Below are 244,000 nucleotides of genomic sequence, written 5' to 3'. Positions count from 1 at the left end.
ACACATCTGAGAAGTTCTCTATAGGAATTTCGAAGGTGTGTGAAGTATACCAATCCGCACTAGGCCAGCGTGGTGGACTTAAGGCCTAATCCCTCCCAGTAGTAGATGAGGCCCGAGCTCAGCAGTGGGCAAGTATATAATACAGGGCTGATATTATTATTATATATTGGGAATATAAAAGTGATATTCATGTTGTGTTTTTTTGTATCTGTATTGAATATTTCAGGATTTTATGCATAAGAACATTCCAGCCCCATCGAAACTTATATTAACACAAGCAAAATAAGTGAAAGTATATTATTATCTACATAAATCTTATGTACCTAAGTTTGATGGATATATAGGTAAATACTAAAACTAATCATCAGTTGTCCGGAAACATAATCTCTTTGGCACTTCTGTATGTGGCTTCGTTAAAATAGTTGTATTGTTCCAACATCTATTTTAAAATTTTCTAATTAATAAACCCCTTGTTTGTTTTTATACATTCGCTTAGTAAAAAATGTAATCTTCATAGTTTCTGTAATTAATTACTTATATGCAGTTTAATCGTATATTTCATACGTTTATTAGCGACTATCTCGGCGGCGTATTTGTTTTACGATACAACTGCCGCGCTCAGGTCTTCGAAAGTCCGAATTCCAGGTCGAACAAAGTTGTATTGGGTTTTTCTGCTCAGTAACAGTCCGGAGTCTTGAATCATGAGATGGAATACGCACAGCGATAAGTCGGTATGATGCTTGGCGATAAATGCGTGAGTGTGTGTGTGTGTATTTTTTATATTCGTTCGTAACATACTAAAATTAATCTAATTTTGATAGTCCCGCTAGAATTATATCCTTATCCGAGTTGAATGTAGCTGTTTGACTCGGAGTTACTGTCTAAGCTGGAATATACACGACAACTTGCAGCTAATTATGAACCGTCGCAAACATCATTCCAGTGACTTCGAGTTGTAAAGGTGCAACCATAGAAATTTATTTAAATTATTAATTTTATAATGACATTGGATTTGGATGCTCATTATAATATAATATTATTTAAAGTCATTAATGCTGGTTTGGGATTTTAGAAATATTTTTCGATTTCACACACACCTAAACCTTTTGTCCCCGTATGGGTAGACAGAGGCGCAACTGCGGCACTCACTTTGAGCTGTATGTATTCCTTGCCATGATGTGACAGAGAGCAAGCCTATTGCCGTATCGTGTATGGATTCTAGACTGCGGGGTCTATTAAGTGTAAAACCCTATATCACTTTCCGCGACCCGGGGATCGTATCCAATTTAGAAATAGGTAAGCAACTTCATAGTCCAATGTATCTTATTAAAACGTTATGTGATCAATTTTACATCGGCGCAGTTTCTCTAAAATAAAAATATAACCCACTAATAAGTCTGAAATTTGTTTTGTAAAGCTAAAACTTTAAATGCAGTACATTTATGAAACAGTTCGGCCGAGCACAGCCGTAAAGTTTTGTTAATCAGAATAGCGGCGCGGCGTACTGGCGGGTCAAACTTGTTTGGATTGTCACCTCGGCATCCCTTGATGTGGGCCCAACCGGCTGTATTTTATAATAATTTAATTTACATAGGTTAATTGGTCAACTATTAAAAGATTGGTCTTTAGATGTTCATATTTTTTGAGAAGTTAGTAACGAATAACAGTCTTATTATTGTATAAAATGATAATCACTGTTGTATATTTACTCATTCTTTTGTTGATAGGAAAACATACTAAATTATAATATTATAATAAATATATATATGTGAGAAAAAATGCCGAGACAAAACACCTTCTTCATATAAATCACTTTAATTAAATCAAAATTACCTTAAACTAAGTCTTTTAAAAAAATCACATCCAGGAGGATGACCCCTGACTACGTATACGCCATCTTGTTTTCCTATCTCCTTCCTCTCTCTTTCTTATACATCCCTCTCACTCCCGCAAATCACGTTCCGTTTCCCACATATATAATATTTTAGTTCATTTTTTTTGTCGAGATATCGACGGTATGTTATTGTAATACTATTTTGGACAAGGTAGGTAATATACAAATCATGCCTTAACCCCCAAAGGGTAAGCAGAAGTACGATTCGAGCACATTTCGACAAATGTGTTCCGTATCAGGTTGAGATAGATGACAAGCATATCGCCATAATCACTGGTGGTAGGTCTCTCATATGTGAGTCCGTCTGGGTAGGTACCATCGCAATGTCTACTTCTGCCGCCAAGTAGCAGTGTGTAAGTAGTCATTGTTGTGTGCCAGTTGGAAGGACATTGTAGCGAGTGTAACTACTGGACATAATGAGACTCAATATCTCATGTCTCAGGATGGTGAGCGTAGTGGAATACTAAACAATACTTTGTAATACAAGATGTTGGATGGTGTTTCTACTGCGGTCGTATCGCTTACCATCAGGCGAACGGCAAGCTCGTCGCGTTATTCAATGTTATTAAATAATAAAAAAAATATTCATAAAAAAACTTTAACATCACTTTTTCTGACCCGGTATTCTAACCAAGGACTTCATAGCAGTTAAACCTAAGTGATTGAGCCCCATGCATTGCTTCGTTAAACTGATGTTTCGGTGGGTGTTTATATTGATTCAGTCCTGTCATTTTCTATTACATTGACAATTTGCTGGGTTCGCTAACAAAAAAAATGCAATATACATTCATGTAAACACCTATGACAAAAGATGGCATTTTTGAATTTTTTTGGGTGGGAGATTCATATTGTAATTTTGTATAGTATACTGTACTAGCTTTTGCCCGAGGCTCCGCCCGCGTTATAAAGTTTTTCAGGCTTAAGTTTTCCGTTATAAAAGTAGTAGTTTCCCGGGAGCCTATGTTCTTCCCAGGATCTCAAACTGTCTCCATACCAAATTTCATCTTAATAGGTTGGGTAGTTTTTGAGTGTAACACGTTCAGGCAGACAGATGCAGCGGGGGTCTTTGTTTTATAATATATTTTTTAGAACTTTCTAAGAGGAACAATCCCGTCATACATCATTGTTGCATAACTTTAACCGTTTACGCAGCGCACGCAACGGAAGCTCTCAAAACTAATAATTTTTCCCCGTTTTTGCAACATGTTTCATTACTGGTCCACTCCTATTGGTCATAGCGTGATGATATATAGCCTATAGCACTCCAGGAACAAAGGGCTATCCAACACAAAAAGATTTTTTCAGTTCAAACTGGTAGTTCCTGAGATTAGCCATTACTGCTCCGCTCCTATTAGACATAGCGTGAAGACATATAGCCTATAGCGCTCCACAAATAAAGGGCTATCCAACACAAAACGAATTTTTCAGTTGAAACCGGTAGTTCTTGAGATTAGCCACTACTGCTCCGCTCTTATTGGTCATAGCGTGATGATATATAACTTTGAGAACTCCACAACCAAAGGACTATTCAACACAAAAAAAATTTTCAGTTCGAATCGGTAGTTCCTGAGATTAGCCATTACTGCTTCGCTCCTATTGGGTATACCGTGATGATATATAGCCGATAGCACTCCACGAACAAAGGGCTATCCAAGGCAAAAAAACAAATTTTCAGTTTTGACCGGTAGTTCCTGAGATTAGCCATTACTGCTCCGCTCCTATTGGGTATAGCGTGATGACATATAGCCTATAGCACTCCACGAACAAATGGCTATCCAACGCAAAAAGAATTTTTCAGTTTGGACCGGTAGTTCCTGAGATTAGCGCGTTCAAACAAACAAACAAACTCTTCAGCTTTATATAATAGTATAGATTATACTTACCAGGCCCTTTATTTTGACACCCATATTGATGGGATTGAAAACTACGTTATCCGCCATTTTGTAGCAGTGGCCATCTTTGATTTTGATTTTGTATAGTGAACTGAATTCTACTTGACAAGCCCTTTCATTTGATACCCATATTGATGGGATTGAAAAAAACTAAGTTGTCCGCCATCTTGTAGCGGCGGCCATCTTGGATTCACAATAATATTGAATATGGATAATTGTATTGTCACCAGAATCAAAGGCGTATACCAAATTTCAGATCAATCGGTTAATGGGAAGAGGGTTAAATTTCAGTTACTAAATTTGACCCAAACAAACAAACGGGGTGAGCTAAATAAAAACCGTTTAAAATACAGCACGATAGCCGATAACGATAGCACGATGTTTTGTTTGTATTAATTTATTTGTGCCTATATTTATAATATAATGAATTATATTTAACATATTGTGGACAATTTTATTGGTGTGAGAATTGTGTAAGTAACAAGGTTTAGTTAAATATATGTTTTAATTGCACGGTAAAAATAATCTTTTAAGAGTTATGAGCTTAAAATAGATTTCTAAAACCACGACGGAAAAAAAGAGACGCTCTAAATTGTAAGATGTGTATATTGAAATTAAACTAATTTTTGGATTCTATCGCGGTATTAGTGTTTTATTTTCTCCCGACGTTTCGAAGACTTTGCAGCCTTCATGGTCACGGGGAGGACTGAGGTGTTTTCATCCGCAAAGTCAAAGTTACAATATCTACCTACATTTTACAATTATACAACTTTTTTAAAATTTTAGCTGTTGGTGGTCCGATCTACGCAAGCATGAGCTCACAGAGTCTTGAAGTCTGGCAGCCGGTCTTTTGAGTTCCGATTTAATTAAATGTAGAACTGGATCCCAGGCTTGTGCAAGCTTCCAACCATCTTCCCTATTGAAATTAGGATGTTTTTTAATTTCAATAGCCTCGCGAATCATCCTGGGCAGGAATCGGTGTTCTTTGGCGAGGATTTGCGGCTTGTCTAGTCGCAGATAATGATTGGCGCCTCCTTCAGAGTGTTCTGCGACTGCAGACTTGGTCGAGCGTCGGTGTTTCACGTCAGCTATATGTTCTTTTACGCGGGTCTCTATATTTCTTTTTGTTTGCCCGATATAAGAAAATGGAACAACTTTTATCGGATGTAAGTACCTATAAAATAGTCAAAATAGACCCGACTATCAAAGTATTAAAGGCTACTAGCTCTTTAATAAAAGATTACTCCGATAAGTTAAATCTTGACATAAACTTACTCGTTCCTTCGTGTGCAAAACCGCCTAAACTGTATGGGTTGCCGAAAATACACAAATTAAATGCTCCGCTACGTCCCATTGTGAGTCAGATCGACACACCAACCTACAGATTGGCTCAGCACATAGCAAAAGTGCTTTCACTACTTAGAGGAAACACTAGAGCGTCTGTGATGGATTCATACCAATTTGTCAGCGATATTAAAGACCTAAAATTAGCTGACAATGAAACTATGGTCAGTTTTGATGTCCAGTCTCTCTTTACGAGCTTACCAGTACAAGATTGCATCAGAATTGTATCTAAGAAGTTAGCAGAGAATAACATTCCTGTAGAATATGCAGAACTACTCCAACATTGCCTTACATTTGGCTATATGTTGTGGAATAATCAGTTCTATGTACAAGTTGAGGGTGTAGCGATGGGCTCCCCTGTATCTCCGGTAGTCGCCGATATATTTATGGAGGACTTCGAGGAGACAGCCCTGAGTCAGTACAGCCCCGGTCACTCCAAGGTTTTATAAACGGTACGTAGACGATACTTTCACAATTTTACCATCTGATAAAGTAACTGCATTTTTAAATCACCTCAACTCCATCAACAATAAAATCCAATTTACTATGGAGTTAGAACACCATAAATCTCTTGCTTTCTTAGATTTATTTATTTAGATGTTTTAATCATCCGTAATCCTAATCAGACCTTAAGTCATACTGTGTATCGGAAATAGACCCATACTGATAAATATCTGAACGGTGAATCTCATCACCATTCAAAACAGTTAGCTACTGTGGGCAAATCTTTGTTTCAGAGAGCACAAGGAATCTGTGACGAGAAACACCTGGCCGCTGAGCTGCAACATGTCAAGCAAGTACTGCGAGACAACAAGCTCCAAATTCCACGCCGCCGTCACAGAAACCGAGTGAAACCAGCCACAGTTGAACGTGTTCCGGTTGTATTACCGTATGTAAGAGGAGTCACCGACAAGATTGGCTACATCCTGAAGCGTGCTTCCTTAAAAACTTATTTTAAGCCGCCTAAGAAGAGTAGTCAATTTTTACCACTTGTCAAGTGTCATATACCTCTACAAGAACCGGGAGTATACAAAATAGATTGCAACTGTGGCCTCTCTTATATCGGGCAAACAAAAAGAAATATAAGGACCCGCGTAAAAGAACATATAGCTGACGTGAAACACCGACGCTCGACCAAGTCTGCAGTCGCTGAACATTCTGACAGAGGCGCCAATCATTATCTGCGACTAGACAAGCCACAAATCCTCGCCAAAGAACACCGATTCCTGCCCAGGATGATTCGCGAGGCTATTGAAATTAAAAAACATCCTAATTTCAATAGGGAAGATGGTTGGAAGCTTGCACAAGCCTGGGATCCAGTTCTACATTTAATTAAATCGGAACCCAAAAGACCGGCTGCCAAACTTCTAGACACTGTGAGCTCATTCTGCGTAGATCGGACCACCCACAGCTAAAATTTTAAAAAAGTTGTATAATTGTAAAATGTAGGTAGATATTGTAACTTTGACTTTGCGGATGAAAACACCTCAGTCCTCCCCGTGACCATGAAGGCTGCAAAGTCTTCGAAACGTCGGGAGAAAATAAAACACTAATACCGCGATAGAATCCGAAAATTAGTTTAATTTAAATGTCTAACATTCGCGTAAACATAAGAAATCATTATAAAGATGTGTATATTTCTATATTTTGTACGCCTGTCTGTGGTATCATAACTCATTATAAACGATTTATTCGTTTGAAAGCAGCTGTGATCAAGATGGTTCTTAGCTGTAATTCAAGAAGATCTATTCAGGCGTTTGAAGATCATCAGCTCTTCACGGAATCATCAGATTTGTAATTTTGTATATTATTATTTCGGTGGTTTTTGTAAGACATGGCTTGTAGTTTGCAAGATATCCAACTCTGATCATGTGTCCGATTTTAGCTCAACTCACATTAATAGACTTTGCGATATAAGGAACTTACCCAGGTACACTTGCTTAGGAAAGACGTAGAAAATGTATAAGTCTTAAATAACAATCGCAGCAAAGAATCTTAATGTTTTGTACGCATTTGTGTTGTGCCTCGTGCTCGGCTGCAGGTATATTTAATCTTCCAAGTTTATGTCATGCTTCCAGTATTGTTCCGCACCGCGACATGAACTTTAGCGTATCTATGTCGAGATAAAAATTGTGTTTAGAATAAACTACGATATTTCACTTGTAGAATATTATCTAGAATTTTCTCATAGGTATAATTAACTCGTGTACTCAGGGAAATTTTAAAAATGTTCGTATCTTTTACAATATTATGTCTATGTTACACAATGTAATATCTATATCCAATACTATATTATATCTATACTAATATGAAATACTAAGTATTCTTGCGGCTACGCCTGCGTGGAAAGCCTTTCCGACTATAAAAGTGCCTAAAACACTGTAACGATTCAAAGCGTCACTTCTACGACGCCAACGACGTCTATTTAAAAGAAAATAGACTAACAATAACATTATTTTCATGGGAGCAAACGAACGTGATAAAAAGTAGCCTATGTGTTAATTTCAGATATTGGTCCACTGTGTGCCAAAATTCATTCAACCGTTCAGCTGTTTTTGCGTTAATTCAATAATAAAAATAGTTAACAAACATCCTCACAAACTTTAGCATTTATAATATTATTTAGAGTATTCTAGAGTTGACATGTCTGTTTATTTGAACGCGCTAAGTTTTGTGATGGGTTATGAGAGATGTAACACAGGATTGAAATACTATCAGTAGATTTATTGAGAACAGTAATTACTTATTAGCGCAGCAATGACAAGACAACGACAGAGAGAAGTATACTAAAAGATGTAGGTCATTCTTACATATATCACGTGGCGCCAACAAGCGGCATAATGCAGTACTAAGATAGCTCACATAAATTGTTTGGTTTATACTCTATCTAACTATACATAAATACAACTCTAGTTGTAAACATTGTTTTACTAATTGGAAGCTACATTTTTCCTGAATGGTATCTATAGCCTACTTTTTATTTCAGGAATAAACTTTAACGAGCTGAACTAAAGTTAATACTTAGATTAATGGAGAGCGCGTAAATATTTATCTTTAGTTTTGTATTCTCTGTTTACCTTCGATTAGAAAAGTAAAGAATCTTATTGTTCGGTATGAACGTGAGATATCACGATAACTATAATACATAACTGAACTTAACATAAAGCACTAACTTGATAAGAAGACATAACGATAGACGATTCATAATATAGTATAGATACGATAAATATACAAACGTCTTCACTTAATTGGTATTTGTTATACATAATATTATAGTATTTACATTACTAATGAATTACTTCAAGTATATCTTAACTATGTAAATATAATCAAGTGTATAAAGACGCAGCAATTAGGTATTGCTTGCTACAATGGTGAAGCAATTCTCGCTTGGGTTGACAGGCAATAATTGCCTCACCTAAACAATTACCGTATGTACGTACAGATATTTAAAAAAACATTGTGTTACGTGCCGCTATCCTAGCCGATGACATCGGGCGTTTCCGGAAGTATTCGGCTGCGCGGGCAGGCTGGCAGAAGAGAAGATATGTCACGCGGCGACTATTCATTTATTATTCTCTCTGGCTGGACGTTGTCAAAAGAATGTCTAAAATTGTATTCTGTAATTATTTTGCTAATATAATGTTTACTGTAAAAAAGAGCGTTTTACAATTGTATTATATTTCCACATTCAAGGAAAATGTCATCGAGGAAACAGTAACCCATTACCAGAAAGTGGCTCGAACAATTATTGTTTGACAATCGATGATTATTGATAGACATAATTACGTATGATTTTTGTTAGTAATAATTGATGAGACTAATTGAGGCTCAAATCACAATTTATAAACAGTCAAACAAGCTCTAGGTACCGCAAATGTAAATTGAGTTCCCTGACGACCACAGTCGGCGTTACAATAAGGAGTTTACAGCAAAATTTATCTAAAAACTATATTTGAATTCTAATGAATATTCCACATAAATCTTTATAACAACACAAACAAGAGTCGTATGTATTCATTAATTTAGTTAGAGCCAACGATCAACTATTCCCGAGAACTTATGTCGGCAGAGCTGAGACCTATTCTGGCAGTAGGTATGTTTAGTTTGTTTTATGTCCGCGTATTTGTGGAGTCCGGTTATTAAAGTATATTACTTTCTTTAACACCTATTTGTAAACTCTCAAAATACAATTAATATTTAACATGTAATTATTCTTATATCTTGTAATCAATATACAAGTGCAATTTGGCCTATCATAAATTGAAAATATGAGAGATTAAATTGGACAAAATTTTAATAGTAACAGTTGGAGTATCTCCGTTTGTAGTAGTTGCATCACAGAAAATCAGCGTGAATTCGCAGTTTGTTGCATTTTATACTGTGCCTGAGATAACTGGAGCTCAATGATATTCAATAACTATAGACTCACCATCAGTGGCGAAAGGTGAACTTTTTCTGAAGGGAACCCAACATAACTAACATATTCGTAGTTATTACGAATATGTATAAATGATGTCTGCAAGTCGTTCCAATGAAAATTAAATGTTACATATATTACGAAAGGTAAGCAGGTAGGAATCAGGTTATATGGACCCATCGCCAATGCACGGCATTCTCTCATAAAATAAACGTATTATCAATGCGTAGTATACATTTGTAACGCGTAGTGTAGTGTAGTATGTAATATCATTTCGAGTCTTCAGCATAATATAAGACACGCGCAAACGTGCTAATAGGAAATCTACAGTTTTTGAATGTTATTATCGGAGTTTATAGCATTTGTAAAACAGCCGGCGGGGTGGGACGGCATTGTGACGGTGGCGGGACTTGAACTGTTGTAATTATCGATATATCGGTACTATCGGTAGAATATATGTCAATGGTTGTAATGAAATAGTTAATATAGATTATCTTACACAGAGCCGTCGCGCTCGCTCGACTTCACAGCGTCACGTCGTCGTGTCGCCCCGTATGCTATTTGACGAAAGCTGAATAAGGGAAAGAGATTTTCTTCCTTCCTTTCCTCGCCCCATCCCGCTACTATAACTCGATAAATATTAGTAAAGTATCAACATGCTGGCAGTTTTATCCAATAAATACACACTGTGATTTCATAGTCGTTTTGGAATTAATTGTATATACTATTGATAATTAAAAATAAAATAGTTCTTGACAATATTTTTTGCTCGTTCGACTTTGTTAATGATAGTAACGTCGCGATAGTTAATTCGTAGTTATGAATGGCGCAGATCGCAGTGATCGTAGTAGTATGTGAAATTGAGGTGCATTACCACGAGTTCTCATTTAATATTCATAAACATTAATTTTAATGTTTATAAAAAAAAAACATTTAATTACATTGGTATTTTTTTAAACTCTATTATTGATACAGAATTTAACATTTTCTGTTCCAAAACAATTATAAAATCACGGTGTACCTACATAAAAAAAAAAAAAGATTATTTCATTTAGGTGATTACCCATTAGATGTTAAATTACAGAAAAACGCTCTGACCTTTATGCCTAAGATACCTATTACAAGATTCTGAGAACATATTATAAAATATAATCTGTAGAATAAAAATGAAGATTGGTACATAATTAATTGGACTTGAAAACATCTTCAGCCGCCTCTTTACAAAGATAATGTAAAAATGTTACATGCCTAATGGAGTATATATTTATAACGTATAAAACCAGCGCCGAAGTTGCCTGGGTTACTAAGCTATAGCAAATTACAAAATACACAAGACAATTGAAAGAACTACTCTGCTTTTTATAAGTTGCCACACTGTATTACATTTCACAGAACAAAATCAATTATGATAATCGGAATATGATTGAAGGAAATGTACTATTATATTGTACTATGTGTGTACATATTTGGGTTTAATTAAAAGTAGTTTTTAATTTTGGCGCATTATATATCATTATTGTCATTAACCCTTTGATAGGAAAGAAGCGGAGGTGTAGCCATAACTCGCAATAGTTAGTCAATTTGTCTTGGGATTCGAATTTAATTTAACGCAGGATTTCTGCATCATATTTCTTCTGAACCTTACAAAAAACATATTAAACCTCTGTGTATTCCATTAGAGTCATGTTAAGGGGAATGAGAACAACCCGTCTTAGAGGCGTGGGCATCTTATATCATTGCTGGAAATGGTAACATATCTAAAGCTCAACAATTACACTATGTTGCCTTCAAACTAAAATTCATGGTACCACAGGGACTGCAAACTGTGCGCACCATCCCAAGCCGCATGAGCTCAAGACATGTAGCTATCTAATTATACATTACATTGGCTTTTACTCGATATTCTATCTGCTTAAAAATCCGTTATCGGGGCGAAAGTAGTTCTTAGCACTCTAATATACTGTAGCTCTTTGTTAGTGAAAGGTTTTTCAGAATAGTATTAGCGGTTCCGAATTTTATCTCTACGTCGGACACCGCCAACTTTTGTGTTCATCGATAATAACATTAAATTTTTCGTTAATGGCCTCATATATTGCAAACGAACCATAATTGTACAACATAAGTTAATCATTTCGTTAATAATATCCATAGTTAAATATCACCTTGTATGAAAATTACTCATAATTATTTGAACAAAATATTTTTTAAAGTAAACGCTCACGTAAACATTCTTAACAAATTTCTGCTTGGGTTACTTAATACTTATTAGAGTCAAACTTAAAAATTGTGAAGAGAATGGGTAGTGACACAATGCGAGCTACTAAGCGGTCAGTGGAAATGTACAGTTCTTACACAATAACAAGTAACCATCAACATGACCAGCAGTTACTGCCAATTGACAAGTAGGTATGGCAAGTAAAAAAAGCATGTTTAACAATCCCACTGACTCGCCCTAAAATTAGCTCTGTGCATTTATACTGGAGTAAACGGACAGGTCAGTACGCGGGGTAGCTAGCATTGCGTAGTCAAGCCATAAATAACATTAATTCTTACTTACTTTTGCCATTAAGTACCATTGCGCAAACTTCTTACTTATTTATTGCTTTTTAATAAAACTTTCGCGTGGATTCAGTGTGCGCCGAGAGACTAACTGCGACAATGGTAACATCGCACAATGAAACTACAGGACAATATTTAATTATACTACTTATTAAAGCTTTTCATAAATTTATTTGCCTTATTTTCAGTTGTTGATACTTTCTTGACGACTTGAGATTTATTGTAATCGATTTTGGTGTGCTTCATATCATAATTAAACGCCAGAAATTATTAAAATTTAGTTAAAGTATAATGTTTCATTCACAGGATTATAGGAATAATGTTTGTATTATTTTCAAGTTTTTTTTTTACTAAAGTACATGTGTAGCGGCGATAGCCTAGGTGGGTGTAGAACGGACTGCCAAGACGAATGTCCGCAGGTTCAAATCCCAAGGGCACACACCTCTGACTTTTCTAAAAATCATGTGTGTATTCTTTGTGAATTTATCGTTCGCTTTAACGGTGAAGGAAAACATCGTGAGGAAACCTGCACATCTGAGAAGTTCTCTATAGGAATTTCGAAGGTGTATGAAGTCTACCAATCCGCACTAGGCCAGCGTGGTGGACTAAGGCCAAATCCCTCTCAGTAGTAGAGAAGGCCCGTGCTCAGCAGTGGGCAAGTATATAGGGCTGATATTATTTTTATTATTATTACATGTGTGTTTAGTTGGACAATGAAGTATATTATGTACAAAGATAGACAAGAAACCATAATTTTGAAGTAAAGGTACCTACATAGCTACATATTATCATATTTTGGAAAAGTTTCATCAGCATGAAATCATTTTTTGGAATCAAAGCCTCACTGTACGTTCCTCCGGATAATCCTCCTCGAATTTAAAATATATTTTATGTTTATAGAATATGTATTTTTCGATCTTACTTAAAACATGTGTGCTCATGCAATGAATACTTGGTTTTCCTACGTTTAATTGCAAATGTTTTTTAAGTGTATTTACCGATTTATATGTTATCTTCTTATAAATATCCAAACATATTCACGAATTTTCTTGGTCATAATATGAATAAGAGCTTTTAACATCAAAGCGAGCTATTGGAAATAATCTATTTAGTCTAAGTTATTCGATAAAAGTCTTAGTAAAATTATGCTGACGAGAGAGAACGTAAGTAAATATTTTAGCATCCATTTGGATCGGAGATGTAGTGTAATATCATAGAAATCTATGAATAGTAGGCATTGTATTCATTTTCTAGCAAATTAAAATACGTTTTAATGCGCATATTAGCATATTTTGTATTGATATGTATCTAAGGAGGCTGTGACATCAACACAAGACAACGACTTATTACCGAATGTTACCAATTGGTAATAATGTTTGGAGTCAAAACTTGTTCCTGGTGTCTGCTCTATAACTAAATAAACTGTTTAATATCTTTGAGTGATTACATTGATTTTCGACAACAATTTTTCTCCGTATTTTCTTCCTCCAGACCAAAATTGTGTACAAACTTAATTATTGTTCTTATAGTTATATCTGTTGAGACGACCGCGACCTAACCTACCCTGCCCGCCTCAGTAGATACTCGACTTCTATGCAAATCCTTTTTTATACTCTAAACCAACGACCCTTATGATTGACCGTTGAATACGTTTTAACGATGATTATAATAAGACATTATTCAAAAACTAAATAACTAACGTCCTTAAATTAAATAAATGTAACCAGGGATTTTCCCGCGGCATAGTTCTAGAGAGTAATCAAGTAAAGAATCTTTACTTTAACACACCAGTTTCTGGTATTTGCGAATGAATTTGCTATAGACTCGTTATATACTGCTCGTGTTTGCCAATTAATTAATGACGAGATGTCTCCACAATCAACGAATCCTTCTTCGATTTCATACGAGGCGAGTTTATCGAATAAAGTTTGTGCTTACCTAATATTTTTTTTGGTAGAAAAAAAAAAACAAAGCATAGGTTAACCGCTGCGCTGCTGCAGTTAGAAAGGTAATGGAAGTGCACAGGATTTTTATCACGCCTGACTAGAAAAAATCCCATACACAAAGTGAAAAATCTCGTCATCGATTTTTCAGTTAGTCGGCGCATAGTAGTAACATCGGCATAACTAGTGGCGCAACGATTATAATTATTAGTTGATATCATTTGTATTTAACGTTGCCACATTTATATATAAAAGAATTTATCCATTGAAATTCAAATACTTCATGGATTATTTCCCTATTTGTAAAATTTTATCTTCCGATGCATCGCCACTTTACACTCCACTTTACAGCCTTCATGGCCATGGGGCGAATGAAGGTCAATGGCAAACATTCGCGTAAACATAACAAATCATTATAGAATTCGTCAAACCTATGTTTGCCAATAAATCATATTTCGTTAATATATCAACCTCATGACATAAGAAATACGCACATAAAATCCAAACAATCCCATGCCATATTCACCCTAGACTGTGTACAACAAAAATAGTTTATTAAGGGTCGTCGTGGGTTGTTTTGAATTCACACATAAAATAAATATCGATGCTAATAGTCAGAAATGTATCGGGCGGCCGATATCTCCCCTTTGGGCATCGTACAACAATAGCGTGAGCCATTTCCAGGCATTTCCCATTTAAAATTGTTCCCTCGGTTTTCTTATCGACAGAGGGTGACGTCGACGCGTGTAAGAGACGCTTGCGATCGTGCAGCGGCGGGTGCAACGAGGGAGTGTGATGACTCATACTATCAACTACAACGAATGCATCGACATCGGTTACATTTTGTGTTATTATTTTGGTATTACGTCGCAACTATTGAAATAGTTTTATTGTAGGTTTGATATTTATATATTCTACAATTATTATAAATGGCGTTTACAAGAAAGATGGTAAGAGAATGCATTCATCTTGATTTTTAAATAACGCCTTACGCCAATTAATCATATTATGATTATCTACATAAAATTTCATTGGTTTTATAATTAACTAGCTTTTGCCCGCGGCTTCGCGCGCGTTATAAAGTTTATCAGGCTAAAGTTTTCCGTTATAAAAGTAGTAGTTTCCCGGGAGCCTATGTTCTTCCCGGGGTCTTAAACTGTCTCCATACCAAATTTCACCTTAATACGTTGGGTAGTTTTTGAGTTTAACACGTTCAGGCAGACAGATGCAGCGGGGGACTTTGTTTTATAATATATTTTTTAGATCTTTTTAAGAGGAACAATCCCGTTATACATCATTGTTGCATAACTTTAACCGTTTACGCAGCGCACGCAACGGAAGCTCTCAAAACTAATAATTTTTCCTCGATTTGCAACATGTTTCATTACTGTTCCGCTCCTATTGGTCATAGCGTGATGATATATAGGCTATAGCACTCCAGGAACAAAGGGCTATCCAATACAAAAAGATTTTTTCTGTTCAAACCGGTAGTTCCTGAGATTAGCCATTACTACTTCGCTCCTATTGGTCATAGCGTGATGATATATAGCTTATAGCGCTCCAGAAATAAAGGGCTATCTAACACAAAACGAATTTTTCAGTTGAAACCGGTAGTTCCTGAGATTAGACATTACTGCTCCGCTCCTAATGGTCATAGCGTGATGATATATAACTTTGAGCACTCCACAAACAAAGGACTATTCAACACAAAAATAATTTTTCAGTTCGAACCGGTAGTTCCTGAGATAAGACAATACTGCTCCGCTCCTATTGGGTATAGCGTGATGATATATAGCCTATTGCACTCCACGAACAAAGGGCTATCCAACACAAAAAGAATTTTTCAGTTTGGACCGGTAGTTCCTGAGATTAGCGCGTTCAAACAAACAAACAAACAAACTCTTCAGCTTTATATAATAGTATAGATAGATAAAGGAATTGATACTGAACCTCTTTTGGAATTCAATTATAATTTAGTGGGTTTTATTGAATAAATGTTAAAATGTGAATTGATATCACATTATGTTACAGGTATCACGTATATTCAATACAAGACGATTACTCCAGAATGATGGAGCGTTGTATTTAGTACTTTGAAATTGTATATAGTATATTGTAAATTGAAATAAACATGTAATTTTTGGATTAATGGTAGATTTAAAAGCAAAACTCATTGAACAGGTGTGATTGAAATCAAAATATAACTTAAAAGAATTAAATACATGGCCATTATAGCATGTTCACAGAAATTAAAAAATAAAACAATTGACTAGAAGCAAAGCACACATTCGACCGATTTAAGCTTGCAAACAACTATTTGGGGTAAACCGCGGAAACAACTTTGTAGTCGAGTCTGACGGTCAACCTACGATATTGTTTTCGTCAGTAGGAACGCTACAGTCCACACCGAGCATGGTCAGACGTAATTTTGGCTGGTTTTATTTAAATAATTTAATGTTGCTCGCGGCTCCATCTGTAAGACATTTTCCGCAATAAAAGTATATATACTTAGTCTGGCCATAAATACTGTTACACTTAATTATAAAAAAATATTACATTTGAATTTCGAATCTGTCATTTTTATACGATTGTTCATTGTGTTTTCTCATTTTGGCGCCAATACATTGTAAAATATTTTGCGATATTAAAATGGTGTGGGGTGATAAAGAGAACCGAATCGCTGTGATAGCATTACACAAAGTAGGTATGGAGCCAAATGCAATTTTTAAAACTCTCCATACACTTGGTATTAGTAAAATGTTTGTGTACCGGGCTATTAATAGGTACAATGAGACCTCCTCTGTTTGTGACAGAAAAAGATCTGGCCGTCCACGTAGTGTTCGTACGAAAAAGGTGGTCAAAGCAGTAAGGGAAAGAATTCGAAGAAATCCTGTCCGAAAGCAAAAGATTTTATCTCGGGAAATGAAGATAGCACCTAGAACCATGTCGCGTATTTTAAAAGATGACTTAGGACTTGCAGCCTATAAGAGACGCACTGGCCATTTCTTAACTGATAATTTAAAGAAGAATAGGGTGGTAAAATCGAAACAACTACTGAAGCGGTACGCAAAGGGAGGTCACAGAAAAATTTTGTTTACGGATGAGAAAATTTTTACAATTGAGCAACATTTTAACAAACAAAATGACCGTATTTATGCTCAAAGCTCTAAGGAAGCTTCCCAATTAGTCGACAGAGTGCAACGTGGACATTATCCGACTTCAGTGATGGTTTGGTGGGGTGTTAGCTATGAAGGAGTGACTGAGCCATATTTTTGTGAAAAAGGTATCAAAACATCGGCACAAGTGTATCAAGATACCATTCTTGAGAAGGTAGTTAAGCCCCTTAACATCACCATGTTCAATAACCAAGTATGGTCCTTCCAGCAAGACTCGGCGCCGGGTCATAAAGCTCGGTCCACGCAGTCTTGGTTGGAATCGAACGTTTCGGACTTCATCAGAGCTGAAGACTGGCCGTCGTCTAGTCCCGATCTTAATCCGCTGGATTATGATTTGTGGTCAGTTTTAGAGAGTACAGCTTGCTCTAAACGCCATGATAATTTGAGTCCCTAAAACAATCTATACGATTGGCAGTGAAGAATTTTCCCATGGAAAGAGTGCGTGCTTCTATTGATAACTGGCCTCATCGTTTAAAGGACTGTATTGCAGCCAATGGAGACCACTTCGAATAAGCTTTTTATATTTTTAATTGTTTTATATTTATGTATTAAACTGACACACTGTAAAAGTAATAAATGTTATTTGCAGTTAACAATTTTCTTTTTTCTTTATTACAATATTTATGGCAAGACTAGGTATACACTTTTTATATACACTTTTACGTTATTTTTACATCATTATATGTTATTAAATGAAATCAGATTTTATTTAACAGTATTAGTATTTAGTACAGATGGTAGGTCAATCGTATGTGAGAGCCGGGTAGTGGGTACCATGGTACGACGTTAGAATACGAAATAGACATTGCGATCGTAAGTACCTACCGCCTGGGTAGGTACTTACAACGCAATGTCTATTTCTGCCGCCAAGCAGCAGTGTGTAGTCATTGTTGTGTTCCGGTTTGAAGGAAATTGTAGCCAGTGTAACTACTGGACATAATAAGATCATCTCATGTCTTAGGATGCCGAGCACGTGGAATACCAAACAATACTTTACAATTTAAGGGAAATGTAATGTTGCCGTTCCAACAAATTCTATTCATGTAGTAATAGTAACCTTAGGACTTGTAAAATATAATTACTTTTTATTAATAATTATTTTGATCGAAACTTACACATTTTTATTTTATAGCTATGGTTAGAATACCTAGTATAATAATAATATAAGCCCATTATTATATACTGTCCCACTGTTGGGCACGGGCCTCCTCTACTACTGAGAGGGAATAAGCCTTAGTCCACCACGCTGGCCTAGTGCGGGTTGGTAGACTTCACACACCCTCGAAAATACCTAATAGGGGATTTCTCAGGTATGCAGGTTTCCTCACAATGTTTTCCTTCACCGTTAAAGGAAGCGATAATTCACAAAGAATAAACACATATTTTTTTTAGAAAAGTCAGATGTGTGTGCCCTTGGGATTTGAACCTGCGGACATTCGACTTGGCAGTCCGTTCCACAACCAACTAGGCTATCGCCGCTTTTAAATAACTAGTGTTGTCTTCACTAGTATATATGGATTAATTTATTAATTCAATCTCAAACTGACCCTGTACTAAATTAGAATAAATATCATATAATCATAGTTTCTCAATACTCGGTACATCGTCGGGCCAAACTTTGTTTACTTTAATAGTCATCCATCTTCTCAAACTTACATATTAATAAGATATGTATCGGGCAGCATTTGAATACGAATACAACATGCTAGTGTCAAACTGTTAATTAATATTTATTAAATTGCAGTATCGTTATAAACAACGTATCCTGTGAAGCCATAGATAAAATCTGTGAACAAGTTTATCGCCCTTTGTAATAATAATTTTCACGCCTCATGCATTTATTAATCGATAGCCGGCCATTGGTACGCTCCACTTCTTGTCAGTTCACAAATCCGCTTCTACAATATCGACGATTTTTCTTTCTAGCTGTACACGTGGCTTCTCTTGCTAATTAACCTAACTTTGTCGAGTACTCGCCGGGTAATAGTTTCGGACATTTGTGTAAAATTTCGTTTAATACTCTGGTATGCTAGAACCAGAAGGAAAACGTACTGGTATAATTCTGTCAACTGGTAAGAATAAACATTTCTCATCAGTATCTCTATCTGGACCCCACTTCTGCCAACAAGCGCGGTTGGCAGTCACTTTGCCTTGCCCGCAAAAAATGCTACTGACCTAATTACGGACATTTTTTTTGTCAAGTTTCATGATAAACAGTGAACAATATTATTTTAATTTAAGCGGAGAGTAATCAAGAATACTAAATTGGAGAGTTATGGTGGTCAACAATCTACGTTTAGTTGAAAACGGTTCGGGAAATTCAAAAATACTTCCTATACTAATCGCGGACCAACATGCTCTTGACCGCGCCGAGTCAAACGTCACCGAATTTCAGCTTCGGCATTTTGCGACAGGGAGTACAAATACTATATCTTTTACTTTTCCTGGTATTGCCTTTGTTGTAACGAAGGCCGAAGTCGGCCGGGTGAAGGTTTTAAAGTCCGAATACTGTTTTTAATGTAAAAACAAAGTTAGGTAAGGCCATTTTACTTTAGCTAAATGGTTGTTTTCGTAGTATGGATAAGTATGTCATATTAATAGTCGTGTTAGAATTAAAATTATGCATTCAGCGTCTCTCTAGCACTTTCAAAATTTGGGTAAAAAACGATTGTTGATAAAACAATGCATCTTTAATCGCAAAATGTTGTGGTATCTATACGACAAAACAATTTAATAAAACGCAAAAAGTACTAATAAATAAATCGTAAAAATTTAAACTGTTCAGTTTATTCAATTCGTTCAATAATTCATATTATAATAATAAATCATAGTTAATAGATTTCATTATTTGAATTGTTATTTTATTTTATTTCAAAAACTTAGACGATAACATTTTATTCCAATCTCTGTATTTACAAATATGTATTAACATTAAAGTTAAAATAATTGAGCTAAAATTTAATTTAATTAGCTTCTTGGAGATATTGTTTTTTTTTTATTTCCTCTTAATAATCTTTTTTTATCTTAAATATGAATAGTTTTTGAGTTAATAACGAAATACCTTTTTTCATCCTAATTTGAACTATTTAACACCTTTTGAAGTAGTTAATTGGACTATTTATCGATATGCAGCGATTATTATTTATTTAATTTGAAGCGAGTTTAAAGATTTTATGTGTAGGCGGTAATATGCTTTTATTAGAGTAATATTGAAAGGCCAACATTTTTATTGCTGCAGATGTTGTTTGAAAAGAATAAATATATCACATACAAATTGTTTGTTAAACAGCCCAATTTTTATCAATGTTTGTATTGACACCGGTCTTACGTGGACGCATTTATCGTTAAACTGAGTCGATTGTTATGCTATTGAATTTAGAGGCATTTAAAGATTATAAGTGTAGGCGTTGATTTGAATTCTTATTACAATAATATTTGCAAGGCTAACATTTTATTGCTGCACATGTCCAGTTTGTAAATTTTAGTTACTTTCTTTAGCCAATTATTTAGTTTTCGCTGAGTTAAAACCCAAAGTCTATAATCAACTTACAGTTATTGATTTTTTTTTTTACCGATTTAATAGCTGCATATTATGATTGAATTTTGAATTATATAAATTACTTAAACAGTTCAGTTTATTTAATTCGTTAAATCATTCACATAATCATAAATTATTGTTATTCGTTTCATTATTAGAAATTATTATATTTTTTCTCAATTTTTTTTATGCTTTTTTGAACATTTTATTTACTTTTTAAAGGACATGTCCGTTTTTTGTATGGGCGCTGGTTTTTTGTTTCGAATAAATTCCAACCAACCTCAAACTTATTGAATAATAATGTGCAAAAAATTAGTACTTTGGAGTCATTACAATAATAATTTTAGACCCTTCATTGATAAGAAAAATAAGAAAGAAAAGTCATGGCTGAGTAATTCATACAAATAATTTCACGATTCGTCAAAAGATATAACTACCTGTTTTTTTTTTACCTAAGTAAGTGTTGTTGTGTTGGAAAAATTTAAAAAATAAGAAAATTTGAAAAAAATGTTATTCGCAGTAAATATTTTCAGAGATAACTAAACAAGATTTTTGATTACTTAACTTTTTCGGGATGCCTTCCAAATGTAATAACGTTTATATTTGCAGAGTTCATTTTAAGTGTAATATTTAAAGTAAATATTTTTTTTTAAATCTCACAATCAAATCTTTCAAATAAAATGATTTATTTCAATAGGCTCGTTTTGTGAACCAGTCGATGAGGCTCATGCACATATCGCTACGATATATAATTATCAAAAGTTAAAATCGAATATAGTAGATAATATATTTGCAACACCAACAAATAATGAGATACACATGTAAAATGAAATTTCGTAGAAAGTCCATGTAAATAAAACACATTTTTGTTACTTCAGTGATATGATTTAATTGTATTCATTACAAGTTTGATACGCTCAGCAGGCAGGTTGAGTAGAGTGTGCGCTCTGGATCGGTTAGCGATGGAGCTCTCATCCGCATCCTAGTGTATCCATCGAGGGACAGTGGTTCTCTGTAATACAATTAAATTATATATTAATTACTAAAATCTATTATTCTAATAATATTTTAACGTAATGACTACAGTGCCAAAATAATAAAATTTATATGGGAGCAGAACGCCAGTGCGGCCGACACAAAAATACGTGGGTCAAGTACGAAATAATCCAAATTAAGTAAAAAAAAAATCAGCTCTGTTTTCCATAATTGCACACATTTTATTGAGATAAAAATCCCAAATTTGCATTAAATCGGATTGTAATTCTACTTTAATTCAGTGCTACATATTATGTAGTTGTAAAAGAAACAATAATAACAGAAACCTCTGGGTTAAATTGGGTGGAACTTAAACGTCTATAAGCGGATCTTACAAATGCGCCGACATAGTTAATTACTCTAGTAAGAAATCATAATACCACTACTTAAAATCTTTAAACTCGTCTAAATTCAATAAACAATGGACGCCGCTTTCCGATAAAGGCGTCGACGTGGAACCGGGGTTAACAAAAACATAAAAAAAATATCGTCCTCTAACAAAGACCCTTTTTATGTGAAATCTTTACACTTTTTAAACTGCACATGTGCAGCAATAAAAATGTTGGCTATGCAATATTACTGTAATAAAAACAAATTATCGCCTATCCACAAATTATTTATACTCGTCTATATTTTTGGCATTAAATAAAAATTATTAATAAAGGATAATGATTTCTTATGTTTACGCGAATGTTAGACATTGAAATTAAACTAATTTTCGGATTCTATCGCGGTGCTGGTATTTTATTTTCTCCCGACGTTTCGAAGACTTTGCAGCCTTCATGGTCACGGGTCCCCCCGCGATAGAATCCGAAAATTAGTTTAATTTCAATATTAATAAAGGAGATAGAATTTCGGGCGTCGTGACTTCTTTAAATTGGAAATTTCCTCCTTATTTCTTAAATATTAATATTTTTTAAGTTATCGAAGAACCTCTTTATCCTCTTAATAACAATTGTATTTTTTAAGTGCCAATGAACACTAAAGATTATTTTTCTAGACGTCATGTTATCCAAATCGAATGAGCTATCACTCATATTTTTGGATCTTTATAATACATAAATTGACACCTTTTTGAGCTTATTGACTAGACTAAAAGGCTTACCGGCCTGTCTTAATATATTCCCAACATTAAATTAGAGTTTACTATTAAAATTCGACGGTAAAAGTTACACTTAATGCTACTGCTGTTTCAATATCGAAAACTCTGAACTTTTAACTGAGATCAAGAAAAGATAGGTAACATCTATAACTATAGTGAGTATACCCGTCGAAGTAGTTTATTTTTGCATTGAGTACTTTTTGAGTTTTCCAATTATAATTCTTTTCAATATTTTGACATTTGATTATACGTAAAGCAACTTAAATAACATACTACATAGATTACTACAAGTATGATTAATAGCACTATGTTAATTTTTTGGCAAAAAAACACACCAATGACTAATCATATTTGACCCTACGATAGATAGGATAACTTAAGGATTAATATAAAATATAATAAGTAGCATATTGAAGTCTGTTTTACACAATTAAAGGAATAAGTATTCATCAAAACTCAATAATACTATAATTATATTTAAAAGAGCTTAAAAAGGTGGTCTAAGTTGGCTTTAAATATAATTCATTATAATGACCAATAATTAAAAAAAAGCCATAAACTGCGATTTTCTCAAAACTGCAAAATTTTAATTATTAGTTCTCTGCGCTGACGATATTTTTCCCACGCATATTAACGTCCACTAGTTAAAATTAATATTAAAATATTATATAGTATAGTATGACTGATTTACTTACTGTAATATTTAATTCCCGGAATATATAATCCATGGTGCAGTAGTCACATGAAGGGTCGGCGACTAAGTAATTAAGAGTCCAGTAAACGAACATAAGTTTACGTAGTGGCAAGATATCGGTGTCCGTAAACGAAACAATAATTGTGAGCAAAATACTACTGGTACTCAATAGTTGCGTGCGCGTCGTCAATCAGTAAAATACAACTAAAGTAAACAATAATAGTTATCTGCTGTTCCTTTCGCACATCTCCAAAACTGTCGTAATTGGTGAAATATGAGACAGGGGCGTGTCTAAATATCTCGGGACATTAGACCGGTCAAGCAAAATGTGTTTGGAAGTGTACTAGCACCAACTTGTCCGATTGTACATAAGAATATTTAATTATTACTTAGATAAAGTCACTTATATAAACTAAAGACAATTTATATTGGACATAAAATAATTCAGTCTAAAAAGTAAACAAAGGAACCAGCTCGGGCTGGCAGGAAAGAAGAAATAATCTTAATAAAGATAAAGGGAGGAACGCGTCGCGATTCTCACCGGTGAGGACGATAAAAGTCCTAAGCTAGCTAACCTACCAGCCTTTCACTAGCTACTTAAGCAATGACTACCCCAAGAAGAAAGGCAGAAACTCTGGCCTTTTTTGTCATTACTTGTCCATTGAATCTTTTGTATTTTTATTTTTTTTATTATTGTTTTTTTATAAGTCTTTTGTATACAAAGTCTGATTAACTATATAAGCTAGTCATTGCGTATATCACCGTCAAAGTGGAGAGAAAATCCAAATAAAAGTATTTAACAACTACTAAAAATTTACAGAAAAAAATCAATAATACTAGAAGGTCTATAAAAACAATGAAACGGTGTACAGCGTGCATACACCTACATTTACAAACATAATTTTGTTGTTTTATTTTTCATATTTTTGACATAAATCTCGATCACTATAATTTAATTATAAATGTAAAGGCGAGCGTAACAATAATAATCGGTCGGTCATCTTTCACAAATTGATAAGTCAACGAGTACAATATAAAATATAATTCTTAAACAATTAACAACAACAATATATACTTAAACAATTATAATACAGGTACGTAGACAGTTAATATTAGTAATGTATATCAAATAGAGCAGTGCTGTCTCCTTTGCATTTTTACCTAGTTTTTAATAACTCACCCGTGAGATTGCTATCTGATTTGCATAGCTGCTTATTAAACTAAAACAAACACGTCCCCACCCACGATATTTAATTTTGATAAGGGACCTTGCAACCGCTGCACCCTGCAAAGTGATTGACCGATAACAGAAATATTTTGTCCCCAAAAACTTTGCACTAACGCCCGCTGATCATAGGCGTTAAAATGTTGGTAGAATAAGCGTAGTGATAGCATAGATCATAAGATATCGCTTTATGAGAGAGGTAGAAGCAGTAGGCGTGTGGAATATATTTATGCACTTACACCCGTTTTCAATAACCCAATTCTATGTGAATGATTCCTTCAAAATAACTTATCTGTAAGCATGTCAGATGTTCTGCAGTCTTACCTACTACTAAATCTTACAGCAAATTGGTCAATTTTAGAGATAGATCGACTAAATAAACGATTGGAATCGTTTATTGGAAATGGTGGGAAATCTAATTGGTGGTAAATTTTCGCCATTATGCCCACCATTGATCGTCTTGTTTCAAAGTATACGATTGCTCACTCAACGAAGTTTTCATCACTTAGTACTTGGTTATAAAAATAGTTTAGAAGTAAAATATTTTGTGAAGATATAAAATCCGACATTATAAATTAAATAATAATATTGGCTGTCAGTATTCTAGGTTCGATATAATGAATGGCTCAATTTTGACAGAGGCTAACAGGTTTATTTTGAACGAAATGCAAATGAAAATTATTTTATTCATGTCAGAAAGTCGATTGAGCTAGTTATTGTTTGTAATGAAGACAGAATAGTTTTGTAAATAAAAGCTGCACGTATTTAGATAATATTTTATACTAAAATCCGAAGTAGCGGTGGTATTAAATGTTAAAAATATTTTAATTTTACGCCTAACATGTAATTTTTATATCTAGGTATGTACAGTTATGATATTTTAAGTATGTAACAGAAACGGTAGCAGCAATGGTTAGATAGTAGATATACATATCGCTGACAGTATTATCAACTGCTTAAACACATAAAAAGAGATTATCTTTTGGTTTCTCAGAGAACATGCCTTATTGCCTTCGTAGGAGGTGAATGTGCCTTACGACCCGGCCTTGATCTGCTCCGAAGAGATTGTACCATCGAGCGACTGCCGGGCCGAGGTTCTAACCATTGTATATACCCCATAGACGACATATCAAATAAAACTTTGCGGTGGCCCTCTTCGGCGCACTAGGGGTCACTGTGGGCTTCCTCCGGCGAAAGTGTTTGGGTTGTCGTCCACAGCTGCCCCTGCGCGGCGCCGCCTAGTGTGGTCCGTTTCCTGTTGGAGGGACGGCTTAGAAGACCCCGCGCACCTAAGGGCACTCTCGGCGACAACGGCAGCGTAAGGCCTTTCTTCCACGTTGCTGTAAATCGTGGGGGTCACCACAATGTGCTGAAATGCGCATTCAGACTAGGAATTTGACGACAAAAATGCTTTTTTATTTGCATATAGACTGCGTTTAATAAGTGTCGAAAATCTATCGTATGGTTAACCGTAGAAGTGAAGTTCTAACCGTGAACTGAAGCAGTTAATCCATCGAGGTTAATCATATTTGCCAAGTGCCGACATGTTACACAAGGGAGTCCATGGTCGACTATGTAAATCACTTGTCCAGTTGTTCAAGAAAGTTCCATCATATCCCCTTTATCCAGCCAAAAAGTGTGTGTGTGATGTAGGGTCAAGTAACTACACTGATTATGCGTTTTTTTTTTTTAATTGAGCGACCCCACGTATCGCTGACGGATGCTTAATAATTTTTAAACAATTGTATTCTGAAGCAATATAAATTTCAATGAGTACAAACAATGGCTGATAGCTATAAATCAAAAACTTTTTGTGGACTCGAAACCACAAACGTGCAATTCTATTTTTCAATAATCAACAACATTTCTACTTTAGTTCCAATGACAGTAAGATAACTCCGACCTATTTTAGAAAACTTACAATATCAAATAGAACAGTTTCACGATATATTTTGCCACAATGTTATTAAAGTGTGTACCTTTATAATTAATATGGTCTTGTTATCTGTATAACAATGCAGCACACGATCTAAGTTCGATAGAATTCATTAAAAATTCTCATTTGCGCGATTACAATTTGCGCTTAACAAAAATATATTTATCGATAATGGACGAAGCTAAACAGTTTCGCAATGTACAGACCTTGTCAACAAACTTTGTAAGTGTGTATAGCCGGCTTTCATTTCTGAGGTTAATTTAATGTTCGATCTGTTTGGGGTTAATTGAAATCTAAGTTAGATTTGGTCTTTAGACTGACGTTGACTCCCGATGAAGATTGTAATTATTTAGCTAATAGACAGAATTTTTGGTTTGTTTTAAACTGCCTTGGTTATAATTCTCGCTCCGTATACCACCATTATACAAAAATAGTTTTAATAAAACATAAAAACGATGACTCACTTTTACATTCCGTATTTCTAAGAATAAAGTTGCAATTCACTGCAATAAGTTTCCAGACAGTCTATTTTATATATCTATAAGTACTATTATAAAAACCTGAAGAGTTTCTTTGTTTGAACGCTTTATTATCAGGCAGTATTAAACCATTTTTGTCAGTAATAGGAAGCTAGATTACTCCTGAGGACTATATTTTATTTTTTATCCTAGGAAATTATTTATCTCGGAGAATTGTTTCACGCGAGCGGAGTTGTAGGCAAGAGGTAGTGTTACATAATATAATATTAATAATTGGTAAATGTGGTTACGATTGGAATTAGGCGGTCCACAGCAATGAATATTCTGTGTTTATGTCAGGCCATTCAATGACATGAGTCCCCGGGATTTGGCACTTTGACTGATTTAGTGTTCACCAAATGTTGGTATGAATTTCGTTAATGTTCCCTGGATACATTTAAACCCACAGTGGATTTTATGTGTAACTAACTAGCTCTTGCTGACGACTCTGCCTGCAAATACCTTTAACGGATTAAACTTGATAATGAGCGCTTTTTCCGATAAAATCTAGCCTTTTTGTTAATCTTTGCTAAATGATATAAGTATGCTAAATTACACTCAAACACATTCAGCTTACAAGTTCACTTTTAATAAACATCCAAACTTAAAAAAAAATCATTTTTGCATTTGAAGGATATGTTTTCTTCATTTTTCTTCATATGTTTCTTCAAATTATTTAATCCATCCTTCAATATTATCGGAACAAGTTTGTCCATTTTGGAATGATAAAAACACGGACAGGATTATGAAACATAATGTTCACTCATGCAACTGATGTATGTACTAATCAACGAGTAATTGACAGGCGACTTAGCGGAATGTCCGATACATATCGTGTCTGGGATCTAAAGAGACTTGCGAGTACTCTCAATTAATACTTAATTGGCGTGGTTGATTTCGTTTGTGCTATATGCTATATATCCATAAATTTACTTTAGGAGCCTCACGACGCTTCTACTGAGGTCTCGAATTTAATCCTCAGGCCAGGTGAAGTAATATTAAGTGTTTTTGTTTAGTATCAGACTGAAATTTTGTCCAGTAAATGGCAATGGTCCTTTACATGGAACGTATCATAGCTGGCGAAATTTAAATAGGATGACACCCCTGCCTATCCTCAAAAGGCAAAATGGCGTAGTATTATACATTATAAATTTATGAGTACATCGAACCGTGGTTTTACAATAGTTGCTAGTCTGCCTACTCCGAAAATGTACATAATGTAAAATTACACCTTGTTTGATTATTGGTATATAAATAAATAAAAAGAATGCTTTATGTTTAAAGTAAAATCGTTGTCATGTTTTGTATTAAAGTTAAAAGAATAAAGCATAAAATGAAAATAGTTCATACCAATTATTAAATTATATTGCAATATTCATTGTGTTCTTTAATCATTTTATTACAAAGGTGTACTTCACTATTCTAATTTAGTTTTCCTGTGAATTAAATTATTTAATTTGGCTTTTGTAATATTTGTTAAATTTGATGCAATATTCGAACTCCGGTTTATTATAGTTAAAGTACAACCTGTATATTTCAACGGTGGTTTCCAAAATATGAAACCACAATTTGAATGAACATATTTATTCATTCATTTATTTGCCACTTAACATACCCTGTAAAAGTAGTTACTTTTACAGGGTAGCCCTAACATAATAGTGTTGATTTTCTTACATCATTGGCAATTAACATCTACGTGAGATGATTAAATACCGTTCGTAGAAGATGCGAGGTACGATATACACCTACGCTGGTGACTTATCAGACCGATTCTAGCCCGAAAGATACGATCACAGTTTTGGCAGCGGATTTCTGTATTTGTGTATGGTGGGGGTAAAACGGCGTAGTCGCGCCGAATTTCGCGCTTGTGGGCCAGCTGCTTAAAGCCTCTTCCTCCCACTTAGTTGAATCCATGTTAAAAAATACCATGTCCCTCTTCACACTATCTTTAAACCTAAGTATTGGACGACCTACCGGGCGCTTAGCATGTGCTACTTCGGCTAAAAGTATCTGCCTGGGCAAACGATTGGGGGCCATGCGATGCACATTGCACATGCCCTAGCCAACGCAGTCGTCTCTGACGTAGTAACGCGATTATGCTAGGCAGCTGTGCGGTGCTTAACGCGCTCTCGTTTGTGACTCTGTCTTTCCAAGTGAGACCCAAGTCACTCCGAAGACAGCGCATGTGAAAGTTGTTTAATTTTCGCTCTTGTTTGTTATATGACGTCCAGGATTTAGATCCATACAAAAGAACGCTCAAGATGCACGTCTGGTATACCGCCATCTTGGTTCTAACTGTGAAGTGTTTATTTCTCCAGACTCTTGCATGGACTTTCCCAAACATCGTTGATGCTTTGCTAATGCGACTGTTGATTTCCGCATCGAGCGAAAGGTTGCTGCATATCGTCGAGCCTAGATAACAAAATGAGTCAACTACTTCCATACTGTTGTCACCTAGTGTAATGACCAGATTTTCAGTACAACCTTGCATCATAATTACTTTCTTCTTCACATTGATTGACATTGAGACGTATACCATACTATAAAATTATCCTTAAATCTATATTAACTATCTTTAAAAACTAGGTACTATAACAAATTAAATAGTGATATCTTAGTGAAATTACTCGGACTACACAAATATATATATCCATTTTTTCTTCAACATCGTTAAGTGTGCTCAAGGCACGTATGATATGTGCCTTATTAAGCAAATTGGTTCTTCCACGCAGCGCCATCAGCAGCCACGGTCGTCTTCGCTTACCTATGTACAATAGGTAATTGTCAGGCACGGAAAACTTCACCGTTTCAAGCAAACCAAAGTTGTCGATCTTACCGTGTATTAACTTAAAGAAGTATGTTACCAATGTTAGCTCTCGTCTAGTTGCCAATTCCTCGCATACCTAGTATAAATAAGTTCGGATACATTAACGGAACAAAGGGATATAATACACCATACAGTTTCTGGTACAGATACCTAGTAAATTTGTTTTGCATCCGTTCCAGCTTGAGACTGTATTAAGTTTCATGTGACGACTTTGATTATTATTTGACTCCTTACTAGTTCATTGTACAATGGTGTAATAGCTTCACTGTCGATAAATCCTTCTACGCTTCTCAACACGAACTCCAAGCTTCTAAATATTTTTCACCGGCTGAATGTTATGACCGAGCACTTGGCTCCATTAAAATAAAATTGATTTGTCTTGCTCCACTCTACAACTCTCTGTATATCCCGCTGCAGTCGCTCGCTGTCATTCTTGACTTTGATAGCCAAAGGCAGTTTCAGGTCATCCGCTAACAACAAACAGGTAGCATATCTAACAACCTTCGGTAATACGTTAATCGTAAAATAAAAATATTGTTATAGATTAATCCACCGCGAATGAAATCATAAACAACCAGTCGACGTACCCGTGTAATACTCTCGAGATTTGCTCATCTATATTTATTGTATGATTCGACGCGGAAATAATCAACGAATTGGTTCTCTTTTTGTTTTAAAATTTCATGCATTTGGCAATTCTTTCTGTGCCATTCTGAACATTTCTAACTGGACTTTCATGTGGATGACGCATAACAATGTTTTGTGGGTAAAACTAGTTTTGATTGTTGCGTCGGAGCAGTAATATGTACTGAGTAAAAACTCAGAGCGAACGGGTGGATGATTAAGTTAATACTTAGTGCTTATTTCACAACATAGTAATTGCTATTCACATAATAACTATATATAACCCGACAAAATACAAGAGTCAAATCTCGTCTATTTTCCCAAATTAATTGTAATCAAATGCTTATTATCTACATTAACTGTTTAATACGATAACTGACTAAGAAAATGTTGTTGAAACGGGCGCAAAATTTTATAATATATATCGTATATTTATATCATAAGATTAGCAAATAGACAATTACATCGTTTAGGAGTCACAAACATTATCGACTTGTATTGGCCACTACAAATGTAAGCAACAATACTTTCTCAAACTGATTTGAATTGTATAGTCTTATAACAAATATTACTAAGGTATTTATATTACTACATCTAACTATAAAACGAAACTCAAATCTATTACACAATGGGTGACGTACCTTAACCGTTGCAATGCTAACAAAACTTTGTGCATAGAAATACACTTGGCGTGGCGCAATGTGTTGTATTGTCGAACTAATGTAATTAGGACTTATGAAGTTTGTTTATAACTCAGGGCATTACAAGTTTCACAATATTACATTAATGGTATGACTTAGTTGTATTTTTTAAGATTAATTGGACCTAGTTATGGCAAAATTTATCAACAAATTATCTAAGAATAAGTTAATAATATTTGGCGCGCGCTTAGTCGAAATGTGATATTTTAAGTAAGTACTGTACCACAAAACACGCCCAGATCTATTATATATGACACCAAAAATTATTTGTGAACCAATATTTAAATAATAAAAATCCACACATATTTTACATATAAAAATGTACAAACTACTTTTAAACAACATTTGTTATGGCATAACTTGGTAAAATTCTGAAACAGAAAAGACGATATATTGTGGCAATAGGCAACAGTTTTTACTGTAGTTTCCAATGAGTTACCCCATTAATGATTCTCGTCGCCTCGAAAATTTCAAGAAAAGCCTGTACCCACATTGTTTTCATTTGACTCAAACTTTAATGCTGCAGAATAGTTTACATTATTACTACTTGGTATGTTTAATTTTCCTATAGTCTCCACTTTAAGGTAAGGAAAAATATAGATAACTGGTTAATCTCCAAAACATTGCTCTGAGCACGAAACGCTTCTAGTTTTTGTATATAGAACTTTACCGACGACTCAATTTACACACTATAACACGATGCTTCAGAGATGATCTAAGATTTAAAAAAACCAAGATAATAAAAATAAAACGTGGCAAAACAATATTTATGTACCTAAGAAATATAGTTTGTTAGTTTAAATTAATTTAATTTGAAATTCATTATTATTAATTCAACTCAGCGTATTATCGATTAGGTTGGAAACTTAAGCCTTATTAGACGCGATTTAAGAGCATTAGTATACCCATTACAATATTAAGACAAACAATACAATACTCTATATAATAGACTAGTACAATATATGTAATATAATAGGTGGAGTATATCATCTTAATCAGTGAATTCAACTCCGCACTGTTTGATAACATAAGGCCGTGACATAAACGGTTCTTTATTTGACAAAAATTTTAACCAAGATAATTTATATACAGAGTGTCCCAGAAAGTAGTGTCAAGCGGAAGTCCAGAGATAAAGCGCCCCTTTGGGTATCCGAATCACCCCCATGTATGTTCCGCGATTTTTCATAGTTTTCGAGTTATGAATATTTTTCTGAATTTTTGAGAATTTTCGATTTGAACGGTTAAATGTCTTCTTTTTAAAAAAGTATAAGACTTATTCAAGATTTTTTTTATTGCTACTAAATTTACATTAGTTGTACTTTTTTGCTAAAAACAATCAGCTCCGTCACCTTAATGAAAATTATGAAAATGTTGGTGTAAAATGAAACACTTATGTTCTATAAATTATGACTTAAATTTTCTTCTCTAAATTTCAAAACCTAAATAGGTGATTTCGTGGTTAAAAATTGACAAAAAATTGTTTTTTTTTTTAATTCTTCCAGGGGTCAGGCTATAGTCTTTCCACCATACTGCCTCGTCGTATACGTAAACGTATGTTTGTCTCTGAGAATAACAGCGAATGGCTATTTTTAAGTTTGATTTATAATTTTTCCCTTTTTATCCGCCAATGTCAATATTTGACAGCTAATTATGTCAAAAAATAAAGAAAACTCTAGCTAATTTACCTTTTTCGCCTCTTTTGGCATATCAATGATGTAATTTTTTCAGTTATGTACTCAGAACAAGAACAGTTATGTACTCTGCCAAAAAAAAAATCTTTCTTATTTTTTTTTTTATAAAGTCCGAGCTTCACATTTCTACCACTTTATTATCCAATAAGGTTGCTTGTAATTTGTTCGAAATAAAGAAATAGTTAGTGAGAAGTAAGACGAGATAAACTGCTGCTTCTTAATTTTTTATTGTCATATTTAACACAGTAAGGCTTTGTAAACCGAGAAACACTTTTCAGAGACCACAACTAAACCTTGTTAGTGTTAGTTAGTCATATATTACATAAATCTTGATACTAATTAAAAAAAACAATAGATGTCGCTGTACAATTTGTACCATTATGTACATAGGGATATAAAGATTGTCGCGCGGCGGGGTGTCCGTCAGCTGTGGTCCGGATCGGAATACTTCTTCAAACACTACAGCTACTTCGATATTAAATCCGAATCGGGATGCCTCCCGGGGTCTTGCGCTGTGAGGTGAACCTCGCATAGTGCTTTTTTAGTCATCACTGTTAACCAGCATCTAATCTTTAACCAACATTATTGAATTCATTGGTTTTTATTTGCTCACGCCCGAAGCCTTGTTCCGACTAAGGCCTTCACTGAGTATTTCATTTTTTTGTCCTAAAATGCAACTATTGACATGACTCCTTTGTTTAGATTTAGGGAGTTACAAAAGAGAGGTTTAAAATGAAAATATCAAAGAATCTCTCAGAAAACTGTATAAACTTAACAATTGACAGTTGAAACTGATTTATTATATATTGAACTTAACCCTTAGTAGCCTGATTTACGAAAGTGATTTTTTTTTAATATTACTGTGTTTGCTTGAGGGTCTAGATGAAGGGAAAAATAGCTAAAAAAATCACAATATTTATTTTACATATTTATTTAGAAAAAAAAACAGGTATCAATTTTGATACTTCAGGCATTAAGGCCATAAAGAAATCAGATATATCTATGCATGAAATAATGCGAAACATTGATTGTTTTTATTATCGCATAACGACACATAACACTTTTTACAGAACCAGGAGGTAAGTTTCCTACAATTATTAAATTTACACTTATTTCTAGAATCCATAAATATTTTTTCATGACCAATACAATCGTAACGCACGTCAGTAGAGGGTGGTACTTGTACACCTGTCCGGGGTCTTTTAGAAGGTACTGTAGTGTGTTGTCGACTGTTGGTACTGGGTCTTCCCCTTTTATTTTTCGAGTGACTTTGATATCTACATAAAGTATCGGCAAGCTCAGTTCTAAAATCTGCTAACTTCATAATATTCTTCTGAAGTTTTCCTTTCACTGTGTTTACCTTTTTGTATAGTACCCAAGCATTGATGACAGTCATGTCTAACAAGTGGTAGAAGAGCCTCGTTGTCCACTTCCTCGACTTTATGCGGATGCGATATCGACCAATGAAGCTATCCATCAAATCAACGCCGCCCATGTGTGCATTATATTCTTTTATGACCCGAGGACATGATACTTGAACATTGGCCTTTAGTTTTTTCTCGTAGCGGGTTATAGTATCCGCTGGTTCAGCGCCAACATACGTGGAAAGTAATAGTACTTGTTTGTTGTCTTTCCAACTTGTGGCCGAAAATTCTTGGCCTTCGTAAGAGGCCACATTTTCGTGATATGTTCCTCTGGGTACGTTAAACTTCATAATTTCCCGTTTCTCCGGCAGCTTGCACGACTTTCCAAGCCTGTTTCTCTGTACTGTTCCAAGACAATAAATACCTTCGCTGGTCAAGTAATGTAGCAGAGGAATATTCGTGTAAAAATTGTCAAAATAAGTTATATGATTGACGTGCCTTGGTACTGGTCGTAACAATCGAATAACTGTATTCGATACAGCTCCGAGAACTGGTTCGCCAGGTAAACGGTCTATATCTTTAGCTCCCGAGTAAATCTCAAAACTGTAGGCATACCCAGACAGAGAGCATAAAACGTATAATTTGAATCCCCACTTATGGGGCTTGTTTGGTAAGTATTGTTTCATAAAATGTTTAATTTTAGTGGAACACATTTGCTCGTCTACTGATAGACGATGCTCAAATGGTACTGTAATAAATTTCTTGTTCAAATAGTCTATCACTGGTCTTACTTTATGCAGTCGGTCGTGCCGGGGATGATCAATGGGTAAATGTTTAGAGTCGTCATTCATGTGGAAAATTTGTCGAATTTTATCAAATCTGTTGCGATTCATTGTTTGTGCTATGGGTTCAAACTTTGTAATGTTTGACCAGTATGACCTGACACTAGGATAATGATATACACTAGTAAAAATAAGAATTCCAATAAATTTACGTAACTCTAAGACAGTTACAGGTTCTGTAAAGTTGGGATTCTTTTGGAAGGCATATTTATTTGACTCGTCCACTAGAAATCTCAAAATTTCTTCACCGAAAAAAATAAGAAAAAAACTGAAAAGGAGTGTCTAAGTTCATAATTTCTTGTGAATACTCAGTGTTTCCAGCAAACTGGAAAGCATTTTGGACTATGTCCATATTCTTTGCTCTCCACACTAAGTTTCTAGAGTTGAAAGGTGCAGTTTGCAGGTTGTTCTGGTTGCTAATTGTAGGAGTTGGGCTTCGTTCTACAGTCTCTAAATTATGTTGCATGTCGGTATCTACGTTTGCTGCAGGCGGATCTGCATCCAAGTTTGGGTCAGTGGGAAAATTACCTACATCCTCTTCATCTTCTAGCTCCATCAGACGATCTCTTTGGCTCGAATTATAGTCTATATCATCTTCATTGTCGGTAGAATCGTCTTCAGAAATTTCACCATTTTCTAACCGCTTCAATATGCTCTCAATCTCTTCTGGTCGCATTTTTGATAAATTTCTATAATACAAAGAGGGGAATATAAATTTGCAAAGAGGAGAATATAAATAAAAATAAAATAAAAGTAATCCCAACACCAAGCTATGCAGAAAAATAATGAAACGGAAGTTCAAAAATTTTTTATAGCTAAAGAATTAGTAGGTAGGTTTTATGTAGGGTGGAATGCCTGAAGTATCAAAATTGATACTCACAAAAATAGCACTAGTTTCTTCAAGTAAAACATGCACTCACAAAAAATAATTATATCATAGCGAAAATAATATATTCACTTACCTCAAAAGTATTTATATTCTTCAGAAAAAGAAAATATATCAAATTTGTATTCAACAAAACTTTTAGTAAAATGTGTTTACTTGTTCACTTTGCCGCGCAAGTAATATGTCATAGATAAAATAAAACAATAATGACATTCGATTTTTTTTTTAATTTCGTTGGAAAGAATATTATACAACAGTAAAATACGTATAGCCAACCTATAAAAAAAAACTAATAGTAATGAGAACATTCGGTTTAAAAAATTGGTATCAAAATTGAAACTCTAGGTTATTAAGGGTTAAAACTTCACCTACAAAGTTTTATTTCAAAATCTGCACAAATACTTTATCTGTTCATGTACTTATATCAACAGATTGTTACTTCCTGGACTCGTTTTTCAGTTATCAGATCAATGTAGTTTAAGATGTAGAATACATCAAAACATAATTGTTGAATTGAGACCCGTCTCCGTTTTTTTGTCGGTTAATAAATAAACTAGACATGCCCATTTATTTTTAAATAGGTTAAGGCCTGACCTTGGGCCTATTCCGTCTACGGAGGCATATCCGTCGTTTCGCAATTTCGGACGTTTTGGTGACTATCTATGTGAATAAGGGAATTTTTAACTCTGTTACCTATACGGCTATCGAAGCTGTCCTTCGAATAGAACGCTCGTAATTCCAAAAAGACGGATTTGCCCTATACATTTAACTTCTGTACTCAGTCAGATTATAAATTATTTGACAGTTAACTATTATCTAACGTTTAAAAATCGGTCCAAAATTATAGCTTTTCCGCCTTATTACAAAAAGATAGGTTAGTACTGGGTTTAAACCAAGACTAAAAAGTCTCGGTTTGTTACGGTATTAAAGTTAGTACTCGGACTAAAATTCATTCTTATTACAAATCCAAGACCAACCGAGGATTATCTAGTACCGAAGATAGTCCCTGATTTAATTCGTATCCACAGAGTATAAGCAAAAATTACCGTAATTCATTGATTCATTCACTCCGCGTTTGACGCACCGTTCCTTTTAACACAAATATGTATAAAACGAAGGGTAACATGTTTAATAAAATGTGATTTGGATAATGATGATGATGCTAAATATATACTATTTTGCTATTTAAATATATCTTAAAGCTGAAAAATTTAAAATGGCTTGGTTTTGTTTTAATTCACTGTTGATTTGTTAAGCTAGCGTACAATGGAATGAAGTGTGCGGCGCGCGTATTTGAACATTATCAAAATGTTTACATTTCGGTTTATTTATGATTTTGATTAATAACACTTCAAGTAACATAAAGAAACGTTGTTCTTTTAAAACAATTTAGGCACGACAACAGCATCACAAGTGTAATTGTTTTTGTTGTGGAATCACTTACGTTACGTATATTTTAGTTATACCAATTAAAAATGGAGCAATAAATCAAAACAAACGAGGCGAATATTGGACTTTTGAAGAAAAGGTTAGTTAAAAGCAATCATCTTGGTTATGAGTAGTGTAATAAATTAAAATGTTATTCAATTAGTACAAATTTCCTTCTTAATCCAAGAAATACTACGTTAACTTATTTCCAAGTCGGTTTACATATTAGATAATAAATCAACCAAGACGAGTACCAATATGTTAAGATGTAAAGAATGAAAAAAGTAACAAATAAGTAAGTGAGTAAATTTTGCTGTTTTTGTAATGAATATTTAGTTACCATGACTTATGTAAAATGTACCTATATTTGTAAGACTAAACGACTTATTAACTAACGAAAACTACGGGGTCTATTGAACCGCAGATTTGTTCCTAACATTTTTAAATCTTCTAAATCCATTAAATCAATCAAATTTATTTCCATTTTTTCTATTTTAGTTTATATTTGGTTCTCTAAACACAATTATCAACTTTGAAATTTGATGTTTCGAGGTTAGTACTGGAGTTAAACTAGGGGTCACGGCGGTTTAACTTTAGTACCACAGATAGTCCTCGGACTAGCGATAAACTCGGTTTTGTAATACCATTATTCTTAGTCCATAGTTTAAACCTGGTACTAAACCCGGTACTATAGTTAGTCTTCGTTTTGTAAAAGGCGGTTTATGTTTTAAAGGACGTCGTACATACCTACGTACACTTATCTATATCATTTATCTCTCCGACATTGGTTTGTTGTTATGACCGAGATATTCCAGGTTTCGGTAAAGATATGAGAGTAGTAAATCATATTTCCTGTTTTATTCGGGAACTCGATTCATACGTTCAGGTATCAGATGAGCGTGATCTATCGGGAGTCAAATAAGCGGTCCTTCGGGAGAGATCAATCGGTCGACTGTGGTATGCGCTACTAAAATCTCTAGCTGTACTAACAAAAGTTTGTTGCATGAAAGTAAAAAAAATTGGATTAATATAAATTTCAACTTATTTATAAACTGTGCAATACAAGTCTATTTACCAAAAATGATAACTACATAAATAAATATATTTACCAGTCAAAGATGTAAAACATAACGTCACTTTAAAATTTAATACTTTATGTCCACGGCATAGGGATGATAAATATTTTTGTATCGAAGTTTATATGCTCCAGCGTAATGCGGCTGCAAATGCGTGGGTTAAGAGGAACAACGAATTATTGTTAATATATCCACACAGATAAACTCATATTAGTATTGTTTGATAAATCACTAATTTATTTTAGCAATAATTGAACATTTAGTAAAATTCCGGTCAATTGATGATTTATTTGCATAATTATCAGTGGCTGGTCCATATAACACGATTCGTGCTGGCTTCCCTTTTGTAATTTATGTAAAATCTAACTATAGTTAGATCGACTTCAAATCGCATTCATACATATTAGTACCTAAGTATATGTCATGTCGAGTTACTTGACGAAAATTATAACCTTTTGCCACTGATTGACTAGGTTCGTCCATATATTCACACTTGTGTACCTATTTTTTAGCGTATCGTACCAGTACAATTAAAATCAGATTTAGTTAAAAAACAGAAAGTTTTCATAATTATTTTATTGTTGATAAGCCTAGCTTTTATTTTTGTCACCACATTTATAGATAACCATTTAGTCAGACATCATTAATAAGTTTTGTCACACCAGACACCACACACAGTTCACGGATTAAACGTCAGACTTTAATAGATGCAAATGAAATGTTCATAAATAGATCACATTATTTATTCATTATTTACTTTGAGCTACACATTTTATTCATTATGTACAAATGTATGCTTACACTATAAATATTTTATAACAATAAGCAACAATATCAACTGCATATTTTAAAACATTAAGGAAATAAAATACATTCATATGCACATGTTATAAACGCGCTTTCATATTAAGATTTGCGGTTTCTAGCTTTATGAAAAACAGAAAATCTCGTATCTTCTTACCTCGGATGTCACATATTAAAAGAGTAATTATAACGTACATAATCAGACCAAACTACATACGGTACCGCCCTTGTGTACCACGTCACAATTTGAATACAAACTTTAACAGTTTATTGCAGCACTGATATTACTGCACCCTCATCAATTATTGTATATAGAAGGGCATTACAGTCCTAAAACTTATAATCAAGGAGATGGTCCTCATGCTTCCAATAGATATAAGATAATGCATTGATATTCAATATTTTGTTAAGGTGTTATGTACACAATATACACCTGGCATCGATCCCTGAACGATTCAAACGAAGCGGCGTCAAAAAAGTTTTCATAATATATGAAAACTTTTTTGACGCCGTTTTGTTCATTTGTCATTATTATGCTAATAATGACAAATGAACAAAATATTTTGTTCCATCGGTCACATATGAATGAATGTTAAATATCAAATCACAGCACGTTCAGTAGTGTTTACATAAATATCCATGTGGTCAGTTCGTTTTTATTATTAATTGGGCTCAAAAATGTTGAGGTTATCAATTAAGGAAAATTTATAGTTATAGCAATACTTTTAAAATATTGTCATTATTTGAAACTGAACAAATTATTAATTATAATAAATGAGATGTGTGTTTATTTACTTTTTAATTAAAAGATATTATGATTCAAAATTTATATTACAGATTTAAAAATTGCAGTTCACGAAGGTATATCTAGACGCTCGGTAGTTTATCCGCCGAGTTCTCTCTGTACAATCCATCTCCTAAATTAGTATTTAGATTTCCTGTAAAGTACACTTCCTTGTACAACAATAAGTTAGTATAAATGAGTCTACATTTTTAGACTCCATCATTCTAGACTCATATAAAATGTAAGGGTGTATAATAACTTCGAAGAACTCTCCACATTAATTATGAAGAAATGACTTCATTAGTTCGTATTCGTAGACCACATACAACTTCCCTTTGACATTAACAGGATGTGAAATTGTAATGTTTTTGTATTTTACAAAAAAAAGATTTGCTGTCTAAATACATAATCATAAAATGGCAAAACAATACCTGTGATAAATGTATGTACGTCAAGTTAAGATTGTTATATAAATAAGAACTAAATGTACAAAGGAAAAAACCTAATAGACGAGAAAATGATTTTAACGTTATATAACCTTTATAAATTGTTAAATAAGTAACCCTATTCAAATATACATGTCTGTCTTCGAGTCCTTTCGTAATAAAATATTAGAGCCATTACATACATTTTTTAGCATCAGCAAAACAGTAATTCGGCCAGTCGTTAAAACAAAGGCTCATCATCTGTAATATTCGAAAAACGTATGTTGCTCTGATCCCATACTGGTCACTGGAGGGGGTTTGCGAAAAAAGTGATTGAAAAACCATGATGAAAATGTTCCACGGTAATATGGGGCAGAAAAACAGTATAAAATATAATTGAGGCAAAGTCGCGGTTTAGAGCGTGTCACATACCGATTTTGGATGAGCTGATGTGGTCAAAATGCAACTAATAACAATAAATCTATGGAGTCAGGAACTGTTGTTTTAATTGCTATATAAGCGCTAAGGACGCACGGAAGGCGTCATTAGCCATCATTATTAAAAAATCCTTATGTGCATAGGTTCTTAGTCATGGATGTAGCTTGGGGGTGGCTAGGTCGGGTGGCGCCCAACTTAGAAACGTCTTTGCCTAGTCTAGACAAAGCCTTGCGCCTACAAGGGCCTCGCTTGATGCAAGCCTTTCATTGAATTTGATGACCTTTTCTTTCTGTACATGCCAGTTGCACCCCTTAAAAAAACCGGAGTTACGCCAATGAGCTTATAACAATAATCTTTCATTAAAAGATGCAGTATCGAGACGCAAATTGCAGAACGCTGCGCGAATTCACGCCTTTATAGATGGGGCTTTTAACGATATCAATAGTATGGATAAAAATCTAAAATCGCAGTATAGTAAGCAGTATTTTGACTAGGTTAATATAAATATTTATTTATAAACACTGTATGTTACAAAATGTGTATAATATTATGTACAATTAATTATAAACATGTTCGCTAGTTCGTTAAGAGGAAATAATTTTAATTGCAGTCGAAACCGACACGGTTGTAAATCGGTACATACCAATTTGTAATTTAATAGATAATTAGCTAAACGCTGTAACACTAAACAATAATGAATCTCTGCTACAGTAGCCCTGTATAAAGTAATGGTGGGACCACGTTAGCGTTTAATGTTATTATTAATTGCATTAACGGAGTCAAAACCTAAATGTATTCTCTATTTTATCGTAATAATTTGACAACTGTGTGAGGCATTCCACCTTTGATATTCTATAAACATGGGAAATTAAAGCCGATGGTTACACTATGAGCAAAGCTCGGTGTGGACCGTTAGAGATGAATAAGCTTTCCTATGATTATAATTAATTTTGATTTATCCCAGTATTTTGACGTTAAGCTAAATGTGGCTCCGCAATTTTAGTATAGCATGATCTCAGATATTCAACTCACTAATATAGAATAAGCTACTCGTAAAACATTCCGAATATATTTAAAGTTCTACGTTAAATACTTGCACCACAGTTTAAGACCTGGTTTTTCAAACATCAGATAAAATTTATTCGATGTATAAAGTAAAACACAAATGAGTGAAAAAAAGACAATTGTATGTGTAAAGTTGTCAATTTGTCTTACTTTTATATTCGGTCGGGTATATCTTGTATTATGGATAACTTTTATCTGACGATTAAAAAATAAGCCCATAATCGAATTAAGTATAACAGCTGTAACAATTTTACAGTCTATTGTCTGACTTATTACTAGGACAGGTTATAATTTTATTTGACAGCTTCAATCTGCCAATAAAATAATCGGTCAATCAGTTTCGACTGCGTGTAAACGCGACGTTGAAAACAATATATAATTTCGCTATAATCTAGAACCCAATAAAATAACAATTTCGAATACATCTCCAACATACATTTTCATATACTGATTACATTTAATATAGAGCAAGAGCCCGTGAACCCCAGACCTTCGTTATTTTATAAAAGCTGAAAGTTTGTCAGCGCATGCTCCCAACACAGGTAACAAAGATGGGCCATTATGAAGTTTGGGCTACAGTGGCTTTGGCAGGTATACGATACTAAAGGTGTGGTGTTGTACATCAATGAATAACGTGATTTTTAATAATTTTATGAAGGTAATACCAAAAAATCTCACTTTATTATTTGATGAAACTAGATCGGTATTTTACACACCTTTAGTACCGTGTACCTGCCAAAGCCACTGTAGCCCAAACTTCATAATGGCCCATCATTGTTACCTGTGTTGGGAGCATGCGCTGACAAACTTTCAGCTTTTATAAAATAACGAAGGTCTGGGGTTCACGGGCTTTTAGACTAATATACATTGGCTTTATTTCTTCTTTTTCACTTTCACCTATCTAATAGGTTTTATTAACTAACTACATAGCCTTTTTCACACATAAGCACATAATATATCTTAAAAATAAAATAATGCAAGCAAAAGCTAATGCAGGGCTTTGTAGAACATATATATATATATAGGAATCTATACAAGATACAAGAAAGGATTTATGTGGAGACATTATCAAATAAAAATCTTTTACTTTCTCTGCATATACTTAATACGGTTTAGGTAGATACATATAAACAGAATCACAATCACAACAGAATATACGGATGAAGACGAATTTTATTTATCAGTTTTATCATCTTATTAAACATTTCAGTAATTAAAGTTAAATAGTATTAGCGGAGTGAATTTGGACTACGGGAGAGCCGCGAAGGGAATATTTAATAATAAAAAAGTTTTTGTTGTTGCAAAAAACATAAAACTCTACTGGAAAAAAAATACAATGTAAACAAAAGATTTTCTATCCATATGATCCAAATCGTACAGGGCACAATAATTTTCATAACATTTAGTATGCCGATAGAAATGTACCTAATAGCGATTGTCACAACTAGATATTTTATGTTAAGGATATGTCATACTTAATTTATCGTTTTATATCTACTGACCTACAATGATATGTAGATGACATTAAAAATTCGTAGGCAGTATCATTATGTTTAGTTAATAAATAAAAAAGCCATTAAACCAACGCATTTAGAAAACAAAATAACAGCAAATAATAAGATATTCTGCTCTTTTATTGCAAATAAATACCATTAGCTCATGCATTTCATTATCTGTGGGACTTTAGATTGATCGCATTTGGTTTTTCGTTTGTATTGGGCATAAACCGATAAGAAAATACAAAAACATTGAAATTCATAGTTAAAAAGTTAAATGCCCTTACTTTGGTAAGCAAATAATCTTTGGAATCATCGTGAGGTGACCGTAATTGACAAGATTGATGCATCCACAATGGCACGGTACATATCGTCAAATAAAAATGAAATGAAAGCTATGTGATCACTTGTCACTGTTTATAAACATGGTATTATAGTTTCGCGAACAGCTTGCTTGGTAACATTATGATTGTGGCGCAAAAGACCATAAGGCATGGTAGTAAGTGAAGGCCGTTGGCGGAGCCGCCTGGCTTGCCTGCCGCCTGCACTCGGTCTGCCCGGGACGCGCCTTCAGTCAGCTCCCGGGACCTCGAGTAACCTTTCAGCTTGTCACCCTGTACGCTCTCTTCATTGCTCCTCCAGTATACTGTAGCTATTGTTGCGAGACACTGGAAAAGTAAATTACCGTTAGCGATCTGTTGTTGAGAAGTTAGTTTCGTATTAAGGCTTATATAAATTGATATTAGATATAGTTATAGGCACTGGAATGGCGACTAAGTTTATGCCTTTATAACTCAGAACAATAACAAGCAGTTTACAATATACATAAATGAATAGACAACGAACCAGACATAATAAATTCATAAACAAAGTTAGGTTTAAAACAACGCTTAAAAAGTAAAACGAGACAATTCAATAGTTATATATCGTATAATATTTGCACATATGTATACCGATGTTGATCTTGTGGTAATATTTATGGCGCTGCATGTATTTAATAAGCGTCTTGGGATTACCAGGAAGCATAATGTGGTAACTTCCAGTCGCAATGAGTTTCTAAGCAAGCAATTTTAACTTCAACGAACAAACAACTAGTTTCAACAAGTTTTTGTTTGCGGGATGTACAGACTCACGCTAATAGTTCCTAATGATTGTCTAGTTCCCAAAAATGCACTCAGCTGTTGTGTTCATAAATGTAAACTGTGAACATTAAAACTGCAATTACTACCCCCACGAACCGGATAGTGTAAACAATGATAACAAGTACAGACTGGGAAATAAACATGTGGCCAAGTTTTTTTCTGAACTTCAGTGCAATCAAAAACCAAAGATGTTCGCCGGTAAGTTCACAGCAAATCCAATAAAGAATCACCACAGCTGAATACAAGTGACATATGGGGCTATGTAAGCTATGATCTATATGGAGAGAATAAGAGCGGTTAATAACTAGGACAATAGTTTTTCGTGACTAGTAACGCATTTTTTTTTTAAATAAATTTAATCAATTTTATCGATGGACCTCTTATTGGTGTATGTGTTTGTATTGAAAATATTCCACATTTGTCGGAATAAAAATTGCGGCATTAAAACAAATCTAGTCGCTGCAAAAGCAAAAAATACAAAGAGTTTTGAATTATACATAGCAACTTTATTTGTTGAAGAAACTTTATCGTAAAAATTATCACTTTGCTGTCCAACGAACGGAGCGAAAAAAATATTTTTCCTTTTAATTAACTTTTTATGCTACTATTTTTTTTTATGGATGCGTTATAAAGTATAATTTATTTGTTAAACAGTGAATTGCTTGGATCAAAAAGAGCTGCAAGATGTCATTTAATGGAACTTCGCATTAATAACTAGCCGCTTAAGGGGAAGCTAATACTCTTTTGGAAACTTTTCAAAATAAAAATGTAATGTTAAATTTTTTATCATAATGAGCTTCTTAACAAATCACATTAAATATTGATTCAGAAACTTGATATCTGTCTGCGTTGTTTTGTTAAGTACTAAGAGAGAAAAAAAAACTACTTAATCGTGTTAAATGTGTAATATTAGGCAAACAATTATATACTATACACAGAACAATTTAAAATAAACAGATCATAAGTTTTTACAGAAAAATGAAAAATATAGTATACCTAGGTATGCAGGGCATATTTCTACAGAAAATATTTATGGTTGAGAAAACTGTCTAAATCAATTATGTTTCAAATAGCCTTGAACTTTGAATTTGTCATCGATTAAAGCTTCGGTAGCCGCTCTTAACTGATAAAATACGTAATTATTTAGAACTTTACGATACCAATTAAAAGAATATATATATATTTTTTTACCTTTAATTTAAGATCTCCTTTTCTGAAATGCTTAGGTTTGACTTTGAAGTCAAGCGCAAGACTCGTGGTTTCCAAGTCATCCTCGTGTTTCTGATGGATGGGTGGCAGGAGCGCGCCTTGCGGCGCCGGCTCACCGTTGATGTACCACGCCAGCCTAGTGGCAGGCCGCGACCGACCTGACGTGCAGTTCACTTGCACACGGTCACCTATCTGGTACCGTATCTTGGACCCGGTGATCGTTGGACCGTGGTCTGGCAGAGCTATGAGAGAAAAAGATAGACTTTAGATATTACTGAAAATATTATGATGAACAAAAAACGTCAAGTAAATTACTTGGGAATGAGTGATGCCTAATAACTGCAATGGTTTCTAAATGATTATTGATCTAAAGCTGCCGCGTTTCTTTCCATAATGGCTTGAAATAAAAATTAATCTAATACTATTTCTCTTTCACTAAAACTTTTTATCTATGAAATATGTTTAATCGTAAGTAATAAATATTACCCGATGAATAAAAATTGTAGCAGAATATCTTAATATAGTAGACCATGTTGAATAAAATTCTTGATATAGCCGACTGTGTTGGATAATGAAATTTTATCTAACAAACTTGAGGCTCCATGTCATGTCCGAAAACTGTGTGTTTTAACACGCAAAGTTTTTACAATCAAACGTGGCTGTTGTAGATTTTATATTCCATGTTTGGTGTCACTTTTGTTGCTATTTCCCGAGTGCTGTTATAATATGGCAGTATTTAAGTATGGGCATTATGACGAACGCAATACGATATCACGCAGTGCTTTGTAAAGTATCGGGCGGTTTGCTGCTGTGAATGACCACTCATAGCTCGCACATCACGCGAGCGGCTTTGTCGTCTCGTCAATCTATGGCTTAAAAATATATATTATTTACATAGAAATTATAATTGAGATGCCATTTTCTATAATTCAATTGTCATTGTCCCCTTTATGATGATTTAGCGATACCACAGGGCTGTTCCTTGTCCGAATATTTAATTCAATACTATTCACACACATCGCGTGTTTCCAACTAAGCTAATTAGAGACGCAAAGTGCCTAGTGAAATTCAAATTGAAATGTCGTATAGGTACTACTCACTGGCTAATTTAACTTTCTATAATTTATTTGTGCTTAAATGGTTTTATTTTTCAATTTAACTGTATTTATATGGTTGGAATTGTGTTTGTATGTTTTACTTACGTAAGTTGTGCGAAAGCTATAATTCGGCAAAAATAGGACATTAGGTAATGAATAATAGCCAGCAAACAACTCGAGCGACCTATGTGGTGGTATTTTTACGTAAGTATAGGTACACTAACTTACAAAAAAAATCCTGACCGCGAGATAGAAAGCCAAAGTTGTTTGTCGGTTATTATATTCGGCTAACGAAGTTGTTCACATAAGTAAATTTGTTATACATAGCCTACGCAAATAACTTATAAGAGTAAAACTCAATGCATTTTACGCACGGCTAACGACTACAGAATAATGTGCTATTTAACCTTTCAATATAATGCTTCAGTTACTTAATCTTATTTCAATTATGAAAGATAAACACGGGTAATCATAACAGTTATTATTATATTTTATTATCAGAATGTTAAAACTAAAACATTGTACTCCGAATACCGGTAAAAATATAAAATATATTGAAGCAGAATTCAATTTCACCAATTCATTTAATTTTGGTTTTATTTTAAGATTAGTTCGGCTTTATTTAAAAAAGCATTGTCTTCTACTTGTTCATTACATGAGGAAATTTGAATAGGTACATAGAATTAGGTGCAGTTTCATATACACTTAGAATCCAGTATGTTATATTTTCAAAATTTAAGATTATTTCCTTACGATTATATACTATGATAGAAAATATGTAATATTATAATAACAGAGTTGACTTTCCAATAATTACTTATAATGGTAGGGTATGCATTCAAAACGTGTTTATTTGGAAGTTATTTTCGCCGTGTACGCAAACGTCCGTACTGAGTGGTTCCTGAAAGCCAAAGCAATAAACTAATGGTGTATCCATTTTAAAATTTAATTTAACAATGATAGCGTTGTTTAACTACGTTGCCTATTCACCTTCATTTACGGCATAGCTGGCTGATATACACTTGAACTTGTAATAACTCATTATTTTTCTTAAATTTAATTAGTTAAAAAAATTAAAAAGACGTAAATTATAAAATGTATGTACATATTGTAACTGACTTTGTAGATGACCAACACCTCAGTCTCCCCGTGACCACGAAGACTGCAAAGCCTTCGAATAGTCGGGAGAAAATTAAAATATAAAATCCGAAAAATCGTTTAACTTTAATGTCTAACATTCGCGTAAACATAAAAATCACTATACTAATATTCTAAATAGGAAAAGTTTTTTACGTGTGATCGTAGGTTTGTAGGGTCTGATATCTGCAACTACTGAATCGATTTTCACAATTCTTTCACTTATAAGAAGCTACATTATTACTGAGTGCTACAGGCTTCACTTAATCCCACGAAAACAAAAGCAGAACTTTTATCCCGGAAATTGACATAATGAAGAGCAGGCCGGGCCTGTTTTTAAATAGTATTCGAAAATTAAGTAGTTTATAGGTATTACAGTAATTACAATTTAGTTTCCATACAATTTTTGTTTATATAACTCAATTAAGTATAAGCAATTGTTTATATTGTTAATTGTTTTTTGTAGAGTCGTTTCCGTAGTATAATTTCAATTAGAGCATAGGTTTAAGGAATACAATCTAGTCTATACAATTTAGTGCTTAAGTATTCTTTATAATGATTGTTACTGTGTTATGCCTTTTGTTAAATATTAAAAATAAAAAAAAACTTTTTCACGGGGGTGGAGCCGCAGGCCAAAAAAAGGTAGTTACATGTAATGTAATTATTTTAGTATAAGTGATATCTAATTTTAATCCGGAGGTTACAAGTGACAAAGGTCAAGTGCCGAAAAGAAAATCAATATTTAGCTACTTCGTTTACTATTAATGTATAAAACAATATACGGACATATTGACACTGAGTATTATCTAGACAATCTATTCTTCCGTTATCTCTTGACTGCGGGGTGTTTTATATTATATTTTCGAATGGATCACTACTCTAATGTAATGTAATAGTTTAGAACATTGAAGAAACTTACCAACAATGATCATGTCGGAATGGTCAGACACCGTGGGGAAGAGCGGCCGCTCTCCAGATACCTCGCAGCGATACCTCCCGCCGGTCTCCAAGATCGCCGGCGAGAGTGTCACATTGGCGCCGTTCGGACTTGATTTCTGTGTGATAAACCATTCAATTCTTAATATATTATTACGTATATAATTACACAGCAGAGCCTCGGTGTTGTAGTGGCTACTAATGCTTTGAGATGTCGGCTTAGAATTCAGAATCGGGAATACTGATAATAAAAATAAATAAAGCGGCGATAGCCTAGTTGGTTGTGGAACGGTGTGCCGAGACGAATGTCCGCAGGTTCAAATCCCAAGGGCACACACCTCTGATTATTCTAAAAAATTATGTGTGTATTCTTTGTAAATTATCGCTTGCTTTAACGGTGAAGGGAAACATCGTGAGGAAACCTGCATACCTGAGAAGTCCTCTATAGGAATTTCGAGGGTGTGTGAAGTCTACCAATCCGCACTAGGCCACCGTGGTGGACTAAGGCCTAATCCCTCTCAGTAGTAGAGGAGGCCCGTGCTCAGCAGTGGGCAAGTATATAATACAGGGCTGATATTATTATTATTAATACTGATAATGAATTTTTGGGCTCAATGTCAGCTCGGAGTCTGGTATTTATACCTGCTATGGCGACAAGCCCGTTTCAATCACATCATGTTATGGAACACAAATGGCAAAAAGTGCTGGCACCTCTGCCTGATTTTTTGGGGATAAAAAGCGTTAGTGAGTACGTAGCCAGTTGAGTTGCACAGCTGGGTAGTCACGACATAAGTTAACGTTCGTAAAGTCTTAGTGATATAAAATAAATATATATCAGTGACGAAGGGTCTATATAACACAATTCCTATTTTGATCCCGCATAGAAATTACGTAGAATCTAATTATCATTAGATCGAATTGCAGACCGCATTCATGAATATTTGTACTTACATGTTGCATCAGGTTCCCTTTCGGAAAATTTCATATATATGTACGTACATACATATAGATAGTTTATATATTTTTAAAATATAAATTATCAATTCGATCTATATATGGACAATATTTCGATTGCTGGGAATGTAGGCAAGTTATGTCGAGCTTAGAGTCAAGATATATGCCGGTACACACATCCAATGTTTTATACAACCAAACGAAGAGACAAGGAAGCCCCGTTGCCCGATGGTAAACATCAGGATCGCCTACAATCCGTTATAACCACCAGCTTACTAGCAACAACAGCTGTCAGGGAGGTTTACTACAAATCCAGCGAAGCTAGCCTGTTCATGCTATAGACTTTACCAACGTGGATCTACCACTTTAAAATATGCGCAGTATTTTGTTATTAATCTGCTAGGTAGTGCCAGGATATGAATAATGTTAGCACAAATGTCTACTTCCTAAAGCCTTGTAACAGGTACACACATTTATTTCCAACAATCAATTAAAACGCGCTCAAAACTGGCCTAATAAAACTTTGTTCTATAAACCATTTATTTTATTTCCAACAAACTCATATCTAAAAACTTTTAACTAACCTATTGGGAATTCTTGAACAATCATAAATCTATAGGCACTCTGAATTTTTAGTTATTTCCTCCTTTTATAGTAGTTTTGTAAATGTTTAAATCTTACACATTACGTATATATTTTTAGTAATTATATGGCTTATTGAATCAGTAACCACGTATTTTAGGTTATTTTATTAATATGTCAGCTTCTTTTAATTTTTTTCATTGTTGTGTTGTCATTAACTCGCCACCCTGCAGGCTGTGTGGTGCCTTTCATGCGCTTTTTTGTACACGTTTTATTCATTTTTTAATCCACTGAAAATAAAATAATCCCCGGGTATGTCATGGATGTCACACACACATGTACCTATATGTAGTGTAATGTGAGTTAATATCTTAGTACGAAGCAGCGAAAATATTTCCATCATTGGCGATAGATCAATTGCTTTACGACCGCAAATTATTGCCCGAAGCTATAAAAAAAACGATAAAACCGAAATCACTTCTTGCATGTCTGCTCGAATTGAAATCGAATATGTTCCTTCGGGAGCCAGTCTTTTTTGTTGAATAATATTACAGTTTACGAAGTTTCTTACATTGTATTATATCTTAATATCGTTTCTCAAAACTCGATAATTTAACGAAATATTTAAAAACTACGTTGTATATAAATACAATGTAAGAGTAAACAGACATGTAAATACACAGCAAGCAAGTCAAAACAATTAAACTTATTGATATAAAACGTATAAGTTCAAATCATACGCGGTAGCAGTTAAATGAAAGAAAGTAGAAATGACTTCCCACACGAGAGCGCTCTGTTTACACCTGCGCCTCTTCACAACGTAATATCCGGTCCAGTTTTATATTGTTTCCACTGGGGAGACCTAAGCAAACTCGACTCACAGTCCGATTAATCCAATTAGAAGCATCCACTCTGAAAGTTCATCTTTATTATCAGCTGCTTAGCTTAGCATTGTTATGGCGGAAACTGAGTAGTAATGTCATACCATGTTTTTGGATGCGATGAATTGCTTTCATTTATTATATGATTGTGTATAACCTTATATTACGGAGCTTTTACAGTATATATTGGTAGTCGTTGTAGGTCTGGTTTGTTATCAATTACGGTATATTACAAAAGTGAAGAGAAGGATATGTAATAATGAAGCATAATGAATATGTAGGGGTAGTTGTATATAAAAAAGATAAGGCAATAATTTTAAAATTTAACTAAGCAGGTTTGTCTATTTGCTTGTTCAAAAATTCATCTCACAGTTAATGATTGAGTCGATGAATTCATTAATTTAAAGAAATGTATGGCTATTTCAATAGAAATAAATATCCAAATAGGGTAAATAGTAATCTGTAAGGCTTAATTGCATTTACTAAGAAGATGAACTGCACAGTTTAGTGTGTCATCACCACGTGCTATACGACTTCATGAACTTTAAACCCCATGTACAGCTTTCTGAACCATACGGATTTCAGGTTCGTTGTTACGAACGTAATATGAACTTTAGCAAAACTTCCCGTGGGGTTACAAACAAAGAGCTGTTGGTTGTGGTTAAAATGGATTTACAAGGCAAGTGATTGACAATGCTAAGGATTTATACGCCATGTAAAACTGGGATTATAGATGTCCGCAGGGGAGACCTGTAGACTGCATTAAGGATAGAGATAAAGAATCAGTTAGTGATTTATTTTTAATGTGTGTTAATTGGAATTGTAAGTATTATATAGCTAGTTTTCGAAACGTCGGGAGAAAATAATAATATATATGAATATATGAATATCTAGAATAAAATTCGTAAATAGTTTAAATTTCATGTCTAACATTAAAGTAAACAAAAATAATCATTAGGACTTTTTGTGCACAACACCAAAGTAATGCCAAACCGAAGAAATTACAGGTTCATTATGGACTTTTCTGTATCCTCTGTAATAATTAACATTCCAAGTATAACTACAAAAATAACTTATCAGTAATTTGATTTATTAATAATAACTTGACAGTTGACTTTTAAATGTTAGAGCTTATATCGACATTGACTGCCATATTTCGATTAAAATCGATTTGCGAAGAAACGTGATTCTTTCCAACATGGCCTCTATAATAGACATAAATATGTACCTACGTTCAAAATAGAACTTACCTTGTCCGAAGTAGTGAATCGTAAAAATAGTTTTATACATTAGTCAAGTATTTCGTATCATTTGAGTTATAAAACCTATGTATGCCGCGAGCCGCGCCCAGTAATAATATAGTAGGCACTTATGGAATAACTTGATTGCTTATATTGTTAATATGTTAATTTATTTTGAACTAGACCTTGCTCACGGCTTCTTCCACGTAAAATACCTTTGCTAGAAAAAAACACCAACTGTATTTTTCTCAAGGGCAAACATGTACTTAATTTATAGCTACGTCTATCTTTGAGCTAAATAACATCCATATCCGATCATCAGATTTTGTTTTACTTCTCATTCCAACAAAGTTCCGAATATCTCTAGAAATTTCGCATTTTATCATTATTTTAATTAATATACTATAAACAGATTGAAAATATTCCCCGAATTAATCTAGCCTAAACGCTGCGCATTGAACGATGAACGCACTTCCTGCTTTTTGAGGATCTAACCCACTTTAACTATTAGTCCAACGAGGTCAGCGGCAACAATTACTATCAATAATCATAGATTTGTGTCATCCAAGAACCGTTCTGAATGTCGCTCGATTCTTCACTGTTAGGGATATTTCATGGATGAGACATTATTTTACTCTCCTATTATTAACTAATATAAATATGTGTTAGTAAAAAAAAATAGATGTTTCTTAGAAGTAAACGTAGAAACGGGTAACTAATTTAGATATAATTCGGATATTTTTGTCCTGGTAATTTGCTCCCGTAGTAAATAATTGTATTTTATAATCATATTTTTAAATTAGACATGAGAAAGCCGTTCACGTGGGCGCTACCACGAACAACTTCTAGTATAACATTAGTGGTCGATACCTTATACGATAAGTAATGTTGGTTTTAATTCTTACTTTCTAAGTTTTTAAATTCACTATTATTATATAACGCCAGTATTCCATAGGTCATAGTCGCAGCACCATCTCCAAAATACCCTTAACTAAGCATATTAAATTATTACAAATACACCTTACCTCCACATCAACTCCAGGCAATGGAAACTTTCTCCTTGGCTCGATGTCGCGAGGGACATGTCTGAAGAACTCCTTGCCATCTTTATACCATTTGACGGAGTACAAGACGTCGGTCGGTGCCAACTGCCATTTGCAGGACAGTTCTGGTCTGAGCCCGAGCGGTACGTGTGCTGGCACGCGGAGCTCCAACAATTCCAGGCTTGCCACACCGTATTCTGCGAACAAGGATTTTATTTTACTAAATGGAATGGAGTCGTAAGATAGTTCCAATTTTTAATGTGGTATAAGCTCTTTCCTCCCATGTACAAGGCGCTTCAAATAAAGTAAGTAATTGACAATTTACTAAACGAAATATTTGTGATATTTCATAACCGTTATGAGAAGGTCGAATTTAAGAAGTCCTGATAGAAGAACGACGTGTGTCCTTTTGCTATGCCAATAGCTAGTAACGATAGCTTGATTTATCTGACACACTCTAAAATCCGTACCATTATTTATAACATAATCTAAAACGTTAAAGCACGTATCATAAACCATTAAGCTTAACCAAACCAATCCGCCATCAATAAACGTTCGACATACGCTGTTTAGTATACCGTGTATTTTTTATTTCGTCGTAGGTAGCGTGTTATGAAGGCAAAAATCCATTAAACGGCACGTCAAATAATTTCCCATGTGACGCTCGCGCGCGGCCCGTAAAAGAGCACTATTGCCCCAGCCCAGGATAATATTACTTTACGACCCGCGGGGCGCAACTCAAATGTAAGTAAATTGGTGAATAAAGACAACGAGCGCGAAAACACTAACGGCTCAGGCCGATATTAGCTACTTTAAACCGTCCCGGTGTTAATTAAAATTATATTGTTTATGAAGCATTTTTATCTTATGGTTGGATATTGCTTTTTACGCGCCTTCGCTATGAATTTTGATAAGGATGTTTAGTTGATCTTTTCACGATGCATGTCGATGGGATTTTGTGTTTAGAAAGATAAGTCAAAAGAAATTGTATAAATTTGCGTTAGATGTGGCAATAAACGAGCCCTTTGTTTATTGCCACTGTGCATAATATATTGGATCTCAAATATGCGGTACGCCTGTTGCGGCTCTGCGTTTCAAAATATAATTAATGATATACCTACTAAACATTGAGTAGATCAATATTTTACAATTATCATTAAAAGTTATCGTTAAAACTACTGAATTTGGATAAAAATTGGCATGCAGTTAGAACATGTCTATATTCATGTTCTATTATATAAAGTATATAAAATCTTTTATATTATATCAGGAAAGCTATCAAGTTCCTGTGAGTGTTTGAGTAAAAGACAAGTATATTTTTTTGTTGTTACTAAAGCCTAATTTATTAAATATCCTACTATAATCGAAGAGACTATAACTTTTTCAGAAACAAAGTTGCATCTACGACTGGTTGAAAAGCAACTACAATTGTAAATATATCGGATTTTTCTTTAATGCGTTGTGACAGTGGGCAAGTTATTATTATTACCATGAAGTAATCTTTTTAAAATGAAAAAACATATATAGTAATTTAAGTATATTATTTTTAAAGAAGCAAATATAAGGACAGTAGCATCACAATTCATTTTCGCTAACTTAGTGTATGCCCATAAATGTATAGAAAATTTTCCAAAAGTTTGCGATACCCATAGTTTAAATACTAGAAACAAAAATAATTTACTTAATCACAAAACAAAGCTCCCTCTCACCGTCTCTGAGCTACCAACTTAGTACTTACTTACTAGATTTTTTATACAGTGTCATTTTTACATCGCGTTACTAAATGAAACGACATACTTATCTACTCAGCAATAACACTTTCCAATAAGTTCTCAAGTAACATCCGTAGACGTAAAACAAAAAAGTAAGTTTCGACAAATATTAATAAAAAGTCATTATAATTTTACGTGCCCTATAGCCACTACTACTACTGTAAGAGATTCGTTCGCAGCAGCAACATCATACTTTCAGTCAGAAATACGCCCACGCACATGCCAAACTCGCATTAAACTAGAAAATGATCAATAAATCAGAAAACTAAAACTAGGATTTTTCGTGAAAATATTAGTTATTAATGGATGAATTTTGGCACAATGACAGCAAAGGTGAAAACAACTATGTGGTTTCATTTAGTAACGCAATGTCAAAATGACCCTGTATATACTTAAAAATATGTAAGTGTACTAGTACAATAATAACAGGATGCGCAAGGAATACCAGCCTATCATCTGATAGCCAAAGTCCTACAGTTTCGTAGTTATGTCGTAACATATGCCTGAAGCCAAGTAAAAAAAGTAAACAAGTAAACCCAAATAAAGCGAGTTAAAAAGGAAATTCGATAACCCCAAAGATGTCAACAGTCCATTATTCAAAGTACATTAACGAACCACTTAATATTCAAATAGGAATACTATGTCCACTCCCCGCTATTCTTCATTCAACCTCGATTCCTCTTTAGTTATTGCGCCGGCAAGTAAAGTGGATAGCGGATAAAGAGTGAAAAGGTTTATATGTGATACAATAAAAGTTTTTTTTTTCTATTCTTACTCCAAGAGCCGATTTTTGTATATAAGGCTTTTATCGCACTGACGTTATGTGAGCGAATACATAGCGGGGCGAAGGCAGAGCGAACTAGCCGCGAATTCGCTGTGAGCGAACATGCAATTGTCTATTCTCGTACAAAAGCATTATCTTCAATTGGAATTGTTTATCATAACTATATATTTTTTTAATTGCTTTGACGAGACTAACACAAATTCCAGACTCCGAGTTTATACTGGGAAGAAAAACCCGATGTCACTTTGTCCAAACCGGATATCGAACACAGGACCTCAGTGCGGAAGTTTTACCGCGTATGATACATTTATATTTTTTAGATTACATTTTTTATACAGTTATATTTATTTATCAGATAGCGAATAGCGCCACCGACTCCATTTTGTACATTATCAATTTGTGTTTTTAATATTATGAGTGTTACACTAAACAGTTCATGAAATTAAATACAGGGCCCTTATTCTGTATGATAGTGTAAACGTCTAACGCGGCCGTGTCATGTTATCTTCGAGAAATGTGCGTTGAATGGTATTCTGAAAGCCAAATTTCTATGGTCCTAAACATGATGCATTGCGTTACGTGCTTGTTACGCACTGTTAAAATAACATGCGGGATAGAGAATAAGGCCCCAGGGTGTAACACGATATGCTTACAGCTGATGCAAGTCGATAGATGACCTCACACTATATCCGCATGTTGTTAATTCCGCATCATGCTCGAAATTGCGTAGTTTAAACGTTGTATGGATTTTTGAATTGTTTTTTATGATATTCGTCACTTATCTTCATAAAAAAAGCTAAACTATAATATTACGTCTCAAAAATTTGGTATGTTTTTTACTCAGATTAGAGTGAATTTTCGTAATATGTACTGTGCCAGTTAGAATCGGTTTTAAATTGGAAAATAAACAATAAATTTGCTAAATTTTATAAATTTCATAATTTCTTTCCAACTATAAAGGGCCCTGGAATAAAAACGTCGATATTTTTTTATTCTGCCTGCATTGAGGAAAATTAACTTTCCAAACTTTTGTTAGAGTAGTGTTAAGGAAAGTGAAACTATAACATGTTTAAAAATGTATTCGAGCTGATGAAGACCGAAAATATATATGTACTTTTGCCTTAAATGCCAGAAGTCAATAAAGTACTTTATGATAACAACAACCTAAAATTTTACCCAACATATTATAATTGATATTTACCCAAAGAAGTAGACAAAATATAATTAAAGTAATTGATTCAATAGACACATATAACTCGTAGTTTTAAAATTTTAAGTTGTATACACAAGCATTTACGCCTTTCTTTATTCAAAAAGGGATTCGCACTGGCGAAAGCGATCGACCTATGAAGTTGCGAATTCGCGGCGAGTTCGCTGGGCCTTCGGCTCGCTATGAAGTCGCTCGAATTCCGCTAGTGTGATAGGTCTCTAAGCCGTAATCCAAGATTTAGGGCGAAACTAGCTTCACATAATAAATAAGTTGAAATCCGGGATTATTTTGCTACTTTTTCCCCAGAAAGCAACGATTCCAGATTTATTTTTTATTCTATCGTGATAAAAAAGAAACACACATTATGCCTATGTATATCAATATGATTTATATTTGCAGCTATTGAATAAATTATGGCGTTTTAAAACCATTTCATCAATTAAAATATAGGGCTCATTAGATATTCTTAGTAGGCTTTTTAGTAACTAAATACATCGCGCCTTATTCGCGTTAGGATTTTTTTGTGTGAAACATAATATTATATCTGAAAAGTGTAAAAAATTTAAATAATATAAGAATGTCGAGTACACGTAGTAGTTATATTGCGAAGCGAAAAATTACTATTGGAATATCTGTTTTTTTTTATCAACCATTGTATTCCGACATATTATGTCTATTAGTCTAAAAAGTTTACTTCATAAAAATATAACCGGTGAAAATGATGATAAAGAGCAATAACTTATTTCTATTAAAATTTATTTTATCGATTACATTGATATCCAAACCCACCAAGAAGAAGGGCAATGTTGAGTTTATCTGAATTATTGTTTGACAAACTTAACAATACAAACTTCAGCTAGACCCAGAAATTGTCTAAATAATTAAAGTACTTAAAGCGGAAACTACTATGGAAAACCATGAAGAATTCATAAATATGATTGATACAAAATTTCCATCTACTATCTGTCAGAATATTACATACATAACATCACGCATTTTATGCCCGAAGGGGTTGCAGAGGCGCAACTAGGGCACCCACTTTTCGCCAAGTATGTTCCATCCCATGATGTGATAGGGGGCGAGCCTATCGCCATATCGGGCACAAATTCCAGACTCCGGGCTGATACTGAGCAGAAAAACCCAAATATCACTTTGCCCGACCCGGGATTCGAACCCCGGACCTCAGAGCGCTATTGTACTGGACATGCAATACAACTACGCCACCGAGGCAGTCTTTTACCAAGAATATTACCAAATGAATTTAATATAGTATATAGTATGCAATGGTCCATATAAACCAATTCCTGCCAGCTTCTATTTATATAGAATTAACGTATAATCTAATTATTATTAGAGAAATTTGCAGACGGCATTTATACATATAGGTACCCACCTACATGTGTCGGATACAATTTGGGAAAATTTCACCTTTCGCCTCTGAAAGTATGAGCCGTAGTATCCTTTCCCTTTTCACTGGTATCCCTGCCTCTATGTTTCATATCTACATTTAATCAGCTATGTTAGGTGCAATGTAATCAAGGCTAATTGACATTTGTTAGGCACAATTTTATAGTCCAAAAAATTTCAAATTGAATTGAATATAATTTGCTGATAAAAACTTATTATCAATCTGGCATTTCTAGATCATAGGTAATTAATAACCATCTATATAATAGGTAATTAATAACCATTTTTATAAACGTCATATATCTAGAACCGTGTCTGCCAAGGTTAATGAGATTCGTAAACACATGACGTCATTATTATCTGAAATCCGCTGGGGGATGTCTGTGGCCACTCGTGTGAAGACGGAAACGCTCTAAGTGAGGTGTCAGCAGCCGCGACCGCGGAGAGTTGTTCAGAGATAGTGCACGTTCCCGCTGCCAACCGCTGCCAACCGTTTGCCATTGTCACTGGCAAATAATATTTCACCAACAAATATAATCCTTTGTATTTCATATTGAATTTTCAGTAAGTGTTAATTTCTTACTAATCTTTATTTTATATTTTCATTGTAGGAAGGAAAACTATTTGTATCCTTTATATGTAAATATAGGGTAAAAGCCGGATAGTTGGTATGAACAGATACATATCTCAGTTACGAATACATAATGATAGGCTTGTTGATAGTGTTAGCGATTGATCATGATCGTAAGGCTACCCCGCGCAGTCCCCAGTACCGCATAAGCAGTGGAAATAGGCACACGTATTTTGTCCCTTTGCGCAAATATCGTCCGCGGCTAAGCTTTGACGAGCGTTGAGATTATATTAGTAATCAATCACTGTTGAATATTTTTATTGCTTATTAAGATTTTAGTAAATTTTTTGTTTCTTTGCATGCATAAGGGTATAAATTACACTGTTTATTACTCTTCGTTATTAAATAGTTTAAATTTATTTCGCTAATAGAAAAGGCAAATATCCTTACCAAAAAGGATAGTAGACCTTTCGGCTTTAGCGAATAGTTGCCCGAGAGCAACTATCTATCTGCAATGAGCAAGCTGCAAATCCTTGCCAAAGAATATCGATTCCTGCCAAGGTTGGTTCCCGAGGCCATTGAAACTAAAAACATCCGAATTTCAATAAAGAAGATGGTTGGAAGCTTGAATAAGCCTGGGATCCTGTTCTACATTTAATTAATCGGAACCCAAAAGACTGGCTCCCAGACTTTAAGACACTGAACTCATTCTGTGTAAATTGGACCGTCAATAGCTAAATTTAAAGAAATTGTGGTACACCGTACAATAGTAAAATGTAGATAGATATTGTAACTTTAACTTTTCGGGTGACCAACACCTTAATCCGCCCCGTGACCACGAAGGCTGCAAAGTCTTCGAAACGTTGGGAGAAGATTATAATATAAAATCCGCAAAATAGTTTTATTTCAATTCTAACATTCGCGTAAACCTAAAAAAACACCATTAATGCTTTATTTCAAGTAAAACTTACGTATTCTCGAATTTTATAATTTAAAATTTAAAAAGAATATATTATTTTTAATGTTGATTAATATCTAATTATTACTTAATAAAGGTTCTCAATAAATAATTAATACTGAATATCTACTTAAATTAATCGATGCTAACGCCAATGGTGATTATTATTTATAATATAGTCATATCTTTAAAATAAATAACAATATTTTTTTTATAATTTGTATACCTAATTAACATTGTAGTCTATGTTGTTGTAATTTTATAATTTTGATTTACTTTGACTAGTAGTTAATATAAGGTTATCTACCTAGTCTTGCCATAAATATTGTAATAAAGAAAAAAGAAAATTGTTAACTGCAAATAACATTTATTACTTTTACAGTGTGTCAGTTTAATACATAAATATAAAACAATTAAAAATATAAAAAGCTTATTCGAAGTGGTCTCCATTGGCTGCAATACAGTCCTTTAAACGATGAGGCCAGTTATCAATAGAAGCACGCACTCTTTCCATGGGAAAATTCTTCACTGCCAATCGTATAGATTGTTTTAGGGACTCCAAATTATCATGGCGTTTAGAGCAAGCTGTACTCTCTAAAACTGACCACAAATCATAATCCAGCGGATTAAGATCGGGACTAGACGACGGCCAGTCTTCAGCTCTGATGAAGTCCGAAACGTTCGATTCCAACCAAGACTGCGTGGACCGAGCTTTATGACCCGGCGCCGAGTCTTGCTGGAAGGACCATACTTGGTTATTGAACATGGTGATGTTAAGGGGCTTAACTACCTTCTCAAGAATGGTATCTTGATACACTTGTGCCGATGTTTTGATACCTTTTCACAAAAATATGGCTCAGTCACTCCTTCATAGCTAACACCCCACCAAACCATCACTGAAGTCGGATAATGTCCACGTTGCACTCTGTCGACTAATTGGGAAGCTTCCTTAGAGCTTTGAGCATAAATACGGTCATTTTGTTTGTTAAAATGTTGCTCAATTGTAAAAATTTTCTCATCCGTAAACAAAATTTTTCTGTGACCTCCCTTTGCGTACCGCTTCAGTAGTTGTTTCGATTTTACCACCCTATTCTTCTTTAAATTATCAGTTAAGAAATGGCCAGTGCGTCTCTTATAGGCTGCAAGTCCTAAGTCATCTTTTAAAATACGCGACATGGTTCTAGGTGCTATCTTCATTTCCCGAGATAAAATCTTTTGCTTTCGGACAGGATTTCTTCGAATTCTTTCCCTTACTGCTTTGACCACCTTTTTCGTACGAACACTACGTGGACGGCCAGATCTTTTCTGTCACAAACAGAGGAGGTCTCATTGTACCTATTAATAGCCCGGTACACAAACATTTTACTAATACCAAGTGTATGGAGAGTTTTAAAAATTGCATTTGGCTCCATACCTACTTTGTGTAATGCTATCACAGCGATTCGGTTCTCTTTATCACCCCACACCATTTTAATATCGCAAAATATTTTACAATGTATTGGCGCCAAAATGAGAAAACACAATGAACAATCGTATAAAAATGACAGATTCGAAATTCAAATGTAATATTTTTTTATAATTAAGTGTAACAGTATTTATGGCCAGACTAAGTATACTTATAATAAATCTGTAGAGAGGTCAATTCTGTACATGAAATATATTTCAAAAATAACTATCAGGGGGGTGATTAGGGATCGATACTGATGCCAAAAATGCAATTAGTAAAATTTTTGTCTGTCTGTCTGTCTGTCTGTATAACCGTTATAGAAACAAAAACTACTCGACGGATTTTAACGAAACTTGGTACAATTATTTGTCATACTCCTGTGCTGGTTATAGTATACTTTTCATCACGCTACAATTAATAGGAGCAGAGCAGTGAAGGGAAATGTTGGGAAAACGGGAGAAGTTACTCCATTTTTTAAGCTTCCGTCACGTGTGCAACCTTAATGGTTAAAGCTACGCAGAAATCATGTATGACGGAAATGTTCTCCTTAAAATTATGTAAAAAATATCCCACGACAGCATATGTCTATCTTTTATGGTTGACTCACAATAACACGTGTAACTCCCGATAGCTTAGCAGTTCGAAGCTTTCTCATTATATTTGTCTACTCTTATGTTTATAACACTCTCAGTGATCCTTAATTAAAAAAGTTAACATTATTAAATATTCCATAAAAAAGAATCATAGAAATCGGTATAGAAACACCAAAGTTATACATGAAATACGCTAATAATAAGCCATCACGCGTGAATACTAAATCATGCTATAAGCTTCCTTCGATTTCACCAGGATCCCATCATCAGACCCTGACCGGACAATCGGACCACCTGCATACCACCATACATTAAAAAAACATCCCGACAAATTGAGCACCTCCTCCATTTTTGAAGTCCGAAATCCACGCGGGCGAAGCTGCGAGCGGAAGCTAGTAGTAAATAATAAAGGCAAATTACTTAAATTAATACAAGTTTGTTTCTATCTGAAAAAAAACCCAGATAGGAATATACCCGGACATGAGGCATCTATCCTCCAAAGTATTTTTGACGTTTGGCCACTTTTTAGAGGTAAAATAAATCAAGATTCAACCATCAACTAGCAATGCTGTTCAACATTTCCATGGGAAAGTTAACGCTTAGGACAACGTATCAAAAATGTTAGATTTTAATAAGCACCTCTACGTAGCACGGTCCTATATGGTTTTGATTAACGCTATTCGTTTTGATTATCATGTACTTGTGCCCGTAATGGGGTTAAAAAGTAATAACCAAAGGTAAGAACCAATTTTGAAGTCTAATAAAATTAGCATTCTTTGCTTAAAATATGAATGTCTTTTTACATCGTTGTCAGAATACAGCATGTTCAGTAAATAATATTTTAAACCCAAGGGACTGATTATACAACTCATCATATAAAACTGATGTATTATTCTTGTAAGCCTTAGGCTTGTCAAATGCTAGGGTTAATATGCATTAACCCGCCACTGACGCCACTGCATCATAATCCAAGATAAAAATTGTCAACATTATGCTTATCAGAGTTGAATACACAAATCCTTTGATACAAATCTCCGCTTTCGCTTCTAAAGAGAAAAAGAAAAGGGTCAAACATTTTCTCGTCTTATTTCGAGGTCTAATAATTAAAAACGTATTTATATTTTCCTACAAACGAAAAAAGAACACTAATAAAGCCTCTTATTTGAAACATTATAATTTGAACATCATTTTGGTAAAAATACATACCGATTAAAATATTTTACATATTTCTATATCAAGTCTATCCAGTTATTTAATAGAGTACCTATTTCTGTTATATTATCTTTTCGTGTTATAGATCCTATTATATAAGTTAGTAAACTCACGCACACATATCATTTATTTATTTATTTAAAAAAATATTCATTTTGTTTGAATTCGTGTTAATAAGCATGAATCATGAAGTGAAACAAACCATGACTCAAAGTAAAATCCGTGGGGAATGAGAAGTTTAAAGTGTGATTCAAACCGTAAATAATTGGAAATTATGTGAAACATGATCCCATAACATGAAATAAGTTATAACAAGGTTCGTGAATGATCAAACGCCCTATAAATTGATATCAAAATAGATGTAGGCTTTGCAGTATCAAAAGTTAGTAGTTATCACTATAACTCTCCTGTTTAATCGAAAATACACATAACATAATATGTATATTGCGTAAATTGTTATGTATGGTTTAATGTAGAGCAATGTCGTCTATTATTGAACGTAGGCCTATTCAAGGAAATGTCGTTCACCGTGATCTTCACCCGTCCCCTACCTATTGCGTTGACAACCTATCTATCCACTTTTATCTCGATATTATCTAGAGTTAGGTAATTTTTTTTATTCATAAAATATTTATTCATAGAATTAAATAAATATACCGTCAGGTTGTAATTAAAAAACCAGAGTAGTCCAAATTGAACTCGCGCACCGAGAGTCTCTTCCGAACTTGTAAAGTATCTAAGTATTTATTATAAGTACATAACATAAAAACCGTATATACAAAATATTCATAAAAATCAGTGTGTATAAGGACAATTTATTCGTTTATAATATAATAGTAAATTGTTTTTTTTGTTAATACATTACTGATTTTTTATGCTTTTAATTTTCGTTATACATTTATGCTGTAAGACATTTTTTCTTGCCAAATTTCGTGATTCTAGGGCAACGGGAAGAACTTTATAGGTTTTGATTCCGTTATGAAATCGTAAAATATGCGACATAAATGATCATATTATCTTTGATCGCATTGACATACGTTTGATTGATTTTACAGGTGAAAAACACCGTATATACAAGTATTTGACATAAATTTAACCTGATTAATCTACACGTTTCGGAGAAAAAGAATCTTGACAGACAGACGGACAACAAATTGATCTTAAAAGGATTGCTTTTGAGATACGGAACTCAAAAATCAATCATAAATCATAATATTTCAAAAATACCTTTCAAATACCCAATTCTAAGTTATCCTTTATATACTCATACCCTCTTCACGTACAATACGTCAAAGCGAACAGCGTAAGTTCTGGAATGCAAACTATCCCATCGACCAGACAGTCTGGAGACTGGACGCTCTAGTCGATCGATTCAAGCCCACATATTTCTGATAAATCCAGCATCTGGTATCCTTCACCAGCTCTACCACGTATAACTGCTTCTTTCTGTACAATTGCAAGCCAATAGTTCGCTTCAATAAATCACGTTGCTTTACCACGGGCGATTAGAGCTATTCCACATGAGTAATGTGTATTTTTGTTTTATAATGTTTTACCATTTTAGCTCTTTCTTATTTTAGTAATTGTATTTACTTTTTATATCATTAATAACATGGCAAAAAGGTGGTCTTCCATTATTAAAATACACGAAAGTCCGAGGTTATAAGTCGTATTAGTTGCTTAATTTTATTTTAAAATTAGTGTGTTTCAGTAATAATTAGTTACGTAATATTAGACACGGTACTAAATATTATGTATTTCTAATGAAGTTAAAACATGGAACCATAAATTTAGATTATAAAACAATAAAAATCTATTTGGAAAAGGCGATAATATTTTTGCGCAACTCTATCAAACCTTACAACACTTAGCACACTCCTATTAATTTAAAACAAATTCCAACTCTATATACGCAAATTTCGCATATAATTTGGTGACCCTTTACACCGCAAAACAAAATTCTTGTAGTTGTCCCAAATATTTGACCCAATCTGGGAACCCAACCCTGCATAGAATGTTGTAAAATATGTTATACTTTTGATTTCACTTTTGTCCGAAGCATTGCAAGCATTAGCTTTCCTTGCATGTCTTACGATGAGAAACGTAGTACGTGGTTCTATTTCTTTACATTTTTATAAATTACCAACGATTTTGTAGCTACAATAACGCTATTCTTTCTATTCCAGTTATGAAATTTTACAAATATATCTCCGCGAGTCTGAATAGATTTTAAAAAAAGGTTAGTGTCAAATATTCCATTTCTCCTAAATCACCCATTTAAGTGAATTAAGAACTACATCGACGAATATAATTATTTTAACATTTTATTTATAAACTTAAGTCAAATAATTAGTAGTTGATTTGACAACTTATTTAAATCATTTCATCTTTTATAAACTAACTAGGTATTTTTCCGAATATAAAAAATACACCACTGCGATGATAAGACGGTGCAGATAATTTATAAAATGTATAAATGATCCGAATATATAAATGATACATATCGGCGGTTACAAATACAAACCGATATATATATGTAGACTGCTACATTTATTTGTAGTCATAATTTATATCTTGAAACACAAAGAATTTCTCCGTCGTTTTGTTGCCGCGACCTACACAGCACACAAAAAACTTATTGAACACAACCTCAATATTAATTTTGTGTTCATAAAAGTCCTATTTAGGTCGACTAATATTAGAGTTCCGTTTATAAAATGGTTCAATACGAAACCGATCATAGAATTATTCTGTTAAGGGTGTTTTTTTAACCGACTTCAAAAAAAGGAGGAGGTTATCAATTCGACGTGATTTTTTTTTTTTTTTGTTTTTTGTATGTTTGTTACCTCAGAACTCGCTCATTTATGAACCGATTTGGAAATTCTATTTTTAATCGAAAGAATTTCTCTCCAGATTGGTCCCATAAATTTTTTTTCAACATCGCTTCGGTAGTTTGCTTTTAAAATTAAAAAAACTAGAATAATTATGTCGTCCAAAAAACGAAATCGCGAATTTAGCTTTCCTGTGACGTATTTAGTTATGTTTTTGCATTGAGTTTGGTTGATTGTACTTCTCACATACTTATACATATAGCATAACACCTTTTCCCCGTGTCAGGGGTAGGCAGAGGCATAACATTTCATCGCGATAGTCGTACTGTGTGTGAAACATATCAGTTGTGTTTTTGGGTTGGGTTTAATTGACTCTACTTCTTACATACATATATATATATGTATATAGCATCACACCTTTTCCCTTTTTTAGGGGTAGGCAGAGGTGTAACATTTCAGCGCGATAGTCGTACTGCGAGCAAAACACTTTAGTTGTGTTTTTGCGTTGGGTTTAGTTGATTTTACTTTTTACATACATATATATATATATATATATATATATATATATATATATATATATATATATATATAGCATCACACCTTTTCCCCTTTTCAGGGGTAGGCAGAGGTGTAACACCACAGCGCGATAGTTGTACTGTGAGCCAAATATATCAGTTATGTTTTGCGTTAGGTTTGCTTGAATCTACTTCTTACATACATATATATATATATATATATATATATATAGCATCACACCTTTTCCCCTTTTCAGTGGTACTCAGAGGTGTAACTCCTCAGCGCGATAGTCGTATCGTCAGCGAAACACAACTATGCCATTGAGACGGTCTATTTTTTACTAACACAAAAAGCAAAAAATAAAAATAATTTTAACAAAAAATTTAACCGCGTTCAAAAACCACTCAAAACCAAAAAATAATTTCACATAACAGTTATATATTGGATACCAATTTTGGAGTCGGTGCCTAATTAAAATTGCTAGTTAAGCTAGATAAATACATTAAGAAATATACGAAAACAATGTGCTGCCAGCGTACAAAGTCAGCAAGTCAGATCGTCACTGGAGATGAACGCACCGGCGCAGTACAGCAAATGGAAGCTATTAAGGAAATATTTAAATTTGTGAAAACTGTACACTACCCAAATTCTTCCCCTGTTACATATAGCTGGTCAAATGTGGGTGTATTACATTCCCTGCCTCGAAAAAAGAGGAAATAAAAAGATGAAACACCATACATGTGCATGGTATTACACCTTTCACTGTGTATGTTGTAGTACACGCAAACCTACTCCTTTTAATTGATTTGAAAGAAATGTAGCTCATAGATGGACTATGCAACAAATATAGCTATATTTAGTTATATTTAGTTAGCTAACTAGCAATTTTAATTAGGCATCGACTCCAAAATTGTTATCCAATATATAATTGTTATGTGAAATTATTTTTTGGTTTTGAGTGGTTTTTGAAGGCGGTTTAATTTTTGTTAAAATTATTTTTATCGTATTTTAAACTTAGAAACGAGTTTGTCGATACAGTTTCTGAGGGTATGGTTCAATGCAAAATATAATCAGCAATATGTTAAGAGCAAGTTAGGATGTGTGTCGATATCAATATAAGTTTTATCTAGACATTTTGTGGAAGAATAATGCCTGTTCAAGATGTGCTTGAAGCCAGCGATATTTGAACAGTCACGCGGTATTTGTATAGTTTATTTCGAAATTAACAAGATAAGCTATTGTGAATTGACTGATAAGATATTTAAAAAATTGAACTTAATATTAAATTTTAGCTAAAATAATAAAATATCACGGCCCATTACTCGTAGTTTATTGATTTAATACTGATACGCATATCTATAAACGTACCAACTGCCATGTGCTGGATTTTTTTCATTATAATAATAATAATAATAATAATTTATTTATTAGACACAAAATTAGTTACAAATCTGTGCAGTTCTGTTTCCTAAACTAAGTAAAAAACTTGTATTTTAGGATAACAGTACCTTCCTTTACAATTTACAATCATTATTCCATTCTTTATTCTCGTTTGGCGAAACAAAAATGTTAAATGAAAAAAAAAATGAAAATGAGCCGCATGAGATGCATGGATTCATTTACTCTTTGTAAAACATTTTTTTGTTTATCATGATATATGATATGCTAACGAATATTACAAGTAAAATACAAAAACGTGTCAAATATACCAATTATAAGCATAAAAATTCATAAATAAAAGATGTTTAAGTAAATGCTGGACGGGTTTTAAGCCTTAACAAATATTCTAACGGTTTGTTTATATTTGTTTTATAATGTATAACTCAAAAACTACTTAACAGGATTTGAAAATAATTTCACTAATATATAGGCTACTTTCAACCCGGAAATGGTCGTTAACGCGGGCGAACCCGCGAGCAAATCTTTGTATTTGTATATTTTTAAGCGTGCAACGGAATCTTCATCGTATAAGCTGAACATACTTGACCATTTCTTATTATTTACAAAACATAAAAGAAGGTATGATTTACGTGTACGGTAAATGGAGCTATTCAAATATTCCACTTAGGAGTATTTGAATAGTTTCGTAGGAAGATCGCAGTAAAATATATTTCCAATACAATATGTTTGGATTGAAAAATTCATATAAACGTTTATGACAGCAGTTTTTAAGGTAGGCTAGGATTATTTACGGCAGGACATGTTTCTTTAGATAGGCTTATTTAACTTTCATTGAACTCAGTGTTTATGCTGTTGGTATTCTTTAAAACGGGCTAGATTTATTCAAGTGTACATATTTTTAGTGGTTTCCACACAGTTTTTCATCAGCGCTCCCTTGCTTTATACCTACAAATAGGACCAAATAAATTATGTGTTATGCTGCACATGTAGATTTGATGAGAAATTGTAATAAAGTTTGCTATATAACAAAACCTATAAGTTAACCTATTAGTTATTCACTATGTTGAATATTATGCATTATTGAGTACTTAAATAAACTATCAGGATAAACAATACTATAAAATTGTATTTCATTATTGTCATCATCAGCTGCAAGATGTCCACTGCTGAACATGGGCCAAATAGGTATATGGTAGGCTATTATTTTAAAAGTAAGTGCATTGTTAAATACGATTATCTTGACACAATTGACGCCATAATTCAAAAATTGAAACAGAAACCGTACTATGGAGGTAATTTGTGCAACAACATAACATTAATTTCCATCTCTTTTTTGCATTGAGGTCCGAGTTGGAAACTTATTTAATTTTAAGTCTAACTGTAATGATACAATAAGGATGACATTGCAACTGCATTGTAGCTTAGCTGTCCCCTCGGTGTCACGCGACTCGAGATAATACATATTCCTAATGATGTCTTGTAAATAAAGATTGAATACGTAATTTTATAATATGCTCACATATTATTTAACAAAGTCCCCCGCGTCTGCCTGTCTGAACGGTAGGTCAAACTCAAAACCAACTGAATAGATTTCGATTCAATTTGGCATGAAAATAGTTTTTATTTAAGAAAAATATAGAACAGGACATTTATCCTCAAAAAAGCCATTCACGCGGGTGAAGTTGTGAGCAAAATTTAATAGATTGTACTTCAAACGTACAAGATCATTTTGTTCTCGAAAGGAAACATTATATGATTATTATACTAGCTTTTGCGTGCGGCTTCGCCCGCGTGAAGGGGTTTTCCGGGATAAAAGTCCCAGGGTTTTAAACTATCTTCATACCAAATTTCATAAAAATCCGTTCAGTAGATTTTAAGAAAATCGATAACACACAAACAGACAGAGAAAGGGACTTTGTTTTATAATATATATAGATATATATTCAACCCGCATTCATTTATAACGTTTGTGAGAATAGTAAAAAAGCAAGGTTTACGATTTATATTTTTATAATAAGGAAATGCCTATACTTTGTAGGGCGTCCGTCATATCTTCAAAATATGAAATGAAGTTAGATTGATGTTTTGACCTCAGGTTTTGACTGATAAATTTTTCGTTTTTTTGTCTGTGGAGTTTTGTTATACCAGGTTTTATGTTACGTCCCACGGGAACGGGATAAAATCGGGGTATCCTATATCCATGTCCTAGTTCTAAACTTCCTCCCTATCAATTTTCAGCCAAATTGGTTCAGCCGTTCTTGAATTATAAACAGTGTAATTAACACGACTTTTTTTATACATACTATAGATTTTGTAACTTTACATGGATTCGGTGAAATCATTTCTCATAATAAAAATAGGTACTCATTTTTTCTTGGTAGAAAATAACCTCTATTCTCTGTACCTATGCCAAATTTCTTCCAAACCCATTTAGAGGTAATTTCGTTTTTATAAAACATGATATCAAATTATCACAATTATTTCCTTAGTAGGAGAATGCATATATTCTAATAATACCTACATATATTATATGTATTAATTTTAAAACAGTTCGTTATTGCCGCTGTCCAATCGCAACGCAATCGTTATAAGTAATAACCTTTAGACATGACGTAAAAATGAAGAAAATACTCACAAAGCGGGTTACAAGTAATAAAAATGGATGTACATTTAACATGATTGAAATATTACAGTTTGGATCAATATGTCATTTTATTATGAAAAGGTATTTCATTATGGCCTAGTATCAAAGCTTTATATCTAAAAAACCCATCAAAGATCTCATTACTGTGATAGATAGTACCTAAAGACGTAAGACGGTCCGCAGGTATTTAAGGGTAACAAAAACAAAGAGATTTTTATAAAAAACCGGCGAACTTCGTACCGTCTAACAGTCGAATCTTTAAATATTTTTTTACTTATTCTGCTATTCGGGACACCGCGTCAGCTAGTAAGAAAAAAAAGAAAAAAGGAAGATGATAAGTCAACAATTAAATTATTTCAAAAAATAAAATTTATAAAATTTTAGTTAGACTGCGTCGGTGGCGTAGTTGTACTGCATGCGCGGTACGGCAGCGCTTTGAGGTCATGGGTTCCAATCCCGGGTCCGGCAAAGTGATATTTGGGTTTTTCTGCTCAGTATCAGCCCGGAGTCTGGAATTTGTGCCCAATATGGCGATAGGCTCGCCCCCTATCACATCATGGAACGGAACACACTTGACGAAAAGTGGGTGCCAAGGTTGCGCCTCTGCATACCCCTTCGGGGATAAAATGCGTGTTATTGTGTGTAAAATTTATAATACACTTAAAATTCTATCCATCGTATAAATGTTGACAAATATTGACATTAATATTTATACGATACTAACGTCACTCAATTGTTTTGCCTTCCCGGAACCCCTCCACTAACACTTAAACTTTATAGTATGGTATTTACTTAAGTTCAAATTGGCTTTTAAGCATTATTACGAATCTTTTGTATGCGAAAATAGAAAACTGTTGTTTTTAGACATTTTCAGGCAATTTTTTAAATTTCTCTCCCGGTAAGAACCATCCTCGTACTTTAATGAATATTATAAAAAAGAATTAGCGAAATCTCTCTCGAAATTTGCGCTTAGCAACACATTTAGCGATTCATTTTTATATTATAGATAAAAACCTGGATTTATTATTATATTCTTATAAAGGATCTTTTCCAGCAATTTTACTTGTCATATCAAAAACCTAACTATATTAAAAAATTGCTAACCTTATATCATAGTTAATTCTTAAGAACGCAATGTGAACATTGTTTGAAAATAATTGCCATTTAACAACCCGGTACATATATTACTTTTAAATAGCTTTAGCACTTGGCTTTGCTCACGTGGAATTTGTTGTGTGAAATAATTTTTAAAGTTAACTGTTGTTTTTCTAGGGTTCAAGCTTTTTCCGTATATCAAATCAATTAAAGTTGGTTTAGTAGTTTGAAAACACAACATCGAATTTCTTCCACATTTATAATGTATATAAGTCAATCATTTATTTGCATGGCCTAATCAACATCCACGTAAAGTACAAACAAGGAACGATCAATTCTTCCTTATTCAAGAAACACGCAACCACAGCCTGAATACGTAATTGAAAGCAATCTAATAAATACGGGATCAGGAATTCCTTACTATTGGCAACACCCGCTTCAAAGGCGAAAATGTGCGCGCTGGCTGATTTTAATTAATTTAATAGTCAATGAAATATTTTCACATTCGAAAAATAACATTTAGGATAATAAAAACAATAAAAATATACAGCTTGTTTAATAGTTTAATGAACAGAACATTAACGAAAGCTATAATCAGAGGTTTGAGGAATTAATTTACCAAAAGACGTATGAATATGTAAAAATAAAAAACGAAAATGATGTGTCGTATGCACACATACATATTCTGGGCTTAACGTATCTTGTGAAAGAGATGACTTACTTAAGCCAATATAAATAAAGACGGCTAGTATTAGTTATTTACACGTAATGGATGTTTTTGCCCTAATTGGGAAAAAACATCCATTACGTTTCGAGTCTTCAGATTGCACGTTCTAATGCCATAATATATGTATACATTTACGGGTGGTAGGTGTCTCATATGTGAGAGTCCGCATGTGTAGGTACCACCGAAATGCTAAATTCCGCTGCCTGACAGACGTGTGTAATTACTACGATGTTCCGGTTTGAAGAACATTGTAGCCAGTGTAACTCATTATCATCTTCTTTGCTCATTCCCACTTTATATGGGGTCGGCTCTCCTAATATGTCTGCGCTAGACTGTTCTGTCTTGGTTTCTCTTTCGTTCTCTCTTTAGGTTTATCGCTTTTTTGATAACATGATTTTCATCACTGCGCATAACGTGACCAAACCACCTGAGGCGTCTCTCTGTAAGTCTTTCGGGTACGGGGGTCACCTAGAAGCTACCACGAACATATTCATTTCGGATCCTGAGAAAGTTAGTTACCCCTCCCGGCCAGTGGCGGTACTTTCATAGAAGCCCAAAAGCCTGGCTTGCCTTAAAATTATTTACTTAAGTACACAAAACCGAATATGGAACAATAACCATAATTTTATAAAACAACTAGCTTTTGCCCGCGGCTCCGCCCGCGTTATAAAGTTTTTCAGTCTAAAGTTTTCCGTTATAAAAGTCACGCTATATATTTTCCCGGGAGCCTACGTTCTTCCCAGGGTCTCAAACTGTGTCCATACCAAATTTCATCTTAATATGTTGGGTAGTTTTTGAGTTTAACACGTTCAGGCAGACAGATGCAGTGGAGGACTTAGTTTTATACTATATTTTTTAGAACTTTTTAAGAGGAACAATCCCGTCATACATCATTGTTGCATAACTTTAACCGTTTACGCAGCGCACGCAACGGAAGCTCTCAAAACTAATTAATTGTCCCCGTTTTTGCAACATGTTTCATTACTGCTCCGCTCCTATTGGTCATAGCGTAATGATATACAGCCTATAGCACTCCACAAATAAAGTGCTATCCAACACAAAACGTTTTTTTCAGTTCAAACTGGTAGTTCCTGAGTTTAGCCATTACTGCTCCGCTCCTATTAGTCATAGCGTGATGATATATAACTTAGAGCACTCTACAAATAAAGGGCTATCCAACGCAAAAATATTTTTTCAGTTTGGACCGGTAGTTCCTGAGATTAGCCATTACTGCTCCGCTCCTATTGGGTATAGCGTGATGATATATAGCCTATAGCACTCCACGAACAAAGGGATATCCAACGCAAAAAGAATTTTTCAGTTTGGACTGGTAGTTCCTGAGATTAGCGCGTTCAAACAAACAAACAAACTCTTCAGCTTTATATAATAGTATAGATATAAAACATTCCCGCGCTATGTCTCGCTGCACTGCATCGGTTCGCATCGAGCGCACCTACAAACACACTACAGCACCTACTACACACACATTACCACACCCACACCGTATCAGTATACACACATTTTGTCATAATACCAAACACGCACACAAAATATATTCATCACTCTCACTCTCGTTAGGTTTTACGAGGCTTTTTGCATCAATATTTCCTTCTCTCTCACACCCATGGAAAGAATATGGCTAAAATTCTACCACATATGTATAGCTGTAGTAGGTTTCCATATCAATCAGTACTGAAAAATAACCCAGGCTTTTGCGTGCATAGATATTGTATAAAATTCGAGGTTGCCAAGTTAAACTTACTTTTATTATAGTAGCATAGCTTTTGCCCGCGGCTCCGCCCGCGTTACAAAGTTTTTCGGGCTAAAGTATTCCGTTATAAAAGTCACGCTATATATTTTCCCGGGAGCCTATATTCTTCCCAGGGTCTCAAACTGTCTCCATAACAAATTTTATCTTAATATGTTGAGTAGTTTTTGAGTTTAACACGTTCAGGCAGTCGGATGCAGCGGGGGACTTTGTTTTATAATATATTTTTGTAGAACTTTTTAAGAGGAACTATCCCGTCATACATTATTGTTGCATAACTTTAACCGTTTACGCAGCGCATGCAACAGAAGCTCTCAAAACTAATAAATTGTCCCCGTTTTTGCATCATGTTTCATTACTGCTCCACTCCTATTGGTCATAGCGTGACGATATATAACCTATAGCACTCCAGGAACAAAGGGCTATCCAACACAAAAATATTTTTTTAATTCGAACCGGTAGTTCCTGAGATTAGCGATTACTGCTCCGCTCCTGTTGGGCATAGCGTGATGATATATATAGCCTATAGCATTCCAGGAACAAAGGGCTATCCAACACAAAAAGAATTATTCAGTTCAAACTCCTAGTTTCTGAGATTAGCCATTACTGCTCTGCTCCTATTGGTCATAGCGTGATGATATATAGCCTATAGCACTTCACGAACAAAGGGCTATCCAATACAAAATGTTTTTTTTAGTTCGAACCGGTAGTTCCGGAGATTAGCCATTACTGCTCTGCTCCTATTGAGTATAGCGTGATGATATATAGCCTATAGGACTCCACGAACAAAAGGCTATCCAACGCAAAAATATTTTTTCAGTTTGAACCGGTAGTTCCTGAGATTAGCCATTACTGCTCCGCTCCTATTGGGTATAGCGTGATGATATATAGCCTATAGCACTCCACGAATAAAGGGCTATCCAACGCAAAAAGAATTTTTCAGTTCGGACCGGTAGTTCCTGAGATTAGGCATTACTGCTCCGCTCCTATTGGGTATAGCGTGATGATATATAGCCTATAGCACTCCACGAACATAGGGCTATCCAACGCAAAAAGAATTTTTCAGTTTGGACCGGTAGTTCCTGAGATTAGCGCGTTCAAACAAACAAACAAACAAACAAACAAACAAACAAACAAACTCTTCAGCTTTATATAATAGTATAGATAATAGTATAGATTTGTTATTTTAAACATTTAAATACATAGTAAGTTAGTGAAATGATTTTTTGTGATGGTTTAAAGGGTGTGAAAAGCTTTTATCGGAGAGAATAGGTAAATTTGTGAGGTTATGGTGGACAACAACAACTTCATACTAGCTGGCGAGTGGCGCGAAATGTACACCTGACTTCAAAAAACTATAAGGTATTTACAAGCAAAACTAATTGTCGTTTTGGATGCTCCCATACGAATAATCACTAAATTGTTTTTGTTGTTGTTGCGCATTTTCTCGAACGAGGCAAGTGTTTGGAATACATCTGGTTGAAAATAATGATACCTACAAATTAATCGGTGCTATCAACAGAATATATTCTAAATCACATTCAGTTTTATTTTGAATGCATTTTATTTTATAATTTTGGTAAACAGCGAATTTTAACTAGATTATCTCGTCAATTGAGTAGGTACAGTATGTGACGAAATTCTAAAAACAAATAGTGCGCATCGACACCAGTGTAATAGTAGTGTTTCTACTTTTTATGAGATTAGTTGATAATTTATACAGTTTATTTGTTATTACATCACATGAAATTTCTTTCAGACGTCACGATGGGTCAAAACCACCTTTAGATTAAAGTGCCTAATATATTATAAGTTATCTCGGTGGCATAGTTGTATTGCGTGCGCGGCACGACTACAACTCTCCGAGACAGGCAAAGTTATATTCAATCCCTATTTTATTTTGTAACGTACATTTTATATGAACCGAAAACTCGATCTTTTTTTTGTGCTGCTTTGGCTTGACCATACCCAAAGCAGTAGGCACGTCACTGCTCCCGACCATTTTAATTTCTGCCGTATGTAGCTTTTGTACATATTGTATTTCTGTCCGTACAGCATCTTGGGTCTTAACGCTTTTTTGTAAATTTTACCTTTTGTACGAATAGGCTTTTTATCAGCAGCAATATCATTCCTTATTCACTTATCACTGAAGTGCTTGACTAGACTCTAAGATCACTATTTTCGGCGTCCGCTTCCGCATCTGTACTATTAGAAGTAATAGAACCCAGATATTTAAATTGCATTACTTCTGGGACTGGTGTTTAATCAGGATAACAGATTATGGCTTTCCTAGTGGAAGTCTGGATAAGATTACATTTTAAGTGTACTGTTTTTGATCTGCTCACCCTGAGTCCTGCATTCTCTAATGTATTTATCTAATGTTTATATTTTATAATATCGGTTATTCATGAGTTTTTGACTCTCATTATAGATATCATAGCCTAGTTTGGGGACTCCTGACAATTACTGAAATGCTTAACTCGGATATGCCAATTATTGTTTATGTAATTCTTAATGTTATTATTTCTCTTTGTTGCAATAAAGTTGTTATTCTGGCGATAAGGACGATGTCATCCGAACAAGGAAGATTCCAAGGTTTCAATTTTATATTTTAATTCAATTCAACGAAAACCTCATATATAAGCTCTTGGATGTTTTTCGTTATCATATCCATGACAAGATTAAAACCCAGTGTGCTTAGCGCAGAACCCTGATGAACACCAATCCTTAAATCGGGGATCTGACTTTTTACATATATTGCTATACATATCTGAAATTATATTCACGTAACATTCAGGTTAATGTGCTCTAAGAGATCGCCATGTTACTCTCCGAGGTACACGGTCAAACGCTTTCTCGAAGTCAATTAATATTAGATGTAGGTTTTCTAAGTTCATACGATGTTTTTCCGTTATTATTCTGAAAGTCTGTATTGCATCTGTGTTTGTGGGTAATTGATGACAAATGTTGAATACGTGTATTTATGATTGTAGCCAGTGTAACGACTGGACATAATAAGACTTAACATCTTATGTCTTCGGAAGGCGAGCGCAGGAATACCTAACCATACTTTGTAATTCACGGTGTTGGATGGTGTTTCTACTGTTTATGGCCGGTCGTTTCGCTTACCAACAGGCGAAATGCAAGCTCGTCTCGTCATTCAAAGCAATAAAAAAATATTTTTACTTAGTCGTAGGTTAACGTATACTTTTACAAAATTATTATCAAAGGTTTTCATGTAATATAACATTCAAATATTAACGCTGAAGACATTTAGATTAATAAATACTTGGGTGACATCATAAAATATGGTAAGATTAGTTATAAAATAATGCGAATTAGTTTACAAAAGTTAGTTATGCTAAGGTTAAATTTCACCGCTATTGAAACAATGCATTGACGTACAATGTGTTCAGTAACTTAGTGTATATCCATAAATATGTAGAAACAAAATCCAAATGTTAGCGATATCTATAGTTTAAAAACTAGAAACAAAACTAATTTAGCTAATCACAAAACAAGTCTCCTAAAGATCAATAAGTTTTTTAAGGGTTACTGTATATGTTTCCACTGAGATCAAATCCCTAAATATAGGTAAATTCCAAACCACTATTAAACGAAAGTTGTGTAATAAAGCTTATTACAAGATCTCAGAATACGCAGAAGATTTAAATAATAATATTAATAATAATATCAGCCCTGTATTATATACTTGCCCACTGCTGAGCACGGGCCTCCTCTACTACTGAGAGGGATTAGGCCTTAGTCCACCACGCTGGCCTAGTGCGGATTGGTAAACTTCACACACCTTCGAAATTCCTATAGAGAACTTCTCAGATGTGCATGTTTCCTCACGATGTTTTCCTTCACCGTTAAAGCGAACGATAAATTCACAAAGAATACACACATGATTTTAGAAAAGTCAGAGGTGTGTGCCCTTGGGATTTTAACTTGCGGACATTCGTCTTGGCAGTCCATTCCACACTCAACTAGGCTATCGCCACTTAGAGGATTTAAATGCCTGGGATTAATCCCAGTATATTTGTGTGATTTTCTTTGGAATTGTGTTATTTGATCGGACATATGATTTTTTATTTTCTTTATTCGGAATAGCGCTGTGAGCGACTTGGGTATGACATACTCTCTAAATGTTTGTACCTGCGGCGGCGCGGCGTCATGTGACGGGTCTGCCACTTCTCTAAAATATGTTTGAGGAGGCCGATGGCTGGCACATGCGTCATACTCGTGAACGGGTGCTACTTGTGTGGACTATTCTGCCCATTTCGCTCGCTATTACTTATTTCTAGGGGTATTATAAGTATTATATTTCATGATTCCTGAGAGGATTGTGCACTCGTATGAAAATTTCTTTTATTACCTATTTTACGAGCATATAAATATACTGCCCTAAACAGAAATAAAAAGAAAACAATGGTAATTTTTCTCTTTTCTGTGTATCAGGCACTGTAGTTTATATCTTTAACTGATTTTGAAAAGAGCAACACCAGAGTAACTTGCTTGTCCTTCTCTGGTGAGAACTGCTTTCCGAACTGGTGGTAGAGTTAATATTGACGGAATCTAAATAATTATAACATTTTACAGGTTCAAAAAAATTATTTCATTTCATTTCAATAGGCGGTTGGTATAGTAATTTTGTTTTATATTGTTGCATTTGTGGCTTTCTTCATCTGCTATTTTCTAGTTACATTTCTGATACGAATATACACATATTTTTTACAATTTATCGAAGTTAGATAACCTACTTAAATTTAGATTTTTTTTTAATACATTCCAAGGTACGATGTAAATTATACAATATCAACACTTTGAACAAAAGAAGTCGTTGGGAAAATCCATCATTACGTAAAGAAAGGCATATTAACTCCACCAATAAGTGTACGAAAATGTAAACAGGAATAATTAGATACCCTCCTTTCACCATTTTACGCATTTTGGTTTTGATTTTGTTCATTTTAGATGATAAAAGGATTATGCTATTAGTCTTGTTACCGTGCATATTGTGTTACACAAAGGTGCTGTCAATTGAATGTCTAAAACGAGTAACGAAATACATAATTACGGTATTAATTGCTAAATAACATATTATTATGTACTACAAGCTATAGAAATTAAAGTAAGAAACTTAATCAAAATGAATATTCCAAATATAATTTTGTCTACGAGTAATGGCTTTTGTTCGAGGCCGATTAACTATAAGAATATGTTGATCCTATTATCGTAAAATAAATAAAGTGTTTTTATTTCTATTTAGTATTTTTGTCGGCGATAATTATCATTTGTGTCTAATGAGTAAATTTGGTTTTTAGCTTTAAGTTTATTTTTAACCGAGTTCAAAAAAAGAGGAGGTTCTCAATTCGACTGTATATTTTTCTTTTGTGTGTTTGTTACGCGATTATTCTGCCACTTGTGGACCGTTTTCGAAATTCTTTTTTTATTCGTTCGTTACTTCTGAAGTAGTCCCATAGTCACCAAGTCAGGATCTGTTGATTGGATCCTGCAGAAATTGAAGGCAACTCTCAAATTTTATAGGCCCACACATCGGTTTTTCGCAAATTTTATGAAGTAAGTAACTTTCGTACTTGCGTATGATAAACATTATCGTATGTAGCTGAGCTGATGATGGAAGGTACAACTCCTTAAACAGTAAGGAGCTACTCGAAGAGGCATCGCCTGATTTAGTAAATCTTTTTATGTTTGAAAGGGGTTTACCATTTGGACTCATGATTATTACTAACACGAAAAAGCAAAAAATAAAAACCTTTTAACAAAAAATAAAACCGCCTTCAAAAACCAAATAATAGTTTAATATTACCTACATACTGGTTACCAATTTTGGAGTCGGTGCCTAATAAAAATTAAATTATCATAAGCTGTGTTTGCGTTTTTTATAAAAAAAATCAAAGACTTTAATTTTAAATTAAAATTAAAATTTTAACTACACGATATTTTTTTTTTCATTAACACAATAATCAGTTTTTAGGTATAATCATGATAAACATCGAGCAACCATATCAGTGGTATAAAAATGTACGAATGGGAACAAAATTTACGTAACATAGAAAATTCAAAAAGTAAGCTGTTGCTGCACTAAGTTTTGATTCCTTTTGTTGTGCATGGGGATGCAGCTGTGAAAATTTATACTAAAATATTCTAGCATTTGCTCGCAAATCTTTTCTACAAATTATCTTTATTTACCGTTATTTTTAATGAGACATATAATAACTTAAACCTTTACTTAATAGTAATACATTGTTGAAAAACGCATTTAATTCCATGCCATAGTTATTGCATGATGCGTGTACAAACATACAGACAGATAATTAACAATTCTAAAACTGTTGTTTTGAATTATTTTTCTCTAAGGAAGACAAACCTACATTAGGTTTTCTTCGATATGAATAATGTAAAGACATTGGCTTATTACTACTACCTGATGATTTATTGTAAAGATATTTAGTAAACTACTATTGTAATACCATGTTACAAGAAAGTCAAATTTTACGGGAGAAAATTGCATAATTGGATTTTTATAATATAAACTAACATTACTCAAAATAATTGACAACATTACATTTTTCATATTTATATTTTACTAACTGTTGCTCGCGGCTTCGCCTGCGTGAAAGAGTTTTCCGTGATAACTATTTTTTCCGACTTATTTGATATGTAAAGTTATGACCAAATTACACAAAATCATTAAAATAAATGAATAAATTGTATTATTATGGCGTATAACCAATATTACTGTGAAGTTTCATCCATGTCCCTTCAGTAGCTTTTTTGTTAATAAGGAACAAAATACATACATACATCCATCCTCACAAACTTTCGCATTTATAATGTTAATAGGCTGTAGTATAAAACTAGGAGTCCAAGTTAGGACACCAATACTCTTTCTTTTTAAAAATTCAGATATTTTCATTTATGATTTTCTATTTCATTTTTTTTTTCTAAAATGACGTATGCATCAAATGCTATCACATATACAGCTCAAGACGTTCGCCCTTTGATTTGCATTTAAATAAGTGGAATGACAGTTTTTCTTTCTTTCTCTCTTTGAAAGTGATACTCGTGATGTAAGGCGCCTTGGGGTTAAATCGGACGCTTTTTCAACGCGTTGAACAGTCTCCTCGAATTATTCTTTTATAAGAATTCTATTTATATCATAATGAATCATTAACTTAGCTATATGTTATTAAATATACTTACTAAATGCCATATATTTTTTCAATTTCTTAAATATACTTAACAGTTAATGTTTTATAAGCTTTAAAAAAGTACTATATTTTTAGAAATGTGTGGGAAAGATTACTAAAACGATAACTAAAACCGTCTATGTAAAAGGGATTCTAAAATCTATAAAAAGAATATATTCTGATCTAGATAGGTATTTATAAAAATTCAAAAAAATATATAAATTTCGTAACATATTTTTAGAAGCGAACTTTGTTTTTTTAATAGTTCTAGGTATACAATCTTATCCCACATGAGTGATGATTTATAAAAATATTCGAAGAAATAGTTCTAACATATATGTATAAATAAATATAACAAATAAACAAAATCGATCATTCACCTAAGCTAAAATAAATTACATAATTACTGAGTTCAGACGTTTTCGTGTATAAATTTTGTCACAAACTTGCAATATTTTACAAGTGCTAGATCGAACGATTTTTATCCGTTCTTTAACGACAAATAGTTGTATGCGTAAAGATTGGATCTTAAGGAATATAGGTGTTACGACAAATTGGAATAAACGAGATATTTATTTCCTTTATGATACTATATATCTATAAAATTAATTGAAAACAGTAAATACTAAATTAAAATTAGGCATATTCTTGCATGGGGTTAATCCGGATCTGCCAGGAAACGACGAAATACCGATATTCTGTTTGTTAGCACTATAAACATAGTTAACTTGAAGGAATCATTCATGTGAACTAGTGGAACGTAGGGAACAAGATGGGGTCGCAGGCAGTGTTGCCTGAAAACAATAATTAGTGGGGAATCTGCAATGAAACACATTATATGAGACACACTATGAAAATCAGATAGTTTCCTCAACCCCCAGCCTTCGCGCACGGTTTCCAAGTGGCTTTTACCACTACACCACCGTAGGTATATTGAAAGTAAAAGGCAATTTATGCAAAATAGTAAACTACAATATGTTATCGACAGAATATGCAGCACAACACTATTAATTAATAATACTTTTTGCACTTATGTACAGGGTTTAAGCAAATATATTAGGGTTTTTGTTTACTCACCGATGGAAGCTGATGATTTCAGTTTCATTTTCTTTACGAGAAAAATGAGAATTACATTTCACAATAACGCAGGCCATTGCTTTTTCGTAGGGCTATATTATACTTAAACAGCACTATGTATTTATTAAAATTAACAACAAAAATATTACAAAACATGTAGCCACTTTTGAAAAGCACGCGCTAAAGTATAACGTAACTAAATTGTGTGGGAGCGTTTGTAACATTGTTTTGAGGTTGGCAAGTTGGAACATTTGACATTTTATTTGCTTTTTAATTCGGCATCGTAAAGATGACCAAAGGTAACCATTTCATAATTTTAAAGTGTACGCAAGCCGACCTTAGCAACATAATATTTGTCTCGTTCTTTTCAACGGTTTTGGCCTATTTGAAAAAAAAGGATAAGTATATGAGGGTAATTTAGATTCCTTCTACGCTTGTTCTTGTTCTGAGGAAACAATCGTGTCATATTTTTTTGAATAAATTGTAAGATGAACCAAGAAAACTACTGAATTCAACCGCATGTACTATGTCATCAAGCAATTTTCGTTTTTTTTTTTTGGACAATAAGTATTAAAAAAATAAATACATAATCGAACTCAGAGAGAAAAAATTAAGAAACGGCATTTTTGTTTTAGGCACGCTTAGATTTCGTAATATTGTAAATTTCTGTAACTGCTCAATGTAAATCCTTAAAATCTTTTTAAAAATATTATACCTTAATACCGTATAAATATGAGTGAGTGATGTAATAAAGTGTAGAAAATTGGAACGAGTTCTGTCACTGCTCCAGAAAACAAAACAAGTCTACAAACAGTTTGAAAGTATGTCATGATTTTTAGATATTGTTCGTTCATTTGTTCAGTTACATTGTAACTTTAAGCTGTCATGATTATTATGAACTTATTTTTTTAATGAACCTAGAGAGGCTCATCATTCAGCCCATCTCTTCATACTATTTTTAAAAACAGGCAGACCCCAGACAGGCTTCTAAACAAAATACAAAATTATTTAAAAAAATTACGTCGATTTGACATCCTTCGCCTTTTTTGGTTAGTTAATTTAATATAATAATGGGACCTTTAAAAACTGTAAAATGTAACTCCACATAAAAATTAACCATACCCTTACAAAATATTAAAAAAATATATAAAAGGGAGTAACTTTTATGGAATATAAATTATTATATTTTAAATAAGTGTTTGCTTGTGAAGTTTGAAGGGTTTAATTAGTCAATATTTTAATTAAACTACGCCCGGCATATGCTAGGAGAACTTGGCTAGACAAGCTACATTTTAAAATGTTCAAACAGTTACGGCGAACGTAGAACACCGTAAATAATCGGTCAAAAGTCGGCTAAAGTAAACCATATTAACATTTACTTCTGTATGTTATAGGATTCCCTCGGTCCTTGACGTAAGTGGGCTTGTAAGACCAAAATGTCCGATTTATTTCTATCTATATTGCAATCGGATACGCGTAACTGCAAATATACTTTGATACAGACGTTGAAATGTTAATCAATACGGAACCACTATATGTGCACTAATTTAATAAAGAGGAAAAGTTTGTTTGTTTGTAGGTTTGAAGGGGCTATTTCGATGATGATTTCGATACAATTTCATATAATGATAGTTTGAGATACTGATTTTTATCCGGGCTAAATATTTACCACGAAAAAACTTTTACGCGGGCGGAGCAGTGAGCAAACATAGTAAATTATAATAGGGGCGGATCCATTGAAGTCTAACCAGGTATATAATAAGTAAGACATCAAACATATTAAACGTAACATTTAGACAGGAACCTTTGCGCGTCGTACATGTTTCATTTCGTATCACGTGATACAAAGGGAATACAGACGCAACGTCCCACTCACCAGTCACGACATCCTAATGAATTGACAGCCGTCATATCAAGCACCGGTATAATCTCACTCTATAACACGATATCAGAAAGCGTGCAACGTGCTTAGATTGATCATGTTGAAGGATAACGTTTAAATAATATTGTGAATAGGAGAAGCGTGTGCCTTGTAGAAAATAGCAAGAAGGAGATAAACATTATCCTAAATGTGAAAAGTTACGTATATGTTTATGTCTTCAATGTGAACGCAGAAACTATTGAAAGGATATCGATGAAATTCATAAATGAAATGAAATAATTTATTTGAACTAGTTAAATGTTATACATTATTTAGATTTCGTCATTATTAACTCCACTACCAGTTCGGAAAGCAGTTCTCATCAGAGAAGTACAGGCAAAGAACTCTGGTGTTGCTCTTTTCAAAATCAGCTTAACGTATAATCTTACAGAACATGATTCACAGAAAAAAGAGAACACATTTTTTTATTGCTGTTTAGAGCAGTTCATTTATATAAAATAACTAGCTTTTGCCCGCGGCTCCGCCCGCGTTATAAAGTTTTTCAGGCTCAAGTTTTCCGTTATAAAAGTAGTAGTTTCCCGGGAGCCTATGTTCCTCCCAGGGTCTCAAACTGTCTCCATATCAAATTTCATCTTAATACGTTGGGTAGTTTTTGAGCTTAACACGTTCAAACGGACAGATCCAGCGGGGGACTTTATAGTATATTTTTTAGAACTTTTTAAGTGGAACAATCCCGTCATACATCATTGTTGCATAGCTTTAACCGTTTACGCAGCGCAGGCAACGGAAGCTCTCAAAACTAATAATTTTCCCCGTTTTTGCAACATGTTTCATTACTGCTCCGCTCCTATTGGTCATAGCGTGATGATATATAACCTATAGCACTTCACGAACAAAGGGCTATCCAACACAAAAAGATTTTTTCAGTTCAAACCGGTAGTTCCTGAGATTAGCCATTACTGCTCCGCTCCTATTGGGTATAGCGTGATGATATATAGCCTATAGCAATCCACGAATAAAGGGCTATCCAACGCAAAAGATTTTTTCAGTTTGGACCGGTAGTTCCTGAGATTAGCCATTACTGCTCCGCTCCTATTGGGTATAGCGTGATGATATATAGCCTATAGTACTCCACGAACAAAGGGCTATTCAACGCAAAAAGAACTTTTCAGTTTGGACCGGTAGTTCCTGAGATTAGCGCGTTCAAACAAACAAACAAACAAACAAACTCTTCAGCTTTATATAATAGTATAGATAATTAATAATAAATAATATAAAATAATAATTAATAATAAATAATATAAAATAATAATTAATAATAAATAAATAAGATAATAAAAGAAATTTTCCATACGAGTGCAAAATCCTCTCAGGAACATTGAAATATAAATACACACACAACATCACGCATTTTATCCCCGAAGGGGTATGCAGAGGCGCAACCATGGCACCCACTTTTCGCCAAGTGTGTTCCGTCGCATGATGTGATAGGGGGCGAGCCTATCGCCATATCGGGCACAAATTCCAGACTCCGGGCTGATACTGAACAATAAAACCCAAATATCACTTTGCCCGACCCGGGATTCGAACCCAGGACCTGAGAGCGCTGCCGTACCGCGCATGCAGTACAACTACACCACCGAGGCAGTGAAATATAAATACCCTTAGCAATAAGTAATTGCAACCGAAATGACCAGAATAGTCCACACAATTAGCACCCGTTTACGTGTATGACGTATTTGCCAGGCTAGGCGCCAGCCATCGGCTTCCTCAACCATATTGTAGGGAAGTGGCAAGAAAATCACACAAAAATACTTGATCCCAGGCATTTAAATCCTCTGTGTATTCCCAGATCTTGTAATAAGCTTTATTACACAACTTTCGTTTAATAGTGGTTTGGAATTTACTTATATTTAAGGACTTGATCTCAGTGAAAACTTTGTTATAAAAATGTATACAGCAACCCTTAAAAGCCTTGTTTATCTTTTGGAGACTTGTTTTATGATTAACTAAATTATTTTTGTTTCTAGTATTTAAACTATGTATATCGCTTACTTTTGTAAATTTTTCGAGAGTGCTGTTTAAATGGTTAAGAATTAATTCCTGTCATTTTATTTTAAACTAGTTGACCCGACAGACGTTGTTCTGTCTTAACTATGTATGCACTCGCGCATTCTGTCGATCGCTGACAGTTACTTCAAACCACTGACAGTTATCTATATATATAAAAATCAATTGCTGTTCGTTAGTCTCGCTAAAACTCGAGAACGGCTGAACGGATTTATCTTATCTTGGTCTTGAATTATTCGTGGAGGTCTAGGGAAGATTTAAAAGGTGAGAAAAATTCGAATAATTGCCGGGAAAATCCTCAAAACAGCATTTTTCTATTTCCCATACAAACGTTTTCTAAATAAAATGGAGAGTCAATTTGTAATTTATTACCGCTGCATAAAGTTCAAATTCGCGTGCGCGTTGGAGGATCTAATATCGCGTTCTGAAACTCAACAAAAGTGAAAGTGAATCGCGAACGCGACAAAATTGCTTAGTCTCAAAATACATAGTACATAAATAGTGGTCGGCTTCGAGAAACTCAATTTTAGCTAACTTCAGATGTTAATATAATATATAACTCAAAGGTGACTGACAGTGATATATCAAGGAACAGCCCAAACCATTGGACGGATCGGGCTAAGACTTTACATGCATAAAGCTACTATGACGTAGGCATCCCCTAAGAAAGGATTTTGATAAATTCTACCCTTAAGGGGATAAAATAGGGGATGAAAGTTTGTATAAATGTTCTTAGATTTTCGACTGATTGAACTGAAATTATAGATTGGGGATAAAATTAGTTTGAACCTATAAGTACCGGGAAAATATGTAGCAAGACTTTTATCAAACAGTGGAATTTTATCCTGGAAAACACCTTCACGCGGGCGAAGCCGCGAGCAAAAGCTAGTGTAAAATAAATATTGTTGCCAAGGGAAATGGGGATTCATTTTTATATAGGAAGTATCATCTGCAAACAACAATACCTCACATTAATTATCTCTTATAAAATAATGTAAGTCATTTATATAAATTTAAAAAAGAAAAGGTCTAAAAATGGAATCCTGTGGAACATCCATTGTAACTATAAAACCAGGAGATTGTTTTACTTATCCATATCGTAAAACCGATAAGAGTTAAAGACTGTTTAATTCCGGAAAATAGCGAACATCTCTTATTTCAAGGAAAATAATTAAAGCGAGCTACAAGCAACAATGCCTAGTATAGAAAATAAATAAATTTTACAAAATATATATCGTTTCTTAGATTTTGTATCAAAAAACATCTACAAGTCTTACATATGCTTTATCACTGGCAATTTGTCCTGAGACCTTCCTTTCAATTCTATGGGTTTGTAGACGAATTGATTCGCTCCAAACAATCGACTTCATATTTTATCTAGATAATTTGGGTTGAACATTTCGTGTGTACGACGTGTGCTATCTTATCGGGCAAGAATTCTATGAATTTGCGGTCGGCCTAAATATTCTGCGACGTTTGCTTACTTGTATAGGTAGGTGTTTATTACATTCTGATGAGATTGGGATGTTTCGTGGATCCGAAGATATATCGATTCTTCCAATAATCTTTGTACATTGCGGAGAGTTTGGCAGTAGTAACCTTCTTATTTTTAAATTCATGAATGTTTTAATAATATAATAACACAATGTAGGTGTCGCAAAAAGGAATATTTTTTTTATCAGACCTACTGGTGGTAGTAAACTTAGCTTCATAATTGAAGTTTTGGTAAAACGGTATGTCCTTCTTATTTGACTGTTTGTACTCGTCTAATTCTCTGAAGAAATTAAAACATTATATAGAGATTTTTTTAATTTCTAACTTTTCTAAAATATTTCTGTATGTTATCTTAAAAAAAGATCTATTTGATAAATATCAAGTAACAATTTTCAATTCAATCATTTTAAGGATGGCGAAGGATTTTCTCAAAATCTAAGTTATAATTCAACGTAGACAGTAGCCAACACATTAAAATAATTTTTGTTAACATTTTTAGATTAGTATTTCATAGGGTTTGGGAATTCCCGACAATTTCAAATTCCCGAGACTCGAAACAGCCTACAATCAAATTCCCGGGAATTCGAGATTTTTAAACTAACTACTCAACAATTTTTAATAGGGTTAAGCCTTTTATAAAGAATTTTAATTGAATTAATTTCTGGTGAAACGAATTAAAAAAAGATAATGATTAGTAAAAATCAATATTTATTACAGAAAATTAAATCTTAATAATTTTAACCAAAATTTCAGTCTTAATATTTGCTTTATTTCTTTTAATCATACACAGATTCACTTTTAAGCAGCTAAATCCTATAGTTATAAAATGAACTTAGTGGAAAATCATACTAATTCTTAATAACTTTACTATTATCTAGTAATTCTAGTATCTAATCATTAGTCATGATATAAATATAAAAAATAAAACAGACTTGTAAATCTGTCTTTTAAATAATCAACGAACACATTAATTAGACTTCTTTGCCAATTTGATAAAAATGGCTTTTAAAACAACAAACATTACACCCACACCGACATCATAAATGAAATTGACGACTGACTGACTCAACTGATACAGACACTTTCAAACGTCACAGAGCAACGTATATGGCGGCATTTACTGTGTTGTGCACTCAGTAGTTACATAGTAGCAAGTAATTATTCCTTAAACTAACAAATCGCGCTAGGCTCCTTCAATTATTTGAAAGTGAAAATTTTTACATAACAATTTCGACAATTCTGTGTAGACTCGAATGTTGACTAAAAAAATCTCTCAAGACATATAAAATTACGAAAAATCCCGAGAATTCGAGGCCGGACAGGTCCCGGGACCCAAAACCCTAGTATTACAGCATTCTGTGAATCATACCACGTTGTCTATTAGTTTTTATTTATTTCAAAGAGTTATGTTACAAAGAAACTGTTAAACCTGCATTCTATAAACGGAAAAGTTTTTCATTAACATATTTTCGTATGTGCCTGGTGAGAATTGCGAGAAATATAAAAGCTAAAACTTAAAGAAGGTCTGAGCGTAGATATCATCCTTCTCATTTTACGAAATCCAGGTTCTATGTCTGGTATCATAAATGTCACGACAGAATGACACATGAGACCTGAACAAATAGATCACCGCAAAAGGAGTAACTTAGATAGTAGTGGTTATTACCATTCTTATTTGAAAGTTATCTTTGTCCTTTGGAATAATAACTGTGAGACAACATGCAAAAAACGTCGTCGTTTTTAGAAATTACTGTTCGAAATTTGAAAACTCTTCAACAAAAGTACCGAAAATTAAAAATCGTTTAACAGTTACCCGATTTGAAAAGAAATCATATTACGCAATACTGCACAATAAAGCTAGGTTCACGATGCAGTCAAAATGGATCCTTAATCCTGTACTGTGAAATCGTAAAATAGAAATCACACTACGAGGCTGCAGAGTAAGAAGTTGAAATGTGTTTATCGTATTACTCGGTGATGTCATCACGTGTGGTCTAGTAGCTACACCTGGGGTGTCAAACAAGAACTTTATAAACACGCTACATCTTTGAGTTATATTTATTGCAGCGGCAGTTGTTACATGTGTGCAAATTAAATGTAACAAAAAGAAATCGGTGATTAATAATCTTGACCGCCGCGTAAGTTCTTTCGATTTCCTAATCTTTGTTTCATTACTTCGGTATTGGTTAGTATAACGGCGAGACACGAACTAAATGTAACATTTTACAAAACTCTACACTAACATTAACAACTATTTTAAGTCACACTATATAAAAAAGTACCTTTAAGAATTGGAGTAATATAAAAATGAACGGTAACATTCCATCTCATACTCACCGGAACACATCTGTAACCCAGTATTATTCATAAACAAATAGTTTTCTTTAGCAACCCGCCTCTCATCAGCCTCTAAAAAAACTACGTCGACCTAATTGCAAAGAATTACACTCGCGAGCGCCTTATAAATATGTATATAACCCGTGCCGTTTCCATTGCATTTCGTTTCGTGTGGGCCATCTGTTTTATGTTCTACACAAGTGCCGGTCGTATTGACATCGATATAGTTCGCACATGGGCCTCGAGGCTCGAATTGAGTGCCTTTTTTAATCGAAGCTCACTTACATTGATTAAATGTACCAACACTTCTACATTACGTACTTTATCTGCGGACCTGTTAAATTTAATGTACTACCTATCTAGGAATTGAAATGTATTGTTTACTTGAGAGTGACCACAGTCTATATTGGACTTAATGTTAAGTGTAGTGTGGCTGAAAATAGTGTTGAGTAACGCGAAGTTTTATTGATCGACTATTGGTAAAATTAAGCTGGTCTATCTCTAAGCTCAATTATCGCGAGGTATAAAATTATATTATTATCCTTAACCGTGTTATCTACATTTTTTATGAAGTTAAATCTCAAAGAGAAATAATGATATCAGCCCTGTATACTGTCCCACTGTTGGGCACGGCCCCCTCCAAACCACTATTAAACGAAAGTTGTGTAATAAAGCTTATTACAAGATCTCAGAATACGCAGAAGATTTAAATAATAATATTAATAATAATATCAGCCCTGTATTATATACTTGCCCACTGCTGAGCTCGGGCCTCCTCTACTACTGAGAGGGAATAGGCTTTAGTCCACCACGCTGGCCTAGTGCGGGTTGGTAGACTTCACACAGCCTCGAAAAATCCTAATAGAGAATTTCTCAGGTATGCAGGTTCCCTCACGATGTTTTCCTTCACAGTTAAAGCAAGCGATAATTCACAAAGAATACACACTTAATTTTTAGAAAAGTCAGAGGTGTGTGTGCTTGGGATTTGAACTTGCGGACAATCGTCTCGGCAGTCCGTTCCACAACCAAGTAGGCTATCGCCGCTTGTATCTCAAAGAGAAAAGAATGAATAAACTCATGACTACACACAACAACAGTACGGTCTTCATTCCACTAGAATGGCCTGTGTCGGGGATATTAAGAACTACGACGACCTCTTTAATATAAACCAAGGCTCTTTCTTAACAATTTAGATCCCACACGGATTTTTAGGATGCAGAATAACATAGACATACCACTAATAATAATAAAATATAATATGTTCTCTTTTAACTTTACTATAACGAGACCTGTTGCTGAAATAACATAATTGTTTGTTTTTACACATGAGTAAACCGTGATGCTTAAAATAAAAAAATAGGATAGGACGTAGACAGAGTCCTGAACATAGGCTAATTATATAATACGTATAGTTAGTACTTAAAGTTTTTGAAGGGTTGAGCCCTAACAAGACTTATGCAAGATAACGCCGTTTATTGCATCATATCTTATAGCTATACTTACTTCTCTACGTAGAAAGATATCATTCACTAGATGTTACTTGCGGCTACGCCGGAATAAACTGGCATTCCTTATATATTTAAAATTGATACCGTGAACCTATTCAAAGTAAAAATAGTTTATATATTACCTAAACCATGGGCTATCGATAAGCCACCAGATCGTAGGTCCATCTCGTGGGGGGCCTGCCTACGCTGCGTCTCCCGGTTCGTGGTCGCCAATCCAGAACTTTTTCGTCCCCACGGCCGTCGGCTCTGCGAGCTATGTGCCCTGCCCACTGACACTTGAGTTTCTCAAATCTAATCCAGGCTATGTCGGTTACTTTGGTTCTCCTGCGGATCTCCTCATTCCTGATTCAATTCCGCAAGGAAACTCCGAGAATAGCCCTCTCCATTGCCCACTGGGTGACTTTCAGCCTTCTGATAAGACCCATAGTTAGCGACCACGTCTCACTTCCATATGTTATCTTTCTTTGTATGGCGTTTAGTAAATTTAACTTAACATAATGTAACATTTAATAAAACAAAATTTGCTGTTTTCGACTTGTGTATCACAAACTTGTCAACAAAATATACGGCACAAAATCAAATAAAATGCTAATGAAACTTTTCCTGTCAAACATTTAATTTCAAATTAGCTACTTGACGAAGTGATTGTACTGTTGGAGAAACTTTAAACATTTTAATTAAACCACTTACGAAGTACAATACGTTAAGAGTCCTGCGATCGGTAACGGGTGAGGGTATTTTAACTGGAAATAGTGATGTACCGAAGCTACCACTTTTAAAAATGGATGAGAAAGATAATAGGTATGTATCAAGAAGATTAGAAAAAAGAAAAACATTTTCCTTTGTTTACTTTAGTTAGTGACAAATAATTATTTTATTGGGACACAAAAAATCTTAGCTGTAGGTACCTACGCCCTGATTGATTACAACTATTATAATAACTCAAAAGCGCATATCAAATATACACAAAAGTTTTCATTTATTATTGTTGGTAAGACTAATTTAATAAATTAGTTGCAATTATGGAAGCATGTTTGATATAAAAAGTCGAAATAAAGATGCCGCAATAAATGTACCACAATATGTGTTTAGATAGTATACGCAAAGAAAATATTTATTAAACAAATATAGATCAACATTGAAGTCCACCACGTTCTGGCCAAACCAGAAGTATTTCTTGGATTAGTAAATTGCGATTAAAAGAAATCATAATTATACGTATATGTCGGTGACACACACATGAATAACCTGACCATAAGGGGATGCTGTTCCTGACATATGATGCCAGGAACAGCGTCTGTTTGTCTGTGTCTGTCTGTTGGTGTTTTTTGCTGTGCTGTTTTGTGGGTTAGCTCTTTTAAGCTCACCTACAAAATATAATACAGATAGATTCTTAACGGATACCAGCCTAGTACGCAGGATATATTATAGTGCACACGTGTGTGCGCAATACACAGGTGCAAAGTGCACTCTCCGTTCTTTCACTCTCATTGTCAGGTGAGACGGCAATCCGACACGACCTGAGAAAGATCAGGCGCAGAACCAACAGCTTTATGTGCTTTCCGAAGCCCAGTGGTAACATACCGCCAACTTCCTGACTCCGAGCTGCGACTGAGTAATTTTTTAAGATAGGAAATCCCAGTCACTATTATTTGGCCCTAACGGACTCGGGATTCGAATGCAGGATATATGTCACAGAGGGAATTGGTAAACATATTAGTCAGGAAACGACAAATCAACATAATTGTATAAGGAATCAGGCTACTATAATTCAGGCGACCATCGATTGCACATAATGCCTTGTTGGTGAACATTATAAAGTAAATCTTACTAATATATTTTCTATTTTCGCTCTCTAATGCATTTTTCTATAGAATTCAATCCTCCTCGAAATCAGATCGGTCACTTCTCGGTTACTTTTCAAGATGAAGAGTATGAGAGCTCTTCTATGTTCGTATTTATAAATTATTACGTAGATATTTATTATTAACTAGCTTCCGCTCGCAGCTTCGCCCGCGTGGATTTCGGACTTAAAAAATGGAGGGGGTGCTCAATTTGTCGGGATGTTTTTTTAATGTATGGTGGTATGCAGGTGGTCCGATTGTCCGGTCAGGGTCTGATGATGGGATCCTGGTGAAATCGAAGGAATCTTATAGCATGATTCAGTATTCACACGTAATGGCTTATTATTAGTGTATTTCATGTATAACTTTGGTGTTTCTATATCGATTTCTATGATTCTTTTTTATGAAATATTTAATAATGTTAACTTTTTAATTAGGGATGACTGAGAGTGTTATAAACGTAAGAGTAGACAAATATAATAAGAATGCTTCGAACTGCTAAGCTATCGGGAGTTACACGTGTTATTGTGAGTCAACCATAAAAGATAGACATATGCTGTCGTGGGATATATTTTACATAATTTTAAGGAGAACATTTCCGTCATACATGATTTCTGCGTAGCTGTAACCATTAAGGTTGCACACGCGACGGAAGATTAAAAAATGGAGTAACTTCGCCCGTTTTCCCACATTTCCCTTCACTGCTCTGCTCCTATTAATTGTAGCGTGATGAAAAGTATACTATAACCAGCACAGGAGTATGACAAATAATTGTACCAAGTTTCGTTAAAATCCGTCGAGTAGTTTTTGTTTCTATAACGGTTATAAGTACAGACAGACAGACAGACAGACAAAAATTTTACTAATTGCATTTTTGGCATCAGTATCGATCCCTAATCACCCCCTGATAGTTATTATTTTGGAAATATATTTCATGTACAGAATTGACCTCTCTACAGATTTATTATAAGTATAGAAGATTGCTTTATTTATTTTTTGTATGTTTATTTGTATCTTTACCACGAAGTAAGCTCGATGCACCTACTTACTTTATTTATCTCTATAACACTCTAAGGTTGACGAGGGGAACCTGCTTTTTGCATTAAGTCCGCCGATATACCTATACATATTATGAATATAAAGTGCAAATAAAATAAATAATAATAAAATGTCCTTTTACCGATGTCTTTAAACAATCCGCATTCGGTACAACCCTAGATCGAAACTTCAACTCTGTAACCCAAGCTTACATGAGAACTTACGCTAATAAAGTTGTAAAACTCCTTTGTTTCTCACCCTAGAATACACGACCACTTGTATTTTCGGTTAATAAAGGCAAAATAATTATATTATTAAAACGCTGAGGTATATAAAAACAATTTACGCTGAATTATGAACGAAAGTTTTTGTCTTATTTCATTTTAATTAACTTTTCTGACGCTCGGCTAGCCGCTGAATTGTGTGGTTTATTTTATTTTCGTTGATGGTCAGTTGATTGTTAAAGAGTCCCTTGGCTGTAATATCTCATTTTTACACTTTAAATATTCATTAAATTTAAAAGGATAAGTATGTTACTTCGCTTCGTCATATTACTTTTTATTATAACTATTGGTAAAACAACAAAACCGTTTTTTTTTTATTATTACATACATACATCATAAGTTTACAGTTTATTGACGTAAGTTTCGTGAACGACAACAAAAATCACATGAGGTTTCGCCGACAGTTATAAACTATTTAATAACGGTGTTCTGTAAATTAGTGTTGTTTCAACGATAAACTGTCATGCTGTGTCGATTACGAAGATGTCGACAACCACTAGTTTACAAAAAAATATTAATTGTATTAAATACTTCGTCTCTTAGTTATGAACTACGTGACTAGAGTAGAAAATATAAGTAAAAGTTCACCCATCACCACAATCGAGTCATAGTTTTGGTGTTTTTATTGCAAAATCAAGTCCATAACATAACAATATGGAAAGCTGGAGGAGCATAAATTATAGACATAGGTCTAAAAAATTTAAGACTTTCAGATTTTTTTTTTTATAAAATGAGCTATAAAACCTTTTTTCATGCCAAGTTTCAAGATTCTAGGTCTGAAGTACCCTTTAGGTTTTGATTCCCTTGCGAGTAGTTGCGGGTTTGAAAATATGCGGCTTAAATTGCTGTTTCTTTTGATTGCGTTGATTTAGAAGTTTGATTTTTTCACAGCTTCAAGGGTCAGTAGACCAGAGTATTTTATATAAATTTCAGCTTAATACCTCCACGCGTTTTTGAGAAAAAGGGCCTTGACAGACAGACGGACAACAAAGTGATCCTACAAGGGTTCCGTTTTTCTTTTTGAGGTACGGAACCCTAAGCAAACCTCTAACCTGTCTACAATGGCAGTGACTTTATCACGAGTAATTCCCTTAACCAATCCCATAAAATGACACGGATTCCTGTCGTATTTTTTACCACATTATAGCACACAGTATTTAGTAATTTAGATTTCTGTATGGTGATGCTTCTCTTTATGGGCGATTGTATCGATTACGCTCAGGCGAAATACATGCTAGTCTACCCATTTAATTGCAAGAAAAAAATCATAAGCTTGTGATCATATAACGGAAATAGTAAATACGAAGCTTGCCAATTATCTAAGACTAGCTTTTGCCCGCGGCTCCGCCCGCGTTATAAAGTTTTTCGGGCTAAAGTTTTCCGTTATAAAAGTCACGCTATATATTTTCCCGGGAGCTTATGTTCTTCCCAGGGTCTCAAACTGTCTCCGTACCAAATTTTATCCTAATACGTTGGGTAGTTTTTGAGTTTAACACGTTCGGGCAGACCGATGCAGCGGGGGACTTTTGTCTTATGATATATTTTTGTAGAACTTTTGAGAGAAACAATCCCGTCATTATTGTTGCATAACTTTAACCGTTTACGCAGCGCACCCAACAGAAGCTCTCAAAACTAATAAATTGTCCCCGTTTTTGCATCATGTTTCATTACTGCTCCGCTCCTATTGGTCATAGCGTGACGATATATAACCTATAGCACTCCAGGAACAAAGGGCTATCCAACACAAAAATATTTTTCAGTTCGAACCGGTAGTTCCTGAGATTAGCGATTACTGCTCCGCTCCTATTAGGCATAACGTGATGATATATATAGCCTATAGCATTCCAGGAACAAAGGGCTATCCAACACAAAAGAATTATTCAGTTCAAACTCCTAGTTTCTGAGATTAGCCATTACTGCTCTGCTCCTGTTGGTCATAGCATGATGATATATAGCCTATAGCACTTCACGAACAAAGGGCTATCCAATACAAAATGATTTTTTTAGTTCGAACCGGTAGTACCTGAGATTAGCCATTACTGCTTTGCTCCTATTGGGTATAGCGTAATGATATATAGCCTATAGCACTCCACGAACAAAAGGCTATCCAACGCAAAAATAATTTTTCAGTTTGGATCGGTAGTTCCTGAGATTAGTCATTACTGCTCCGCTCCTATTGGGTATAGCGTGATGATATATAGCCTATAGCACTTCAAGAACAAAGGACTATCCAACGCAAAAAGAATTTTTCAGTTCGGGCCGGTAGTTCCTGAGATTAGGCATTACTGCTCCGCTCCTATTGGGTATAGCGTAATGATATATAGCCTATAGCACTCCACGAACATAGGGCTATCCAACGCAAAAATATTTTTTCAGTTTGGACCGGTAGTTCCTGAGATTAGCGCGTTCAAACAAACAAACAAACAAACTCTTCAGCTTTATATCTATACTATTATTCTATACTTCTATACTATTATATAAAGCTGAAGAGTTTGTTTGTTTGTTTGTTTGTTTGTTTGAACGCGCTAATCTCAGGAACTACCGGTCCAAACTGAAAAATTCTTTTTGCGTTGGATAGCCCTATGTTCGTGGAGTGCTATAGGCTATATATCATCACGCTATACCCAATAGGAGCGGAGCAGTAATGCCTAATCTCAGGAACTACCGGTCCGAACTGAAAAATTCTTTTTGCGTTGGATAGCCCTTTGTTCGTGGAGTGCTATAGGCTATATATCATCACGCTATACCCGATAGGAGCGAAGCAGTAATGGTTAATCTCAGGAACTACCGGTCCAAACTGAAAAATTCTTTTTGCGTTGGATAGCATTTTATTCGTGGAGTGCTATAGGCTATATATCATCACGCTATACCCAATAGGAGCAGAGCAGTAATGGCTAATCTCAGGAACTACCGGTTCGAACTAAAAAATCATTTTGTATTGGATAGCCCTTTGTTCGTGAAGTGCTATAGGCTATATATCATCACGCTATGACCAATAGGAGCGGAGCAGTAATGGCTAATCTCAGAAACTAGGAGTTTGAACTGAATAATTCTTTTGTGTTGGATAGCCCTTTGTTCCTGGAATGCTATAGGCTATATACTTATATCATCACGCTATGCCCAATAGGAGCGGAGCAGTAATCGCTAATCTCAGGAACTACCGGTTCGAACTGAAAAATATTTTTGTGTTGGATAGCCCTTTGTTCCTGGAGTGCTATAGGTTATATATCGTCACGCTATGACCAATAGGAGCGGAGCAGTAATGAAACATGATGCAAAAATGGGGACAATTTATTAGTTTTGAGAGCTTCTGTTGCGTGCGCTGCGTAAACGGTTAAAGTTATGCAACAATAATGTATGACGGGATTGTTCCTCTTAAAAAAGTTCTACAAAATTATATCATAAAACAAAGTCCCCGCTGCATCGGTCTGCCCGAACGTGTTAAACTCAAAACTACCCAACGTATTAGGATAAAATTTGGTATGGAGACAGTTTGAGACCCTGGGAAGAACATAGGCTCCCGGGAAAATATATAGCGTGACTTTTATAACGGAAAACTTTAGCCCGACAAACTTTATAACGCGGGCGGAGCCGCGGGCAAAAGCTAGTAATAGTATAGATAGATTGTCAATATCACGCAGGTCTTGGTGACCACGAAAAAATGGTGGCTTGCATATATTCGTGTGATCGGCAAAATTTGTTTCATGCTTGAATATTGTGGTACACACGACACATTGAATACACTATAATACAAGATGTGTTCAGAAAATTAGTTTTTTGAAAAAAGAAATATTTATTCGTCTACATAAATATGGTCGCCTTCAAAATAGTCCCCATTAGATATTAGGTATGCATTTGTGCCAGTGCTTCTTCCAACCGTCGAAATACTTCCTAAACTCGAATTTCGGGATACCCTTTAGTTCCTTCAGCGCTTTTAATATCATCTACGCTTGTAAAACGACGGCCCTTTACGGTTTTTTTTTATTTACGGAAATAGGAAAATGTCACACAGAGCCATGCCTGGCGAATATGGTGGCATTGTTAGTATTGTTTTTGACCAAAAATTCAGGAACAAGCGATGAAGTGTCAATTCAACAATTTTGGATCAAATTTTGCTGCCACGCGTTTCATACCCAAAACATTTGAAAAAATTTCATGGCATGAGCAAATCGATGGTTAACATCATCAGTGACTTCCTTGGTTGTGATTCGGCGACCGTACATCATTTCTTTCACTTTTTCCACGTTTTCATCAATTGTTGATGAGCTGAGGCGTGCGGGGCGTTCCTAATCTTTAACATCTTCACGGCCATCTTAAAAACGCTTTTTCCACTCCTAAACTCTTGTTTTACTCATAGCAGACTCACCACGGGCCTTTGTTAACATTTCACACACTTAGTTACATTTTATTTATTTTTTTGCGCAAAATCTGATAAGAATTCTCGGATCCATTTTTTTAACCAACAAAAATCGCCGAGCTCTTAAAATCACGTCGTACTTTAGTGGGTGCCACAGACAAAGTAAACCATGAATATAGCTGAAAATTTTATCATAATTCATGGACATGTATATAAACATAATAATAAAAAACAATTACAATCAGACTCTCCAAACCAGCGAAATATAAAAATTCCCATTAGTTTTTTAACACACCTCATATATACATTGCGTCCTCTATTGAGTTTCTAATATAATAAATGAAGTCTGTGAAATTACTTTATAATGCCTACCAAATGCATAAACTGCTTTATGGATTGGGTTACATTTTGATACATAGACACAGACACACACACATAAAATCTTAGATTAGTAAGTAGCACGGAACATAACTTAATCCCAGCATAACGCTGCGTGGAAAGTATATTCTGAAAAAGGAATTTTAAAATATTGAAAAATACATTTTGGGCCGATCCAAGACCAATAAATTATATATGAATGCATAAATTATAATATGGTCCGTAACACGCGCTTTTAAGAAAACAAATTAACTTTCCGTCCTGATTTTTAATAGTAACGCAAAAATGCACAGTGTTTTTACAAACAAAAATATTTGCATTTCTTTTGTAAAATATCTCATGCTAAATATTTTTTGATAAAATGTCCAAGCGTTGAACCATGGAAACATCATGGATTTTTTTTTAAAGAAAATACTTAAGAGATTTATTGTTCTAGTACAGTTTTGTGTCTGTAGGTTGTAGTTTGTGAAGAACTCTTTAATACATTCTTCTCATCCATAGGTAATGATATTCCAAAAAACTATCAAAATTATAGCTTTTGCACATTAACATACCTGAATAATCATGTGTCAGCAGAGGTAAACGGTTTTCAGACATTGCACGTCGAACGAAATATAAAAAATAATTAATAATCTTGATTTAAATATATCTATTACTGGTATAGATGGTATTAATACTAAATCCATTAAATGCATCAGCAGTTTTATAGCTCAAAACTTAGCTGGTTATATAAATAAAGTTTTAAAGAAGGAGTATTTCATAATAGCTTAAGGATTGCAAAAGTAACACCCAAATACTAATCGGGCCCGAAGACAGATCCAGGAAATTACCGACCTATATCCGTTCTGCCTGTTATATCAAAAATCTATGAAAAAATGCTATTTAACCGACTCAATAAGCATCTAACTCAACTTAATTTTCTATAAAAGCATAAATATGGCTTTAGGCCTCATTCTAATACTCTCTCTGCGACTATTGTCTTAATGACCAAAATAAAAAATAATATAGATGAAAAAAAATGCTTAGGTATTATTATAGATTGTAAAAGAGCTTTTGACACAATACAATTCTTTTAGAAATACTCAATGATTTGGGTATAAAAAAAAGGCGCTCAAAGTCTTTCCACTCATATTTATCAGGACGATTTCATGTAGTAAGAATGGGCGAATATCAAAGCACCCCAAAAACATTGTTCTGTAGTAGTCCTCAGGGATCTGTATTGAGCCCATTACTATTCCTAATCTATGTAAATAACCTAAGTAAAATAAGAGTAACAGAGCACGTAACTATGTATGTAGATGACACTAGTTTATTTTGGCCCCAACTTAGGTGACTTGATAGTTGATAGATAAAGCACAACATCACTTATTCAAATTCTGTATCTGGTGTCAATGTAACCTACTTATAGTAAATGTAACTAAACCTCTTATATCTATATTCCACGCAAAGAACAAAACAATTTCAACCTATAAGGCACTGCACAATAACTAATTATTCATAGCACTTTTAATAAAAGGTACCTAGGTCTGCAACTAGACGATACGCTATGCGGGAAGCAACACATATAGCTATTGCTCTAACATAAATCAGTAGGATGTATACCCCATAAAGTATGTATGACCATATATAATTCGCTAATCAAGTCGCACTTAGAGTACTTTATAGAATTTTGGGGCTCAGCAGCTATATCAAATCTAAAAGAGCTGCAAACATCACAAAATAAAATCATAAAAACACTTTTTAAATTATTTAAAATGGCTGACACATGTACCCTGTATAATAAAACCAATATATTTAACATAAACAATTCTATACAAATACATCCTGTATTCTAATTAGAAAAATATTAAGTAATAAAATACAATCAGACATTCAATTTATAATGAGAATGTTTGAGGGAGCGCAATTATACAATAGTCTTCCAAACAATATAAAAGATAGTAAATCAATGGAGATATTTAAAATAAGGCTAAAAATTTTGTAAGGGAAGAAATGTCTTAAATACATGTAAAGATTTATTGAGCTAACTTTAGTTTTTAAGTAACTTTAATTTACTAACACTAATTGTAAGTGGACATCTTGTCATTAATGAGGAAAATAAATTCTCTAAACCCAATTCAAATGAAAACCCTAAAGAATTCATACACCTTTTGTTTGGAGACAGTATCGTGAAAATTCGTGACAACTCGTTTCTATGTAAATTTAATCTATATTTTTAATCCAACTATATTTTTCAACTCTCAGTTACTACTTCTAGACTTACCTCTACATACGTAAACTAAATTTACAGATACCTCTTTTATATAAAAGAGAATTCTGAACTACTATAATATTATAGTAGTAGTAGTAGAATTATGTAAAATATATCTGTAAAATAGGCTGTACGCATTCAATAGGTTCAATATTGGGCTGCGAACTTATTGATGTATGCACTTAACATTCGGGTGTAATATGCAGTGTTCGCACCAAACGAGCCAAAAACAACGATCACCGAGTAATTACTATAGAGTGTACACATTTACCTTCTAACGATAAATGCAAATAGATACAGTACGAGTTGTGAAATCAGCTACTAGGGCTGTGGCGTGATGCGACAGCCCCGGAGTGTCGACATTGGGTAGTAACTCACTAGTTTCGTACCCATAGTGGTGGTAGCGATAAAGAAAGAAAGAAAATGAGACTAAACTACACGATAACGGTGTATTGGGCTTACGTTTCGTTACTCCTCTCTAATCGTTCCTTCAATGCCGTGGTGCGGGACCCTATATCATTTGACTTAACGTCTTGATGGCTAGGTATGACGGTTTCTGCCAGATGCAGTGCCTCCGGGATAAAACCTTTCGTTACATAGAATATTCTTTACCTGATATGGTCCTAGCGCGGTTAATGCGTTTAATAAATTCATAGTGGCGCTTTCATTCCAGTAAAAGTCTTACACACGATCGGAGACGCGAACAAAAGCTACATGCAATGCTGGAAACAGGTAAATTCCGATAATTAGTTTAATTTAATCATATGAAACTGTATGCGGTAGCGAACAACGGCTATACCTTTTAATTCAAGTTTGTTTTATGTCCTGGTTTAATGTTTTTGTTTTCTTTTTATCATGTTTGAAAAACGTCTTTCTATAACTGAATAATGACCAGGTCGGGAACGCAGGTACATATATATAGAAAAAGTGAAAATGGAATGATTTTAAACTAAACCATAAACCATTTTTTACTTTACCAATACCCACCATCATAAAAAACAATACATATATATATACGCGAACGTTCATTTTATTTTCCAACTGACATTGGTCTACGGAGACTATCAAATATACACACCGTCATTAAGTTTTAATTGGAAAGTTGTATGTATTCTTTATATAATAAAGTTATTTTAATAAACTTAAACAATCTCTGTGTGAATATTTAGTATTAATATATAATAGAATAAGTACCGTCGCAACAAAAAATACAGATATATATAGCCTTAAAACTTCTAAAAATAAAATGTCATGATCATTTTAATTAAAATTTAAAGGTAAAATATACACAATAGACACGATGTCAAATTAATTAGTTAATAATTACCTTACTAAAAAGTATTAACTATGATAAAATTAAGACTGAGTGTGAATGATGTCAATGAAGATTTAAATATCGTTGATATTGTGAACGAATGGCGAATGTTTTTTTTAACACCATAATGTTTAAGATTATAATCTATCGAACACGCATTAATACGTTATGGCAATTTTACCTTTAGTTAATTTAAAATACTGCATTTATGGCTCTACTATTTGGGAAAAGAGAAACTACAGACCGTGGCCGAATGAACCAGACTAATGTATCGGGACAGCCCTACTAGTATCTGTAACCAGCATGGACGAACTCGAATCGGCGCGGAGCGGCGAGCGGCGAGTGAATGTGTCAATAAAGCCGTCGTTCACTGCTCGATAAGTGTCCCGCCGTAGTAAACAAGCACTTGTGCGTTTTATGTGTAATTAAACACGGAGACGGGCCGAGGGAGAAGGCGGTTCATTGTTCCCCTTTACTGCTGCGATACAATGGTTATTTTTCTCGGATTTTATCGTGTTTCACTTTATTTACTACGATTTGGTCTATAAGAATTTGTATCGAAATAAATATTTTTAGTGAACTAAATACTCATTTAATATATGTGGGCCATATCCTTAATAGAAAAAAAAAAAAAAAAAAAAAAGATTGATTGTTATCTATGGTAGTAGGCTGTATGGCTGAGAGCCTTTGCCTTCTCCTTAAGGAGTAAATCAAACCAAAAAAAAAAAAATATCTATGGTAGTATTCTCTTGGGTAGAAATAAAAGTCGCAGTTGGAGGAAAGCGCGGGAAACCTTTGAATTTGGCGGGTGTCTTTTTTCATGTTAAATTAAAAATAATTATTTTTATTCAGAAATTTAGTCAGATAAGTTGTAAATTGTATATATTTTTCATTATTTATTTAATTTTAGTGTAGTGTATATAGAAAACATCTATTGGTAAGTGAGTATTTACTTAATTAATATTTAGTTGGGAGTTGGAATGGACGAGCCCCAGATCCTGGGGTGATGTTCCCTAACCATCACGATTTTATAACAATAGAAACTGCTTCAAGCTTAGACACTGACTGTTCAGTTTCCAACACAAATAAAAGAAAACGCATACGATTAAGTAAGGTGTGCAAAATATGTAATAAAAAAAAACGCAAAAATGCAATGGCTGTAGACTCGGGTAGAACTGGATGTCGTTGCGAAGACAGTGACGAAAAAATCACTGAAAATCCATCACCTCTCAAAGCACCACATATACAAGCTCTTCCATCTCAGGCCTCTCAGGTACCTCCCAATGTAACAAATGGTATTAGAAAAGAATATTCTGCATTGGATGCTTCACCATTCATTATTCATGTTGCTAGGTCTAGTACTGGTGAGGTAACACAGGATCTCAACTTGCATCCAATATGCTTTGGCAGATTTTTATATAAAAACCAGGTGCCAAACATAGTACAAGGCAGTTTGAAACGTATCGGTCGCAACAAAATTTCGATGGCATTCTCCAGTCACTCAGCTGCAAATTCTTTTATAAAGCATCATGCCTTATTGGAAAAAGGATATGAAGCCTTTATTCCATCATTTAATGTTACCAGAATGGGGCTTGTAAGAGGTGTACCAGTGGACATGTCTGTGGAAGAAATAAAAGAAAATATTAGGGTTCCTTTAGGTTGTGGTGACATAATAAAAGTAAGACGCCTAAATTATAAAACAATAGTGGATGGCTCTGCCAGTTGGAAACCATCCCAGACTGTAGTGCTAACATTTGATGGTCAGGTCCTCCCCACAAGAGTATTTATGTGTTTCAATTCCCTCAAAGTAGAACTATACATTTATCCTTCAATTCAATGCTACAATTGTTGTCGGTATGGACATACTAAAGATACATGCAGATCTAAACCAAGGTGCTATAAATGTGGACAAGGGCATACTGGTACATCTTGTGACTGCGACCAAGATAATAGTTATTGTTGTCTTTGTGGCGGCCACCATATTGCAATCAGCAAGGATTGTCCGGAAGCAAGTAGGCAGACAAATATAAAAAAATATATGGCTCAAAATTGCGTTTCATACTCAGAAGCATCAAAGATATATCCTCCGGTGACTAAATCATATGCAGACACATTAAAGTTTACATCCTCATCTTCTTTTATACCAAACAGCCAAGATGTCAAAATTCCAGCCACTCAATCATTGTACAGTAGTAATTCTTATAAAAAAACTGTTTTTCAGAAGCCCCGTTCTCCGCCTAAATCTATACAAGGTTATGATCGTGCAGCCCACCAAGCTATTGTAGGTGATTTCAACTCTCCCAATTATGCCGATGGGTGTGCACTACCTAAAACTGGTACCCTGCCAGAACCACAATCGGTGGCTGATATTATTATAGCTTTAGTTTCATCACTGTCACAAACAATTTTACCGTCCAACGTTGCCCCTTTATTGAAAATAATAACTGACATATTTAACAATGGCTCACTTAGGCAAAGTACTACAATGGAACTGCAGAAGCGTAGTGAAGAACAAATCTGATTTAATTTATCTTATTAACAAATTTAACCCTTGTATTATAGCTCTATGTGAGACGTGGTTAAAACCGGAATTTTGTTTTAAAATTCCTGGTTATTCCGGTCTCAGGGAAGATAGAGCCGATGGGTATGGCGGTGTTGCCATACTCATCAAAAAGTCCCTTAATTTTTCCCAGTTTGACTTACCATCTCACCATAATGATTTTTGCATAATAGCATCCATTGTTAATAATATTTGTTTTGTATCTATTTATATCCCGCGTCCGTGTCCTTCTATATTTAGAGAAATAAACAATATTATTTCTATTTTACCTAAACCATTTTTAATTGTAGGAGATTTTAATTCTCATCATGAGTCATGGGGTTGTTCTACAACAAAATCTAGTGGAAGAGACCTTGTTGATATTATCGATTCTCATAATCTTTGTATTATAAACTCAGGTTCTCCTACCCGCCGTACCAACCCTGATGAAGGTCACAGTGCCATAGATTTAGCCATTAGTTCACCGAGCCTAGCTTCTTCTCTTACTTGGGAAACTCTCTCTTATTCTTATGGGAGCGATCACCTACCAATTCTGATTAGCTTTCCTCATACCGAAAAGCCTTCTGTTTTGCGGTCATCACGTTTAAAATATATATTAAAAGATGTAGATTGGAATGAATATAAAAAACGACTTGATCAAAAAATTTCAAATCTTCCTGACATAGAAAATAATAACGAAACAGTATGTTCTGTGGCTCTCGCTAAAGTAATGACGGAGGTTGCGGATGAGATATTTCCCATTAAAAGCACCAAGAACAGTAGAATTCCTTCTCCACCATGGTGGGACCGAGAGTGTACAGAAGCTGTAAAGAAAAGGAAAGAAGCCGAAAGGGCTTACTGCCAAAATATGACTTCCGATAATTTTGACTACTACATACTGATTTCTAAACAGACGAAAAACTTATTTCAAAAGAAAAAATCTGAAGGTTGGAAATCATTTTGTCATTCTATCTCCCCAGATACTCGTCCATCTATGGTTTGGCGAAATATTCGTAGATTTCGATCAGCCTTTAGTGATAATTCCGTCTGTTCACTCTCGCCCTCCCTAACAGAAGATATTTTAGATCATTTGGCTCCTCCTACTGTTCCACAACAACTTTGTCCATCCGCAGTCCTGAAAATAGACGATGACTTAAACTCCCCATTTTCACTATCAGAGCTCAAAGGTGTTTTAACTAGCGTTAAAGATTCTTCCCCGGGTGAAGATGGTATTCCCTACTCTTTTTTTTGTAATCTTAGTGACACAGCATTACTTTATTAAACATTGTTAATTCTATTATGATAACTGGTAACATACCTGCCTCATGGCGATCACTAATTGTATTGCCTATTCTGAAACCTGGTAAAATTGTGTGCCAGGCCTCATCTTATCGTCCAATAGTTTTATCCTCGGTACTGTTAAAACTCGCTGAACATATGGTTAAAAACCGATTGGAATGGTTTATCGAGAGTAACCGCCTTCTGTCAGATAGCCAATATGGATTCCGAAAAGGCAAAAGCACGATAGATAGTATTAGTATTTTTGTGTCCGATATCCGCCTAGCTTTTTCTGAGAGCAAATCAGTGGTTGCCACATTTTTAGATATCAATTCAGCATACGACAATGTCGTTCCCTCCATTCTAAGCAAAAAAATGCATGATCTTAACATCCCCGGTATACTATCTAATTTTATTACAAATTTAATAAGAGAACGATATATTCATATTTGTCCAGATGATGCTACCAAATTATCTAGAACCGTATGTAGGGGTCTACCCCAGGGGTCAGTGCTAAGTCCCTTACTATACAATATTTACACATATGACCTGGAATCAGCTTTAAATAGTTCCGTAAAAATCCTACAATATGCAGATGACCTCCTTCTTTATACATCAGAAAAATTACTTCTAATTCTTGTTCCTCTATGTCATCAGCTATGAGATATTTAGAGTCCTGGATGACTCTAAATGGATTAGATCTTTCACCCTCTAAAAGCTGTTTAGTTTTGTTTACCAGAAAACGTGTATTTCCTTTAATTGAAGTAAAATATAAAAATGTTATGATTCCGGTAAAGACCGAAGTGAAATTTCTTGGTGTTTTATTAGACTCAAAACTTACGGGTTCGCAACATAGTGATTATTTAGTAGCTAAATGTGAACGGAACTTGAATATTTTACGTTGTCTTTCAGGTGTTTGGTGGGGGGCGCACCCATTTTCTTTACGGCTCATATATAATGCATTAATTAGAAGTCTTTTAGACTATGGTACATTTATCTTGGAACCGGCTAATTCAGCAGCGTTTAAAAAACTTGACTTAATTCAGAACAAAGCTCTTAGAATAATTGCTGGTGCGATGAAATCCCAGTCCAATTAACGCCCTGGAAGTTGAGTGTGTAGAACCTCCTCTTAAATTGCGAAGACAGTACTTGTCAGACAGATTTTTGTTTAAAGCTTTGCAATTTTCTAATCACGCTCTTTTTCAAAATCTTCAATCTCTTTCTCAATATATTGCAACGTCTTCATCGTGTAGAGAAAAATCACTTCCTTGTTTGGTTATAAGTTTTCGTAAATTTATAAGTTTTCAGGCGCCTACTTATAGATCAGTTTCTCTCCCAATTTTTATGGTTAGGTTTAAATCACTTCTGCTTTCGCCGGTGATATGTTATTCATTAGGCGTTGATAGAGACCACCCTAACACTAATACCCAGTTTAATGAATTAGTAAGCATTAAATGGCCTGATTTTCACCACTTATTCACTGACGCATCAAAACACTCCTTGTCAGATTATACTGGCGTGGGCGTTTACCATACTCAATATAACATTACACAAAAATAAAGCTTCCTCCAGAAACTTCAGTCTTTACAGGGAATGTTATGGAATATATAAAGCGTTAGAATTTATTCTTATTGCTAGACTTAGTAAAACTGTTATTTTTTCAGATTCATATAGTGCCCTTCAGGCCGTTGAAAAATTTCCTTTTAAATCAAAATCCCACTCAATTGTGATATTGAATATAAGAGAAAAGCTCGTAGAATGTCTTTCCAAAAACTTAATGGTAGTTTTATGTTGGGTCCCTGGTCACGCTAATATAAAAGGAAATGTTAAAGCGGACCGTTTGGCTAATGAGGCGATAACAAGTGGTGATGTATATCCCTATATAAATTATTGCACCGATCTGGCTGCACTTCCAAGTACTTTTCTCAGGGAATCCTGGGAAAAGTGCTGGGAAGAAAGCAGTCAGATAAAAGGCAAATTATATTCGAAAGTCCAATTGGGTATACCGGAGAAGCCATGGTTTTGCAAATTGAAACTTAGCAAGCGATCAACAAGTATATTAATGAGAATGCGCTTGGGTCATGTGTGTTCGCCAGCTCACCTTGCTAGACTTGGTATTAATGCTAGTAGAGCTTGTGAATGCGGTGAAGAAGAGGGTGACCTCAATCACATCTTCTTCGCTTGTCCACTTTTTGACAATGCTAATTTTATAAGTCAACTCACTTCCTTTGGTGTTCCTTTTCCTTGTTGTATTTCTTCCCTCCTTTTATTTAATGTAAATATTTATAAAGCTATTTCCTCATTTATTGTACATAATAATATTAAAATATAGTTTGTATATACCTAATATATTATATTTACGTATATTATCATTATTTACTTAGTAGATATTAATATATTTTCCCTTAACCAACTTTCCTGACTTAATCCAAATTCCGAAACCTATTTTCTTTCTGTAATATTATGTTTCCCTAGCTTTATTGACATTGGCGTAGCACAGCAACTCAGTGCTTGTAGCAATATAATAGAAAAAAAAAAAATAAATAAAAGTCATTTCATGTATGATGTACAATATAGTTTTTTTTCTTTTGATATAAGACGAAAGAATTGTTTTATATTTTGAAAATAAAGATTCCTACAATTGGGGGCACGTCCGGGATTGACCTAATAATAATGACTACCGAAAAAGATGTTGCGGCAACGAGCATTTCAACGTGGACGCCGGCCATGATGGCGATGGACGCGGCCTATGGAATAACAAAATTTAGCGGCGAAGATCGAACGTACACTTCCTCTAAATGGGCGGCCGACATTGAAGACAACGCGGAGGTTTTTGGATGGAACGCCCATCAGAAATTAATTATTGCTCGCCGATCACTTATTGGAACTGCCGAGTTATGGCTTCGGTCCGAGAAGGTGTTTAAAAGTTACGAAGATTTAAAAAATGCTCTTCTCAAGGAATTCCCAGACTCTCTGAATTCAAAGAAATGCACGAGATGATGGCGAGTCGTCGAAAAGGAAAGACGAAACATTTTATCAATACATGCTCGCCATGAAAGAGTTAGGCAAGAGAGCAAAATTTCCAGATTACGTCGCCATACAATACATTATAGACGGCATATCTGACTACGAGAGCAATAAGGCGATATTGTACGGCATCACAACGTATGCCGCGTTAAAAAGAAAAAACTCGCAATTTATGAGACGATGAAATCAAAAATGAATAAAGCCAATATGGGCAGAAGGAGTGGTGTTGGTACGAGCAAAGAGGTCGTTTCCAATAAGCAAAAACGCGGCAGCACCCGATCCGAAGAAGTCAGTGACAGGTCGTATATTATGTTATAAGTGTGGTGATAAGAATCACATGTCTAATCAGTGTCCAAACGGCGTAAAATGTTTTAAGTGTAATAAGTTCGGGCATACGAGTAAAGAGTGTACTAATAAAGTTGACGGAGCATCGAAACCGTTTACCAAAAACATTTGCGCAACGGGACATTCAATGTATGTGACCGACGACGTTGACAGCAGCGACATCGTAAGAGCTACAACCGAACCGGACGGACCGGATCGATCAAACGTTTTAAATATCAACGATGTTATGAAAACAAAAATCAGTAAAATTAGTCAAACTGTGCGGTGAGATAGTCAATACGTTAATAGATACTGGTTGTGATTATAATTTAATAACTTGTGAATTGTTTTTCGAATTAAACAATGTCTCGTACATCAAAGACAAAGTTATGCTAACTGGGTTAGGGTCAGCAAAAGTGTGCACACTGGGTAAGTTCACCACTTCTATTGAAGTAGATAACCATAGCTTTGAAACTTGTTTATACATTGTTCCATCAGGTGTTATTCCCTATAAATTAATATTAGGTCAAGCTTTTTTGCTAAATGCAACCATTTTATTGGATAGGGGTGCAGTCAGACTCATGCCACATAATGATTACAATCTGTGTATGTTAGGTTTTGCCTACAGTTTCTGAAGAACCTATCTCGCAGAACCCAGTGGTTCAGGAGCTTGTTAACAACTACAAACCAAATAAAGTTAAGGAGGCACCCATTGAATTAAAGATTATCATGAAAGATGATATCCCAGTTTCTCAGCGTCCTAGAAGATTAGCTATTAAAGAGGAAGAAGTTGTTAAGCAACAAATTGAGGAGTGGTTAGAAAAAGGAATAATTAGGCCCAGTTATTCTGAGTATGCCAGCCCCTAGTCCTAGTTAGAAAGAAAGATGGTAGCTATAGAGTTTGTGTAGATTTTAGAAAAATAAACCAAAAGATGGTCAAGGATGAATTCCCATTGCCTATTATAGATGACCACATAGATAAACTTAGCAAGTCTAGAATATATAGTACGCTTGATTTAAAAATGGGTTTTCCACTTACCAGTAGATAAGGACTCGGTGAAATATACTGCATTTGTAACCAGTAGTCCAGAAGGACAATACGAGTTTTTAAGAGCACCTTTCGGTTTGTCAATCTGTCCTAAGTACTTTAGTAGGTTCATTAACATAATTTTTAGAGATTTGATTCATGACGGGATAGTTTTAATCTTTATTGACGATATTGTGATTTTTAGCTCAGGGATGAAAGAAGCTCTTGAACATCTCAAATTAGTGTTAAAAGTAGCTTCTGAGTATGGGTTAGAGATAAATTGGAAAAAATGTCAGTTATTACAAAACAAGATAGAATATTTAGGCCACATCATTGAAAATGGTACTATTAAACCATCACCGAGCAAGACTGAGGCTATTTTCAATTTCCCTGAACCAAAGACAACCAAACAGGTTCATAGTTTTGTGGGACTGACTTCATATTTTCGTAAGTATATTGAGAATTATGCAGTAATAGCTAGACCATTAACAGAATTACTTAAAAAAGATAAATTATTTTATTTCGGAGAAGATGAAAGAAGAGCTTTTGAAATTTTAAAAGTAAACTCTGCGGTGAACCTGTATTAAAGATATTCGAAGTTGGTTTAGACATAGAACTGCATACTGATGCCTCAAAGCATGGATTGGGAGCGATTCTCATGCAAAAAGATAGCAAAGATGGAAAGCTGCATCCCATTCATTACATGAGTAAGAAAACTAGTGCCACTGAACAAAAGTATCACAGTTATGAGCTGGAAGCGTTGGCAGTAGTAGAAGGTGTAAAGAAATTTAGGAAGTATTTGTTCGGAAATCATTTTAAAATAGTGACTGACTGTTCAGCATTTCAGAAGACATTGTATAAAAATGAAATTTCAACAAAGGTGGCTAGATGGGTCTTATTTCTTCAAGATTTTGATTATGAAATAGTACATCGAGCGGGATTGAAAATGCTACATGCAGATTCACTCAGTAGAAACCCTCATGTTTACCTTATCCGATCAGAGTTGCACTCCAGAATATGTAAAGCTCAAAAGGAAGATGAAAGTATAAGTGCAATAAGAGAAGTATTAAAGAGATAGAATCTATAGACTTTTACATTGCAAATGATTTACTTTATAAAGGAGCTGAGAAGAAGTTAGTTATACCTGAAATTATGGAAACAGAAATTATTAGGAGAGTTCATGAGGGTGGGACATTTTTGGGAAGAAAAAAGTCAATTGACATTATAGAAAAAGATTATTACATAAAAGACTTAACCAAGAAAGTAGATAAAATTATTTTAGGATGTGTTCCATGCAACTTGGCCAGTAGAAAGGAGGGAAAACAAGAAGGGTTCCTTAACCCTATAGAAAGGAGACCTTCCTCTGGCGGTGTTGCACTGATCATCTCGGCCCATTGGATATTACCAAGAAGTTATATAATTACATCTTGACCGTTGTTGATGCCTACACCAAATTTGTTTGGATTTATCCTACAAAGACTAACTGCCAAGGAGACAGTAGAGAAGTTAAGATTGCACCAGAAAGACTATGGAAATCCAGTTCAGATTATTACGGATAAAGGCACAGCCTTTACGGGGAAGGAATTCAAAGAGTATTATGAAGAAGAAGGCATCAAACATCACACTGTCACTACAGGAATTCCGAGGGGCAATGGTCAGGTGGAACGTATACACCGTGTGATCATTTCAGTACTGACCAAAATGTGTGTAAAAGAACCCACACAGTGGTACAAATGTGTTAGTCAGCTGCAAAGAGCTATAAATAGTACTTATCATCGGTCAATTAATACCTCACCTTTTTACTTATTCATTGGTACAAAGATGAGACAGAAGGAGGATATTCAGATTTTAGAATTAATTGAAGAGGAATGCAGACAAGATTATATAGAAAAACGTCATGATTTAAGACAAGAAGCTAAAGCACAGATACTAAAAGTACAAGAAGAAAATAGGAAGTCATTCAATAAAAAGAGAAAAGAAGAACAATTGTATAAGGAAGGAGATATAGTTGCTATACGTAGAACTCAATTTGGAAATGCGTTAAAGCTGAAACCCAAATTTTTAGGACCCTACAAGGTTGTGAAAGAAGCCGGTAAAGGAAGGTATCATGTGGAAAAGGTGGACCTGAATGTGGAGGGACCACTTAAAACATCAACAGTTGCGGATTTTATGAAAATGTGGCCATGAGTTTGTTTTGTACTTTTTGTCAGTCTGGTAGTTCATTTCATTTTAATCAATAAATAGTCTAGGTATGAGGATGTGTGACCTATATCAAAGTGTCTCAGAGGTATGGTTTGTCTTTTGATGTGCCAGGATATTTTATATTAACCTAAGAAAAAATATTCTGATAAATAGTTTAAGATTAACTTAGTTTGAGATTATCTATAAAATTCCAAAAGAAGTATAACTGTGTGTATTAATTTAACAATTTACTTTGTGTGAATACTGCATTAATGTTGTAGTTTAATAAAATTTTACTTATTTTGTAGTTCAGTATTAAAATCTGATGTCACGGTTGTAAAGTTGAAATAGCTTTGTAATATAAAGTTTAAATATGTTTTAGACAATTAGAAAACGGTGATGTTGTAACTCAGTAATTTAGATTTTAAGTACAATTTCTAACTGTTTTGTCTATTACTTATAGATTTAAAATCTAAGAGCAAGTTGTTATTATATGTTAAGTTTGTTAAATGTAACATTCTAGATGTCAAGTATTATTGTCTTGGCATCCCAATCAACTGTAGTACATAATTCATCATCATAGTAGACTTAAATTATAATGTTGATTTGATTTCTTAGTGAAGTGTTATTCTTGATTTCTTAGCATTGTTTTTCATATTTGTGAAGTAGTTCAGTTACATTTAGCGTAGTCTGGGGACAGACTACAAGTCAGTATGGCCGAGTTATGGGCCATATCCTTAATAGAAAAAAAAAAAAAAAAAAAAAAAAAAGATTGATTGTTATCTATGGTAGTATTCTCTTGGGTAGAAATAAAAGTCATTTCATGTATGATGTACAATATAGTTTTTTTTCTTTTGATATAAGACGAAAGAATTGTTTTATATTTTGAAAATAAAGATTCCTACATATATTACCATGTTTTATTTAAACTATTGGCGGATAATACGCCAAATAACTTGGCGACTTATGCTGATGACTATGAATTATGACTAACGAATAAGATGTTTACACACCGGTGTTTGAGACTATTCGTCTGTAGTCGGCAAGTATCTAAATCAATATTTGTTTCCATTATCGTTTTCAAATGATAAAAAAATTGCTACTACAATAAGGTTTGTATAGGGACTACGCGAAATGCAAAATTCGAAGCAAAAAAAAATTATCGGTTTATACGAAAAAAGGTTTTTCACCGTTTCTATTAATGTCAGCCTTAAGATAAAAAAGTATAAAAATATTTTCTGGTCACATAGGAAACCTCTTGTAGGAAGCCTTTGCCTCGGTGATGTAGTATTACAGTACGACTGCAGTGCTGAGGACTCGGGTTCGTTCCCTAAGACGGGTAAGGTTAAATTGTATTTTACTACAGAGTATCAGCCAATAGTCTGAAATTTGTACCCGATACGGCGATAGGCTCACCCCTTATCATATCATGAGGCGGAATACAAACGGCGGAAAATAGGTGTACTAGTTACACTTCTGCCTACTGCTTCGGTGATAAAAGGCGAGAGTATGTATATAGGAAGGTATACGTGGAAGCTTCCATGTAAAAGGATTAAGAAAAGTTGTTATTTAAGTTAGTAAACGAACCGGGCTTTTCACGCGGGTCGAACCGCGGGCAAGAAACTGTTCAATATGTTGATGAGACACAACACAACATGGTGAGTAAATGGTAACTTGAGAGTTTATACATCGTCTTAGGAGCGTAATGTGGATTATGGCTGGATCGTATAGAAAATTAAAAGCAAATTTATTTATGTTCGCTCTTAAGAGGGGTTTACGTATTAGTCTTCAGTTATTTACTAAAAATTGGACTAAGGCTAGCGTTTAAATTTCCTCAATGGTTTTAATAATATTTTGCTTACGACGTAGAACTAACGTTTGCGAATATAGACAACTTTAGACAATATAGAACAGCGCCTTTATAAATAAAAACGTTCAGCCATCTAAATTTTTACATCTTTAAGAACATTTGAATATCGATTCGAATTTAAAATTTCGTTGCATACAACAAATACAAGTCAATAAGAAAACTCGACTAAGCCTTAAATAGTGTTACTTGATAACATTTAAACATCGAAATAAAATTACTTTTCGTATTATACTGTGGTTTATTTAGAGATATTTTAATAAAAGAAAATAGATTAACATATCAGTTAGTAATTGAAAACAATGTCAACGCTAAACCACGGTTCCAAAGGAATTGCAGGTTGCAGAACTGACCGTACCAACCTGGACGGCAAACTTACTTTACGCAATTCGAGTCGGTTCTTTTATGTTTTAAACCAAACCACAGGATACTCAGAGGATGTGTGTCCTCTGATCTTGAAGTAGAAGAGTAAGCGCTTTTATTTTCATTTAGAATTAGATGGATATCCCGAGCATTCTAAATTTAATTTTATTGTTACTTCGACAATATGATTTTAAAATGTGTGATACATTTTAATGTTAAATATTGATTTGTTGTAAATGTTTTTTCCATTTTCAAAATATTTGTTATATTTTTTTCGTGTGTGTTTGTGTAACAAGACGGTGTCTGCGCGGAGCGTTATTTGAAGATTTTGTTACGTTCTAGTTATGAGTTATGATAATTTCTATTAGTTAGCTATAATAATTTTACTGAATATATGAACAGTAATTACTAATAAACACATTATATAAAACAAAAAAAAAAAAAATACCTGCCCTAAACTATAGTATTCAATGTGCATTATACTATGTAAAAGCCACAAGTTTTTAATATTTACCTGATCTAAAATATCGCCAGGTAGATCCTGAAGGAACGGGATAGATCGAGATTTTAAGTAGACGATCTACGCCAAGCTGTGCGGGTGGATCTATCCATCATGCTGTGAGAAACGACAGGTCATAAAGAACTTTAGAACCTAACATGTTCCATGTATAATGTATTTCACTCCCGTGTCTCTACGAAGGTATATTTAGTATATTCACAATTTCAGTCATTCAAAAGAAAATGAATTTATCCCCATACCTGCAGGCTACTATTCCAGTTCAATGCCAGTGTTTGTCGAGTGGAAAATCTTGTAAGTAATGCTTACCCTTACAAATAAATTGAACCTCACCATTTTCACAAAACCAAAGCACCTTATTAATTCATATGAACATTATCATCACGATAATAAATATTATAAAGATTCCAAATATAAAATATGCGTTAAATTTTATGTGCTAAATCAAATCCTCAGTTAATTAATGTTATAAATATGGAATGAACTACATAAATAAAAAAAAAACACTTAGTCCATAATTAGCTCTATTCTATCCCACATAAATATGACTATACAAACACACTTGAACACGAGTGCTGCTCTACATGTTTTATTACTGCAAAGAACAATCAACGTGGGGAACTCTGTTATTAATTTTTAAATACTGAGCAGAATACTATATCTGCGCCATTATAAATTTAATCCTTTACGCGGTTAGAAACAATTAATCTCAATTTAAATGATTTACCACAGGTTTTCATCACCTAGACATATCAGGCGGGGAGCGTATGGGTGTTCCTGACATAAAGAACCCGCAGTGGAAAAAAAATCCAGTGACATGACATGCGGTTTTCCTCAACCTAACTTCAAGCGAAAACTTGAATTCACCAGCAGATGGTAGATAGTAGGGTTACCCGTAATGTGATCGCATTCGAACGCTTATCCTTTAGCACACATTGATAAAGTTTTAGCGCTTTTGAATGGCAATGGCTGACATTATCGTAAAAGTCGAAACTTTGTGTTGAAATAGCTCCGTCGAAACATAAGGGGTGCGAGTACGATTGCCAAAGTTTATAATATACTAGGATGTATGCTGCTATTGTTTCTATAATATGTCATAAAAATGTCGCTGCGGTGTTAACTGTCTGCGGAGAAGTTTTGGACTGCTCAAGTTGTCGCGTTACGCTTGTAGGTACACAAATTAAGGAACAAATTCTTTAATCCTAGAAGCCTCGGAGCGGCGGGACGCCGGAGGGGTGCCTGAGGGGCGCCGGAGGGACGCAGGCGGGGCGCTGCGGGTCTTCCCGGCTATCGTGTTACATCGGGATCAGGATTCACTTCGACAACTTCAATTGCCTTGATAGCCATAGATTAAACAATAATAATTATTGAAGGCGTCATATATACACATGTATATTGATCACTTTCTGCGAAAATAGGACAGGGATGTATATTAAATGGATTTCATATTTGATGAAACAATTCCGCATGACAGATAGAAGTACACTTACAAAAAATCTGTTAGGTAAGTATAGCAATGTACCTAAGTGTTATAAAATTATTAAAACTACGGCCATGGAAAGTTCATATAATATTTAAACAAAATGCTTCTCCGATTATTAACAATTCCACGTATGCTCATAATTTTAAAACAATAAACACAGTCGAACGCATTTAACAATAGCAATTCTACAAACTTTTATAGCATACATATATAGTATCCCACCTCTATCCCATAAAATATAATATAATATTAATAAAAATATTTAATAATAACCTGAATAAAATATAATTTAATCATGCTAAAGTTAATTAGTATTTATAATGTGCTACTAAAAAAAGAAGGCAATGTTTTCGTCCTCTAACAAATCTCATCCGCCATACCGAAAATTATAACAATTTATCCCTTCAACGACTTAGACGTGCCATTAGCGCTGTAAGCAAATTTCTAAAGTAACTACTATTACGTGAGACTTTTAAAAGAGAGCGATAGAAACGAGTGAACATTCTAGTTTAGATAATTGCTAGCATTTCACCGGACGCTGATTTCACCTTTGACGTGCAACTATCAGTCACCTCCTGCAAAATCAACCTCTCCCGTACACCGGTCGCGGTCGAAAGCAGCCTTTGAGCGAACACAAACCTAACCAAAACGATCGTCACTCTCCAGTAAATCGATCAATAAAAATCTGATAACATCTTGTACAAAACTAAAAGCCATTATTATGAATTGTAAAAGTATAAATTAAAGTAAATGTGATAAGAATTGCCATAGGAAAAACATCACTCAAGTAATAGTTATAAGAGTTGCCACTACACCGTCACAATTTTGACAAAAGCACGAGTATATAACTAGTACTATATGCAAATATTCTGGCCGTAAAATGTAGATGATTCAACATTTATTATATAAATGGCATTAATGAGAGGCATTCCGTTCGACATAACTGAACACGCCTAGGCGATATGCCAAGCTTATCAATGCCAACTTGAATTATAGAACTTTAGAACATTCAAGATGTCTGTTTTGAACTTCATGTGAGATATTCAGATATTTATGCGAGTTATGTGACGTACAAACGTGGCATAAGTTAGAAATAAAAATAAAAAATAAGGAGAACTATAATAAAAAAAGAATAATTAGGTAATATATTCAGTCAGTCTATTCTGTTTACAGGGGTGAATTCGATTATTTGCGACTACAGGCGTTTTGATTGAGGAACAGATTTAAAAGCTTTATTATTATGAGTTAATGAAATTTCCTAATTACCTTGACAACTAAGAATAACGTTTAATGGTGAAGGACAACATCATGAAGAAATCTGCCTGCTTGAGAAGTACTTTATAAGAATAGTGAAGTCTGCCAATCTGTACTAGGCCAGCATGGCGGACTAAAGTTGGATCCCTTTCAGTAGAGCAGGCCCGTGCCCAGCAGTGGGATAGTATATTAATACAGGGCCGATATAATTATTAAGTATATTATTATTATTTAACGACTATGCATTTAATTTTGTTAAAATTAATAATAATTGGGGCTCGTTTTACAAGTTTCAAGTAAATTTTATTTATTAGTTATCGTATTAAGAAACTAATGCACATAGTACTCATTTTATTACCATCATTTTATTATATATATTTGGGAGCATAGATTAAAGTGTGACTTTTGCAAATGTAAAGGTCGACCACTACATCGACCTGTACATTTATTTGATGATCAGCATTGATTCAGAAGTTGTTAAACAGGGGGTAAGACAATAGTTATCCCCTCTCCCTACCCCCAACCCTTTATTTCCCCATACTATTTCGAAGTAACTGGTAGTGAAGAAATAAGTAATAATAAATATTACTCTGAAAAGTCAATAGTTTTCGGGCTATTAGGAGCGCCGGGCAAGATCAGTGATCTTAAATTACTTTGTAATAAAATTCTAGATATACCTATTATAGATTCTTCTTGTAAAAACGTGTAACATTTATTAACAGGCGAGCTACTGGCACGTCCCATGGTTTCAGATATAAAACAAAACTATTTACGACACGTGCTGTGCGATAAATTAATTAAGCAAACCAATTTTAGCTCTACCGCAGTACTTTCAAGACATTAAACATAGGAGGAACATTAAAACATAACGCATAAAACTGAACATTTACAATGAAGTAACAAATTCCCGTTGATTGTTTGCGCTTATGCAACAATGGCAACAAAACTCGTACAGGCGGAGAGGCATTAAGCGGTTCTCACGTGGTCTAATTAAGTGTTACACTTAGAGTATACCCGCTGTGCGAGGGTGCCACTCAATTATTCGCAACTTGATGCGGGATCACGAACGAACGGCGCTGTATGCCGCGCCGCCCGCCGCCGCGTCCTCGCAAATCCGACCGACGCATAGTAAAATTTCAAACCGCAATTATGTGGGATGCGCGACACTTGGATGGATTATGTGAAATTAAGCGTCGAGCGGTAACTAAGTGGCCATAATTCACTTCGTGCTTAGACAACACCGAAGATTACTCAACACGACGCTCTAATATCTGCCTTACGTATATTTACTTATAGCTGCTCAAATCTTTAAATACAACTTGTCAGCATTTTAGATTTTGCAAATCGATATCTGGCATTTATTATAGTATTCTAGTTAATACTGCAATAATGTGGAATAGGTCTAGGACCTTGCTAATTCTGTTAGATATAACCCCTTTTTCAATTGGCATCTTAACTTCCATCAAATATATTCTATGCAGACAATGTGAGACTAGCTGTATGTCACAATGGATTTAACCTTAGGGAACGATTTTCCAAAAACCTATTCTTAAATCTCACTTGAATAATATTTTAAGATATACGATTGCAAATTTCATCCATCCAAAGCCACCAATAGAGTTGGTTTACCACCACGAAATTATGCACGTATTGCACCACGAAAAAAGAGGTAACGGGTCGTACGCGTATGTAGGATTAATAACACCACTGATAATTAACACAATAAAACTGATTATAACATAATATATAATAATAACATCTGCCCTATAATATATATACATTGCTACTGTCCCACTACTGGGCCTCCTGTACTATAGAGAGGGATTCGACCTTAATCCACCATGCAGGGCTAGTGCGGATTGGTTGACTTCACATACCCTTAAAATTTTTAGAAAATTTCTTCTAAAACAAGCAATAATACACAAAGTATACACACGTAACTTTACAGAGTCAGAGGTACGTGCTCCTGGATCTTTAACTTGAGTATATTCGTCTTGGCAGTCCGTTCCACTCCACACATTATGATACTGAAGATTATTAGAAAAATTGATTGCTTAGTAGTGTTCATTTAGTTAGATCGTTTCAGAAATTGACATCAAAATGGCCAATCAAATAGTGAAAATGTTAAATTGATGGATATCCATCTAAATGCCAACGGAATCATATCGAGATCTACTGATAAAAAGCAATAAAGCGGATCTAAAACCTCAACCTTTACTGACACGCCTTAATAATATCACCATAATCCGATACATGAAGCTATAACTAAGTAAATTCATAGACGTGCTATCTTTAAATATGCATACACGATACGGTATGGCTATGTGTTCTGCGCTACTGCGCTGAGCACACTCCGTCGCGCCGCCGCAATAGGAACTGAAAAATAACACTAGGCAACTAATTATTCAATACCTCTGTTAAACCACATTATATGTCAGAGCAAAGTACATAAACGGGTATTCCAATAAAGCTGACAATGGTAACAAATAGCTTGGTAACCAATGTTCTAAGCTTTGTTGAAAATCCGACCAACAGAACGACGGCCAGCACATTATTTTCACGAGAATGGCACGGTATAGTTGGCAAATTGTTATCTCAAACATTTTTTATTCTTTACCCGCGTTTATTTGCAATACACTAATATCAGTCTATATTAGTCCAATACAACTCTACCACAATGGTTTTGAAATAACATGAACTAGATAAAGAATAAACTCGGAACTTAATTAATTAATAAACAATAAAATAAACGTGTCTGAATACTGATTTCAAACTTAAGCAGCTAATAAGATTAGGTTCCTTACTACGTGTAGACAATTAGAGATACGTATAGTATGTACGGGATTGTTACAGGCTAAAGATGTGGCTTTACGAAAATTTTACCGTTTAATAGTCTTTTGAAATATTTATAAACTAAACTATATAAGGTCTCAGGATGGCATCCATAATTTTATGTCAACCAGCTACATTACATAAACATGGTCAATTTGTAAATACTAACAAATAAAAAAAAAAACTTATTTAAATTAAAATTCTCAACCACTTTCTGCAGAGTGTCATTCTTGTAATTACAGAACAATTATTATTTGACAAATATGTTATTTTACAGTTAATATCAAGATTTAAAACCTTACAAAATGTATATTCAGAAGTTGAATTTCTGTTATTTTTCAAAGAGTTATTCATCTCTGTTTGTATGGTAGATGTTGGGGGAAAAGAGGCTATAAGAGGAGCGTGTAAAGTTGAGTTTCGAATGCGGGAACACGGCGATGTCCCGTAACACAAAGTGAGATTACCGTGTTGTCGTTACGATGCTCGTTTAGATACGTCGCATGAAGAATTGCACATCTACCGAGGACACGAAAACTTGTCGCAGTCATGCGGACAACACTATCTGTTTAAAATATTATCGGGTTTAGTGGCGGTGTTCGTTGGCTCGCCACTTAGTGCTTCAAAGGACAGATGGTAATAAATTCAAACACTGTTTATCATCATTACGCTTTTGAAGTATTCTTGACGTGAAGACGTGTCAACTGTTGAGTATTTTTTTTATTTGGTTTCTTCCGTCTTAATCGGTTTCGATATTGCGTACATTTAAGTAGAAGCTTCTGAAACAATGCGCAAAATTTTAAATGTTCCGCAATCGTTGACAATAGGGACTATAATTTAAATTGTAATATACTAAAATGTATTCCGTAATGGTATGAATATGTCGGTATATACATAAAATCTCACCACACATACCAATTCCTTAAAAATTAGACTCAAAAGCTAAGTTATTGAAGAATTTATAAAGCTTAGTCCGAAACCATACTTTAAAAATGTAATTAGGCTGGCATCGATACCAGCCCCAAACAAAGGGATGTCGTCTGACCTCGATACCTTCGACAATATTTTAAACCATACATTGACTTTTTAAAGTTTACACCTTATTATAATCTTATAATAAAACAAACATACCGAAAAAATAATAGGTCACAACCATTTATGTTTACACAAAAGCACACAAACAACAAAAGAAACAAATACCGTTGTTCTGAAATAGATTTGTGTACGTCTCAAAAGTACATCGGTATAACGTCTGATAACACATTTCCCTTTCACGTTCAAACAGTGTCTGTGCTAAACTACGAGCTTTCCTGGCTAAACTGCAAACTAAAAAGAAAGATTCCATATAAAACGCTTTTATTGCTTTACAAAGCTATGGTAGAATCTTTAATGTGGTAAAAATAGACTAGACGAGCCCCAAATCCCTGCGAAAGAACACTGATTCCTGCCTAGGATGATTCGTGAGGCTATTGTATACCTTGTATACCTTGTAACGCCACTCTTCTTTGTCCTGTGCAAGTCTTAATTACTTGCTTGCATGTTTGCCGGCATACTACGCGAGGTCATCTGTCAATAGGATAGGTAATCTGCTTATTGTCCTTTCCCCGTTCCTCAAGTTCCATTCGGTGGTTGCCTTGGTCTACCTACCGTCATCCCATCTAGCCAAGTGTGCCGCCTATCTCGACTTCAGTTTGGCGTTTGATGTTATAGACTTCAACTTTGGTGCGACGCCGAATTACTTGTACTACGTCTGGCACACGATCAAGCAAATGCTGCTAGTATGGTAAGCTAACAAGGATACCTTGCATGACTTGTTCCATTGCCCAGTATACTACATTTGAGTCTAATACACATGAGTTATGGCGAGGAGCCATATTTCATTTAGCTCCGTAAGTGAGTATAGACAACACAAATTAGTTGTAAGTATAATGATAACAAAGTAAAAAATAAACATTAATCACGTTATTATGTTGGTCAAGATATTTGTCGGCTCTTATGTACACAGAAAATTAAATTTAATGGTTGGCTGGTAAAATCTGTTGCGTTTTCTATAATGAACCGATCAGAGGCATTTCCGGAAATTCGAAATCCTCCGCGTTTTTTAAGTATTTATAGGCATTGGAAATCACTTAAGGCGATACCTCAAGGTCCATTTTCATACATTTTGTTTCACCTTTAATCTGGGTAATTAAACAAGTATTGGCAAGTAAGAAATTTAATATGACGAAATTTTAAAGGCAGAAATATCCATGATTATTAATTATTTTTACGTTTTTCTTTCAACTGCGAGAACTAATCACTAACTAGACGTGAATTTAAATTCTTTACTTGCCAATACTTGTTTAGTTACCCAGATTAAAGGTGAAACAAAATGTATGAAAATGGACCTTGAGGTATCGCCTTAACATGAATTTAGACTACTTGTTCGATTACCGTTGTTATAAAAAATATTAGAACTTATGTCCTTCATCGCAATAGACCCGATATTATAAGGGAAATTAAATTCCACTCAGCTTAAGTAACTCCGGCTACAACACTATTGGTGGGATTTCTGTCATCATTTTAATACATGGTCATTGTTATAAATTATACTACAGTTACCTATGTAGCTATTGTTGCCTGTGGAAATATAGGCAGCACCTAATGCTTATGTGTGCCCCGTGTTTACTGATTCTCGACGAATATCAATGTAGAACATAGCATTGTAGACAAATCTTTGGGATTTTTTCGATGCTAAACTACTTATATAATATGCAAAAGTAGTTTTTCAAAACTGATACATTTTGAAAAACTAAATGTACCTACGCAAACATTTCATTGGTTCATTGCCCTTTACTCTAGATTTATAAAGTAAAGAAAATAGCAAATATATGATCATTATAAACACTAATTAAGAAGATTTCTTACTTAAAACGCGGGTAGGAAGCGTTAATAGATTAAGGGGAGCAAATAATTATTACGGAAATATTAACTCCAGCACGAATTTCATAAAACTTCTTAACGCTGGCTTACATTTTAAGCTATTTTAAGCTCTTACGGTTTCACTAAACCTCTGAAAATGATATTTAAAACAACGTTGACTTTGTAATACTTTTTAATTTTTACTAGTTTATTGTTATTTTTGGTTTTCTTCTTGTCACTTAAATTTTGACGTAATGAAGGTGGTAGAATATGGATTAGCTAAAGCAATACACCTCAGAACAATGACAAGCAATACACAGAGGGCCTATGTCATAAGTTTTAAGTAATTTTATTTGACAGTAATCGTAACAAACAACTGTAGATATTATATACTTATTTCTTTATTATTTACTAGCTTCCGTCCGCAGCTTCGCCCGCGTGGATTTCGGACTTCAAAAATGGAGCCGGTCGCGAACGTTCGAGAATGTTCGTTTTACGAAGCTACTCGCTACGTGATTCGCTAGCCTCTAGGTGCCAAGCAAGCCGCCTGCCTGTGCGTTCGCGACCTTATATATATACAAAAATAATCCTTATAGCATGATTCAGTATTCACGCGTGATGGCTTCTTATTAGCGTATTTCATGTATAACATTGGTGTTTCTATACCGATTTCTATGATTCTTTTTTATGGAATATTTAATAATGTTAACTTTTTAATTAGGGATGACTGAGAGTGTTATAAACGTAAGAGTAGACAAATATAATGAGAAAGCTTCGAACTGCTAAGCTATCGGGAGTTACACGTGTTATTGTGAGTCAACCATAAAAGATAGACATATGCTGTCGTGGGATATTTTTTACATAATTTTAAGGAGAACATTTCCGTCATATATGATTTCTGTGTAGCTTTAACCATTAAGGCTGCACACGCGACGGAAGCTTAAAAAATGGAGTAACTTCTCCCGTTTTCCCAACATTTCCATTCACTGCTCTGCTCCTATTAATTGTAGCGTGATGAAAAGTATACTATAACCAGCACAGGAGTATGACAAATAATTGTACCAAGTTTCGTTAAAATCCGTCGAGTAGTTTTTGTTTCTATAACGGTTATACAGACAGACAGACAGACAGACAGACAGACAAAAATTTTACTAATTGCATTTTTGGCATCAGTATCGATCCCTAATCACCACCTGATAGTTATTTTGGAAATATATTTCATGTACAGAATTGACCTCTCTACAGATTTATTATAAGTATAGATTAAAAGTATGGATTGTAATAACTTTTTATTTGGTAGGCTTATACATTTATGTGACCGGTGGCATTTACTCAGAAATTATAAAACAGCACACTTACCTTACTCTTAGAAAAGTTTTTATTCCTTTTTGTTTTATACACGGTTATTTTGACATTACGTTACTAAATGAAACCACATACTTATCTACTTGTAAATAATACTTTGCAATAAGTTACTTGAGCCGTAGATGTAAAATAAAAAAGTGTAAGTTTCGAACAAGATAAATATTATAAAAAGTAACTTCAATTTTACACGCCCTAGTGCCACCATTACTGCTCTAAGAGAATTCATGGCAGCGGTCAGAATTAATTCTGACTGAAAGTATTATTAATTATTTTGTGTTGGTATATTAATACCCACACAAAATGATAAAAAAAAAAACAGAAAACTTAAACCACGATTTTTTATGAAAATATTCGTTGTTAATGTATGATTTTTGGCACAATGTCAGCAAAGGTGAAGAGGAGTATGTGGTTTCATTTATTAAAGCAATGTCAAAATGCCCCTGTATACCCTTAGGCAATTTGCTTCAGCAAGTATGTTCGAGCAACAAGTTATCTGCATCAGCGCCTTTTACGCTGGCATTTATTTGGCATGTAACTAAAACAAACCAACGTTTTCGATTAAGTATTTAGTAAACAAGCATGTGCTTGCGAATCTGTTATACAATATACCTGGAGACTAGAGCCTTTTTTCGGAAATCGACGATTCGAGACGTCAGTAAACAAATCCCTGTGACATTGTTCATTGGTTTTCATAAAATTAATTCATATAACGCGCTTTATATAGTAGCCCAGTGAAATTAGGTAAAAAAAGGGGTCAACCTCGGAATGAAAGATAATAAGCTGGAAATTGGTAAGAACCTTTGTTTTGTCGCCCTAAATATTGTCTCAAAAGTCACAAATGCTATTGTGTCCGCGTCTTAAGATATTGAAGGTCAAAGGTCACAAAAAACGATTTTTCGCGAATATCTCGGTTCCTATTGCTTAAATGATATTTTCACCTATTATCAAAGTTGTAGAGTAGAAAATTCTCTACAACTTTTGTCTAAACTTTTTTTTTTATACAATCAACCGTTTTTGAGGTAGAGCGCGAAGAGTGCGCAGCGTACAGTCATATATGAGCTAATGCAGGGTCAAGCGTGAGTTTCGGTTATCAGTACGTTGTATAAAGTCAATTATTGACAAAAAAATTATAATTATTAAGCAATGCCCATTATTTCTGTACTTATTATTAATTATTTATATGTAATTATTCAACTATAGTATATTATTAATTCTGGATTATCTATTATAGTTATATTTTAAGTTAAAACGGCATTATATATGTTTCCTTTAAAACGTGTAAATTTTTAAATACTTATATAACTGGAAATACTTGTCCTAAGATCATTTCTATTTATAGCCGGGACGGATATTCTATTGTATTGTATTCAAGGTTGATTCGATGGTGGATTTCTTCTGCACCGCGTCGTGTGGAGCAAAGACGATACTTTCTCCATTATTTTAGATAAATACATTAAATATTTACAAACACATTATGGCTCGAAAATCGTTGTTGTATTTGACGGATATTCGGACTATAGTAAAAATATTAAAGCAATGGAACAACAAAGCAGAACTGCAGCACTTTCAAAATCATATGAAGTTTGTTTTGACGAAACAATGATTGTGCCAATCAGCCAAGCAAAATTTTTATCAAATAAGTCGAATAAAAAAAAATTATCGACATGCTTGCTGAAAAATTAAAAACTGTTAATATCACATCAAAACAAGCCACAGATGATGCTGATGTTCTCATCATCAACACAGCTATTGCCTTATCAGAACAACAAAACACTGTCGTCATCATAGGAGAAGATATTGATTTGCTCGTTATTTTAATTGGACGTACTCAATCACATCAACAAGAAATTTATTTTAAAAAAGTTGGCAAAGGCAATGTTAAGACACAAATATACTCTTCTAAAAGTTTTGACCAATATCCTCGTATTAAAAAACACATTTTATTTTTACACGCATTTAGTGGCTGTGACACGACTTCTGCGCTATTTAAAAAAGGAAAAAATACTGTTACTAGAGCATTGGAGAAAATTACCAATTTGGATAAACTGGTGAAAGTATTTCAACAAGAAAACTGCCCCGTACAAACTTTATTTGATAATGGAGTAGGCATCAAATATCATCAAAAATAATAATCAATAATCATCAAAATCTGAGGACAACCTTGATTATTTCCGCAACACGCAATTCATCAAATTAACAAAACTAAATAAACCCGTACAATTGTCAACACTTCCACCAACAAGTGTAGCAGCCCGTCAACATATCAATCGTGTCTACTACCAGATTCAAACGTGGCTAAGGAAGAACTTAGAACCTAAAGAATGGGGCTGTAAGCTTGAAAATGAAATCCTGGAGGCCATAACAACTTTATTACCTCCAGCACCAGCCGAACTACTAAACACAATATTTTGCAATTGCAAAAATGGTTGTGGTTCCCGCTGTGGATGCAGAAAATCAGGGCTACTATGTTCTTTAGCTTGTGGCCAGTGCAATGGACAAGCTTGCCTCAACGCTCCACTATATTCAAGTAATCCCGATGAAGAAAGCACATACGATCCTGAAATTCTAGAAGGTTTGGAAATGAATATGACCGATAATGAGGATGATGAGAATGAATTGAATATTTTAGAGCGACAACAAGAAGAAGACGACGAAGAAGAAGATAACTAGCTTCCATTCGCAATTTCATTCGATTCACAAATTATTTTAATATTTAAACTCACATTTTAATAAATGTATAACATGCCATATTTAATGATAAATAAAGGTATATCTAAAATATATTTCCTTGCTGTCTTTTTATTTTAAAATATAATTAAAATAGATAATCCAGAATTAATAATATACTATAGTTGAATAATTAAATATAAATAATTAATAATAAGTACAGAAATAATGGGCATTGCTTGATAATTATAATTTTTTTGTCAATAATTGACTTTATACAACGTACTGATAACCGAAACTCACGCTTGACCCTGCATTAGCTCATATATGACTGTACGCTGCGCACTCTTCGCGCTCTACTTCAAAAACGGTTGATCGTATAAAAAAAAATTTAGACAAAAGCTGTAGAGAATTTTATACTCTACAACTTTGATAATAGGTGAAAATATCATTTAAGCAATAGGAACCAAGATATTCGCGAAAAATCGTTTTTTGTGACCTTTGACCTTCAATATCTTAAGACGCGGACACGATAGCATTTGTGACTTTTGAGACAATATTTAGGGCGACAAAACAAAGGTTCTTACCAATTTCCAGCTTATTATCTTTCATTCCGAGGTGAAACCCCTAATATGACTGGGTTATAGTGGCAACATAGGCTTGGCATAGGTCCGGAATTAAATTCTTATATTGGATAATATTATAAGTTACCAAGATTATCAAAAGGTATTAAAATATTTAATAAGTACAGATCCGCGTATAAGACGGCGAAGTATTTATATTTTTATCAGGGAGATAGTAAATTCGATTTTCAAATCGGACAATAAAGTCATAATGTGCCCATTTACATTAAAAAAGTCGAAGCCCAGTAATAGAATTATTGTCTAAGTTATGCTATGTAGACTCATGTAGTATCACAGGCGGAAGTAAACCCTATGAGCGGTAATTCACTAGTTGCGCCGACTGGTTTGCGCTGCCAAGATAAAACCGCAAAGTTATAAGTACATTAGCTCATGCCAGATGCCTATAAATTTTGAGGTGTAGGCACACATGAAAATAATAATTCATTAATTAATTCTAGACTTTTTCGTATTTATTGTAATGTCGTGCGAGTGCGGTAAGCACCGGCTGAACTAGTGCACTCGCTCCGCCGAGGGTATTCTATCGCATGATGTGACAGGGGATGAGCCTACCGCTATATCGAGCACTACTTCCAGACAGGTTAAAAGTTAACAGAAAAAACTCAATATTTACATGAGTAAAGCTATAAGTAACTTTAAATAAAATGATCGCAATATCACGTTAACTTTAATTGCTCACGCGTGGAAATGGGCTCGATGAACCGTGCACTAATTACATCTCTACTTACACCTTCGGGAATACAAACATGAGTTGATCTTATGTAATGTTAATTATAAATAGTCTAATAAGTACGCCAGTCTCAAGTCTACTTTATTTATAAAAAGTTTGATGGCAAATAATATTTTTTTTTTTCAGGCAAAAAACCCATATCAGAAGTTCAAGTAATCAAATTAAAATATAATACAGTACATAATAGTAACATATCGACAATTGTATAACTGCTTCTATAATATAATGAAAGTGAATACAGGTTCTTCTTGTTCCCGCCCTGTGGCTTGAGGGCGTTTAGAGAATTCCTCCACGGTATCCCCTGCCTGTCGAAATAGCCGATTAGTAGGAGCCCACAGGGGGTCGCGGGCGGGCGGCAAGGGGCTGTCAGCCGTTATACATTGCCGTGACCCCCGAGATGGACGTCGAAGGCGTCCTGTGGTACGCGAGAGCTTCTGAGCCCCCCAAGAAAAGGAGATGGGCCGCACTAAGCGGCACTGCGCAGGGGCGGTTGCGGACGACGACTTAGACACTAGTTGGAGGAAGCCTGCGACCGCCCCTAATGCGCCAAAGAAGGTCACCACGTTGTTTTAGTCGGTATGCTGTGCGTAGGGTGTATATAGTGTTAGGGACTCGGCCCGGCCGTCGCCCGGCGTGTACTATCTCTCTGGGCGGCTCAACATCAGGTCGTAAGGCACAGTTGACCCTAACAAAACCATTCAGTCGCCCCCCATGGAGACTAAAACGATAGTAATAAAGTACTTTTTCCGCAAACCAAAAAAATTAAAAAAAAGGTACTTCCCGTTCCTACTCCTATACATTGTGAGCAAAAATATATTGACTAGACAGTATTGTAAATTTGAGCAAGTTTTAACATATAAAAGTTTATTTTAAAGATGGAGTTTCTTTAAAAGTTTGGCAGAATAATTAAATTAATAATAATCTTCACTTTTATTTCTTACTGTTGTCATATGCGCGAGAGTAAATTTACTTTCTGTCTGCCATCTTGTTATAGGCGAAATACTGAACAAATTCTATTGAAGTTTGTAGATGGAAACCTAAAGTAAAGCGAAAGATGGAGATTCTAGACAGTATTCACACAACTGCAGCTGTAACCATAACTGATTAATTTTATTTTATATTTTTATTACTGCTTTGAATGACGAGACGACTTTGTCGTTCGCCTGACGGTAAGCGATACAACCGCCCATCCAATACCTTGACACAAAATATTTTTTTGGTACTCCACTACGCTTGCCATCCTGATACATGAGCTGTAAGTCTAATTATGTTCAGTAATTAGACTGGCTACTATTTCGTCCAAACCGGAATACAACAGTGACTACACAGTGTAACTTGGCCGCAGATATAACTTTGTGGGGGTACCTACCCAGGCGGACTCTCACATATGAGAGATCTACCATCAGTAAAGTCTTGTCAGTTGCATTAATTTGACATATAGTAACATTCTTATACAATTTTCACTGTTCTATATAAGTATATATATCGTAGCATTATTTTTACTAGAGGTCGTCAAACGGCCGAAAGTGGCCGTCGAATAAAATTTATATATATATAGTATTATACCTAAATTTTATTTTTTTACACTATTCATATGAACTTGATTTATGCCAAATCTCATTCCTCCGTGTGCAATGTCATTAAAAAGGTATTCAATCTTTTTTAACGTAATATACTATATTATAGATTAGGTACACGTATTCTTTATATGTCATTTTAATATTTACACATATTGATCAAGTTTTAGACAACAAACAATCACGTTGAAATATCTCGGAATCGTTTCGATCTCACACAACAGAATAATACACCATCGGAGTTAGGGGCGGGATATTGAAGGTTAAAAAACAAAAATAAAAACCCCGGAAAGCTGCCGCAGCACGTTTACTCTTTGATCTTTATTATATAATAAAGTTAGTTCATTTCGCCCCGGTAATGAATATTAATGTTCTCGCTTTAGTCATAAAATAAACTTTATCTGAGAAACGCGTCGCGGCACCTCTGCCATACCACCCGAGTGATAAATTTACAAAGAATAAACCGAACTTGGTCCGTTTTCAATTATAACCAAAATTTGTATTGTGTTGTCAAACTTCGATATTATTAATTATTTAGGGCCATAAGTAATAAAAGGAATTAGCTATGTAAAATATGCTAGCACTGTATTGAACATTAATTTTGCGCAACAATTCACTGATATTTTTAGTAGGTAATATTTAAGTAAGTATACGAATCAATACAAAAAAGACGAACGCAAAACAAAGATTTATATCTTAATTAATAGGACCACATTAGGAACTTTTAAAAAAAAGGGATCATACAAGTCAAAGTTTTATCGTTTTTTCTTTAGAAACATACAAACGAAACGAATACAAACATCGTGAATCGCCTTTTTTCGGAAGTCGGTTAAAAGCCACTTTTCATAAAATGTATCATTCTTGTGAATGTGCGAGTCTGAGTTGCAGGTAATGCTTACCTTTTGGCTTTGCATACACTTTTCATCCAAAATAGGATTTTTGTATCTTAAGTAAAATGTCAATTTTGATGAAAACCAAGAAAATGGTGGACTACCTATATTCATTATTGCTCGTTTTTTATAATACCTACGTTACGCAATTACTCTCGTATTTAAACGCATTGTTAAAAAATATCGATTCTGGCCCAATGGTCGATTAACCAATTATAGATGACAATTACTGCTCTGTGATTAGGGCACGCTCCAAAATTGTTTGCATTTTTTATTAAAACGCGCAAAATACTACATTATATAAGCAACGCATCCTAAGAAAATGTATTTCCTCCTTTGGCAATGGAGTAATAATGACGATCATTAAGAGTACAAACACACATCACAAGCGACGGCCACCAAAGTAGTGCTTCCCTTTTACTCGTATGGAACTTGGAATTTCAATTAAATTTAACAAATATAATGGAGTTATTCAAATGTCTGCAGTCATGGCCAAAAGTATGGAGCATCGTACAAATATTTCTCTTACTGCAAACATCACGTAAAACAAAGCCTTTTGATACATTTACTAGGCTGGATATTAAAAGCTTTGAAAACCAATAGCATACGTAATAACTAAGAATAAAATATCTTATACTGTTATACTTTATCTTTTTTAAAATATTTTTTAATAACCCTACACCTCGTTGTTCCATGTTGCGTACACAAGCGAGGATTTAGTACTATAATCAAGATCAGATTAAAATTCTTTATTTAGATTATCTTAAATAACATTGAAATCGTTAACAATCAAGCATGCCTTTTTTTCATATTAATATTATTGATAATGATGCAATAAATCCTCAAAACAAAGGGATTTACTTTTAAGAAAAACGTCTAATTACTTTCATGAAAAAGGGAAGTGTTAGTTAAAATATTAAAAACCGTGAAATGAAATAAAAGTCCAAACCCTGCCTTAATAACCAGGCGTAGATATATTAATTAATATATAAAATTTTATTGTGTGTAAGTGCCAGTAGAAATAAATTAACATTTTAGATAACTTTTTTGAGGGTATTTCAACAATAAAAATTACCAATGACTATTTATTTATAAACCTAACGACAGTTGAAAGCCGAAGCTCCGTAAAACATCCAATTATGCTATTCTAATTAAACACGTCCTTTTTTTGGCCAATGCTTTAGATTCTAAGTAAAAGTCTGATTGCAAATGAAAGAATACTTAGCCCTTCTCCAATAATGACCCAACCGCGGTAAAATAGATATACATTAAACTTAGAAATGTTTTAAAGAGTACAAAAGTGATATATATACAATACGGCTTTAAGTTTGAAATAGTAACTTATGGGATATTATACAACTCAAACTATAAGAACTATGAAGGTTAACCAATATCTGATTTATCATTGATATAAAACTATTTCACTAGTGGAAGGACATATTACCATAGTATTAGAAGAAACTTTAAAATACACTATCCCTTAATAAATTATTGTTATGTTTTTACTCATTCATGTATAAATTATTCATAGAGATCAATTGTAACTTTCCTAGCATGAAGACTCCGTCTGCATAGCACCTAGGCAGACAGTTAATAATAACACTATTATGTGACTTATTATATTTAATGGCTCAAGAAGACCAGGGCAATTCAGTGCTAAGCAGAGATTTGAAATGAAAAGTTTTGGTGGTGTTATGATTTTTATGTTTACACGAATGTTAGGTATTGAAATTATAATAATTTTCGGATTTTATTTCATTTTAAAATTATGTATAATTGTAAAATAAGAGGACGAACAATAACTCGGTCCGAGGTCCGTGGTCGTCCGACGTGACAAATAAATAATAGAAAAACGCGATAATATCCGACAAAGTAGTTTTGGTAATGTTACTACTGTAAATACTTTGTAATAATAAATATTGCACATCCTCTCACTTATTATCAATATAAAATAATTACTATATTTCTGTGCAAAATTTTATTATATTTTGGGAACTAAATATTTTGCGACCTATAGATATTTTTTATCGATATAAAATATTTATGCCAAAAAGCAATTCTCAGTAAAATCACCCAGTTACTGTAATAAAATCACAAGTTTGTAATTTATTTATTGATCCCAAAGAATGCTCTTCTCATTTCGCTCTAAATTAAAAATCAATTATTTTCATTTCACCGGCCCTTTATGGCAGTTTAAAAATATAAGTTAAAATCAGCGCGGAACTTATTAAATAAACACGAGTCGCAGGGTAGCAAGGGGCGGGTGGGACGGACCGCCTGGGCCGCGCGTCACGTCATCACAAGCCAGAAGTAATCCACTTAGGCTTAGCCATAAACAAGAAACACCATTGTCGCGACACGAGCGATCTGTTAGCGTCTAAGTGTAACTGATAAACGGCGTTGACGGCATTGTTCGCAGAGGGCATTAGGCTTTAATCCGGTCTCGCGAGCGGCAAGCGCCGAGCGCGACTCGTTAGCTTGATTGTTCGGTGTCGCCGGGCAGATGGCCGCCGTAATCCGAGCCGGCGCGGCGCGGCACACGTTGCCCTCCGCTCCTCCGCACTCCCGCGAAAATATAGCCTCTTTGTGTTTGTTGCATCTGCAGGTAAATTGTGCGCCAAAATTGGACCGTCCGTTACCATACGTCCCCGTTCTGAATGCAGCCGCTGTGCATTTTATTATTCATGAAAACTTATTGTTATCAGCGCACCTTTCTTCCCTTGTAAGTTGTAGCGCGGCATGTGCTCGTATTTAACGCATTTAGCTCGAGATTTAATACATTGATATTTATTTGGGTTAACGCTCTGTAGTGTGTTGCTGGCCCGAAAATACTTTAGTTAACTTCAAGAACCATCGCCGAGCGTGTGAAAGTTATACGTAACGAAGATTTAGTAGCATTGCTATTTATGAACTGCTCCACTATATTTGGAATGTATACTCACACAAGTATCCTATTTAGTAATTTACATAAAAAAATAATTTGATTATAAAGGATTACCGCCAATACTAACATTTTTTAAACACAAATACAAACTAAAGATTAAAATGGACTTTATGCAAGTAGTTATAACGACAGTATGATCAATACTTAATCTACTTTTTAGATATAACAAACAAAACCAAGTTATCTATAAATAAAACCTAAATAAAAAACGCCAAACGGCAGCTATAATACCGTAACACTTCACAAATCACAATCTTCAAAACTCCAGAACTCGAACACAAAAATGTATTTGCCTAGAAAACAAGTACAGCGTCTCAACTAATCGAAGCCCAATGACCGGCCGATGAAAACAGAGGCTAAATGATCCAGTTAGTGGCACTGGTATGCCGTTATTACCATCTCATTACCATGAACAAACATTAGTCACACATCGGAAAGGCTCTGAGAGGCCGCTGTGCCAACAACGCCGCGCTCCCCGGCCACTTCATGCACAATTATTGTACTTAGCTATTGTCTGCGCAAACACACGGCTTGTTTGTTAAACAAACGTAACGGGTACGGAACGAGATTAGCCCTTGTTTATAGTCTTACTTTACATGCACTGTGAATCATGACTACGTTAGGTTATCCGTCGACAATTACGGCAATCTTGCTCAAATTTACGTTGTCGAGAATTTCCTTTCTAAGTTGTGGTTGTTTGTGGCGATTCTTTAGTGAATGTACAGTGGAAAAAAAATGAGACGCTACAAGAAAAATACCCTTAAAGAGGCTGGTTTTCAAATATTTCTTAGCACTTATCAGGAAACAAACAAATTGAACAAACAGTTAAATATAACTCATTACCTACAATAACAACTTTTATTTTTACGTTCAAAATATTTACCAAGTTTATCATCATTTATAAAAATAATTCGGGTAATGATTGTTTTACTTATTGTGACACATTATTTTTTATGAAATCAAATATTACGGATATTTATTACTGTTCTATAATTTAATAATGTATTGAGCATGTGTGTATACACACACTAAACTCAAAAGTAATACATATTACCTAAAAATAAGGAACAGCAATCTAGCAAATAAAGTCTAAACCTAAATGGATATGAAATAACCAAAAAAATCGAATAACGAACGTGAAATCATTCCACCCTCGCACAGTAAAGGTAAACATTAATCTGTCAGATACTCAAAATACGAGCATTACTATAGAATATTTCGTAAATATTAAAGCAAGAAACTTATAAAAATGTTGTACAGTTATTATTTCGAAGAAGTTTCTAGCCTGCCGATATCAAGGGAAGTCATTCATATTCACATTGCAACAACAACGCATGTGTGCTCAATCCTGAAGAATTTATAAGAGTTATGATGTTACGTGATATTTCTTGCCTTTGCTGGCCTCACTTGTAAATCTAATATGTCCATACATTACGGTTAACGTGAAAAGTAACGGTAATGAATTTTAATACCTCGTTGAGAATTATGATTCGAGTATACTGCTATTCATATGATTTAACACGGCATATAATAATAATAATAATATCAGCCCTGTATTATATACTTGCCCACTGCTGAGCACGGGCCTCCTCTACTACTGAGAGGGATTAGGCCTTAGTCCACCACGCTGGCCTAGTACGGATTGGTAGACTTCACACACCTTCGAAATTCCTATAGAGAACTTCTCAGATGTGCAGGTTTCCTCACGATGTTTTCCTGCACCGTTAAAGCGAACGATAAATTCACAAAGAATACACACATGATTTTTTAGAAAAGTCAGAGGTGTTTGCCCTTGGGATTTGAACCTGCGGACATTCGTTTCGGCAGTCCGTTCCAAACCCAACTAAGCTATCGCCGCTTACACGGCATAGTTTAAGGCATAATTAAGTTTTAGTGCAACAATAATTTAACGGAATTAAATGACATATACACACATTCACGCCTTTTAGAACCGGAGAGGTAGGCTGAGAAGCAACTGGTGACCCGTTTCCGTAAAGTGTAATCCGTCCGATATGAAAGGCAGCGAAACTGTCGCCATATCAGGCACAAATTCTAAACTACGAATTCACACTAAGTAGATAAATCCAAAATAACTTAGCCCAATCCGGAAATCAAACCCAAGGTCTCATCAGCCGTATCGTAATAAAACTTTACTATCGACGCAGTCAAGAAATTATTCAACAACATAATACCTTGAAATAATTAACTTTTAACTGAGAATTTCATAAAAAAAAAACTGTTGATACACACCGCAAAATCTGTAAAGCATTGATTTTAAATCTTTGTTGAAAACAGTTTCTCAACAAAGAATTCAAATTAATGCTTAGTCTGTTAGTTAATACTAATAAAGGTGACATAAAATAATATAATAATAATGATGTATCAAATTGTGATAGCCTTGTTAGGAGTGAAATGGACTGCCGAGACGAATAATTCAAAATGTTTAAATTTATTACATATCGCACTCTTAATAAAATAATAGCCTATTTCAAAATTGTTAATTTGTTAAAGGGTCCTTATTTTATTAAGAGAGCGAATTATGTGCTAACTACCTAAGATGTTTTTATTACATAGATACGTTGTCCGAGCTTAATACTGTCAGGACAAAAGCAAGGTAAATGCCCGACATTCACTTAGCCAAACTCCAACCACTGTTGCGGCTAGTCGGCTTACTAACTTTTTGTATTTTTATAAATAAAATGCTTTCCTGTGCTTTTAGACGATGTACAAATTATTATACTCCAACTGTGAATGAAAAAAACGTTTCATTTCATACGTTAGTAATAAGTATACACTATTTAACTTATTTTTTTAACTAATAAATGCATTTTATTCGACTGTCATGACGACGAGGCGATCGACGCTCGGACTCATTCGGGCACATTCGGGCCGTATCAATGCGAGCCGCTAGGGCTGTGACTAAAGTAAATACTTCGCTGTTTTTTGTGCAATTTTGTTAGTGTACGATCCGTCTATTTGTAAAACATCATTGCTAACTACCACGTTTCCTTGTCCTCTCCTTGTCGCCGCAAATTGCAAAATGTTTGTACCAGTGCCTTGTCGCGACTCTAAACAAAATTGCTACTCTACATATTCTATGAGCCTAATGTTCTTGTATAGTTTTCCGTGTGACGCTTTGGGCGCTCTTTTTAATAAGCAATAATAGTATAATGAATAAGTCCACCTTTAATTAAGTTAATACGTGCATATTTTGTATTATTCATGACGGTAAAATAGTATTCATAGTTACTTAAATCTAAATCTTAATCTAAAGCACCAAAACGAATCGTTCTCAAATAACTGCAGTTTAATAAAAAAAAAAATACTTTCCTTTCAAATCCCACTTTTCCACAAAACCGGTAAATAAGAGTTTCTAAAGTCTCATGACAAATTAAAAATCGCCCTGAGATTAGCTGTGATTTCGAGTGACAGCCTCCTGAATGGGAATGAAATTCAATGAATGGCTCCTCGGCTCCCAGTAAAGTGGCCAATCTCTCGTAACATTACGTCACATTAAGAACCTTTTCACACCGTCATCCCCTACAAATGGTCTATAATAAAAACTTTCTCGTACTAAAACTAGGTAATGTATACGGCGTAATTACAACCTAGTTGGAAATTATATTCTTGAGTATCTTGAAGGCAACAATGCGCTACACGAGAAGCGAGCCGGCGATCACTTGTCAACGCCCGCGCCCCCTCGGCGAGACTAAGCGTTCCTGCCAAGAGTACGTGACCTTAATGTATATCAATCCTAACATGATTTATACGGGGGGATCTGTAAAATATGATATAAAATAAACATTGACAACCAGAACGATGAAATACGACGTAGCGTTGTGATTTAAGGGCGCGTTTCACGAGATTTTATAACGCTATAAAATCAGTTCTCTCGGTCCCAGGCGCCGTGTGCCGCCCCGCGTGCCGTATCCCGCCGCGCGGCGCACGTACTGCACAGATTTGACAAAACAAACGACGGACATTTATTTGTTCGCTAGTTTTTTGCCAGTTTTATGGACTAGCGCCAACTTTATGGTCCACGGACGACGGGCGGTGTTTGACAGTATGAAATTTGGAGTAATGCTGTGATTTGTCGCTGCCTTTCAGTGCTTTGGACAAACTATATTCACATTTCTGTTGTCTTTTTGCAAACAATTTCAGCCGCTTAAGTTATTGTTTTATTTTGAAGTTTTTTATTGTTTTGAGAACAAGGAAGGTATATATTATTAATCCTCTGTAGAGTTTTACAATTATGTTAATGCCAAACTCAAACCAAACTTACTTAAAATATCTTCAAATGGACAATTCACTTCTAAATAAAAGAATACAAATAAGTAATACGTTAAAAAGAAGTACAGACACAAAATATTCCAATACATACAGGATACAACTTATAATTTACCAAAGGTATAAAATGACAAAGTTAATCTTTCGATATTGTGCGATACATTCACGCGTTACTTCGCACAGAGTACTTTCATAACTTTACAAATTATATATTATAAAAATAACAAAAGAAATACAACTTTTAACAAGTTAACATGTTAATAACGTACGATGTTTACTTTGAATACGGCTGAGATTTGTTTGCTCTCGTTGCCCATTCATGTCTACATCTCGAAAACTAATAAACTTCTTTCAGCAAATAAGGAAATTTAATGTTATATTTATGCGAAATTATTGTAACTGAATTTTACGAAAATATATATCACAAACGCGCAAAAGTGGAGCTTTTACATGATGCAGACAATTCCAGCTACATATATGTAGCTGGAATTGTCAGCATCGTCTTCTACTGATGGTAGGATTTATATATGTGAGAGTCCGTCTGGGTAGATACCACCGCAATGCCTATTTCTGCCGCCAAGCAGCAGTGTCTAGTTACTGTTATGTTCCGGTTTGAAGGACATTGTAGCCAGTGTAACTACTTGACTTGAATAAGACCTAACATCTCAATTCAAGGTGTTGGATGGTGTTTCTACTATTTATGGGCGGTCGTATCGTTAATCATCAGGCGCACGACAAGCTCGTCTCGTCATTCAAAGCAATGAAGCCAAAAAAAGTAGTAACGAGTCGGTTGATTCCGTATAAGTAATAATGATATTTAAATTATTTGCTTTAAATTACACTTTTTATACATATGTAATTTGACTAAATGCTTGTACATGTTATTCATATTTGTCGCAGAAATAAACTTAGTTTTAAAATCAATAAAGAAATTACATATAAACATGTTAAAACAATATGAAACAAGATTTTAACAAAAATACGTATACGGGTACATTACTGAGAAAACACAGTTGCACGAAACAAAGAGGTTATAACCATTAAAATAGTGACTCATCAAGCCATTGTCTCCAAATTAGTGTTTGGATTATAAAAAATATAATGGGATTATTGTTTAAGGTACGGACATCGGACACGGTTGGAACACATTTCAATTACTGCACGCATTGTGCGCTCAAACGACTTACTAAACCCATCATTATTTATTCAACATTGCGACAGTTCAATTTTCTACCAGTTAGTTCATTGACCATCAGCCCGACCATTTAAAAATATAGAGTCTGAGATGGGTCGCTTCTTAAAATAATATATTAGGATGTAGTCGGATGAAAAAATCAAGTGTTTACATAAAGGAAGTATTAAAAATAATAAAAAAAAAGTGAAACCTTTAAATTTCTCCCCAGGAAATATTCATGCTTTTGCCGATCAAAGGCTTACATGTTATCATTCGTTGGGCCTAGATATATATTTTTTACTAGAAGGCGACTGATACAACAATGTCGGGACTGAAAGTAAAGTAAAAGATGAAATTTGTATCAATCAAAACCTAGAATTTTATTAAATACTAGCTTCCGCTCGCAGCTTCGCCCGCGTGGATTTCGGACTTCAAAAATGGAGGAGGTGCTCAATTTGTCGGGATGTTTTTTTAAGTATGGTGGTATGCAGGTGGTCCGATTGTCCTGTCAGGGTCTGATGATGGGATCCTGGTGAAATCGAAGGAAGCTTATAGCATGATTCAGTATTCACGCGTGATGGCTTATTATTAGCGTATTTCATGTATAACTTTGGTGTTTCTATACCGATTTCTATGATTCTTTTTTATGGAATATTTAATAATGTTCACTTTTTTAATGAGGGATGACTGAGAGTGTTATAAACGTAAGAGTAAACAAATATAATGAGAAAGCTTCGAACTGCTAAGCTATCGGGAGTTACACGTGTTATTGTGAGTCAACCATAAAAGATAGACACATGCTGTCGTGGGATATTTTTTACATAATTTTAAAGAGAACATTTCCGTCATACATGATTTCTGTGTAGCCATAACCATTAAGGTTGCACACGCGACGGAAGCTTAAAAAATGGAGTAACTTCTCCCGTTTTCCCAACATTTCCCTTCACTGCTCTGCTCCTATTAATTGTAGCGTGATGAAAAGTATACTATAACCAGCATAGGAGTATGACAAATAATTGTACCAAGTTTCGTTAAAATCCGTCGAGTAGTTTTTGTTTCTATAACGGTTATACAGACAGACAGACAGACAGACAGACAGACAGACAGACAGAAAGACAGACAGACAGACAGACAAAAATTTTACTAATTGCATTTTTGGCATCAGTATCGATCCCTAATCACCCCCTGATAGTTATTTTGGAAATATATTTCATGTACAGAATTGACCTCTCTACAGATTTGTTATAAGTATAGATAGAAGATAGATATAGATATAGTGCATATTATGTCTATTTGATAATTTGATAGCGAAGACATAAGATATTTAGAAAAAGCGAGGTACCAATGCATACTTTACCGTGTCTTTATCTCCAAATTTATGAAAAGACACTTTCTATTTTATTTATTTATTTATTTATTTAGTAGCACTTCATAGTTCATAAACCTACAAATGCATATCGTTCGACTTAATGCTGTACGCATTCTCTACCACTTAAAAAGTATGGGTTCTTTTTAAATAAACTGATTAGAAACTTTATATTGAACAATTTGTCTGGTGATTGTCATTTGTATTTTATTTGATCTATAATTTATCGATAATTAATCGACTATTGCAGAATCGATATAATCTTCCTTAATTTTTAGATGTCTCTTTTTCTATCATGTCTATTGTGGTGAGATTATGCATTTTGGCACAAAAATATAACTCATTTTTTAACCTCATCTTATTTCATTCCAGTTAAGAAGTTCCCGTCCACTTTACTTAAATTTGTATTAGTTTCGCTTCTGTTAATATTATATTTTATGCTATGTTCTTATATTTCCGATATGCTCACTGCTCAAGCTACACGATTTACAACTAACCACTTACTATTACTATTACTTTCACCTATAACAATATAATATAATATCAGCCGTGTATTATATACTGTCCCACTGCTGGTCACGGGCCTCCTATACTACTGAGAGGCATTAGGCCTTAGTCCACCACGCTGGCCTAGTGCGGATTGATGGGCTTCACACACCTTCAAAATTCCTGTAGAGAATTTCTCAGGTATACAAGTTTCCTCACGATGTTTTCCTTCACCGTTAAAGCAAACGATAAATTCACAAAGAATACCCACATAATCTTAGAAAAGTGTGTGCCCTTGGTATATGAACCTGCGGACATTCGTCTCAGCAGTCCGTTCCACATCCAAATAGGCTATCGCCGCTTTTTTAACTTTCATCTATTTCTATTAAATTATCGAAAGCATTTATGCTTACCGTAATATATAAGTTCCACAAGTTTACAACTAACCACTCTTTTATCATTAACCACGTCCACTACTTCGAAATATGAATAAGAAAATATTAATGAGGTTAAACAATGACTAATAAAATTTAATTGAATCGCCCCTGAGGCCGTAGCGAAAACGCATTTCTACAATCGTTTACGCTAATAGAACATGAAATATATATGGGATTGACATAACCTAAAGATAAGTCTATCGCTCGGATATGTCATTTCTATACACAATGGTAACATTAATATTTGTAGAAAGGCTTTTGTCCACGACCCCTAATCTTCACTAGTCTACAATTCAAATTATTATATTAATACAACAAGTGAAATATTGATTACCAGAAATTGGAATTTAATACGCGACCCCAACGGTAATTTAAACCGATACTAGTGCTTAAAGTTACCTTAGAATCAGTAGATTTAAAATCGTAACTGCTAAATTTGGTCCTTTATCATCTAATTCACATTATTCAGGGTGTTGTTATATACAAAGTGTTCTTTAAATAACGAACTCTAGAACTTTATAAAAATAAATCGTCGGTATACGCGTGTACATTATTTCGTCAAAATGAACACCATTAAGTTAATCTGTCGCGTTAGCTTACACGACACAAGAATGATGGCGTAGCTCGGTTTATTTGATAGAAGAATTAAGATGAAGGATAGGTATAGTCACGTATACACGAAAGTACAATATATTTTTGGAGGTTATAAACAAAGCATGACGATAAAATCAACCAAATATCCCACTGACTGCGCGCCCCTTTGGGCGACACTTCGCGTGGTTAACGATCAAACCTCTAACTAGCTTTAACGCTATTTTATCAGTAATAATTTGTACGATTGCGTCCTAGAGAATAATACAATGCTAAGAAACGAAAGAAGGTTAACGATCAAACCTCTAACTAGCTTTAACGCTATTTTATCAGTAATAATTTGTAAAATTGCGTCCTAGAGAAAAATACAATGCTAAGAATATAAAATCCAGGTATGAATTTTGGTTCAAGGAATCGTTGCAGTATAACCAGTCGAATAATTTATCTCTATACCCAAACTTGAGTAAAAGACAATATTATTAATTACAATAAGATAAATATTTAGTAGAAATAAATTTAATTCACAACATAAATATTATACCGTTAAATTCAATACATTAAATTATTGAAAAATAATTAACTCATCCATTCCTAGTATTTTTATTAAAACGTAGTATTTGCAAAAATATTAATCTTCATAATATAAACAAACAATAATTATGAAGTTTACATCATTTTATTATCAACATCTGGCGGCGTAAACTTGCTCCGAGAATTTTACCACGAAATTATTTCGTACCATAATTTGTTTATTTTAGAAACCACTATACAGACCAAATTTAACGACATAATCTGCGCAATGTCCTTCTTGGAGACCCGAGATGTTTATTTAGACTCCAAGACGTGTTTGGCATGCACAGATTGAGTTCAGTCCTACTTCAACCTATTTCTGAGTACTATAAGGAGTTTTCATACATTTGGAGAAAAAAAAATCAGCTCTTTTCAAGAGTTACGATTCCATAAAAAATACTTGACATAATATTATAGTTTTACTTTACCGGTCCTTCCTAACGTTTTCACTGTACGTACATATACAGGGACACATTGTTAAATATGATTTCATATAAGATTTTTTAATAAAATAGTACTAATACTATTATTTATTAGCCTAGTTGGGTGTGGAACGGACTGCCAAGACGAATGTCCGCAGGTTCAAACCCCAAGGGCACACACCTCTGACTTTTCTAAAAAATCATATGTGTATTCTTTGTGAATTTATCGTTCGCTTTAATGGTGAAGGAAAACATCGTGAGGAAACCTGCACATCAGAGAAGTTCTCTATAGGAATTTCGAAGGTGTGTGAAGTCTACCAATCCGCACTAGGCCAGCGTGGTGAACTAAGGCCTAATCCCTCTCAGTAGTAGAGGAGGCCCGTGCTCAGCAGTAGGTAAAGTATTGTTAGTTGTTAGAAAACTGTCACGATTCTAATTAAAATAAAAGAAATATCACTGACTACAGAAATACTTTCGCAAATATCTCACCAACCAACCGACCGGCACCAGTACCTTATATTAATTACGCGATGCAATAAAATTAAAATATGTACTATCTTTCTAATTTATTTCTACTTCATTAAAATTTATTAGGTTTTATTATAATAAATGTAGCACTTAATATTGAATTAATTAATTAATTCTCATATGTTTTTTTTTTTCTAATGTTTTTTTTTTTTTCGGAATTAAATATCTACCTAATTTGTGTTCGAAATGAATTGCTCTTTTTTGTTTAGGATTCGATAATTAAAAAGGTTTTACCAACAATTTCATTATGTGCACCGCGGGGTTTTAAACACTGTGATATTTTTTACTGCTTTGGTCGTGTAGTTGTATTGCTCGGGCCATACGACTATCGCTTCGTAAGTCCGGGCTCGATTATCGGTTTGAACGATGATATATTGAGTTTTTCTGTTCAGAGCTCACTTTTTAATATGAAACGGAATGCGCATGGCGAAAATAGGTACTCTGGTTGTATCTCTACCTAGCCATTCAGGGATAAAGGCGTATTGAGAACATGTGTTGCAAAAGAGAAATATTATACCTAATGTATATTTTTTTGTAATGTTGCGACGTCTACTTAAGCGTCTTGTCTGATGGTAAACATCATGACCGAGCGTAAACTGCAGGAACCTCGACATATATAAATTATAAAGAACTGTGTAGGATACAAATGCGCTTTTGCTGTAATATTCGACAAGTCTAACAACTTCTAATAATTATGTTGACTACAATGTTTTTGAGAATTGATCTTCTGAAATTGGACCGAACTTAAACAAAATGTTCAAATCCAATAGAGTTTCAATCCGTTAGCGTATAGTTAAGTGGACAGTCTCTCTATTTGAATAGGGTAACTACTTGGAACGAATTTACTAGTCTTAACATATGTATATGTTAAGACTAGTATATACTATGTATAGTATAACTAAAGATATGTTCTAAAAATGGGACAGCGTATCGCATATCGTGGACATGAATGGTAATAGTCCTCTAATAATAGCGGCGATAGCCTAGTTGGGTGTGGAACGGACTGCCGAGACGAATGTCCGCAGGTTCAAATCCCAAGGGCACACACCTCTGACTTTTCTAAAAAATCATGTGTGTATTCTTTGTGAATTTATCGTTCGCTTTAACGGTGAAGGAAAACATCGTGAGGAAACCTGCTCATCTGAGAAGTTCTCTATAGGAATTTCGAAGGTGTGTGAAGTCTACCAATCCGCACTAGGCCAGCGTGGTGGACTAAGGCCTAATCCCTCTCAGTAGTAGAGGAGGCCCGTGCTCAGCAGTGGGCAAGTATATAATACAGGGCTGATATTATTATTAATTTTTTTTATTTCTAATAATAGGCATAGGATATAATATTAGAAGCTTCCGATTAGGCATATTCCTGCAGTTTTGCTTCTCTTGGCTTTCTGCGTATTATTTATAAAATTTTAAAAAATAATAATAATAATTTTATTGACTATTGCAAGCAAAAATGCAGAATTTAATTAATGGGATAAAAAGTTGTCTATATATTAATCCAAGACATAGACTAACGTCGACACGACATAGTCGTTCCCCAATAAAACGGTCAGTCGTTTACTATACGAATAGTTACTACTTAATACTTTAGGAAACACTTTTAGGATCTCCTGAGTTCCCAAGCAAATGAAGCAACTCAAGCTGAATTTATGTATTTTGGGTACACCTTAAACCCACAATAATATCTATACTTACATAACACATAATAATAATGCCAATTGTTATAATCAAACACATTTGTATCGCGAGTCGCGACACAAATGACAGCGTACCATTTTTTGCGGTTTCATTTTATTAAATTATACAGTAAACGCAAAATATTCAATATAAGGTCGGTTGGCGCAGCACTCGTGGGCTAAATTAACATATTATAGCCTGTATCTATATGTATCTAGAAGGGCACGTTTGTAAACAAGATTATACCTTGAGGGTAGTTGCGAGTTATGAAACCTCCCGACCTCCGACCTCCCGAGCTGCCGTGCCGGGACTGTTCCGCGGAAATATAACCATGAACGTTTACAGCGCTGATAAAATAATCGCGAAGAATAAACTTGAGATAACTACATGAGTTGGAAACGTGTCTGCGGTAAAACATCGCCCTTATACCAACTTACGTACCTACTCCATATTCGCATATAGAAATTCAAAGTCTTACCGTCTATGTAATTGTTGTAAAGTTTGTACAAAATTATGGTCACGAATGTGATGAGCTGCAATTTTTAACATCATTTTGTTAAGAATAATTTCATTTGAGTTTTCTTTCCTATCTGGTAACATAACCACAATCTGTCATAATTCCGTTTCTTTCGTTTTTGGTATGGGCTTCGTGCATTTTGTTTTTAATCCTATGATTATATACTTTGAACTTGATGATACTTTAAAGAACTTTATGAATTGAATACTTAACTATTTCTTAAATGTAAAAGTGGTATTATGAAAAGCACTATAATATTGACTGGCCAAATATTCAAAACGAAAAGTAACTTACAAAAACCTAGCCTCTTAGTAACCACCTACACAAGAAATATATACAAGGTCAGTCCATTGGGTCCGAATAAATGGCGTTGGCCTATTAATTTCGACTCCTGACCTGACATTTTCGACACCCTACATGCTACACGCGATATCTCATCCATCACCCAAACTAAAGTAGATTTACTAGAAAGGTAACATTTTGCCCGACTTTTTTCTCAATAAAAAGCATATATGGTGAATGCTGTTAGTAATATTTTTAAATAAATACTGTACACAACTTTCTTTATTAATACGAATGTAATTGAAGCGACTGTATAATGCATAATGTCTGCAGACGGACGGACGATCGTTGGAACAGACAGGTGCTGGAGTGGAGACCGCGAATAGGTAGACGTAGTGAGGGACGCCCTACTGCTCGATAGACCGACGACTTGAAAAAGGCGGCGGGTAGTGGATAGATGCGGGCTGCTCAAGACCGGGATGGATGGCGCTCCCTTGCGGAGGCCTACGTTCAGCAGTGGACGGAGACAGGCTAATTGATCTTGATCTTGAATTGAAGCGTCTGTCTGTAGTTTCGAATAAAAAGCTTTTCCTTCAGGTGTTAAACTTATTACGTTATAAAAACCTAAAGATCTATTTTAACATTTCCTGTACTGTTTGCCCGGACTAAACTTCATAGCTGACCGATAATGATACTTCCAGTAACAGGTAGTAGGGAATAAAAAAGAAAAGGTGTTCTACACAGGAATCATCGAGAGCAAAAGATTCGTAAATTAATAATATTGTACTGTCTCATATAGAAATTGAGGTGTTCGCAGAAAACGATCCAAAGAGCCGAAATTTAACAATAAACACAATTAAACCGAACCAATAAAGGATACGAAAATCAATGTAATATTTTTGTCCCGCCAAAGATACTGGAAGTGCGAAGTTTCATCAAAACCGATGTTAATTTAAATTCACATCAATCAACACCATCCTTAGAGAATAAACAATTAATGTCAGTTATCATTGGTGTAAGTGTTATTAACGGAAATTATAAGGCACAAGCAAAATATTTTTTTCTTTAATTTTATTATATTCATACACCAAAATATTTGCTAGAAAATGTAACGCCATGTCTGATATTTTCGTGGTTTATGTAGCTGAAATCACATGCATATTTTGACCTATTTTAAACCAACAAGAAGTTCATTGATAAATAAAAGCGGTGAGCAAGTTGATATTGGCGTTCGATGTTCGACGATTTGGACGAAATTCTATTTGGACTCGTTTACACGTCGGCGAATTTTAATTTTTGCAAAGTTTAATTTAACGTGACTGATCATTTGACCGCAAGCATCTCTTGACTCTTAACAACTTACAAATGTCAATATCATAGCGTTAGGCAAAGCTGCTTTTAAAACTAGAGTGACAAATATTTTTTGTAATCTAATTATTAATGTAATTTGCCCCTTACATAATATTAAATTATGACAAAAAAATTATAGCTTCTAATTCCAGACAAGGACATCACGATAAAACAAGAATAGAAAACGAGAAGCGCTTTCGATTTCCCATCAGTTCAAATATTTGTACAGTCCACAAGAATTGCTTTCAAAATCGAGTTTGGGGTAACAATAACGTCAAATACTTAGGGTTCGGTGTAGGTACTGACTCTTTTAATACGGGACTTCTGCAAATATCGTTGACTGTAATTGTTTCAATTGTTAACTTGTCATGTGGAAACGTTAATAAGTATTTATTCTACATTTAAAATCCAAATTATACCTTTTTAATCCCGAGGGAGATGGGATGGTTATCACAGAGTTACCTTTTTTCTGACCCAGTTGTCATCTACCGTGGCTCAGTTTGTTTCAATAATTTGGGTGTATTTTAAGAGCATAGTAGGTGTTTTAAGAGTATAGCACTGGACCTTATGGTATAGTAGCCTGAATATTATTTAATATTTACTACTTAACAAAAAAAATTGCTGGATAAATATGGTTGAAAGCGGCAATTCACTTTAGAGTGTAACTAAATCCATAACTGTATCTACATTTCAGGAATATTGAAACATGCTAACTGCCAACGATGGACGCTTAAAACAAAATATTAGATCACTTTGAATATCTTGTACATAATTTTGGAACATGAAAAGTATCAAGACGCCATTTATCATTTTACCATGGTAATAAACAAATAACAATATTGATTTTTTTTGTACCCAAGTAATATACTCAAACTTACAAAATAGTTCTTACTTACATTTCTTTGAAGCCAGGTTAACTTGCCACTTTTGTTAGTTGTACAAGCCGAAAAGAAACATCTTTAGATAGCCCCAGTCCTGAATTTACATACAGGCTACTTTTATACTAAAAATGTGCGCAACAGTACTTTTATTCTGGGAAATAATATTAAGACGAGCGGAGACCTTTTCAAAAGTTACTCATGTAATGAGAATGACAGTATCCTAGTCCTTAAAAGCAATAATATTAACTTTCAATTTACCATTACATCTTGTGTTTGATCGTAAAATGTTTCTTTGTGCTCGATCTGAATATCATCGGCTAAAAGGTTTACGTGACTAGATTCCGTTATATTTCATTATGATAATGCTTAGGCAATTTAAATACATGTTTACATTACTACTTGAATTTTCCGTTTCTATTTATTTAGACAACAATTTTATAGCTTTGATAAGCACGCTGTCTTAGATCGAGATTTTATTATGATAGAATTTCAGTATCAACGTGAATGAGTAAACAATATAATAAGAAATAACTTAAATATGTAAATAATTATTTCTTATTTTTACGTGAATATTAGACATTGAAATTTGGAAACTAGTTTTCGGATTTCATGTCAGGTTATTTTGTATTTTATTTTTCTCTTTTTACGTTTCGAAGACTGCAGCCATTATGTTCACGTGGCAGAATGAGGTGTCCGACGTCCAGAAAATCAGTTACAATATCTACCGACACTTAAGATTTTAAATTACACAAAATTTAAAAAAAATATCGGTCTGATCAATGCAGAATGAGCTCACAGTGTCTTTAAAGAAATATAAAATACAAAAAATCACTATAAAATACGAAAACAAATTTTATTTCGATATGTAAATATTCGCATTACTAAATATATTAGTGTAATGAATTTAGTTACGTCGAGGATACCTATGCCATGATTCATAGCATGATTCATTTTATTCATATAATTTTCATACTTTTAAATCAGGATTTGTGTGTCATTCAACAATAGCACGATATATTTCAATGATGACATTAATATATCTGTTTATCAAGAATATTAGAAACTACTTCGGTCTAACCTACCAAAACAATTATTTAGATTTCAGAACTACCAATTTGTTCCGTAAGATTTATTAATATTTTAATTAAAATATTATGTGTTCATATTCTTATCGTGAAAAAACATAACCCTCACATATGTTCGAGACAAAGAACATGCAATAATTAAAGCAATAATCAGAAAACAGCGAGCAATTTTCAGTACAATGAAAATGGTTTTGCTAATAACTGAACCTATTGAACCCGTATCAAGTCTTCTTATTAGATGTGATTGTATTACTGATAATGCTAACTCCATTACACTACAATATTGAGCTGGTTTACAATTTTTCTCGAACGTTCTGAGACAGTCAACGATGGTTATGAATATTTAGAAAATGTCTAATGGTCGTAATCCTTGTTCTAAATTGAAATTAGAAACTGCCTGCTCAAATATTAATTGTTGCGCTAACCGAAATTGTTACGAAATCTACAGCTGTCAGTTTGTTACGAATTTTATTCATTTACGTAGAATTTTAATTCCATACTTAAAGTTATTTTATGAATAAATTGTAGGAGTAAAATTTTATAGATGAACAATGTTTTTATATAGTAGGTACTTGACGTATATGTTGCGAATTAATGACCATACGTGAAAATATACATAATTAGAATCAACCATTGTGATCGTTGTTGTAAAAGAAAATGCATTATGATAATACTAATATAAGCAGAATATTAAAAAGAAGTTAAGTTAAACATGAAGGAATTGCAATCGCTAGCTGAATATTGATGACAAGGCCTCACTGTATCCAATCTGTGTTCTATGCATAAGTAATGAAGAAAATACAGAACCTAGATTCAAACTCACGATAAATATTGACATCAAACATTTACGCTATCTATTGTCAAATATATCGAGTCTGTAGCAACATTATAATACATAGAGGAGATAAGGGAGAGATGGAGAGAGGAGATGAAACATGCCGACAATATGTTATGTCAATTAATAAATTTTATTAATGTTATGACGATACGTTAGTAATTGTATTTCTTTGAATATTATCAAATGAAAATCTTAGATAAAATACAATTTAAGTGCCAAATTAAATTGAAATTCGGTTTCTCGAATCGGCTTTAACAAACGTTGCAACATACTAACACTAAAATCAATCTTATATCAGCTTCAACGGTCTCAATTAAAAAACAGAACATATGTAAAACGAAAACAAAAAGAAGATTTTTAAATAAATGCGTAATTACCAATTACGAAAACACTAATTATAAGGCATTCATGAATAAACAATAATTTATTTTTTAAATTACAAAACCTACTTTTGTTTCAATTTTAATTTACAGCACTTTATTTGCGTTGTAATCGCGTTAATGCCGCGACAGTATCCATTAGTGACCATTTCTCTTCCTTTTATATAGACTTAAATTAGTGCGGAATGTGGGACAATCGAAAGTAACCACTTTAATGAATATACGAATGCGGTAGATAAGCTTCAAATGGTGGGGTTACTCCGCAGACCAATTTTGAAAACGTGAATGCGCTTGTCTGCGATAGAATCATAGTAACGCACGAATTCAATAGAAAGAGCGTGCTGTTGTGTTCGGTACAGTACGTAAAGTTTGGAGAGGTCTAAACAGACTCATTACTTTCCATTTATGTGTTTTGTAGCTCACAACGCATCCATTATTCTTCGGGATTTGTGAATGTTATTAGTACGGTCAGCAACAAAAGTCGATGAACAGATACTAATTTACAAATCACCTGAACATTGAAACGGACCATAAATCACTTACCAAACAAGAGTACAAATTAAGGTTAACATTTCAATACGGATGGTATCCAAAAGTAAATGATTAGTCCATTGAAAAGTTACATTTGGGGTTGCGTTTTTTAGAGGACGCAATTTTATTTTTTTGAAGTGTAGGGGGGGTCAGTCTAAAGCTAAAACCAAGTTTGTGGGGTCGCCAACCTTGTCCCACGGCCGCCATCTTGAAAATAGGGGTTGAAATGGTTTTACGATGTATCTCTTAAACTATTTATCTGACAAAAAATGTATAAACACTTTTGTAGCAAATTAAATTCTCTACAACTTTGGTTTAGTAACTTTTGTCGTAGAACTATAAATAAAAAAGTTATAAGCGAAAATGTTAAGAAATTCAATGTTAAGCAATGTCTATTGCAACGTCATCAGAACGTGTGTTTATAAGGTTCATAATACTCTTTTTTGTACTCATTAATACCCAAATACCAAAGGGACAATTAGGGAACAAAAGAACATCTGCCTGCTATTATTATTATTATTTCTAACCTCTCTTATTGTAAGAATAGCTGATAATATTGTGTTGAAGTTGTCGTTCAACTTATATTTTTTAGTTGTGCTACATATTTCTGTACGTGCGAATGTATTTTATTCTGTTTTTAATTCTGCAGACGATTTCGAATGATTTTAGACACGATTTTAACTTTAGTGAAAACTACTTTTTTTTTATTAGCAAGTTGTCCTAAGTAAGTTTTTCATTAGCATTTTGACTTTTAAAAGTCTTTTAAAAGTCAAAATGCTAATAAAAAAAAAGTAGTTTTCACTAAAGTTAAAATCGTGTCTAAAATCATTCGAAATCGTCTGCAGAATTAAAAACAGAATAAAATACATTCGCACGTACAGAAATATGTAGCACAACTAAAAATATAAGTTGAACGACAACTTCAACACAATATTATCAGCTATTCTTACAATAAGAGAGGTTAGAAATAATAATAATAATAGCAGGCAGATGTTCTTTGTTCCCTAATTGTCCCTTTGGTATTTGGGTATTAATGAGTACAAAAAAGAGTATTATGAACCTTATAAACACACGTTCTGATGACGTTGCAATAGACATTGCTTAACATTGAATTTCTTAACATTTTCGCTTATAACTTTTTTATTTATAGTTCTACGACAAAAGTTACTAAACCAAAGTTGTAGAGAATTTAATTTGCAACAAAAAGTGTTTATACATTTTTGTCAGATAAATAGTTTAAGAGATACATCGTAAAACCATTTCAACCCCTATTTTCAAGATGGCGGCCGTGGGACAAGGGTGGCGACCCCACAAACTTGGTTTTAGCTTTAGACTGACCCCCCCTACACTTCAAAAAAATAAAATTGCGTCCTCTAAAAAACGCAAGGTAAGGCCTAAAAAATGTAACATTTCAATGGAGTAGATTGGCTGAAAAAAATATGAAAAAGAAACTGACGTTTACGTTGAATCCTTCGAAGAGAATCTCCTGCCAGAATAATTTTGAATTTACACATCTGTTCTTTAAACCGGCCAGTGCTCTATAAAATAGGATGTTTAAAATGTAACTAACCTATTCCTATTAATGTTATAATATTACTTACTAATATAGTATGATGTTTTGTCCGTACTTAAAAATTTATAATTCTGGTTATTAACTTCAATATATACAATGTATATTATATAAACCTGAAGAGTTTGTTTGTTTGAATGCACTAAACTCAGGAACTACTTAACCGATTTTAAAAATATTTTACTAATAGAAAGCTACATTACTCTTAAGCGTTATACGCTACTTTCTATCCCGGGTAAATATAAAGCAGGACTTTTGCCCTTGAAAAACTTTTTCACGCGGGCGGAGTAGCGAGCCAAAGCTAGTATGTTAAATAACATACGTATTTTACTTTTAGTAGTAAAATAACAATTAAATTCATATTCTGGACTGTTGTATTTTAGTCGGCAATGTTTTGATAGTAAAAAACGCGGTGCGCTGCGCTTCACGAGATGAATGTCTTGAAGCCTGATGGGTTCAATTTAACGAATAGGAAAAAAAGCTTGTATATAAAACAAAGAATTTGCAAATTTCAGCCACATTTGTATTTATTACAGAACATAAAAAATTGTCGCTAGTAATGTTTAGCAGTTAATGGTTTGACTGCTAAACATTACTAGCGACTTCAGCTACTTTTGTAGTCCAATTATGACAAGTTGTTTTGTATTTAAATTAATCAGTAACTTATGGTAAATGATAATGATTAGGAAATATTGGAAACATATTATGTTCAACGACTTCTGTTGCTGACTGTACCTAGATATTTCTGTCCTTATTACTTAAAATTGTTTAAACTGAGCATATTCAAATATATGTTGAGGAGTAAGTAACCGAAGAACTGGTAAAATAGAAAACTTACGTTCCGCTTCGTACTAAAAGATAAATGGTCTTTTTTCACGAGGACTCGGCCCCGAGTGAACATAGTACAATGAAAATTAAAAAAAAAATGCCTTCATTACTCTTTCTCCTAAACATTTTCTTTGTTATCATTATTTCAATATAAACAGATGAAGTAAATATGTTATAAAATAACGCAAAGTCTTTGTTGGATTCGTGGGATCTGCAGATATCACAAAAATGACATGGAACAAAGCATTTTTAGCCCTTCTCCAAAATTTTCCAACTTTACTATTTTTTCCATAAAATCCTTTTTTATACAGGAGTACATGGACAATAAATGGTAGCGGCGATAGCCTAGTTGGGTGTGGAACGGACTGCCAAGACGAATGTCCGCAGGTTCAAACCTATTTATTATAGTTAATTGAGTTACTAAAGACCATGGTGTTAGTAATAAGTACGACATATTATGCTAATTTAAGTACATATTGTCAATCTTACTTCTTACATATATCCCTCAAAACAAAGTCCCCCGCTGCGACTGTTTGCCTGAACGCAATAACTAATTGACAGATTTCAATAAAATTTCGTTTAGACCCTGAGAAGGACATAGGTTACTTTTTATTCTCGGAAAAATATATAAATGGAATTTTATTCGGGATAAATTCGATCACGCGAGCAAAGCGTCGAGCAACACCTAGTAGTATTGTATGTATTGGGAGTGTGTGCAGTACAGACACTTTCAAATTGTCGAGAAATAATAATAACAAAATCGGCCAAGTGCGAGTCGGACTCATGCACCGAGGGTTCTGTACAAACCTGTAGGTAAGTAAAAGTTTACTCACCGCAACAATCGAGTCATGGTTATGGTATTTATATTGCAAAATGGAATTCATAATATTACAATATGGAAAGCTGGAGGAGCATAAATTCCCGTTTTAAGCTAATAAGTATTCCCGTTTTAAATTAAAGAGAAAGATCTAAAGAAATAAGGTTTTCGGAATCTTTCCTTCATATGTGTTTTAAAACAGTGCTTCATGGCAAATTTCAAGATTCTAAGTCGACTGGAAGTACCCTTTAGGTTTTGATTCCCTTGCGAGTAGTTGCGAATTTGAAAATATGCGGCTTAAATTGCTGTTTCTTTTGATTGCGTTGACATAAATGTTTGATTTTGTTAGTTTAAAGGTATTATAGACCTGAGTATTTGATATGAATTTCAATTTAATACCTCTACGCGTTCATGAAGAAAGGGGCAGTAACTCTAAAATTATTAAAAATATTTTTATTATATTATGATATAACTAAAAATTTACGGTTTTCGCAATTTTTCTTTTATCTGTATTATAAGACGTTACTTTGTACCAAATTTCAAGATTCTGAGTTCACGGGAAGTACTCTGTAAATTTCGATTCCTTTGCGAGTTTCAAAAATTTGCGATATAAACGGCTGTATCTTTTGATTGCGTTGGTTTAGAAGTTTGATTTTTTCACAGCTCCAAGAGACAGTAAACCTGAATATTTGGTATAAATTTCAGCTTAATATCTCCACGTGTTCCTGAGAAAAAGTGTTTTGACAGACGGACGGACGGACGAACGGACGGACGGATGAATGGACGGACGAACGGGTGGACGAACAACAAAGTGATCCTATAAGGGTTCCGTTTTTTCGTTCACTTTGTTTGACACTTAGTCGACTGCCGCCACCTATTTCGACCACAAACCGCAAGGGGTTATCGTACACATCTGCCAGTTCTACCTTCCAATTTCAAATGTCGGTGTTTTATTGACATTATGCGTATATAGATGAAATATTGGCAAGTTTAAAGTATTTTTTGATTGATTAGTTAATGTATTAATCAATGGAATTACACCAATGAATAACATGTGACAAACTAACGGTAGCCCAAATAGCTATGCTAACTTAACGATAGTTCAAACAGCGGTAAATAGTATTGTACTTATTGTGAAAGTAAGTACTTCCAATGGATTTCGTCTCATTTTCAGTTGGAAGACACACATACTGTAGACACACACAGCTAAACAAACTTGTGTTGATGGAATTCCCTTTGGTGTTATGCCACTTTACTCGGAATATTTTAAGATTGCTAAAAGACGATGTTTTTAATTGTGGTAAAAGTATTTTGATAAAGGGTCAAAAGAAAAGGGAATTTGGTATCGAACCAAGCAACTAGAAATGTTTAGTTCTGTGGATTAATTGCGATTTAAAAAGTACTCGATTACCATAGCTCTAAGCCTGCGTTCCGGGCACATTCCATGGAATAAGTTTTCTATTTGAATTAAAAACGTTTTATCTCCGAAATTTAATGACTGTGGAGTAATAGACGATGTCCTATATCAGATCTTGATGGAGTGCGTCCTAAACGAAGTCAATAGGGATAATGTACTAATCAAATCATACGATATTGGATTATGCAACACCATTCTCGCCGATTCATTGTCCGATAGAGCTAAAGCAATATATAAGGTAATCATAAGGTGAAGTACGTGAGTAAGTGAAGGCTATATAGTTGCGACAAAGCCTTTAAATAAATAAAAATATAATAATTATTTAAAGATAATTATATATAAACATATCAACGCTGACCCCTGTATTATATAGTCTCCCACTGCAGAGCACGGGCCTCCTCAACGACTGAGAGGGATTAGGCCTTGGTCCACCACGCTGGCCTAGTGCGGATTAGAAGACTTCACACGTCCTCAAAATTCCTATAGAGAACTTCTCCGGTATGCAGGTTTCCTCACGGTGGTTTTCCTTCGCCGTTAAAGCCAACGATAATTTTCAAAGAATACACACATCATCATCAGCCCGTTGCAGTCCACTGCTAGACATAGGCCTCTCCCAAGCTACGCCACAGAGCCCGATCAGCTGCTTTATTCATCCAGTCGTTGCCGGTCTTCTTGTGTAAGTCGTCCCGCGATCTGGCCAGAGGGCCTCCCACGCTATATTTGCCAAGACACATCATTTTAAAAAAATCCGACATGTGTGCCCTTGGCTTTTGAACTTGCGTGCATTAGTCTTGGCAGTCTGTTCTATAACCAACTAGGCTATTGCTTACTTACTTATTACAAGTACTTTATTAAATTATTACTCAGTCCCCTTTAATCCTTTGATGAGTCATCAAAAGCTGTGCTGGTAATCGTCCGACAATACAGGGAAACGTGAATAAGCAATTAAGCAGGCCGACATAATTACACGGACTATCAACAAATGTCCACGTCTCTCAACAGTAGACATTATACCTATTAGAGCACAGCTTATGCTGAATAAGCTAATACTTACACTGTATTATTGTAAATCTTATTGTATTTAATTAAAAGAATAGCGAAGTGTCTATACTTATAATGAATGTGAATTTATCGTTCGCTTTAACGGTGAAGGAAAACATTGTGAGGAAACCTGCACATCTGAGAAGTTCTCTATAAGAATTTCGAAGGTGTGTGAAGTCTACCAATCCGCACTAGGCCAGCGCGGTGGACTAAGGCCTAATCCCTCTCAGTAGTAGAGGAGGCCCGTGCTCAGCAGTGGGCAAGTATATAATACTATCCAAAATACTACTTTTAAATAACTATATACTGTACAAAATTCATGTAAAACTAACATGAGGATATAACAAAAACTCATACTTACATTTCCGCAAGACTTTTGTCGAATTTAGTTTTTTATCTGGAACAGTCTTTGCAATGAATTTAAATTTGCAACTATTTAAAAATGTAGAGCGTAGGACTCAATGTTTTGTTCGTGGTAGGGGCACCCGCCTGGCCATGTCTGTGGCTGCCTAAAGCCAATCCCTGGCCAACAACTGCCGCGATTGAAAAAAGTTTACTAATTAAATTTTTCGTGTTTTACTCCTAATCGAAACTCGGAGGTATTTTTTTTAGTTTGAATCCCTGCGGCTTGCATATCGAAACATTTTACAAATTTATATACCGGTCGTGTTTAAAATAAGTTTTAATTCTGCAGTCTCCTTTTACTGTGCATAGTGAGCTTCAGTTAATCGCAAATCATTTTAGTCACTTAATTACTTGTAATTTAAAGTAAAACCAAACAAGAGCGAGGCATTGTAACTATTATAGGTAGACTGCCGCCATGACAAGCTTATACAAATATATCGTTTAAATATAGTTGTGTGTCCGATATTTACAAAATAAAAGAGTTGTAGCAATATTTATAGATATGTGTGTGTGTGTGTATATATATTGTATATATTTTTGTGGTAGTTCCCGAAACTGATTTCGTCGTGATTTTTTGGAAATACAGTAATTTAAAATACATTTTTAGTTTAAAACTATTATTAAAAGTGCGGCGCCATGAGTAGAAGTTAATTTATAATTATGTCATGTACAGGTAAAATAAAAATACTCCACATAATTATATGGCGGGAAAGGCTTTTGTTAACTGATAGATGAATAATTGACATTGCATGGCGGCGACTTGTTGGTTTTTTCATTTTATTTGACTTATTAACATAACAGTGAAGTAAAAAATACATATTACATTTTTGAAATTAATTAAACATGTAATATTATGTGGACATAAGCAAGCATTTAGCTCAGTTAAGCACCTAAACGATTTTAAGTATAATTACTGTAGACCTAAGATAATATTTGTGAAGCCTTTATGTTATAATTGTGAATAACGCGAAGCTTTTAATCGAGTTAAAAAGAGATAAGTCATATTTCATTGGCGTAGCACGCATGCAAAAATTATAGCTAATGAAATTTTAATAAGACCCTCAAATATTATGGCCCCGTGTTTACACACTTAGCCTATAATTCACTGATGTAATTTTTATTTATTCACACCTACGTGTAAGAATATCTTAAATAACAGACAATCACCCAGAAGTTCGACTTGGCGGTTTCTATATTAAACGTCGCTTTACGCAGTCTATATGGTAAGAAAATGTCTACCCATACGACACCATTGTAGAAGACAGCCCTCGGTAATGATAATTTGTATACGCACCTTAAAATTTTATTCATAAGGCGAAAATTGTTTCACATATAGCGGAGCGGGAGCGAGAGTATGGGCGCCCGCGCGTACCACGCACCCGAGCAAAAAAATCGAATTATTGCCGAGCATTACAAATTTGGGGCGCATTACGGATGGCAAGTAAGGAGGGCAAATGATTATCATCCTGTCTTAGCTGCTTAGAAATTAGCTCTTACAAAAAATATTAAGCAGTTAATTGTTGATAATTCAGCACTAAAATTATTATTTTACTTATTCGATTAGAATTAACCGAATGTAACAAGTATGTATTAACGTCGTCCCCGGGGACATTTTTATTATGTTTTTCTTTAATTCTGTATATTAAGAAGTTAAATATACACACTCACTGACGCCTATTATCCATGTGTATAATTCGAAATCAGTGAGAAATTCTCTTTGAATTTACCATAACACCGATTATAAAAAACAGCATAATAACATCAATACAGACCGTGTTCCGCCTAAACCATGAGCTAAACACGGACGTGACGGGGCTCATTTTAACATTACCACAAGCAGCCTCGCATCCGTGGTTTGACTCGCGCCTTATTGTATTAAATGCTTCGTTACAATTTACTAGTTATAATTCTTTTTAGTGATAGGTGCTGTTGACATTCTTGTCTCCAGTATGTATGGTCGGGTTGGTCAATGGTCGCTCTAGGTCATAGAAAACTGCTTATTTGGCAGCGTTGGTGTTGTTTTTCAATACTTTTTTATGTGGATACACAGGACACCACTGCATCCGATGGAAAACGGAGTGGAATCTAGATAAAGTGTCGATTGACAAGAGACTGTGTGGATATAGGTGAACAGGTTGATCTCATATATTCTTCCACCAGCTATATATTCAGTCGATTGCCGCAAGGTTAATAAATTGTTCAGATTTCATAATCGTCACTTTCTTAAAGATCATCAGTGGCAAACGCATTCACGGTTCATCCTATCTAACTGTGTAGATGTTGATAGCATTAAATAATTATCATCAGGTATAAAAGATTTTAAGTTAAATTTACATGTAACGTAGAAGCATACACTTCAATGATTAATTGATTATCCAGACAACGTTAAACCTTTGTATATATTTCTAGTTGGTAAGGCTTTATTAATAATAAAATGGAAATAATAAACCTATAGCAACATTAAAAAAGCTTTCATAGTACTACACTCATAATCGGATTAAAAAAACTTATTAATTAATTATAATATAATTCGATGTTTTGTTCCGTCTTATCACACCCATGATTATGTTGTTTATCGAAATAGGAACAATTAATTGTTTTGCATATTCAATGAACATCAAACGAACCTCAGTCGCTGGTGCTTCGTGTCGATTAAATTATTATGCAAGTAATCAACTCGCAATATTGCGTTTCTAAAACATGTAGTTTGCTTTGACAAATATTTGAATTTAGAATGTTCGTTAATAAAATCTAGGGCCGCAGTCAAGAAGCCTTTCTACAATAATTATTTGCGCTAATAATGACATCCAAGCGCATACATGTTTTTGTTTTCTGTCATAAAGGATTTTAGAAAGGCGTCTTGCGCTGAGATTTTAATTAATGGCTTAATATTGTATCTCAAGATAATGAGCCGTAAGCACAGTGCAACAGATATTTAGTTGTCTAGGTTTTCCTCGGGGCTTGGCTCTCATGTAAGAGTTTTCCCGACATAAAATTCTGGCTTTATATTTCTCCCGGATAAAAAAGCCTACATCCTTCCCAATGTCTTAAACTCTTTCTATAACAAATTTTAATGAATTCCGTTCAGTACGTGTTGAGTTTATAGCATTAGACAGATAGACGCGGGCAGGGACTTTGCATTATATTGTGTAAGGATAATATTAATAGTTGTTAGAAATTATGCAGCTGTTACAATAGTTATAAAAAAATATTTCCAAATATTTTCATTGCATGAAATACCAGGTAATTTCATTACACAATTGTTAATATTATGTTGAGTGGTTCTCACAATTTCCTTTGCAGTACCCAGACGACGTAGACAGAGGTTTCACTCGATTAACTTCTAATGTTATTCAACAGAACTGGGTAAGGTCAGTGACTGAAACCAGGTCTCGGCTTCATTATTTTCAAAATGTAAGTATGAAAATGATACAGCCACTACGACCATTATATTATGCGTTAACTTAAATTTAATTGGTTGAACGGCCGACATAATGGTTAATCCATTTATCACCAAAGACCGATAGCACTTGACCAATTTGTTAATAAAGACATTTATTAATAGAGACTAACTCTGAATACTTACACTTCCTTTATTCCTGATCGAAACTAAATATATAACAGTAAAATCGTTACGACAACACCATCGACACGACTTAAAATTAATTATTTTCCATTAGAAAACGTTTCATACAATGTAAATATAAACGCGACGCATTAATTAATAAGTTTGTATGGACTTTTTGTTCGCTCGAACAATCCGATCAATAGACTATATCTCGCTCGAACTGTATAAAGCGACTTTAGATAATAGCTACTCTTACGGGCGGGTTTCTATCTCTCTTGTTATGTTGTTAAGTAATTACACCACATACATATTTGTCTGTATTTCTGCTACATTGTGCCTAAAATTGTCCATGAATAACAAATATTTTCATCGAAAATCTCGGTTTTAGAATTCTGAAATTTTCATCATTTTGTACTGTAGTACAAAATGTGTATAAGCGTATTTCTAATTTTAATTATAATTTAGCTGCCTCGATTAATTCTTTTCGTGTAGTAGCAGTGGCTTTGGGAATGTACAATTTAAATTATGTTTTACTAATATTTATTTTGTTCGAAACATTCACTTTTTCATTTTACCTCTATGATTAGAATAACTTAAGATAAAGTGTTGTTTATAAAGAAATAAATATATGGTTTTATTAATTAACGCGATGTCAAATGACTTTGTAAGTATAATGACAAAACTGCGTAAAAACTTTTATTTAAAAAAAAAGGTTATAAGAGTGTAATTAAGTAGTTAACACAATATGACCTACGCTAAAGATTTCAAGATACTATGAGATGTTTGAGTGTTTCGAAAATATTCGACGACGATTAAAATTTTTAAAAGTTTTATAATTGTAAGTAGATATTGTAACTTTGACTTAGCGGATGACCAACACCTCAATCCCCTCCGTGACCATGAAGGCTGCTTAGTCTTCAAAACGTCGCAAGAAATCTAAAATATTAAAAACGCGTTAAAAATTCGAAAAATTGTTTAATGTTAACGACCTAAGCTGTTCGTTTCTTTTGCAATAATTACTTATGTTTACAGTTATATGTCTGTGAATATGTGCTATATACTCTTTTTTGTTCGCTATCGTATATCTACATCTTTATCGGAAATCGTTTTTAACAAGATGTAATTAAGTAGTTGATTAATTAGGCCTAACTAATTAATCAAACTAAAACAAAAATGACACGAAGTCTCGGTCCGCCTCTCATAATGCCCAGCAACGAAACTGATTACATTGATCTTTAATAAGGAACTCAACTGTGCGTGTTACTTACTGCGCGGTGGCAAAAATGGATAGAAAGCTACGTAGACATTGCATCAGCATTTTGTTCCCTTTATATACAAGCAAACAAAAAATGACGAAGCTTTAAAGGGTTCTAAGTGTACATATTTTAGTCATTGTTTATAATTTATAATTATAATGTATACCTATATTGCGACAAGCTTTTATTTACGTGTAAGTGTAGTAATTATACTGTTTGTTGTTGTTTTTTTATTTATTCTTTCTTTTTTTCCCGAAAACTACCATTCCAGTAATAATATAATAAATGTAATTATATGAGTACTGTGTTTGTTGTTGTTTTTTTTTTATTTATTCTTTCTTTTTATCCCGAAAACTACCACTCCAGTAATAATATAATAAATACAATTATATGAGTACTGTATTATAAACTGCTGCTCACTACTGAGTAGGGGCATTTTCTACTACTTTGGGTTTGTTGTCCTTAGTCCACCACGCTGGCCTAGTTTGGGTTGAGAGACTTCACAAACCTCAAACACGTAAAAAAATCACAAGTATGTAAAGTTTGTCACGATGTTTTCCTTCTGTGAATTTACAATCAATAAATACATAATATGTGTGTGCCTTGGCTTTTGAAATTGCGAATATCCGTCTCGGCAGACTGTCCTGTTCCCTGCTAGGTTGTCGTACACTTCTTCTGACAAATTTGGATCTAAAGTGTAGTTTGACGGAAATTACCCAATAAGATTAAAAGATTCAACAATCTGTTGAAATAATGTGAAAGCGCCATATATTAATATTGTGTTATTCTAGGGTGTCTTGAACATTACGATAAATAGTAGTAACGATTTTTGTGAAGCCTTTTGAAGATTTTTGTATGCGGTAGTATACATATAGTATCCACACATATATATATATATATATATATATATATATATATATATATATATATATATATATATATATATATATGATGGGATTATATATTATTATATATATATAGTGCTAACAATGATTCCCTGAATCATTTCTTGAGAAAAACAAAACAGACCGAATAAGAGTTCAGTTTTACAATAAATAATCGTGAACCTTAAACGAGACATTCGATTTTCAAACACTTAGTCGATTCCTGACTAATATCGATAGATTCTATAGTTAAGGTGACACAATACGCTTTTGTTAGTAGACAATCAGGGTGAAGACAGGTTGCGGTTAAGCCGGACGCGTTTGGCTTTGAATACCGATCATGCGACTCTGCTCCGCGACTCGTTTCAATCTGTACTCTATGCATAAGTAATGTGAAAAGTATGGAGATACCGCCCGATACGGAATACACGCGTCTAAAATATCGCTGTATATTTTTAAGGTAACGACTTCAGTTATTTGTTCTTAGTACCCGCTGTGGCCACTGTAATCTGTGTGTGGGGTTTTGCGCAATTTACTAAAGCTTTTGTGTTATTTTTTTCGTCTTTTTTTCTCTAACATGTTGGAAGAAGTGCCAGAATTAACGGATATTTATAGTTTTTATTTTATAAAACTCCTTTAAATTGTAGAATAAATTGTACACATCATGTTTTATAATACACGTACAATGAATGTATGAATGTACAAAAATAGCGTTTACATAAAATAAATTTGTATCCGCGTAAAAAATACAGAAATATCTGTAAAAGGAAAACCTTTGTTTATAATTTTATTGCATGACATATCAAAGTTAATGATTTCTTATGTTTACGCGAATGTTAGACATTGAAATAAAACTAAAAACTATTTAACGGATTTTATCGCGATTTTTTATATTATTATTTTCTCCCGACGTTTCGAAGACTTTGCAGCCTTCAAGGTCACGGGGGGGACTGAGGTGTTGTTCATACGCAAACTCAAAGTTACAATATCTACCTACATTTTTCAAATATACAACTTTTTAAAATTTTAGCTGTTGACGGTCCGATCTACGCAGAATGAGCTCACAGTGTCTTGAGGTCTGGCAGCCGGTCTTTTGGGATCCGATTTAATTAAATGTAGAACAGGATCCCAGGCTTGTGCAAGCTTCCAACTATCTTCCTTATTGAAATTTGGGTGTTTTTTAATTTCAATAGCCTCGCGAATGATCCTAGGCAGGAATCGGTGTTCTTTGGCAAGGATTTGTGGCTTGTCTAATCGCAAATAATGATTGGAGCCTCCTTCAGAATGTTCAGCGACTGCAGACTTCGTAGAGCGTCGGTGTTTCACGTCAGCTATATGTTCTCTTACGCGGGTCCCTATATTTCTTTTTGTTTGTCCTATATAAGAGAGGCCACAGTTGCAGTCTATCTTGTATACACCCGGTTCTTGCAGAGGTATATGGCACGTGACAGGTGGTAAAAATTGACTAATCTTCTTAGGCGGCTTGAAATAGGTTTTTATTGAAGCACGCTTCAGGATGTAGCCAATCTTGTCGGTGACTCCTCTCACATATGGTAGTACAAACGGAACACGTTCAACTGTGGCTGATTTCACTCGCTTTCTGTGACGGCGGCGTGGAATTTGGAGCTTGTTGTCTCGCAGTACTTGCTTGACATGTTGCAGCTCAGCGGCCAGGTGTTTCTCGTCACAGATTCCTCGTGCTCTCTGAAACAATGATTTGCCCACGGTAGCTAACTGTTTTGGATGGTGGTGAGATTCACCGTTCAGATATTTATCAGTATGGGTTTGTTTCCGATACACAGTATGACTTAAGGTCTGATCAGGATTACGAATGACTAAAACATCCAAGAAAGCAAGAGATTTGTTGTGTTCTAACTCCATAGTGAATTGGATTTTATTATTGATGGAGTTAAGGTGATTTAAAAATGCAGATACTTTGTCCGATGGTAAAATTGTGATAGTGTCATCTACGTACCGTTTGTAAAACCTTGGAGAGACCGGTGATGTTGTCAGGGCTGTCTCCAATCATTATTTGCGATTAGACAAGTCACAAATCCTTGCCAAAGAACACCGATTCCTGCCTAGGATCATTCGCGAGGCTATTGAAATTAAAAAACACCCAAATTTCAATAAGAAAGATAGTTGGAAGCTTGCACAAGCCTGGGATCCTGTTCTACAATTAATTAAATCGGATCCCAAAAGACCGGCTGCCAGACCTCAAGACACTGTGAGCTCATTCTGGGTAGATCGGACCGTCAACAGCTAAAATTTTAAAAAGTTGTATATTTGAAAAATGTAGGTAGATATTGTAACTTTGACTTTACGGATGAACAACACCTCAGTCCCCCCGTGACCATGAAGGCTGCAAAGTCTTCGAAACGTCGGGAGAAAATAATAATATAAAAATCCGCGATAAAATCCGTTAAATAGTTTTTAGTTTTATTTCAATATACAAAGTTTTTATTAATTTAGAAATTGCAGGCAAAATGTAAGGTAAAACAACAACATGCCATATTATTTCGCAAAATACCAACCTAATAACTGCTTATATTAATTCCTTCTTTGTACTCAAACGATGGTCTGTACACGTTACGCCATCAGGAACTCATTTGTATTTGATTATAGCAGTGAATCCATCAAGTACGAACATGTTAGAAACATTCAGATATTTCAGTATTTCGGAAAAGGGGTTACTATTTTATTAATTAGTTGACTGTAATTCAATTTTTTACAGAAAATTCACTGTCATATCATGCAAATATAATGACCTTATTTTTTGCGTGTGCATATTAGTTATGCATATTTTTCTCCTCAAAGCGATAGAATGCGACCTGATCTCTCCAAAATATGCACAAGCAAAGCTGGAACCAAAAAGTTAATGGAATAAATAGGTATCGAGGGCGAATCCATCACGAGGAGCCGCGCGGTAGGAAGACATTTCCACATAAACGAGTTACGTCGTGGATTATGGCAGGTAAATAAACGAGCGGTTAGCGTGGCTAGTGTCTATTCCGACATGGCCAATAACTACGCGATTATCCCATTCCGGCGAGCAACAACGAACAGGCGTGACTCCATTCACATTTTTTATACGAAACGAGTTCGGCATTAAGTAGTCAATTTTAGTTGTTACGACGTCTGTATTAGTGGCCAAAATTGAGTCTAATTTTTCCCAAGTTAAACCTAAGATTAGAATGACTGAGAATTTATTGTTCATAATCAGCATCTGGTTTAGTTAATACTGTTGATACCTTTTGCAGTACAGTTATGCTTTATAAATTGTTTTGTGTTGTTACTGAATAAACTTATATTTTATATTATTTATTTTTATGTCTATTTACTTATGACTAAGCACCTATTTAAGATATTTTCATAATATTTAGAAAATTCGTAACACATAATTGAATTGAAAATAGCCGGAACAAACAAATCAATTTAAATCAGTCATTCTCCGACAATGCCATTGAAATTCAAACAAACCTGAATATCTTCCTGGAAACACATTAGCGAGTTTTTCTTAACTTGAATTTGAAGTGACGCGAATTCAAAATTAAGAACAAAAACATAAATATTCAGCAAGACTATATAAATAAACAAAGTTTGGACCATTTATTCCGATACACCGGGACTGAAAAAGTTAGACGGAAACGGGATTTCCTAATGCGATTTTAATTCGTTCTTCCCGCGACCAAGAGGGCAATTTCAATAAAATGCGAAGTCTATAGATATTCTGCACGAGGAGAAAAAAACGAATTCTTATTTGGACCGCTGTAGGTAGTAACGACTCAAAGTGCATTTCGCTGTAATCCTGCGCTACGCTAATTGCACAAATTATGAAATGTGCACAAATGGTTATTTTAAGAGCAGTTTCAAAGTATTGTTGCCAATCAGCAAACAATTTTTAACCTTGATTCAATGCTGTCTAATGGGGTATTTATATCTTATCAAATCTCTTCCTTGATTTGTAATTTTACGCGACTTATACAATTTTGAACTGTGTTAGACAGAGTTCATCTTTAACAGAACTCGGAAATAATTAACAAGCAATATAATTACATCGGTAAAGTTAACATTTAAGAAGCTATTCATGCAAACAAGGAAGTTAAAATAGAAAACTTGCTATGTTTTATTTGGGACTTTTGGAATTTTGGTACCCACGGTGTGGGAATCCGACTCGTTTTTATAGTTTTATTATAGGTAAGCACAACATATTATATAATCATTCAACAAACATTGCTCAAGAGATTCGTAAATATTGCATATAAAGAAACAGACGACAATTCTGTCTTATAATATGATATTATTATATTGAAATTCAGTAGAGGTGCTGGTGACAGGATGTATTTTGTAACCGCTCGGAAAGCGGCAACCCCGCAAGGCACTAAAACCCACAATTGTGGCTCATGTAAGTTCCGGGATCAGCCTGTGTATATCCAATACTAACAGGCCAGCATAATAGGGTACCGGACTCATTTTTGTTCTTTACTATTATCAAATATTTACATAATATAAATTATAACACAGAAGGAATTATTAAAATCCGGTTAAAAATCAACAAGTTATAAGTCTTTGAATTTCGGTGGAAGGGGTAATTATCAAGAAACAGAAAAGAGACGAAATACCCACATGTGACGTCATCGGGAATTAAGACGCGTGCGAAAGAAAGAGATGAAGCGATATCCCCACATCGCGCCCACTTCTGCACATTACAATATTTTAAATGTGAATTACTCGCTCATTTTTTAACCAATTTTTATGCAGTTTTCGCAGCTATGCTTCATTTTCGTATTATTAACCATTACATATAGAATAATGTACAAAATCAAGCATAGGCCGGTCCCCTATTGTGCCCACTGTCGAGGGGTTATCGTCTCTCGTCAGCCAACATTCTATTGTACCCCACTCTACTTACCGTCAGGTGCAGTGGCGTCACATGCTATGCCTGCATGAAAAAAAAACGTGGTGTTACTACTCTCTAAATGACAACCAGACTGTGTAATACGCATTATGTTTTAGTCCTGTCTCTGCCTACGCGATTGCCTTTGCGACTTAAGTTTTATTGAGTTGTTTGTAGGAATTACTTTTTGCCTACCAAATACCTAATTATGAATTTAACTAGAGTATAACAGTCGAATATAATTATTAAGCGAACTGGTTGGTCTCTCAATTAATAGCGTAAAGACTAAAGTAATGTGCGTGAATAGAATGGGCCAGTTTCGACAGGCAGGATTACTGTCTAACTTGAAGATTGTGACGGATTTTGTTTATCTGGACTCCTTGGTATTGACCAATCACTGGATCACTAGATCAGGGGGGACGCGGCAAAGAGATACGATGGCGAACTCAGATGGCCAAGAGTGCAATGAGTAAGATCGACGCATTTGAAATGTGATGCTGGAGAATGTTGCGCAAATCGTATCTGAAGTTTTGTAACTTGTAGCTAGAGGTGTTGTATGTGTTTTATGTAGTTTTTTTATACTGTTTTTATTGTATATCTCAGTATTATTCAGTGGTTACGTTGTTTATGTATGTTACGGTTGTTTGTTTTATTATTATTTTTTTGTTTGGATTTAATTTTGTTCAATTTCTTTTAAATTTATGGTTGTTATTCTTATACAAATGCTGTTTCACACCTGTGAATTGCGAGTAGAGTCATCCATATAGGTTGTAATTTAAATTAAGCATATCAAGTCTATTAACTGTGAAGGACTAGGCAGAAGTTCAACCTGGGCATCCACTTTTCGCTATATCTATTCGTCCCATGATGAGATAAGGGGCGAGCCTATGGCCACATCACGCACAAACTTTGGGGAAGAAACCCGTCCCGGGATTCAATCCCCAGACATAAGAGCCACGTCGACGCATGCTGCGCTCTTTTTAAGATTTACGTAAATAATTATTTTAACGGTTTATTAAACCATATTTAAAGTACCTATACAGACTGAAGGTTTTATATTATACGGGCCGCGTCAACGATGCGCGTTTTCGCGAGCTCTCATCAGGTTTACGGCACGCACATAGTTCATACTCGTATTATGTAAAGAAACAAATTACCAACTCCGTCGCACTAATAGCGTGTTTTGTTGCATTTATAACGCGTCACTAGCTTCTTCAAAGAAGTGGATAGATGCTAAAATAAAGATACGATTTAAAATCGATTTATTACGTGCTAGTTTTGCGAGAAATATTAACCCGCGTAATTGCATGGTAAAGACTTTTACACACCTTTAATCGACGGTATTGTGAGAATAGCTTCGGCGCGATATTGCGCCGTTGGCTTCCATAATTTGTTTATATTTACTAACAAGTCATGAATGTTGTCGAGGAATAGAGTAAGAAAATGCGGCTATTTCAGATAATATTATATGCATATCATCGGGATCAGTGATTTAGAATTATTGGAATGCATATTTGATTTGGCTTGGAGTACGAGCGTTAGTCTAGACAAAGATAATATATGTACGTTGGCGTTATTGTATATCTATAATGCTTTAGGCTATATGTATGTTAGGCTGTAAGTTTTCAAAGTAATCATTAATAAATAAAATAAATAATTTGAAAATTAATCACGTAATTACTATTAGACTGTGGTAATATTTAATTAAGTAATTTCGAAACACCGATTTAATATTTATTTTACTGTTTCACTTATAACAAGAACGGGAGGAGATCTTTCTCTTTGAATGCTACTTGGTAAAAACTGATTGCGAATCACCGATCTAGATTTATCCTCCGATCCTGTGATATTTTATAAATGAAAAATCGAGTTACAATGTCCTGAAGCGATACTCCCCACGCCCCACTCTTATTCACAAAGGAAATAATCAATTTTTGAATAGGTTATCGAATTTTAGCCCAAGGCACATTTATAAATGAAAGCCAACAAGTGAAGTTCTTCAAGTTCCGCTCCACAAAAAGAACCGTTAGAATGAATTTGATGTTCGTCAGTCTGTCTGAAAACGCTTTTTGTCAATAAGACGTAAAGGTATCAAGTTGAAATTTATATCTAGTAGTCCGCAGTCTCTTTCAGCTGTGAAAAAATAAACTTTTAATCGAAATAAAATGTCCACCCAGTAACTACGTAATCTCGAAAGTCTTCCAAAGGTCGGAAGAAAACTGTAATAAAGAACCAATGTTTAACTGTCGCATATTTTGCGAATATCCAAACCTGTAGAGACGTCCGATTGATCTAGAATCATTAAATTTAGGAAGCAGCAATATTTTTCAGCTCATGTAAAGAAAAAATGTGAAAACCGTAACATGTGCTTAGATAAACAGATTTTCTATGGAACACCTTGTGCGCAAGTTCAATTAACACTTGTCCGATATTTTATGTATTATTCTCATGAGCAATTCTGATCTCAGGTCAATAATCTGCCGTAGAAAAAAAATATGAGTTGAACACATTAATAAGTCACAAGATTCTTTAAGTATAGAGTTTCTGGGAAAAGCAATTTAGGATGTAGATATATATGATGGGCAATAGTGCTAACATTGAAACACTTCAGATAGTACAAAGGTATAAATATTTTAATAAAACCTTATATCAGGTAGTATCAAAAAAGAAAAGGAAAGGCTATAAAATATAATCATTTTTAATGTAGGTATATAGTAAAAATAAAATAGTAAATATTGTGTAAACATGCGACATGACATTATTTAATTACCATTTCGTCGTTTTAAATTGTAGATTAAAATTACAATTTGTAATTTATAACTTTTAATAAAACTAATTATTTTTATAAGCTATAACTTTTCTACGCAATTACAATTTTTTAAATGGCCAAAAAGCAATTTAACATGTAGACGCACGTGTAAATGGAATACTTACGCCTTAATAAGCTGTTCTAAATTTATAATATTCGTAGGACGAGTTGACTCATTTATTTTGCGTACTTCTAAGAAGTTTGAAAGTAAAGGTAACATGTCACCCGTCTGCTGTGACATTGATATGAAATGGAAATCTTTAGAAATGTTCAAATTAATTGGTCGTATTCTGATAATTTATTTTGCCGCAAAACAGTCTACATATATTTTAGGCTTAAATCATTAAAAAAAAAACATTACAGTTAATCAACTATTTGAACAGCAGATACCTATAATTGCTGCCTAGTATATATAGTATGAGTTCGTGGATAATCATCAAGCTTGCCAATTATTATCAAGCTCCCGACGTCTCGCCACCCCGTTCAAAAACATTGTTTGAGGCACACTCATTTTACGCATTTACTACCATTTTTATAGTGTAAAATATCTATGAAACGATGAATCGCCTAATTAACTTATTTTTAAATCATACCTTTACAAAGTAGCATGACGACCAGTAGACAAACCCTGGTAGTGGTGCGTATCAATGCCATGCTTCCAGCGTTTCTCATCAATGCACAAGAAAACACTGCTGCCTTCCGCGACGAACCGTTGCCACCATCATTGTTCACTTATCTGCAAACAGAGAAACAATTATTTCGCAGCGATAGCCAACGGAAATTGTAACGCCGCGCTGTTACAATTGACTAATACAATTAAGACTTTAAAGTAATTTGTAAATTCAATGTTACTTAATTATTGATTTTCTAAAATAATTTCGTCAGGCGTCGTCATTTCTACTGATCCTCTATTACATACTTGTAGCAATCAGCTTTGTATGAGGTTAATAGATGAAAGGAAGTACGTCAGCTTTAAATATAAAAAAAAACCTACGAAAAAGAATCAAAAACAATTTTTAAATAAAATATACCCCAATACTGTATTAATCCACTTTTTATTTTAGGGCTACGAAGATATTTAAAAAGCAGGCCCGTAATACAAAATTTAATTCATCGCTAAAAAGTAGTAAATCCACTTAAAACAGTGCCTAGCCTGTATAAAAAATGTTCTTAGGCGGGAGAGTTATTAGGTAATTTGAATTGATTAATTAACCTATTAATTATAAACGAGACTACCTTAACACTATTACAAGTTAGTTCAAATATTTCTTCCTTAAGAAACTAAATAAGGCCATGAGCTAGCCAGTTATCACTTCTTGTAATATTTTCTAATATGTATGTATGCATAATATATTAGTCATTAATATACCAATATTATAGATTTTTGCCGCCATAGAAAAAAACGACGTCTCAACATAACATTTTATGAAAAGGAAAATTTTTTTTCGATTTTTTCTACTGATTTCGAATATGTACTTACTTATTTATCTCGACTTTGGTAAAAATTCTCAGATCCGCCTTTTTTTTATTAGGACGGCAGAATTATAGTAACCTATGTTGACGTAATGCATATAATTTGATTGCATAACTTTATCCCATGGAAATGGACATGGACATTGTTATGTACACACAAATATTGAAACTAGGACACAAATTTATTACGATGAATCCACAAAGAAAACGACAACTTGACCAAGCGGTTTTGAGTTTAAATTGGATCCAATCTGTTGTTATGTTTTACTCAACCAGATCACGCACGGAACATGTAAAGCGTAGTGCACATTTGAACAACAAACATCAAAATAAGTAATTGTTCCGCACTATTTACATCGCTCCAACTTTTTTGGCATTTCGACCGACATTTATTCATCATGAATATTGTAAGTAGTAAGTTTTGATATATTATTGACACGTAGATATACGTCAATAGGTGTTAATAAAAAAAAGTTATGGCGTATGTAGAAGAAGCAATGTATAAATGTGCATTCAGGATTATATTTTATATGTAAACGACAAAGCTATGAACAGTTACAATTGTATTAACTCCTACACAAAATTATCGACACAACACGAAGTAAATAACGTTATAGTATGTAGATCACACGTCATGTCATAAACGTTCATCAGTGAATACTAACCCCCTTACTCATAGACTTATGTTGTACCTCAATATTAGCCAATCATAACGGCCCTATATCTACGCACTGCGAAGGCTGCCATGCCATCAGCACTGAGAAATAGACTCCTTATCACAGCTTTACTCCGTCCCCAGATAAAAAACCTCTGAATACCGGCGAAAGAGTTCAAAGAGGCGATTATTTAACGGGTGACAATAAAAAATAATAAAAACTATCATATTTTATGATTTACCTGATGGATCCTAGAAAAATAGAATTATAAATCAATGTAACTTTGACAAAAAATTACCTTGTTTAGGGATAATTTTTTGACATCATATTTTTGTCGTTTTTCTTTTTTGTCAAATATGTATTCAGTAACGGCAGTATAACGCTTTTTTGTAATTATAACTAGTGGTGCATAATTATAATGGTGAATTATACCACATTTATTCCATGATTTCGTTGGAATTGAAAAACCATCAAATGTATTCTGATTTTGCTTATCAATCCAATAATCCATACACAACATGATCAATATGATATCAATCATAGTTAGATCGTGTATTGAGCTGATTACATATGTGACATATTAAATATTGGTCACATAATATTATCACGTCGCTACAAATCAGTCGCCTAACCGAGGTACAATATGTAAATTAGGCGAGGAAACTTCGATCAAATGTGATTTATAGAAGCCATATTACGTTGTGTATCCTAAGTGTGTACCAGAACTACGCAATTGAAGACTGACGACCCTCGCTACGTCCTAATATGGCGACGTTCTTATAGTTTCAAAGTTACGCGTCGGCTTAATCGGACAAAAAAACATCAGTTTTGATATAATCTGACGAACTTCGTATGCAACTTCGTGGCGGACAAAATAATCATTACCAATTTTCAATTTTAACACTCATAAAATTACTCGCACCTACGACAAGTCTGAGTTTTAATGAGGCTCATATTCGAAAAAGAAGCTTACAGCGGGCAATTTAGACAGTTTATATTAAAAAGTGTTACTACATGAGCAAAAGTAAAATTATTAGAAGCGTGTCTAGATTATAATAACAATAATATTTTAAATATATATAAACTTATGAATTTAATATGGAAGAATTTTTGACACCCAACGCAAAAAGAAGGTTATAACTTTAAAATGTGTATTCGTGTATTTGTACGTTTATGTGGCATCGTAGCTCCCAAGCGAATGCACTAATTTTAATGCGAGATTTGTTTTTATTTGATCGTGTTTTAGCTCATAAATTTATCTCTATTAGTAAGTACTTAGATCATGGTCTAGGGTGGTATCATGGTAATAAAATAACCAATTAAAAAGTTTAACTTAAAATTAATTTCAAAATTTAAACACCGTCATAAAAACGCATCTACCGGGGACTGACCCCAGACCTAAGAGGATGAAAATTCTACTTCAGTGGTTCCCTGACTTGGAAACGGTTGAGTCAAAATAGTACTATAAACTCAGAAATATTTTTTTTATTGTTTTTATGTGGAGGGGTTTTTTGTGTCCAAGGTAATAATTTTTGTTCTTCGATAATAAGTCACCTTCAACTCTATACTATTATACAGCTAATAAGTAACATAAAGTTTTCATACAATAATATCGCCGGTCTGCCAATAGTTATATGAGACTGTTCACCCGAAGCACTAAATATATCCAACTACTGCAATAGTCCAGATTGTTTAATTAGACTGTATGATGCTTGTATTATTGCCGCAGGCGACTGTCCAATTGCATTTTCAATCGGTTTGTTTGTTTCAAAGGTTTAATGTTGCGTGATCGATGAACGTTCGTTGTTAATTGCAGGTCAAATGAGATGTTTTCGAATAAAATGGCACATTATAAATTGAAAGTGGACGCCAAAATTATAACTTGAACGAATAGGTAAACGTTTTGGTTAATGTAGTACCTATACAATTATTAGTATTTAACGTAAAAAAAAATTGTTCACAGAATAAGTTACATTCATGATTCAATACTTAGAAGAATTATGATGATATCTGTGGTGGCGTACTGGTTTTGCGTGCGCGGTACGATCATTGCTCTGAGGTCCCGGGTTCGAATCCCGGGTCGGGCAAAATGATTTTTGGATTGTTCTGCTCACCGTCTGCCTAGAATTTGGGATTTGTGCCCGATAAAGAAACAACTATGCTCCCTATTATACCATGATATGGAACACATTTGACGGAATGTCGGTGGTATTTCTGACACTTCTGCTATAAAACACTGAGCGTTTCACAAACTGAGGCCTCCACAAGACCGCATTTTCGTCGTAGCCACGATCCCCGTCCCCCCGACCTTTCTAATAGTTCCGGCCCGCGTACCGGCGAACACGGTAATGGATACATTGTTTAGTATGCTCTTCTTTAATCGTTAATGTCTCATGCTCGCCCAGTGGCCGACCTGAGCCGAGGTTCGTAATCCGTCAGTGGATTGGTCTCAACATGATCACTTCATTTCCAAGGGTATCGAACGCCTGAAGCACTTACCCAAAAGTCCGGTGTATTTGTATAAGCCAACACATATAGGGTTAACGAATGAAAGTCAGGTAAAAAAAAAAAATCGAGGCTGGTCATTGGCACTAGTACCGGTCCGTTGTTTGGAAATATCCTTGTGGAAGTATTTCTGTAAAGTCAGTGCTAGTACTTTTTATTTAAATCAGAATCGCTAAGTTCCAAACAACATTATATAAACTTTAATTGAAAATATACATTTAAATAATGAACCAAATCGGATCAGTAGGTTTTTTGGAAAATATATACATACAGAACGAGTGGAATACAAAACTTCCTTTTATTAAATCGGTTAAAAAATGTACTTCTAACCTGACGTAGCCAGTTAAAAACAATCTAACTACTAGACCTTTAAAAATCAAAATAATTATAAAACTAAAATTTCTATCACAGTTAATTTAATACTTAAAGCCGTTTGTATCGAACGCAAACATCCGTAAATAATTAACAAAACAATACTAAATTTTGTAATTAATGTATTAGATTCTATAAAATGAAAATGATTTATTCTATGAACAACCTTTTTAACATTAAATACATATAATTGTACACTTTTATTACATTAACTAAAATGTTAACCTATTTGTTTAAGCTACAATTTTGGTGCCCAATACTAATTTATAATGTTCCATCTATAGGTGATTTTTAGATTTAATTATATATTCTATAAAATTGTCGTTTGTATGACAGTCTTATCGCGATTATTTTAGTTGATAATAACAGAGGCTGTGGTGTAATAAGAACAACGTTTGAAATATAATACCATCTAAAAAAAACGTACATATTAATTTCCATAGGACACTTCAAATCAGACCTTAAGGAAGTATAGTGAGGGAAAATAAGCGCTAAAACTGTGACGCCACAATAATAAAAAAAAAACGAGTATAAGTAGCTATACTAAGTGATATGTTTGGTCTCATGATTAAATTAAATAAAAATTTCGTACTGAATATAAAAAATTACGCACTTCCTGAGAAAATACCGAAAATACCATTTAATTCCTTAGTATTACAAGCATTCTATTACTTCGTCAGAATTAACATTAAAATGGTAATAAAGTTACAGGATCGTGTAATTCACACATTAACTCCCGAGCCAAAGAAATTTACCTAGCATATTAACCTAACTCCTTTCGCATTAATCCTGAATTATTATCTACCTGAAAAGCAAGCAAGTCGCCAAGTCGTGGCCATGTGCTTTCATGGCCGGGGGAACGCGCCACCTCCGGGTCTCCAGATCACGGCAGGAGGGGTTCACATCGGCGTCGGGTCGACGATGAAGTACCTGGGACTCGTCCTCGACAGCCGGTGGAACTTCAAGGAGCACATCCGCCTTTTGGCTCCCAGGTTGGTAAAATTCACCTGCATAATGCGGCGTCTTTTGCCAAACCTGGGGGGGCCAAATGCTCCCTGCCGGCGGCTCTACGCAGGAGTCGTGCGGTCCATGGCCCTGTACGGTGCCCCCGTATGGTCCGCAGCTGTGGCGCGGCGGCAAGGCCGCTTTCTGAACGCGCCACAAAGAGCGATGGCCATACGGCTGATACGGGGATACCGCACGATCTCCTGCGAGGCGGCGGGCCTCCTTGCCGGACTACCGCCATGGGGTCTCGAGGCGAAGGTCCTTGCGTCACTATATGTGTGGCGCGGGGAGGCGCATAGCCGGGGCGTAGCTCCGCTACCGCGACAAATTGCCGCGCGGCGGACGGAGCTCCGGCAGAACCTCATGGCGGAATGGCGACAACGACTGTCGCAACCCTTGGCTGGGCACGCCACGATAGCGGCGGTAAGTCCCTCTTCGAGGTGTGGCTGACGAGACGTCACGGCGTCCTCTCATTCCGGACGACGCAGGTACTGACCGGTCACGGCTGCTTCGGCAGGTACCTGTATCGGATCCGGGTGGAGGATACGCCCGCGTGTTTTTACTGTGCGGATCGGCCGGAGGACACGGTGGAGCATACGGTGGAGGTGTGCCCAGCTTGGGCTGAGCCCCGCCGTGTTCTCTCAACGGCCATCGGTGGCGGAGACCTCTCGCGTCGGGGCCTGGTAGAAGCCATGCTCCGGGGCGAGAGAGAGTGGGACGCAGTCACCTCCTTCTGCGAGGACGTGATGCTCGCAAAGGAGGTGGCGGAGCGGATACGGCGCCAAAGCGCCCAACGTCCCATCCGCCACGGCAGACGCACAAGACGCGGGCGTCGAACGTCTGCTGAGGATCGTCGGCCTCCGTAGGCGCGGACCGTCGGGTGACGAGCATTGGGTAGCCCGTCGCCCGAAACACCCCAACGGCTTCCGTGTGTTCGGCGCGTAGTGTTCCACGCGCGCCTCGAAGAGCAGTGTCAGAGTAATTTGCGGGGCCCTTTAGGGCCGGTGCCTGCCTAGGTCTCAATGCCACCGGATCTTGGACCTAGGCACATAGGCAAAGGATGGGAACACCGTAGGTTCTTAGTCGGTAAAAGTCTGACACGCCCTCCCGCCCATCCCAAGGCGGGAGATAGTCAACTGACGATTTACCTACGTAAAAAAAAAAAAAAAAAAAAAAAAAAAAAAAAAAAAAAAAAAAAAGTCGCCAAGTCGTGCGAAACGAACGCCGAATCGGGGACCGAATTAAATTCGGCACGCGCCAAATTCATTATTATTTCAGAAGTGATATTGAGGTTTCTCGGGGTAAAATAATTGTAAGGTTCATGAATCGGATCTTCGCATCCGCTATACCACCCGTATTTGCGTACTTTTTTTAACAGTTAACACGGCAGTAATTATGCAGTCAATTAAATAGCCTGCACTAAATAGAGCCAGTATCAAAATGTTCCAGTGGGGGCCTTCAGGTGCGCAGCATTTATACAAGTCGATTCACCGGTAGTTTGAGCTTACATCGCGGTCGCTAAATTTCAAGATTCTGATAGTTGATTGGGCTTTTGCTACAATCCTGTAGTTGTGTCTGAAAAAGCTTAATATTGTGTACTTATTAAAAAAAAAATACGTTTCGATGAATATAATTAGAATAAATACAATCTGAAAAGCATTTGCGGGCAGATATAATATTTTTTTAATTATAAAATATATATTCTGTCTCAGAGTGACTCCAACTCCATGCAATATTGTATAATTCAAAGTTTCGGGTCATTTACGTAAAACAAGTTACTATTTGCGTCATTTGATTTTAAAAAAACACAATGTATCAAAAAGCCGATAACAATTTTGAATGATATTGTGATTTATTGTTCCAAAATTAAGCATAATCCTGAAATCGTGAATAGCCAACGCAATCTCTGTTAACCATCGGTAATTTAAAGGGATAAACAAACATTTATTGGTGTTACACGAAATGTCATCGCCCTTGACCCGACACAAATAGGTAATATTCGGTTTATAATCGATATCGCAACACGTTCGTTACCAAATTTCCATTCTTATTAATTCTATCTCGAGGAGGCAATATGAATTGATGAAATGATTGGATTGTCATCGATTATCGAAGTATCTGTATTTGTCGGCGCTCATCCGAGTATATAATTAACAGTCACTCTAGCCTGCCTTCACTCGAGATATTAGTTCGACTTTTGTCCGAATAAACTAGATAATTGAATTTTCCCTGGACGTCAGGGAGGACCTCCCAAGACTTTATGGAACACAATCCGACATGACTGGAATAAACAGGGATTTCTTAAATGCCCGTACCCCGTCCCACCCGAAATATTCTTCCGCAAAACTAAATTAAAGTTTTACCTCCCTTGACACCCTGAGTGCGGCCATGACAAGAATGGTTATAAAATGTAATCATTTAAATGGATCCGTATTTGTGTAATTGCATGGGTCATAGTCCAACACGATCATTACAGTCGCACTTAGAAAATTAAAACTTTAAAAGATTAACTATTTTTTACATAAAGAAATTACCATTGGATGGTTATCAAAACTCCAAGACAAAACCTGACAAAATCTTTCATCAATTATTCCATATAAAGCAAATCAGAGAATCCTAAATAATTAATATTACTCTCAATTGTAGAGATTGAAGTACATTCAAATTAAAATCGATAATCATCAATAGCTAGTAGACCCTTCACAAGTTCAATACAATTCATCGTACAGCTGTTACTAGTAAATTCGGTAATGCCCTTAATTGGGCTTTTTTGAAACATTAATCAAGTTGTGTGTCGGGGGAGAATTTTTACGTCGCGGCGGGCGCGGCGCGGCGGCGGCGTGGCGCGATAGTAGTGACAGATGACGTGCGGCCTCCGGGTCGGATGCATTCATCAGCCGAGGATTTGAGCACTTCCAAACTGGGCGTCACGTCCCGGCAAAGAGGATCGCCTTCGCCCGCCTCCAACGTGCCGGATTACCTTTTAAAACGCTATCTCGCATGTGATCGATCCGCGTTATATTTGATACTATAAGTTATGCGTTTATTTATGGTTAGAATGTATTTTTTAAAGTGGAAACTCTTTTTTAATTTTAAATACCGTTCTGGCTTTCAACATCAATTTTCGGTTATTTCAATGCTATTCCAAGCTTAAATGTTTTTTACCTCAATTTGCTATAAAATTGATGTAAGTCATGCGATGAGTAATTTTATTCATAACATACTTAATTGGATAGACTTTTTGTATTCCGATACATTCGAATCACACTGCTATTAAAATTGTTACACGGTTTACTGTATTCTTACTCCGTTTCGGATTGAATATATCTATTCAAGATGTAATACCCTACATCTCGTTGCTAATTTACATTGGTACTGCAGTAGATCAAAGAGATAGATATCATTTGTTGGGTCTACCTCAACAACTTATCAACTGCCACTGAGTACAGGATTTCCTTATAATTACGTTTTGTGATGCAAATTCCCCTTTCGAGTCTCCAGTATGAAATGTCTGCTTCATATTGTAGGGGCCTAACTGATAAAAGCTGTAAGAATACGTCTGTCGTAGTTGTACAGGGTTTTGTCTCGCCTCCTATCACAGTAGAGGTCATTCAACGTAGCAAGACGTTTGAAAACACTGCACAACTATGAGAGTGTTATACAACATTTATTGGGGAAATAAGTATACGTATGTTATTTGGTAAATATTGATAAATACGTCTCATTTTTGTCGGTTATTATCAATAATTCCCTTCCATTCCTTTTAAGACTTGTAATCCAATATTAAATGTACGAAAAGGTGTTTTATATTTGATATTTTTTTTTACTGGCATAGTGAACACAGGTTCAAACTACCCTAAGCATCTTGAGGATTTTTGGTTGGATGACATTAGGGTAACATTAGGTGACAATAAGTGACTATGGCCTAGTTGGTTGTGGAACGGACTGCCGAGACGAATGTCCGCAGGTTCAAATCCCAAGGGCACACACCTCTGATTTTTCTAAATAATTACGTGTGTATTCTTTGTAAATTATCGCTTGCTTTAACGGTGAAGGAAAACATCGTGAGGAAACCTGCATACCTGAGAAGTTCTCTATAGGAATTTCGAGGGTGTGTGAAGTCTACCAATCCGCACTAGGCCAGCGTGGTGGACTAAGGCCTAATCCCTCTCAGTAGTAGAGGAGGCCCGTGCTCAGCAGTGGGCAAGTATATAATACAGGGCTTATTATAAGTGACTATAGACTGTCGTCGATGCGCTTTCCGTAAATTATTTTTAAGCATTTATTACAGCTTCCAATAGTATGACGTAATTATTAATCACTTTGAACGCAATATGTATCGAAAAATACATCAGTGGCGGAGGTGCCACATAACCCAATTCTCGTCGGCTTCCCTTTTTAGTTTATTTAAAATTTAATTATCATTAGAACGATTCGCAAATAGCATTCAAACATATAAGTCCTTATCTATGTGTTGTGTTGGGTTCCGTTTCGAAAATTTTCACCAGTGAAATTCCTATTCGACTTTAGTTATATTTTCACAATCATATCCATTTTTAAAGCACACACTAAATTGTAGATGTTATGCACAACAAAATTGCCGGCATATCTGCCTATATAATCAATTGTTCCTTAGTTTAAATTTAGCAATAAGGTAATATATATAATAATATGTGTAGTTTGGCAGTGCTATTAAAATAAATAAATGTTCGAAATTAGTTTGGTAGACATTGATTGGTTTTCACCAATAAACACTTCAGATGGCTTATGTATTCAATTAGTAATATTTCTCGGTAACAAGTTAACAGCGTCTGCGCGGGGCTTACATTATTAAGTCAGTTTTAATTGACCATACATTTAAAATAAATACAGTAACATTTACCTGTCTATCGCATCTGTATAGATCAAGAGAAACAATCCAAATTTATCCGCGTCCATCCTATAGGAATAAATACAGACACGTCAATCAACATGCTCTGGACATTTTCAATTCGCCTTTACACATCTAGTTCACTTATCACCTTATTAGTGGATTTTATTTGCGAATAAAATACTGTAGTGTGCTACTGGCTCACCTTTTATATAACTATGTACATATATTACTATTAACAAAATCGCTTGTTATTACGATAAATGGTATTAACATAATTGAGGATGTTTATGTTCGGTGGTGAATATTTACCATCGGGTGACAAATTTAACTTTTATTCCGGATAAGTGCACAGTTTTATCTCGGTAAATGTCTAAATCCTAGTATATTATAAGTTTCAAAATAGTAAATAATTACTTAAATAAACATTTAGATTCTCGACGTATATTTAATTGTTCTAAATAAAACATTTAATATTCTCAAATCACGAAAAAACTAATGCCACATCAATAAAGATCAATGGATATATATCAATGCATTCGTTTTAGTTTTACGCGGAATATATTTGCAAAACGCCCACACGGCCATTTTGTTTTAACAATACATCAAAGTAAGCTACTAAATCTTTTGTAATACAAACCGTGGAAATTATTTTCTTAACGAGGGATATTTTACGATCGTTAAAGCATATACAACTATTTATTTAACACGTTTACATTGCATACTTAGTGGGAATAAAGGAAATTATCCAGATGTGAGTGATTCTTTGTGCCCCTCCGCGTAAGCATGTTAAAATAAACAGCGGCCACCGCCAAGTAAATTCTTATCGATCCGTACTTTGAGTTTGGGTGGCCTAATGTAAAAAAACAAATGGTACCAACCCAATGATACAGTGTAAATTATATACTTTTAAGAGCGAGTTATACCTTCTTGATGTATCTTCATGCAAGAAATTACTATGTAAGTAATAGGTGTTTGGTAAATAGTTATCTATTCATTAAACTGACTCTTTCGTTTTATAATACGTACTTAGTTAATAGGTTGTACTATTAACAAATCCCCAAAGAAAGTTTCGAGTGTTCATATAACAATCGTTTCGAATTAAACAACGATATGTAGAAGAAATTAATGATATACCAGGTACCCCTACTCACCCATTTTGTGTTTTCATGAAACTAGCTTTTAAACGTCGGATCTAACTTGTACCGCATATAAATTACAGCTTTTGCTCGCGACTTTGCCTGCGTGAAAGAGTTTTCCGGGATAAAGTTCCCGCTATATTTCCCGGGCTGGAAAGTAGACTTAGTCCTTCTCAGGGACCAAACCATCCCCATACCAAAGTTCATCGCAAACCATTGAGTAATATTTAAGTTTAATGCGTTCAGGCAGGCAAACCGATGCGGCGGGGACTTTGTTTTATAATATAATTAGCAAAATATTACTAGAAAACTGGGAGGCGTGGCTTAGCTGAAAACTATAACGTAGGATAATTATAGCCTCTTTGGTTTAAATGGCCAGTTCGCGCGGGCCACTGCGTCGCCGATACATTTTGGTTGTCATTAATTGTTGGATCGGACGGAATTTCACAATCATTTTCGTTAGCTCTATTTTTGTGTTCCTTAATTATTAATTGTTAATTTAATTAAAATTATTCTCTTTTGTAAATTAGTAAAGTGTTTGTCATAAGTTTAATATTCACTATTTTAGTTCTGTGTTAATTGTTCTAACACAGAACTAAAATAGTGAATATTAAATAAATATAAAAACCCTAAAACTGTATTTTATATTTATTTACATACCTACTGTTTTATTCATGTGAATGTCTGATGGTTGAAATCTCAGCCTTTATAATGTATTTGAACCAAATAACATGATACGTAATGAATATAACACATAATCATCATAACGAATGAACGGTTTTATAATCAAGTCTGTGTAGTGCGTGCGTACAATTTAAAAATAAATAATAATAACATTGGTGGGGCGTCAGACGCAGCGGTGCGGTTCCAAGAGTAAACATTGCATCCGTGACGCGTGGACTTCCGACTAGTAGTTACTGTCGAGTCACTGTCGGCTAATACTCGTATATGGCACTTTTAGGGGCCGCGCAGACTTTAACTTTACCATGAAATACTTCTACACTACTATAAATCTATTATATCAGTGTCCACATTTATTTAATTATTTTAGTTATCCGAAAATCCTAATAACAAGTAAACTTAGATTTGCTATAAACATTAGTCATTAATCTCAACAGAAACGAATGTCGAGCGCTATAAACGTACCAAACTTAACTAATAAAGCGACACGTTTCCTTGATTCTTGTATTGTTACGTCAAAGTGTAACACTGAATTATTGTTGAAATGTAAATGCTGTTACATGAATAAGTGCCCGGAGTCACGACCATGTTTTGCGTCTACTAGGTATTAAGCATGCCGAATGTAATAACCTGGGTAGTAAAGTAATTTGACGAAACCCGCCCTGAGCTGAACAAATAACGGCAATGCAAAATACAAGGCTTACGAACACTAGTCGACTAGTAAAGCACTTATTCACAAACTTAGTCATAAGACCAAAGGCGGTAGAATTTTACTGTTCACCGGTAACATTTAAAGCGGCCAATATAACGCCACCTTGTACGGCGAATGGAAAGGTTCGAAACAAAGGCAAAATCTGCCAAATAAGTCAACACCACGCTTAATACAGAACAATAGATGACGCGGGATTTATTTGGATATAAACTGATATACAGGACGTGAACACGGCCTAAGTACTAAGTTTAAAGGTCCCTTTTAATTACTTTGTTATAAAATATCACGGTCTATTTTTATTAGAAAGTATTGAATTTTGAATTAACAAAACTTTGGTTCTGATATTCAATTTGAAGGTAACGAACAAACTCAATTCATCTTCATTAAGCGTTTCTCTGTGGTTACCTAATCTAGTTAAAAATCTTAAAGGATTTTGTAAATACTCACAGCCATTTTAATCCGGATACGGTTCCTTAGCGCAAATATATTTCGTGTATACTTATGTTTAAGAGAAGTTGTTCCGATGTAGGGAAGCTATCTAATGACCTTTCAGAGTAAAATATTAAAGTTTTCCTTCCCCTTTTACATCTATACTATCAGATCGATTAGCAGAAATTACGTTAATAGCAGCAATATTTTCTGCTAGTAAAAAGCAATCGAAGGAAGTTAACATCATATCTAGAGCGTTGAAAATAGGCACATAATTTACTGAGATGATGCCGAGAAGAATGCTTCGCAATGCACTTTAATTATCAAGAACTTTTCACCCATGAAACCAAAAGCATAATACTTTAAATTCGAATAAAATAATACTCACATGCACGCACGCAAATACTCACACACGCACATATTCTCATTGATAACACTGATATACAAATCCTAAGAGCTACATATAAAATAATGTAATAAACTATATAATGTAAAGAACCTAGACAATATGTATAATGATAAACTTGTATTCATTGTAAGATTCTCGAAATACAAGCTAAGCTTAGTTTAAGACTCGCAGTATTCTGATATCAACAATACTTACTTACCTTTTAATAATTAACATTTATTATTATTTGTGTAAAATTTTTATCATCATCTCATAGAACGCTGAATCTCAAAGACGCATGTTAGAATAATGTCAAACGAAAAATATATATTGATAGGAAGTCGGTTAAAAACGATCGGACATAGTTGTCCTTTCTTGCTTCTTCTGGCATTGGCTAACGGAGTCTAATTAGTCATTATGCAATACTTCGCTCAGATTATGAGGTCAGGAACTTTATTGTCATTAAAATAGTCTAGAACCAATCTAGGTTCACAAGCGCCCATATCCAGAATATGCAATTCTTATAACTCTGTTAATAAAATCAACCCTAATATAGACATATTTCATGATTCACAAAACATTTACAAGAAAAAAATATTAGAACACCTTAAACAAAACTTAAACTAATCCCACTATCATTGCGTACCCTCAATTATCGAAACATAATAAATCAGCAGTAAGTACAAATTTATAAAAGGATTTATATCCTAGTTATGTTTGCTTTGTAATTATTAGTTTGGTAGATTTTAGTTTTAATTTGTTTTTTTGTAAAAATATCAACATTGCGTACCTACTAATTTGTGAGTGTTGTGTACTCCTATAATTGGTACACACATCAGAATGTGACTTTACTACCTTTATGTTATTAACAAGAAATGTGTGTACTGCTGGAGAACCATATTTAAATAAATAAATAAATAAATAAAATTTTCTCTTTATGCTAGCAACGGTATGTAAACCAATATGAACATTATTTATTTGTTTATCTAGTACCGCATATAGTTTTACGGTTTTACCTTTTAGAGTTCTAATTCCGACTTTCCAATTAATTAAGATTCTGTTTATTATTATAATATTACTATTGAATGTATTTTTAGAAGAACTATGTTTTTTTGTGTATCTCTTTTTCCTCTATAATATTGAATGATCGACTAACGACTGCAAATAGGTTTGAAATATGCGATCATTTACGTATATTTTGAGTTCACTGCAGTCAAAACGTGCTTATAAGTCCATTCCAGTACCAGGATAAAATAGAATAAGAATTTCGTATAACTAGTCCCGTCTACTGCATATAAGGGTATATCGTTTAGTTTAGAAAACATCTAACTAATACTGTAAATGTGAACATTTGCGAAAACGTTTTTATTTTTGTAAAATGTTAACGCAGAAATAGCTAAACGGATTTAAATTAATGTTGGCACACGCATAGACCAAGTCCTGAAAAAACACGTAGGTCGCAATTATGGATTTCTTTTATGGCATTTTTAAATAGTTGACCCTGGTGTAGTATAGTTGCCTAAAAGCGATGGTCAGTGTTTAAGATACAGGGATTCTCTGAAAAGACATATGGACATATAAAGATATATGAAATGCAATATAGAGCCCTCTGAATGGTTGATAATGGTAAGACGAGGTCCAGAATGGAGACGTCTCATACAACTACATGTGGACGCCTTCGGAACTGAGCGTCGTATGGAAATCGAACAGAGAACAACTAAAGATCCGTCCATCAGTGGCCATTAATTATAATTACGTCGGCGGGTTATTGACGTGCCAAAAGTGCGCTCGAACATTCATAAATAAAATTAGCTATACAAGTCACGTAAGAGCGCATCAAAGGGCAGCAGCGCGCCTAGAGGATACCCAGTCTTAGCTCAAGGTAAATATGCCTGTCCAGTTTATACAGTCACCGTGGTCGAAATCGGCTAGGTGACATCATCATCACAGGTGCCGATATAAATTACTACAAATTTTAGAAACCTTTGTATCAAGAAAGGCTTTTCAGACGGGTGGGGAGCCGCAAGCTAGACCTAGCTATTTACAAGCATAATATTATTAATACATTAAAGATTTAATCATTCGTACAAAGTTTACTTTCGGTACGAAGATTTTTTCGTTACATCATCAGAATTAAACATTCAACACTCAATTAAGATACCTATAACATCTACAAAAGGTTTGTTAAACAGCTACAGTTGATATTATATATTTTTGTTGGTATATTTGATTTATTCCTTAAGCATTGTTACTGTCACAAATTTAGAAACATATAAATGTATACTGGCTACTATCCGAAAATATAACTGCGATGGCGTTGACGTTGCGACACTTTTATTATAATATATAGATAAGTATTACATGTATTGTCTTTGACAATATTGATTATAATAGACTTTTAAACGAATCAAACACAAACGAGCACATCATACTGCCTGAAACCATAATAATATAAACATATTAATATGTAAGTATTATGCTCTTATTATACTGTCAAATATGACTATCAGAAGTTTGAACGCAAACTTATCGGCTGACGAAACCCTCAGCACGCCTTTTGATGTGCAGTCAGCAGCGTGTGTGGAAACGACCGTCCAACGCATGAAAACAAACAGTAACGTGAGAACCACTCACAAATTTACAACTCGTGAAACTAAAAAATCGATGAACACATTTTTGATTTTTGTTTCTAAGTATTTACAAAATCTGGGTAATTTAAGCTATAAAAATTATCATAAGCTATAGCTTCTGCGTCAGACAGGACTTACAGAAGTTTGAAGGTAACGTTATCGGTTATTGAAACCCTCAGCACGCCCTTTGATGTGCAGTCGGCAGCGTGTTTACAAGAACGCGCACGTTCGACGCACGAAAACAAACAGTAACGTGAGCCCTAATACTTACTCGTCCGTTTACTTACTAACACGACATGCGAAGATAGAAAATTTCGATTACTGTATTTTGCGCTTTGGAGTTTCATCATTTTATAGCTGACAGAGATGCTTAATAGAAAGACGCGCCCTGGTGAATCTTTAGAGATATATAATTTTTCTAAGATTCATTCAGTATTATTTGGTATTGAATTGGCAAAATCTAGATACCTAAATTAGGCTATAAAAGCTTTTAAGCTATAAATAGATTCTACAGATGACTCCGTTTACGACAAAGTCTATTCTCCATATAAATATTAGTTATAACATTATGGAATAAGGTTATGCAATAAGGTTTAATATACTTTGCTTTTAGCGAATGAATTTTCGAAAAAGGCTCAATAGATATAGTTACCTACCGCCTACATTCAAACCTTTAGGCGGACTGTTTAGACGGCTTGCCTGGACTTCTTCTGTACTCCGAATATTATTTATCACTCTATAAACTTTACGAGGATACAATGATAGTATAAGAAGCATTTATGTCAAGATTTAGCTAATATAATTCAAGTTTTTTCATAGTCGCTTGGTCACTAAATTGTAGGCCATGTACAGCGCGTTGAAATTAATACTTAAGTTACGCTGTGAGGTAAAATAACAATGCTAAGCGTAATAATTCACAAAAATTTCATATGCCTGCCTGTGGTAAACACATGCAATGAAAGCGGATAGAGCGCGCCAAAAACTGTTAAAAATACAGGTCAGTAATAACCGCACTATTTGAAACGGTTATATCCATGTTCCGCGAATAAACATTACGACTAACAATTATTGTGCGGGAAATTTTGTTGAGCAATTATTTAGAACACATTTGTTAGGAATTGTTACATTGTTCTACGTTAAAATAATTTTTGATGTTTGATTAGCCTAATAGGTAACTTGTAACTTTTCATAAAAATATATTTATAAAACAATAAATGTTTTAGTTAATAAATAATTTTATATCAGTATTCTCACTAATAACCTGATTTGTGTATTAAAACATTTAAAATGAAGAAAACTTTGTGTATAAATATTTTTAAAATGCTAATCGTAAATTATGTTCTTAATGCCGTATTTTAGCATTATTTGCTCGTAGAATTATATGCCTAATTCTTATTTACATAAGTAAGTTTTATGACCGCTACCAACGTCGGTGGGGGCTGTTAATGTAAGTCGCCATATAAGGAAATTTGTGCTTTACATGAGAAGAGTCAGACATGATAATTGGAAGAACCACGTCTTAACCATTTCTATCTGCAGAATTGACCGGCTCGATCACGATAGAATTCAAATTATCTTGAAATTATACATTTATAGCGTTCCATCCGCAGGTCCATGCTTTTTTTGGAACTCCAATAAATCCAAATCCACTCGCTTCCAATAATGTATTCTCCTCAAATTTTGGCAAAGTATTCACAATATCTCTAGCAGTGTGGGTATTCGATGATGATGATCATATACAATCAGGTAACTTATCTGATCATTTGCATACCTGCAGATATAAAAAAATAACACAAATATTAGCTTGAAACTGAAATTAAGGACATAGGGACAATACATACAACAATATAAAGTTTAAAATCGACCACCCGGCATCTGATAAATACACCACCTGTCACTACCAAGTTATTCATGTTGGTCTGTATCATGAAATATGTATTCTGACACAATTTTAAAATATTTTCATACATTGTAAAGCTGAGCATTGATGACAGAAGGCACGTCGCACCGATGCACACGCTGTTCAGTGTACAACGAATAGGTACATTCATAACATAAATAACAAATACAAATCTAAACTATTAACACTCATGACGTTCACTTTCATCATAGACCAATAATATGAATAAAAAATGCATCAAAATTTAGCTCACACGCGATATTAACATCTCAAGGCAGTTCCCGCTCGCATACCTAATGAAAAATTATTTGTGTGCAGATAGGGCGCATTAATATTAATAAATAATAAGGTGACGGTTCGCATGGTAGTAAGTAAATCCGGAACGCTGGGAGCCGTCACAATAGTAATATATTAGGACAAATGTTATTACAATTCCGACTCGTTATGTTATTTTCGTTCGTTCCCCCGAGTTACGAATTCAAAGCAAACAGCCGGGCCGCGGCGACCGCAGAGTCGGCGTGGTGGGTAGTCGAAGTGCCTGTGCCGCCAACGACGCCGATTGCGTCCATGATGTTCCGAGTGCTTTTCCACCGGCGTCGTTTACTTAAACTTCCGTCCACCCATTTCGTACTGTTTATGTGTGGAGCCAATTTTAATTTGTTATAAAAGGAACAACTTTCCGGAACTGGCAAATAGATACCGCCTACCCAGATTCAAATTAAAAACTGAATACACGAGAAAATATTTTTTTATTAATTATAAAATTGTAACGTGGCGGAGGCCGTCACGGCCCAACGCACGTTCATTGCACTACACCGAACTTTAGAGTAGGCGCTATCGAGACATCCTCGCTCACAACAGCTCTTCACGCCGCAAACGCCTCAGCTCCCAACTACTGACCAGATGCTATCGTAATTAATTTATATTTAGTCCGATATTGTTTAAACGTCTCACTATACAGCTAATGCAATTACATTTGGAAGAACATAATATATCATTTGGGATTTCTTTCCGAAATATTCTACGCTGCTTTTCAGTCTGTCAATAAATAAATCAAGCATTGTTCATAGAAATAAGAAAATAAAAAAAGAGTCATATATATTCTTACCGTTATTTATTGATATTTTATTTCCGAACCTTTCGATTCCAAATGTCCTGACACAACGGCTAACAAAATCGATACATATTAATGAACTTATTATCCAACGGTAAGAATAAAACTACTAAGTTATTGAATACCAAAAATCAACGTAGCATAAGTCAATTAGATTGCATGATAAAGCCATTGATTATTTTTTTTATCAAGCTATTAAAATAGAAAGCGCATTGTTCATTCTGTTCGCTTAAAAATGAGAACAAGACATAAAAACTATAATTCTAAAATTTTCACAGATCCTAGCTCAGTAAGAATGAAATAAAAAGTTCGTTGAATTACATTACCTAAATATATTTTAAATAAGCGGAGCATCGCCCGGTGATTTGAGCATGAGCGTTACACTTTAGAGAATATTGATCATATTAAATATTACAGTCAATGTCTTTGGAAATATAACCTACCACTCTATAAGTTAAAAAAAAGTCACTGAGAGAGAGTAACGAGTAGATAATCATAGGTTTAGACAATATTGATTTTAATGTAATTGACCCATTGTTAACACTTATATAGGATATACTAGGATAAAAATTCAATCAATCGTCTGGTGTTCCTATATTTTTTTTACACCAGCTGAATAGATTTATCAATTACTTGCCTTCTTAACAAACAAGTACATGAAAGTTAAATTACGATCACTATCGGAAACCATTTTTTATAGCAGTTATTAAAGATATAATATAACATACAATCAGATCTATTAGCTTAAAACTAGATTAAGAAAATAGTTAATGTTGTTCCTGAACAATATGTCTACTTGTACATCATTAAATATGCAAGAATCTAATATTTTTACGTAGATTTAGGAATACATCACTGAATTTGTACTCACGTATTTTCGATATCAAGCATTATACGACTCACGATGAGGAAAATATCGTGAATAAACTGAGAAGGATTGTGCAAAGCATGTGTAATAATCTGTAACCACAGCGGTATATGACTAGTACCAAGCCCGTCTCGTTATTTTACACAAATTGAAATCGTGAATAAAATTATAAGTAAAAATTAAAAAAAAACAACTGCGATGACCTAAAAATCGTAAAGTAAATACATAGAACTGTCGATACAACTCGCATTTACTAGTAAACGATATTCATAAAATAACTGTTAGCTGTGTGTGCCCTTTTGTCATATTATGTCGCATTCAGTTGCTTTTTCGTGAAAGAGGAATAAACATACATACATACATCCTTACATCCATCCTCACAAACTTTCGCATTTATAATTTAGTAGGATAATAAGACGTGTATAACCCTGGTCTGTATTAATAGATGTTTGAAATTTTAATGACTTTCTTATAGTACTTAATATAATTCGTTATACATACATAATATATGAATTATCACGACATTTCCTTTTTTTAGGGATGGGCACGGTTGTAAATTAATTAAATTTCGCCCGCTATGTAAAATCACAAATAACAAAGGACGACCTTATTGTCATTGACTGTAATTTGTGACTGCGAACTAATATTGCACAGAAAGCCAAATAACACAGGCCGAGCCGGGACCAAACCCGAAACCTCAACGTAGCAATTGTACGGAATACACCACCAAGACAGTACTTTTTCTGTACACTTTCCGAAATTTCAAAAAAGTAACTGCAGGTACATAACTATAAAATTAATTGTATACATATAGCCTGCAACTTTGTCCAGCTTTAATCGAATTTCTTTGTCTCTCTGTCCTCTACATCACTTCCTTATCTACCCGTGCCAGCCTTAACTCTATCACTGCATCAAACACGCAAGTAATAAAGGACAACTTAGCACACAATGCAGTGTTTATTTATTCCAAGCAATTGTTTATGTATTCCTGCAATGTGGCTTAGAATATAATATGACTTGAAATTGTTTTTTTATGCCTAACCAAACACCATCACCTAAATCAGCCACTGATTATATTCATCAAAATAAGTATATGTATACATATTATAAAACAAAGTCCCATTTTCTGTCTGCCTGTATGTATTGATTTTCTCAAAATCTACTGTACGGATTTTTAAGAAATTTGGTAACACCCTGGGAAGGTTACAGACTACTCTCTATCCCGGGAAAATGTATAGCGGGACTTTTATCCCGGAATACTACTTCCCGCGGGCAAAGCTGCGAGCAAATGCTAGTTATTTATAGTAATAAATAGACTAATTTATTATACCTAACGAAATTGTCATGATGTCACCGCCCCATTGATGAGCACAGAACACATATTCCACGTAGAAGAGTATGGTCTCCTATTGACGTTGACCCCGTGCGGGTTGAGACCATAACTCCAACATTTTGGAGAACCTAAGTTTGAGTTCCCTCACGATGCAGAGTTTACACTTTTAAAAAAGATAAACAAGAACGTTTATTCATATATCACTAGACAAGGGCTCGAAGGCGTTAGCACAAACAATAATAAAACGTAATTAGTGCTGATACGACTGTCTGATTCGATTATAATTATCGATAATTATGTATTTCACCACCATCAACAATGTTTAAAAATAATTAAAATAAAAATAAAAATATTCGCGCTTTGACTTATTAAAACAAACTGTAATTATTGAAGTATTTAAAAACAATATGCCTGGTATATGGCGAAGTAATTATTTTTGTAGGGGTGTTGAATTTAATGGGCCGGCGACATGTGGTCGCGGTAGGGCGGGTCGGCAAAGGGATTAGCTGTTATACAGCCCAGAACATATGGAATACGGGACGCGTTCACACCGCCTTCGTAATTGATTCTCGACCTTTTAAATTATGTTTTATTAGGTAATTGCTGTTTACAAAAATTCAAAATTAACCATAGCTGGTTATTAAAAGATTCAATTCGTTTATAATATAATATTCAATATTTCCGTTATATTACATAGTTTTATTTGGTTAAAGTATTTAGTTCGCAACTAATGGGACTTTTGCTGTAACGGTGAAGGAAATCGTGAGAAATCTCTATTTAAGAATTATTATTATATATATTGTCACGATTATTAAAGGACAAGTTGTTTCCCGAGTCAGGCTTTTTTGTATGTTGTATTTCTAAGTTTCAAAACATTCTGAACAAATAATATCAGTCTATTTGTACATTAACCATTACATTAACTAAATTACTTCAGTATCATATTTGCACTGCCTCGACTGCCTCGGTGGCGTAGTTGTATTGCATGTCCGGTACAATAGCGCTCTGAGGTCCTGGGTTCGAATCCCGGGTCGGGCAAAGTGATATTTGGGTTTTTCTGCTCAGTATCAGCCCGGAGTCTGGAATTTGTGCCCGATATGGCGATGGGTTCAAATCCGCTACATAAAATAGGTATAATAAGCTGACAATATTTTATTTACATAAATTTATTATAGGTATATACTTGATATTTGCTACTTTGAGTTTGCTACAAATAACTGTACGAAAACTAAATATTGACAGATAAGCTATCGTTTTTTGTCGCATGTTGAAAGCCAAAAACGACAGCGTCTGACCGACGACTACAATGGACGTATACAATCTGAGTATACAATGGTCTTGAATTTTATTGACATCCCAAAATTCAAACATTACTTTTAAATTGAAACTTCTTTGGGCGCGCTGGGCTTTAAAGATGGAGATGCAAATTGTTTCAGGATTTGGAAATTTATATGTGATTTATCGTGATAAAATATATTCCCGAGGAAACCATTATCCTCCTATTGAAATTGTTGAATTGAACTGTTGGGTAAATATTGATATATACATAAGTATGTAGATACCAACAGTTCAACAACAGTTCTTCAGATGTTTATTGAATAAAAGAGTATTCAATAAAGATCAATAGCATTCTAATGTTACAAATGTTAAGATACGTTATCCTTAAATTGTTATTCTTATTTTATTTATTTATTTTATATATAAATCTCTCCAACACATTTCCTATTTCTAATACAAACGGCTCGTATCACATTCTTATGTGTGTACTAATAAACGAGTACACAGCATTCCCAAATTACACTCAATATTGTTTTTTATAAAAAAAAAAACAAAACCTAAAATATGCAAATTACAATTTAGAGCAATCTGCCTACTAAACATTTTTAAACTTTATCCCAGTTAATGTAATTAATCTTCAATTACATTATCCCAGTTAATGTAATTGAAGATTAATTACATTAACTGGGATACATGCAATAATTATAAAATTTAAATGAATTATTATGAAATTGTTATTTTATACTTATATTATTTCTCGAAAAGGAATACTATGAATTGAATGCAGTGTAACAAAAACCTTCCAGCTCACTATATGTATCTTCTTATTACACACGCATACACGTCAATACGCATTTATCCCCGAAGATGTATGCAAGGGCAACTACTTTTTGCCAAGTGTATTCCGTCCCATGATGTGATAGGGGGCGAGTATGTCGCCATATCGGACATAAATTCCAGACTCCGAGCTGATATTGAGCAGAAAAACCCAAATATCGGTTTGCTCGACCCGGGAATCAAACCCAATATCTCTGAGTCCTGGACGTACCGCGCATGGAGTACAACCACGCCACCGACGCAGTCGCTTTCTATTAGCAGCACTAGATAAACTCATATTAAACAAAATATTAGACACAATTACGACACGCTTGCATGAACGAGACCAGCTGAAAATTATTATTAAATTAAATTGCGCTTTACACAATAAAACATAGAATTAATAGAATCCAAGCATTGCTTTTAGACTGACTTATTTTATCGAAAATAATTCTCACTTCTGTTTTAACCATAGTAAAATCCACTCGAATATGGAAAATGATTCATTACTTATTAACACCGAGAAATTGCGAATAATATAGAAATTTAACGTAGTGACACTGAGTTTACTCATCGAACATGATACATAAAAAAAATCTACTTTCCCATTTCGCTTTATCACAAATGCATTCCTTCCGAGCTGTGCAATAAAAACTTGACGCGTTTATTTATCGCATTTCCGAGCGTCGACACTGGTAAAAATACATCGATTGCACTTCACGTTTATTTATAAAAAGACTATTCTGCCGTGCGATGTGCGAGGAATAAAATGTGTTCCTGCAAAATGCACTTATTTTCGGCTCCGTGCACGCTATATGGAGTCAATTATACAATATGGCATGCCCCATAACATCGAGCGCAATAAAACGCCGCACGCGTCCACGACGGTTCTCTATCACTTTGAGCGGTCCGGATGTCACAGCAGTTTCGAACACTTCCATCGATAAATATCATTTAATTTTAGAAATTCGCCATCCGAGTCCTGCAATTTATGCACCCATAATGAAAGCCGGCGGCTTGTTTATAGTTTCAAAATCTAAATCTACCAGAAGGTTATTTACCGAAAGAAAAATAATATCATTTTCCTGTTTATAAATTATGTGCAGTTCTACACCAAATCCTATTGCAGCAAACTCGCATGTGATTAATTAATCGAAGCTAAAATTGCATCCAACCTAGGTCGGAGACTAAACCCTAAGAAGTAGTAACACAAAGAAACCTATTGAATACTACATGTCATTAATGTAGCAGCTAGCCATGATAATTTATAGAAGGGGAACTATAAATGAAAATATTATAATTTGAACGGGACCTTGGATGCTAAAAAAACGTGCTTTTGCTTTAAAAAACCTCCTGTTAATTTTGTCCTATAATCTTACTTCGTAATAAATATTGGCACGGACATAACCATAATATGTAATCATACAAAATAACTGGTTAAAATACGATTAATAATGGATTCACGCAATTAAAAGTCAATTACTTTGCGCGAAATGCGTACAATTATGAAACGCAAATGATGGTCTCCGGCGACCCAAGTGCAAAGACAGAACGCAAACAGAGCCGACCGTTTAATAATTCAGTACACTGATTGGTTCATCATCATCATCAGCCTATATCTTTGTCCACTGCTGGACATAGGCCTCCTCCAATATACGCCATTTTACCCTGTCTTCGGCCTGTCGCATCCAGTTCTTACCAGCGACCTTTCGCAGATCGTCACTCCAACTAGCTGGAGGGCGTCCTACACTACGTTTGCCGAGCCGTGGTCTCCACTCAAGAACTCGTTTACCCCATCGGTTATCGGTTCTTCGACAGATATGCCCTGCCCACTGCCACTTCAGTTTGCTAATCCTGTATGCTATGTCGGTGACATTGGTTCTCTGACGAATGACCTCGTTACGAAGTTTATCCTCCAGAGAAACTCCGAGCATAGCACGTTCCATAGCTCGCTGAGCGACTTTGAGCTGGTGGACCAGCCGTACTGTGAGCGTCCACGTCTCGGCACCGTAGGTCATGACAGGTAGGACGCACTGGTTGAAAACCTTCGTTTTCAGACATTGTTGTAGAAGTGACGAGAAAACCCGACACAGTTTGCCAAATGCGGCCCAGCCCAGCTGGATTCTCTTTTTAACCTCCCTCTCAAGGCTGTTTCTTCCTAATTGCAGAATCTGCCCAAGGTAGGTGTATTCCGAAACAACTTCGAGAAGGTGGCCATTGACAACGATAGGTCTTGGATCTAGGTGGTCATTGATCATAAGTTTTGTCTTATCCAGATTCATTGTTAGACCTATTCGCTATGAGGCCGAAGCTAGGCTGTTTAGCATCTGTTGCAGTTCCTCCAGTGTTTCTGCCATTATCACTATGTCGTCTGCGAATCGCAAATGCGAGATGTACTCACCATTTATGTTAATGCCCATACCTTTCCAGTCCAGAGTCTTGAACAAATCCTCCAGTGCGCTTGTGAACAGTTTTGGGGAAATAACATCCCCCTGTCTCACCCCTCTGCGCAGCTGAATGGGTCCCGACTGCTGGTTCTGTACTTGGACACACATAGTGGCAGATTTATATAGACATCTCAGCACTTCGACATAGCGATAATCTACTTGACAACGCTGTAAGGATTCCAGGACAGCCCAGGTTTCGACAGAGTCGAAGGCCTTCTCATAGTCCACAAATGCCAAACACAGGGGCCGATTATACTCCTCGGATTTCTGTATAATCTGCCTCACTGTGTGTATGTGGTCTATGGTACTGTATCCTCCGCGAAACCCAGCCTGCTCCGGGGGCTGAAACTCGTCGAGTCTCCTAGCGAGGCGATTCGTGATAACCCTGGAGAACAATTTATAGACGTGGCTCAGGAGTGAGATGATTGGTTGCAATTCTTTAAAGATACAGAACTGCGAGCAGTTATTGATAAACGTTAATTTTATTATAGAACAACAATTAATATTTCGTTCTTGTTGGAAAATAAGATTTACTTTTTAAATCACTGATAATATACGCATCTAATAACTAGTGATCTAAGCTATATAATATTTCGCATATTTAAATAATCTAACAAAAGGTAATTCGATTAATGGAAAGCCTTCAAATACTTATGAACACAACAATTTAATCGTCGTATTCGGTTTCCGAAATTACAAGTTGTCACGATTGCACGAAGTTGACTGCAGACATTATATAAAACATAATAATATGTCATCCTATAGCGTGGGGCTAGTTAGTGCAGTATGTTGTTCTTCGTGTGGCAACAATGTTTCGGCTTTTGCTTTTACTACAAGCGATATGCTTGTCTCCAACTTTTTGTGTTTTTAGAGGACACGGAATAACATGCATTCTAGTGAAAAATTTATATTCCCACTGTAGTTGGAATATGAGTGATTCGTTACAAAATTTACTGGAGCATGTTTTTTTTTCGGGGACGGCAAAGTGATACTCAGCACCCGATGGTAAGTGGAGTGTCCAGAGTTTCGAATATTAATACGCAAAATATGATTCAGTCAGTCAATACAATCATGCTAGCCTATTCGAAATCAGGTATACCCAGACACAATTACATTAGCCATTAGATTTTACGTTTTGTGAACAGTGGTTGCTATCCAGACGGTTACAGCATCCTACCACCAGCATCTTTCTTATTTTCAATAATTAAATGTACCTAGATAAATAAAAACATACTTCTTAATATAAAAAAAATAACTTTTTTATATAATAAAAATGCCTAACAACATAGATATTTGAGATATTTTTGTTTCATGCATCAGAGTATCAACTAAGTTTTATTGTTTCTTAGAAATCTTGACCAGCAATTACTTTTATTGGGGCTATTAATTTGTACAAAATGTTACGTGACGTAAACTCTAGTCTGAGTTTTATTGCTTTTGTCTTTTATCTGTTTGGGCTTTCACTTCAACTTTTGAAAGGATTGTTTAGTAACATTTGTTCTAGCATAGTTTCACGTATTAGTTTTGATGTAGTAGTTAACCAGAGGGTGTGTATTAGTTTCAACTTAGAGATATTAATTTAGTTCAAATTTATTTAGAGATGCGTCATAGAAACCCTATGCATAAAAGCCAAGTGTAAATTGTTCAATGTACTATAAGTGCAAGAAAAAAATATCTGTGCATGTTGCAACGGACATAGATTATACAATTGCTGGCAATAGGATATATTTTGTATCCGCCCGAATAAGGACCACGGTACATAAGATGCTAAATCCCGTCATGGTAGCGTACATAAGTGTGTCGCATTCCAGGATCATCGTATGTATACCTGGTTGAAACAGGCCGGTATAATTATGTCGACTGGCGAGGGTAATCATCTCTCATCAATCGACATCTATCTAGACCCCAATCCGCATACTATCAATTATAGGCACTTTCCCAAGCCCGTGTGAAAACGAGATTTATAATCTACGAAATACATAGTAATGTTGGTCAAAAGCAGGGACAATAAAGGCAAAAAACACCGCAATTACAAAATTATTAAAGACAGTAAGATTTTAAAAGCTTAAAAAAGATACTAAAATGTAACGGAGCTACATTTCTTAAGTAATGGCAAGCCATAACGTGTTAATTGCTACAGTGAATGTATTTCAGATTTTAAAATATTCTATTATCTCTCCCACATTTTATCTACACCGTGTTGACTCTCTTATTAATATTTAATATTTTATCGTGCGCATAATAATATTAACATGTATTATGTGTTTGTTATATTATACAAAAATAATCGTCACGCAAACGCTACTAAGTTATCGCCAAGAAGCCTCTACCTACACTACTAGGTGGCTGCAAATTGACAGTATCGGCGCGACGCTTTATAATGAAACTTATGCAAGATGAATCATATTTTTAGATTTGTACCTAAATCTATCAAATCATATCTTTTAAATTTAACATCGACGAATGAAAACATGGTATATATTCATAAAACTAGAGACACTGTCGCTATGCTAACTTTGTTAAGTTTCTATAGATTTTTTGTTGCAAAAATAATATAAACATTGGACAGTGCCGATCGCAACCGCGGCACGCACGATGGGTTCATGCTTATTTTTTAGTTCTAACCCCAGCTAACATAATGCAATGAAATATATTTTTGGTGCATTTTTTTGTATGAAATTCTCTGGAGGATAAGGAAGGGCATGGCAACCTCGTAAGATATCTGTATACATATTATTAAACTCATCCTTGTGCTACCGAAAGGGTTGGCAGATGTAAAGCGGCTATAAACATACATACATACAAAATTTTCGCCAATTATAGGTAAGTAGGTAAATACTCTGTATTCACATATAAAAATAAATTAATAAATATGTGTTATACATAGGTATAGAAATAGATAAATAACAAATAAGTTTCTTAAATTTTTTATCAAACCCAGGATCGCAGCAGTTAAACTAACCTTAATAATAACTCAGCGAAGCGTTGCTAAATATCTTAACAATAACGTAAAACTGCGACAATAAATCGACAGAAACTAACACAACCCCCATATAATCAGTAAAAACAGAGTAGTTGTTAATTCAGTCGCTCATGTCAACACACTATAGGAACTAACGAGCTACAGAGCGCAGATGTCGAACCCGCACTCATTTGCGACAATCGGCCGCTGCCATTGAGGACTGATTGCTTAATTGCTTCGTTTAATCAATTGACCGGTTGAGAAACGCACGCCCGCTTCGTCGGACGCCACCGAGTTACTGGTAAACTCCTTCGGGTCAATAAATCCACCCGCTGAGGACGATTTTATTAATTCCTTAACACATGTGCGCACCAAACGGATAATTTAATTGAAATAATTTTATGTACTGACTCATTGAACTGATATAGAACGAGATTTAGGCAAAGTTCAAGTAGTAAAAAACTATAAGAGCCGCGCCCGCGTCGGACCGCAGATCGTGTAAAACTTTTATAACGGACGTAGTTAGTTTTGCAGTTTGTTTTTTATGTCAGCTATGGTAATAAAAATACAGCTGGGTTAAAAATACAAAATGAGGAAAGCTTATGAAACGGAGTTCCTATTCGACAATATTAGAGGAGTTACACAAAAAAACAAAAGACAGGAAGGTCCTGCGCAAACGCTCTTCTTGTTACCCAGAAACGCTGCATTACCATGGAACTGATAGTTACTGCAGCAACTTTAATAACTACCAATTTCATATTATTTCTTAGTAAGAAGTATTTACGTTTAGCGCACACAAATCCTTCATGGATAACGTCACGACTGCGTCAACATTTTTTATAATTTTGCAAATACTTTACCAGTACTAAATACTATTACCTACATCAAGAATCAATAAGAATCACTACATGTTATAATACTAATACGACCCAAATCGTTTGACAAACAATAGCGTGACAACAATAAACAATTAATGGATGTAGTTAATTATTTAAAAAATAAATAACAGCCGAAGCGTAGATCCTGCATCTGATTGCACCTTTCGATGTGTACTGTTCACAGGCGAGGTTATTTATAACACTGACCTGACTAAAGTTAAATGCTATATCGGTTCTAACACTCGGTCTAGCTTAGATTAATACCAACTTGCATCAGCAACAATATTACTGGTACGTGTCTATATATCGATAACGTTCTTCATCGAACACTCGTATGCTCGTATTTACTATCAGCTTCATTGATATTTTTACTTAAAATGTTTTAGGGACTGTTTAAGAACAGTTTTAAGTCTAGACCTAGAATTAAGGCTTCATATTCGGGAAAGGTTTGGAAGACTTCTAGATCTGTAAATATTCCTACGAATTATAGGTAAGTACGAGATAATCGCACTTGAATTGCATTTGTGTAAATAGTGATATATGAAGCTTCAAAATATTATCTTTACGAATATTAATACAACTATAAGCTTTAATGCACGCGAAAGTCTAAGCGTCTACAAGATCTTAGACGTAGTCAGCGGGTCAAATTTTCCAGTGAACAGTGATAATTTACGCCACGAAATTATATATATATTATTATTAATAGTCGATAGAAAGCAATTGTAATATATTGTATCAAAGACTATAGATTACACTTTTAGATAAAAAAAAGTAACGAAATCGAATGTAAAGGATATAAAGTTCTATTCTTAATGAGCCTGAATGCGGGTATAATTTATCAATTAAACGTCAAAAGGCCAAGAAGTATGAAGTAATGATATCACGACGCAATCGATTAAAACCAAGGTGTCATTGAAAAATAATTACAATTATGAATTATAGACTATAATCTCTGTATACTCATAAGAAAAATATAAAAACTAAGCTATTAAAACACCCATCATCATCCGAAGAAGTTTATTTTAAGAAGTGAATTCCAATAAAATTTCGACTAAGAATAAATTACTTTTCTCATGACCATCACAATGATGTCGATAATATTATTACATACACCGGTTGGCCCTTCTAGGCGTTTAATCAGTTATTCCAACTAGTAAGTATGTGTACAACGGTCGCTTTTCAATCGGGTACATGAGCGTGGTACACTCCCTCCAGTAAAAGTTATGATTAAACGTAGACAGGCACAGTTAATCAAGTATGTTCTGAATCATGTAAATATAATATAAAACAGTTTATAGTAAGATATGAATTGTAAGTATTTATCTAATATTTGGTCCTTACATAGGGAATTGGTATTTTGCCGTACTGGCCTATAATTAGAAGTATCTCCTCTTTGGTTCAGAATTCCAAATTCAAATTTATAAATACATTCAACGGGTACATTTGTGTTTGTAAAACACTAATTGAAAAGCGCGGGAAACCTTTGAATTTGGCGGGTGTCTTTTTTTCATGTTAAATTAAAAATAATTGTTTTTATTCAAAAATTTAGTCAGATAAGTTGTAAATTGTATATATTTTTCATTATTTATTTAATTTTAGTGTAGTGTATATAGAAAACATCTATTGGTAAGTGAGTATTTAATTAATATTTAGTTGGGAGTTGGGATGGACGAGCCCCAGATCCTGGGGTGATGTTCCCCAACCATCACATTTTATAACAATAGAAACTGCTTCAAGCTTAGACACTGACTGTTCAGTTTCCAACACTAATAAAAGAAAACGCATACGATTAAGTAAGGTGTGCAAAATATGTAATAAAAAAAAACGCAAAAATGCAATGGCTGTAGACTCGGGTAGAACTGGATGTCGTTGCGAAGACAGTGACGAAAAAATCACTGAAAATCCATCACCTCTCAAAGCACCGCATACACAAGCTCTTCCATCTCAGGCCTCTCAGGTACCTCCCAATATAACAGATGGTATTAGAAAAGAATATTCTGCATTGGATGCTTCACCATTCATTATTCATGTTGCTAGGTCTAGTACTGGTGAGGTAACACAGGATCTCAACTTGCATCCAATATGCTTTGGCAGATTTTTATATAAAACCAGGTGCCAAACATAGTACAAGGCAGTTTGAAACGTATCGGTCGCAACAAAATTTCGATGGCATTCTCCAGTCACTCAGCTGCAAATTCTTTTATAAAGCATCATGCCTTATTGGAAAAAGGCTATGAAGCCTTTATTCCATCATTTAATGTTACCAGAATGGGGCTTGTAAGAGGTGTACCAGTGGACATGTCTGTGGAAGAAATAAAAGAAAATATTAGGGTTCCTTTAGGTTGTGGTGACATAATAAAAGTAAGACGCCTAAATTATAAAACAATAGTGGATGGCTCTGCCAGTTGGAAACCATCCCAGACTGTAGTGCTAACATTTGATGGTCAGGTCCTCCCCACAAGAGTATTTATGTGTTTCAATTCCCTCAAAGTAGAACTATACATTTATCCTTCAATTCAATGCTACAATTGTTGTCGGTATGGACATACTAAAGATACATGCAGATCTAAACCAAGGTGCTATAAATGTGGACAAGGGCATACTGGTACATCTTGTGACTGCGACCAAGATAATAGTTATTGTTGTCTTTGTGGCGGCCACCATATTGCAATCAGCAAGGATTGTCCAGAAGCAAGTAGGCAGACAAATATAAAAAAATATATGGCTCAAAATTGCGTTTCATACTCAGAAGCATCAAAGATATATCCTCCGGTGACTAAATCATATGCAGACACATTAAAGTTTACATCCTCATCTTCTTTTATAGCAAACAGCCAAGATGTCAAAATTCCAGCCACTCAATCATTGCACAGTAGTAATTCTTATAAAAACTGTTTTTCAGAAGCCCCGTTCTCCGCCTAAATCGATACAAGGTTATGATCGTGCAGCCCACCAAGCTATTGTAGGTGATTTCAACTCTCCCAATTATGCCGATGGGTGTGCACTACCTAAGACTGGTACCCTGCCAGAACCACAATCGGTGGCTGATATTATTATTGCTTTAGTTTCATCACTGTCACAAACAATTTTACCGTCAAACGTTGCCCCTTTATTGAAAATAATAACTGACATATTTAACAATGGCTCACTTAGGCAAAGTACTACAATGGAACTGCAGAAGCGTAGTGAAGAACAAATCTGATTTAATTTATCTTATTAACAAATTTAACCCTTGTATTATAGCTCTATGTGAGACGTGGTTAAAACCGGAATTTTGTTTTAAAATTCCTGGTTATTCCTGTCTCAGGGAAGATAGAGCCGATGGGTATGGCGGTGTTGCCATACTCATCAAAAAGTCCCTTAATTTTTCCCAGTTTGACTTACCATCTCACCATAATGATTTTTCCATAATAGCATCCATTGTTAATAATATTTGTTTTGTATCTATTTATATCCCGCGTCCGTGTCCTTCTATATTTAGAGAAATAAACAACATTATTTGTATTTTACCTAAACCTTTTTTATTGTAGGAGATTTTAATTCTCATCATGAGTCATGGGGTTGTTCTACAACAAAACTTGTGGAAGAGACCTTGTTGATATTATCGATTCTCATAATCTTTGTATTATAAACTCAGGTTCTCCAACCCGCCGTACCAACCCTGATGAAGGTCACAGTGCCGTAGATTTAGCCATTAGTTCACCGAGCCTAGCTTCTTCTCTTACTTGGGAAACTCTCTCTTATTCTTATGGGAGCGATCACCTACCAATTCTGATTAGCTTTCCTCATACCAAAAAGCCTTCTGTTTCGCGGTCACCACGTTTAAAATATATATTAAAAGATGTAGATTGGAATGAATATAAAAAACGACTTGATCAAAAAGTTTCAAATCTTCCTGACATAGAAAATAATAACGAAACAGTATGTTCTGTGGCTCTCGCTAAAGTAATGACGGAGGTTGCGGATGAGATATTTCCCATTAAAAGCACCAAGAACAGTAGAATTTCTTCTCCACCATGGTGGGACCGAGAGTGTACAGAAGCTGTAAAGAAAAGGAAAGAAGCCGAAAGGGCTTACTGCCAAAATATGACTTCCGATAATTTTGATTACTACATACTGATTTCTAAACAGACGAAAAATTTATTTCAAAAGAAAAATCTGAAGGTTGGAAATCATTTTGTCATTCTATTTCCCCAGATACTCGTCCATCTATGGTTTGGCGAAATATTCGTAGATTTCGATCAGCCTTTAGTGATAATTCCGTCTGTTCACTCTCGCCCTCCCTAACAGAAGATATTTTAGATCATTTGGCTCCTCCTACTGTTCCACTACAACTTTGTCCATCCGCAGTCCTGAAAATAGACGATGACTTAAACTCCCCATTTTCACTATCAGAGCTCAAAGGTGTTTTAACTAGTGTTAAAGATTCTTCCCCGGGTGAAGATGGTATTACCTACTCTTTTTTTTGTAATCTTAGTGACACAGCATTACTTTATTTTTAAACATTGTTAATTCCATTATGATAACTGGTAACATACCTGCCTCATGGCGATCACAAATTGTATTGCCTATTCTGAAACCTGGTAAAATTGCGTGCCAGGCCTCATCTTATCGTCCAATAGTTTTATCCTCCGTACTGTTGAAACTCGCTGAACATATGGTTAAAAACCGATTGGAATGGTACATCGAGAGTAACCGCCTTCTGTCAGATAGCCAATATGGATTCCGAAAAGGCAAAAGCACGATAGATAGTATTAGTATTTTTGTGTCCGATATCCGCCTAGCTTTTTCTGAGAGCAAATCAGTGGTTGCCACATTTTTAGATATCAATTCAGCATACGACAATGTCGTTCCCTCCATTCTAAGCAAAAAAATGCATGATCTTAACATCCCCGGTATACTATCTAATTTTATTACAAATTTAATAAGAGAACGATATATTCATATTTGTCCAGATGATGCTACCAAATTATCTAGAACCGTATGTAGGGGTCTACCCCCAGGGGGTCAGTGCTAAGTCCCTTACTATACAATATTTACACATATGACCTGGAATCAGCTTTAAATAGTTCCGTAAAAATCCTACAATATGCAGATGACCTCCTTCTTTATACATCAGAAAAAATTACTTCTAATTCTTGTTCCTCTATGTCATCAGTTATGAGATATTTAGAGTCCTGGATGACTCTAAATGGATTAGATCTTTCACCCTCTAAAAGCTGTTTAGTTTTGTTTACCAGAAAACGTGTATTTCCTTTAATTGAAGTAAAATATAAAAATGTGATGATTCCGGTAAAGACCGAAGTGAAATTTCTTGGTGTTTTATTAGACTCAAAACTTACGGGTTCGCAACATAGTGATTATTTAGTAGCTAAATGTGAACGGAACTTGAATATTTTACGTTGTCTTTCAGGTGTTTGGTGGGGGGCGCACCCATTTTCTTTACGGCTCATATATAATGCATTAATTAGAAGTCTTTTAGACTATGGTACATTTATCTTGGAACCGGCTAATTCAGCAGCGTTTAAAAAACTTGACTTAATTCAGAACAAAGCTCTTAGAATAATTGCTGGTGCGATGAAATCCAGTCCAATTAACGCCCTGGAAGTTGAGTGTGTAGAACCTCCTCTTAAATTGCGAAGACAGTACTTGTCAGACAGATTTTTGTTTAAAGCTTTGCAATTTTCTAATCATGCTCTTTTTCCAAAACTTCAATCTCTTTCTCAATATATTGCAACGTCTTCATCGTGTAAAGAAAAATCACTTCCTTGTTTGGTTATAAGTTTTCGTAAATTTATAAGTTTTCAGGCGCCTACTTATAGATCAGTTTCTCTCCCAATTTTTATGGTTAGGTTTAAATCACTTCTGCTTTCGCCGGTGATATGTTATTCATTAGGCGTTGATAGAGACCACCCTAACACTAATACCCAGTTTAATGAATTAGTAAGCATTAAATGGCCTGATTTTCACCACTTATTCACTGACGCATCAAAACACTCCTTGTCAGATTATACTGGCGTGGGCGTTTACCATACACAATATAACATTACACAATAAATAAAGCTTCCTCCAGAAACTTCAGTCTTTACAGGGGAATGTTATGGAATATATAAAGCGTTAGAATTTATTCTTATTGCTAGACTTAGTAAAACTGTTATTTTTTCAGATTCATATAGTGCCCTTCAGGCCGTTGAAAAATTTCCTTTTAAATCAAAATCCCACTCAATTGTGATATTGAATATAAGAGAAAAGCTCGTAGAATGTCTTTCCAAAAACTTAATGGTAGTTTTATGTTGGGTCCCTGGTCACGCTAATATAAAAGGAAATGTTAAAGCGGACCGTTTGGCTAATGAGGCGATAACAAGTGGTGATGTATATCCCTATATAAATTATTGCACCGATCTGGCTGCACTTCCAAGTACTTTTCTCAGGGAATCCTGGGAAAAGTGCTGGGAAGAAAGCAGTCAGATAAAAGGCAAATTATATTCGAAAGTCCAATTGGATATACCGGAGAAGCCATGGTTTTGCAAATTGAAACTTGGCAAGCGATCTACTAGTATATTAATGAGAATGCGCTTGGGTCATGTGTGTTCGCCAACTCACCTTGCTAGACTTGGTATTAATGCTAGTACAGCTTGTGAATGCGGTGAAGAAGAGGGTGACCTCAATCACATCTTCTTCGCTTGTCCACTTTTTGACAATGCTAATTTTATTAGTCAACTCACTTCCTTTGGTGTTCCTTTTCCTTGTTGTATTTCTTCCCTCCTCTTATTTAATGTAAATATTTATAAAGCTATTTCCTCATTTATTGTACATAATAATATTAAAATATAGTTTGTATATACCTAATATATTATATTTACGTGTATTATCATTATTTACTTAGTAGATATTAATATATTTTCGCTTAACCAACTTTCCTGACTTAATCCAAATTCCGAATCCTATTTTCTTTCTGTAATATTATGTTTCCCTAGCTTTATTGACATTGGCGTAGCACAGCAACTCAGTGCTTGTAGCCATATAATAGAAAAAAAAAAAAAAACACTAATTTATTTGTTTTTTTCCTGGTTCGTTTTTTGGCGTCTTTCATATCGAGCAATGGAAAACATGAAATATCGCTATTACGAGTATGAGTTTTGCCATGGCATCAGTGCTGTAGAAACAGCTCCAAGGAGTAAATATGTGTATGGAGCTGATGTCGCAAATGAAAATACGCTAGGTGTTTTCTTCTAACGTTTTCGTTTTGGAAATTGTGACTTTCAGAACAAGCCCCAGCGGTGGGCCGGAGACCGAGGTAGATAATGAGGAATTAAAGTCTATTGTGGAAGTAGATCTACGCAAACCACTTAAGAGTTAGCTGCAGGCTCTAGTGTGAGTGATAAATCTTTATGTTATTGTGTTGTTTTTGTAAAATGATCAGTGAACTCCTTAGGAAATGACAATGTTGCATAGTTTGATTAATTCATTATATTTTACAAAAATATAATGAATTAATCAAACTATGCAACATTGTCTTCCTCCCACACAAAACGCCAATTTCATATACATGTAAGGACGAATAAAACCTATTCATATTACGTATGTGAAGATATTGAGTGTTATAGATACCACACAGATTTTTACATTACACCAAAAACGAAATTGTGCATTACCACAAAATTACGGGTTTTTAATGGACTTAAAAAAAAGAGATTATCTATTCGACGTGTACTTTTCATGTTTGTTACCTCACAACCGAATCATTATTACCGGATTTGGAAAAATATTATTTGAAATATATTTCCAAATAAGGCCTATAGTTTTTTTTTTCAAAATCGGTTCAGTGGTTTCGTTTTTAAACTGAAATAACTGGATTATGTAAGTCATCCAACTAATTGAAATTGCGAATTTTGCATTTATATAACTCTTTCTTTTTGTGTTTTTGCGCTAGGTTTTTTATCCCGATAAGTGCAAAATGTTATTTATTCCACAACTAAAATGTAATATAAATAAATCTAAAGACGACGTTTCGATTGTAATACAAAGAGCTACACAATTATGCGCATTGGCTATTATCATCATTATCATTTTGTATAGCAATCGCTAGCCGGAAATTTCCTGTTTAGCCAATCTCCATTATTCCAATCAATTCCGCTGAACTAACTAACACGTTTTCCGATTCTGTATACATGCTAAGCATAGATAGATAATTACTTATCGATAAAAATAGACAAAGAGCATCCGTTCTGCCTCAGGTATCAACCTAGCAAGACGAATTCTCGTTTAAATGAGACCTAGTACCATCATAAAACCGAGGAACGAACGAATGGCTCGACTTATTATTGTCGATTACGCACAACGGGTACCAGAATAAGCGTTGTGTTACCGATCTATTAAGAAAGGATGGAAAATGAAGATTGGATAAAACAGAATTGATACTCCGACAGTCTGACTAACAATGGCTACCCGGACAACAGTGCGGTTGCTTCGGTTTAGACTGTAGTCGTTCTATTTACGCTATAGGGAACATTTGCAATTTCTGTGTGTTTGACTGAAATGAAGAATCATGCTACAAGTATAAAACAATCTATGGTTCTGTTTTCATTCACTTATATCCAAATTAACCTGGACTGATTATCTTCTTTAAAATAATCTTTATAAATAAACAAATTACCCACTTCATATTAAATTGTTATGCTTCTATAACACCACTTTAAACGTAACGATGAGGGTTCTCTGCGTGTGTATTATTGATATCTAATATAAGTGTAAAAATTAAATGAAAAAAGAGAATGTGAAGTACAATCTCAAAGAACAATTGTAAGAATTTAAAATATTATTATTTCTTAGTATGTTTACATTTATCATCATGCGGCAAATTGAATATCCTCTGTTGATCTCAGAGAGAAATAATAATAAAAGTAAATAACAAAAGAAACCAATTGACTGGAATAAGTTGAAGCTAATCATTACATTCATTATCGTACCGACATTTGTGCGAGAAAGTCGTGTCACTAAGCGTTATCAGTTGTTTACGTCTCACAAGCAAACGCGCGCAGCGCTCGCTCCGCCGGATTACTACCTGGCGGCCGGGCTTCGTATAACAATGAGATTTTTTTCATTTCTACCTCCATAATGAATAATAGTACAAGTGAGAATTCTGTGTTGGACAGTGCTGAGTGTTTAAAAGAATCGGAAATGGAAACATATCAAGAAAGTCACTATTCAAATCTGGAAGAATATATAGATGGCTCTTCAAGACGAAGCAAGAGAGAAAAGAGAGGAAGAAGAACAAGAATGGAGAATAGTACAAACTAAAGAGAAAAAACTCAAATCAAAATCTAACGAAATTGAAATATACATTTCATCCAAAGAAAAGATGCCAAAACTGTTTGCAATGGCAAAAATATTAAAATCTCTTAATATCAATGGCATTGAACGAGTTAAGTTTTTATCTCCCTATAAGATCCGCGTTGACTTTAACAATGAAGATAATGCCTTAAAGCTAGAAAATAGCCAAGAACTGATAAACAGGGGATGGCGAATCTATCGGGCTATGGAGATAAAGATGTCCTACGGCGTTATAAAAAACGTAGAGGTAGGATTAAACGATACCGAAATCTTGGCAAACATAATCTGCCCTAGCAATGCCGAAATAATCTCTGTGCATCGTCTTAATTGTCGCAATAGTGAAGAGGGCGGGTGGAAACCCAGTGAGTGTGTTCGATTATGTTTCAAGGGCTCGTTCCTACCAGGTTACGTCACCGTAAATGAACTAAGAATCAGAGTTGAGCCGTACATCTTCCCAGTTTCACAGTGTGGAAGATGCTGGAAATTTGGCCATATCTCTAAACGATGTCCGTCGAATAAAATTACATGTCCTAAGTGTGGTGGTGGACACACAAACTGCGACACCAAAACTTCAGATGTGTGGAATTGCAACGGCAATCATATGGCATTAGCAAAAACATCGTGCCCGGCGTTCTGTAGGGAAAAAAAGTTAAGAGAAATTATGGCGGAATTTAACTGCACCTATAGAATGGCTTTAACAATGTACGTGCCGCCAGCTTCTCATACAGCACGACGGAAGGAAACCGAAGGCGATCAAGTTAACAATAAGTACTTTTCAACAGACGACGTTCAACCTGGAAGTTCAACACCTATAATCGAAAAAACTTTTGCGGAGGTAGCCAAAACTAAAACCGGTAACATCAAGAAGCCTACATCATCTAAAAAAGCACAACGTAGACCTTCTTCACCTTATGTGTGGTCTGATGGCTTGGAAGAAAACGACACAGATAGTCCAGTTGAACAATATGCGAATGATGTGCCCACTGAAGAAAGAAAAGAAAAAACAGTCCATATTCAGGAACTACTCAAAAAAATAAAAGATATACTATTTATTAGAGGTGTAACAATTCAGTCAAAGTTGAAGATGGTTATTAAAGCTTGCGTGGAATGGGTGGTATTACTAGTTGCTAATTATATTCCTGAGTGGCCTATACTGCAAACGATCCTAGATTTTATAACCTGTGAAAATGGATAGCACAACCTCTAACAAGGAGACGCTCAACATAATACAATGGAACTCTCAGAGCCTACGACCTAAAAGTACTGAATTTGAAGCACTAATGAATCAAGAAAAAAGATGCACATAGCCATTCTTAGCGAAACTTGGTTTAATCCTGATAGCCCCTTCAGATTATCGGGATACACCGTATTCAGAGCAGATCGAGACGATGGATACGGCGGTACAGCAATCATGACACATTGTTCTATAAAAGCTTTGATATGCACAGATAACATTTCAAATTCACAAATACAAATAATACACATAAAATTACTTAACTGTCCTCACCTTAGAGACATAATTTCCATTTATTGTCCTTCATCAGTATACACAACAAAAGGTGATTGGGACGAAATTTTCTCAATATCAAAAGAAAAGTTCTCATAGCCGGAGACTTAAATGGCCATCATCCCAACTGGTCCACTAAAACAGATGCAAGGGGCATCCAAATATTTGATGCCATTATGGACAATAACCTCTTCATACTCAATGGAAATATGAATACGCGTATTAAATTAATCGATGGACATATACAAAGAACCTCCCCAGATGTTACTATCGCGTCCACAGATTTAGCGTTTAAATTCAAATGGAGTATCATGAATGAAAACCTGGGGAGTGATCATCTGATAATTAGAATGGAACTAGAGGCGATTCATTTAACTTCAACGAAATACCGAAGGAACTTTAAGAAAGCTAACTGGAAAGAATATTCCCAGAAAATAAACTCTAAATTATCAAATTTAGAACTTCCTTTAGACCATCAATCTGCATATGATGTCTTTTTAAATATTATGAACAGTGTAGCTGATGAGTGTATTCCGCCAATTAAAGTATGTGAAAATCCTCTTCAAACAAAGAATTTTGTACCAAAACCATACTGGAACTCAAACCTATCCCACATAGTGGCACAGAGACGACTCGCACTATCTAAATTCAGGCGCAACCCTACTCCTGAAAACTTGGAAGATTTGCAAAGGAAAGTATGTGAAGCTCAAAGGTTAATACGCCAAAGCAAGCGCAAATCATTTCAAGAGTTCTGTAGCAACATAGACAGCTCCATTTCTCCAAAGCAAAATGTGGAGAAAAATGAAATGGGTCAAAGGATATAAAACACAGACAAGTCCTATTGATCATGAAAAGGCATTACACCTGTTGAAAGATCTTGCCCCAGATTATGTTTATCCATCTAAACCCATATATATTCTCCGTGAACAAGTTTTCTTTCTAAGCCCATTACCGTTGAGGAAGTTATAAACTCTGTTAAAAAGAAAACTGATACCGCTCCAGGCCAAGACAACATATCGTACTCTATGGTAAAACATCTTCCTCCCAAAGGTAAAATCATATTGACGTCCATCTACAATAGACTTCTATCTTCAAGTTTTGTACCGCAACAATGGAGGCAGGTGAAAATTGTACCTATTCCAAAACGAGGCGGGGAGTCCAATTCAAATGTAGGATTCAGACCTGTTGCACTCATATCTTGTCTTTGTAAAATACTCCACACAATTATAACACACAGGCTCGAATGGTTCCTAGAGAAGAATAAATATCTTTCACAAGATACCATTGGCTTCAGAAGATCCAGATCATGTTGCGATGGTCTCGCTAGGTTAGTGTCTCGGATACAGATAGCCTTCACTAAAAGCTGCCCAACAGTAGCCTGTTTTATAGATATTGAAAATGCCTACAATAATATCAATCTAATAGCTCTCTTAAATGTCTTAGATAACCTCGGGGTAGGCTATGTACTGTGTAACTATCTGTGGCAATATCTTCATCAGAGACAACTGAGTATTCAACTAGGAGATTCCAGGCACCTGAGTAGAACTACCGGTTCAGGTATTGCTCAAGGAGATCCTTTGTCCCCTTTATTGTTCAACATAGCTACAATCAAAATTTGTAAAACATAAAGGATGTTCGCATACTGCAATATGCGGATGATTTTATATTGTACGAAAGTCAGAAAAAGCTTTCAGACTCCGTATCCCACATTCAAAGTTCATTAAACCACTTCCAATATATGATTACAGAATTAGGACTAAACATTTCTCAAAAAAAAACTAAGGTCTGCATTTTTAATAGAGGCAGAAACAGGATAAACATTCAACTGATAGTTAATAATAACGCTATAGAACAAGTCAACAATTTCAAATACCTTGGCATATGGTTGGACAGCTCTTTAAAATGGGGTAAACATATATCTGAGACATATAACAAGTGCACCCAGTTTTTAAACATCTTTAAGGTTCTGGCTGGGGCGAAATGGGGTCTACATCCTAAACACCTGCGCAAAATGTATATAGCCATTATTCGAAGTAGGATTGATTATGGTTCTTGTTTATATGGAAACAGTGCAAATAGCAACCTTATCAAACTAGATAGAGTACAAAACTATGCTATGAGAATTATCGGGGGCTTTGTTAAAACTACCCCAATCCATATAATGGAAAGTGAATTATGTCTCCAACCGTTATTCATACGTAGACTATATTTAACTGGTAAATACTATATACGCTCAAAATCGGTCTGTGATAATATTGTTTTAAAAAGAACTAGAAGAGCTGTCCATCCAATGTCACGGGTCGTACTGGAAAACAAAAATTACCTCTTTTGATAATTATTCACAGAATATACAAAGACCTACGCATTTATTCAAGTCATACACCAGATATTTTTTCTATGGACACATGGATCAACAGTATTGATATAACAGACGTAGTGTCCACTGAAATTGAAGGTGTTAATAAGGCCAAAAGATTTACCAGTTCAGTAGAACTTAAAGCTAACTTTTTAAAAATGGTAAGCAATCATTTTAGCTGTCATTATGTATTATATACAGATGGGTCAAAGGATAGTCAGGATTCGGGCGCTGCTTTCTTTGATCCTCAACTCAACATTATAACAAAATTTAAAATTAAAGCAAACATTTCCATTATAAACTGTGAACTTATAGCTATTTCTGAAGCCCTTTCATATATACTACACATTGATCAAGAGAATTTTGTGATTTTTTCTGACTCAAAGAGCAGTCTTCAACATCTGGCTCGTGTACCCTCGACTCTTCGAGGGCTCCCGATAGCCGTAGTAATTTTAAATACTTTATGCAAAATTCGTGCAATGAATAAGAATGTTACGATTCAGTGGATACCGTCACATTCGGGCATTATGGGAAACGAAATGGCAGATTTAGGGGCTCGACAAGCGGCCTATGAAGGTATAAATTACATAGCTGTACCGGTGTACTCTGATGTACTTGGGTGTGTTAAAAATCTATGCAGACAAAGATGGAATGAGTATTATGAGGAACAATCGAAAACTAAGGGAATATGGTACAAAACCATGCAAGCTGAGCCGCTTCGATACCCATGGTTTGAGAAAAGAAGGATTGATAGAAAACATGTAGTTGCTCTGTTGAGAATGCGTGCCGGTCATATCCCAACCAACACATTTGCACATTTGGTGGGAAAATCCAATACTCCAAATTGTTCAGTCTGCAAGGTTAGAGAAGACTTACACCATGTGCTGGTGGAGTGTGAACGGAGCGCACCCGAAAGACAAGATATGTTTCGCGGAAGTTTGGATGTTGGAATTTGTAATAGCATATTAGCTTTCCCTTTATCAGATGAGGCTTGGAAGCTATGTACTTTGTTATTTGTGCGCCTTAATATGGAATAGTTTATAAGTTACACATTTATATGTCAATATATATTTTAGCAGTAATTTAAATGTAACATTGTACTCTGTTGGCTATACAGGGGTGACATAATCACATCGAATGTAGTGATTAAACCCCTTTTCTTTAAATAAACAAGAATAAAAAAAAAAAAAAAAATCATTACATTGACTTAGAAAATAACAAATTATTATTACTTATTTTTATTTAATCTTCACACTTCTTGATTGAGTTTAATTTATTTGCAATTAGGCATAAGATTAATTAAATATAAATTAAATTAGACCTATATTGCAACCAATGAAATAAACAATGGTAACTATGAATATTTCGTATACAGATAGCAATTTATGCAAATTTCAACCAAAATAACAATTGATAATTTCGACCAACAAATTTCTAACGCCATCGAATACATTTCAAATTGGCATTCTGTGCCTTATTACTAAATTCATGGATATATTTATGCCCACATATTTCGGTGTGGTAGGCAAGCACAACTCAAATTAACTTAATCTAGTTAACTCAACAAAACATGCATGTACCGCTAATGCGATCTAAATGCTCGCATCCGACGAATGTTTGTTGAGTTGTCTACATTTATTTGTAGCGTCGCTGATCCCATCTAATTGGTGACTAGCTTCGTATCTGCATCGAGGTTTTTTTTTATGTGCCAGTATAGGCAGACGAGCTAGCGGCCCGCCTGAAAGTAAGCGAGTAAGCGGCCACCACAGCTCATGGACTCGGCGATGCCAGGGACACAGACAAGCCGTTGCCTACCGTAGGCACAATATTCTTTTTAACCCCCGTTTAAATGACAAGTCATAGCGCTCAGGGAACACCGACACAGGCAGTTCATTCCAGAGCTAATACATACCTACTTGACAAAAAAGAACGCAGGAACCATTCCATTCGAGAACGGTACGTCTCCAGGTGGTAGGAATGAACTCTACTGCAGTGACTAGTGGTGCGATCGTAGAAAGGTGAAGATAGTACAATCTTAAATAGTTCCCCGGAGCACTCCCCGTGGAACAAAGGATAGAACACACAAAGTCTCTGCAGTCCTAACGGCTCCAGTTTGTCCGTGAGATTGGCATCGATGATTCAAGCAGTTCGGCGCTGTAAAGAGTCAAGTGGGCTGAGCTGATATTTTGGGACACCTGTCCAGAAATGAGAGTACTCCACCTGGGGCCGGATTTGCGCTTTGTACAGCGTTAACCTATGACGTAAAGTACCGCTTGGCTCTGTTCAGGATGCCTACATTTTTTTTAGCTTTGTTTTCAAAATGACTCCTATACTGCATTTTGCTCGAGATTTCGACGCCGAGGACCCCAATACACTCTGACATTTGGAGAGTGACTCCTTCTAGTTATGGTGCTATTACAAAAGACTCCTTCTGCACAGTGAACACGCAAACTTGTTTCTTTAAGGGGTTAAATTGAACTAAGTTCATTTGACCCCATTTGGAGGCTGGCCCCAGAGAGATGCCAAGCTTTGTGGAAAGCCAGCATTAATGATCTTGGTCTTGGAGCAACAGGCGTCCACTATGACTTGTATACTCCGACAATCCAAAAAGCTGGCGATCCACTTGCGGAGTCCCTGAGAGATACCGTAGGCTGGAAGCTTCGCCAGAAGAGCGCCATGCTACTGTCAAGGCCGACCGCAATAGCCTCACCCCCACCATCCAAAACCTCCGTCCAACGGTGCATGATGTATACGAGATCACCAGCCGAAAGACCGTGACGGTTACTGTACTGACGGTCAATTATCTGTTGGTGCACCTCAACATACCTCAGGAGCTGAGTGTTTATAACTTGCTCGAAGACTCTGAAAAGTAATGATGTGACAGCAATCGGTCTGTAGCTCAAAGGGTCCCACCGATCCACCTTTTTGGGGATTGGGTGTAACCGGCACCGGCAACCTAGAAGGTTTTGGTTTCAGGGTTATATCACTAATTTGAATGTATAATGTAAGTTCTGGTATATACTATATCATCGCAACGTTCAATGCAGTGTCCATAATGAATGCTATGCACACAGTTTCGCTGTTGAAAATCCTAAGATTTTCTCTGTTGTTTATGCTTATGAATACTGGTTCAAAAAATAATATTTGAAATTGTTGCTCTACCTACAGTCACATTTTCTCAACTATGTTGTCATGTACATACTCCTTAACATAGTACAAATAGTAACCACTAAACAACATATAAAATTGAGTTAGCCTATTCCTCGCCATAAACTAAAATACTCATGAGTCATTCATGCAGAAAAAGACAATTAAAAATGGATAGCAGTAGTTAATTTGCTTACGTAGGAAACTACTTAACGTAGATGTAGCCACGTGGTCAGCCCGCTACGTGGGTGAATCCAGAAAGGTTTTATTGCAAAACAAAACAAACAGGAGCTGAGTAGTTGTTCGCCACTCCCGCAATTTAGTTTAACATTTCGGTTAGCTGCTGATTAAAATTATGTAGGTACCACCTTGAACCCGAAGCTGTTTAAATCAAATAAACCGCATTTACGGAATGAAAAGTTTATTCGCTTCTAACCACGTAAAATAATACCACAGAACTCGGGGAAAGTCTACATAACTTGCCTACGGATTTAGAATTTAAATTGGGGATAGTATAATGCGAAAAGCCCGTACTACGTACAAACGATATTTAATTTCAACCGTATTAAATTGTGGTTTGCTAATATATGCAATTGTTTCGGACCTCATTCTTAATGGGACTAAAAGGTCCTGAATACATAGTAACTACACATACAACCTACGTGTAAAACAATTATAATAATGTAATAAAGCATTTTTTGCGACTCTTATATAACCTTTCTTCCACGTGGAAGTTTTTATTGATACAGCTAGTAATAATATTATTATATTTAATTATGTTAGCCTTTGGTATTTGGTAACGCACGCAACGTATCTCATTTCATATTAGACAATAGACTTGAAATCACTTTAACCTTATCTCGTTATATATTTGTGATGTCGAAAGAATCAAACAAGACATGATAGCGTGCTATCAAGTCTACACAATAATTAAATACACGTATATGACTATTACAAGGTTGTAGAGAAGTATATGAATAAAACGTATTAAATTGCACATAACTATCGCATAAGTGCCATTTTGTGTAATAAGATTCTATCTGGTTGCCTCGATTCCCCAATGCTGGAGGTGAGTCGTCGATGTTGTGCCATCTACTCCAGCTTTCGGCAATGTAAACAGCTTCAGCAACGTGTATGTTTAGTGTAGTACGGATCTGACCAGCCTAGAGCTGTGGATTCCTTCCTGTCGGTCTTTTTCCATTAATTTTCCAGGTGCACGTTTTTGGGGATTACCTCGGTTTACCGGGTGATGAGACCAAAGACTTCAAAAGATAACCTAAAGGCCGTCTACGGGATTTGGAGCTTCTTTCTTCAGCACCACATTTATAGCCATCTTTGTATTGACTGCCTCTATCTTTTAATCTCCACGTTTCTTCAAAGAGAGAAGACTAAAGCATTGACGAGTGTCATTCTTTTCTTATTAGTGATTCTACGATCCTTCTATAGCTAATCGAATTGAAACATTGCAAATTTAGTTATTCTACTACTCCTTTGCACTTGAGCTTCTAAAATCCCAGTAAAGGAAGTGATGAACGGTTTCTAAATTAAGTATCCTGTAGAGTTTTAGAAACATGGTCCACTATCACGATTTTGGTTTTCGAGCGATTTATAGCCAGTCCCTTTTCCAAGCTATGTTACTCCAACTCATTCAGGAAGTGAATAGTATCATTGGCGTAACGTGGATTAGGAATTTTAGTATTTTTATAGTAATTCCACCTTCCCAATATCAAAGGTCTATCGTATGATATATCCTCCGTATGTTGGACACGACGCATCCTTCACAAACATCTTTAGCAAAGCTGAAGGGCCTCATAGACTTCTTGACGATTAACACCATCCCTTATCGTAAAATAGACCCCGAAACAGTCCCACTACTTTCCTTATCCCAAAATGTCTTAAGCCCAGTAATTATCCAGTTAAGTACATACAGACGAAAGCTTTGTTATAGGTGGTGAAACATATAATGGATTATACGTTAACTTCATAACCCTTTTCTTTAAGTTGCCTAACATTGAGTGTCTGTTCATACGAACCATTTCTCTTGACAAAGCCCGCAGCTCCTGCGTCATATTATAAAAAATAATAACGAACTTATAAACTCCACTCAAAGCGAGACGACATACACACAACAAAGTATAATCCCTAATTAACAACAAGGTCAATAACAAATCACTCCAAACATAACAACTTGTTTTGTGACGATAGAATTCGTGAAAATCTAGTTATTATTAAATAACTTATTTATTATCCTACAGTCAGACGGCCTCCTATAACGCCACGCTTCATCCCGATCTCAAGGGAAGGCAGACATGTATATTCGCCAGCTGTATTAACTCCTATGTAATAGGAAACTAGCCTATTACTGTTTACCACTCACTATTGCAGACTACAAGATGATATTGATCCAAAAGCTCAATATCTCTTGATCTAATTTTGGATCGGAACCACAGCACGGCAATTGAATCGCAAAAGTACATCCTCCACACCTCCGACGCACTAGGCTTTTTACATTTAGTGTATTTATTGATGATGGATGTGTTTAAAGTATCATCACAAGGCTCCAAATCTAGTAGTTTTTAGGTTTCGTTTTAATGGATCTAAAGAATATAAAATACTACTGATACAATTATAGTGGCCTTACACACATTGCATTAGCTGTCAACAGGGCATATATATATATATATATATATATCTTTTACTACTGGGAAGATGACGATAGCTACAGTCCAAGGTAATATTGATTGGACCCTCATGACGTAAATATATCTGCATCTCTTTAGTTACAAACATGCCAAAATAAATTTCGGAATCGATCGGAAGCCGAGTAATTTGCTTTAAATATAAATAATTTCTCCTTTCCCTAGGGTAATAATGATATTTATAATACGATGAAACATAAATTCTATAGCAGAATAAAATCGTCCAGGCAGCATTTAATATTTTTGTGTTTAGTATTCAAATACGTAATAATGGAATCTCTGTTATTCATCTTCTGTGTGTTGAATATGTTTTTCTCATGAACCATTTGACATAAGTGGGTATTTGACATAGTTACCGCTTATAATCAAACATGGCAATGAGATTTAAAATTGCTCTCTTTATTTATAAACTAAGAGAACTTTTTAAATGTGTAGGTGTCATTAAAAGCACTTCGAAGCACCTTTTAGAAACGTTCATTTCATTTAGTTAATTCACTCTCGTTAGTATTTCTCTCTACCTTACTTTATATTGCTGTACTACAAAGGTGAACCTAAACGTTCTATATTCACATAGCAAAACCTTAAATAACTAACAATGAAGTATTCTACCATTTATAGAATATTAAAAGACGTCAGTGAAACATCTGATTTACCTGGCTGTAATCTGTCAGTCGGAGCGCCAGGGGAGCTCGTAGTCGCCATTCGCATTCTACAAAATTAAATATTTAAATTGTCCCGCTCCCATTAAGTACGTCTTCTTTTAAGAGAGTAAAGAAAATCAGCTTTAGCAAAATACTTCATTTTACCTTCAAATAACCATTATCATTTAGTTTTTAACCGGGTAGCTGCATATGCCGCGATATAATACAAACGGTCAAATCATAATTCTAAGGGATTTCATGATTTAAAAGCGAATATTGATTATATCGACATCGTTTTCATAACTTCTTTGTTATGTTCAATGTTCAATGGATATAAACGTGCTATTATAGGTAGTGTACAAATAATTAAATCAAACCGGCGTATTAATAAAATGTAAAGTAATTTAAAAAAGTAAAAACCAGTAATGTATACGAATTTTATTATTAAGAATGAAAATATTTATAATACGCATAAGGTATTGCTAATTAGTAGCTAAGTATAATGTTCATAATAAATATGTTTATACTTACTTTGTTTGATTCCAAAATAAAAACAAATAACAAAATTTAGATATTTTAGTGCCAATAATAACGAATAATATTTTTACCATGCGTGTAAATGAAATAACTTACCAATACACAGCTCAGATTTCCATGTCCATAAATCCTTAATTATATAGTTTTCAACTGTAACACAATATTTTTCAACACTATCACCGTACATTCACAAGCACTCAATATCACAACGCACTTTCGCTGAGTTCGGAAGTTCGGCAAAGTTTTCGTGTACCGCGACACCGCGTGGGCGCGTAAGCTCGTGCAAAGCTCCGTGCTAGAGCGGCGGTGGACTGCGCGAGAATGAGCGGCATGCGGACCCGCGGGCCGTCCGTCACCGCCCATACAGCTGAATTCCACCCTCCTGTTGCCGCACCAGCTTATTCACATTTCAATTGCATTGCCGCTAGCAAATTCAATGATCCATATAAAAAAAGTCCAATATTCTTCTGCTTTCCGGAAACGAAATTCAATTGGAAACAATGTTGTTATGAAAAAGCTACAGATTAAAACTTGTTACACTAATTACACCATTAATAGTTATACGATATTCTTTGATAAGATTAAACCTGCTTAGTAAGCGACACTTTTGTTTTAAAGTAAACGTTGTCAATACAACATTACATATTAGTTTCACATTTTACCAAGGCGAAGTTTATTATTTTCCTGGACAGGGTTTATTTATGTATGTACTTTAGTGCCCAAAAAAAATGTTTTTTTGTATGCATACAATAAACTGGAAAAATTGCAAAGCTCTTTATTTTAAAAATCATCAAAGAGAATGATTTCCTGCTTGCCAATAATTAAAAATATTATTTTTGAAAAGACACACATAACAAAGTAGGAAATTTTAATCACGAAACTCCATGTCATATCTATAATATAAAAACCGGCCAAGTGCGAGTCGGACTCGCGCACTGAGGGTTCCGTACAAACCTGTAGGTATTTCAGTAAAAGTTCACCAATCACGACAATCGAGTCATAATTATGGTATTTTTATTGCAAAATGAAGTCTGTAACATTACAATATGGAAAGCTGGAGGAGCATAAATTGAAGACAAAGGTCTAAAAAAATAAAGTTTTCGGAATTTTCCCTTTGTATGTGCTATAAGACACTGCTTCATAACAAATTTCATGATTCTAGGTCGATTGGAAGTACCCTTTAGGTTTTGATTCCCTTGCGAGTAATTGCGAGTTTGAAAATATGCGGCTTAAATTGCTGTTGCTTTTGATTGCGTTGAGATAGAAGTTTGATTTTGTCACAGCTTAAAGGTATTATAGACTTGAGTATTTGATATGAATTTCTATTGAATACCTCTACGCGTTCATGAGGAAAGGGGTAGTAACTTTAAAATTATTACAAATATTTTTATTTTATGATGAAACTAAAATTTTACGGTTTTCGCAATTTTTCCTTTATCTGTATTATAAGACGTTGTTTTGTACTAAATTTGAAGATTCTAAGTTCACAGGAAGTACCTAGGAAGGTTTCGATTCTTTTGCGAGTTTCGAAAATTTACGGCATAAACGGCCGTATCTTTTGATTGCATTGGTTTAGAAGTTTGATTTTTTCACAGCTTAAGGAACAGTAGACCTGGGTATTTGATGTAAATTTCAGCTTAATGCCTCCACGCGTTCTTGAAAAAAAGGGTCTTGACAATAAAGTGATCCTATAAGGGGTCGGATTTTTCTTTTTGAGGTACGGAACCCTAAAAATGAATCGCGTAATGTGTTGCTAAACGCAAATCGCAAGAACAACTGAACCGATTTCGTTAATTCTTTTTTTATAATATTTCTTGAAGTACGAAAATGGTTTTTAAAAGTCTATAAACAACACTTTTCTATATTCCCATACAAAAGATTCGTAATAACTTAATTCAATTTGAACTATATTACCATATCGTAAAGTTTAAGTGTTAATGAAGGGGTTCCAGGAAGGACAAACAATTGAGTGACATTAGTATCGTAAGAATATTAATGTCAATATTTGTATGATGGAAAGAATTTAAAGTGTTTTATTTTTTTTATTTTTGACATAATGTAATTGTTGACTCATCAACTTTCTTTTTTTATCTTACTAGCTGACCCGGTGGCCCAAATAGCAGAATAAGTAATAAAAAAAATAAAAAAGTAAAGAATCGATTGTTAGGCGGTACGAAGTTCGCCGGGTTAGCTAGTTAAACAATAAAAACCCTATGACTTCGACAGTCGACTTGTGACATCAGACATAAGAAACAAATCAATTTATTATAACGACACGTTAACTAACAACTATTTTTATTTTATCAATTTAGTTAAAGCAATCATCAACTAATAAACTAATGATTAGTTATGCGATTTAATCGAAGTATCTTTCAATTTTACAATGATTGAATGAAAACCGAAATAGTAACTGCTCGTTGATGCAATTTAGTATCATGTGTCCGGTGCAACAATTTAACCAGCAGCGTTATTCATTTTTAATTTTATTCAACACAATTGAGACTTCTTTAAAGCAAGTAACGGTCATTATTCGGAGGAAAGTGATTTAAAGCGCAGTAATAAGCTGGTAACCGTTAATGTACTTTGTATTTTAATTGGGAAATGTTTGTTGCACATTTTTTTGAAAAAACTAATCAAACTACGAACTAACCGGCGATTGCAAAGTTGTTAGCGTATAATTGTAACTCAATATATATAATGTTTTTTTAGGGTCGTCTTTATGAATCCAACATATTTTCGCTCTAGAGTGCGAAATTAGCCGAGTCACTGACAAATAAAGGCCAATCTTAAGATAATCGTAGTATAACCAACTCATATACACATCAGCTCTAATGATCTTTTCAGTCACAGTTTGTGATGGATTTTGACAGCCGAATGTTATTTATAAAACAGCACCTATTCAGCTGAGAACAAGCCCTTAAAGTACGACTTAAGTTTTGTTAATTAAATATTCTAATACATTAAATGTATTGATTTGGTAACAAGGAATTTTCTGTCTTTAGTATTATGCAATAAGAATAAAATCTTGTTTGCGTCTAATATCCGGAGACCGACTGACTTGCCTTCCCCAAGGCAAAGGAATAATTCCTTTAAAAAGTTGCAGGTGTTAACGCTGCGCTCAGGGCAATGCACGTATATTTATTTATTAAATTTAAAAAATCAGTCACAGAATATCGATGCATAGTTATGTATTTATAAAATATTCTTTATCTTACAAGATAAATTTCCTATAATAAATACATAGTTTTTATAAAATACTACGATTTGCTCGCTGCTTCGCCTGCGTTTAATGTTTTTTCCCGTACAAAAGTTCATGAAACACTTCACGATCCATCATCAGCCATCTAATTAAAAAAATCTACAAGTTCCTAAGGGAGCAAACTACCGAGATAAATACCTATTAATCCAGGAAGTAGTCTACCCGTGCGCCAAATTTCATCCAAATCCTACTTGTTTTTTACTTACTTCTAACAAACATACAAACATTCTTACATTTGCACAAACTTTCGCATTATAATATTAAGAAGTAAGATGGGATAAGAAATAAAGTTATTTCTCATAATATAATTATAATTACACCGCCATATTATACATTCATAAGTTTGATTTTAGTCTACCTTGTCTAATCTTAATTCGTAAGAAATGGTAAATAAAATGTAATAATGAAAACCGCAATAAAATAAATTAATAAGTAATGTATTGCAAGGGCACAAACGTGTCATACAAATAAAATTATGCACATGTAAAAACAGTTTTACTTTCCAAATTCTAGTATTCATGCGCGAACAGTACAGTTAATTTTGTTTAAATAATAACTAAAACATAATCATATGTTATGTTTATTAGTAAAATAAACATTAACCACAATGTGTGTTAATAAAATTCCCAGCATAATCTGTGCAGATCTCCTATTATAATCTGCGTCAAATTAAGCCTGATCCCATTTTCAATGCAACTGTTTACTACTCTGTGTGTTTATATTGGTGTGAAAATGTGTGGATAAATGTTGCTAACTTTACCCGTAACTCCGCTTAAACAACTACGTAGAAATGCGATCTTCATTAAAAATGTGTTTTTTAATCACGGGTAAAGGACAATGCCCAATACCAGGCTCTTTTTGCGTCAGTCATGCGTCTCAACCAAATATCCACAAAAAATCACCATTTTAATTATTACTTTATTTGTATTTCTTTCAGTCATAAGCGAATGGGGGTTTAAAAGATATGAAAAAAAAAGTTGTTTAATTGTTGCAAATAAAACATCCGATAATTTACTGCCAATATGGCGAAATGATACCAACTTATAACAAATTCCCTTCTTAGATGGAATAAAAAAGTAATTATGTACAAAAAAATGAGCTTGTACTTGAATTTATAATATATGTATATTATTTTATAACAATATATTTATTCATCTCAAATATATTGTTATAAAATAATATATTTTACTTAATAATTATGGCCAAGCTCCAAATAGCTGGAAAAAAAGAGAAAATATTAATCGTTCCAAAAACAAACAAATGGCGACTTGTACTTGCATTGACAGAAATACTAAAGTCAGCTAAAACATGTCTGGACTTTATTTTTAAATTATGAATATATGGGTAGAGATTTTTATTCCACTGGCAACTGAAATTACTGACATTTTGACATTTCAGATTTGTTTGAATGTTAAATCATTAAAATATTATAATATTTATCTTATTCAAGATCGGAGTGTTTTTCTTATGTATTTTAATGTTGAGCCGAGAAATCCTCTGTTAAAAAACACCGTGTATAGTGTATGTTTCGAACTTTGAGACGGAAGGCATTTAGTAAGCAACACAATGTCGTCTAGAACCTAGACCCAGGACAGTTAATCGAGACGGCATATTCCGGCGGTGTATTGACTGCACCTTTGCGGTGCCACAGCAACAACAAGTATATTTCTTGGACGAGCTGTCCAGTTTGTAAGTTTTGTAGATTATTATTAACATACCCACAATGTGGGAAAAATCTTGCCAAAGTTAAAGAAAACATTTAACAATAATAATAATCTGAACATGTTTATTCAACTTCTACATTATATTTTAGGTTTCAAGGCGGGAATGAGTTTGTGCTGCTTGTTGGAGATCAGCTAATAGAGAGCTTCACAGACAACAACAACATGACATGCCCCGACCAGCGCTGCAAGAAGTCATGCACTCACTTCAGGAGTATATTTAAACGTGCTGCAGCTATATCAAATTCTTGTTTTTATTTTAGGATGCTAAAAATATATTATACCTCTATTAAAAATATACATCTATAATATAAAAATATGCATCCGATTTCCTATTTCTCGTTTTATTTTTCTTTCCCTATGGTAATTAACTATTAGCGTAATCAGGCTGTGAAGTGAGTTCCTGGGTTCGATTTCCAGGCCAAGCAACATTTTATCTCGGTGTTTCTAACATGAGTTGCCTGAGATCGGAATCCTCCAAAGAGGGTTGGCGTCAGGCATAGGCCGGTCATAAACACTAATCTGAATCTATTCTACAATATGCATTGACGCCATATTGGAGTGAGATAATGGTAGGTGGAATTAAAGTTTTGGTAATCCATGTAATAGAATAAGTCGTAAGTCACAAAAATATATAAGTACACAAAAGGTCAGGTAACATAATACGCGGAAAAACTTATATTCCGTCATATTATCTTTTTAAGTTTTATTGGAGTTTCGTCTTATCAGATATGTTAGTACCTATCATCTTATGATGGCAATTAAAGCTAAGTGAAAAGAATGTCCAATAATTACTTATAGCAATAACAAGTAGGTTCTGCAATATTGACCTTAATTAGGCACGTAGTTACTTTCTGCCGTACATTATTGCAGTCCATACTTAACCTCAAAATAACTGCGTTATAAAAGTTCTGATTACTCCGAACTCCCATCGAATATCCAATTGTTTTCAATTTGTATAAGAATTAGAATATATTCCCTATAGTTTAGTAAAGGTTTTGTACAGACGCAAGCGTAGCCCAACTTTCATACAAAAATGGGCATTCTCCTTTATGTTGTTATGCATTTGGGTATGAATGTACGCATATATAACGATAATGGCTGCCGGTAAAGTCTTAGCATAGGTATGGTATATTTTTAACACGCATTGCTTGGTAAGACTTTGTAGTTTAATCTCGAAAAAAATATCTAGTTCGTAAATAAAGGAGAATTCTTTTCTAAGGTAAGGAAACATTAGTTTTATTAAAAACGTAATATCGGTTCTTTATGCCACCAGCTTAATTAAACAATCTGTATTATGAAAGTTACGAAAATTAAGTCATGGGCTGTTACGGTTATTTGAATGTATTATCTGCTCTCCACATTGAAGCTAGAACAAGGTAGAGTTACGAGTAATTATTCTCGCATTTTAACCCAATTTATATCTACCCGAATTTGAACATTCACACGTATTTTATTATGTCTGCAAATGCCTTGCTGTCGTATACCGTATTACATGATATGATTGAATTATTATTGTTCATATTAAAGAACGTAAACTGCAAAACACTGATGAAAGGACTTTCATATGTGAAGTCCGCCTGGGTAGGTACCCCCACAATGTCTATTTCTGCCGCTAAGCAGCAGTATGTTGTCACTGAAAAAAAAAATCAATCAATAAGTGCCATTAAAATACATTTAAATATAACATTACAAATTTTCCCATGTAAATAAACGAAAACGCTAGAGGCCACGTTGCTTACGTCATCTCGACAGTAAACATCGAGTAACGACCATCGATACATTTGTACTACGTAGTAGATTTAGCGTTCCTAACATTCACCGTGTTCAACTGAATTGAACTGTTATTTAGTCGAACTGATTTTATTATTGTGTCAATATTGATGCTTGTCAATGTGTACGAATTACGGAGTAAACTCATAATATAAAGACGCTAGTCTAACTGCAAACTTGGATGTGGATAAAAAATATTAGTGAAATAAGTAAAATTATTTGTTATTTAATTGAATAAATAGATTATGACAGTAAAATTTTGGTTGCCATTTTAGTTCGGATTATTACAAATAGTTTTTATGGACTTTCGTGTCTATAGAATACAAGTCGATGGTAACAACGCTGTGCATAGAGAAAGAGGAAATTATTACAATCAAAATGAACTACTATCCTTATCATTGGTGTGTTGAATCTGAATGTAAGCATACTAGTGTAAAAACGCCTAAAAATGTGGATTCAAGTGCCTTGGTTACAACTATTAATACTAACATCACATTAGTATTCACTGTTATGGTGTTATAATACATGTATAAATAAATAAATAAATAAAAAACTTGCGGGAAAAAATACAAATTTATTGTCCGAAAAATTTGTCTATTTCGATAAATTAGAAATAGTGAACACGTATTGACACTTCAAATAGTTTACTGCCTTGACACACTACACTCGTTTCGCATATTTGTAAAACAGATTCATAAAGTTAAAACTTTGAATTGAATTTAAAAAAATATTCTATAATTTTATGAACTGAAACTACTATTTTCCGATTGCTTTTTGGTTAAACTATCGTATTTATGTATTTTTGGATTTTTTCTCACTTACACTAAAATACCGTATTATAATGCGTTGCGGTGCGATGTAAACTCTTAGAAAAAAGAACCTAAATAACGTTTAAACTTATAAACACTGGATGGTCACTAGACATTATAATTTGAAGTTTAAGGTATTTCCTATTAGGTAGTAACCTGTACTAACTTGTGGCCTAATACGACCGATGTGTCGCCAGGCTAGAAACAAAGTCATGGATTTATGACATAAACTCACAAGCTTCCAATACGAACGACGGGATTTGTTGAATCTATTTTTGGTTGGGGCTAGTGAAAAGCTATCGCCTACTATACCTTTATTTTTGTTTATTTATTTGATCTATTATAAAGATCATAAGTAAACCATCACCTTTATTGGACTTAAGTGATACCTAAATTAACTTTAGTCAGGTAGCCCTATTCCGTCTATAGGGGCAAATCCATTTTTTTGCAATTACGGGCATTCTAATTAAACAAAAACTATGATATCTTTTGACTCCTTCAAGTATATACTTGAAGGAGTCACTATTTACCAGTGGCGAAGCGTCCATACAAGCGGATTCCCACCGGCTTCCCTTTTAGATTTCGGTGATACTAAACAATATATTTAATAGGCAAATTTAAATTTACAACATATCAGACTATGGACAATAAATTATAATAGCTTAACTTATTAATTAATGATCACTTAATAATGATATCCATCGGCCATTAGCCTGTTGTTTGTTAATTTAATCGATATCGATTACTTATTTTAAATAACGCTAGATGGCGCTAAAATTTCTGGGGAACTAAATACAAGGTGTATTATTAGACGAATATTCAGGTGGATATAATTTTAATACTTACTTTTGTTGCTGTTATAACAAATTAATACTTATATTTGTGATTAATGGAAGGAGAATTATCTACATTTATTGTTCGATTTTATGAATGTTTCAATTATTTACGCATAATAGGTAATTTAGTAGGTATGTCAACGTTTGTCGATTTCGAATCAAGATTAATTCGTTGTCTTAGTTTTTGTTTTTCGATAAATTGCCCCCGATATCTTAACTGAAGCCAATTTTTTTACACCGGGTTACCTTTTGAAAAATTTCACCGTTCGCCACTGCTATTTACCTATATGAGTATCTGTATACTTTTATTCTTATACTTAGTAAGAGAACTAACAGATGATCATAGAAAATATATAATTTCATATTTATACTCCTATATAAACTGACGAGGTTTATTACTGCAATAATCTCTGGAACTTGAATTCTGAGAATTCCTTAATTAATAGAATCATAAGAACCATAATATTCCTGAGTAGTACTCATAGACTACTTTTTCCCGGAAAGGATATTATTATCCTGAACGAAGCCGCAAGTAAGATTCAATTACCTCTACCAACATTATAAATCCACAAGTAACTCTGTCTGGCTATCTGTTACCCTATCTCTAAATTATTAAACCGATTTTAAGTCATGGGTTTCGTTAAATGTATCACAAACCGAATTTCACACAACCAAAACCGCGAGCCAAAATTAGTATACATATTATAATAAAGGTTTAACCCATGAACATCCTTTTTTATGATATCCGCCTGCTCCCTTTGGGTCGTCACAGCAGCATGTTTCGCGCCATTAAGATAATTTTGTAAAACGAACTCAAAAAATGCAATAACAATAAGGGACCAATTTAGTCCGCCGGCGTTATTTATATCACAATCATGTTTCCCGACTCCTTTAATCAACCTATAATAAAACGGAATAAAGTTCTCGGTAATCTAATACCAAAAAGTATCTAATTACTAACCTGCACGAGAATATAAATGTAAATGGACGTTACACTACCATATATTGCAGTTTGAAGGAAATTACCATAATTAGAATGCTATGTATATTTAATTTCTAATCTGTGAATCGTGATTATGATAGTTATAAGTCTTGGTAGCTTCTACTGTTACTTTTATTTCATTATCATCAGCTGCAGGATGTCCATTACTGCAAATAGGACTCCCACATATTTCCAGGCCAACCTCTTGGAAGCGGCATACCTACATTAAGCGACTTCCTGCAACCTTTATCAGACCCATCCACCTTGCACGCGTACGTCCAATACTTCCATAAATATAATAATAATTAAGTAATATAGATAAATTACTAAGGTGTATTACGATTTTATGGTAGGTAGCGGGTTGGTTCTGCTCCGGGCATAACCGCTGTCTCTGATTGGTTTGCAAGGTCGTCAAACCTAATCAAGCCGAGCAAAACAGCTAATTTGGCTGCACATTTGAATAAAAAGGCCTAACACCCAAAATGATTAAGGATTTTGTGTTATTTACGGATCTCGCACACGGAGCTCGGCGCTCACTCACTCGAGTCACGCTTCCGAGACGCGAGGTGATGCTTGCAGGGCAGAAACTGCGCCGCCGCTCACTTGAACGATCATATGACTGGTTGAATTTAAAAGCCTTACGAAGCTGGACTAACCGGACACCATTTAATTCGGCCAGACACACATTCAAACAGCCTACCTATATCCGGCTTTATCCAGACGCCTGGCAACGCTATCTCTGGCTGACGGCGACTACTCACCATCAGATGGACCGTTAGCTTGTGTGCCGTCAAAGACAATAAAAAAGAGACTTTAAACATCCTAGATTATGTATATACTTAAAATTGTCATGTGCTAAGTATTATGGCGAATTATATTTTCGCCATATCTATACTATTATATAAAGCTGAAGAGTTTGTTTGTTTGTTTGTTTGTTTGTTTGTTTGTTTGTTTGTTTGAACGCGCTAATCTCAGGAACTACTGGTCCAAACTGAAAAATTCTTTTTGCGTTGGATAGCCCTATGTTCGTGGAGTGCTATAGGCTATATATCATCACGCTATACCCAATAGGAGCGGAGCAGTAATGGCTAATCTCAGGAACTACCGGTCCAAACTGAAAAAATCTTTTTGCGTTGGATAGCCCTATGTTCGTGGAGTACTATAGGCTATATATCATTACGCTATACCCAATAGGAGCGGAGCAGTAATGCCTAATCTCAGGAACTATCGGTCCGAACTGAAAAAATCTTTTGCGATGGATAGCCCTTTGATTGTGGAGTGCTATAGGCTATATATCATCACGCTATACCCAATAGGAGCGGAGCAGTAATGCCTAATCTCAGGAACTATCGGTCCGAACTGAAAAATTCTTTTTGCGTTGGATAGCCCTTTGTTTGTGGAGTGCTATAGGCTATATATCATCACGCTATACCCAATAGGAGTGGAGCAGTAATGGCTAATCTCAGGAACTGCCGGTCCAAACTGAAAAAATAGTTTTGTGTTAGATAGCCCTTTGTTCCTGGAGTGCTATAGGTTATATATCGTCACGCTATGACCAATAGGAGCAGAGCAGTAATGAAACATGATGCAAAAACGGGGACAATTTATTAGTTTTGAGAGCTTCTGTTGCGTGCGCTGCGTAAACGGTTAAAGTTATGCAACAATAATGTATGACGGGATTGTTCCTCTTAAAAGTTCTACAAAAATATATCATAAAACAAAGTCCCCGCTGCATCGGTCTACCCGAACGTGTTAGACTCAAAAACTACCCAACGTATTAGGATAAAATTTGGTATGGAGACAGTTTGAGACCCTGGGAAGAACATAGGCTCCCGGGAAAATATATAGCGTGACTTTTATAACGGAAAACTTTAGCCCGAAAAACTTTATAACGCGGGCGGAGCCGCGGGCAAACGCTAGTTACTTATATATGTATAATTATTTTAATCCATTGTCTTAATCACATTGTATTAATCAGGTTAATATCTACTTGAAAATAACAGTATATATACCATGTTGCAGTGACAATAAACATGTAATCAAAAAACTAGTAAACCTACTTAGTAATTTAGTTTATCAATCCAACATATTTAACTTTTAAGATTTTATAAAGCTCTCTATAATTAGTATCGTTCTCGGCACATAAGTCTAGGTAAATTTGTTAAACATTTTATTTTATTTAATTAAGTGCTTGTTTTTAGATGCAGCTATGTCAAGGAATCATTATTTTCTGTTATAAAATATTATAACCTCAATTACTCTTTAAAAAATCCACCCATTAATCAAAGTCCCATTGAAATAGCCATAGTCAACTATTTTCAAAATTAATCTAACCAACAGTGTTGCAAATAAAACATTGAAACAAGGTGTGCTTACAATTGTATAAGATCAGAAAAAGGTTTTGTTCCAAAATCAGACTGAAACAAACTATTTTATATGTACGCCAAAATATTGGAGCGTAGACTGTTTCTCTAGCACACTCCTCTTCAACATCTAATGTATTGTTTTCCAAAGATCGGCTTATTCCCATTTATTGAATATTCTACGCGTGAATATCTGGGAATTGTTCATCTATCCCAGTCTACCTCGTGTGGTTGTATTGATTATTAATTTCGGGCGTTAGCAGATATCGTGTTAGCTTTCAACGTTAAAACGTCATAATATTTCACTGAATTCAATAATCTAAAATATCTACATTCTTACTTACTTATTACATAAATGCATTTAAAATTTCAAAGCAAACCAACCCACGCCTTTTATTCTTGATGGGGTAGGCAAAGACGCATCTAAAGGCACTCTTTTCGAAATATTTATTCCGTCTCCTATCCCATGTTGTGATAGGAGGCGAGCCTGCCGCCACATCAGGCACAATTCATGTTTCTAACTCGAAAACTAGATCTAAGACCTGAGCGCAGCAGTAGATATAGAACTATGACGCCAGGCTTCAAAGAACACGCATTTTAGCCCACATTTAAGTTACAATATAGGGTTTTTAATCCGCTTCAAAAGTGTGTTTAAGCGGACGCGCCGTGGCCGCTCGACGGCGAACTCCATCCGCACGTATTATCTAGCGCTAGCCAAGCAGAAAATTGATATTTGTTATACAACGTACATAACGAAGTAACGTTTGTACCCTTATGAACCTTTAGAGTTATTGTTAACGTTATTACGATAGGAAATTTAAAAAGCCCTGTCATTTATTGCTTTTTGTCACCAAAAGTAGAATCCATCTCGACTTATATAGTTTTAATGTTAGCTGAATGTACCTACGTATCATTACATGTTTTGAAAGATCGCTTATGACTAATACAGTATTCCATTTACGTCATCGTGTCTCACTCTGCTACATTTTATATGTAAATTGAAAATTATTCTCTACTTTAGTCTCACAAGCAACTTTATGTAGCTTTATTTCACAGAATAAATCTTTAAATACTTAAATGTTAAAACAAAGAAGACAAGAATTTCTTCGACAAATACTTGTGTAATAGACACTAGGAACGGGTATTAAAGCTAAAGGTATCATTGATGGCTACATGTCGTATAATTAAGTAGAGTATTTATTGACATTAATCCGCAGTTGCCTTACATAGATATATCACGTCTTTTTCTCTTTTTATAAGCAGAGGGGTAACATACATTTTGCCAGCAATTTTGAATCACATTTAATAAGGAGAGACCTTGTTCCCATTTACGGAGCATTATTACAGTTTCCCGGGTGACACTGAGCACATATACTAAATATAATTTTGTTCGATCTGTTCAACCCTTGCTTCAAACCCAAGACCTGAGCATTGTACTGCTTACGCAATATACCTCAGCCCGAGGCAGTCAGACTCTTCTTAATCATGTCAATTTCATAAAAGGAGGTTGCAGACTTCCAGTTCAGAACAGTATCATTGGAACAATTGCCGACTTCCGTGGAAATAAGTAAAGATATTTGTTTTCGTTGAAAGAATAGCAAAGATAATGTGGAGTTCACAATAATTGGTGATCCATCAAAAAATGTAGTTAAATAATTGACAAAGCGCCTCAATGGAAATGGATAACGAAGCAGTTTTCTAGAATTTTAGCGTAACATTTACGCGTACGCATTAATCTAAGTATAACAGTCGAATTATTTGTGCTGTCCCAACTTATTTATTCCCACGCGTATAAACATGAAATTAATTAAATAACTTAAATTATCTTACTTTATGTTAAATATACAAAGCAATGATTACTTTAATTACACGATGATCAACACTTCACTTCGCTAATAATTAACAAATAAATTAACAAACCCATTCCAGTACAATCGTTTATCGTTGAACACAAAATGCATTTACATAATCTCATTTACTGATTCCAACTGTATTGAGCCATAAAATTAAATCAAACAAAATTGATTGTGAAATAAAATGTATGAACTCATTTCCGAACGCGTCCCCTTTCGTCTGGCCAAGCGCAATTTTTATCAACACAAAGGCAATTTCCATCAAAATGCACGAATTTGGAGCGTGGAGCGTGAAGCTGTTTGCACTGTAGTGTCCACAAAGCAAACATTCTACATGGCTTTAAAACTGTATACTGCTTTAATTCCGAATACGCCTACCTAAAAGCTTCCTGGCTGTCACTGTTCACAAACGCAGTTAATTCTGTAGCCTCATTAACGCCTACAAAGCAGGTTTGATGTTCTTACGTGGCGCAAACATGAGATTAATTGAAACTTTAGATAGCCATAGTGTTCCTGCAATTTCTAGTCTATCGTTGGCGTCGACGATCTAAATCATAAACATTGCACGTTTCTTTCCAGTATAAACAATATTAACTTGCCAATTCCAGTTTGAAAATATTCCTACAGCAAGGTACCAACTGCTATTATTTATCAAACCATTTTTACCAATGTATTGCTTATTGGTCCTATTTCGTTATTAATGATTGGTTTACCATCATATTTCGTTCGGTTGTGTTAGCGTGAGCTTCACAAACCATTAGTCAATCTGGGTACCTGAATGCGACGACGATTATTGGTTTGGCTTTGACAGATGCATTCCTTATCTTATCGTGTTTACTTTGGTCCCTTTATTGTCACTTAGAAGTATAGATGTTGGCCGCGTGCCATTACGCCGTATAATATGGACCCACCAGCAACATAATACATTATTATGTAAGCTCGGCTTATTTTCATGTCGTCAACATTCAGGTTGTAGTTTAATGCTCGCCTAATAAAGGCGAATTAACTGAGCTATTTTTTATTATAAATAAGTCTGCTCTGAATCTTAACGGATTTTAGCTAGAGATTTACTTGTTTTTGTTAGTGTAATATAAGTTTTTGTTTCGGGAATGCTTGCAGTAAAATTAAATTGTAAAGTAACCAAAATATAGATGTTGATAAACCCGATATAGTAGCTCGTTTCGGGGTTAAATACATTGACTGAGGCAACTTTGCCAACCATATAAAACCGTTACTATCAGCCAATTAACACCAAATCTTAAGATGAACCAAGACCTATTTATCAGATTCCTATATGTCTAAAAATGCAATCATTTTAATAGTCATACTACCATAACACAATAATAAGTATGCATTATTGACATCAATTCTAACAAGGTATTAAACTATTTAAGCCGAAAGGCATTAAAGCGTACCAAAACCAAAACTTGACTTCACCACCCACACCCAGAAGATGCGGTTGTCATACGGATCAGCGAGAGCTCTGTCAAGGTAGCAGTAGTAACTTAGCAGAATTAAACCAAATATATTTTAGAATTTGTTGCTAATTTGTTGCTAATTAGTTACCACTATTTCGATTTTGTTGCTCCAGCCGTTTAGAAAAAAAACCGGTCACTGCTATAATGATATCAAGCTAGCATGGACCATAACGAAACTTATACTTATATGATCAGACGTAATGTAGGAATTTGTTGCTAATTTGTTGCTCATTAGTTACCACTATTTCGATTTTTTGCTCAAGCCGTTTAGAAAAAGCTACCACTGCTATCTTGATATCAAGCTAGCATGGACCCTCACGAAACTTATACTTATTTGATCAGACGTAATGTAGGAATTTGTTGCTAATTTGTTGCTAATTAGTTACCACTATTTCGATTTTGTTGCTCCAGCCGTTTAGAAAAATAACCGGTCACTGCTATCATGATATCAAGCTAGCATGGACCATAACGAAACTTATACTTATATGATCAGACGTAATGTAGGAATTTGTTGCTAATTTGTTGCTAATTAGTTACCACTATTTCGATTATTTTGCTCCAGCCGTTTAGAAAAAGCTACCACTGCTATCTTGATATCAAGCTAGCATGGACCCTAACGAAACTTATACTTATTTGATCAGACGTAATGTAGGAATTTGTTGCTAATTTGTTGCTAATTAGTTACCACTATTTCGATTTTTTTGCTCAAGCCGTTTAGAAAAAAAGCTACCACTGCTATCTTGATATCAAGCTAGCATGGACCCTCACGAAACTTATACTTATTTGATCAGACGTAATGTAGGAATTTGTTGCTAATTTGTTGCTAATTAGTTACCACTATTTCGATTTTGTTGCTCAAGCCGTTTAGAAAAAAAACCGGTCACTGCTATCATGATATCAAGCTAGCATGGACCATAACGAAACTTATACTTATATGATCAGACGTAATGTAGGAATTTGTTGCTAATTTGTTGCTAATTAGTTACCACTATTTCGATTATTTTGCTCCAGCCGTTTAGAAAAAGCTACCATTGCTATCTTGATATCAAGCTAGCATGGACCCTAACGAAACTTATACTTATTTGATCAGACGTAATGTAGGAATTTGTTGCTAATTAGTTACCACTATTTCGATTTTGTTGCTCAAGCCGTTTAGAAAAAAAACCGGTCACTGCTATCTTGATATCAAGCTAGCATGGACCATAACGAAACTTATACTTATTTGATCAGACGTAATGTAGGAATTTGTTGCTAATTAGTTACCACTATTTAGATTTTTTTGCTCAAGCCGTTTAGAAAAAAAAGCTACCACTGCTATCTTTATATCAAGCTAGCATGGACCCTAACGAAACTTATACTTATTTGATCAGACGTAATGTAGGAATTTGTTGCTAATTTGTTGCTAATTAGTTACCACTATTTCGATTTTTTGCTCAAGCCGTTTAGAAAAAGCTACCACTGCTATCTTGATATCAAGCTAGCATGGACCCTCACGAAACTTATACTTATTTGATCAGACGTAATGTAGGAATTTGTTGCTAATTTGTTGCTAATTAGTTACCACTATTTCGATTTTGTTGCTCAAGCCGTTTAGAAAAAACCGGTCACTGCTATCATGATATCAAGCTAGCATGGACCATAACGAAACTTATACTTATATGATCAGACGTAATGTAGGAATTTGTTGCTAATTTGTTGCTAATTAGTTACCACTATTTCGATTTTGTTGCTCCAGCCGTTTAGAAAAAAAACCGGTCACTGCTATCATGATATCAAGCTAGCATGGACCATAACGAAACTTATACTTATATGATCAGACGTAATGTAGGAATTTGTTGCTAATTTGTTGCTCATTAGTTACCACTATTTCGATTTTTTGCTCAAGCCGTTTAGAAAAAGCTACCACTGCTATCTTGATATCAAGCTAGCATGGACCCTCACGAAACTTATACTTATTTGATCAGACGTAATGTAGGAATTTGTTGCTAATTTGTTGCTTTGTTACCACTATTTCGATTTTGTTGCTCCAGCCTTTTAGAAAAAAAAACCGGTCACTGCTATCATGATATCAAGCTAGCATGGACCATAACGAAACTTATACTTATATGATCAGACGTAATGTAGGAATTTGTTGCTAATTTGTTGCTAATTAGTTACCACTATTTCGATTATTTTGCTCCAGCCGTTTAAAAAAATGCTACCACTGCTATCTTGATATCAAGCTAGCATGGACCCTAACGAAACTTATACTTATTTGATCAGACGTAATGTAGGAATTTGTTGCTAATTTGTTGCTAATTAGTTACCACTATTTCGATTTTTTGCTCAAGCCGTTTAGAAAAAAGCTACCACTGCTATCTTGATATCAAGCTAGCATGGACCCTCACGAAACTTATACTTATTTGATCAGACGTAATGTAGGAATTTGTTGCTAATTTGTTGCTAATTAGTTACCACTATTTCGATTTTGTTGCTCAAGCCGTTTAGAAAAAAACCGGTCACTGCTATCATGATATCAAGCTAGCATGGACCATAACGAAACTTATACTTATATGATCAGACGTAATGTAGGAATTTGTTGCTAATTTGTTGCTAATTAGTTACCACTATTTCGATTATTTTGCTCCAGCCGTTTAGAAAAATGCTACCACTGCTATCTTGATATCAAGCTAGCATGGACCCTAACGAAACTTATACTTATTTGATCAGACGTAATGTAGGAATTTGTTGCTAATTTGTTGCTAATTAGTTACCACTATTTCGATTTTTTGCTCAAGCCGTTTAGAAAAAGCTACCACTGCTATCTTGATATCAAGCTAGCATGGACCCTCACGAAACTTATACTTATTTGATCAGACGTAATGTAGGAATTTGTTGCTAATTTGTTGCTAATTAGTTACCACTATTTCGATTTTGTTGCTCAAGCCGTTTAGAAAAACCGGTCACTGCTATCTTGATATCAAGCTAGCATGGACCATAACGAAACTTATACTTATATGATCAGACGTAATGTAGGAATTTGTTGCTAATTAGTTACCACTATTTCGATTTTTTTGCTCAAGCCGTTTAGAAAAAGATACCACTGCTATCTTTATATCAAGCTAGCATGGACCCTAACGAAACTTATACTTATTTGATCAGACGTAATGTAGGAATTTGTTGCTAATTTGTTGCTAATTAGTTACCACTATTTCGATTTTTTTGCTCAAGCCGTTTAGAAAAAAAAGCTACCACTGTTATCTTGATATCAAGCTAGCATCGACACTCACGAAACTTATACTTATTTCATAAGTCGTAATGTAGGAATTTGTTGCTAATTAGTTACCATTATTTCGATTTTTTTGCTCAAGCCGTTTAGAAAAAAAAGCTACCACTGCTATCTTGATATCAAGCTAGCATGGACACTCACGAAACTTATACTTATTTGATAAGTCGTAATGTAGGAATTTGTTGCTAATTAGTTACCACAATAAGGATTATGTTGCTCGAGCTGTTTTGAAAATAAAAATAATTTAATAATATAAAAATAAATAAACGGCCTTCAAAACCACTCAAAACCAAAAAATAATTTCACATAACAGGTATATACTGGATACGAATTTTGGAGTCGGTGTCTAATTGAAATTGCTGGTTAAGCTAGATGGACTTGTACTATAAAATATACTGTCTCGATGGCGTAGTTATGTTTCGCTTACAATACGACTATCGCGCTGAAATGTTACACCTTTGCCTACCCCTGAAAAGGGAAAAGGTGTGATGCTATACATATGTATGTAAGAAGTAGATTCAAGCAAACTTAAATCAAAAACACAACTGATAATATTTCAATCACAGTACAGCTATCGCGCTGTGGTGTTACACTTCTGTCTATCCCTTAAAAAGGATAAAGGTGTGATGCTATAATATATATTATGCATGTATGTATGTATCATCTATGTCAAAATATGAAATGTAAAACAACAAAATTATGTTTGTAAATGTAGGCGTATGCACGCTGTACACCGTTTCCACAATTTTTATAAATGTTTTAGTATTATTGTTTTTTCGTTAATTTTTAGTTGTTGTTAAATACTTTTAGGTGGATTTTCTCCGCACTTTTACGGTGATGAGCGTATATAAGCTTATATAATTAATCAGACTTTGTATACAAAAGACTTATTAAAAAAAAATATAAATTTAAAAATAATATTATAAAAGATTCAATGGACAATTGATGACAAAAATAAAGCCCGGAGTTTCTTTCTGCCTTTCTTCTTCGGGTAGTTATCGCTTAGGTAGCTAGTGAAAGGCTGGTAGGTTAGCTAGGTTAGGCTTTTATTGTCCTCACCCATGAGGATCACGACGCGTTTCTCCCTTATTATTTATTTAAAATAACATATATACATCATTTTATTTCTTCCCGCCAGCCCGAGCTGGCTTCTTTGTTTACTATACTTTTCATTAACTTTATTACCTATATAAATTGTTTTTGACCTGTTTGAAGTTGGCAAGTGAGTTTAAAATTATACTAGGTCAGTACCGGATTGTACCGTTTTTATTTTGTTTGTACCTTATAGGGACAAGAGATATGGTGTACTAAGAGTTTTGTCAATCACCGCCTTGTGTAGTAACATAAACTCGCGGCATTTTCAAATCAACCATCATTTTAATGATTTTATAGCTGAAAAAAGACGACTGAAGACGGAAGACGCCCCTCAGAGGTACAATCCCTCTCTAACATGGTACAATCCGAAACAAGGAGTACAAACGATGGAAATCCGCGAAATACGTAGAAAATGATTATTTTTAAAAATTACAGCCATTTTCAAATGAATAATTAATATGATGATTTTATTGCTGAATATCATGGAAGAATATGTCACTCAGAGGTACTATCCCTCTGTAATATAATACAATCCGAAACAAGGGAGTACAAACGATGGAAATCCACGAAATCCGTAGAAAATGATTATGTTCTTCCAATTACGGCTCTTTAAAGAAATCATCATTGTGATGATTTTATACCTGAATATGATGGA

The 244,000-nt window shown here is 34.6% G+C and overlaps 1 protein-coding gene and 1 long non-coding RNA gene across 2 annotated transcripts; both read right to left on the bottom strand.

The window, feature by feature from the left end:
* Nucleotides 1-43,072: 43,072 nt before the first annotated feature.
* LOC115447655 lies at nt 43,073-224,209 on the bottom strand. Its single transcript, XM_037442270.1, has 6 exons — nt 224,005-224,209; nt 173,826-173,968; nt 53,932-54,146; nt 49,232-49,367; nt 46,061-46,320; nt 43,073-44,395 (listed from the first exon to the last, which is right to left on the bottom strand). Exons 2-6 carry the CDS (start codon nt 173,902-173,904, stop codon nt 44,159-44,161), a joined length of 927 nt encoding a protein of 308 aa, XP_037298167.1. The 5' UTR covers nt 173,905-173,968; nt 224,005-224,209; the 3' UTR covers nt 43,073-44,158.
* Nucleotides 105,043-106,574, bottom strand: LOC119190416. The gene is made up of 2 exons (XR_005112913.1): nt 106,000-106,574; nt 105,043-105,556 (listed from the first exon to the last, which is right to left on the bottom strand). It is a non-coding gene; the product is annotated as an uncharacterized LOC119190416 (long non-coding RNA).
* Nucleotides 224,210-244,000: the final 19,791 nt, after the last annotated feature.

Source organism: Manduca sexta, chromosome 24 (assembly GCF_014839805.1).
Source record: "Manduca sexta isolate Smith_Timp_Sample1 chromosome 24, JHU_Msex_v1.0, whole genome shotgun sequence".
NCBI classification, from domain to species: Eukaryota; Metazoa; Arthropoda; class Insecta; order Lepidoptera; family Sphingidae; genus Manduca; species Manduca sexta.
This window is presented reverse-complemented; position numbering and strand designations above follow the sequence as displayed.

Bases quoted from the DNA above. Each gene is read 5' to 3' on its own strand.
- LOC115447655 (XM_037442270.1), bottom strand. From the start codon at position 173,904: ATGAGAAACGCTGGAAGCATGGCATTGATACGCACCACTACCAGGGTT. The intron at 46,321-49,231 runs GTAAGTTTCTTC...TTTCTCTCATAG, and splicing joins TTCCGACATGATCATTGTTG to CTCTGCCAGACCACGGTCCA. The intron at 44,396-46,060 runs GTAAAAAAATAT...TTACTTTTCCAG, and splicing joins AAGGAGATCTTAAATTAAAG to TGTCTCGCAACAATAGCTAC.